At 38.2% G+C, this 288,358-nt stretch overlaps 2 protein-coding genes across 2 annotated transcripts; one reads left to right on the top strand and one right to left on the bottom strand.

Annotated features, from left to right (window-relative positions):
• Positions 1 to 138,128: 138,128 nt before the first annotated feature.
• STAB2 (stabilin 2) lies at positions 138,129 to 243,125 on the top strand (the record flags this gene model as incomplete). Its single annotated transcript, XM_083365378.1, has 67 exons — positions 138,129 to 138,209; positions 139,568 to 139,701; positions 142,139 to 142,254; positions 146,421 to 146,506; positions 149,529 to 149,598; positions 153,069 to 153,164; positions 154,241 to 154,366; positions 154,871 to 155,067; positions 158,409 to 158,542; positions 159,386 to 159,519; positions 161,909 to 161,991; positions 163,037 to 163,186; positions 164,536 to 164,679; positions 165,428 to 165,490; positions 165,595 to 165,714; positions 166,528 to 166,581; positions 169,619 to 169,699; positions 169,932 to 170,084; positions 171,143 to 171,202; positions 171,440 to 171,523; positions 172,615 to 172,701; positions 173,372 to 173,483; positions 179,230 to 179,410; positions 183,874 to 183,967; positions 184,937 to 185,095; positions 186,744 to 186,839; positions 187,976 to 188,071; positions 188,327 to 188,431; positions 189,050 to 189,186; positions 191,296 to 191,410; positions 192,309 to 192,386; positions 192,867 to 192,965; positions 193,050 to 193,157; positions 194,925 to 195,056; positions 196,035 to 196,163; positions 200,564 to 200,759; positions 201,717 to 201,812; positions 202,488 to 202,533; positions 203,481 to 203,557; positions 205,071 to 205,196; positions 206,133 to 206,206; positions 206,769 to 206,840; positions 209,231 to 209,350; positions 210,175 to 210,222; positions 210,378 to 210,599; positions 210,735 to 210,881; positions 211,580 to 211,720; positions 212,943 to 213,002; positions 213,191 to 213,367; positions 213,476 to 213,568; positions 215,278 to 215,424; positions 217,873 to 217,929; positions 219,460 to 219,583; positions 222,327 to 222,476; positions 223,510 to 223,614; positions 225,428 to 225,535; positions 226,814 to 227,007; positions 233,666 to 233,807; positions 234,398 to 234,531; positions 235,118 to 235,283; positions 236,029 to 236,135; positions 237,393 to 237,512; positions 238,099 to 238,254; positions 239,449 to 239,559; positions 240,867 to 240,995; positions 241,859 to 241,975; positions 243,055 to 243,125. 67 exons carry the CDS (start codon positions 138,129 to 138,131, stop codon positions 243,103 to 243,105), a joined length of 7,707 nt encoding a protein of 2,568 aa, XP_083221504.1. The 3' UTR covers positions 243,106 to 243,125.
• Positions 243,126 to 246,180: 3,055 nt separating this feature from the next.
• On the bottom strand, positions 246,181 to 278,551 carry NT5DC3 (5'-nucleotidase domain containing 3; the record flags this gene model as incomplete). Its single annotated transcript, XM_083365700.1, has 14 exons — positions 246,181 to 247,983; positions 249,839 to 249,903; positions 250,665 to 250,805; positions 251,562 to 251,648; positions 252,772 to 252,853; positions 255,172 to 255,273; positions 255,399 to 255,501; positions 257,012 to 257,072; positions 258,912 to 259,049; positions 260,210 to 260,300; positions 262,557 to 262,612; positions 264,284 to 264,358; positions 268,557 to 268,741; positions 278,275 to 278,551. 14 exons carry the CDS (start codon positions 278,549 to 278,551, stop codon positions 247,722 to 247,724), a joined length of 1,725 nt encoding a protein of 574 aa, XP_083221826.1. The 3' UTR covers positions 246,181 to 247,721.
• Between the last annotated feature and the right edge of the window lie 9,807 nt (positions 278,552 to 288,358).

Genomic DNA, 288,358 nt, shown 5'->3' with positions numbered 1-288,358 from the left:
TCCATTTCTTCCACTGAACGGTGCCCCAATAAGGAGTGGATAATTAAGACAAATAATTTCCCTTCCATTATTTGCAATAGAAAACAAATGCAGTTGGCACAAAAAGGGAGAGAGGTAGAATAACTTCAGTCTCCTCTTTGAATGTGGCAGATACAGTGTTTGGTAGTATGGGATGGGATAGTGTAACTGCTGTGTATTGGAGTGTGTATTGTATTAAGCAATAGCTTAACAGATGACAGCTAGAAGGGGCTGTACATAACTGCCGCAAGGCGTGGCTCAGTTTTCGGCGGGAAAGCCTAGTTAAATTGATTGGCTGTCAGCTCAGCAGCCAGAGTATATAAAGGGCACAGGCAGCCCATTCTGTTGCTGGTTCTTCTCTACAAATAAAGAGCTGAATTCACTGCCTGGCGTCGTCTTGTGTGTGTTAACCCACTACACTTCAGTAACCATTTGCCAGGAATAGTTATTTTTATAATATTATCACTTACTTTATAGTATATAATAGACCCACAACACTCCATTGTTAATTGATTTATTCTAACTGAAAAACTCTGCTTTATCAAAAGAAATCTCACCCTCAATCAGGTGCTATTAAAAACATTTTAATATAGGTTTAATTTGCAACAAAGCAAGCAGAATCATAAAATAAAGAATGCTTGCTGTCTCCTATAACATATGTTAAAATATATTTTTATTCAGAAATAATGTCATTTATTACTGTCATACATTGGCTTGATTTACTGTACATGCTGACCTGCAGACAGTTACCTCCCATTATTACAGAGATTCTTATTTTAAAAGAAATGTTCACAGATTGCACTACTCGTTCACAAATGTGCACACAATGAATAAAGCTTTAATTCTATGCACACTGATTTGAGTGTGAGTCTTGCTGAATTACTTTTAGTCCATGTGCAAGAATGTGCTGTTAGATGTTTTGGGGAGGGGCAATTATTTTATCAATAGAGTACAATCCAGCACATCAAACTCCAACTGTGTTCAGTGGGAGATAGTAAACTGCTGCTTCAGCCAGTATAGCTTAAAAAGTTAAGCTTTGGGACATTTTATTTGAGTGTGTGGGTTCTACCACATAATGTTCCTCTACTCCCAACTTCTTTGTATTGTGTGCATGTGCCTCTGTATGTGAGAGAAAGTTGTAATCACTCCCTTACCCAATTTAATTTTCACTTCAATCTTGATTTCCTAATTTTTCTGGTTCTGGAGATGAGGCATGTTGGGGGAGGGAGTAAACTATGAAATGATTTGTATTTTATGGTCACTCGTTCCCTGTGCCAACCCGATGGGCTGAATGTTTGGCAGCCAATATTGCTGGGCGAATGCGTGAGCTGATGATGAATGGCTGTGATGCCTTTGTAATTGCTCATGCTTCATTGTAGGCCAAACAATGCTAGAGGACACAAGTCTGGCTCAGAAGAGCAACGGCTAAAACTGCTGGGCCAAATGGTGAGCTCCTGCCGACATGACCACTTGTTGACACTGAAAAGACTCAACAACAAGTGAGCAGAAACAGAAACGATTCTGTTCACTGAAGCTATTAGTGGCAATGTGTAGTACTGGAGCGGTCACTCCTGATGTGTTTTCTCCCTAATGAGCTCTGAATGCCCTATTAAACTGGGCTGCTATAGGCTCAGAGCCACTGGGACAGTGGGGGGCTTGAATAACTTGCCTGGTTCCCATTGGTTGGCCTGATGAAGGAAGCAACTGGCAACACTCAGGTTTAAACAGGACTGACAGTCCAGTTAAAAGATCATTAATTAGAGTGGCCAAACAGATACAGACTGAAGGCAGTGTCTACTGACAAGATAACAGTATTCAGCTCCAAGCAAGTTCAAGCTTGTGTCTTCTCCAGAGCTTGAGCGCCAGCCAATAGTCTGTAGTCTCTTTTGTGCATTCAAAAATACTATATTTGGACAGTGCCACTTTTCCTGGAATCAAGTCTGGAAATTAGGGGGGTGGGGGTTGTAACTGTTGTTACAATATACTTAAAACAGAAATAGTTTACTATCAGAAATCACTTTTTCAATTATTTAAGTTCTGCATCTGAATTTTTCTGACAGTGTGCATGCAGCTATAATGAAACTCCTATAGTATGTAGTGTGCATTTTTCCTTGCTTTGATTAAATTATTAATACCTATACTTTAGGATTTCAGGGCCCCAGTAAGATTTCTTTTTTTTTTTTAGTACCTTGGCAAATTTCAGTTATGTGAACTTCAACCCCCCAGAATTCTGGAAGTTAAAGTCCACATATAGGAAAGTTGTCAAGGTTGCAAAACATTGATTTAGAACAGGGGTGTCAAACTCAATTTCATTGAGGGCCGCATCAGCATTGCGGTTGCCCTCAGGGGGCCGGGTGCGTATGGTCTGGGTGGGCGTGGCCTACTGGGTGGGCATGGCTAGAGTGCATATGGCCTACTAGGTGGGCATGGCCAGCTCTACGTTGTTCGCATCAAGGGTGCCTATGGGGGCCTGGGCAAGAGTGAGAGAGATCTGAGGATCTCTGGCAGAAGGAGGGTCTCTGGGCCAGGGCCAAGGCAGTGGGGGCCGTTTCCTCACTGTTTCCAGGATGGCTTCGCGGGCCGCATGAAACCACTTCACGGGCCGGATCTGGCCCCCGGGCCTTGTGTTTGACATGTCTGATTTAGAATATCCCCAATAGACCTTTATTAGGGAAAGTTGAGAATGACAGAGTTAGAAGAACCAATTAGAATACGTTGTGATTATCTGAATGAGCATTTATTGAATAAAATCACTCCTATTTGCTTCAGATTGGAAACCCGATTGGAAAATTCTATTGGCAAACCAATCAGCTAAGTCTAAAAACAAAATCATTGCTTAATGTCAATGATATATGATAAAGAATTCTATTTCTTTAGGTGGTTTCTTCACTAAAAATATTCATATTGTTTCTCATAAAATGTCTAACCTTCCTTTTAATAAAATCAGTAAAGCCTGTGGCCAGTGCATCTTGGGACAATGAGTTCCATAATTAATTTAAGATTGCAATTTCTTTCATTTTATAAAAGGTATAAAGCAGAAGTTGTGTGAGTAGTAGTTTTTTACTTGGAGTAAATATTTATGCTATAGCTTATTTAGATTTTTATGAGCCAGTACTTAGGTTACATACTTTCACCATTACTCAACTGGAAAACAGAATCAATGCACAAGCCATTATGTTTGGAGTTGGTTTTTTTTTAAGCCCATGGAGTATTTATGGGAATAATCTTTTGAAAGTGAATTGTGCAAGAATTAAATACGCCTTCCTTCCTTTTGAGCCATTGAAAATGATAATGAAGATGAAATACATTTAACTAACATACTTCCCATCTACCACTTTTATGACTTGTAAGACTATTGATTAGCAACATTTTCCAAAGTATATACTTGGCATTTTAAGTCTTGTATGGAGAATTGCAAACTGCTTTTCATTTTTAGCTATTTGCCTGATGCATATTCTCTTCACTTTTTTGTATGCATCACACACATTAACACATAGAGAGAGGTGTATATAAGACACTGAAAGATATCTATGAACTGACCTCTATATTATTGCTACTATAAAGACATTCATATCCACTTTTTAAAATTCACCAATAAAAGAATTAAAATTGTCTGGTAAAAGTACAGTGCATCATAATGTTAATGTTTCTGAACCTAAATCCAAAATATTCTATAAAAATATAACATCTACCTATATCAGTATTCAGATGGATTAGGTCACAGCAGTAGGAAGCCAAAGTGAGAGTCTCTGTTTTTATCTAAAGTAATGAGCCAACTCTGACAGATTCTCCCCAGTAACTAGTCTATTATTGTTCACATAAAGATCACGTGAAGTATTAATACCACTTTACAATGCCTTGGTAATGCCACACTAGGAATACTGCATCCAGTTTTGGTCACCATGATGTAAAAAAGATATTGAGACTCTAGAAAGAGTACTGAGAAGAGCAACAAAGGTGATTAGGGGACTGGAGGCTAAAACATATAAGGAACGGCTGCTGGAATTGGGTATGTCTAGTTTAATGAAGAGAAGGGTGAGGGGTGACAGGATAGCAGTGTTCCAATATCTCAGGGCCTCTTCTGCAAAGCACCTGAAGGCAGGACAAGAAGCAATGGATGGAAACTAACCAAAGAGAGAAGCAACCTAGAACTAAGGAGAAACCTCTTGACAGAGCAATTAATCAGTGGAACAACCTGCCTCCAGAAGCTATGAATGCTCCAACACTGGAAGTTTTTAAGAAGAGACTGGACAGCCATTTGTCTGAAATGGTATAGGTTTTCTTGCCTGAGCAGGGGGTGGACTAGATGACCTCCAAGGTCCCTTCCAACTATTATTATTATTATTATTATTATTATTATTATTATTATTATTATTATTATTATTATTATTATTATTATCCCAGTGATCTCATAAGAACTTGATACTTGCATTTATTTGCCCTCAGATACTTTTCACATGTGATAGCTGATAAAAACAACTTGGAGAATGGGTATCTTTATGTATCTCCTCAAGCAAAAAGTTGGCCTTTTAAAAAATTTTAGCAGAGCCTTAGCATATTTTTAGTATTTTATGTCCTATTCATTACTGTAAAATAAGTGCCAAAATGGAAAATGCACCACTGTTTACATGCCATGCTACAATATGAAAAAAGCTGTTAATTAATTAGTTTAATTTAATGTAATTAATTAATTAAATGGCAGAAAAATATTGGTGCTACTCTAATTAGGGAAAAGATTTCATAACTTGATTGGAGTCTAGTACCAAGAAGGGCCAGTTAGGGATAATTGAAGCCTGGAAATTATTCAGGGATAGCATCACGAAAAAGCTTCAGTAAATCCCAAGTCTTTGGAAAGATAATATAGTAAATTGTTGCTCCTTTAGATCTTTTCTAAATCAGTCAGAAAGAGAATCCGCTCTTAACAAAACTCATGTCATTTTGTGACACAGTATTACTTACTTCCTTACTAAAGGAAGAATATTGCTTCTCCACATGCTTTCTGAGCTTGGGTCATCCAGAGTGTGCTGGGCGGGGAGAAGAGTAAAAAAAAGATGGTAAGACTATATGATTAAAGCCACACCCCTTTCATACCTGTAGCTTTATCTGGTTATGGCTATATAATCCAGAGACCAACATACCCCAACATATTAATAGTTACACTCAAACAACACATATTCCACCTAATCCAGAGCATTCCAATCCCCCATGATGATAAGGACATCATTTTTGGTGTTAGTTCTATAAGATGCTGTAGGGCTTCATAGAACCAGTCAATTTCATCCTCTTCAGCACCGGTGGTGGGGGCATAGACTTGAACTACTGTGATATTGAATGGTTTGCCTTCTGTCATTTTAGGGATTGTATCCCAATATTGCTTTTCCTACTCTTTTATTGACTATGAAGTCTACTTCATTTCTTCTGAGGGATTCTTGCCCGTATACCTGATGGTCATCTGAATTAAATTCACCCATTCCTGTCCATTTTTGTTTGCTGAATCCTAAGATGTCGATGTTCAGTCTTGTCATCTCTTGCTTGACCACGTCCAGCTTTTTTTGATTCATGGATCTTGCATTCCAGGTTCCTATGGAGAATAAATCTTTACAGCATCAGACTTTCTTTTCACCACCAGACACATCCACAACTGAGTGTCCTTTCGGCTTTGGCCCAGTCGCTTCATTCTTTCTGGCGCTACTAGTACTAGCCCTCTGCTCTTCCCCAGTAGCATATTGGATGCCTTCCGACCTGAGGGGCTCATCTTCCAGCGTCATATCTTTTTGCCTTTTGCTACTGTCCTTGGGGTTTTCATGGCAAAGATACTGGAGTGGGTTTTCATTTCCTTCTCCAGTGGATCACGTTTTGTCAGAACTCTCTGCAATGACTGTCTGTTAAATAACCAGGCCCTAAAGAGTTTCAAGGTAACCACTAGCCCCTTGAATCATAGGAATAGAAAAAGCACTTAGACTTATATACCACTTCACAATGCTTTACAGTCCTCTCTAAGCAGCTTACAGAGTCAGGATATAATCCCCAACAATCTGGGTCATCATTTTACTGACCTTGGAAAGATGGAAGGCTGAGTCAACCTTGAGCTGGTCAGGATCGAGGAACTGAAACTCCTGGAAATGTGAGCAGAGTTAGCCTGCATTACTGCAAAACCACTGCACCACCATGGCTCTTCTTTTACTAAGAAGCTTGCTGTAAACTAATGCACTTTGCCCAGCAAAGGTATTAGGTAGATACACTAAAGCAACCTTATTCTGGTGCAATTGCACATTTTGAATGTTCTTCAAGGCCAGCCCCATATAGCACACATTGCAATAGTCCACACTCAAACTGAGTAAGTGTAAGAAGGGATTCCTGGTCCAGGAAGGAACATTTATTAATTGTGGAGGTTTTTAAAGAAGTATTCTGTATAGTTGATTCTGGATAACATATTGTGGATAGAGTAGAGTAGATAGATAGTAGTGTAACTTTATTTATTTATTTATTTATTTATTTATATTTATATACCGCCCTATTCCCTGAGGACTCAGGGCGGTTTACAGGGAATTAAAAATCCAAAATACAAAAATTAAGAACCAAATTAAAAAATATTAAATTGACCCTGTACTCAATTAAAAAGAACCCCAAATTATCTTCTCAGCTCCCAGATTTTTCATTCATTTATAGTCCAACATAGCTGAAGAACACCACACTGACTAATAACAATAATGAAAATTGCTCTGTTCCAATTCAAAACTTCTTTGTAAAGAAGAACAATAAAAATTCAAGCATTTGACTAATAAATATGAATAGTCCTAAAGGGAGAGAATATTTGTAAAAGTTTCTAAAGAATATTAGAGAATATTTTTGAAATTCCAAAATTATTCACTGATAGTTATTAGTTACATCATCCTTTGCTGATTTTATTATTTCAGCTATTGGAACCTTTAAGCTAATAATCCAATAACTTTCCTTTCCTTGAGCAACACCATTAAAACTGAAAATGAAAATTGTGAATCCTTTTCTTTTGATATGTCCTATTGTGGTATCATGCTGTAGTTTTCATCTGAAGATAAAAGAAGAACCCTGATTGATGCTTGTTGGGATGTATTAATTTCTGGATTAAGACTAGCTTCTTGTTTTGTTCTAGTGTTATTCGTATAAAAATGAGTGGGGCATGAACAAGGCTAATCCAGTATAAACAGCCTGTAACAGTGAAAAGATGCTATGTCCAAAAGAGCCATCTAAGTCTTTTAATTACTTTGGCAACCGATAGATCAGTGCTTGCCCCCTTGAATTCTTTTGTTAGAAGAGAGTTAAAATTCATGAGCGTCTACTTTCTGATTACTTACATCATTGCTACTATTTTCTGAGCCAAACTTAAAGGTCTGTCAGACCATCTGTTACATAATAGTCCACAATCTTTAAAACCTGGGAACGGAAAGAGCAAAGATGATTTTCAAAAAAAGACCAGATAGCCATCTTATTTGTAAAGAAAATAGGGCAGATAAATGATAAATTGCACTTGAAGTAGAGACCAGATTTAATTTCTGTGGTCAACAACATAAACATGTGGGGGAAAAAGTCATCTACAAAACGGAAAACAAAACAAGATTAATGGCCACCACAACACAGCAATAGAAGTCTAAGCATCCCTTCCTTCATTTCATGATGCCTTATATATCAAAACATTATGGTTATTGTTAGGAGTTTGTTTTTTGTTTTTTTGAGGTTTACTCCAGCCTAGGAAATTCTTACAATATTTACATCAATTTTGCCTCAGATTGATACTTAGAAATACCAGCTTTCAGATTGCAGCATCTCTAAAATGTACCACAACTGGCTGTGCTATCTAGATAGGATGAAAGCTAAAGGCTAATATACCTGAAGGACACCAGTCTGAGAAAGGTTGTTCTAAGTCAGCCTCCTCCAGAGGTGTGGATTTCAGCACTCAGAATTCTTAGCAATAGTTATGTTGACTGGGGATTCTGGCAGCTACAACTTATACATCTCGAAGGTGGGAAAGTTGAAAAATATTGATTTAAATAAAACTATTTCAGTAGTTAAAAGCATACTATATTGCAAGCTTTCTCACTTGGCCATTTAAAAAGTATTTTAAAAATAGTACTAAAGTTTTCTCTCATTGCTGTTATGAATCTAAGAATTTACCCTGAATTGAAACAGAGTTTTTGTCTGCCTGGCTGTAGACTAGAAGTAACTTTCCATGGCTTCAGAAGGGGGAACTCCTCAATACACCTGAGATGCTATGATTTAAATTGGAAAAACTTTGCACTGAAATTATTTTTCATCCTACACTCTACTTTTTAGGATAAACGACCATGCATGTTATTTTTAAAAAATATTTTATTTAATTATACAAATAAAGGGCCATCTGAGTCCTACTAACGCTAGACAGTTTTTTCTTAGAAAAAAAAGAGAGAGAAAATGATGATACAAAGACAAACACAAAGAAACAAACAAAAATCCATCCAACAGAGGATCAAACATCACCCTACCCTCAAAGCTTTGGAGTCTCTTTAATAGCTTCCTGAACATCCACAGAGTAAGGGTCACCTAGATCTCTGGGGGCATATGGTTCTAGAAGACAGGTGCCAAGGCAGAAGAATCACAATTCCCTGGTCCCATCAGGCAACACTGCTTAGTTTATGGAACCCAAAGCATGTGTAATTTGCCTGATCTCATCAGAGCACAGAAATAACAAGAGAAAGGTGATCCCTCAAATAATCATGAAGTGCTTTATAGAAAATAAATATTGATATTGATATTGATATTGATATTGATATTGATATTGATATTAACATTAACATTAACATTAACATTAATATTAATATTATTTCATGGTGCTGCAACCCAGCCGCGAAGGGGCTGCGGGAAAGTTTTGCGGGGAGGAGGCGCTGCCTGATTCATTGGCCCCATTTGAAGAACAGATAGAAAATGGAGGCACAATATCCAGGAGTGGCTTAGCCACTGTGAACCAATCCAGGCACCTCCCATCACCAATGATGAGAAGAAATAAAAAAAAATTCCATACCGAATCGGTCGTCGCCCGGGTCAACAAGGACCGCGTCAGATGCTATGGCTCCTGGACATCTGTCGAAAAATGGGCCACAGGGCTCAGTTGTTACTGCTGGGGAACCAGAGCGTACAACTGTAAAGCGACTGGAACAAAAGCGCAAAACCTGGACAACCAAAGAAAATCAAGAAATTATCCAATGCTACTACCAGGCAGAACCAACAGCCAGGGGATTTCAAAAAAGAATGATGCAATTGTGGAAGGAAAAGCATCCGGAAAGTGACGTAACCGAACAACGATTAATGGATCAAAGACGTTTCATCATCTGTAACAAAGTTTTTACAGATGTGGAAATTCAACATCTAGGAACACTGGCTAAAAAGAAAACAACAAGCAATGATGATGAACAGGCTGAAGAAATTGTTCCAATACCTGAACAAACTGACCAACAAACTGAGCAACCAGCGGAAGAAGTCACCTCACAGAATGAAGATTCCCCTGTGCAACAACTCGAAAGTGTAGATCTAAGTAATCTAGCAAAAATGCTGAAAGAAAACACATCAAAGAAAACACAGAAAGAAAAAGACTGCCTGCCGTCTGTGAAGAAACCCACTGGAACACCTAAGTGGAAAATTTGACTTGCAAATAAAACAAAAAAACTAAGAGGAGATGTTAGCAAATTGAAATACTTGGAAGAAGGAAAATTAAAGAATGAAAAGCTGAAAAATAGTTTATACAAAAAATATAATCTGGAGGAAAAAACAATAACAGAAATCATGGAAAACCTAAAACAGCGTGTAATAGCAACAGCAAAGAAAATTGAAAGATATGAAGGACGAATAAAACAATATCGTGAAAATGTCCAGTTCAGAAGAAACCAGCACCTCTTCTATCGGTCACTTGATGAAAATAAAGTCCAAACTACTGTTCGACCATGTAAAGAAAAAACCTTAAACTTTTGGAAAGAACTGTGGGAAAACCCAGTGGAACATAATACGACAACAACAACAACTTTATTGATTAGCCCTTGGGCCATTTCAAAGTGCAAAGTCCCAGCAACAAACTGTCACCAAAACTTGATAAAAGCAATCCAAAATGGAATTTGATAAAATACAATTTAAAATGGAATTAAATAAGATACAATTTAAGATGAAATAGTAATAAAATACAAATTTAAGATATAGATAAAATATAACATTATATTTCGGAGTCGCCCTTACAATCTACCCCAATCAGTCCCACATATGCAGATCTTAACCGGATCATTTTGTTTAAATACTGTGCTACATTAAATGTTATTTTCAAGTTCTGACCGGACATAAGATAAGTTATTTTGATATGGGGTTCCCAATGGGTCATTCGTTTGGTATATAGACCAAGATACCTGTCTCTCACCCTCTTATACAGACAACAGTCAAATAGGATGTGAGTCAGGTCCGCTACCTCTGCCGCTCAGTGGAACATAATAAAACTACCCCCTGGATCAAAGTTATCCAAAAACAAGCAACAGAAAACAAAATGGAGAATATTGTAATAACCACTGATATGGTTGCAAAACAAGTAAAGAAGGTCAAGAACTGGAGTACACCTGGCCTGGACGAACTACATAGATACTGGTTTAAACACCTCACCAGCCTCCATCACCACATGGCCACTCAGTTTGATGAAATGCTTCAAAATGCCACAAGTGAAGAATGGTTAACAGCTGGTCAAACATACTTGATAATGAAAAACCCTGAAAAGAGCACAGAAGATGGGAACTACATCAGCTCTCTTCCAGTCCTCTGGTAGTTCCCCAGTGCTCCAGGATCTTTGAAAAATATAGTTCAGTGGTTCTGAGATCACGTCTGCCAGTTCCTTGAGAACCTTGGGGTGTAATCCATCTGGTCCTGGTGATTTGAACTCGTCTAGGCTGGACAGGTGTTCACTTACCATTTTTTTTTGCCTATCTTAACTTGTGTTTCTATTCTGTTTTTTATGGCACTATTTTTGATAGGTTGGTCTGTTTTTCCCCTTTATGTAAAGACAGATGCAAAAAACGAGTTAAATAGTTCTGCTTTCTCCCTGTTGCTTGTCACCTTCTTGCTACTTTCACCCACTAATGGACCAATCACTTCCTTCACTTTTTTCTTGTTTTTTACATGTTGAAAGAAGCTTTTTTGTTATTTTTGACTTTGGTCACAAGCCTTAGCTTTCCTCACTTTGTCTTTGCAGGCTTGGGCTATTTGCTGATATTCTGACTTAGTTATGTGCCCCTCTTTCCACTTTCTATATTTGTCCTTTTTATCTTTCAATTTATCAGAGAGTTCTTTATGCAGACATGCTGGTTTCTTTTGAGAGCTGTTATTTTTCCTCTTTGTTGGTATTGTGCTATACTGGGATTTTATTATCTCACTTTTCAAAATTTCCCAAGCTTCTTGAGTTGTTTTCCCCTTGAGGATTCTCATCCATGGAATTCTTCCCAAGGTCTCTCTAAGTTTATTGAAATTATCTCTCTTAAAGTCCAAGACTCTAGTTTGATTGTATTCTATTACTTGTGCTTCCATAATGTTGAATTCCAATATTGCATGATCACTTCCTCCCAAGGTTCCTGTGGCTTCAACACCTTCTATCATTTCATCTCTGTTAGTGAGAATTAGATCCAAAATGGCTAATCCCCTAGTCCCCTTCTCTACTTTTTGGGTGACAAAGTTGTCTGCTAGGTTTGTCAGGAAATGTCCTGAAATGTCAGTTGGTAACCAGTGCACCCTGTATAATTATGGCATCATATGAGCATATTGAGGAATGCCAATCACTGTCCAAATCACTTGATGTTGTTTCTGAATGGTCTTTATAGCTATTTGTATGTATCTCCTTTCCATAATCTAAACCCTTCAGTATTTCCACCCAGTATGGTGAATGAAATAGATTGAGGAAGACTAACATTGGTAGTTCTCACACCACTGAATCAGATTCAGTACCTGTTGATATGAAAAATGCTCACCATCTAGCCCTGTCTTGTAGCTTTTCCAAGTATACTCCACTAACTTCTTTCCATCCATCCATCCATCCATCCATCCATCCATCCATCTTATTTGTTCCATTTCCTGCAAGTACAATATTTTCTAGCCCATCCTTTTTTTAACTTGTATTGTATATCCAAGATACCATCATTTTCTGCTTGCTGATCATCACTTTGTTGGAGAGCAGTGTCTCGTTCATGCAGGATTGATTGACTGATTTTTCTGGGAGCCCATGGTGTACTTAATGTTTCCAAATCCATAAATCAAAGGTTTCAATTTTCTTGCTGTCACTCTTTCTCAATGTCAGATTTCACCGCAATAAATTACTATTGGAAAGTCCACTGCTATGACCCTTTTGATTTTTACTTCCACTGAAATGTCTTTATTCTTCATGATTATATCTACAGTATATTTGCTTTCTTTCTATAGTTTACTGTACATTTTATCTATTCTTGAGTTCAAGAAAACAAATATCTATCATCTTCACTTTTTTAATGTTAGTTTTAAATTCACTAAGCATGAAAGTTATTACCTTTGTATACCTAGTTTTTAACATTAAAATGGACTTTTAGTTTCCATTTTTATTTCATAATAAGCTGAAAGTCTTTATTTTTAGCTAGGAAAGTAGCATTGTTTGCATATTTCAAATTGTCAGTATTTTGACCTCCAATTTTAAGTTCAGCTGTCAATTCTTCTAACCCCATTCTACAATATGTTTACTGTATTGGGACAATATACATCCTTGCCTTATTTCCTCCCTTACTATGAACAACTCTGATTTTTCAAACTCAGTTTAAATAACTTATTGTTCATTGTAATTTTTTTCAGAGTAATATTCATGTTTTTTGACACAACCATGAGCCTCAACATGTTCCTTGATATTCTGGTATGATCTGCATGGTCAATGGCCATTCTGTGGCAATGAAGCAAATTACAAGCATCTTTCTTGTATTCTTCATTCTCTTTCTTGTTCATCTTGTGTTAGCCGTCTAATTATCTCCCTTCCCTGAAGCCAGTCTATCTGCATTTCCCTCTCCATATGTAGATCTATCATTTATAAATAATAGCTTTAATTTAAAAAGAAATGTAGAATATCTCACTGAAGAAAGCACTTTTTAGCAATAGCAATAGCCTTTAGACTTATGTACTATTTCACAGTGCTTTATAGCCATCTCTAAGCGGTTTACAGAGTCAGCATATTGCCCGCAACAATCTGAGTCCTCATTTTACCAACCTCAGAAGGATGGAAGGCTGAGTCAACCTTGAGCCGCTCAGGATCAAACTCCTGGCAGTTGGCAGAGTTAGCCTGCAATACTGCATTCTAACCACAACTCTTTTAGTTTCTGAAATCAGTCTGGAAAGAAGGGCCTTTTAGATACAAATCCTTTCAAACGGGACTCTTTTTCTTTGAAAAGTGAGTTCTCTATAAAGTAGACCATGATCCTATTACTAGGTGTAATATTATAGTGATGAAGAAGTATAAAATAATTAAAAATCATTCCGAATCATGGCTGTTATTCTTGTACACCAAAACTAACCCTACTATTTGGATAAATAAATCAGTGATCTCAGATAGTGGGTAGTAATCGGGCAACTGCAAAATGCATATCTCAAATGGAAGATGCTATCCAAGTGCCAAAGTGGCCACCACTGCTGTGATGGATACTGGCTTGGTATCTCAAAAGAACTGTATTACTAGTAATGATGACATGTCAAATAATCACCAGACAAATGTCTTGAAATGCATTTTTGGTGGGACTGCAATTTTTCCACTTTAATGTTGTGATATATTAAATCCTGTAACAGACATTTGAACGTTAGGTGAAATATTTTGCTCTCCTGATGAAAACCTTTGCATTTGTTCCCCTGCATGAAAACTGTCAAAACTGGCTTTCTTTGGAAATGTACAATACAGGAGCATACTCCCTTGGTTGACATCCCAAAAGGATTGAAATGAATAAAAAGAAATTTGAACTTTGTTTTCCCAGTTCTTTTTGTGTTTTTCAGGTACATAATACTCAGTGATGTCCACACAAATTACTTTGGTTTGCTTTTCTGTTTACACAAACAGAAAAGAAAAACCCAGTGCTATGGTCTATGCTATGCCTCTTTGTTCAACATTTCATTCAGAGAGGAAGAAAATAAAAGGATATGTTAAGGGATATGTTGTTGCTCTAAAGTACATTTCTTCTGGTTTCTCTCTCTTTTCTTTCAACCCATGTTTAGTTTTCGTCAAAGAACAAACTCACAACCAGTGAGCAAAGGGGGACAAGAGAAAGGATGTTTACTAAAGTCACATGCACAGTTAACTCAGATTGCTTGGTTCGTTGTTATTTAAGGTGGTTAAGTGACTGGTTTTTGTTTCTTTCAAGGAACAATAAGTGTGTGTACGTGTGTACGTGGCATTAGAGAAATTATAAAATGGACCCCTTCCTTCCATTATTCATGTTATGAAAGAAGAGCATTAACTAAAGAAAGCCTAAATACAGAATACAATGCAATTCTTTTCAGTTTATTAATTGATCACAAAAATCATGATCATAGAAGAATTAGTTTTATAGGCTGAATAAAAATCAATAGCAAACATAGAAACTTCACTTGCATGGACTATTGTCCCAGCAAATGAGTAAATAGAATTAGTCAGGATGCCCTTTATACTTGGAGCCATTTTATCGGTGCTGAACTTCACTCTGGTGATTCACAGCATACATGGTATTTTAATGTTTAATGTTCAATATTTAACATAACTTAAAAATAAGAGGAAAATAACGATGAAACGCAGATAGGGGGGACTTGAGGAAGTCACCTGAAAATGATTAGAAAGATTGAGAATAATGAAAGTTAAGTATTCTTTTTGTATTTTTGTTGATTGTACTGTTTATGTTATGTCTTGTTTTTTATATGTATTTTTTTTGTTTAAATATATGTTTTCATAAAAGCAATAAAAAAAATTAAAAAATTTAAAAAAAAATAAGAGAAAAATAGCAAAGTAAAGAAGGGTTGCACCACTTAAGAGAACTCATCCTACTGTGCATTGAAGAATATCTTGATTAGCCCAGCTTAGACATCAGGAGAAATTGAAGACTAGGCAACTTAAAATAGATTGTTTGTTTTGTAGCAGCCCAAGTTTGAATACTGAAAAGATTCAGCACACTAACAGGTGTCCTGGGGCCTAACCTAACACAGGAAAATTAACTTGCACGCTCTTCCCACCCCACATGAGCCATCGCTGTCAGTACCAGGGGCAACTCTTCAGCCAAAACCACTTTGTGATTTGATACAAATGAAATTGTCTTGAGCTGCAGCAGTGCCTTTTGTGCTTTGTATCCGAGAGGAATGAGAGGTCAGAAGGAGAGAAACATAAAGGAGGGAGCTAAACCATCCAGCTGAAGCAGCCAGTTTTCATGAAGTCTGCCCTATGGACCATTGCTGGCAACCTGCTTTGAGGCAGCAGACCATTGCCCTTCCCACCAATAATAGGTGGTGCTATAGATATAACGATCTGCCTAGGAGAGTGTTGTGGGATTTTTTTGGAAAAGATCTCAGAGAAGAAAGCTGCAAATGGCCACTTCAACAGTGTTACTTCTACGTTCTACATTTGACAATTACATGAACAGAACGCTTTGCTACTATGAAGTAAACACAGACATACAAACAGTCCATACCACGTTTTTTATGTGCTTTTATAATTTCTGTAATTTCTTCTAGAGCAGAGTTCCCCATCCTTTCAGGGTGGGCAGTCTGGAGCAGCGGGGGAGGGGGAAAAATAAGGGATGGTTTTATTGGGAGGGGTGTGTGTGAACGCATGCGTGTGTGCATGTGCACTCATGAACACCCATTGTTCATGCAAGAGGGACCCTAAGCACTTGCACGTGTGAGGACATGAGCACTCGCACATGGGGACATGAACGCCCGCGATGCTCGTGGTGATGCTCATGCTAGTGGGGACGCAATGCCCACACACTTGCCCACACCAGCCAGGCATTCACATGGCCCAGGGGCCAACAGGCCATGGCCCAGTACGGCCCATGTCCCACAGGTTGGGGACCCCTTCCCTCAGCCATATGCCAAGTCGGAACTTCTAGAAACTAGGAAGTTTTATACTATTTTGCAGATAAGGAAATGTCATCTTGAGTGAATGTGAGGCTTCTGAGAATGAATTGCTACTCTAAGCTAAGTACAGTATTGTTTTTATTTTTTGCTGGTTATCAGCTGAATAGGACTGAACTCCAGCCCTGTGCTTTTTATGCCCTGAATGCAGAACTGTTTTTCATAATTTGCCAGCATGACAAAACCTAGCCTGACTCAAATAGGAAGCCCAGCTTCTTACTTCTGTTGTCACTGCTTTGGATATGCACTAGAGAAGCAGCTAAAGTTTTTATAGGGAAGACCAATATGCATCTATTAAATGATTAACCTTGTGAAAATAGCCCTGTTGTAGAAAGTTGACACAGGTCTTCCTGACATTAGCACAACTATCAGGGACAGGTAGCCATAAAAAACAGTTGGCCCTGAACCTCCCTGTAATCACATAAAAATATTTTAAAATCAGCTTCAGGTTCAGGCACGCTTTCCACACATTTAGGAATCATGGAAAAACCTGAAAATAACCATTTGGCCTACAGAAGGCTTAAAGAATGCAGCTTTCTCACTTGCATCTCCAATACACGTGTGGTCACTTTTATTTTGGCAAGTTAATGGGAAAATCACTTTCCAGAGTCATTGGCAATCAAAGTACTTTTTATTCTGGGTCAATATTTTGCTCTTTTTGCTTGTACCTTATATTTCTGTCATTTGGCATCTAATGACAGGAGAGTTGAGGAAAAACAAGTGGAAAATAAATGCAAAATACCGAGACTTTCTGGTCAAAGTTAAATGTTTATGGAAAAGAAATCCATTGTTATATCAATTGTGAGTGAAGCCCTCAGAGCAATACCTAAAGGATTCCCTCAATATCTGGAAATATTTAATTTATTGGACCTGAACATCTTAATTTTACAAAAAAAAAACCACCCTACTTGAAGCTGCTTATATTCTTAGATGCTACCTTAATAATTTTTAGATTGAATCCTACAGTATTGGAAATATACCGAAAATGATTTTTTTCCCTTTAAAAATAAGAATATATAAACAGAATTCCCTTTCTCCAAAAAGTGCCGTAATCAAGCAGTCGACAGGACCATGGAAGAAAGAGCAGTGATTTCATATTCGATACCTGTTACTATGAGTGGAAATTCCACAACTCTTTTCCTTGTTTCTCATAATTTATTTATTTATTTAATTTAATTTGTATACCACCCTTTTCCCGAAGGACTCAGGGCGGTGAACAGGCAATAAATACTAAAATACAAAAATACAAAAATTAAGAACAGATTAAACCATAATACCCAAATACAATAAATAAATTACATAAAAACAGTAATAAAACCCAAACCCATCAGACCAGGCCGGCTTGTTCAAACAAATAGGTTTTTAGATCACGTCGGAAGGAGCGAAGGTCGGGAGCCATCCGGAGCTCAACCGGTAAACGGTTCCACAGATCAGGCGCATAATGTCATTAATCAATGAAAAATATTTCATATAATATAATCAATCCAATATCTGAGGAAATGCATGGACACTCTTCCCATGGTAATGCTTCATGTAATATTTGCAGTACTTAGAACTAAAGGCAGACAGAGAAAGCAATGCATACAACCCTGCTATTTTGGGTTCTATTCTTAACACAACATTCACCAGCAATTCTAATGTGACCTGACAGTTTGTTTACGGACTAAGTACATATACCTTTATTAAAGCTTTTCTTACAAAACAGCAGATAGTCATACTTACTGTTGCCAGAAGTAATATATGAATTTAATTTAATGATCTATCACTGTGTATAATATAAATAGACCAAATCCAGAGCAAGGGATGCATGAAATGGAAAGATAAATAGAAAGGCCTCATGTTACATGTTTGCCTGATTTGGGGTGCCACAGCTTGGGCTAAAATCCTATCACACTGCTTCTTTACAGCCATAGCTTCATGTTAGCTTGGCTCAAGCCAGAGTTACAACCAAAGCAGAGCTGAACAATAAAGGGAAGGCACAATAAAGGGAAAACATTTATTTTGATATTCTCTCTCTCTCTTCCCCCCCCTCCTCCTTCCCTCCCTCCCTCTGAACAAATTAATTTGGGAGCAGAGTCTGAAGAAAAGCTTAGCAAGGGCTCCTCAAATTTCAAGCGCCAAGGTGCCACTGCTCTATGCACCACATGTAACTTGGGATTTATATTTTAAGCTATTCAAAGCCAGCTCTTCTGAATATACTGCTAATTACTCTTGTGGACAGTTGGATAAGAATCTGTACCCTTATCTCACCAAATTACATTAATGAGCAGAGAAAGTAATTTGTCACATGGATTTAAAGAGCCAACCAGCCTCTTCAAAACATAAACTTCTTCAGCAAACCCAAGTACAGCCTCATTATTTTCCAGTCCCCTTTGTCATTTCCCATTATCCTCCTTTATATCTTCTACCCTGTTTTTTAATTAGGACTTTTTCTTTGCTTTCATCTAGCTTAAATATAAAATACAAGAATCTACACAATATGTCATTGCTTGATGATGTAGCCATTAAGGAATAGATAAGTATATTTCTCTTGTTGGTAATATGGAAGGAGAATCTATATTCAAATAAAATTTGCTATTTCTGCAATTATCTCAAATATATCAGTAAGTTAAAGATATTCTCCTAGTTGGCAAATGAACTATTATCGTATTCTGAAAGTTCTCTGATCCTATACGTTTCTAAAGCCCACAGGAAAGCTATATAAATAAAGCAGGCTCCACATTACATATATGCATTGATGTCTGTTCCTAACCAGGATTATGCCAAACTGAGGAAATAGTCATTATGATATGTCGTACGTTCTGTACCACACAAATGTATCATATGGCACTGCCCCCCAACCTTTTGGCACCAGGGAGTGGTGCTGTGGAAAAAAACTTCTCTGCAGACTAGAGAAGACATGGTTTTGTGTGCTGCCTGCATCCTGTGGATGGGGTTTGTTTTGCACAGCTCATTTTCTGTCATGACGCGGCCCAGTGCCATTCCACAGACTGGAAGTTGGGGACTCCTGACTTATGGCATCACATGTAAGAATATGAGAGGTAGAGTTTCCCTCATGACATCACAAGGCACATTGTCACTCCCTTTTTTCACTTAATGGATATAATAGCAGTGATGGATAATGAAACCAATCATTGAAATTTAAAGAAGAAAATAGAACTGGTAAGTTTGTCCATATATAATTTTAATCATGTGAGAAGAAGGTGACATCATTCCAGTGTCAAAATGGGTGGTTATTTTGAATTCTGAAACTTATTATCTGGGAAAAGTTTGAGCCAGTTGATCCTAAGAAAGCAGACAGGATCCTCATGACTGTGACTTCAATCACTTGTGTTTTGGGCCCCTCTTGGATTGTTAAGGCCATCTAAGAGATGGCACATGGCTGGATCCAGGTGGTCAAGCCCTAGACCTTGTAATGTGGGATGCATCAGGGCTTGTTCTCTCACCTCTTCTCTTTAATATCTACATAAAAATCACTGGATGAGGTCATCCAACTTCATTGGGTACACTGACAATACCCAGCTATACATCTTTACCCCTTGCCCACAGATGATGATTTTGTGATACTATCCAAGTGTCTGGAGACTGTAAGAGCTGCATGAGGTGAACCAGCTTTAGCTCAACCCTAGCAAGAAGGAATGGTTCTGGGTTTTGGCCCCCCCAGTGCCTTGTCATATTTACTCTGGATGGGGTTGCAGTCCCCCAAGACTGAGCTGATATGCAGTTTGGGATCTTCCTAGATTCATGGCTTCTGCTTGATGAGCAAGTCGCAGCTGTGTCTAGGGGGCCTCTGCACAGATTCTTCTTGTGTACCAGTTGCTCACTTACCTGGACCAGGAAGTCTTGTTTCCTGTCTCACACACACCTTAGTTACTTCCCATTTTGAATTATTGCCATATGCTTTATGTCAGGCTGCCCTTGAAGACTAGTCAGAAGTTACAACTGGTCCAGAATGCAGCAGCACGTGCAGCATTGGATGTTCATAGGTTTTCCCATGTTACACGTCTATTACACAAGAAACGCTGGTTCCCATTTTCCTTCCAAGTTCAATTCAAGGCATCACAATTACAGATCAAAATTTAGTAAAGCACATTAGAGATTTAAATTGTGCACACATAAAGAGGATATATAATGCTTTAATTGAATTGGATTCGGAAACGGAACTGGTTAAAGACTGCATGATAAAGTGGGCACAAAATATTCAGGAACCAATTTCGTTGGACACCTGGGAGATAATTTGGGTCAGAAATGTTAAATTTACTCAGGCTCAAAATTTAAGAGAAAATTTTTATAAAATGTTCTATAGATGGCATCTGGATCCCAAGAAGTTGTCCAACATGTATCCTAATTTACAGTCTAAATGTTGGAGGTGTGGTAGTTTAGAAGATACCTATTTTCACATGTGGTGGACTTGTAGAAATATAAAAGCTTTTTGGATTAAAATTTGGTGGAACATTCAAAAGATTTTTAAGAGAAAGATAAAGTTTTCTCCGCAATTGTTTCTATTGGGTATTGTTGTAGATTGTGATGTTAAAGAAACTAACTTGATGTTGAACATGATAACAGCAGCACGGTTACTGGTGGGACAATATTGGAAGAAGGATAGTTTGCCCACTATAGAAGAATGGGTGTTTAAAGTTTTGAATCTTGCAGAAATGTCTAAGATTTCTGCTTATTTGAAAGATCATTCACAGGAAAGATATATTTCAGTTTGGAGGAGATGGATAAATTATATTCAGAACAAATATGGGACTAAAAAGTTCCATTTAGCTTATGAGTAGATTTTAGTGGGATATTGTTATTGGCACGTTGTTTCTAGTTATATTAAAGGGGAGTTAAAGCACATTATGAATTTGGTTAATTGTATATTATGCATAATTTTTATTTAGAATATGATTATTATAACTATAATCCTGTATTTAGCTCTGGGAAGTGGGGGGGGAAGTGGGTGGGTTTGGGGTGGGGGGGATTTGGGGATATATTGTAAAATTTTGTTTTTGTAAAACTCTTTAATAAAAAAAAATTCAAGGCACTGGTACTCACTTTAATATCCTACGTGATACAGGACTTGGTTATTTGTGGGACCATTTCTCCCTAAGGATACCTGTCTGAAAGAGAAGAAGGAGAGGGGAAATGAAAAGGGAAGGGGAAGACGAAGGGGAAAGGGAAGGAGAAGGTGCTATGTGTTATGACTCAGGGCCAGCCGGTGGGTCCGGCAGCCGGTTCAGATGTATCGGATGACTCAGATGAGGGGGAGGAGGAGGGTGTGGAAGACGAACCGGCTGATGATGGCTTGGAGGCTTTGCAGAGCCCTCAGCCGGGGACCTCTTCTCAGCTGCGTGAGCCCGAGAGTGCGGAGGATGATGACCCACAGCTGGCCCTGTTCAAGGACGCCCGACGCAGGAGGCAGTCGAGCAGGAACAAACAAAGAAAGGCTGTGGGACTCCTCGGGAGGAGGCACAGGGAGACCACGCCCTGAACTCTAAATAAAAGGAGTGTTTGGGGAGGGGCTGGTTGCTGAAAGCAACCCTTCCGCTTGAGGATTCAAGTTCCAGTGTTTTTGTTTCTTGTTCTGTTAATTGACTAATAAATCTTGGCAGACGCTTTTCAGCCTTGGACGCTCTCCAGTCTCTTCTGTTTGAATAGGGGTTTGCCTTACTACAAGGCCGGAAGAGGGCTGGTTCAGAACACTATGGATATCATCTATAACAGGGGTCCCCAACCCCCGGTACGTGGACCGGTACTGGGCCATGGCATGCCAGCAACCAGTCCACACAAACGAGCAAAGCACCATCCATGGGATGCAGGCAGCACACAAAACCACGCACTCTCTGGACCGTGGAAAAACTTCTCTCCATAGAACCGGTCCCTGGTGCTCAAAAGGTCGGGGACCTCTGATCTGCAAGATGAAAAATGAGATATACAATTAAGGCATAAGTACATGAATAAAAGGGGTATAACAAAATCATCCCAATCTTTATTAAATTATTATTATTATTATTATTATTATTATTATTATTATTATTATTATTATTATTATATAATAAAATAAGCTGAAATGGGGGAGATACTGATAGGGAAAGGGGCAAGAGAGGAAGGAGAAGGACTGGTTAATTTTTTTGAAAATCATGCAACTATTGAGCTTCACAGTGACTGTATTCAAGATGCCTGGTTAAATACTGACTTTCTTTCATAGACAATCAGATAATAAGACCTCTTTTAGTATGACAGAATAGTGAAATTCATCACCATAATTTAATTGTAGAAGGTTATTAAAGAGCACTTTGACTGCCCTCCTGCTTCGGCGCTGCTTTTGTATATTAAACTCAGACTAATCAAATTGCAGATTCCAAAAGTACGGTATTAGTCATCCTCATCCCTTTTAATTTGTTTAATGGCCTCCCTGTGTATGTGTGTGTGCATGCGTGCATTTGTGTGTGTGTAATTCTGCAGTGTAGGCTCACACCATGTAAATAGAGAATGGAGTGGAGAGCCAGTTTGCTCAAGAGAATAAAATGTGCCTCCTTTCTAAGGTTACATTTAATATCCGGGTAATTCATAGGATTCGTAGTACTCCAGCCAATGGCTTATTCGTGTTCAATAGCCTGCAGACACCGGAGGAGCAAAGGGAGGCAGTGGGGATAAAGCAAAAGAATAAAATGTCTGACTTTAGACTTACTGCTTCAAAACCCTTTTGTACTTTGCCAGCCATCTCCTGCTTGAAGATGCAGTCTTTTACCAAGAAGTCAACAAAAAGACAGTTATAATTTTGTTTTTAAAAAAGATAAAGTAGCCCATAAACAACTATCTTTTTCTATTTTTCTCCCTTTAAAAAAATAAAAGGATAAACTGGAACTGTGTTGAGCTTACATTTATTTCAAAGAGGTTTGTATATGAATAGTGTGCTTCCAGAAATGTTCTGTAAGTCTGAACACAGAATAATCTTCCAAGTTGGAAACAAAACATATTTTAAATGAAAGGGGTGGTAGGGTGTAAGGCTATGAATATGACAAAGAGAGAGAATTGAGAGTAATTAATTGTCTATTTAAACTTTTTTTTCATCCAAATCAGAATACAGAATACCAGAGTTGGAAGGGACCTTGGAGGTCTTCTAATCCAGCCCCTTGCTCAAGCAGGAGACTCTATACCATTCTGGACAAATTACTGTCCAATCTCTTCTTAAAAACCTCCAGTGATGGAGCACCCCCAACTTCTGTAGGCAAACTGTTCCATTATTTAATTGTTCTTGCTTGAGAAAATTTCTCCTTAATTCTAGGTTCGTCTTTGTTAAGCTTCTATCCTTTACTTCTTATTTTGCCCTCAGGTGCTTTGGAGAAGACATGAAGTGTGAATGGATGGGTGCGAGCTCAACACAGAGATCCAACCTAGAATTAAGGAGAAACTTTCTGCCAGTCAAAGTTCCTATCAAGAAAGCAAAGCAACCGAGATCCAGAAGAGCAAGATCAGAAAATCTATTTGATAAGAATATCACAATACGCAAGTCCTATAAAAAGAGTCATAGTAGATTTCAAGTATCTTTCCTTGTCTGTCTTCAACAAGTCTAAATTGCTTGTTCAAATAAGTCTAAATTGGATCACATGCATCCAGTCATTAACCTATTTTGTGAAAGACCTGCATTATGCTGCATTTAAACACATACAGAGAGGAAACGTTGCATTTCTATTCATATGCATTTTTCCTTTTGAGATATTTGCCCTGCCCCATTCTTCTGAGGATTCAGCTGCCGCTTATCTGACTGTTGCCTAGCATGCAGCTCTTCCCTTTGTCTCTCAAGGACATTCTCACATACCATTACGGCGGGGTGGGGGGAGAGAAGAGATTCAGGTCCATGGGAAATGGTAACCATCAAACCTAAAGAAAAGTTTCTTCCCTGTGCATTTTTTGCCAGCACCCTGGGAAGAACACCATTGCTTACCATTTTGCTTCTCAAATAGTTCAATCTGTGATAGGTAAATACTCCTTATAATTGTGCAGATGTAAAGAAAATGCCTTGGGTAGAATCAACAGGAGCCGTTGAGAACTGTACTCAAAGCATGATTTAGTATTTGAAGTGATTGGGAAAACTAATACTTTTCACACAAGGCAATAATAATACTAATAGTTAACATTTAATACCAGTAGGTCTAGTATTGAAACTTATAAAAACTGCCACGCATCAAACCCTGATCTGCTTACTATCAATGTTTCTGCTTTTGAAAATAAACCAATAGAAGATGCAATGTTTCATCTTTCTGAAACCGGTTTGGTGTAGGACAAAGAGATGACTGCTGCTTCTGAGTTTGCCATCTTGAGCTACCCTAGACAGCTGGTCCAAACTTCATCAAACACGATTAACGCAAAAGGCCCCCACAGCTCTCTCTCCACAGAAGCAGAAAGGGTTGGTCTCTGTGGAGACCAAGTCTTATCAGTCAGTTCTGTCATTCATCCTTCCTCTCTCCATTTTCAAATCCTGCTGGATTTACTGCAGATGTATCAAGCATGCAAGAAAACAATGGTACAAGCAGAAAGGCTAGTCAGCTATCGACTCCAAGCCCTGGACAATACCAAGGGGAAATTATTCAGACAAAAGATGCGCTGAGGTGACAAATGAAGGGAACGCTTTGGGCCCCCTCAAGATGCAGAGGCCTTGACAAAGCTAACATCCAAATGTCAAACAATGAATCAACATTATTTGATGATATCTTATTGCTCCATGCACTCTCACACACACGATCTTTTATGATCCCCTTCCCCTAGCCTTCACATTCACTGCTACTAGAAAGAAACAGAATGCTTTTTGATGGAAATAATGAAATAATTATTCCATCTACAAAACACAGAAAAAAGTTCAAATGGTGACATTTACTTCATACTTGCACTCCAACTAAACTGGGTTAATACGTTGAAATGAAAACAAAGCAACATATTGATGCTGTTTGCAATTTGCTGTTTGCTGTTTCATACATTTTAAGTTTTGTTAAGTTTTGCTTTGTTTCTTACTTTCTTGAATTACTGAATGAACTTCACAGTATTAATCTTAATAGAATAAAAAAGCAGAAATCATCTTTAATGTGAAGTTCAGTGGGGAAATAACATAAAGTAGAATAATAAAGACTTTGTTGGCATCCAAAATAGATACATTTGTAGATATTCAAGAAGGGAAATTGCAACCAAGGTGCAATTTGAACCTGTGGGAGCATAAGAATTTATAATAGCATTGTACCAATGAAAACAGAACATTGGGATACCATTTTGAGTGCTTTCTACAGACATTCACTGCAAGTAGAAAATAAAAACATCAAAATGTTTCTAACCTAGTTAAAACCTTCTGGGGTTAATTTTCAGATACAATGCATTAACATTGTTATATCTGCATACATAACCTAAATGATATCAACTCGTTTTCTTCAGAATTATGGACAATGAATTACAATAGGCTCACGGTAACCTTTATATGGTAACTGCAGCAAGATTATTGTCTTCACACCAATAGAAGAATAATGAAATTCCCACAGTGGAGGACTGGATTGTGAAAATGTCAGAAATGCCCAAACTGACCTGTTTGGTTAGAGAAAACAAACAACAAAAACTTTTCTGAAGGACTGAAAAAATGTATATGAATTCTGGTTTCAGACATACTTTTCTCTTGTTTGTTTCATTTGCTAAGAGACTGTGCATCTGAGCCACATAATTTCAGGGTATTTACAGGATCCTGGAATATGTTTTCAATATATTCTTAGTTCATGTGAGACACAAGGAGCTGTCCAACAACACCAGCACTCTTTAATGACTTGGAAGGGAGCTGTCCAGAGACAGCTAATCCAGAAATATGTCTCTGAAGACTGCTGGAACAACATACTGGAAGTTAAGTAGTTAAACTTCCTACAACATTAGTGCAATCTTCATCTTGACTTAAGACCATGATTCTTCGTCCAGAATAATGTAGCTAAACATAGTGGATATTTTGTTAAGCAATGCCAAGTCCATCTGGACCCAAATTCTGTTAACTTACAATTGTTGCTGTAAAGATACAGTGGTGGGTGGATGAATTGGAACAATAAAAAAATAGGAAGGAAGGGTAGAAGAGGGGGAAGGAAGGAGGGCTGGTTTTCTAGGAGATCTTGTGCAAAACATTGAACTAAATAAAAATAAAAACCTCAATTCTTCATGGTTAATGTAAGACAGAAATCTTTTATATCCCATAAGCATACCAATGTTTTGATTTTACTTCCAGAAATGATCAGGTTGAGATATTAAGTGTTTCTGTACATACGACTAAGAGGGGTTTGTTTGTTTGTTTGTGTGTGTGTGTGTGTGTATGTATGTGTAATTCAAACTCACCTTTGTCACAGAAGCTCACTGATTTTGGACCAGTCAATCAATCAGGCTCTCACAGTCCAACCTATCTCATAGAGTTGTGGTTGCCAAGGGAAAATCAAAGGAAAAAGCACCGTTTATATCACCTTGAAATGAAAGAGAGAATGTCAAATAAATAAATAAATAAATAAATAAATAAATAAATAAATAAATAAATAAATAAATAAATAAATAAATGCAATGGAAAAAAGTAAATGCTGGAATGTTATGTACACGATCTAGAACTGGTGAAGAAATTGTGGATTTAAATCTAATGAGACTCTTCTACTAGTTGCCAACAAGTACAATTAATAATAACCTATACAAAGTTTACTTGTAGTAAATAAACTCTCTTTTAGAAAACCTTGTTAATTGTAACTGGAGTTATTTTTATATAACAGGCTTTTTGTACATTATTGTTTTTATTGTTTTCCATTGCCTTTTGTGATTGCTTTTATTGGCTGTGTTGACTGCTTATAGACCTTATATATAAAGAGTTTATAATTTACATGACTAAAATATATCCACAAGTGGAACCAAACCACAACTAAGTTTGTGAGAAATTTCAGTGCTTCTTACATTAAAAATAATTTCTCCAAGAAATTATGAGAAATGAGGGAAATGGCCATCTGTTTTCCCAAAGATACAAACACACAAACTGAAGGCAAACTAAAGGCTAACTATCATAGTTTGCTTAGAAACTAAGGTTATTCAGTATAGTAGAATAGTAAAATATTCAGGGGAGATTAAAAATACTTTTCTGCATGCTATACAGCTAAGGTATCAATTGCTACAGCAAGATTGATAGAGGATAAAGTTATCCTGAATGGATGGAGTCACTGTAGCAGTAGGTGTGAGCTTAACTGGGCTCCAGAAGATGGTAGAGGACAGGAAGGCCTGGAGGAACATTGTCCATAGGCTCACGATGGGTCGGACACGACTTCGCAGCTAACAACAACAAAGTTATCCATAGCTACCAGTCTTAGCAGTAATATATAATTTACAAGAACAAGTACCTATGTTGGCATAACAGTGAAAAATTACTTATCTAACTTACAGGCTTCCAGTAAAAATCTGAATGGTTAGTAGATAAAACAAAACTGAATACAGTGTACCATTGGTTATGAATAGTAGCCACTTGTCTTTCTTGTCCTCCAAATTTCTCCTCAATAATGTTTGCCAGGTCTATAAATGAAGGAAGCAAATATGAAGAATTTACTTTCCAAGCTTCCAGTTAAGGTAGGTAAAAAAATAGGGTTTTTTCCCTCTCTCCTCTGTTTCCTGCTTCTGTCAAACTATGAATCAATACTAGCTAGAAAACAGATGATATATTTTAGTGAATCTTCCCTTCCCTTTTAACTAAATGGGAAACAAGCCAATGGGAAACAATTCCAAGTATTTAAATTCTTCTGGAAATGTTTTCTGGAAAAATAAAAGGAGAGCATTTCAGGCAAATGATGCAGGTTATGAGATAGTGGAACAATCATTACCCTTACACTGAATCCTGGAAAACATAAGCACAGGAGTTTACAGGCTAAAGTTTTAGAAATGGGCATTAAACTGAGAAGTACCAGATGAAAATAATTTAGATCAAGGGTTTCAAACTGCTGGCCCGTGGGCCGGTTGCATTATATTGAGGCCGCACTCACCCCAGCTCCGGCAATGCTAAAAAGGTCACGATACATCACGACATATCACATGGAGAGTTTGACACCCATGATTTAGACTTATAAAATTAAAAATAGCCACCATAGTCTCTTAGAATTACTGAAGCAGAACTGAGAGAGATTTGAAGGAAGCATGACTTTGGGGTTTATTTACCGAGAACGTCCAAATTATAAGGCCTATTCTTGTATTCCAAGAGCTGAACCGAATGATATGGGTGTTATGAAGAAATTTCTTGAAGCTGCTTTTGTGTGATGTTTGCTTCATCAACTCTTTGCTGTTTTTTAGGTTACTCCAAGCCAGATTTGCCTTCATATGACTGCGAGCCAGAACTGCGGCAATGGGAGAGAAAAAATCAGCATGTGAGTTCACACCAAACAGTTTCTCCCTGTTAGACCAAAGCAAGTTGGTCTGAATGAACATTTCCAAAGTTCATTCTGTGAGCTCCTAACATCTGGCCTAACCACAAATGCATGGAAGGCCTTTTAAACTGGCTTTATTACGAGAAGATAAAATTTTAAAAGGACAAAAATCCATGGTAAAACAGATAGAAATGGTCACCCCAAATATTTGAAGACCTCCACAACAAGCTGCTTTGGGATTGTGTATGTATCAGATTATGGAAGATTTCTCTCTCTTTTTAGGATGGCAGCCTCCATTCAACAGCTTTAGAGACAATCCTTTAATCTGTGTCAAAATGCCAGTTATCCTTAGATGCCACCCAGATTTGAATGATTTAGAGAGACAAAAACTCCCCACAAAATAGGATCCATCCTTTGACTTGGGCTGCTTTTCACTGGAGAGCCCCCTCCTTTCTTTTACTGAAGCTCCTGCATCTCTCTATCAGCCATGGCAAGTGCCAATCAAACCTAGTGTTGCCAAGTTTTTTGGGAGGAAATAAAAGGGGGGGGGAATTTATGACAATCACTGAAGGAAAACAGATCCACTATCAGTGTGTGGTCTAGGATAGGAGGCTGAACAAGAGGGAAGATCAGGAATTGAGAGGAAAAGCTCTATTTCCCCCTTTCACTTCTAATCTCTGACTGTCTCTCCCCCCCCCACTCCAACATTTACCTTTTTATACATTTTAATCTCTCAGTCGTTCCAAATGATCCTAAACAAATTGTAGGTCAACTTGGATTAACTTCTTTATTCTCTGTAGTTAGGACAATTATTCCTACTTTTTAACATCTTCAGCAACAGCAGCTGAATGTCAGAAAAGATCCAGGAAATGTCTGTGGTATTCTGAGTAAAGATTAGAGCCTCAACACAAAGCAGAACTATATTTGGGGGTGGGGGGAAGGAGATGAGAGACTAGGACAAGAATGAAAGCTAACCAAGATTCTATAAAGACAATCCCTATCAACTTTGACCTTTGGACAAGTCTGTGTTCAAGAGGATGTTGAAAGTGGTGGGTATACAATAAGTGTCAAATTTGGTGGCAAATTCATCCAACTCCCTATAATCCTGCTTTCAGTCTCATTGTGCAGTGAAATAAACTTTGAGAGAAGAACATTCAGACTAAAGCAGTGTTCCTTAAACTCTGCAAATTTAAGATGTGTGGACCTCAACTCTCCGAATTAACCCAGGCTACAGAATTCTGAGATTTAAAAGGGCACACATCCTATAACTGCAGAGTTTGAGAAAAACTGGACAAAAACTTTGGAGGGGAATAACATTTTCTAGAGCCACATTTTGCGTTCACTTTTAGGGTTTTTTTTAATAGCGCAATTCGGGATTTTTAGAGATAAGCAGACAAGAATGGACTCCCGTGTAATCTTCAGTATATCTCATCACCAAGTATTCTTTGCTTGTAAATACTCAGGTCAGTGCTGCCTAAACTTTTTGCTTCTTTATCCAAAACCGCTTATCAGAAAATCCTTTTTTCAACGCCCCTTTTGTGATTGAGTAATTGGTTCATATGTTGCTACCCAAAGAAAAACCACTTTTATCCAATGTTCGGTAATCCATCCAGGTTTGGGAAGCACTGACTTAGGTAAATGAATGAAAAGTTTCTAGTTGAAATTGCTATTGTCTTTCAAAGGTTTCTGTAGAATTTTCCCTCCAAGTTTAAAGTTGATGATGGGGTAGGTATGTGATAAAATCCAGTATCAAATCCCCTCTCATACTGCCATAAACCAAGGCCAGGAAAATTTAGTCAGTCACTGAATGTTGCATAAAGAGCAGTAAAATCCATTCCTCATTTGCTTCCCTCCTGATACCTTACTTCCAGTTGCTTGTTTGGATTTACTCTGATATGTAGAGGCAGTCACGTCCATCACTGAAACTATACCATAGGATTCCTTGGCAGATGCTAACTACAGTTAAGCAGTTCAGGATATGCTTCACAAACAATGTCTCTGCCCCAAACCCTAGCACAGATATCTTCATGGGAGAGACAGGTGAAGAAATGTGCATCGCTAGAAGGATTTTGTGTCATAATGTCATTGAGTGCATATTGTCACTTTTTTCCATAATAATAGTTTGTGAAACTTAATATAATAGCTACTTTCAGTTAATATGAAACCGCTTCTTCCTGTTCCTGTTAAAATGGTTGAATGTGTATTCCAGCGTAAATTGCAGGTTTTAAGTTGGAGGTATTTCAAAAGCCACTACCAGTATCATTCAGAAAGAAACTGTTTCAACTTTTCCATTCATGTTTAATTATTCAATCTGATATGAGTTTCTCCCACATAAAACGACATCAGTGTCATTCTTCTTCCCAGTTGTTGACATGTTGAAGGCACTGGAGAAATGGAGGGCAGTTTTAAGGGGTGGAGGGAGGTTCAAGGAAGTCAAAGGCAGAGAGGGTGAGTTCATGTCAAACTCAGAAGACTTTTTTATGTTTGACTTTCAGCATCACTCAGATTAGTTTTGAACTAATCCAATTAAAGTTTAGTAAGTCAGTTCTTAAATTCTCTTTTTAAAAGGCCCTGTTCCCTAAGCCAAGAGAATAAAACCAGAATACCCTATGTTCACAAAACATCTCTGGAGCAGAAAGGTTAATTGTCATGACCTTGAGATACCAGGGTTCACTATTTCAATCAAATATAAGGAAATCAAGGCATTGTCTCTGTAACTTAACACCGTCTGTAACCTTTTCAGACTATACACTTAAAAAACAAATATATGCATTTTTTTTTAAAAAAAAGCTTTTAACTCAGGTGTAGAGAAAGACACAGGTGATTGTAAATCCTGAAGAAACATCTGTTGCAAAACCAAATGAAGGGGGAGAGAAATGGAGAGGGAGGCAAAAAAGTAAAATAATATTTAATGTGCCATCAACAGACTTAGTCATGCGGTAAAGCATAAAGCTCTTTTTAATCATTCAAATAGAAATTTAATATCTTTGAATCTGCTAAGCAATGCAAGTTCTCCAAGCAACCAGAAACATGAAGCTTTAGGTATTTGTTCTGCTTTTATTGCTACTGAATGAAGCTTGAAATCACCAGCAGATGAAGGCTAGTCTTAAGTTTTGTAGTTGATTGCTCATTATGTAGATGTGTTTTAAAAACAATCACAGTTCACAAATGATTATAGCATCTCAAGGAAAAAGGGAATTCACTCTTGGTTCAAGAACCGTCTCATCTCCCTTAGGACCTAAAACGTTCTGATCATTTTCAGAACAGCAATTTTATTATATTTTGGGTAGACTATTTTGTATGGATGGATGTTGGGAATTGGAGATGGATCCAGTTAGACTTTGGAATTAGACAAGGAAAGCAATTAGATGAAAGTTGGAATATCAAAGCTTAAAGAGAAAGGAATTTTGGATGGGGATAGGAAAATTACCTGGAGGAATAAAAAAGATAGCAAAAAACACTTCAAAGGAAACAAGGCTATGTCCGCTAGACCTATATGCAGAGAGCTAGTTTGGCCTAATTAGTTAAGGTGCTGGCCTAGGAACCAGGAGACTGTGAGTTCTAGTCCCACCTTAGTTCTAGTCCCACTTTAGGCATGAAAAACAGCTGGGTGACTTTGGGCCAGTCACTCTCTCTCAGCCCACTCCACCTCACAGGATTGTTGTTATTGTGGGGAAAATTGTTGCCTTGAATTAGGACCAGCCGCTTCTCAGCCCTAGGAAGGAGGCAATAGCAAGCCATTCACGCTAAATTGCCAAGAAAATTTCAGGAACTTGTCTAGACAGGGATTTAAAGGCCTAAATAAATCACTTCAACTGACAGGTCTTGAAACAGTGTAAAATAATAATACATTTTTCCCAAATGTATTTCCCCAATACATTTGAATTGTTGAATAATTAAAACTCCAATTACCCTGTTTTTGTGGAGAATAAAGCTTGGAGAAATAGGAGCATTTTCTTTTCCTTGCAGGATTTTGTATCATAGAGAATTCTGTACAAATGATTTTTCATTTGCCATGTTCAATTTCATTCAGAAAATTGCAAGTTTTCTCTTAGCCAATGGGTCAAGTGTTCCTTTCCTTTCTAGTTTCCTGATTCCCTTCTCTTCCACGTGGGAAGAAAGCCACAATAGGCTGACAATAATTTGAAAGTGGGACATGATCTCATATTCCCTTGTTCATGGTTTTTGTTGTTGTTGTTAGTTGCGAAGTCGTGTCCGACCCATCGCAACCCTATGGACAATGTTCCTCCAGGCCTTCCTGTCCTCTACCATCTTCTGGAGTCCATCTAAGCTCACGCCTACTGCTTCAATGACTCCATCCAGCCACCTCATTCTCTGTCGTCCCCTTCTTCTATTGCCCTCAATCTTTCCCAGCATTAGGCTCTTCTCCAGTGAGTCCTTCCTTCTCATTAGGTGGCCAAAGTATTTGAGTTTTAGCTTCAGGATCTGGCCTTCTAAAGAGCAGTCAGGGTTGATCTCCTCTAGGACTGACCGGTTTGATCGCCTTGCAGTCCAAGGAACTCGCAGGAGTCTTCTCCAGCACCATAGTTCAAAGGCTTCAATTCTTTGGCGCTCAGCCTTTCTTATGGTCCAGCTTTCACTGCCATACATTGCAACTGGGAAGACCATAGCCTTGACTATATGCACCTTTGTTGACAGGGTGATGTCTCTGCTTTTTAGTGTGCTGTCTAGATTTGTCATGGCTTTCCTCCCGAGGAGCAAGCGTCTTTTAATTTCTTGGCTACAGTCCCCATCTGCAGTGATCTTGGAGCCCAGGAAAATAAAATCTGTCACTACCTCTATTTCTTCCCCATCTATTTGCCAGGAATTGAGAGGGCCGGATGCCATGATCTTGGTTTTCTTAATGTTTAGTTTCAACCCACGTTTTGCACTCTCCTTCTTCACCCGCAACAAGAGGCTCTTTAGTTCTTCTTCACTTTCTGCCATTAGAGTGGTATCATCTGCATGGTTTTACCCAGTCCAATTTCTGCCTCTTAGTACCCTTGAAGCTGACATACTGGAACTATTTTTCATCAATTTCTATGCAGTTGTTTGATCTGGAATAAAAGAACTTTTTTTAAAAGAGAAATGCCATTTAAAAATTAATCCAAATGGTTGGACCACATTGTGTCTGTATTTTTTGTAACTTTGCTTCAGTGTACTGGATTTGGTTACCCCAAGCCACTTTTTTACATTATCCAACAAAGGAAACGGGAGAAATTCTGCATTAGCTGCCTAGCATATAAATAGAAATGAGGTTAGTTAATACCAGGATTTGTCCTTTGCTTGCCAACACTCAATTTTTCCTGTGATGTCAGGAAATCCAGGCAGAATTCAAGCTCCTCTTTACCAGCAAATGGATTAACTTTAAGTGTGTTGCAGATGACAAATGATGACCCATTCACCAGAAATAGGGATGAGCCAGCTTGTTCATGGAAACACGAATAGGCAGCTCCCTTATTCCAGCTCTCATTTTTGCAGCACCATCTATTAATAAAAAGATTCACAGCACCATCTATTAATACAAAGATTCACAGCTAGACTGGAGAACAGTTTGATTACCTGAACAATACTAATATTCTGTGCTTGTCATAAAACTCAAAGAATGCATGTATCACATGCAAGGCATAAAAAATAATTCTTTTAATATGAATAGCTTACCATTGTACTATTTCTCTCTCGATCACCTATTTCATGGCTTGAATTACTATCTGATGGCTTTCTTTCTTTTGGAAAGCAGGTGCAAGTTGAAACAGGAAGTCTGCCAGTGAAAATGATAAATTGCCTTTCGATGTTGAGGACTGACGATGAACATGAATGCAATGCAACGCGGAATTAAAATGATCTTTGCATCATAAATTACTAGGAGAAAGAAATAATTTCAACCATGTAAAACAGGGGGGAAATCAAAGCAACACAAAAGCCCAATTTCCCCCCAAATAAAAAAAAAGTCCTGTATTATGTTGAAATCTTATAATTAACTTCTTTTCAGACTTTCTCTAGAAATTAATGTATAAGATTTGCCTATATAGCTTGGGCTTTGTCCAAAATTTTCTTCTAAACTTCTAAACATCCTATTTTCATATCAGCACAACTGAAAAATATAGGCAGAAATGAAAAAGCAACGATGCTTTCCAACAGAAGTATTTCAATAAATACAAGTTTGTGTTATTTGTGCATCCTTTTATACTGCAATATAGTATAAAAATGTTACCTGGAATTATATGCTTATGAATGACTTTCTTTGTATTTAATGCGATGGTTATTTTGCAATATTCAACTCTTTTTAATATACAAGTTTTATTGATTTTTTATTATTTACATATATATGTATTTGTGAAGCAACACGGTGGTTGGGTAGTCAAAATAACAAATAACAAGTTGTAAATAGTTCAGGTTGCATCAACAGGGATTCCCTCTCTGGTTCCCTTAATTATCACATAGTCCCAAATAGTCAAGTTAATACATTTCTAGTTGTAACCTAGTCAATTAACAAAATTTTCAATATATTTTCACTTTGTTGTTAGTTGCGAAGTCGTGTCCAACCCATCGCAACCCTATGGACAATGTTCCTCCAGGCCTTTCTGTCCTCTACCATCTTCTGGAGTCCATCTAAGCTCACGCCTACTGCTTCATATTTTCACTAATACATATCAATATCCTGTTTTTAAAGTTTATCTAATTGCAATAGAGTATTCTAGAATAGCCTATAATGTATGAAAGAAAGCTTAATTTTTGGGTAACCCACAATTCCCTATTTCAATAAAGAATAATTCTCTTGCCTACAAAACTTACATTGTTCATTACAAAACATTCTTATGTTTTACCATTAAAATCTAGTTTTCATCTTAACAAATCACCAATTATTAGAAAGATATTTTTTGTCTTAACCATTCAACAATTATTAAAATACTATCTTTTGTATATAAAATTCTAGATTCTATAATATAGTTCAAAAGTAACAACTAATATATTCTATATGTCGTCTTAACCATACATCAGTTGTTAAAATACTATCTTTAGATATATCATTCCAAATTCTATAATATAGTTCAGAATTATACGCTAAAAGCTTATTTTTGTTTTTCCTTATAGATCTAAAACCTAAATGTAAAATCAGTTATATTTTTAAGAGATTCCCCTTAATCCATTGAAAGGTATTTTTATAGTCTATCTTTAGGAATCCCAAAAAAGAAACAAGTTCAGTTTTTTAAATCTAACTCTTGCCTTCCTTTTGTGCCAATCAGGCTTCCCTTTTGGCGTCTTTAAATTCTCAAATGTATCTCCCTTTCTTCCTATACTCCTTATTTGAATCCAGGGAGAGTATCCAAATGTCAGTTTTGCAAAGAAAGTGTCCCCTTTGTAACCATTGAAGTTTTGCTTTAATGAATCAGGTTTTGATGACTGATGTAATATAGTTGTCATTAAATCAGGCACATCTTTTTTTTCTTCCAATTCCATCTGGATTAGGCAGAAAGTAGTAGCTGGTGTGATGGTTGTCATTTGATTAGTTGCATTCTCAATAAAGTATTTTTGAAGGCCTTTAATGTCTTCACTCTTAATATTTCTTTCTTCAGGTGCTATTGCTTTTTGAGTTGTAAGTTTTGTAGTTGACACTGAAGTTTTGACTGTTAAGATTCTCTGTAGGTTGCATTTGTTGTTCTTTGAAATCTCCTATTTTAGTGTTAGTTACCACTTCTATTTGCTCTTGGATTATTATTTCCTCATTTAAGGTCAGAATTTGATTTGGTGGCTTTAAGTTGTCAGATTTTTCTTGCTGTTTGGCTTTAATTTGCTCTGTCATTGCCAAAATCGTGTCCAGTATCAGTTTATAATCAAGTGGTGGGATATATTCATCCATTTTGTTGTTGTTTGCAGATAAATCTTCCATGGAGGCTATTTTAATAATAGTCAAAGATTATCCACCTCCAAGAGTTGTTTTCAATGCCAGGTGTTCCCACACTTATCTTTAAAAGTAATGTCAAGGACAGCTCTGTTATTCAGTCAGCTGTCACAACAGTTTACTTGCTGTACCAAGTTTTGCCACAAGATGTCATCAATAGCATATAAAATGCAATGTAAAAATTTTCTTTTTTTCCCTAATTAATATAAAACTTTTGTAGCATTAGTACAATTTTTTTCTTTAATTCACAGCTTAGAGAGGAAATAGGGTAGTAGATCCCCACCAAAAATAGGAGCTTTTTAGTAAATACAAATAAAATTACTTAATTTCTTTCCTGAATTACTTAAATTTCTTTAAGGCTTTAAGGCACCGTTTTTTCAAAAAGTGGGGAAAGAAATTTTCAGGAAAGTCCCACAGGAAAACAGTTAAGAGAGTAAGAAAGGTAAAGTCTCACCCAGGTCCTCCAGATTGCTTCTTAGTGCTAGGTAGTGTTTTTGGCTTTCGGCAGGGAGCGGCTTAATGATTGGCCATCTTTATGGCCAGTCTCTTTTTCTTCAGGCCAAAGGAGTTGTCCCGGATTTAAGCAGAGGGCTACCGCCCTTCTACGATTACAGGGAAGGCCTCCTCTTGGTAGTCGCCCCTCCAGGGCGATTTTTGACCCTTTTCAGGGTCCTCCAAAAAAGAAAGAACGAACGGCAGGAAGCGGACTGTTCTTGTGCGTCCAGAAGCGCCACGCACACAAACCGGAAGTCTGCAATATTCAACTCTTGATCCCATCTGCAGGATTTTGATGATATTGTTTCCTAAATATAAAATGTTGGTCAAAGTCATTAGCATTCCAGGATATATTAGTACTTTCATAATGTTGTTCTGTGGAGCTATTTCACATTCCCTCCCATCATAAAGAAGAGACGGTATGCTTATTACTTGAAGAACTCCTGCAAGAAAGTATGGTCTTAGCACACATTCTTTAGACACCTTACTCCATGTCTAAAAGTTGTTTGCAATGGACTTAAATCAGCGCTTTGATGGCTGGAATAGTTTGCTGCTTTTTCTTGGTCAAGAGATCTGAAAACATATTGTATATGTTTGACTATAATGAGCACTAACAGAGTGCTCATTATTGAAAATCTATGTTTCATCACAGCCTGTCAACCAATATAAGCTCTTGTAAGAAAGGCAAAACAAATTTAATTGTGACATTACTTTATCTGTGAAATTATTAATATGACCAATCAGTTATTCTACCCTGGCCATTTAAAGTGAAAATAGGCAAGAAGAAATTACATCTACTTTTCTCCTATTTTTGAAGTGGAGCATGAAGTAGGAAGAGGAATTGTGTCCAGTATAGAAATGCAGCTACCCATTTTTTTTACCCTGAAAACCAATGGGAGTATGGTAAGAATCCATATTTAATCTAGCCCTCTTCTTGCTAGCCATCTTCTTTCCAAATAAAACTATAATTCACCTGTGTTTTTTTCTTTTTAAAGTAGCAATATAAATAAGACTGATTGCTTGGGGCAAAATGTAAAACTTTTTTCCCCTAGATCAGGGGTCTCAAACTCAATTTCATTGAGGGCCGCATCAGCATTGTGGTTGCCCTCAGGGGGATGGGTGGGTGTGGCCTGGGTGGGCATGGCCTACTGGGTGGGTGTGGCTAAAGTGCATATGGCCTACTGGGTGGGCGTGGCCAGCTCTACATCGTTCGCATCAAGGGTGCCTATGGGGGCCTGGGCAGGAGTGGGACAGATCTGAGGGCCTCTGGCAGGAGGAGGGTCTCTGGGCCAGGGCCAAGGCAGTGGGGGCCGTTCCCTCACTGTTTCCAGGATGGCTTTGGGGGCCACATGAAACCACTTCGCGGGCTGGATCTGGCCCCCGGGCCTTGTGTTTGACATGTCTGCCCTAGATGCATCCAATTAACAATGGGGAATAGGTAGTTTTGCTGCTCTGTATTCCAAGAAAACTGAGGAGCTTCTGGGGATCAATGCATTCATGAAAACTCCCTTGATACTCCTTGCTAACCCTATTTTATTTTTATATTATTTAAGAAATATAATTAACCCGTAAGCTGGCATGCTGCTGAGCAATGTGCCACTCTTCTGATTTATTTTTTACTTTACAAGAATGCTTCTAGGCCCCAGCAAAGTGCAACAGACTCTCACAGGCCTTCATTACATCCATGTTCAAAATACCATCAGCAAAGAGAAACACAGTTAGGAGTTTTGAGTACCGTAATAATTAATTTCATACTCTATCTTATTAACCTTCCAGGGATCTGTTTACATAAAAGAGGCTTTCCTTTACTATATAATAATTCTACTCTGATCTTGATCCTTGAATAGCAGCCAAAGCTAAAGCATCTTGGTCTAAACTAAAGAGTGGCCATTGGAACACTAATTATGGGGCAATTATTTACAGTATCTTCTTATTTTCTATCTATTACATTACCCATGGGAACAATACAAAGGAAATTCGTGACAAGCAAATGGTTGTGGTTGTTTTTTTCCCAGTATCTTCCCAGGTATTTCCCTCTGGTAGTTCCCTGGTGCTCCAGGATTTTTTAAAGATATGGTACAATGGTTCTAAGATAACATCTGCCAGCTCCTTCAGAACTTTGGGATTCATCAAGGTCAGACAGGCATTATCTTACCATTTGTTTTGCTAATCTTAATTTTTATTTGTAGTCTGTTGGGCTATAGTTTCTTTTTGTGTGAAGACTGATGCAAAGAATGAGTTAAGCAGCTCTGCTTTCTCCCTACTGCCTGTTAGTTCCTTGCTATCTTCTCTCTTCAGTGGACCAACTGTTTCCTTGACTTTTTTTCTTATTATTTATGTGTTCAAAGAAGCTTTTCTATTATCTTTAACTTTTATTACAAGTCTTTGTTCATTCTGAGCATTTGCTTTCCTGACTTCCTCTTTGCAGATTTGGGCTATCTGCTTATACTGTAATCTGCCTTAGTTACATGTCCCTCTTTACATTTTTTATACTTATCCTTTTTGTCTTTCAGTTTATCAGAGAATGTGCTTAGCAACAGCCTTCATTCTATGTATATGCCTGCTTATTAGGGCTTTCACACACACCCCAAGCGGCATTATTACAAAGTCAGCTTAATTGCCCCCAACAATCTGGGTCCTCATTTTACCTACCTCGGAAGGATGGAAGGCTGAGTCAACCTTGAGCCTGGTGGGATGCGAACCTGCACTAATTGCAGGCAGCTGGTGTTACTTAAGGAGGCATTAGCCCACTGCTCCACCAACATTTTTCAATGTTTTCTGTGCTTCTTGAGTTGTTTCTCCCTTTAGGATTGTTATCCATGGATTTTTTTCTTAGACTATCCCTAGTTTGATAAAATCAGCTATTTTAAAGTTTAAGACACTGGTTAAATTATATTCTGTTGCTTGTGTTAGTATTATACTGAATTCCAATATGACATGGTCATTCTGACCCACGGTTCCGGCAACTGCAACTTCTTTTTTTTATTGAAAAGTTTTAAAATACATTTTAAAAACATAAACTCCCTCTCTCCCCCTCCCCCCACTTACCCTCCCTCCCCCTCCCCCCCTGACTTCCCAGAGCTGAATACAGGGTATTAACTTTTACAAACTTGCTAAAATAAGCTAACTGACTAAAAAAAACACTTAAAATTCTATCGCACTTTAACTCCCCTTAAACATAACTAGATAACTAAATACTAATAACTAAATAATAATACATCTTATAATACTAATACTTATTCATATGCTAATTGAAACTTTTTAGTCCCATATTTATTCTGAATATAATCGATCCATCTTCTCCATTCCAAAATATATCTCTGTTGCGATTGTTCTTTCAAATATGCTGAGATTTTTGCCATTTCTGCCAGGTTTGAAACTTTTAAAGTCCACTCTTCTATCGTAGGCAGATCCTCCTTCTTCCAATATTGAGATACCAAAAGTCTTGCTGCCGTTATTAAATTCAACATCAATTTGGTTTCTATAACAGTACAATCTGTAATAATACCCAACAGAAATAACTGTGGAGAAAACCTTATCTTTTTCTTAAATATTTTCTGCATATTCCATCAAATTTTAATCCAAAAAGCTTTAACTTTTTTGCAAGTCCACCATATATGATAATACGTTGCATCATCACAACCACACCTCCAACATTTAGGCTGATAATTTGGATACATACATGCTAATTTTTTTGGATCTAAATGCCATCTATAAAACGTTTTATAAAAATTCTCTCTTAAATTTTGTGCCTGTGTGAATTTTACATTTCTGACCCAAATTTTTTTTCCCAAATATCCATTGTTATTGGCTCCTGAAAATTCTGGGCCCATTTTGTCATACAATCTTTAACAAGTTCTGTTTCTGAATCTATTTCTATCAATGCATTATATATCCTTCTTATATGCGCTTGACTTTGATCTCTGATTTGTTTTACCAAATTTTCATCAGTTGTCGAAATGCCAAATTTCTGGTCTTCTCTCCATCTAGCTTGTAACTGCCCATACTGAAACCAGGTCTGAACTATTTTTTCTTCTTTTAAAATATTAGACGACTTTAATTGCCATACATTCCTTTCCATTCTAAGAATTTCTTTATATGTAGTCACATCATGTTTAAATCCCACACTTATATTTTCTATTGAGTGTTTAGGTACTGCCCAAATTGGTATTTTATAATTTAACTTATATCGGTATTTTTTCCAAACTCGCAACAGAGCATATCTTAATATATGAGTTTTAAAGATATTATCCACCTTCTTATCATACCAATTAACTTTCGTCTCTCACCAGCCAAGCACTTTCAATTCTTGTTACAAAGAATCACTCAGGCGCCATCTTCCCCTTCCTTTTAAGACGATCGTTAAAACAGAAAGAAAGTTGAGATTCCAGAGTTAAAGTCTTATACCTGCTAATTTTACAGCTCCCGCATCCACTCTGCCTGCTTCAGTTGCTCAGGATAACAATCAAATCCAGCAGGAGTGGATTCAGCGTCTTGCTCTGCTTCAAAGCAGAGAAGTCCTCCAATCCGTAGTATCTCCGGGCTTCGTGGGAGCTCTCACCCTTCAAGCCCCAGAATAAATATTCTAGGGCTCTAGGGGAGCTCTACCCTTACCCAGAACGCTCCCCTTCCCCTCTTTGCCCGAGGGGAAGGGTTTTCAAGCCGCAGAACAGCTGATCGTCGCTGCTCTGTGGCTTTAACGAGATCGGGGGCTGGCGGTCGATCCCGACCGTCCGCACCGCTGAAGAGCCACCCGGAAGTCCTCAACTGCAACTTCTTCTATCACTTCTTGTCTATTAGTAAGAATTAGGTCCTCTAGTTCCCTCCCCTACCTTTTGAATGACAAAGTTGTCAGCTAAGTTGGTTAAGAATCTGTCTGATCTCCCACTTGCTACAGAGTTTGTCTCCCAATTGATATCAGGGTAATTAAAGTCTTCCATTACTACTGTATTGTAGGTAAAACAATGTATTGGTTGTTTTCAATACTTGAATTTAAGTTGAGTTATAGGCTGCCCAAACTTCCAAATTATTTTGGGTGCTTATAACTAAAAAAATCCCCATCTTATGAAATGAAAATACACCAGAAGGTCAAAGTAAGAAAAAATGGAATATATAACAAAAATTGGGCTCCATAATCATCCTGTTCCCAAGTCCTGAGGAACAATAAGGTCTTTAGCAATTTCTTGAATGATATAAGGCTAGGATCCAGATGAAACTCTGGGGGAGAGATTCTTGCAGAGGCAGGAATTGCAACAGAGTAAGTTTGCTTCCTGGATCCCATGAAATGACATTCTTTAATTGATAGGACCTGGGGTATACCCATCCTGCTAGACCAAACTGGACAGATAGAGATAAGCAGTACCTCATACAGCAAATCCTATGCCATGAAGGACTTCATAGATGATAACCAACATCTTAAATTGCACCCAAAAGCAATTGGCAACCAGTGCATCTTACAAGGCAAAGTGTATTATATCTGTAAACAGTTAAAGTATATATGTATTAACAAGTTAAACCGTTATACGTTGAGGGAAAACCAAATCTGACAGGAGAACACGCGGGAACTTTGACAGCTGTCAAAGTTCCCCGCACGGCGCAGGCGCAACCACTGACAGCTCGCGGCTGTCAAAACACCGAGCCATGCGGAAGCCTGAACTGTCAAGAACAGACGACGCGGATTGGTCCGGATAGACGCGGCGCCAAAATGGACGTTCCTGATTGGCCCTCACTGACAGCTGCCGGCTATAAAAGCCGGGCAAGTTATTCTGTTTTTGTCTTGCTCTAAATAAACCTTTTGTTAAGTAGCCTGTCGTCCCGAGTGGTCCTTCGGCTACTTCACTGGCGACGAGGATGGGATCGCTCCAGAGCTGAAGTCACGGCCGCGGAAGAGAGTTCCCGGCCAGAGCTGTCACTGGAAGTTTTAACTTCCAACGGAGCGAGACCTAGGACCGGACGACATGGCAAACTTCGGGCGCGTGAGGGAATTCGACACCCGCCATCCCGAAAGATGGCAATCACACCTGGGGCAAGTCGAGGGATTTCTCCTCGTCAGCAAAATCACCGATGACAGAGCAAAGGCCGCCGCGCTTCTATACATCAGCGGACCCCCAGTCTACGACGCTGCCGTTGGGCTGTTCAGCCCGGTACCCATCACCGAGGTCTCCTACGCGGACCTGGTAGACCAGCTGACGAAGCATTATATGCCAGCCCGATCCGAACTGTACTGGCGGGTACAATGCGCCCAGAAGAAACAACGTCCAGACGAACCCGCAAACGATTTCATCGCCGGGGTCCGACACGCCGCGCGGAACTGCCACTTCCCCGACCTAGAAGACCGCATCAGAGACCAGGTGGTGATCGGGTTGAGGGACGAACGCCTACAGAAGAAGCTGACATCCAAAACCGACATGAGCCTGGCGGAGTTGACCAGAGAAATCATGGCCTACGAGTATAACCACAAGAAGAGACCGACTACCACGACCCCAGAGAGCCCAGCGACCGTCTTCCAAGAGAGCGCAACCCTCAGCGACAGCGACGAGTCGGTGGACTTCACCGACGGAGAAGCCCTTCAACGCAGAATGGAACGCAGACAACCGAGAAGAAGCGACACTTCGGATCGCCGAAGGTCCAGGAACCCCCCTCCGCCACCGCCGCGTTACGAGCAACGGGCCGCCTGCACCAGCTACGGGGGCAATCATGCCCGAGGAAACTGCCGGTTCCGAAACGCTAAGTGCCACAATTGTGGGAAGACTGGCCACATCAAACCGGTGTGCCGCAGCAAGGGCCGCGACAACGTCAATGATTTGGAGGCAAATTCCCCAGGTAGGCCAGCTACCCAGGCCAACAGAGGAAAAACGCCAGGGGCCCTGGTAGAAACAATTGACAGGGTAAACAGCCTAAGCTCAAAGGTTAGGATCAGGGTAAAAATTCAGGGGGTGCCCTGCCTCATGGAGGTGGATTCAGGGTCAGCAGTCTCCTTAATTTCATTTGAAACATATCAGGAGATCTGTCAACAAGGCAAGGAAAAAATTCCTCTGAGGCAAACCCAGGTCCACCTAGCAGACTTCCAGAAAACCCCTATTCCTCTGGCAGGGAGGGCTAAGGTTACGGTAGAGTACAAATCATTTAAGGGTCCCCTAGAAGTTCTGGTAATGCCCGGGAATCGCACCAACCTGATAGGGCTGAACTGGTTCGGGCCATTAGGGATCGCCATAACGGGGGTAAATACTGTACAATCACCCAGTCTCGAAGCCGTTTGCAGCAAGTATGCAGACGTCTTCGATGGCACACTAGGAAAATATACCGGTCCCCCCATCTCTTTACAATTAAACCCAGCAATCCAACCCATAAAGATAAGAGCTAGGAGAGTGCCCTTTGCCCTTAAAGAAAAAATTGAAAAGGAACTAGAGCGCCTCGTAGGGCTCGGGGTGCTTGAACCTACGGAGGGGGGAAGCTGGGAGACCCCAATAGTCACCCCGGTTAAACCTAACGGGGAAATAAGATTATGCGCGGACTATAAGGCGACCCTCAACCTAGCTCTCAGCCCCCATGCTTACCCGGTGCCAGCGGTAAGGGACGTTTTTGCTTCCATCCGCTCCGGCGCCATTTTTGCTAAACTTGATCTCACGCAGGCGTATTTGCAACTGCCTGTCACAAATGACACCGCGGAAGCCCAGACAATTGTCACCCACCGCGATGCCTTTAAAGTAAAAAGGCTACAATTCGGCATATCGGCAGCCCCGGGTATCTTCCAGGGTATCATGGAGAAAACCCTGAAAGGAATACCCGGGGTCTGCCCCTATTTCGACGATGTTCTCATCGCCGGAGAAAATGAAGCAAATTTAGCTGACAGACTGTCAGCTGTGCTGAGCCGGCTTAGAGAAGCCGGCCTCAAACTTAAGCGGGAAAAGTGCTCCATTGGAGTCACATCCACAGAGTTCCTAGGGTACAAAATAGACGGCCAAGGTATCCACCCCACCACAGACAAACTAAGGGCTATTCAAACAGCACCAAGCCCAAGGAATAAACAAGAACTCCAAGCCTTTTTAGGATTATTAAACTTTTATCATGCCTTCCTTCCCCACAAAGCCACTATCGCAGAGCCTCTGCATAGACTCCTGGATAAGGGAACTGCCTGGTCCTGGACCAAAATACATGAAAATAGCTTCCAATCATTAAAAAAGATTATTTGCAATAGTTCAACGATCACCCTTTTCCGAGAAGATACACCAATATGCATCGCGTGCGACGCATCTCCCTATGGAATTGGGGCAGTATTAAGTCATTTATACAAGGACGGCACCCAAAGACCCATAGCCTTTTATTCACGCACTCTGTCAAAAGCAGAAAGGAATTACGCGCAAATAGACAGAGAAGCCCTAGCAATAGTCGCAGGGGTTAAAAAATTTCATGACTACCTTTATGGGAGACCCTTTACTATATACACAGATCACAAACCCCTATTAGGGATATTCACTTGGAATAAAATAACACCTCAGATTCTCTCACCGAGAATACTACGGTGGTCCACATTCTTATCAGCCTATTCTTATCAGTTAATCCATAAACCAGGAAAGGAATTAGGACACGCAGACTGCCTCAGCAGACTGCCAATTCAAAGCAAGGATCCAGACCCAGCCCCAGCTGGAATGATCCTAGCAATTTCGCAACTTCCAGACTGTCCCCTCTCTGCTAAGATGATAGCAAACAACTCAGCTAAGGACAAAATACTCAGCAGAATTCTCAGGTGGGCCACAACAGGGTGGCCAGCACAAAACCCACACCCCCAATTCCAGCCATACTTCAACAGGAAAAACGAAATATCTTCACATAGGGGATGCCTGCTATGGGGAAATCGGGTCATAATACCAAATAAGAACACAAATCAAACGTTAGACATCTTACACGAAGGACACCCTGGCATTGTCAAGATGAAAGCTATGGCCAGAAGTTATGTTTGGTGGCCTGGCATAGATAAGGAAATAGAAAAATATGTGGGAGGGTGCTACACCTGTCAAGCAACCCGGAACGAACCACCCCAGGCACCAATTCACAAATGGGAAACGACAAAAAACCCATGGTCACGCATACATTTAGATTTTGCAGGACCTATCCAGGGACAGAGTTTCCTAATTGTAGTGGACAGTTATTCTAAATGGTTAGAAGTCACCCCCCTTAGGAAAACAACGTCAGGAGCCACTATACAAGCCCTAAGGAAAATATTCGCCACACACGGCCTCCCAGACACCATAGTTTCAGACAATGGCCCTCAATTCACCTCTCGTGAATTTCAGATGTTCGCTATGAAGAATTGTATTAGGCTGGTCACGTCTGCACCCTTCCACCCATCGACAAACGGGATGGCTGAAATTATGGTACATTCCACAAAAGAAGCTTTGAAAAAATTCGTCAAGGGGAACTGGCAGCGACGACTCAGCCAATTCCTAATGTCACAACACGCAACTCCATGCACAACAACGGGCAAATCACCAGCAGAACTAAGATGGGGGAGGAGGCTGATAACGCGGCTGGACAGACTACATCCTGACACATACCCGGAAGAAAACGAGCAAACCCCCCCCAACCGCACACTCAAACCAGGGCAAATGATATGGGCACGATCATACACAGATAAAAACAAATGGGTCCAAGGAACAGTGCTAAAACTAACAGGACCCATTTCTTATCTAATATCCACACAAACTCACGGCAACCTACGCCGCCATATCGACCAACTCAGACCCAGACAACCACCACACACCCCAGAACCCCAACCCGAGGAACTCAACCTGCAACCCCCTCCAGAAATACCACCGCTGCCAAACCAAGAGGAAGAAGGGCAAAGAGACGCACCACCAGCAGAACCAGACATCGCCCCACTTCCACGGCGTTCCAACAGGAACCGAAGGGCCCCCGCCTACCTAAAGGACTACCAGTGGGCAGGTTCCAACGACCAAGAGGGAGGAAACGCTCCAGGGGAGGGGTAAGGGGTGTATTATATCTGTAAACAGTTAAAGTATATTTGTATTAACAAGTTAAACCGTTATACGTTGAGGGAAAACCAAATCTGACAGGAGAACACGCGGGAACTTTGACAGCTGTCAAAGTTCCCCGCACGGCGCAGGCGCAACCACTGACAGCTCGCGGCTGTCAAAACACCGAGCCATGCGGAAGCCTGAACTGTCAAGAACAGACGATGCGGATTGGTCCGGATAGACGCGGCGCCAAAATGGACGTTCCTGATTGGCCCTCACTGACAGCTGCCGGCTATAAAAGCCGGGCAAGTTATTCTGTTTTTGTCTTGCTCTAAATAAACCTTTTGTTAAGTAGCCTGTCGTCCCGAGTGGTCCTTCGGCTACTTCACAAAGAGTCTTAGGCGCATAACCCAATGCCCCTATCACTGCCTGCTGTGGCACATTATGATCATAGAAAATTTGTGTAAAGGAATAACCACCCTAATTCCAGTATAAGAATAAGAATTCGCAATGCCTCCATCTAACTTAAGTTTAGCCTTTAGGTAAAAGTTCTTAAAAGTTTCAGTTCATGTCCCCTGTATAAGCCATGTTTGTGAGGCTCAATTAAAGCAAATATATTCATTTTTCTGAGAATCTTTATATTTACAACCTACAAAACAGAAAGGCATCCTATCCACGTTGGAATAGCTATGTGTGTTGAATGTCTATTGTGAAAAGCTTATTTTTTGCTTGTTTTTCTAATGAAAACTAACCAGAATTCTGACATTTCTTATAAATCATATGGAGTGTGAGGTTTTAACTGATCAGAGCAATTTTATCCATCATAGATCCTTTTGAACTATGGGACCTCACATCTAATAAATAAATATCTAATAAATAATTTTGGTAACTTCTCATTTTTGCATAACTGGATTCTACCTACATATGGTCATTTTCTAAACAACCATTTCTTCTTTGGTAGTGCTCTATGGTGGTAGAAAATAGGAGAAGAATTAATCATTTTAAGCATTTTCCTCTCATTTCTATTACTATATCCATGGTGGCAACATGATGCCAGTCTTAACTGTAAGCTCAATGCTTTTGGAGAAAAAGGTATTGACAACCATGAAGTCTATATGGCTTGCCTCAGGAGAGTAGTTGACAACCATGAAGTTTATCCAGCCAGTGCATTGTTACAGTGAAAATTTCATGAAGCATCATGGGGCTGTGAAAATTTTTGGCTGATTTGGTCAATAACTGTGTAATAAAAGGAAGATGCCCTTTGGGAGGGTGGGAGCTGGAATAAAGGAAACCTGGAAAAAAATGGTCTCAAAACTGATCACCTTATAATGAAATATCCATACAATACATATTTCAAAACTCAGCACTTCTATTTGCCTTCCCACAATTACTTAATTATCTCAAACATTTAATTAAAAATATTATTGATTTAGGTTGGTAGGGGTTGCAATTGAAATCAGGGAAAAGAGTAATCTTACTCTACGAGAAAAAAATTCTAAAATGACATTATCTAAAAGTAATAATGTATTACACATCTACTACCCCAGTAATGATTGCAGCAAATGGGGACATTATTAACCTTTTTATTGTGAGTATGGGGTGGAATAAAAATAGAAAATGGAAGGGATTTGTTTAAAGTCAAATCCAGTTCACGGTTAGGCAATTTTAATTTATAGCTCAGACATGGTATTACATCATTCAGTTTCTGTAATTAAAATCAACATCAAAATCTTTATTACATAGACTAGCATATTATCTAATTAAGTTATTGGCTACTTTCTATCTTTCAGGATTCTTAAGGATCGTAATTAAGTCTGGAATCTGTCCATGCTCTCTTGTATGATACATTAAACATTTACTTCTCTTATCAAAATATTCGCTTCAGCGAATGTTTAAAATCTAGTGAATTGAAAACAGTCAAATGAGAATGTGAAGGACTACAGTTAGAGATTGTACAAATACCAGCTGATACAATAGTGACTGATAGACACTAAACTGTGATATACAAGCAAACAAATTCCAAACTCTGAAAGAACTAATAATGGGTAAACTTAATTTACATGCTGGGGAGGATTGATTCTAGGCAACCTTCCCCCTGATGGGGAAGTACAGCATGTCACTTGGTCCTCAAACAAAGGTTAGGTTAGAATTTTAATCTAGAATTGTACTGGATTTCTACTCTAGTCATGTTGGTTGGGGAACTGCAGAAACGGAAGTTTAGCACATCTGATTGATACCAAGTTGAGTTAGCTGTTGTTGCTACAAAAAGCTGCATATAGTAAAAATGGAGAAGACCACAAACTTAATTGTGTTAGGTGCTAATATCTAGTAAGATTTCAGACTGCACGTGGACTGCTGAGACAAGCATAGATCTAGACCAGGGGCAGGCAACCTTGGCTCTTTTATGACTGGTGGACTTCAACTCCCAGAATTCCTGAGCCAGCCATGCATTAAAAGAAGAAGCCATACATATAGAGATGCTCTGTCTACCATGGAAGCAAAAATACAAGACCTATATAAATATATTTGCCCAGGATATAAATTCTGAGCCTTTTCTCCTGTTTTTTAAATTGAGCCAATGGAAATTTGGTCATTCTGTTCTTGGTTTTAAGAATAGGGGGGGAACATCTTTTCAATGTTTACATAACAATTCTGACTGAACTGAGAATGGTTGATTTCTGTCTTGTCAGTTTCAGCCTTACACTGAGCCAGTGAACAATGCAACAGTAAGCTTCCATTTCTGAAGATATATTTATCCATTAACTTTTTTCAGGCATAAGCAAAATTCATAATATCCAAATGTAAGAATGTTCACATATTCAGAGCAGCTGATAGCATTTATTATGTTCATTTTCTTTTGATTATTAGATACTGGTACATTTACTCTGAGTTTTTTTCTCTTACATCAACATTGTACAAAATATTCCTTTAAATACAAAAGTATTCTAATGATTAAACTAGATTATTTTACCCTATGACCTGTTTTAACCATGATTTGTTGAGGAATTCACAAAAGTTGGGTAGACACATTGCACAGAGCTATAAAATGTAATTTCAAAATCATGGATGCTAGATTTGCATAGAATGAAAATGAAGAAAACATATAGTTTAGCACTATGAGAATTCAGCCTTAATTTACAAAAGCTTAAATATAAAATAATTATGTACAATATGCTTTTGAAAACTGGGCTAACCTAAATTACCAAGGAAAATTTCTTAGGTTGAAAAGTGATGATTGCTACAAGTTTGTTGGAATCAAATGTTTGGATTAAATATGCATGTATTCTAGGAAGAGGAGGGCTCACAGCAAGAAGAATCTAGCCAATTAAACTATAATTAATTCATAATTAAGGAACTGCCAGTCAATGAGTAAAAGGTAAAGGTTCCCCCGCACATGCGTGCTAGTCGTTTCCGACTCTAGGGGCCGGTGCTCATCTCCGTTTCAAAGCCGAAGAGCCAGCGCTTGTCCGAGGACGTCTCCGTGGTCCTATGGCCAGCATGACTAGACGCCAAAGGTGCATGGAACGCTGTTACCTTCCCACCGTAGTGGTCCCTATTTTTCTACTTGCATTTTTACGTGCTTTCGAACTGCTGGGTTGGCAGAAGTAAGCTTTTTTTTTTACTAGTAAGCTTTTCTTTGTAAGAATTACAACTGTTCTTACAATAGTCATAATGAAAAATTAGAGCAGAGGATTCTGGCACTCGTGTCTTCCTTCCCATTTGGATCAGCTACATGCTACGTGAAAAACTTTGAAAAAGAGAGAAACTAAGCAATAAGGGTTTGGGAAGGATGGAAAACTTCAACACATGAAATGAAAAGCAAACACTATGCATCTCAACATCCTAAAAAGATGTACCACTTTGCTGGGAAAAAAGCAAAACAAAAGAATCATCTGACACAACAGTTCAAAGCATATTGCACCTGTCAAGATGTCTGTCATCTTCTATAGAAACGTTCTAGTCCAAAATAAGGAGGGGGTGGAGAAAAGGGAAACACAACCAAAGTCACTCAAAAACAACAGCCCACTTTGTCTTTTTCCTGCAGCCAATCCTTCCATTTAAAAGCCATTTGATTCTATGCTAAAGATTGCCTAGAAGAACCAGACAATAAGAAGGTCTCCTTCATTGTCAAGGACAGTTACACTTTGAAGATGAAGCTCAAAAGGGGTTAAAATGGGTCAACAGGCAATTGTTGGCCCTATCCAAGGAAATGTGAACAGAACATTGTTAAAGTCACACACAGAATCCTTCTAAAAAGAGGCATCTTGAAGTAGTGTGGGAAGGGGAAAATCAACACACCATACGTACTGATTTAGTTAGGAGGAATAAATTAAGCCACCCCACCATTGCCCTACAGTCATATAGTTGGATAAGATGTTTTTAGTCTAGATTTTATTGTCCCATTTAGTGGTACTTTTCTTCTTTGTATAAAAAACAGACTATACTATACTATACTTCACTATACTGTATAACAGTTGAAAACATTTGTCTTTAAGAGGTATATGGTAATTGAGTTACTAAATGTGATTAAATAAATAAAATACTTAGAAATATGCAGCCAAGGAATTCTGGATGCTTTTCTGACATTTACAAAGGTCACACCACTTAGAATTACATATAAAATTCTAGCTTGTTGCATGGAATGTCTTATTTTTTTTTGTAAATCATGTATTTCAAATTATCTACAGTTTTAAAACTATACTTTTAATAGAGCAATTAAAGGATTTGTTTTTGAAGTCTTGAAAATTATCTAAGTAACTTTTTAAATTTTATTTCTATTCATTGCTAAAAATAATAGTAGCAATCCATTTCATAGATAATATTAGATATGGTCTTCATTAGTTCCAATTTATTCCAGTGGACCATGCTAAAACAAGGGAACATGCCAACATACAGAGCAATAAATTAATTGTCATTACAATTGTCAACACAAAAAGAATGCTTCATAGAAATTATCTTAAAACTTACATAATTAAGAACAAACTTGCTAGATCAACCTAAGGTCCATCTTTGTGCACCGTTTTCTTTCGTACAATGACCAAGCAAATGACTGTATGGTATTCAGAAGCAGAGAGTGCAGATATATTCCTTTCTTACCACTTTTTTTTCTTCAGCTGGATTTTGGAAGTATGCTGCCCCCTCTACAACTCAAGAGATAATATTCAAAGGCTGATTTTCATGAATGTATCTAAACCCTTCTTAAAGCTATCATAGTTAGTAGCCATCATTATATTTATTTTATTTATTTTTATTTTAATTCCATTTATATCCCGCCCTTCTCCGAAGACTCAGGGCGGCTTACAAGCTTAGCAGTAGCCTTCATTCTATGTATATGCCTGCTTATTAGGGCTTTCACACACACACACCCCAAGCGGCATTATTACAAAGTCAGCTTAATTGCCCCCAACAATCTGGGTCCTCATTTTACCTACCTCGGAAGGATGGAAGGCTGAGTCAACCTTGAGCCTGGTGGGATGCGAACCTGCACTAATTGCAGGCAGCTGGTGTTACTTAAGGAGGCATTAGCCCACTGCTCCACCAAGGCTCTTAAGTAACATATCACATAGGTTAATTAAAGATGATGTGAAGATCTTTTTCTGTATGCTTCTTTCTCTTTCCAAAGAGCTTCAATTACAGAAGTAATGTCCTCCTTCTCCATGCCATGTAGAATTTTGTACACCTGCATTAGATTCTCCTTTTACTTGCCTAAAAATTCTACCTCGTCATGGGAAAAGTGTTTACGCTTCATGATATGTCCTCTTCTGCACTCTTTACAGCTGTGTGATACTCTTTTCCAAGGGTGCTGATCCAGAACCACATCTAATACTCCATATTCAGGTGTACCATACATTTGTACCAGAGCATTATAGTATTAACATTTTTATTTTCAGTTTCCTTACATTTTTCAAGCAGCAACACAATGAGACAGAACTTCATTGGTTGTTATCTATTATACGATCAATATTTTAATTTCTGGTTAGTGATTGTTCAGACCTCATCAGTGAGCATGTGCAGTTTGGGGTTTTTTTTACTACACTGTAATCACTTTTAATATATTTAAATTCTGTTTGAATTTTTCCTAGTAATTAACCACTTAACTAATTTACCCAGGTTATCCACTTTCTACTCCTGCAGGTCTTCAGAATAGAGTAATTGTTTTTAACTATCCTGAATAACTGGATCATCTGCAAATACTACCCCTCACCTCTTAGCCCAAATCAAGACCATTCAAGGAATTTCTTTGGAATCCACATGCAGACAGTCCACCCAAGCCCTATCCAATCTATGGCCATAGTAGCCTTCTATGGTTGGGTTGTTTACTGTTAGTTTGTTTGAATCAAGGGGCTGCCAAGCAAGCTAACAATAAACAGCCGTGCCAAAGAACACCAAGACTGCTCCCACTAACACTGACAGGGCAAACCACAGAATATAAATTGAAAGCAAACCAATCTGAGGACCCAGATTGTTGGGGGCAATAAGCTGACTTTGTAATAATGCCGCTTGGGGCCCCCCCGAAAGCCCTAATAAGCAGGCATATACATAGAATGAAGGCTATTGCTAAGCACATTTGATTTGTGCATTTGATTTGTGCTTAGATTGTAAGCCGCCCTGAGTCTTCGGAGAAGGGCGGGATATAAATGGGATTAAAATAAAAAAAATAAAAAAATACTTCCTACTAGCACTGATGCTGCTGCCTAGTTTGGATAATGAAACATCTGTGAGAAAAGAACCAAGCTTAGCACCAAGGATCCCTCAAGTCTCAGTGTTTCTATTAAGCTATTTTAATGACTTGCACATATAAAAGTGCAAAAAAAGGTGAGAATTAAGAAAAATGTTAGAATTTTTTTCAAGGGATCTTTTCTTTCTATCCAAAACTCACTTCTCTAAATGTTTTATTTTTTACATACTGTATTTCTATGCATCTTTGATTTATGACAATTTAAATGTGCAATGTACAACATATACACATCTTTTATACACTATTGCATTCACTTTGTGTTTTTAAGCTTGCATGTTTTATCATATCCCTTTAATTTACAGTAGCAAGTCTGACATTTTTTTCTGTGTGATTTACATTGTTTTGAACAATTATCAACATCCCATATACAATCCAGAGAGGATGTTATGGATCAACAATGGTTACAAATGCAAAATAAGCATAAGAAGAATTGTCCAATATTTATGGCATTGGGTTAACATAATTAATTTCAAGGCCTAGCCCTAGACATTTAAAATTACAGATAGTGCCTTACCCAGTGCTATATTATCTGCTCAATTCAGGAACTTCATGTTTGTTTTAGCTTGTGTGTGCTTTTGCTGATAACATGGAGAATGGCCTATTACCATTGCACATTAAAGGGCTTTTTTCTGGGGAAGGCATAAAACTGTATTCTTTCCCCTATCTTCATTTCAAAGCAGATCCATGTGGATTTTCTCAGAGTGAAATCATGGTTGGAAAAGTAACTAAACAATTAAATGCTAAGTGGCCTTGGCCAATAATACTGGACTTCTTGAATGCAATCCAGCCAAAAAAATGTTAATGTGAGGCTAAATTATGTTCCAAAACTCTGGAATCTGACTGTCTATGAGGAACTGTGGTTGTTCCAGACATGGAGGGGCAGGGGTAGAAAAAGAATTATATTGAAAAATGATATTATTCCAGACATTAAAGATTGTCTTTTGGAAATGTGTAATTTTTTTGTTCTGGAAAATGCAGTATTTTAAACTAGTAAAAGAATGAAGAAATGTGTTGTTCTTTGATGCAAATTTTATGATTTTACAATAATACTGTGGTATTATTAGGTAATTTCTATCTTTTTTGCATTAATTTTTGCTTATTAAGGCGTATATTTTGTAAACCATTGACATGTATATGTTTAATGTACACATCAGATATGTAGTATTGTAATTAAGAACATTTTATGCATTTTTTTTTCTTTTTTTATTTTTTGGTTTGGTTTAGTTTTAATTTTGCTGATTTTTTTTCTTAATTGTTTTTGTATTGTATGATCCATTTCTACTGTCTTTTGTATCCCAGACCTCTGTTTATTTTTATAAATTCTCCATTCTGTGTCTGTTATCTCATTTACTGATACTGCATTTACCTTATTTCATCTCAATTTATGTCATCTGAATCTAAATCTGCTAAGATATAAGATATTAATAATAACCTTTAAAAGCATCAGCCTTTAAAAAGTTAGTCTTAGAAAGAAGTTCCTATCTACGGCTTCTTCCAGTCAGATTCACAGAATGTTCAAACATATATTTGAAAGCTAAATAGAAACATAGAAAGAGCTGTCTGCTCACAATAGGTCTTCCTTTAATGAAGCTTTTACTGAATTCTTGGTATTATTGGAACAAAACTTTCACCTCTGCCAGCAGTTGCTATCAGAAATTCTTTGCTTACATTTGATGTTTCTGCAAGTTTTTTTTAATTTGCCTAAAATTGGAATATTCCAGTTGTTATCTCTATGTATCCTTCCTGCTCCCTCCTGCCCCCCAGCTTGTTTACTTTATACAATTTTTTTCTTTTTTGCAGTGCTTTTTTTGTAAAAGAAAAAGGTGCCGGAACTCACATATGTCATACAACCCGCCTTGCCTACCCTACAAGGTTCCATCCAAAAAAGGTGCCGGAACTCCGTTCTGAGCGTTCTATGAGAAAAAAAGCCCTGCTTTTTTGTTGTTGTTGTCTTAATATGACAGGTAATTTTCCAGAGTCTTTGAAACATTCCTATCTTCACCCTCTCAAAAGGAACAAAACAACCTTTATTGGGTGCATCAGATTATTCTAGTTTTTTATAAAGATTATAGACCAAATTGTTCTCAGTTTCTCCCTCAACTGCCAATAAAGAACCTCACTGACAGTGGGTTAGGACACTGAGCTCGTCGATCAGAAGGTCGGCAGTTTGGCGGGTCGAATCCCGAGTGCCATGTAGCAGAGTGAGTGCCTGTTACTCATCCCAGCTTCTGCCAACCTAGCAGTTTGAAAGCACATAAAAAATGCAAGTAGAAAAATAGGGACCACTACGGTGGGAAGGTAACAGCGTTCCGTGCGCCTTTGGCATCTAGTCATGCCGGCCACATGACCACGGAAACGTCCTCGGATAAGCGCTGGCTCTTCGGCTTTGAAACGGAGATGAGCACCGGCCCCTAGAGTCGGAAACGACTAAGGTAAACTATCAGTCATTAGCACTGAGCCTGATTGATCGGTCTGTTTGCAGAGGCAGCACTATGTCATGGTTTATTGTTGTCTCTTGTACTATCTATGCCAAAGTAAAATAATAAAAATACTACTTCCTGAAAATGTTGCAGGAATCCTGCTTCACATCATTATGATAATTTATTGGATTTGAAACTATAGAAAGGATCAGCCTAAGTTACTTTTTAAACTTTTTCTTCAAGTTAGCTTGTTGCTATTATTAAAAGCAATATGCAATATAAACTTATTGTAACTTTTTTTAAAAAAAAACTTGGCTGATTAAAATTTCTTTCACAAGAAATCTCTACCAAAGCATAAACCTTAAGTTTAAACCTTAAAACCACGATGCATTTTCTAATTAAAGATTTTAAATTGTGTTCTTCATTTCAGCCCTTGATCAAAGTATGTAATTACATTTGAAGTGTTTACTTACGAAGTGGAAGGCTTTAAAAGCCTTGCCCCTGGCTTTTTTTTTCCTTCCTAAAAAGAAATCATATGGCAACATGGCACGCGAGACTTCAAATTACCATTATAAAGTCCAACTTCTTTGCAACAGTGGAAGCCATCACAGAACAAAAAAATACTACTAGATGGATATCAAAAGGAACATTTTTGGCCAAGATAGAGACTTTTGACATTATTTATTAGGTTCTAAAATGCATAACAAAAGCCCGACAATAGTCCTGTGGAAACCACTACATCTGAGGCACTTTCTCTTGTTAGAGGCCAGCATTGATTTGAAGATGGCCAGCATAGGAGGAACAATTCCCTCACACCAGTCAATGTAAGTGAGCATTCAGACACAAACAAGCACAAGGCTGTGAACAAGCCATATGGAAAAATGGAGGGAGGGGGCAGGGGAGGGGTGAAGTAAACATTTATTAACCTCTTTGTGTGGGGATCAGTGGCGGGATAGGCCAGTAGTGAAGGAGACAGTCATGCCAAATTTCCACAAAGACTGGAGGGCAGGGGGGAGAGAAAGAGAAAGATGGTGAAGCATGAAAACTGAAGCTCTTTGGTTTCTGATTTGGAATATTCCTAAATATGGCACTTCCTTTCAAGAAGGGCTGATTAAAAGATATCAGTAACATGCCTGGCTGTTATCAAATTTGGTTTTGATGGTTAGGAAGCAGAAAGAAAGATATTGCTTTCATAATTGACAAATTCATTAGAAAGCTTACAGAAAAATCTAAAGCATAGATATAACTCTTTATGGAAGTTAGGTATATTGATATTCATGAACACTGTTCTTATTTGCAGAAATAGACCTAGCTATTAAACAAGTGGATGCATGTAAGGTTTTTATGCATGCAATATTTTGCAACATGTAAACATATTATCTTAAGAAAATGATATAGTGTCTGAATTGCAAAACAAAAGTTGCCAACTGACAACTAGAAGCATATATTTGACCTCAAATGCTTGGATATAAGAAGATTTTTATTGGCTTAGAGAAAACTCACTTCTTAAAGTAGAGGAGGAGAAACAATAGTCTCTAAAATGGATCTGATTGTGAACAGCAGACTCTCAATGGACATATTCTTATAAGGGCATAATTACTCTTTGGGTATTAGTAAACATATATTCAGCCTTCCCCGTTACTGAAATCCCATGTTTGCTAATAATTTTGCGTAATGTAGACATAGTACATCAGTTATGTAAACTGTACATTTTGTTAGTAATCAATGGTACCAAAATCTCTTGGCCATTCTTCTATGCAGGTATGCTTTGAAGTGAAATATAGTCATTCCTCAAAAAAATAAATTATTTTAGTCATATTTGTTAAACCAGTTTCTTTTTAAGATAATTGTTGTGATTAATTACACCTTAAGCTGAGGATCTTCAAGTGAAATCTCCCAAGTAATGAATGTACCATAGTTCTGAAGCTCATCAGTTTAACACAAAACATTTTTTATAGCCAGTTAATCTATTCTGGCTTAGAATTTATGACCATTTGTGGATTTCCTCTATTAACTAATAAGTGAGGACATGTTTGACTTTGTTCTTATTTCAGTTATCATTTTCTTTGTGGTAAAAACTCAAGGATAAAAGTTTTGAAATTCAATGTGCATTAGTGTATGTCTGCTTTTCCAAAATAAATTGAAAATTATCCCCCAAAATGAAAAAAGAGCAAAATTAGCATAACAAACCTCAGATATCATACTTTAAAATAAAATTCTGCATAAAATTATAAAAATATCAAGAGAATAGTTACAACTTTTATATAAGAAACCATTTGTAGCATTTTTACTGGAAAATGTATTGAGATTAAAGCAATACAACAAAAACATGCAAAACAAAAGGTGGAACTGTAAATAAATAAAAAGACAAAAAATTAAAGCACAAATATTAATATAAAGATAGTTTGCCCTTTTCATTGTTCATTTCATGCATAAAATCTTTGCTATAATATGGATCCGATTAATATTTCCTATGGGAAAGCATAAAAGAGGTAACACTGAATGATTTGGAAGGCTGTACATTTCTGGCATTCAATAAAGTTCATGGAAAATACTGTCTTTTAATATAAAATTCTTTATTAAAATTATATTTGATTGAAAAAGAAGTAATATTCTTCTATTGAATCCACTCCTTATTGCCTTACACCAAACATACTCACTATGGTTCTATGAACACTTATATCAGCCTTAAGTTGCAAAGAGTACAGAAGGCTTTCAAAATTATATCAATCAAAGGACAGCTGAAATGTTAAAATGAGAGGTTATTATTTTTTAAACACTTATATTTTCATGTATGTTATTGACACTATCTCCCAAGAACCACAAGTTTTAGAATAAACTTTTAAAATAAGCTATTTTTATTAGGTAGAATTAGGTGTTTTATATATAGTTGGCATTCAATACTGATATACTAATTTAGAGAAAAGTACAACTCATAAACATTTGTCGATATTATTAAAACAACACTTCCAAAGGATACGATAACTATAAATTTTAAAATGTAGTTTGCAACCTTCTTTGGCAAAACATTCTCTGTGGAGGAAATTAGAATTTCAATTGACATTAAATGGTGTCATCTGGCTAAACATTTGTTACCTTCTTCAAAAAAAATCTTTTCAAAATAAGCCTCCAAGTGCTATTCATATATTCAAATAATTGTGTAAAGAGTGAAGAAGAGCAGCTATGCTTGATTAATTAGGTTTGTAACTATTGTTCAAGTACTAAACAATATTTCTAAAGATTTCTATAGTTCAAAGATTGCCCTATGGCCATCTTGCCAATATATCTTCCAGCACAAACTGTTCACGAGCATTTTTCTTCCCAATATGTTGTCTTTGGTTGGTGCGGCATTGTTTGAGTATGCTTCTATTTGGGTCAAAATGGTTTTCTTCGTGTCACAGCAGTGGTGCTGAGTACAGCACTTTGACCATACATCTTCCATGTCATTTCAGTCAAAGGCACTTGGGGCTTCCTGGTGACCAATCTGGAATGGTCCCACATTCTAACAGAGGGTCATATTGGCAAACCAATCATTTGAGAGAGAGAAAAATGACAGGTATTGTTTGAAATTAATAAATGGACTATTGTGAATATTAACATGAGGCCTTGAGTAAAGGTCACCTGTATGGCACATTCATCATATCTCAGGCCCAGGGTGAGGAAAAGCAACCTACAAATTCTGTCAAAAACAGCCATTGTCAAAATAAGTGTTAAAAGCTGACAGCTGATAAGAACACAATACACGTCTCTGAGTAATGAATTTCTCTCTTTTCAAAATCCTCCAGCCGCTTTCAGGCTGGAAGGAATTATTCCAAGGGTGAACTTTCAGAAGCAGGGTGGTTTCATGCATTTTGCTGGTGGGATATCTTTTTAATTATGCCACCAATTATTACCTTAATTTAATAATCAGTACTAATTAGGCAAAGCAGTTGCTGCTTCTAGAAAAAGAAAAAAAAGACTCCCTCAAGCTCAAAGACTTCAACATTAAGCTACTATTTCTATCTATCTCTACTCCTTCCATGGAAGCACAGAAAAAATGAGAATATTTATTTGTCCAATTTAAATGACTGCTGATCTCAAAGAATGTCTCTGGGCAGTGAACAGAATTCAAATAAAATAAAAACAATATTATAACGATTAAAAATACAGACAGCTGAGAACAACACTGGTAGCAACTGGCCTTTGGTGTGAACAATAAAACTGCTCCTGTTAACATGGAAACTTTTTAAAAAAATACAGATGAATTATCTGCATAACATATATGCATCTGAATTTTCAATAGGACATTATAAAAGAACATTATTTCTTAAAAGTAGTTTTTTTTCTGAAAGTTTTTTTTTGTTTCCCTGCTATTTTGGAAGAGGAGGGTAAGTTTATCCTATTCTAATGAGTAACAATATTTCCATGACATATTGATTTTTTAAAGTAGGCGATTTACACTGCTTAAAAATAAAATATAAGTAGATAAAACTCTTATTCCATTCATTTTTACTTTTACCCATTTTTGGCTGCTTTCTTTTCATTGCCATTTTATTTCATATTTTGTCTTCAGTGGTAATCCTTTTTCACAACTTAAACACACCAAGGTTTCATTGGAAATATATGAAATTACATAAAACTGAGCTAAAACCCAGTCTCCTCTTCAATAATTGTGTAAGTCCTCACAAGCCTCTGCAGCATCTCTAATGAAGACCAACTTAAAGGTTATAGAGTTATCAAAGAACTTACTAAAGTTACTAAACTAGGATTTAACTATACACGAAAATATTTTTATGTCATTATGTATAATAAAACTTGGGACCCATTACTCGGGTGGAATTGAAATATTTGCAATGGGTCCCAGATGTTTTTTTGCTTTTGTTTTTCCACATTCTTTAAGTTAGCTGATTTTAGTTAGGTTTGCACTTTGGGTACTTCCACTTTACAAAATGCGAACTAGCTGCAAGGAAAATCCAAATAGAAAAACTATGTAGAAAAAATATAGTTAACATTTTTCTTTCTAAATAGCCTAGAGCAGGGCTTTTCAACCTTTTCACCCATTGTACCACTTTTAGGATATGGCAACATTCGAGTACCACCAGTCACCTAGCAAGTTGTCAAAAACTTGATGACCAAAAAAAAAAAAAAAAGGAAAAAAGTGATGAAGTACAGGTAGTCCTTGACTTACAGCAGTTCACTTAGTGATTGTTTGAAGTTACAATGGCACTGAAGAAAGTGTCCCCCAAGCTACAGTCAAGCAAGACACCTGCCTGCCGCCCAGTGGCGCTCTTCCTCCTGTCCAAGGTTTTCATTGTTGTGAGCATTTATGTTGAGGATTGGCGGGGGGGGCTGTTTGGTTTTTATTCCCTCCCCCCATGTGCTGGGTGGTTGCAGCAGGTTTTGGTCACTTCACATGACCCTGGGACACTGTGACCATCATAAATATGAATCAGTTGCCAAGCATCTGAATGTAAATCACAAGACCCTGGAGATGCTGCAACATTCCTCCTGATAGGAGCTTCTTCTGGGCTCAAAACGCCAGGATCAGTGCCGAGCTCCAGCTGGAGCCTGGTGGTGATCCTGGCGCTTCCGCTGAGCCCTGACAGCCCTGCAGCTCCAGCCGTCTCTCGCTCAGGCTTGTGCGGTGCTGCCACTGGTTCAGCTCATGCCCCTCCCCCGCTACCACTTTTCTAGGATGGCCACGTACCACCTGCCAGGTGTCAATGTACCACAGGTGGTACACAGGTCAATGTAACCACAGGTGGTTGAAAAGCCCTGGCCTAGAGGACCTAATTGCATGCTCCTAGCTTGAATATCTGTTGGGAACAGGGTCCCCTTGTTAAGATTGTATTGCACTCTCTTGGCAAGATAAAGCAATGACTCTGGAGAATGAAGTACAGTGATAGCCACAACTAGAGCACTCCAGCTGCACAAAGAACCTTCTTTATGTAATTGGTTGCTGACCTTGTAAGGTAGTCCAGACAGAAACACAACCAGGAGTATTAGTTTTATTGCAAGGTTACATTAACAAAATCTTGCAATTCTGAAAATCTGTTCCTTTACTTTTACATTCCCAAAAACCAGGGAGGCTGTTTTCTGGCCTTTTTGCTACCCCTTCTCTTTCAGACTAAAATCAGATCATTCTCTATGCTGCAGAGCCTTGGTACCCCAGGGACTGCAGCATAGACATTCCCATATACCATTACAGGATTGTAATCTCAGAAAACTATTCTGTGAAATGTAATCAATCCAGAATTCTACACTGACCAGTGTCATCTTCCCTCCACCTTCTCAAATAATGTTAGTGGCCGTGGAATTGGCACTGAATCCAGGTGGCAGAGGTGGAACTTAACTGCAAGAGTTTATTTATTTATTTCAGTGCCCAGAACCCATTTTAAGGAAAGGGAAGGGAAGGGAAGGGGAGAGGAGAGGAGAGGAGAGGAGAGGAGAGGAGAGGAGAGGAGAGGAGAGGAGAGGAGAGGAGAGGAGAGGAGAGGAGAGGAGAGGAGAGGAGAGGAGAGGAGAGGAGAGGAGAGGAGAAATCTCTGAAGCTTGTCAAAAACAGAATGTTAATTTCAGCCCCCAATCAAACTATTTTGCACCACATCCTTTATTACTTTTATTCCTCCCCATTTGTAGCCCAGTAAAATATTCCAACTTTCCTTTGCCAAGTGCTTAAAAGCATGTTTTTGCTACATATCAGTTGAGTTTGGATGGAGCTTAAAATTTCCAACCCACATGAACACTATTAGCCATGTTTAAATAAAGCTTCATTTGCTTCCCTTCAATAGTGTGCTTTACTGTAAGGTAGTATGACATTCAAGGAGAAAAAGAACCAACCACATCTTCCCATCTGTACAACTGTCAATCCTAAGGACAATATTACATTCCCAAAGCCTACAGCTGGATTCCTGTCCTATTATTGTTATCCCTCTTTTTAAGCACTATTGGAGGCTTGGGGAAAACAAAATAAAGAAAGACAATAGCCTATTTTAGGCCTTAGAGTCTGAAACTAAAGCAGTTCTTACCTTTTCCTGCCTAAGTGTCATCTGCAAAAGGGAAGAGAATAAATAAAGACCAATTTAAAATTTAATTTAACCTTCTCAATTTCTTATTCCTCATCAAACTGCTGGCATGTTTTTCACTAACAATGAGCTGAATGACATTGGCATCGCAGAACCTCCCTCCCAACACCTAGATACACCAACCACACACCAAGTAATCTCTTTCATCTAAGCACACTGATCCTTTTAATAAACAAGATACGAAAAAGCAGTCTAAATTACGACCCGCTTTATAAAAGGAGGGGAGAAGTGCTGAGACTACAATCCGCTGCTTTTTATTTTTTGCAAACCATGTGACCCAAAGTCATTCTGAAGGATAAAAAGGCAAGGGCAGACACCAGATCCCTGCCATGATTTTTCCACAATTCCCAGCCTTAGTCCATCTGTTATTCAGAAGCCAAATGAATGGCATGTGTCAAGAGAACCATCGCTGTGCAAACGGCTCAAAGAAATCAATCAGCCAACTTCCTTTTGCTTCCACGGCTTCAGCAATTGTTGCTGAGCTGGCCACCATATGGTGAATAATTAGTTTTTCTGACCCCACTACAGAAAAATGTTCGTAACATTGCTGGGCCTATATGTGTTAATGAACAGCAAATGAATGCCTCTACATTAACAAAAGTTTAAAATTTTTTAAAAAATTGTCTGCAGCAGCTTTTATCACAAGGATGACCCATCTATCAACAAAATGCATCAAAGTTTTAAGAACAAGTACCTTTTTCTGGTTAAAAAAACTTTCTCCTTTGTCTAAATCAGAAATAGGTTTTATTAAATTACCAGTAGCAAATGTATTCAAAGGGAGTTACCATAGGAACATTTTCACAAACTTATAATTGTGGCCTTTGCAAGTTTAGCTGCATTGCTTTGGTACACACAGGGAAAGCTCCTGTCCAATCATTCATCATTTTACCATATTAACCAAATAAATAACTTTGGAAGTCATGTTCTTCCATTTTTCCTGATAAGTCATGACATAGTTTTATTCCAGAATGCTCTGGAAGAGGAATTGGAAATTACCAATGAGAGTTATCAAGAAGTATTCTGATGTAGCAGTGAATTTTATTCTCTTCTATTATCTTGGAATGTAATGTAATGTAATGTAATGTAATGTAATGTAATGGAATGGAATGGAATGGAATGGAATGGAATGGAATGGAATGGAATGGAATGGAATAGAATAGAATAGAATAGAATAGAATAGAATAGAATAGAATAGAATAGAATAGAATAGAATAGAATAGAATAGAATAGACAAGAGTTGGAAGGGACCTTGGAGGTCTTCTAGTCCAACCCCCTACTCAGGCAGGAAACTGTAGTGTATACCATTTCAGACAAATGGCTGTCCAGTCTCTTCTTAAAAACAAACTTCCAGTGTTGGAGTATTCACAACTTCTGGAGGCAAGTTGTTCCACTGATTAATTCTAACTGTCAGGAAATTTCTCCTTAGTTCTTCTCATGCAATTATCTCAGATAACCAGTTATACATTAAATAATAATGGATGCTTAGAGGAGCTTCAACGGTAGAACCAGAGTTCCTGGTTGGGCTCAATTACAAAGACATAACTTGTACCATATAATCTTGTGGATATATATTTGTGAATGTCAGTTACATGGGATTCAAAGGAACTCGCAGGTAGTCCTCAACATACAAACATAATCAGGACCAGAATTTCTGTCATAAGTCATTGCGGTGGTTAGTTGAGTCAGACCTGATTTTATGACATTTTTATGGAAGTTGGTAAGCAAATCACCATGGTTGTTAAGCAACTTCAGTTTCCCCAATGGATGCTTTTGCTGGAATCTGCAAAAAAAGGTCACAAATCATGATCATTGGATTGCAGGAGGCTGCAACTGGTTGTAGTTGTGAACCAGTTGTCGGTCACACAAACTGTGACCACAGTGGTGCACCAGTCATAAGTATGAGTTGCATTTAAGTCATAAGTCATTAAACAAATGGTTGTAAGTCAAAGACTACCTGCACAACCATATTTACATATGTGCATATGTGCACATTTATGCAAACACTATTTAACAATGTATTTAATTCTTATCCCACTGCAGTCAGGCATGTCAAACTTGCAACGTCATGTGACATCATGCAACGTATCGGAGCCTTTTCACCATTGCTGGCAATGGGATGGGCACGGCTTCCGGATGACGCGTCCGGCCCATGGGCGGGCAGTTTCACACCCCTGGTCTAATCAGTGGGGTAAGTGCTGTAAAATGTAATTTTCAGGTACTGTCCATTTCAAAAGTATTATCAAAAACTCAGTGTGTAGCTGAATGACAGGTGCAATATTATTTTTGACTTGCATATGAATAGCATTTGTAAAGTCAGTTCTACCCAGCTGACATCCGTGTGAAAGAGACACAACCTTCAATGTAAATCAAGAACATATTTTTTCTAGAAAAAATCTTTAAAACCATTTAATTCATGGAAAATAAATTATTGAATGGAGAAGGAACTGGGTTAAAACTGTTCTGAAAGTAGGAGAGGATGGCCCTCTAATTTGCATGTAAAGGAGGAAATTTAACTGCTTTTTTTCTTCAATATAAAGATGTAGACAACTCCTGCAATGCCAGAGTATCGCATGAGAGATTTTAATAAACAACATGACATTATCTTTATTAAACGTTAAGTCAAGTGAAAGGAAATAAGTCTCTGGTGGTTGATAGCAGAAAGCTGATGAAACTTTAATCTGGTCAGATTCTTTGCAATGTAAAGATGTCCACACTATTTTTAATACAATAAAGATACTGGAATATGAGCAGGGGAAAATTCTTAAAATGAAAAGTCAGAAGTGTTATCTATTCCCAAGTGGTTAATTATATATCATCCGCATCAAAAGAAAGGCTGTTCACTGGACTGAATGCTGAATATGTAAGGACTGGAATAGGCTGTTTTTAGGAGACAGTGTGCTATACTCCATTTCTCCATTATTTTTATTTTATACATCTGGGCAAATGTATCTTTTAAAGCTATTGCTATGTATCTTTTAAAGTTATTGCTATTCTTATACATCCAAAGTCTACCGGTGATTTCATTTCAAATATACAAACAAGTCATCATTTTCATTAATGATACAGACCCAGTTCATTCATTGACATTATTTCCATCAATTTTTATTGCTTTTATTCGCAGACTTGGCTGCTGATATGCTGCCTATAACCTTGATTTTTCCACCTCTAAATGGCATGGCTTTTTGGCCTGCTGAGTAAGGACAGATCAACTCCAAAGGGATGACAAGACAATAGAGACAAAAACTTTCCATTTCCATTTGTTTCAAAAAAATACACCAGTGATGGAAAGTGTAAGTGTATAATTCAGAGTCAGTATTTGACCTTTCAAAGGCACTAGTCTCGATTTCTAGCTAAGGAGAGACTAAAAAAAGTACAGTTTCATTGTTGAAGAATGATTGGTATGAAGAGGAGAGGAACAAGATTGAACATGATGGAACAAAGGATGTTGTGCTCAGTATATCAGGGATCCATCAGGCTTTTGGCCACAGACTTGGTTATTCTTACTCAGTTATGAGAGGGTAGATTGTGGTATAGTGCTGTGTTTGTCAACTTTAGCAATTGCGTATTATGTGGAATTCCCTTTTCAGAATTCCCCAGCCAACATGAAGTCCACGCATCTTAAAGTTTTCAGTGAAACACTGATGTAACAGGATATGTGTAGCATGTATGATGTCATAGTACTATCCTGTTGCTATAGTTGTGGTACAAGCAATGTTATCCTTTTTCTCATTTAAAGTTTGCCAAGAAATAGTTGAAGGAGTTTTAGTATCTGCAGACCAGTGATGCAGAAGTTTCACTAAAACTGTCTTCATGTTATAATCAAAATGCACGATAGCATTATTTAAAATAAAATACAACAAATGATAATGAACTGCTCTTTTATGTGTTCTTTTCTCTTTAAAATGAAGACCTGAAGGGTCATGTGAATGGATTGGAAAACAAAAAAACAAAATCAAATTGGGCTTACATCATCTTTCCAAGGAACTAATAAATCCTGAATCCAGATGGATTAGTAACCTGGGATACATCTCAGTTGAAATACTTTTGTGGATTTTTTAGCATTCAGTCCTTTTTTTTTCTATAGCAAATTCCTTGAAAGAACTTCATGTTGCTGTTCTTATCTGGAAAATAAGTAGTGCCCCAAAATGTCTTGTTTGGAGTCAGGCTTTCTCAATTAACAAATAACAGCACCAATTTATGTTGTCGCTTCAAATGAAAAACATCCGTTAAAATATTACAAACATGATGCTGTACTCACGGAAGATAGAAAGTTAAGAAAAAACTACACACGAGTTGCTAAATTGTCAATCTTTAAAGGAACAACATGCTGGAGTTAGGTATCAAAGCATATTTGATTTAGTGGCAAATTTTATGGCATCAATAAAAGTATTTCAGTCAATGTAAAACTACCACTCTTCCCCATCCCCGCAAATGTGGAAACATTTGGGAAAATGTAGATTTCAGGGAAGAAATTCAATCAGTTTCAATGACTACGATGCCCATATAAATGCTCTCTTTTTATTTTAGTACAGCTGTAGAGAACAATAAAAGAAAAAAAAGGCAAAAGAAGAACCAAAGATCGAATACAATAGTGTTTTAATAATCCATGTGATTAATTCAGCATGCTGAGGAAGACCCTTTATTGAATCAAAACATTCATGTTTTTTTATCCACATGGATTAAGGAAATGCTGTTGCATTCACTCCCTAGTGTGCCCACTTCTTTGTGTTTCAATTTTATTCTTTAGAAAGTTTTATGGACAAAAGGGAAGGCATTTATAGGGATACTGCAGCATGGGGATTTGATAACTGTTCTCCCTCCACCTCTGGGTAGATATGATGCATCCAGAATGTTGCTCCTAAGATGCAAACCTGCTGCTTTCAGTTTGTATCATTCCATCAGGATTATATTAGAAGAAGAGAAAGGAATCTAGGGAACTGGGTTGCTGTATATGCAGATTACTTGATGAAGGAATCACACAATTGTTACTTACAATGTTTAAAAGCCCTGCTATACAAAGGGCTGAGCAAATTCATCCTCATTTTGTTTTGTGGGTATAAGGCTCCTCATTTTTAGCACTTTATAATTTTTCTTGGTGATGGTTCTTCCCATCACTTCCCATCACTTTTTAAAAACAAATTGTTTCTGCCACAGGAAAGAAAATGTTATTTGCTCTTACTGTAATTCGTTATTAATTTTACTTGTGGTTCATAGGCTCTCCTGCTTCCTGGAGCAATGTGTCTGAAGGATGAGCATAGCAATCCACCTTAAAGTACAATAAGGTCTTATTGGAATAGTTAAATGCATGGGCAAAAATTCCACTTTTTTAGATGTGCTATAGACAAAACCAATCCCAAATGGTAGGGGAAATATTCTAGTACTTTTCTACAAAAATAAAGAATCTGAAGGAAAGCAGAATTAAAAATTTGAAAAATGGAAGCAGACACCGAGATATAAGCCAATAAAATGTTAAATTATGCTCGCAGCAACCCCCCCCTTTTTTTGGAAAAAAAATCATCATAGGTTTTGCGATTTAATACTTATCAACCATTCAGTCATTAAGCAATAGCACCATCTGATTAAACAGAGAAAACTAAACCTGTGAGGTTCATAGTCTTATACAAATGTTGATGGCAGGCGTAATTTGTATGAACCATAATTACTCCTAAACTAATGTATAGTTCCATCATAATAACAAACAAATACACACACAAACACAAAATACACAAAAAGTGGTCCCATATAATTGTTTTTTGAATGATTAAGTTATGCTTTTCTAGGGAAAGATGTATAAATAGTTATCATTTTTAAGACCAATACACTTTGAGTAGCATTGTTGCCACTGAAATCAACTGGAATTGATAACGTTAAGCTTGGCTAGTTAAAGCCTTCTGGCGAAGGCCAGGAGTTTATTTGTACAGCTAAAGTAATTCTATCAATGCAGCCATTCCCAGATCTGCCAAACCTATTCACAATAATATTCGTATGGTGTATCATACACAGGATGCTTTTTAAAAGAGTTCAGAAACGTTGAAGAACTGATCCAGAAGGCTGAAAACAGATTATTGACCGAGTCAATTCAAATCAAACATGTGCTCCTTTATTGTAACAGTTGTCAGACTTGAGATGAGGCTATTTTGAAAAATGCATGAACATATATTAACCTGCTTCCATTTTAAGCTCATGGGAAGAGGCCACTTTCTGTTCAGCAATTGTCAGAAGCACATTTGGAGGGAATGCAGTCACCAAGAGAGCCAAGCTACTTTTTGCTCTCTTGTCTGCCTGCCAACAGGCAAAGGCCTTTTTATTCAGGCAGGATTTGGGTATCTTAAGCTGATTTGATTGCTGAAGTAGGCTTTAACTCCGCAGACTGTTTATTTCTTTTAATTTATATAGTGTTTTTTAATTAAATGTTTATGTTTCAATGGTTCTTGCCTATTTCTTTTGTTAACTGCCCTGAGTGCCATTTTTGAGAAGAAAGGCAAGATATAAGTTAAATGATTAATTTTTACTTAAGTGAAAACCTTGAAAGCAGACTCGGATTCATTTCCCATGCACAAAGTGAGCATCGGGAGATGACAAAGGTAGCTAAACCCACAAGTGAATTGTGCATACTAAGGGTACAACAGAAGTCAAGTAATTAATGCTGAAGTAACCATGGAGGTAGGAACAAAGAATCAAGAAAGATACATATGCATGTATCTAATAGATCCTTTTTTGTCAGGAAAAAAGAACTAAGCAGTGCTTTTTTTTTACACTACAGTAGTCCATTTCACAACAAAGCACTGAAGCATTCATAAATATGTCTCAAAAAGCATAATTAAGACATTCCTGTTTGGGGAAAAAACTCAAAACATACATTTTAACTGTAATAGTTGGTCATTCTTGTTTCAACATTACCTTTAGTATTTTGCATAAATGAAAGAAAAAACCTGCCCCAGGGAAGCTACAGTCTAAAATGTAATGATGTGTTTGCTTTGATGCAATGGTTGTTACATTTGGAAAATTGGAAATATTTGGGGAGTAATAAAACAATTTTTAAGTCTAGAATCCAGTTTGAGATTGCCATGGCCAGGACATTTTGTAAAACAACTGTGTTTTTTGTGCGGAGGTACTGACATTATTCAAGAAGAAATAATGTCAGTCAAATAAGAAAAGGAATAATTGGGTCAAACAATTTAAGATACACTGATCTGGAAGAAAGACAGCTGCTATATCTTTCTATATATATATTACCGAGCTTTGAAAATGAGCATTATGTGAAGTTTCCAAGAAGTGCTTCCATCTGATGAAGTTTCAATCAAGGCATCCCCTTCATGGGAAGACACAGAATTGACAAAGGAAACTGACAAGGGAAACTGCCCCAAACTTTTTTCGAGCTGACCAATACTTTAGGTTTGATCAAAAGAGCCTTGGTGGAGCAGTGGGCTAATGCCTCCTTAAGTAACACCAGCTGCCTGCAATTAGTGCAGGTTCAAGTCCCACCAGGCTCAAGGTTGACTCAGCCTTCCATCCTTCTGAGGTAGGTAAAATGAGGACCCAGATTGTTGGGGGCAATAAGCTGACTTTGTAATAATGCCGCTTGGGGAGGGGGGGCAAAAGCCCTAATAAGCAGGCATATACATAGAATGAAGGCTATTGCTAAGCACATTGGTTTGTGCTTAAAATTGTAAGCCGCCCTGAGTCTTCGGAGAAGGGTGGGATATAAATGGGATTAAAATAAAAAATAAAAATGTTTGGAGGTGCAAAAATGGACTAACTTTACCTTCTTTTCAGAGAGACCCAAATCCTTTTCTAGGATTGATATGATTAGGATTACAAAAAAAATCTGTTCCACAAAGCAACTAAAGCTATTATTCTTCCAAAAACTTTATCTGACCATAATCTAGTGTCTTTACATCTTAAATTAGTCTTTCAAATGGAGATTAAACGAGTCTGTCTTGTAGAGACCATAGATTGTTACAGAATATGAACAGATACTTCAAGATTATTTTAATAATAACTTAGGTAAGGGAACCAATTTGACAAGTTTTAAAAAATTTCCTTTGAAGCTCTGGATTGGAACCACCCTACTTCAAGGTGGACATTTAAAGATGATTCTGCATATGTTATGGGGAACCTCCCCTTTCTACCACAACAAAGTAGCTGTCTTAAATCAAATTTACTTCATTTGGGGCATTGAGATAGAAACTATCCAGCTTTCTGAGTTGGATCACTCTGATGTATCTTGAGGGATAGCTGAATACAGCTGCCTCATGTGTGACTCTACATAGGTATATCATATAGTATGTATTGACAGCTTGACAATGTACATGTATGTTTGAGCACATAGATACTATTTGTTCATCTTTAATACTTTGATAGCAGCTATTTTCAGGCCCAGTTGCTTTGATCATTTACTGAAAATGCAGGAACTGAATCTGATCTTTCTGTACATATAGCATACTGTTTCTTTATTAGAAATGTAGAAAGTGTTAGTGCTCAGTGTAAAAAAATGAATGGAAATAGGCCATTTTGAAAATATATACATGTTATGCAATTCACATTGAATTATATTAATCAGAATTAATCTTCTTGGAAACTATTGCTGTCCTATAATTTATAAAACTACCAACAGAAACAATAGACATAGAATATAGAATAATAGATTTGAAGGGACCTCAGAGGCCTTCAAGTGCAGGAGACCCTATAACATTTCAGACAAATAATTGTCCACTCTCTTTTTGAAAGACTCCAGTGATGGAGCACCCACAACTTCTAAAGGCAAGCTATTCCATTGGTTGATTGTTCTCACCGTTAGGAAATTTCTCCTTAGTTCTAGATTGCTTCTCTCCTTACTAAATTTCCATCCATTGTTTCTTGCCTTACCTTTTGGTGCTTTGGAAAATAGTTTGATCCCCTCATCTTTGTAGGAGCCTCTCAAATATTGGAACAGTACCATCATGTCACCCACTAGTCTTGATAGTACTATTCCAATATTTGAGGGGCTCCTACAAAGATGAGGGGGTCAAACTTTTTTCTAAAGCACTGAATAACTCTAAATAAGTTTCTAAAGCAGGAATGTCCAACACTGGCAACATGGCTGGCTGGGGAATTCTGGGAGTTGATGTCCACAAGTCTTAAAGTTGCCAGCGTTGGACACACCTGCTCTAAAGTAAGCCCTCCACACAGATATGTTATTATATTCTTTGGAAAACACAAGCTTGTTGCATTTAGGAAGACCCATATAATTTCCTGCAAGCAAATCAAATATGTAAGAACCACGCTTAAAAAAGAAGAAGATAGAATCCCAGTGTTGTTCTGATTGTGAACAATCAGATTGTTCACTAAAAATATAATACTGTAATTTTATAAAATATTTTGAGTTATTAAGGAAAACTCTTCATACATCTGGAGTATTAGAATATTAAAGACATTCTGAAGTAATTAGTCCATTCTTACACTTTTATGTATTATATTGGTGAGAGTGAGGACATGGAGGAAAGAGGAAAAATGAATGGATAAATTTAAAAAAGACAGAGGGGAAAAGAAAATGGTGCCCCTGACATACTGTAATATGCTGAGGCCCATCCAATTGGGGCTAGGATCACGTTATATCAGATCATATCCATTTTCTCTTTAGGGAATACGGTACTTGGTCTTCATAAAGCTTGCTCATCCTGCTACAGATGAACTGGAAATCAGGCATTATATTCCAACATGATTTTCTTCCCCTCACAAGAACAGTAAATATTGATCTTTTTGACTGATGGTGCACCTCATGCTGCACAGAGAACTCAAGCATCTGCTCTTTACCACAAACTACTCGCTTTTATCAGGAAACAAAGCCAAGTGGCATTATGTGCTATCAGTTTCACATTGCAAATATTGAAGAGAAATAAATTTCTTAGCATGAAAGATTTCTTCTTCAGATTTCTTTTTTAGAAGAAGTGTTTGCTTTAGGCCTGTGCACACTCCTAGCACCTGTACTTTTCCGCTTGTGCTTGCCAAGATACTGTTGCAGCTTCTTTGAATTTTATAAATGTAGGTTCAAGTGGAGAGGCCGTTTGGCCATTAAAAAAAGGAGAGAAGAAAACAATATAAGCATGTACTTGTGTACCTTCCTTTCCAGTCAACACATCTTAATTCACATGTGTGTTTACAACCTTACCAGCTTCAGTAAAGAAGATGTCTGGAACAACAAGCATAACAGAAAGTCAGAGGTTTTTAAATCCCACAATAAATAGAAAGATAAAGCAGAAATAGTTCCTCTCACACTTTTCCCCCCTCAGGATCTCACTAGCTGCTCTTTAGCAGTCTATTCCAAGAAAATAAAATTCCAAGGCCATCATGAAACAAACATATGGATAAAGCAGACATCACAAATGATAGAAGGAAGAATGGGCAAAGGGAAGATTGTCCTTAGCTTAGCACCAGAAGATGGCAACCTGCTGCCAATAAGTCCAGCTTAAAGATCCTGCTGTCCTGGCATCTCTTTTCCACAGAGTGCTAAGCATTGCTCCTGGCTACTGTTTGCAATCACACAATCCAGATTTCTAGCAAGTATACACTGCTCAAAGCCACTGAGGGATAATTAAAAGGGAGGCTACCTTTACTTTTGGGGAAAAAACAAAAGAGCAATATTATTGCTTCTAACATGACCATTCTTCAGAGCCAGGTTCACCTGTTCAGCCCATTTGAAAGAATGGGAGAAGATATGCAATTCATTGAAGAAGCCACCCTATCCCTACATCTCCTTCAAGACAATGTTAGTAGGGCCATCCTATGCTATGGAAGCGTAGCACACACACACACACACACACACACACACACACACACACACACACACAGAGTGACGGCGGGGGGAGGGATGGAGATGGGGAGAGAGAGGGAGAGAGAAAAAGGGAGAGACAGAAAATGGGTCAGGGGTCAAATTTCAGCCAAATTTTCATGGAGAGTAGTATTTCTGATGTCAGAAGCATGTAACCAGCTAAGAGAAAAGTAAACTGTTGGTCTGATTTAGTACACCGTGTAGTTTTCTTGATTAGTTAGGTTTTTTGGAGGGGAAATGTGAATGTAGGACCAATGGTAACTCTGGAGCAGCAAAAGGGCTGGCCTAAGCCACAAAGCCTAGTTGTCTGCCCCCATTAAGTAAAAAGCAGGTAGGCATATGGACAGGAGGAGGAGCAGTGGGCAGCCAGGCTAGTGTAGGTGCTGGCATTGGGTGGGAAATGCAACAGGGATTAGGGAGCTTAAGGCATATTGTAGAGCCCTCTTTCTGGCCTGAGAATCAGTTAACTCACAAGCTATACAAAAGTCAGTCACTATGAATAGCACAGGCTATATTTTTATCTTGAGAAAATTTTAATGCATACATCGCATATGGAGAATTGACTCTGAAATATTTATTCTTTGTGTATTTATTATTCCCCCCCCCCATCAGAGTACATAGAAGAGTACTGGGGTCATTAGGTCAGATTGTATTTAAATTTATTGTATTATTAACGTTCTTTTCCTTCCAGTTTTTACCTTAGTTTCTGCTATCTTTCACCAAGTAATGACTATCTGTGTAATTTTATTCATTTTATCATTTACAACAATATTCCTCAGAAAATAATCCTTAGATAATTCTATTATTCACCTGGTGAATACCTAGTTAAATGCTTCTCCTTCCCAAGTTTGTGTGGAAAATTTTGCTCCGCTTCATTTATAATCTTAAAAGATTATGTTAGGTGAGCAAATACTTCCGAAATATTCCATAAATCTTTCTATTTGTATTACAGAACTAGTCCATTAAATGTAGTTTAAGTTTTTACTTAAAATGTAAACAAACACAAAAGGTTTAATATTGTGGAAAATAAATACCAAGGAAATTCCAGGATGAGACGTATACAGTATATTTGTGGACTATAGTACTGATTTTAAGTAAACATAAAACCATGCCTGTACATAGTATAATAACAATTTTTATAGCACCCTATTATAATCAACATGGAACTTAAAGCACAACAGGCTTTATTTTGCAGTTTCAGATGATCCCTGTATTCTTTTGTTTATGTGAGGTTTAGGATAAGTTGTCATAATAAATCAGTTACTTCATTATTTATTACAAAATGCTTTGCCTACAGCAGATTATTCAGTATGTAAACACCACTCTGAAAAGCTCATTTCTTTCCTTCTCTAGCATTTCAGATTTCATTAGCCTATAAAACCAGGTTTATTTGTAATAAAGTTAAGCCCATCAAACCACTGACCATGGAAACCAGATTTTGAAATAATTCAGATTTGTGTTTCTGTTCTTTCTAATTAAGGGTAATATCGGGAAGGACAGACAGTGAGTAGCATTGTTCAAGCACCATGGATTTAAGCAAGAAAATCTGATTATCAGCTCATGTCAGAAGCCAAACGATAATGCAGTTTAGCATTTGTTTGGGCTTTCTCTTTAGCCCAAAGATAATTACTGTTCGTTAAGTCTTACGTAAGTGTATTTAGTATCCATAGTCCTCCATACTATGAATAGTAAAAAGAACAAAATGGGCAAAGACAAATGATGAGCTTTATTTTTTTACAAAGAGTTGTTCCCCCCTGATAATTTTATTAATCAGAAAAAGTCAAAACTTCATGTCAAAGTATAATTTCAAAAAAGGCCAAGAAGTTAACATCAAGTTCAAAGGCAACATCTGCCAAAATCTATTTCAGCAGTCTACAAAACTTTACTCAGAATCCTCTTGTTATATGGGCTTTAACAACTAAGGTTTTGTAGAATAGAATGTTAACTTCACTTCACAAAAAATATTTCGGAGAGAAAATTCTTTATGATGCTGAACTTCCTGCCTCCACTGACTTTATTACTTCTAGTGCAAACAGTAATTTTAATATTTGTAGCTATAAGTATATAAAAATAAATCATTTCCTTCTTTAATGCCTTAATTCATTAAGATTTTAAGTTTGCCAACTACTGTTGTCCAGTAGAGCTAGATCATAGTAAAACTTGCAATAATAAAATTGTATATTTTTGAGAGCCAGATGGATTTTAAAAAGTCATCATGCATAATCCATGGCTATTGCAAGAATCTTTAACTACAGGATAGCTGGTGATACTCATTTCTTACTTAAATATCTACAAAGAGAGAGCAGCAGCAGCAGTTCTAGAAACATGTCTATTCCACCATTGTGAAACTCTTGCTGTTAAGAAGTTCCTTCTATGTTTAGCCAAAATCTTCTCTACAGTTTTTACTAATTCTTAGCTGAAACTGTACCTCAGCCATTTCAGCAAGGTGCTGAAAGGTGCAAGGCAAAATAAAAGAATCACACACACACACACACACACACACACACAGAGAGAGAGAGAGAGAGAGAGAGAGAGAGAGAGAGAGAGAGAGAGAGAGAGAGAGAGAGAGAGATATTTGGTGAAGGAACAAATTTCAACCAAGTTTTCATGGAAAGTGTATGCATTACATTGGGGATTAGGGATTAGTTTGTATTACATTACTGATGTCAAAAGTTTTATTTTTTTAAATTCCAAAAAAAGCCTAGACTAATCAAGATAACTTAAAAACCATATTAAATCAGACCAGCAATTTTGATTCTGTCTTAGCTAATTACACATTGACAGCCTATAAAACGAATAAAATTGTTACCATTTGTAATGATTAATTAATACTTATAACTTGCACTAGGTTCTGATGGCCAATTTGGTATTAAATTCAAGTATATTTACAGAATAAAGTCAATTTGGGAACTTAAGCCTCTAACATAACCTGTATCCATCAATCTACTCCGTTATCTCCAGTTTTCCAGCTTAGCAACCTTGGCTCAAGGGGTGGGGGCAACTAATTTTGTCAAGTATACATTTATACTTTATCAAGTGAATGTAGCTATTAATGCCTCTATCATCAAGAATAAGAAAAGTAGAGTCCTACTCCTCTTATCTTGATTCAGTCAGCGTACACATTGAACATGCCAGAATAAAGTTAGCAAAGATAAGAATTTCTGATGTGATTTGCAATAGTTCAAATAGTTCTGTTTTTAAGCAAATGTTGGGATGTTGCTCCAAGTAGGAAAGGACAATTATTCATATTATTTGCTAAATCTATTATACAGAAACCTGACCGAAGACAGGTTTCTAGAGCGATAGGATCTGACTTAGATGAAAGAGTTAGATACATTCATGGCTGAAGACAGAAGGTTTTGACACATCCAGAGTAAAATCAATTTTGTTAGTTATGCAGTAAAAAGAACCTTGATCTTGAAAAAAATATTTATGGCCCCATAGTTTTTATCAAACATTTTCTATTACTGTACGATTTATTGTTTGCACTTCTATCAACATCTTTAAAAAGCACAAATAAAGGGAATTCAATGCTACTTTCTCTCCATGTTTGAACACCTGCTCCTTTTCATCAATAATTATGCTTACTGATGAGTAATACATCCAAAATACTATAATCTGTCTTGAAAAATATTCGTGCCAATGAGAATTGCAAGATATCTGGCTTTTCCTTTGGAAAAGGGGTATATAGTAAATTAAACATTTCAAGCAATATATTATAGTATGACTGGGTGCTAAGTAGCTGAAGAATTTTATCCTACCTTACACACATATTTTCACTCCCAAAGTCTCCTAAAATGTATCTTGTAACTACTTAATTACTGCAGGTTGTAGTTTCTAAGTTTCTGAAGATACAGATGATAAGAAGCTCAACAGACCCATTAATCAAAACAAGATGCATTAGAGAAAGAAACAGGGACCACAGATATTATATAGCCAATAACACTGGTTTCAATATAATAATCCATTAAGCTTGATAATATTGTGTATCTGGTTGAATTTTACAAATCAGTGTCAATTACGACTAACAGATATGTGCTATAACTATCTAGATAAACAAGTGGGAACAGAATTTCCTGGATCTCTTTGCTGCCATCTAGTGGCCAACTGGACATTTACAACCTAGATCTAGTGACCCTAAGGCCTAGCTGCACATATAAATGATGGATTATAAACTAACTGTAGTTGTTGTCAATCCTTTTATAGGAAAATAGGAAACTGCTGTGTACTGCTTAATAATGTAATCTTATATTGCCTATTCTGACCCTCATTTTTAAGGATCTTTACTTCTGGCAGAGGTTTCTTATCTGTTACAAGATCCTTTCAATAATGATACAACAGATTGAAATGGGATTTTCCAGTTTGCAAAACTGTGTTGTGCCACTTTTGTCCTTATGATATGATTGAATTTGATGATGATGATGATGATGATGATGATAATAATAATAATAATAATAATAATAATAATAATAATAATAATAATAATAAAGTTGGAAGGGGCCTTGGAGGTCATCTAGTCCAACCCCCTGCTCAGGCAGGAAACCCTATACTATTTCAGACAAATGGCTGTTGAATCTCTTCTTAAAGACTTGCAGTTTTGGAACATTCACAGCTTCTGGAGGCAGGTTGTTCCACTGATTAATTGTTCTAACTGTCAGGAAGTTTCTCCTTAGTTCTAGGTTGCATCCCTCTTTGGTTAGTTTCCATCCAATGCTTCTTGTCTTGCCTTCAGGTGCTTTGGAAAATAGCTTGACTCCCTCTTCTTTCTGGCAGCCCCTGAGATATTGGAACACTGCTATCATGTCCCCCCTCGTCCTTCTCTTCATTAAAGTAGACATAACCAATTCCAGCAACCTTTCCTTATATGTTTTAACCTCCAATCCCCTAATCATCTTTGTTGCTCTTCTCTGTACTCTGTCTAGAGTCCCAACATCTTTTTTACATCATGGTGACCAAAACTGTATGCAGTATTTATGGCTACAGAAATCAGTATGGAATTTGCTAACCACAGGTTTTCAGAAAGAAACATTTAAAATTTGCTTCATAATTTTTTCTAATGTATTTGTTTTCTGTAAATTTTGCATCATAAGTAACTTTCAATAATTTATTTATTTATTTTGATAATTCTGTATAATTACCATACTCATATTATTTTTTTCAACACATTGAATAAATGTCTCTAAAGTAGCTAATAAAATAGTATTGCAGAACTGATCAACAATTTCTGAGGTGAAATTAAAAGCCATGAAACTACAAGTGAGTGACATCTGCTGGTTGGTTATAGAGAGCTTTTAATTGGAATAAAAATACCATGTATACCCGTAATACATTGAGGTAAATCATTAGGTCACATTTGGCTAAGTAATAAATTAATAATGGTTTCTGTTCAATCAATTACATTTGACTAAGAATCAGATTTTGTATTTACAAAGTGAAGAAGGAATTTTCAGTAAGACAGAAATTTTAATTGTGTGATTTCTGGATTTTTTTCTGTAATAATTTTTTTTCTAACATAAGCCTGTTCTCCAGTTTTAATTGATTCAAAAACCTTTCTACCCATCCACCAGTGGAGATACCGCAATGAAGCAGTCAACATCTGACAAAGAAGAAACAGCGCAATTCTGAATGTAGCTATGGGACAACTTAAAGAAATAGAACAAGAATGCAGCTTGGGTGAAGAAGGTGGATAAGAGTAAAAGATAAGCTGAAATGAAAGAACATGTAATAACAGCAGAAAAAATGGAGAAAAAAATCAAGGAAGAAAAAGAATTTGTTGTTCAGCCGCAAGTGAAGGTGAATTGCATGGTTTTTGGTTGATACATCTGATGGTCTACTCTACACCTACTTGTTGCCAAGCAGTTTAACAAGTACGGCAAGGAGATGGAATTGAAGATTAGTTAATATCTACCAAAACCTACCTGTTAATGAGAAATCCAACAAAAGGGGCAGCACCAGGAAACTGCAGGCCAATTACCTGCTTACCAACAACTTTTACAATAACATTTTAAATCTCTCCTAAATACAAGTAAAAAGATTGACTGATTTTCAGGAGCTGCTTCTGATTTCAGATGGAAAACTGGGAAGGGTAAAATTTTGAGCTAAGTTTACATACCCACTGTTTAAGACAGGGAGTACAATCCTTGCATACCTACTTAGAAAGAAACCCACTGAGCTTTATGGACTTTGTTCCCATTGGGAAATTTATATAACAGCCTTTTTCAACTGGGTATTATCTTGATGGGTTAAATTTCAGTCCCCATGGATTGTTTCAATACATCTAGAACAGTCGCAGGCAATTAATTTTCCCAAGGTGCTATATCGGTAACTGGGATTGTTGTGGAAGGCTGAACCAATAGGGCTTTGAAGGGGTGTAGGCATGAATGCACATGCATATGTAATTTTTTTAAAAGCAGTTGACTTTAAAACAAAAGCAATTCATGTGGGCCAGACATGGGGGATAGGCAAAGGACCCTGTGACAATAAAATGCCTAGGCCTGATCTAGAAGATACCAAACTGGAGAATGGTGGTACATTTCAATGAAGCTGGTCTAGCAGGAATTGTTTAATATCTGGTTTCTTTTGTTTGTTTATTTGACTGTTTCAAACTTTTATGCCAATTCAGCAGAAGTTAAACATCATGCAACAAAGCAACATAACAATAATAACCGTAAATCAATATAATAGTATCATTATAAATTATAAGAACCATCTCAAGCCATTGTTATCAGAATCATTTCCAGATTGCCATGGATCACTGTCTTAGGCACCCCTAATTACCCAGCCCAAATGGTCTTCAAAATTTCTTAAGTATGAGAAGTAAACATACCAGTACTGCATCCAGAGTGAGAGAATTCCATAAGAAGGGGACTCCTGTTGAAAATACTGCCTTCACGTTTCCTCTTGTAATATTTCCTGGGGAACAGGGACTCTGAGTATGTGCCCTGTGCTGGTCCACCTTGAGAAAGCAGGTTGTGATGACATAAACCTTGTCATAGATAATTAGACTCCACTTTCCCTTTAACCCACACCTCGAATTACAAATCTAAAGCGAATTGGCAACCCATGCATCTCGTACAGCTTTGGTGTTATAAGCTACTTCAAATCATCTCAGTTAGCACACAGAAAAGAGCATCTTGTACCAGCTGCAGTTTCCAAACAGTTTTCCAGAACAGTTCCTTATAAAGTAGTTCACTGTGAAATAACAAGAGTGTGAGTGACCAGAAATGACCAGAACTGGCACACCAAACAAAGTTGAGCAAAAGTCCTTTTAGACACAGCTTTCGCCCATTATTCTAGTAGGAATAAGACAACTGAAAAGGCAACCAACTTGCAGACCAGCTTTTTCTGGGAGACCACACCCTATCAAGAACTAAATTTTACATTGTCCCATACATGATTGATTCTAAATCAGAAGTCGCTCACAGTCTCTAGTCACTATTGTGTCTCTCACTTGATCTGAGGTAGAGGTATATAGCTGAATAACATACGTATGCTGACAACACTAAATCCAAATCATCAAATCCCATACATACTTAACACATGGCTTCATACAAATGTTAGAACAAGAGATAGGATTGAAGCTGGGGGCGTACCCTATTGGAATGTCCTACAACCCCATTTTTCTTTCTCCATGTGCATTAACAAAATGATGCCTCCAACTGCCAACCCTTGTAGATAACCAGTAGGATATTATGGTCAGTATAATTGAAGACCAATAAAATATCCAGTAGGGGAAATTGGATCACCCTCCCTCTATGTGCCACAGTTAGAGCAGCCAGTCCCATTTCTGTTCCATGTCTAGACATGAATCCTACCTAAAAAAAAGGTCCATAAATTTTGTTTCACCTAGGATTCTCTAGGATTTTCTGAGCTATCAACAAATGTTCTGAAAAACAGATTGGAGTCTATGAGGTAGTTGTCCAAAATAGCTGACAACCAATGCCCTCCTCAAGGACATCAGCATCTCCACCTCCCCAATTTCAGATCATTTGCAATGGAGTATCCTGTTTTGTAACAGGCACAATGGCTTTTAGCTGTGTGATATTCACACATGATAACTATACACTTATGTGGACTTACCTGTACCTATACTCATTCAGATCTAACAAAAGAATATACAGTCCTACATGGCTTACCATAATTGCCTATATATTCTTTTATTACTGAGATCAGAATTTTCCCAAGCATGTATGTTTAAATATATAGATATTTATTGAGAGGTGGAGAAGTCTTCCGAGAAAACTTGACTCAATTTTTCCTTCTTTATATATTTTTTAGTTATGGACATGTCCTTCGAGTTTTTATACAGAATTTTTTTTTAAAAAAAATGTTAATCACAACCTACTTTTATTCTGCAACATAGCCAATAAATGACTCTCATATTTAGTAATATGAGAATAATTTTTATTTCAAAGTACCTGTAGGAGGAAGCAATTGCGGGATTAGAACAAAGTCCTAATTTCCAAATTTTAAAGTTAGTCTGACTGCATATGAGAGAGGAAAACCATCAGAATGAAAACAAAGTATCGTAATCAGCATGAAGATTAATAAAAACTTGATGCTACCAAGGATTTTAGATATTCATTGCTAACCATTACCCCAATTTTCTAATGAATGTGGCATTAAGCATTCATTAACAATCATTTGTGTTTATACGGGTCTATGGCTGCACAATAGGGACTGATAAATGAGGGAATTTTGTATACTTATAAAGCAATTTAACTACTTTTCCTGTAATTATATATTGTCACTCAATCAAGCAGGTTTGGGAAAAACATAAGGAACAAGGAAAAAAACTAAAGGTACATGTCCAGGGAAAATAAAAAGAGCTTTGTGTTCAATTTAAATTCAGAGAAAAACAGACACATTAATGGCAAAAAGACTACATGTATAGATTTTTTTAAAAAAAAATGGGAGAGAGTTCCAGCTTGTGTGTTAATGAAGAACCAAGTTAATGAAGGAAAAAGACCAAACAACAATGGCCAAATTAAAAAAGAAAGCTTTGAGTAAACAGTGGAGTACAAACAGGTGCCTTACTAGATTCTTAAATGTTTTTTGTTTCATAAAGAAGGCTGGGCACAAGGGTCTGTCTATTTGAATCTACACAAATAAAGGAAATTGTGTAGCAAATTAAATATACAAAAAAGGAGCAGGAGAATGGAATGGGTGAAGCTTGTTTAACAATTATCAGAATGTATTCTTCCTAATTAATCTCTCCAGGGGATCCTCAGTATTTGTGGATCTCTCTATATGCATTGGGCGCTTGTTGCTTTCCCCAAGCGTGGAAATATCTGATGTTGTGGGACCCATTTGTTTTTAAGACTAGGTTCATATATTTGGGGATTCTCACAAGACACAGAATCATAATATTAAAAGGAGCAGTAGACAATGGCCAAAAAGGAGCAATATACGAGGCCATCCGACTGCACCCTCCCACTTTTGCTGAAGAAGGATGAAAATTCCTGATTTAAAAAAAGCCAGATAATGCCTGAGGACAGGGCTTTTTTGTCATAGAACACCCAGAACGGAGTTCTGGCACCTTTTTTGGATGGAACCTTGTAGGGTAGACAAGGCAGGTTGTATGACATGTGTGAGTTCCGGCACCTTTTTCTTTTACAAAAAAAGCACTGCTTGAGGAAAAGTGACAATGAAAAATGTATGGAAATAGAGTAGCCAAACGAAAGAGAAAGGAAGACGCTGCACTCACCTTTTGCTCTGAGTTTATCACTGATTCTAATATCCTTGTTCTTAAGACAATTGCCATGCAACATAAAAATGTCCAGATATGGTTTAGAACCATCATATAAGTTTTTCATTTTGTCTGTCATTGTTAGTCCACGGGGTATGATCAGATAGGGATGTCCACATGGTTGAAAAGGTCAAGCAAGCAGCTACATTACACAGGTATTCCTTGACTTACAACCACAACTCGGAGCAGAATTTCCATTGCTAAGCAATGCAATTGTTAAGTGAGTTGCACCCAATTTTATGATCTTCCTTTGCCACTGCTGTTAAGTGAATCACTACGGTTATTAAGTGAATCAGGCAGTTGATAAGCTAATCTGGCTTCCCCCATTGACTTTGCTTGTAGGAAGCCAGATGGAAAGTTGCAAATGGCAGTCATAGAATCATGGGGCTGGAAGGGACCTGGGAGGTCTTCTAGTCCAACCCCCTGCCCAAAGCAAGAGTCTTTATACCATCCCAGACAAATTGGTTGTCCAATCTTTTCTTGAAAACCTCCAGCGATGGAGCACCCACAACTTCAGCAACCAAACTTTTCCACTGCTTAATCATTCTTACTGACAGGAAACTCCTTCTTATTTCCAGGTTAGATTTCCCCCTGATGAGCTTTTTGTCCTGCCCTCAGGTGCAATGGAGAATAAATTGACCCCCTCTTCCCCATGACTGTCCTTCAAGTAATAGAGAAACATACTATCATGTCTCTCCTATTAGGAGAGACATACCTAGTTCCCAATAGTGGGATTCAGCCGGTTCGCACCAGTTTGGCAGAACCAGTGGCTAATTTTTTGTTGCCCAGGCCCAGAACGGACTTCCAGAAGCAGCATCCACACAGAGAACTGGTTGTTCACATATTTCAATCCCAACACTGCTAGTTCCATTATTTGTTCATCATACAGTTTAGCCTCCAGACCTTTTACCATCTTTGTTGCTTTTCTCTGCACTCTGCACTCTTTCTTAGCAGCTGTAGCACACTGCTGATATTCACACTTAAGTGGTGGTCCCCCAGGTCACTTAGATCCTTTTCACATATATTACTGTTGAGGCACGTACTGCCTGTCCTGTACTTGTGCTTGTTAGGAATAGCACCTTACTGATCTGCATCGTATTAGATAGGGCCCAATGCTCAAGTCTGTCAAGATCCTTCTGAATCTTGAGACCATCTTCCAAAGTGTTAGCAATTCACCACCACCACCTCTTCAATCCCCTCATCAAGCTCATTTATGAAGATGTTGAAGAGCACTGGGCCCCAGAAGTATCTCACTGCATGTTTCCCTCCATGCAGATGTAGTTCCATTGAGGACTACACACTGAGTGTAGTTGGTCAAATCCATCTGGTGGTGGTACTATCTATCCCACATTGTTTTATCTTACCAAGAAACAGGCATGACCCCAGAACCCTGCAACCATTGTAAATACATGCTGGTTGCCAAATGCCCACATTTGGTCATGTGATCATGGGGATGCTGGGGTGGACATAAGTACAAGGACCAGTAGTAAGCCATTTTTTTAGTGCTGCTGTAATTTTGAATGGTTGCTAAACAAATGGTTGTAAGTCAACATCTCCCTGTACAAGTTAAGTTGTCAATTGCACATAAAAACAGTGTTTAAATCACAGCATTGGTGTCATCATCTTGATTTTGTTTTTATTATATCCTATGGACATCACTAGTCAGTGAATGTCTAAGCAGCCACTGTTATCACAAATGAATTAGTGTAACTTTAAAAGATTTCTAGATTTGGGCTACATGCCTCTAGTTTTATGCCACAAAACCACTATGACTTCAAAGGGATTTCCAAAAAATAAGGAGCATCAATTGCATGGTTTTCACACAGTTGCATTGTAATTTTTCTTTCTTTTTTCTAATGAGATGCCTAGAACTATGCTATTGAAGATATGATAGGCTAAAACATGAATTACAATTACAAAGACTTGGATGCATTACTTACAATTTAATGTATTTTCAAAAGATACTTTCTAAGTTTATTATAGTACAACGTATAGAGTTCTTCTAGTACAAGATTTCAGTTAATTAAGTAACAATTTCAAAATCAAGTCTCCAAGTCTGGATGCATTGTTTTAATTTTCTGTTTATAACGATAAATCTTTATTCCTATAACCGCATTTTCTGTTTCCAATGTTTTTTTTCTCCTTGATATGCTAGAAAACCACCTTGGGAAGTTTAAAAGAAAGCAGCAATGCAACTAAAGAAAACCATGAATCCTGAACTAACGTATGCTAACTTTTCTTCCAAGAACAAAAACTATAACTAGGTTTTCTCCTTACCAATACTAAACAATCAAAGAACAAGCTTTTCAGCTACAAATGTTAGCAAGGAAATTCAATTGTGTTTAATTAAGTTCTTCCAGAGAGAAACTGCATACTGTTCCAGCAAAGGGGGTTATCGTAGGTCAGATCCATGCAATGACTTTATGACCTCCAAACTGCCAAATAAAAGGTAGGAGTACCCCTGCTGGTAAGATTGGCTTCTCCATTTGTTTCTTGTTCTTTCTGCTTTAATTTAGTAGCAATCACACAATATGGCTGCTTTTCTTCTAACAATAGGATGGGCAGAAGTTAGATTTACAGCTCGGCAAGAGGGAAGTCAAGAAAACAAGAGAGGCTTCCCATGACATTATATCTACAATAGGGACATCACTTTGATACCCATAAATAACTCCCAAATCTACTTAAGATTCATTGTGGTCATAACTGACAGATGGGTACCGTTTAGAATTTAGGAATTACGTTCTGGATTGCCTTACATGCATAACTTGATTTTTTGCAATTCAAAGGAAAAAGATAACAGGACATCACCCAAAACAAATACTGTATGATCTAGTATATTTTTACATCTCTTATAAAGGCCAAAGAACAGACAACACACAATTTCCTGGAAAAGAATCCCATAAGAATACAATCAGTTAAGGGAAATTATTCAAACAAGTGTCAGACCTATTTTGGATTTCTGTTCTCCAGCTTAAAATTTTATAGAGAAATTCACATAATTTTACACAACTGCATATGGATTAGCTTTGAGCAAACACTTTCATCCAACTAAGAGAAAATTCAACCCAAATAGAATAATCTCAGGATTAATCCTATGTTACAACCATTTTTCAACAACCATTTTTGAAAGGAAAAGCTTTGTTCTAACAACAAAAAAAATGCATATATCTACACAGGCCAAGATCTTTTAGATCATAGTCTAACGACCTGAAAAGCAAAGAATATTCTAAGACAGCTAATAGAATGCTAAGAAAATATACAGACCTAGGCTGCTTTATTACAGTTTATTATTATTATTATTATTATTATTATTATTATTATTATTATTATTATTATTATTTAATTATTACAACTTCAACAAATCAATCTTGAGAATCCAGGAAGAAACAAAAGAAAATTAGAAAATACTAATTAACAAGCACAACATCCAAGGTCTAAAGTGACATAGGCCTTATGAAAAGCATTGCCCATCTGGGTTTACCTCATGTTTCCATATACTGTTTCCATAAAGTTGTAGTCCTAATGCTTCAGGAACATAATGGGACAATTCAGCTCAGCCATGGCTAATTCGCACAGCCAACTCACCATGGATAACTTGCCACAGGACAACTTGTCATGGTCATCTTGTCCCAGGACAACTTGCAATTCAATGTAATTATTTAAAGTAGTTAAAAAAATATTTTAATTTTTGACGTTCACATTTCATTTTGTTCCTTCTTTGGCATCCTTTCTTTAATGATTCTATTCCACTATTTCTTTGATATTAGTATAACTCTTGTCCTGCGGCAAGTTGTTCCGTGGGGAGTTGGCCATGGCAAATTGCCCATGGCAAGTTGGCTGCAGCGAGTTGGCCATGGCAAGTTGGCTGTGGCAAGGTGGCCATGGCAAATTGTCATAGAACCCTTCAGGAATGGGTAAGTATTGGTCTTACTCAAGCCCTAATCATTTGTGATTGGCAGAGGTCATTTATGGACACTTTCACTTTTAGCAATTTAGTACACCATTTTTTATTTGTTTATAGTTTTCTTGAGTGTAAGCTTTGGGGTTTGAAAAACAGCATAAACATGTCTTCAATAAAATAACATTGATTGCAACACGTTAAGGTTTGGGCAGTTAAGTTATAAAATGGTGTCACTTCTGACAATCATAGGAATTTAAATAAGCTGCTATGGAAACCTGTGACATAAATAGGGTCACCCAGAGGAAGGTCATCATGGCCAAAGTTTCAAACTCAAAATTAGACATGATAATTTCTTTTACTTTAAAAAAGAAAATGCAAATGAATCATTTTTTGGTTGTTGTTTATTTGATAGCTTATTTCTTTTTACATATCATCCTTTAAAAACTCTAGTATAGCCAGAAGTCTCAAAAGCTATAAACCTTGAGCAATGCCTCAACTCCTATGGGATTGGTGATATTAAACAGTGACTCTGATCATTTTTTTAATTATTCGTACAACATTGATTATTCTCCATTCCCTTTAAAACACTTCCTAGCCAGCGGTCTGAATGTTACACCAATTTTCAGAGCGAAAGTTGGATCTCTCAAGCAAGATAGAAAAGTTTTTTTACAATGGTTTGCTTCCTATATTACCTGTTACCTGATTTGTTGACACCAATCAAGGTGTCCAACTTTTAGTAAAAGTATGGGTTCCCTACTAATATTTAGTTTAGTTTCTAGGATATACATAGGTTGTCTTATCATAACCATTCATTCTTCTCTCTGTAACCTCCCAGTTCAATTATTAACAATGATTAATTTGAAGAAAGCTCTCCCGGAGACTTTCCATTTCTGAGAATTTCCATTCCCTTCATTATATGTGAAATATTATGTGAAAGTTCATTATACATGAAAGTGACTCTTTCAAGGTACTTGCCTCCTCAAACAAAGTTAGATAGCTTGTCCTCAGACATAGAAGAGACATAGAAGAGAGCCCAATAGCATTCCCACACTCCCTAGGTAGATCAGAAAAATCTGCATTGTTGCAGTTCCCCAATATCAGAACTGCAATTTGCATTATTCTGCCCATTCCTTGCTAGGTGCAATAGCTGAACCAAGTTCAAGATTTTACAGTTCATAATAAGGACTATTTCAGAAAGTCCCAAGCAAGTCAATAAGTTCTTTTCCATTGCAATGGGCTTCCATTTGTTCCAGCCTGGCTTGGCCAACATCCAGTTAGGCACTAAAATAGCTTATTTATATCAGCTACTGGTTTATTGTTTATCATTACTTTATTATTTTACTGTTGAACCTTTATGAGTCTACATGTTTTCAACTTAATCTATTTGTATAATTCAGGTAATGTAATGTCTGCAAGCAAACAACCAAAGCCAGGGAGCACCAGGGACACTATAGTTCAACCTTGAGCTATACATATTCTCTTCTATTGGAACAATTTAAAGCGCTAGTTTTAAGCTTTAAATCCCTTTATGGTTTGGCATCTGTGCATTCAGGACTGGCTTCTCAGCCCAACCTACTAGAACGTTAAGGGAAAAACTCTTTGTGGGCCCATGTCACCATGAAGTGAGTAAACCAAAGTTAGAAGGCAATGCTTCTCAGTGGAAGGACAGTGGTCTTCCCATGGTTATCAAGTTAGTCTTCTCCTTAATGGCCTTCAGAAAGTTGTTAAAAATTGAGTTTTTCTGGAGGGCACTTATCTACTATGCCATCTTTTTAAACTACTGTTATGCAGTAAGTGTTTGTACATTTTATGATTTAATTGATTTTTGTTGCCATGGGTATTTTAATTTTATTTTTCTTTCTATATCATGTAGACTGTAGAGAATTGCAAGATTACAGAAGAATAAAAATTCAATAAATAAATACAATTTGTTTTTTACATTCTGTGTGTCTGCCATAATTCATCTAAAAGCTAAATTTCAGCCTTCATTTTTTTCCCTTCAACCAAATGAAATGATACGAAGAAAGATATTATTCACTACCTGAAAAAAGCAGCATACTTTGCTTTTTACTACAAGCTTATTTCGTGTTATTCCAGACAATTCCTATGCTAAAATACGTTAATTTGAGGTTTAAATAAAAGTGGTAATTCTTAGAGTATCATCCAAGATACTTGAGACAAACCAGTCTTTATTTTAATTATTAGTAATAGTGGGACTCAATGGTCCTCTTTATTCATGGAATATCTGTTCTGTTGGTGAAGGGAAAAAAAGATTCTTCTGACCCATGTAAACTTTATAGCTATGCAAGCAATTTAGTACATTCAAACATGAGCCATTTAGTCCTATACACTAGAATGAAAATAATTGCAATGTAATAATTGCAGCTAAATATCTACATCATCTGCAGGTTTATTTCTACTGGTTGGTTTTTCAGAACTTAGAAAGTACCTTAATAGTTTATTGTTTTCTTTGCCAGACTTTGTACTTGTCTACATAGTCAAACCATTTTGTTTTATTGCATAACACTTTCCTAAGCAGACAATAGCTGTGCTTCTTTATTGTCCAGCCCCCCAGAAAAGGAGATTTGATTTGACTCAGACTGCATACAAATGTCATCGTACCTTTTTAATAAGTTGACTTGTTTTTATAGGAAATTATATCTGACTTTTTTTGTAAAGTTTTCAATGTTTGACTTTTTTTTTAGTTAGGTTAAGGCAAATAAAATTTACCACCTAAAATTTTAATGAGGATGCAGTAAAATTTCCAAATTTTAGTAGAAAAGTGTCAAATAATTATGGGAATTCTGGTCTGGATATTTCTACATATGGCAGATTTAATATTTACTTCACAGTTCTTAGAGCACCATATCATTCATGAAAAGTAAGATCAAACAATTATTTTAAAAGAAAATGAACAAATTTTACTGGGAAGTATATGGGACTGTTATATTTATGGGACGTGGCAGAGAAAATAACATTTACACCTTTGGGATGCAAAACGATTGTAGAGGCAGCAAGCTTAAAAAGTACCGCTATCTATACTAGCATTTTTAACTAAAGATCGACACAACCTGCTATTTCTAATTCATGCATGCTTTTTTTTCTTCCATAAATGTATGAGGATTTTTATTATTATTTTGAAAGCCAATATTTAATCAAGTAAATCTTTGACCTTTGCTTAACATGGAAAAAACAGCAAGTAGACACTAGAACCTCAAAAGAAATAGGCTATTTGTTGTACCGGAAGTCCTTGCAATTCAAATTATCCCTAAAATCCTGACTTGCATCTGGTGGTCGAGAAAAGATATTGTGTTCCAAATATTCCAAATAGAATTATAGATTCTGGGAACACGGAATAGAGGAGAAGCAGGAGGGTGGAAATCACCTTTAAAACAATGTTACTAAAATAGGCCAAATTATCTGGGTCACTAAGTCCTGTGTATTTTCCCTGTAGCATTTCATAGTAGTTACTGTTGCCAAGGGAGGGTTGATCTTCTCATTATGTATGTTTGTCTTTCACATCAGAGCTAGCTGCTTTCTTTCTGTACCCCAGAACTGTACGAAAAATAAAAAGTAGGGAATGACACCCCTTCCTCTCCCCATCATGAAACAAATACCTACAAAGCAGAGGGCGGGACCAGTGCAGGTCACCGGGTCAGTTCTCTAATCATTGATGCGCTTGCTCCAGCAGGGCCCTGTCTTTTGTAACTGGGTCAAAGCCAAGACCTCTGCTGAGTATCCTCAGAGAAGAATTAACAAGTGTGACAATTTGCCATCCCTCCCCCCAAGGGCCCTGGTCCCGTCTGTTTGAATGCTGTAAATAGAGACATCTGGATGGAAGCCTTTCAGTGCAGTAATTGAAAATGAACATGGATCAAGTTCTGGCCTCTTGTATTCATAAATCTAGAAGCTTAATTACATTAAAGAGGAATCTGCGGACAGCAAATTCTATCAGGTGCTCCAATCATGAATCTTTAAAATAAGGATTTGGCCAGCAATCTCTCTCCCGCTGCAGCTAAGTGATATTTTCAGACATAATTGAAAGGCCTTCTCCTTCACTACATCTATTTGCTGAGTGTTTCTATTAGCTGAAAGACATACAAATAAAACTTTCGGTTAGCTCTTTCTTAATTCCCAAAATATTATTTCCAAAAGGCCATCCCAAGACAACCACCGGGAGATACATTTGTCCATCTACGTAGAAATTAAGTGTCCTTTAATACTCCAGTTTCAGACATTCAAAGGACACTCTTCTGATAAAAGAAGAGTCTTCCTCTCTCTTTCTCCTTTCTCCAATTAAAAATAAGAACTGAGAACCTACACATTATAAAGCATAGTAAATTTGTATCACAGATTCCATAATTTAGTTATCTGTCAAAATATGAAATGATGAAAGAAGTAAGAAGCATATAATTAGAAATAAACAAAAGTAACCCTCATATTTAATTCTGTTGAATGTTTTATCCTATGGTATTTGGTATTAGTTTAATGAAGTAGAATGCTTGGTTCCTTTGCAGTTTTATTGTACAGTATGTCTCCTTAACACTACCTGATAAGCAAAAGATGCAGTTCATAAAAATAAGTTTCTTTGCCAAAATATGCTTAGGCATTCATTTCTCAGTTTTTGAAATCCACTCCAATCTGGAAACTCTGGGTAGATACTACAGGGTAAAACTACAGAATAAAAATAAGATAAAAGGTATGAAATCCATAGAAGACCCTCAGATGGCCACCAGAAGGATTCAATCCTTGTTAAAAGCTTGAGGAAATGATGCTAAGAGCTTGATGAAATGCCAGAAGAGAATGAGCTGTTTGCAAGGATTTCATAGTACTTCTGCTGTAGAGGTTTTACATTCTTAAGTAAATTTTTAAAATTTCAAAGTTATTTTCTATGCATATATGTTTTTCCTCTGAATATAAAATAAAAAACGCCTTATTGCTACATAGTGCAAATTTCATCCTTTTGCTATAGGTTGCGTATGTGCTTGTGGACACTCAATCTCTATGTGTGTGTTTTGATATAATTCTTTCAAAGCCATCTCATGGTTCCTTCAAACAAATCTTGAGAAAGAAAATGGCAATTTCTCTTCAAAGGCATTCTGAGTACAAGATATGCTTCTTTTTTAAAATACAAAAATGTTGTTTCAGCTATTGAGAATAAACCAATTCAGTTTAAACCACTTTGAAATTAGAGATTTATACAAAGAAACAGGAAGATTAATCTATAAATTAACATGAGGAAACATCAGAATATCTGTGGCTGCTTCATTTATTAGAAGAATGAGATTAAAATAGATGGGATGGTAGATTCTTTGGAGGATGTCCCACACAATGTCTGCTGGATATCTTGAAATTTTTTCTTGTAATATTTTTTTCAGACATTTACCCTTCATTTTTCTTAAAGCAGAGGTAACAAAATCAAAGGACCTTTTTCCTGCTTCTCTATTGATATGCAATCTATCCATCCTGAAGCAGCATGTTGAGAAACACTGGGTTGAAATAACATAGAACAGGCCAAAACAAAGATATGCTTGTGCCAGGGTTAAATGCAAGTGGGGACATGGACTGTCTAGTAGTGTCCTACTCCAACTTAAAAATAAAATCTTTTAGAAAATAGTTTCTGGGGTACCAGGACAGTTGACATAATTAGTTGATAATTTTGGGTAATTCCAGGAAGGATATCCCTCGGCACTAGTTTTGGTAGAGTTCCAAGTTGTTCAGGGCACATTAGCAAACCTTGTGTCCAAGTTGTAGCTTGCAAGTAATATCTTATATTAGCCAGTCGGTGAGCAGAGACAATAGAAGCAGTCTGGAATAGTGAGAGAAATGCTATGAAGTTAGTCATGCCAAAGAGAAATCAGCTGGTACAAAAAAGGTGGCTGTTTGGCAGCCATTGGGACAACTGGGAAAAGCCAATGCTCAGCTTTCCAGTTTGGTTTTTCTTCATCTAGCGACCCTTAAAAGGTCAGAAAGTTGGCTTGGAGGGGCAATGAAGGAGGAGGGATACTTCAGAAGCTCAAATCAGGGGACACCCGATCGGAGTGAACTGTAGAAAGAGCGAAGAAAAAGGCTGCCGGGAGAGCCACAGCAGCCCTAGTTGTCTCCAACAGGAAGAGAAATAATGCAAAACAGCTGGTTCTCAACTGCGTGCTGAAGCTGGGTGAGCCAGAATTTTTCTTTCCTTCTCCTTGAGGATTATAAATGTTGTGCCCCTGATGGGAAAGGGCTGAAAAGTAAAGACCCCCAGAAGGATTAAAGTTAAAAGCGGCGAGCAATTACAAAGAAGGGGAAATACTCTTTGTTAAGGATATCGGACATTGATAAATAAGCCAAGGAAGACATCTAGTGGCAAAAGAAGAATGACACTTCTGATATATAGTGAGAACTGGAAAAATTGTTTTTGTAAAGTGTCCTTGAAAAAGACAGCTGCAAAGAATAGAAGTGCCTTGTTGTGAGATTGTGAGGGAAAAGACTCTTCAAAGTTACTTTTATTGAATTTGGCTAAATATAAACAGATGTTATGGAACGCGGTGGCTCAGTGGGTTAGGACGCTGAGCTTGTCGGCAGTTTGGCGGATCAAATCCCGAGTGCCGTGTAACAGAGTGAGCGCCTGTTACTCGTCCCAGCTTCTGCCAATCTAGCAGTTCGAAAGCACGTAAAAATGCAAGTAGAAAAATAGGGACCACTATGGTGGGAAGGTAACAGCGTTCAGTGCGCCTCTGGCATCTAGTCATGCCGGCCACATGACCACGGAGACGTCCTCGGACAAGGGCTGGCTCTTCGGCTTTGAAATAGAGATGAGCACCGGCCCCTAGAGTTGGAAACGACTAGCATGCATGTGCAGGGGATCCTTTACCTTTACCTTTAAACAGATGTTGTTTTGGCTTTAGACTGTAAGCTGTAAAATGACTTCATCGAATATTACCAGACTTATGAAGAAAACCTCTTCTGCACCCTCAGTAGGACAATCCAGTCCAACAACACAGGGATCTATTGAAGCAATGTTGCAACGTGAAAAAATAAGCACTGCTCAAAGTGAAATACAGACTTCATTAAAACTGCTTCAAGAAATGATGCTACGTAATCAAGAGGCATTGGGAAGGAATCATCTGGAAATACAGGAAAATCATAAAGAAATACAAAGTAAACTTGAGAAAGTAAGTGAAGAAATCTTGGATATAAAAGGAAAATTTGAAGCTCAAAATCAAATGATAATTAAAAATCAACAGAAAATACATAAAATTGAAGAAAAACAGATGAGAACGATAAAAAGATAGAAATGTTATTACAAGAAAATGAAAAATTAGAGAACGCCATTGAAAGATGTTTGTAATGGACTTTTATTAGAAGCTAGACTTCCAACTTCGTGGATTGAAGCAAATATCACTTTAATACCAAAAGAAGATTCTCATTTGACCCAGATTAAGAACTATAGGCTGATTTCATTGTTCAATGTGGATTATAAAAATTTTACTTCAATAATGGCAGAGAGATTGAAAAAATATTTAATTGAATTTATACATCCAGATCAAAATGCCTTTTTACCAAAGAGACAAATTAAAAATAATCTAAGAGTGATAATAGATGTATTAGAATATTATGAGCTACATCCAGGGAAACAAATGGCACTAATATTCTTAGATGCTCAAAAGGCATTTGATAATCTTTCATGGCAATTTATGATTCACCAATTACAAATAATGGACTTTGGACAGAATTTTATAAATATGGTAAAAACAATATATAACAAACAAACAGCCAAAGTGATTGTGAATGGAGATTGTATTGAGAGCTTTGAAATAAGAAAAGGCACAAGGCAAGGATGCCCATTATCCCCTCTGCTATTCATTTTCACTTTGGAAGTTTTAAATCAAAGTATCAGACAAGATACAGAAATTAAAGGGTTGAGGATAAAGGGTGAAACATATAAATTACAAGCATTTGCTGATGATTTAGTATTTATTTTGGAAGAACCCCTGGAGATGATTCCCAAAATGTGGGGAAAGATAGAACAGTACGGAGAAATAGCGGGATTAAAAATAAAGAAAGAAAAAACTAAGATAATAGTTAAGAATCAGAACCATTATGGAAATATAACATCCCATTAATAGAGGAGACAATAAACTTAAAAGTTGTGGCTGGTCACATAACTGAAGCTGATAATGGAGAAGGTTAAAAAAAATAGGCGCAGAACAAGAACTGTGGAATATTCCTGTCGCCCAATGTACTTAAAATGAAATTAGTCTCCCCAAAGAGCTTTCTAATAGGCAGAAAATCTAAAGCAGTATTTTTCAACCTTGGCCAATCTTAAGAGAGGTGGCCTCCAGTTCCCAGAAGGTTGAGAAATGTTAGTCCAGTGGGGTTTGAGTGTTATGGTACTGGATTAAGGGAGAGGAAATTCAATTTCTGCTCCATGCTCAGATACAGAAGTTCAATGAGTGATTTTGGGCCAATCACTCTCTCTCAGCCTACACTACATGACAGGGTTATTAATGTATGGAAAATAAAGTAAGGGAAGATATACATTTTTTTCTTTTTATATGGCTGCTCCACTTGTGTAGGGTGCCATGGAGACAACTTGAAAAAGACATCCAGAACCCATTAGGTCAACAATAAAAGAAAGCAAGCATTAAGCCCAGAAAGGCAGGCGAGAATTGGAAAAAGACTCAGCCTGGCTCCCCCTGATTCCCTGGGGCATAAGAGTGAGCAAAGGAAGCAGACTTGCAAGATTATGTTAATATACATAGTACTCAAATTACAATCATCATTTGCTGATCATTCAAATTTACGACAATACTGAAAAAAGTGACTTATGATTGGTCATTGCAGTTACAACTGTCGCAATGTCTCTATGGTCATACAATTAAAATTGAGGTGCTTGGTAACCAGCATGTATTGATGACAATTGTAGTATTCATGGGTCATGTGATCACCATTTATGACCTCCCCAGTTGGTTTCCATCAAGCAAAGTTAATGGGGAAAGCCCGATTAGCGTAATGAACGTGTGATTAACCTAACAACCAAGATGATTCACTTAACAACTATGGCAAAAAAGGTCATAAAATCAGATGTGACACACTTAACAATTGCCTCACTTAGCAACAGAAGTTCTGATCCCAGTTGTGGTGGTAAGTCAAGAACTACCTGTATATCCCAGTAAATTATAATTCTAGTCTCCCTGTGGAGTCATTTCCCTAGTCTACTTCAGGATCCACTTAATGGATCTGATCCTCCCTGAATTTAACACATGCTTCAACACCTGATGTCCTAATATCTTCTGGCTGTTTTCTTCAAAGTCATTTTCATGGCTCCCTACACTTAGTGAAACAACTCTGAGGCACTAATTTAATATTTACAACAATAATAACAGAATTTTAAAAAATACATTCTGGCTGTCAACCCACCATCTATTACCCAAGATGGATGCTTAAATGCTTTGGGGAAGACTGTTCAGGATGGGACAATACACAAATGGTCCCATCAATAACCCAATTCTGTGCCTGTGTTGACCAACATTAGAAGATGCATAGAATGAAAGAGGTTTCAGATCATGTTTAGATCTATAGACAACATATGTAAGGCATTTCCACAAAAAGGAAATGAGATCATTTTCATAACTGTTACTAGTTACCACCCCAACCCTAACCCCAAGCCTCAATCCTTTTTTGCAAGCTCTTCACAAAGCAGAAAGCTTTAGTTTATGTCCATGTCCTTATATTTCTGTGGAAGCAAACTTGCTTCCTCTCCTGTGGAACCACATCATTTCGAAAAGCCGTCTTCCATTGATAAGACAATTGTTTTCTATGGAGATGAGAAACAAATACCCATGACCTGGGTCACTTTGCCCCAGCAGGCTTTTGCTGCAGCTTCCTCTGTGCAACTACAACAAAGACAGGCAGCAGGCAGCCCTGCCAAGAGACACTGAACCACCACAGAGAGGCCTGCTATTTACCCTTCCTATTAATCTGTCAGGGTCTTAGTCAAACACGTAAAACAATATGGTGTGCACATATCTTGATTAGCCATTGCTAAGTAACTGAAGGGAAACAAGAGGGAGCAGAAAACCATCCTGCATACTACAACGCGGCATTTGGAGATATAAAATGTTTGTTAACTTAGGTGTCAAATTAGAGTTGGGGAATGCCAGTGGCTTTCCTTCAACTAAGACAGCTATCCCAAATGGTCAGCTGCACTTTCATGGGAGATGAAATGAGCACCTTCCAAGGTGACATGGAAAGCATACAGCCATGCCTGTATCATCTCGATTTCACTATTACATATTGATAAAGTCTCAGCTTCTCTTGCCATTTGCTATTACTTGATTGACTCTGCAATAGCCTGTCCCCCAGAGATATGTGTTTAAAAGAGTTTATTCAGCTGGTGCCCTGAAAACATCATTCCCATTGACTGCTAAGTCTCTTACTTGGCCTTTGCTGGGTTTAATTTTTCTTCAAAGAGAAATTCAATCACTGAACAGCACCAGCTAACTGAACACCTAGAGCCAATAATTTTCAAAATAGGACACTGGGGCAGCCTTAATATTTTAACTGTTACATTTTAAGGGCAAAAGTAAGACCCGGTTTATTCAAACAGGCCTGGTGTATTTGTAGAACAAAAAGTAAAATATATAAATCAGTCAAGCCAAACACAATCTCATAACATCATGGCAGCCCCAAGTTGACTTTTTGGTCAAATCCTGTAAACCCCCTTGCCTTGCCCGGAAATAACCACAGGTTGGTAAATGATATACTTGCCAAAACCTAAAAAATACAGGTAGCCCTTGACTTATGACCACAATTGGGACAAGTCAATTAAGTGAGTCACATGTTATTAACATGTTATTCAGAACATGTATTTTATTGCTAATAATATGGTGTTTTGCAGTGACTAATTCTGAAGCAAATACTCTTGTTAAATTGTGTTAGGTTTCAGATTAGACTTAGTGGGTTTATATTTGTGCAAGTGCATATCCATGTATATACAAACAAGTAAACAAGTTGTCCAATCCTCCTTTTTATTATCTTTGAAGATGATTTTAAAATAGCAGGCTTGTTTTTTATTGTGCGAACCATTGCCCTAAGTCAGGAGTTGGGAATGATGGTTCCTTTATGACTTATGGACCTCAACTCCCAGAATTCCTGAGCCACCAATAGAAGTTTCCACATTGAATTTGTTTCTACATTATTTCATGTTCCAATGACCTCAGAAATATGAAACCAGGTAAAAACAAATCTTTAATTTGTCACCAGACGGATCAGTTCTCAAGGAAAGTCACTCTGACTTTTTGAATTATAAAATTTTAAATGTACTTTTCCTTGAATGTTTGTACTGCAGTTTCTCACAATCTAATCTTCAATTGTGGAACAAAATGATGATTATGGGAGATCTGGAATTTATTTTTCCTCTTCCCTCTTTGGAACAATAAGAAATTATTTATTGATTTATTAAATTTTTATGCTGTCCAGCTCCCTTATATAATTCTGTGCATCTTACAGATTATAAAAAGATAAAAGGAACAGTAATTAAAATATTAGAACTATGCAAATTAAAAATTTTAAACTACTATCCACAAAAAACAGGATGAGATAGATGGGACAGGGATGTGTTCTTACCCCATCAATCACCTCCAGCAATGTGCCCCCCCCCACTTCAGGGCCCCAAGCCAAACACAAAACCAAGTTTTAATACCCTTCCAGAAGGCCAAAAAGATGGGAGCAGTTCTCACCTCTGGTGGTAGACTGTTTCACAGGGATGGGGTCATAGTGAAAAAGGCTTTTCTCCTTGACCCCACCCAACAGAATTCCTTAGCAGATGCGGCCATAGGAGGCCCCATTTGCTGGCATGAGGCAGGTTAGTCCCATTGGGGTGAGATGGCGCCTCAGATACCCTGCTTAACTAGTACTATGATTAGGTTGCATAAGAAACTAAACCCGCCATTGTTGTAGGGAAGCTTTCTCCAATATGATGCCCACAAGATAAGTTCGTCTATTATTCCCAGTATCCCTAGCAATACAAGGAAATAGAATTATTCTGTTTTCTTTTTGTTCATTCAGTTTATACCACACCTGTTATACAAGCACTCAAAGCAGTTCACCAAATTCAAAAAACAGAATCCAAAAGCTGAAAATTTACATTAAAATGAATGCCAAAATTCCTTGTTACAAGCCTAATTGGAAAAGGGGAGAAGATAAAAAAAGAGAAAAAAAGAAAAAGCAAATTCTTCTAATTGCTTAGAGATTATCTTGCCAAACTGAAGCTTCTGGAAAAATGAATTCCGTAGTACTATATGAAAGAAATTATGAGACTTAAAAATATTGAACATTGGGGGAAAGAAACTGATATATTCATCCAGTAATATTGAGTCTTTTGAGTATTTCATTCTTAAAAGCTGGGTTTCATATTTCTTTGCATTTGTCCATATTTGCATATTGAATTAATGTAGTTTAATTTCCTCAACCAATTCATCATCTTCCAAGCAAGCAAATAAGATCCTCTTCATGCTGGCTGCATTCTGACTAATTCTTCATGCAGATAGCTGAGAAAGATTTTGCAATGTCTTCATAGTTGAAGATGAACAGATTTCAAAATGCCTAATAATATCATTATTTTATAACTTCATGTGTTCTATGAAACAGTATCGTATTTGTGGCTTATGTTCACAAAGGCTGCTTGGTGCTTAGAGCTACGACCCATTAAAATGAAAAAAAAGAGAGGTTTAGAAAATTTCACAGCATGAAAGAATCCTATCTTTGTACACTACTTCTGTAGAACAAAACCACTGCTGTAACTTTGAATTGCCCTCTCTTTGCAATGCCGCTGTCCCATTCCCGAAGTTCATAAAGTGCTAAGTTAATGTAGAGAAAGTTCTCTTGTCCTCAGCCAAGAGAGGCTGTGTACACCAAAACGATTGCTGGGCCCTTCCATTTATTTACTTACGTTTGTCTCGCTTCCCTCTTCCTTTGTCAACCACAGGTGCTTAGGAGCACATAATGATCCAAGTGCATCAGAAAAGAGGTCAGTGTGAAAAGGTTTCTTCCCCCCCCCTTTTCCACTTGTCCGAAAACTACTCCCAAACTGTCACATGCGTTACACCAATCACCATAAAAATCAAGGAACAAGTAGCCTTCTGTAAACTGGCCCAGCAGTTCCACCAAGACATCAGTTGAGACAGCTTTGAGACTCTGTTTTGTCTGGTCCTTATTCACAGAACCTGTTTCTTTTCATTTCTTTCTTGCATGAGTTTTTGTGCACGGTGTGCATGCACGCATGCATTTCACCCTTTGAGTGCAATAAAAGAGCTTTAGGGCATTTTTTATTTACTGTAAAATGTACTGGGGGAAGGGGAGGATGAATTTATCTTAGAAGCCACACAGCAACGGCTTGCAAAAACACTGAGGCTACTGTAGTTATGGTTTCCAGAACCACCTGCAAACAAGTGCAGATATCGTGGCAAAGTGTGCCCCTCCGCTTTTGTTGTCATTGCTGTTGTTCTTGGGGCTTTTTTTAAAAAAAAAATCTTCTCTCTTTTATCAGCCCAAGACTGGCAATGAATTTATGTGACAGCTATGAAGGTAGGATGCCAACTGTGAATAAGGGCAAACTGCTTCACGGTTCCCCTGTTGGTGGAGTCACAGTTTGGTCTTACACGGCAATGAATACCAAGCCAGAAGTGATGAATTGGTGAGCAGGAGGGAGATGGTTGAGTTTGAAGGGCTGCAAATTTCCTTCATTTGTAACAGTTTGGATTGAGGCAGTTGGGAGGAAGAAAAAAAAAGAGTAATTTTCTGACTGGCTTTAGCAAGCTGTGTTTAAGCTTAAGAAAATCTTCTTAAATGATGGATGTTAGGTTGAAGCTCAGCTAGTTATGACTAACTTATTTCCATGCACCTTCATTCTTTAACTTTTGCTTGCAACATTCCAAGTTGTAATTAGTAACATGATAAAAATAAAGATCATTTTTCCTTTTGTATTTCCCCAGTAAGCCAAGCCTGATATGTCATGGACCTATGCAAATTGTTTTCTATGCGTCTGTTCCTTGAACCTATGAAACAAAAACTCAGAGAAGCTATTTGATGACCTTCCCAAATAATCTAGAGCTACCCATTTTGAGGTCTATGCAGTAACAGTTTATTACCTTTAAGCACAATGTTCCCTCACAATGTAACACTTTTGGCAAACCATAGTAAGTCTATCCAGTGGCAATACAATTTATTGTTTTGTGAGTGGACATAAAGCCAACTCACCTCATGTCACATAAACCAGTTATATTAAATATTAAAATATAACTCATTTATATCTGCCAGTTTGCCATACTGAGTTCACCCAGTTCTTTGTAATACAAAGAAGAAATGAAAAAGTGTATGACAAGAAAAAAGTATGAAGAGTAATGGTAGAATCTCACCCAAAGAAAAACCAACAATTGAATAGGATCCAAGAGTGATCACTGGACTACAGAATAAGTTACCAAAGTTTCTCTGCTCTTTTATAGCGATATACGTAGAGAAAACAGACATGTTCAACAATTTATAGGAGACAAATTTTCATGAAGTAATCAAAAAGAAGCAAAGGCAGCTCTTAAACTTGAAAGCTCGTTTGGGCTAGAACAGGGGTCAGCAACCTGAAACAGTGAAAGAGCCAATCGGAACCGGTTCCCTCACAAAAGGAAAAACTGGGAGCCGCAAAAAATGTGTGCACATGCGCATACATGCGCAGAACAGGGTTTGACGGAAGAGTGGAGCCAAGGCAAGATATGCACCTACCTTGCATATTTGAATTGATTGGTTAAACTTTTTTAGTCCCCCTTTTTTTTTTGGACTGCACATGGCAGAGGACTGGGAGCCGCAGGAGACAGCTGAAAGAGCCGCATGCGGCTCCGGAGCCGCGGGTTGCAGACCTTTGGGCTAGGACTTTGGTATGCTTTAGTCTTTAGTTTGCCTGCAGACCTGCAATATTAAAAAGTAGTGAGGAAATCCATCAGCTCAAAGAACTGCAAATTGCAATTAATAGCCAATAGCAGTTTCCCTATGGAATCTATAATAATGTGATCTTGGAATTTATTTGAAATGTAAAATCGATATTGCTGTAGTGAACAGAAACAGTCATGCAATTGTTTTGCTCCATCTGTAACTGCAGTACAGATAGTCCTTGACTTACAACCACAATTAAGCCCAAAATTTATGTTGCTAAGATAGTTGTTAAGTGAGTTTAGTCCCATTTTACGATCTTTCTTGCCACAGTTGTTAAGTGAATTGTTGCAGTTGTTAAGTTAGGAACAGTTATTAAAGTGACCCTGGTTTCCCCATTGACCTTGCTTATCAGAAGGTTGCAAAATGGGGTCACATGAACCCAGGACACTGCAACCATCATACAAATGAACCAGTTGCCAAGCATCCAAATTTTGATCACATGACCATGGGGATGCTACAACAGTCATAATTGTGAATATGGTCATTGTGTTATTGCAACTTGTGAATGGTTCTAAGTCAAGGACTACCTGTATTACACAGTTATCTCCATTCGGATCAGGCTCTGAAGTGGCAAAAGGTTTAGGAGCCTTTTCCCATTGCTGAATTACTGCTGTCTTCCAGCTGGAAATAAACTATAAGAGCATTAAATTTCCTATCCTTACTGCTAAGCTTGTAAGCCGCCCTGAGTCTTCGGAGAAGGGCGGGATATAAATGGAATTAAAATAAAATAAATAAATAAAATAATTATTGTCCTGCATCTATTGCCCAATTCAAGAGGGTCAGCTGACTTTCCTCCAAACTAATGGGTGACCACAGGAGGAAGGCAAGGGAGGGGAATCAAGGGAGAGGTCACAACAGTGTGACTGAAGCCCTTTCCTTTTATATACAGGCCGTCCTTGACTTACAACCATTCATTTAGTGACTATTTGAAGTTGCAACAGCACTGAAAAAAGGAACATGACCAGTTTTCATACTCACAACTCTTGCAGCATTCAAGTGGTCATTTGATCAAATTTCAGACAGTGAGAAACTGACATGTATTTATGACAGCTGACCCAAGCTCAAATGATCACCATTTGTAACCTTCTGAGCCAGCTTCCGTCAAGCAAAGTCAATGGGAGAAGCCAGCTTCACTTAAATAGCAGCATAATTCACTTAACTACTGCAGTGATTTGCTTAACAACTGAAGCAAAAAGGTTGTAAAATGAGGCATGACTCAATAACTGCCTCACGGACAACCTGTATGTGTGCAACATTAATGCCCATAAATAGGGCATGGCTCCAATTGCAGCCATAATCATCATCTTGACTTTTTTGGCAAGAGGACAAAAAAACTAACCAATTTTACAGAATCAGTTAAACTGGGACAAAGTTTAACAGATTTTGTAGAATCTGAAGTTGCCCTTGAACAGTTTCCAACTAATGGGGGAAATACAACTGTAACACAATATAGCTAAAGACGACTTGAGGCGGTCTTTTTTAGTAGGCAAGAATGAAATGAAGGCACTGTCATGGGGATGAAATCACTATCATGGTGCCATGGTAGAAAAAGGAGATTGCCAGGTCATGCTTGCACCATTCTCAGGTGCAGGGTGTCCACAGAGGCACACCCATGCATTTGAAGCCATATAAAAATTGGGTGCAACTGTGTGTGGTTGCAGCCTCCATCTCGATAGTCCTCCCTAAGAGTGCCCCTGCTTATGTGCTTTGCAAAGAAAGAATCCACACGAGGCACAAAGAATGGCCTACAAGCATAGGGAGAAGATGGGGCTTGCCTCCAAAAATTATGGTTGCTTCACCACTAGATGTTTTTAAGAAGAGATTGGACAGCCATTTGTCCAGATTAGTATAGAGCAGACATGTCAAACACAAGGCCCGGGAGCTGGATCCGGCCCATGAAGTGGTTTCATGCAGCCCGCGAAGCCATGCTGGAAACAGTGAGGGAACGGCCCCCACTGCCTTGGCCCTGACCCAGAGACCCTCCTTCTGCCAGAGACCCTCAGATCTGTCCCACTCCTGCCCAGGCCCCCATAGGCACCCTTGATGCGAACGATGTAGAGCTGGCCACGCCCACCCAGTAGGCCATATGCACTCTAGCCACGCCCACCCAGTAGGCCACACCCACCCAGGCCACACCCACCCAGGCCACACCTTCCCAGCCCCCTGAGGGCAACCGCAATGCTGATGCGGCCCTCAATGAAATTGAGTTTCACACCCCTGGTATAGTCTCCTGGTTAGGCAGGGGGTTGGACTCTTCCAACTCGGGGACCCTCGGGGATCACCTACTGCCGGCGTCAAGTTCCCTCCGCCCTGTGCGTTCCCACAGAGAGGGCCTCCTCAGGGTGCCACCGGTCAGAGAATGTCGGCTGGTGGCCCCCAGGGGGAGGGCCTTCTCTGTGGGCGCCCCGGCTTTATGGAATCAGCTGCCGGTTGAGCTCCGGATGGCACCTGACCTTCGCTCCTTCCGACGCGGCCTGAAGACCTACCTATTTGAGCAAGCCGGCCTGGCCTGATGGGGGATGTGCTGGGGGTTTTATTGGGGATTTTTATCACTTTACTGTTTTTAGCTCAGGCTCATATTTAATTCTTTTTTTAATTTTTGTATTTTGTATTTTTATGTGCCCTTTTCACCGCCCTGAGTCCTTTGGGAGAAGGGCGGTATACAAATATAATTAATGAAATGAAAATGAAATGAACTCTGTTATTCTGTTAATTCAATTTGCAGAATGGAGGGCTGCCTTGGCAACTGAAATTCATGGCAATTGATTATTAAAGCTTTATTTGTTGCATTCCTAATATCAGAGAGAAAAATCAGCCTTTTGCTGGAGTTTCTGCCTCAATTGCTCAGATCATTTCACCTGTCTGGAGTAATTTTATAATATGGAGGCCGGGCCTTTGACCACATATTCGGCTTTCCACAGTCCGTAGGCATAGCCGTAGGCAAATTTCCTTGACCGTGCACGCAACTTTTTGCACGCCATTTCTGAATTGAGAATTGGGTGGCAGAGAGGGGGAGAGTGAAAAGGTAACAACCCATAATTCTCCAGCTGCCCGGCGCGCCTCTGGGCGGGACGTCGGCAAGGCAAGAGGCGCCGTTCCCAGCCTCTGCCTCGGACCGCTTCGGGTGTCCCAAGAAGGCTAGCAGCGAGCCTTTTTTTTTACCGTAATTCCTGGTGGCGCCCCTGCTCCGCTGCCACGCACGCCCGGGTGGAGGGGGCGAGGCCGAGGCCGAGCTCCAGTGAGAAAACGCGGGGCCTGACGCTGCATCTGCAGAAGAGAAAAGGGAGCAATGTGATCAATACGGTTTCTTTGTGGGGCCTCGCTTACCTCGGCGGGAGACCATCTGCTCCCTGTCAATGGATCACCTGCTCGTCTGACTTGTTGGCGGGGCAACGGGTGGGTGGAGGGATTAAGGAGAGCGAGAGAGCTTTGGCGGCCGCCGGAGCCTGTTTTTGTACCTTCACACTGGGCTGGAGAAACGGGGGAGGGAAAGGGGCAGGCTTGACAGCCGCAGAAGAAGGGCTGGGCGCCGTTGGAAGCAGAAGCTCACCGACTCTTACTCCTGCCTGCCTTCTCATAAAGGCCGCAGGCCGGGGCTGTGGGTGCGAGGAATTTCCCCCTTGCTCACGTTTCTCAGCGAAGCTGCCAAGGGTCAGCCGCGCGCACTCCTTCCGTAGCTGCTGCTAAACGCTAAGGGGAGGGAGGGAGGGGAGGGAAAACGGGGCTCCTACCACCTCCTCACAATAAGCAAATCGTCGAAATTCGCCTGTTCTGCCTGCCTGATTTGGGGGAATTAGGCAGGTCGCCGAACAAAGGAAACCTTATATTTTACGTGTCCTTTTGCAAATCGTGAAGGGTCTTTCTCCAATGAGACGTAATGTTTTCACGCGATGATGGCCTGATTAAACCAATATAAAATGTATTACTAATGTTTCTATTTTACATGTAGATTTGCCATCTGGTCTCACGTGCATATTTACTTCAGCATGTCTGTTCAGGCTTCCTGGATATAAGATTTCCTTCCAATTAAGGGTACATAGGATTTCAGCTGAAAACTGAAACCTTGAACGTGTTTATCAAAATACATAAAGACACGAGTGACTGACATTTTCAGCAAAGGCTCACAGATCTTCACAGCCTGCGTTCAGTTTCATCACTTCTTAGCGTTATAGTTTCTTACCTGTTCTCTCTGCAAAAACTAAATATGATGGCTTGGGATAATGTTTGGATATAGCATTAATAAATTCTTAACTGGGCACTATTTTATTTCATTTAATGTATAAGAATGTATAGAATGTTGCTTTTAATTTAGGAGGTTAGGATTAGAATGTAGTCTGCTTTTTCTGTGCTTTTTTAAAACTACACTGTCTTACATTTTGCATTCATCCATAATATATTTGGTATAGTATTGGATTTATAATTTTGCAAACCCAGCTTATTATGGTATATAGAATAAACCATAATTATACAAATAATGTGATGTGCAAGCCTGGTTTAAGGGATATTCTGAATAATAGAATTGTAAGTGTTATGTCTGAAAGTCCCTGGTTTCCTCCAGATGTTTTGAAGTTTAATTCACCATCAATCCCCAACTTTGAGCAAGGAATTAAAATCTAATACTCTCAAAGGGAACTAGATTGCACATTTCCTATAAAACTCTGCCAACCCTCTCTCACCCTATCTAAACATTAATTTGCTGTACGTTGTGCTGTGCCCAATATTTTGTCCTAATACAACTTTTGACATTTTCTCTCAGGCCAGTGGCTTTTGGTGCAGTCCCTGTGGATAATATAATCTACTACTGAATTAGAGTAAGGGATAGGGAAAACAAGCTAAAACCAACAGCAATTTACTCAACTAAAACAAACCTGTTTTTTTTTCAAAAAAGAAACACTAAAAGAATCGAAGAATAAATTGGGTTCTTCTTGAGGACTGAGAATGTCATAATGCCAAACAGCATGGAATGTCTGGAGTTCCATGATTGCAAAGTCCTCACTCTTTTGAGATCCAACTTCTTCAGTTGGAGATACTGAAAAGGTCTTCCGATAGAGGAGAATATTTGTAACTCAGGGTTGAAATGGGGCACCCTTTGTGCTCTCTAAGCTTGGTTGAAAACAAGTTGGTTGAAGGTCTATGGAAATTCTTAACCATCCAAATCATGGTTGTCCCGAAGGTGCTTTTCCAAAAGGCAACTGAAGTTAGAACTTAAGAAGTTTCTTGGATGAAAAGCAAAATATTTTCAAAGAAAAAAAATCAAGACAGTCCAGCAGCTTTGGAAAACCACCTTTGGGTCAACTTGATTGAAAACAACCAAATGCAGAGAGCACCAAAGACCCCTCAGAAAATCTTCTGGAAACCTCATCTGGTCAAGTGAACATTGACCAATTGGAAATCTCTGTGTTAAAAACTCTATGTCCCAGTGCATTTTATTTACCAAAAATATTTTGAAGACTCCTTTGTAGTTTTGTATATTTAATAAGGTAAGTGCAATCTCTACCCTTTCCATTTATACTTCAATTGCTATTAAATTATTCTCCTTAACAGTCCTGTCACTTTTCCTTATGCCACCTGGATAAAAAAGGGGTAGTGAAGACTTGTTAGAAGTTGTACCAAGTATATGTAACTAATATAGAATTTGTGTATTCAAGCAATCTGATCTCTCCATTAAAAGTTGGTACAATCATGTTAGTCCTGTGTGGCTCCTATAAGAACCAATTTTTGGACTTTTTAGATGCAGGACTATTTTGTCGAGTTTGTTCTATAGCAGGGGTGTCAAACTGCTTGCTCACGGGCCAGATGCATCATAGCAAAACCGTGCCCACCCCATTGCCGGCAATGGCAAAAAATTCACAATACGTCACGACACAACGTGTGATGTTGCAAGTTTGACACCCCTATTCTATAGTGAAACAGCATTTCTTAAAGGTGAGGTCGGTCTCATAACTGTGAAATAATATAGCAAGTAATTTCATAGAGCTATTGCAAAACATTCTGAGCTTTTGGAAGTAGAATGGTGTATAAGTATTGGTATAAAAAAAAACCCTAATCCTTTTTTTTCAAAAACTACACAAAGTGTGACATTCATATAATACTGATAACTGTTTTTAACACATCCAGAATGCACCAAAATATCTAAAGACATGTTGCCCAGGAGTTTCATTTTGATGTTTATATTATTACAAAAAGTATTTCTGCAAAGCAGCTTCTTTACAAGGGTTATGCTAACTTAACTTCTGTATATTAAGCAGAAAGTCTGCAAAACAAATTTAGATTGGGCAATCTGTCAACACAGGAAAATAGAACTGTTTGTGATAAACCTTGGAATAAAGAAAGAGTTCTTCTGAATACTCTTAAAAGGATAATTAAGTGATATTGCAGGATGTTGTTATGATTTCCAATGTACTAAAGTTTTTAAGCATGATGGAAAACCCAGAGGTTTATGGTGCAGCTGCCCTGCATCAGTGAAAGATAAAGTATGACTTCTATTTAATCACTGTATTTCCCAAGAGGCTGTCAAAACATGTACTCTGCCTGCAAGAGATATTATTTTAATTTGAAGATCCATTTTGAATTTTACTTTTTATACATTAAAAGAACTTGCTTCCAAACAGTTCTCTTCACGTGTGCAATAAGGCATGTAAAAATAACTCAGGCCAATGTTTGCAATCACATCAGGAGTGTTCCATCATCCAGGCAAAGCAAATCCACCATCTACTTCGCTGTAGAGTACAGGCAAGAGAGAAGGAGAAAATAAAGTTGGGGATATATGCACACACACAAAAGCTGTTCTCTTTCAGATTTTGTTAATGGTGGTGTTCTCAATAAGCCACTATTGGCTTAATATAGCATGCTAACTAACAAGCAAACAAAGCACATTTGACCTTAAGACAATGGCTCTGCAAATAGGTGAAACTGAATTATGAAACAGTTTAATTTTTACTGCTGAACTTCAAAGGGCTTGTGGAATCTATCCCCAATGGGGTATTTCAGATTACACTCCTTAATGTTCATCTTTCATATTCCCCTTTCATATCTCTATGTATGGAATCAAATGTAGTTCTTAAGATTTTATCTTAAGCAAAAATGGGACTAATCCAAAATCATCCATAATATTTGCATTAGGAGTTTTCCCCAAGAAACTTCATTTAGTCATTCCAGTAAAATGTTTCAAGTAACATTGCTACAAATATTAAAGCTGACATTTTCAAGATAATGCCAAGTCTTTTAGAACCTTAACAATTAGCAAATTAATTTGGCATGAGCTTTTACAAAATATGTACATTTCATTAAATTTAGCTCAAATGTTTTACATGGTCAATGCAGTTCATTAAATTTCATGCCAGAATAAGTCTGTTAGAATCCAGTGGCATTTTAAAAACCTTCATTATTTTTGCTGTAGAACTATTAGTTTACTCTTGTGGAAATGCTGCAGTTTCCTCAGACTGTTTTGGACTTATACAATTAGTGACTGCCTGTACACAACCACAAGCCATGCCTTGCGACCTATCATGGACTCACAAACTCAATTGCTTATGTAAATCTTGGTGAAGGATTTTTGAATTTTTGATGGGCTTCCATATATATAAATCTATAGCAAAGATATAAACAGCTTCTGCAGTGATTTCCTCCCTGTTTAAGGTTCTCTCAGCACAGAATGTTTGCCTGAATTTTAACTTATGAAATGGATTAAAATGGTGCCCTGTTTATGAACCTTGCCCATTTCTAGTAAGGTTGATTTCAGCTTTCCAATGATTTTTAACACTGCAAGAAGCAGCCACTCAGTATCACCCCTCACTGCTAGCACTGCAAAAGAAAAGCATGGCTCGTTTCAGACTTCAGGGTTATGAGTTTATAGTTTTGCATATTTATATGCTTGTAATAAGAGGAAGAAAACACAGCAGTAGCATTATATTAAAGTGCTCACATATTTTATGGCACATAATACCTGCCATTCAAGTCTAACTTATACAATGCTCTACATCAGAACAGAGATTTTGGGTTTTAGTTTAGTGTGTCTTGCAAAAAGAAGCATTTGGATTGTAAATTATGGTTTATGGCTTGGCATATATAATTCCAGGCAACTATGATGTGTAACTCAGTAAACCGTATTTAAGTGAACCACGGCAAAGTGCAACCTACAAATTCAGACAAAGTGGCTTTCTAACTAACATTGCAAAAACGTTTTCTCAAGTGTAGGAAAGTCACTCTTGAAAGTGACTATTTGAGCAGTGATACAGGCAATGGTGGGATTCAAATATGTGTTCTCTGTGTGGATGCTGCTTCTGGAAGTCCATTCTGGGCCTGGGCAACAAAAAATTAGCTACGGGTTCTGCCGAAGCGGTGTGAACTGGCTGAATCCCACCACTGGATACTGGTATTGTAGAATATTGTCCTCTATTCTGTTACAGCCTGAAAAATACCAGTGTGTTTTTAATATCAGTCAGTCTACCGTATTTTCCGGTGTATAAGACAACTTTTTAACCCATGAAAATCTTCTCAAAAGTTGGGGGGTCGTCTTATACTCCGGGTCATCTTATACGCCGGAAAAAAAACATAAATCAGTCGAGCCTCCCCGTTCTTGCAAAGCAACTTCAAGCCTCCTTAGTCCAGTCCCCCCTCCATCGTGACTCTCCCTTCCCACCCCCAAGAGCCTCTAAGCCCCTTCCCCTCCCCCTTGGAAACGCCAGACCCCAGGAGCGGCAGGAAGCCCCTCACCCTCACCCAAGCGGTATCTGAGCATAACCAGAGTGCGCCCTGCTACCCGCTATCTCTCCTGGCAGACGCCTGCATCCGGCCTCGCAACCAGCCGCAGAAGCCCGTGCCCGGCTTTCCTTCCCCCCACCCGCACCCGGCTACCGGTTCCTGGGCCCCGGCCCTAGCCGCGGGCCAGCTCGCCAGCGACCAGGCCGACGGACTCCCGGCCACCAGAAGCTGCGCTTTGGGAGCGCCCACCCGCCGCCAGCATCCTCCTCTTGGTTCCGGCGAGCGCGGAGACCAGGCTCGGTCCTGACGCAGGGAGGATGGAGCGGGCCCAAGGCCCTTGGCTCTCCAGGACCCCGCCCGGGCCGGGCCGCCCCACGCAACCGAGCTATCTCTGGCACGGCTCTGGGACACAGCTGGGTGGGAGCGTCGGGCGGCTCTCCCCGCGTGAAGGCGGCGCTGCCCGTCGGCTCTTGCCCCAAGGGGAGGGCCTCGTACCCGCCGGACTCACCTGTCACCAGCACCGCTCTCCCCCCACGGGGATGCGCTTCCGCCGGGCGGTGCTGGCCGAGACGAGCCAGCAGGCAGCCGCTGTGAGCGCGGCGCTGAGGGGCAGCAGCAGGACGGCCTGGCCCAGCGCCTGCAGGACGGCCAGCAGCCCCATGCGCAGCAGCAGCCGCCGGCTCAGCAACAGGTCCGAGCGCAGGAGCCGCACCGCCAGGCTGCCCAGGAAAAGCAGCCACACCGAGAGGCTGCACGCCCAGTCCAGCTCCATGAGGGGCAGGGTGGGAAGCCGGCCGGGAAGAGGGACTGGGAGCCCGGGCCGAGCGCGCCTCGGCCGCCGGTGAGAGGGAAGCGGCACGAGTTCTAAAAAAGAGGCTGCGGGAGGAGCTGCCCCGCCCTGCGCCCAATGGGAGAAGTTTAACTTCAAGGCCTGGGGGGGAAGCAGGAGGGGCGCCGGCCATGGTGGGGTGGCGGCTGCCCTCCGGCGCTGCCTGCCGCCCGGGAAACGCTGCGCCTCGGGGGCCGGCAGAAGTGCGGGAGCAGCGGGAGGGCCGGCGGGGCCAGTCGGGCCTTCGCCTCCTCTGCAACGGACAGGGAGGGCAGGGCATGTAAGTATTTTCCGGCGTATAAGACGAAAAACCTTGAAAATCTTCTTAAAAGTTGGGGGTCGTCTTATACGCTGGGTCGTCTTATATGCCGGAAAATACGGTACCTATCACACAAGTATAAATTGTGACACTGCTACAATTTTTATGCTCAATCTCTGGACTTATAATATTTATATTATTCACCACTGACTTATTTGTTTTTTTTAAAAAATACTCCCTAGTTCTTCATTAACTAGCACCTAAAAATGCCTACAATATAAATTCAGTTTAACAAAAGCAACCCCAGAAAACAGTTCTAAATTAGACTCAGTTAATACATGTATATTAAAACACTGATAAAGACATTAAGTATTGAGAAAACTTGTTCCACAAGCCTTCTCAATACTACATGTCTCTGTTCATGTAAAACACTAAGGTTCCATGAAAGATTACTAGTTAGGACATGCTGTGTTGTGTATGGGTCATAAAAACAAGAATGGAGACTTCTGTATAGTAATGTGTACCTTGTAAACACAGAGTGACCAGCATTGCCCATTTGTGGCAAATAGAATTTGAAATCGAGGTTTGGCTTGTTAAATAAACAACTTGCTAAACAATAAACTGTGAATTCCAAACCTTAATGGTTGGGTTATTCAAATAATAGATTACATTATGGCCTGGCATGATATGTGAACCTATTGTAATTAATCCACTAGCTTTGGAAGAGACTATTGATGTATTTCCTAGTCAAAACCTTTACCTGGAAAAGAATATTCATGATCATTACTGTCCATCTAAATCTCTTTCCTAAAACAGGAAGCCACATAGTTTTCTGACCAAAGCAGCTATTGGCACAATCTCATTTTTTTGTTGTTGTTGAAATTCCTGTTTTACCATTGGTAAACTGGTAGGTTATTGGCCTTGCCTGGCACCTACAAGAAAAGAATCTGGATTTGAAGGCTGCACTGGACCTGCACTGTTCCTGACTGAATCCGAATGTGGAGTGCAGAATCCCCACCTTCTTTTTCCAATGACTGTGTGAATCCCTGAACCAGGAAGTATTTGGTATAAAACTAGGTTCTTTCCCCTTTATCAGATATACCACAGTAACTGTGGCTGCTGCTGTGTCTGCATTTGGGAGTTGTTATCTATACTGCCAGGTCTTAGCATCAAGTATCATACAAAGAAGCTAGCGGTCTTTTTCCTCCTCAGATCTTTTTGTTAGAGCTGGGCTTTTCAACCAGTGGTACGGGTACCACCTGTGGTAGATTGGCACCTGGCAGGTGGTACGCGACCATCCTAGAAAAATGGCGGGGGAGGGGAATGAGCTGAACCAGTGGCAGCACCGCACAAGCCTGAGTGAGAGATGGCTGGAGCTGCAGGGCTGTCAGGGCTCAGCGGAAGCACCAGGATCAGCGCTGCCAGGAACACACCCCCACCCCACCCCCACTGCCAATCCTCAACAGAAATGCTCACAAGAATGAAAACCTCAGACAGGAAGAAGAGCGCCACCGGGTGGGCAGGCAGGTGTCTTGCTTGGCTGTGGCTTGGGGGACACTTTTTTCAGTGCCATTGTAACTTCGAACAGTCACCAAGCGAACTGTTGTAAGTCAAGGACTACCTGTACTTCATCACTTTTTTCCTTTTTTTTTGGTCATCAAGTTTTTGACACCTTGCTAAGCGACTGGTGGTACTCGGATGTTGCCATATCCTAAAAGTGGTACAATGGGTGAAAAGGTTGAAAAGCCCTGTGTTGGAGGATCAATGGACTAGGCTTTGACACAGATGACTGGGTCAAACTGTATATAAGACAAGGTCTATTGGGAGCTAAATTTAATTTCCTGGTTTAGTTGACTGGGTCACTTGGCAACTGTTGATATTGATGAACTAACTCTTCCTGCTGACCTACTTTAATATACCTTGAAAGCTAAGCCAGTAGTCCCTAGACTTAAAGTCGACGTAAAAAATACAAGAATTTACAGGAAGCCAGTGAAATGAATGTCATATGGTCCTTTGAAATGGCGCAAAGTCCCACAAACCTTCTCACCTGTGTCACAGAAGGGGTCATATAGTACTCAACCTGATCCTGAAGCTGAGCTTAAGCCAACCCACAGGAACACAGAAGCCAGAAGCTGCAGAGCTGTAGGACTGAAAAGTACAAGAGAGCTTAATTACAAGAAAGATACCTCTAATAGATCTCTTAGGAATAAATCCTTACTTTCAAGTAGGCTCTCTGGTTGGATAATCCCTGATGAACGGTGGTACACAAAAGCCTTCCAAATGGAGTTAGTGCCTGGAAAAAAGTTTGACCTTCTGTGATATGTCATGACATCCTATACCAGTAAGTAAATGTGACAATTGCATCATGATGTATGTGCGGCCATTGCCCCTCACCCCAAACTTCATACCTCATGCTTCTGCCTATCAAAGTATAAATTTTCTGACATCTTTGGCTTGGTGATCAATGTTTCTTGGACCCAACACACTCACATCCTGCTATACTGCATCTTCTATAAGGACTCGTGGATTCAATTTACAACACCTTACCTAATAAAATATCTGGGAAATACTAATCTTTTTTACGTGCAACTACTTTTATCAGATAAGTAGAATGTGGTTAACAGTGGCCCAATTGACCCTTGGATAATTCCTGATGAACGGTGGCTGTATGCAACGAAATTTCATTTTAATGTATGCCGATTAGTGTATATTTAAAGTGACGATAAAGTTATAATTCTATTCTATTCTATTCTATTCTATTCTATTCTATTCTATTCTATTCTATTCTATTCTATTCTATTCTATTCTATTATTCTAAAATTCTGTTATGCTGTATATAAAATTAGGCAAACATTAACTGCCCACTGATAATCCACCAATAGTAATTTTTATTATTTTTATTATTTTATTATTTTCAATGCTTTTACTTGTAATGCTGGTCTGTGACTGTTAATAAAAATTGACTGATTGACCCAATCCACTATGGTGTGCTCTGTTCCTGACCTTGAAGGCTGGATTGGAATTTGACACACACCCATTCTCTTTACACTACAAAACATCTAGTACTCAGACATTTGAGTTTGATAGCCTACCAATGGAAAAAGGAGATCGGTTTTCAGGTCCTGGTATACCATAATATGATTTTCTCATCTGCGGCTCAGCATAGATTAGCTCACCCACATACAACAAGTTGTAAAATAGGGAAGTCATGGCTTAGAAGAGTGTATAAACCTTGACTTCATCTATTTGCTGTCTGGGTCAGTTTTAAATGTGTTCAGCAATATCTATTTGATTTCCTCATACATCTTCTATTTAAATTTTTAAAGATGCACTTGCTTTTCTTGTGTGTGTGTGTGTGTGTGTGTGTGTGTGTATACATACACAATATCCTTTATGTATACAATTTCCATTAATATATGCATATTTGTAACTATAATTTGAGCTTTAAATAGCTTTATTTAGATGACATAAAAGGTGCATAACATTATTTAATTAGCTTTACACTTGAATCTATGAATTTATGGGATGGTTTGCCTCAGTTGTCAAAATCTGGATTCCCCCTCCCCCCCCCCCCTTGGCAGTTACTAGTTCTGGCATCTTGAACTGTCACTCCCACAGAAGCATCAAATATCTGATGAAGGAGCCGTTCCCCTCAGAAAGATGCCATTTGTGGTGGGGAGTTCTGAGTGCCTTTTCTTCCATTGAAATCTCTCCCCTAGACCATGGCATTTTCCACTTGAGCCCTAGGAAAGGTTAACAAGCACAGCAGTCATCATTTGTGAGGAGTGGGAAAGTGCCATGTGCTGCTCCAGCTTCTTTTCAGCAGATTGGGGGCTTCTTGTCTCTGCCCTGGAGTAAGGCAGTGGCCCAACGCAGCTCATGTTGAAAAACTCGGCAGCACTTTCATGTTCTTCACAGGATAATAAAACTAAAGGAAGGAAGGAAGGAAGGAAGGAAGGAAGGAAGGAAGGAAGGAAGGAAGGAAGGAAGGAAGGAAGGGAATTTTTCAAGGCATGGTTGAAGAAATGCATTCAGTGGTGAGCTATAAAAAATGTTGCAAGTATGCTAAGCATTTGTGCAAGATTTCAAGCTCTCCATTCCATACTACTTTTCTCTACTTCACATCCTGATTTTTTCCCCACAGTCTCTGAACATGCTCAGGACTAATTCTATTATTACTGCCCTCATTTTCTCAATCATGTTGTCAGGGAATTGCAGTCTGAGTAAATTTGTAAAGTGTTACATTGGTAAGACTATTCTAAAGCTGCATTACATTATGATGGTTTGCCGGTAACTTCCTTTTGTGCGTAGCCAGAACACTTTTGGCTGGATAAACCCACTTGAACATGGGCAATAAAGAAAGTTTATGGTCAGCCCAAACTAAAATCAATATTGGATTACAAAACAATGCCAAATATATTCAATAATATTACTCTGTACTAGGGTTATTCCGTGTAATTCTATAGTTATTCTCTAATGCCTCTATATTGTATAGAATAGTGCCAAATAATTGCTGTACATCAAATTTCTCATTTATCTGACTTTTGCAACAATTGTGGCTCCACAATTCCATGTCAAACTATATTTTGAAATGTGCATTCCTAAAATAAAAAAATAAGGTGCATGCATAAAGTAAATGGATATTTTAATGTGGGATTTTTGTTTGCTTGGGGGGAGCAAAGATATAAAAATGACAGGGGTCAGAAATAATTTGTTTCACTCATCCAACCCCACACAGAAAAGAGAAGAGTGCCATACCACTGGAGAGGACAAGCTTGACTCAGAGGTCCCATAACTAGAATATTTATCTTCTGACTGCAGTTCTGAACAGGTTGTTCAGTAATAAGATAAAGGTAAAGGTTCCCCCACACATGCGTGCTAGTCATTTCCGACTCTAGGGGCCGGTGCTCATCTCCGTTTCAAAGCCAAAGAGCCAGCGCTTGTCCGAGGACGTCTCCGTGGTCATGTGGCCGGCATGTTCAGTAATAGGTTGTAACAAAAAAATGTAAGATTTAGAAAACACAACTAGAAGGAAAGGACAAAGAAAAGCTTAAGAAAACTTAAAACTGCATTCTTCAAAGCCATAAATTTCAATAAAAGATTGCAGTGGAATAAATTTAGATCAAAGTTCTATTACCTTATTCTACAGGGGACCTAGAATAAGACTTAGTAATGGCAGAAGATAAAGGATTTATATACTGTCCAGAGTTTTTTGGAGTATGTCCATGATGATGGTGGTGGTGGTGGTGATGTGGGAACTGAGAAGTCAATAACAGACAGACATGTTTATCAAGCACCTTTAAAAGCCTATTAAAAACCTGACTAGACCTGCAAATGTTTAGATGACATAAAATGGATAATTTGGAAATTAGAATGGCAGTTCACATGTTGATATAGCAAAAAGTACAATTGTTGAAATAATGAATACTTAATAATATTCACCTTGATTACTGTTAGAAAGATTTTGCATGCATTGACCCAGGATTCAGTTTATCTTAATTATCAACACAGTGTGCCATTAACTTAAAATTTGCAACATTTTAATAACATATTTTTGCCACTAAAAACAACGTCTAATGAAGTCGATTTTGAAACATCTGACCAGTTAGCTATGAGCTAGAAAAAGAAAGAACTTTAGGATAATAGTAGCAATCATTATTGCCAACTTTTCATTATGACATGGTCAGTCAAAGGGATAGAGATGCATATTTTGGCCTCCAAAGAGGTCACATCAAACTTCTTTCACGCCATAGGCAAAGTGAGCACAAAAGTATACAAACAAAAGGGAATTTTGTTTCACTAGCAGGACTGGAACTAATACCAGTCAAACAAAAGTTCATCGCTCAATTCATTCATCACATCTGACAGAGAATGGTTCCTCTCAGTCCATCCACATCAGTAATCATAATTTTCTGGTCTGAACAAACCACAATTGATTGGGTTAATAGAAAATGTAGAGCCACAGTTTACAAGCTACAATGACTTGTTTAACATGTTATCTTGAGTTTACACTTTGTGCTAAGCCGTTAATTGCTTAACCATGTTTACCGAACAAGCCACATTTGCCTATATTCACACAATAGGCTTATCTAAAACCAGAAAAACCTTATTAAGACTTGAGGCAGTATTCAAATCAACCATCGTAAACTTCCTTTCAAAGCTCTTTTGTGTATTTGTTTATGGTATTTGTTATTTATAAACTAGCTTTCTGCACTAGGGTGTGGGTTTTAGTATTGGTTAGAATAAAACATAGAATTATTTAGTAAGAATCTGTACCTATTCTATCTGTACCTATAGTTGAGAAATAGAATCAAGATCACGTGAAGTTCTAGTACTGTTTTACAAAGCCTTAGTAAGACCACACTTGGAATACTGCAACCAGTTCTGGTCACAATATAAAAAAGAAGTTGAGACTGGAAAGTGTACAGAGAAGAGTACAAGAATGATTAGGGAACTGGAGGCTAAAACATATGAAGAAGTTTACAGGAATTGGGTATGGCTAGTCTAATGAAAAGAAGGACTAAGGGAGACATGATGCATTTTTCCAATATTTGAGGGGCTTCTACAAAGACAAGGGGGTCAAACTATTTCCCAAAGTATCAAAAGGCAGGACAAGAAACAATGGGTGGAAACTAACCAAAGAGAGAAGCAACCTAGAAATAAGAAGAAATTTCCCAATGGTAAAACCAATCAGCCAATGGAATAGCTTGCATTCAGAGATTGTGCTCCATCACTGGAGGCTTTCAAATAGAGACTGGACAACATTTGTCTGAAATGGTATAAGGTCTCCTGCTCGAGCAGAGGGTTGGACTAGAAGACCTCCAAGGTCCCCTCCAACTCAATTATTCTGTGTTCTAGAGATTATATATTACAGAATCCATCTGATCTCCAACTGAAAAGATCAGAAAGCTTTCATCAGTTCTGAGATATAATGGTCAAAGGATAGCTGCAGAAAGAGAACTGAGGCAACAGGTTTCCTTGTTGTTGTTAGCTGCGAAGTCGTGTCCGACCCATCGCGACCCTATGGACAACGTTCCTCCAGGCCTTCCTGTCCTCTACCATCATCTGGAGTCCATTTAAGCTCACGCCTACTGTTTCAGTGACTCCATCCAGCCACCTCATTCTCTGTCATCCCCTTCTTCTATTGCCCTCAATCTTTCCCAGCATTAGGCTCTTCTCCAGTGAGTCCTTCCTCCTCATTAGGTGGCCAAAGTATTTGAGTTTTAGCTTCAGGATCTGGCCTTCTAAAGAGCAGTCAGGGTTGATCTCCTCACAGGTTTCCTACTCTTACACTAAAGCTAAGCATCTCTGAAAAAACCTACATAGATGATAGGCCAACTAGATTCCAGGAGATCCAAACAAATCTAGTACAGTTCTACTCTCTACAGAAGTGTTGATTTCCTGCTAAAATACACTGACATTACTGTCCTAATTTGTTGATAATTCAATGACTGTTCAGGATCCAAATTACTTGATAAAGTGTCCATGGAGGAATACCATCAACAGGAGTATTATAGCATTGTTACCTTAAGTTACAACTTGAGATTTCTGGAGTACAAAACATGTAGGAAAAAAGTTGGGAAAAGTCCTGGACTTGCTGGCTTAAAAATGGCTTTTTCCAAGTCCTTGGAGTTTTGAAAAGCTTGTCTACAACGCTAACTACGTTGTTGATCCCAATAAAGACATTGGCTGAATATGACGTTTAGAAATTTCTTATCAACCAGCAAGAACCATTTTCTTCAATCTGTAACTTTAGCTTTTAATCCCAGGAGCGTAGGTCTGCTTTCCTTAATTGTGGGGCAAAGAACCACAAATAAGTTTATTACCGATGTTTGCAAAAAAGGAGAAGGCGCCAGAAAACCCGAGGCTCTACCGTAATTTAATTCCCGTTGCTTTTATTCTACTGCCATCTGGTGGATATACGGAAAGGGACAGCCAAATGATATCAATAAAGGAGAATATTTGCAGCTCAGGAATGAAGTAAGGGTTCCTTGCTGCTCTCTGAACTTGGTTGCTTTCTTGCAGACATTTTATTACCTAAACCAGATAGTCACTGATGGCATCCTTGAAAAGTGGCACTTTCTCCTTTATACTGAAAAGATACCGTATAATAAAAAGTTATTGAAATAATTTATCTGAATAATAAGACAAAATGATAATAAGATAAAAACAGAATAACATGGAATACCAGATTCAACCATTTATGAAAGCTTTATTTTTTCTTTTAAAAAGCACTTTCTGACTTGAAAATTAGAACAAGGAAATATAGAGCTGAATCCCCAAGCAGAATATTTACCCAATAATATAGATGCTATAAATATTTGAAACTTTTTTTCATTGCCATTTGGTGTTTCAAAAAAAATATGGGAATTCAATGGTTCCTAGCTATTTTTGGAGGAGAGGGGAGAAGGACAGGACAAGACAAGACAGGGGAGGGGAGGAAACATAATTTTAACAAATATGTTCTATGATAAATTATCCAGCTCTGCAAACATTGCTGATTAAAATGACAGGAAAGAAGATTGTGGAAATAAAATTAGCTTGAGTGATGGCAGTCAGGATATGTCCATACTCAGAGAATTATCAACAGATTATCAGGCTACTTTAAGCCCTGCATAATTGACACTTTCAGGAAAAATGAGAAAAAAGTTCCAAATTTTTAGCCTACCATGATGACAACATCTGATGTTGCAAATAATCTGAGGAAATTTCATTAAAAAGAAAAAGACTGCCATATAAATAATTGTGTGAGGGGGGGATGCTTTTTCTTTTTCAAAAGAGGTCCAGACCTACACCAGGAGAATTTGGAGGCAAAATGTTCAGATATTCAGTATTAAGATAAAAATAAAGCCGACAAGGAATGCAGAGTTGCAAAACTCTTCTGCCTTTTCTGAGAGACATTGGGACTGAAGAGCACCAAACGCTGCATCCCATCTGAAAGACAAATTCCAAATGAAACTAGATTCTTTATGGCTGTGTTTACTGAATTTAACACTGAGCAGAGGCCATTTTGGTTTCTCAGTTGTTAGCAAGAATTTTAAGACAGTGAATTTAAGTGATTTTCCTTCAATAAATATGAGACTAAAGGCAAGGTTGTTTGACTACTACTGGCACCCTCTGAGGTGCTAGACCTTCACAGGGTCTGCAAGAGAGTCAAGGGGTGGGTGGGTAATGACACCAGATCCTGCAGTTCTATGTGGCTAGATTAGTCTCTCCTGAAAAATACCTCTGAGGCGAAGCCCTACAATATGGTCCCACTTATTCCTTTATTTCTCAGGATTTATACCAGACATGTCAAACACAAGGCCCGGGGGCCAGATCCGGCCCGCAAAGTGGTTTCATGCGGCCCACGAAGCCATCCTGGAAACAGTGAGGGATTGGCCCCCACTGCCTTGGTCCTGGCCCAGAGACCCTCCTTCTGCCAGAGACCCTCAGATCTGTCCCACTCCTGCCCGGGCCCCCATAGGCGCCCTTGATGTGAACGATGTAGAGCTGGCCACGCCCACCCAGTAGGCCATACGCACTCTAGCCACGCCCACCCAGTAGGCCACGCCCACCCAGGCCACACCCACCCGCCCCCCTGAGGGCAACCGCAATGCTGATGCGGCCCTCAATGAAATTGAGTTTGACACCCCTGATTTATACCATTAAGAAACAAAACAGCACTTATTTTAACTAACAGCTGACTTTTGATGCATATGTTTGTCTGTGTAGATATGTACAGTAGTCCGACTTTGGTTGTTTGGTTGGTTTATTTGCCACCCAACTCATTTCAAAGTGACTCTGGATGGCTTATGCCTTATAGCATTAAAAGCATTAAAACCACAAAAGATAAATATTTAGTTTGCCAAAAAGGAGTCAGTGACTGTGACTTGCAAAGCTTCTTCATCTGAATAATCTCCTCTGCTGGATGACTGAGACAGGAAGGAAGGCCACGCTGCCTTCCTACCCTTTGCAGCTAAAGTTAGGGTGGACTGGCATGCAAACAGGAAAGAGTACAGGGGAAGCATTGTGTGTACACACACACACACACACACACACACACACACACACAAAGCAAAGGTGGATGGATGATGGATGGATTGAATAATAGAATGGTATGGCTACCCATCTCACAAGATTGAGCCTGGATAGTATACAAAGATTAGAACAACAATTAAAACCAATCACCTATGATTCCCAAGCTAAAACAATACATCCCAGTCATGAAATATCAGCAATAGATATGGTGAGAATACATAATTAAACATTAGACATCATTGCAAAAGTTCATACCAAAAAGACCCCCAAATTCACACTTCTAAGTAAAACATATTTTATCTGACCAGTACTAAAGCTGATACATCTTATTTTACCTGCCACAGTCTTCATTTTTTGTCTAGATATCTGCACCCCTGACACATTCTGCTAAGAGCACTAGGACAGCAGTGAGAGGCAGGATGGGGACAGGAGAAACAGAGGCATGGCAGAAGAAAATGTTGCTTGAGGTGCCCCAGATAGGAAGAGAAAAGCAGACAGAATGTTGGAATGAGAAGAGTTGAGGTTATCAAGACTTGGAGCATCTGCAGGCTTGGCTAACTGAGTGCTAGGATACCAAACCATAGAATTCAATTCAAGAAGAAATTCCATCTGGAGATATATATTGCTCTCCAGCTCCAGTAGCCCAATCTTCAGCACCAGCTGGATTTGCACAGCATGCTTCAATCACAATTAATTTAATCCAATTTTATGGAGTTAAGTGACACAGTAAACCATAAACTTTTCCCAATAGACTCCCAACAGTTGCTATGTGATTGGCTAATTTCTAGTTCAGTATAGTGAACACAGCAAATGAATCCCTACCCTAACAGTGGAATCTACAGGGAGAGGAAGAACTGAGTACATGAAGGCTCCTAGGAGTATTCTCTCTCCCCCCCCCAAAAAAAAAATCTCAGAACCAAGGGCTTCTTCAATAATAAAACTCTATTTGTTTTTGTATTTTCTTCTGTTCAATTCTCTTGGATAAGTCCTTGCAGTTTTGCTTAAGATTTTTCAGAAGTGATTTACTATTGCTTCCTTCCTAGGGTTGAATGAGAGTGATTGGCTCAAGGTTACACAGCTGTCTTGTGCCTGAAATATGACTAAAAATCAGAGACTCCTGGTTTCTAGCCTTAACTGCTACACCAAACTATCTCTCTTTGTTACACCACATGAATAATCCTGAGGCAATGCTTCCTAACCTTAGCGATTTCCAAGTGTGTGGACTTCAAATCCCAGAATTCCACAGTCACCATAGCCATTGAGGAGAATTCTAGAAGAAGAGTGAGTGTTCAAAATGTCCCCCCTTGATGGTGGGTGTGCAACTACTGCTAAGGAAGCTTCTGCTCTAAACGGATGACTGTGATATTGTTTCTTCATTTCTTTTTACTATTTTGGCATTTTCAATCTGCATTTAGGAACACAACCACAGATTTTCTGTGTTGTAGTTCAGTGAACAGCCAAGAAGATGGATTGCAGGTCCCAAGAGAGAAAAAGCTGCTGACAGGCCCCTTCCCTGTGTAAATAAGTTAGGATAACTTCCACAGGAAGACCTTCTAACATTGCAGTCAAAGTATATTAATAAACTGTTTCAACATTCCCTGCTTATCAGGGAAAAAAGAAAGATTTTTTTAATGCTGTGGGAAAGCATATAGTACAAGGTCTAGATACAATTGGTGGTGACAACTCAGCTTCAACAGCACTGTTTCTCAACCTTGGCAACTTTAAGATGAGTGGACTTCAACTCCCCAAAGCCTGGGGAATTCTGGGAATTGAAGTTCATCCATCCAAGTTGTCAAAGCTGAGAAACTACAGAATGAGGTGTCTGCACAATAAACCCCCCATCTGGAAATACCACATCAGCTAAAATGATTTCATACAAATATTGTATGTAAACCACATATCTTAGGTAAGTGTTAGGAAACACACTTGATGACTCATTTGTGCTTCATGTAGGATTGCATGGGTGAATAAGACCCTTTTCTCCCCTGATTTTAGGTCAGAGAAACAGAATGGGGACCTCGGAGCCTAATCACCAGATTCCCTTGAGATCTCTGCACTGTAGCCGGTGGTCTTCTGCATTGTCTCAGCCATGCCTGCTTGACTGATCCAGCTCCTCTGAACGTCCTTCCTCAGCAATGCCTTCTGCATTATTGCTTTCAATTGAGCTGCCTTTTGTCTGCAATTTCACCAGCTGAGAGAGCCTTTTAAGAAAAAAAAAGGGGGGGGGAAGCATGCCACAGAGGCCGCTGAAAGGATCTAATCTGTGGATAAGACCACCCCTTGACTGACAGCATGCACCACCATCAGCTGGGTGCGCCATGAGCGTATTCTCTCCCCAGTCAGCTGTCGTTGCTTTCTTCCTCATTAATGCTGATGAAAAGCTGTGGGCTCCAGCAGACACCGACATTCCTCAGCATACCATCTGCAGCTCCACCCCTAGACTTCCAATGGGCTTCTCAGAATTCATTCATTCTGCCCGCCCCCCACTCTCTCTCTCTCTCACACACACACACACACAAATATATATTCAAAGTTGCCTCCTATTATGCCTGATATCAGGGTATGGAATTACACAACTCCTATCAGGCTCTGCATCTCCAAGCAGATGCAACTTGTGTTTAAAATGACTCTAGCTCTGCTTGATTTTCTTATTTTTTGTTTTTTACCTTATTTTTTTTCCCAAAGATTTGGAGAGAGTAACTATAGGAAATGTAACAACCTCCTAGGCATGTTTCCAGCATCACAGAATGGCTTATTTTCCAGTTTGCTTCAGCACAAAATACTGTAATTGCCCTACTATCTTTCTGTTATGCTCTGCTGATTGACAAAGGTATAGTTTAGGAAGGTAGATGGGTCCCAGTTCCCTTTCCTTTCCTTCTGTTTCCTTTCTGATTTATTCCCTTCTGACTTACCTCCAGCCACCTCCCGACACAACACTCCATAATTCTGCGTTCTCCTTTCCTGAAAAGTACAAGTTGTTAATAGCGATTTTGTTCCTTTCCAACACAGACTTGTTCAAGGCATCTTTAATAACTGTTTAATACTTTGCCAGTCATAGAAGTGGCTTTGTAGAAACATACCTGGGTTTATGCAAATAAAAGGATTGCACAGTGCCTACCATACACTTTATTAAACTGAGTGGGGGGGGTCACAATATTTAGGCCCATATTCAAATATTGACTCTCTCAACATGTACTCACAGCAGTATCTCCAGCAAAGAGAGAAAAAAATGGAGAAAGGAAATGCTATTAAAAGTACAAAGGTGGTTTTTTTTCCATAACTGATACTTCATTTTTATGGCATGCAGATAATATTGTCAAATCATCTAGATACCAATTTTTGGGCCTGCAGAAGTTTCCACATAAGATCAGAAGTTGGGAATGGATGGCCATCAGCATGTTCTCACCATTGCACTGAATGTATCCATACTTTTTTCTTTTTTCTTTTTTCTATTGAAAAGTTTTTCAATACATTTTATCTTTAACAACCCCTCCCCACCCACTCACCCCCTCCCACCCCTACCCAACCCTCCCCCCTCCCCTTCCCCCCTCCCCGTCCCCGACTTCCCAGAGCTAAATACAAGGTATAAAAGTAAAAACAGTCATAAACAACCATATGCTAACAACAATAAACTATTAGGTCTATCGCACTTTAGCTCTTATAAAATGACTACAATCAATACAAATATCACATCAATACTTATTCAAATGCTAAATGAAACTTTTTAGTCCCATATTTATTCTGGATGTAATCAATCCATTTTTTCCACTCCGTAATATAACGTTGTTGCGAATGGTCTTTCAAATAAGCCGAAATCTTCGCCATTTCCGCCAGGTTAGAAACTTTTAAAGTCCATTCTTCTATAGTCGGCAGTTCCTCCTTCTTCCAATATTGACCTACTAAAAGTCTTGCTGCCGTAATTAAGTTCAACATCAACTTAGTGTCCACAACAGTAGTATCAGTAATAATGCCCAGTAAAAACAATTGCGGACAAAACTTTATCCTTTTCTTAAATATCTTCTGCATGTTCCACCAGATTTTAATCCAAAATGCTTTGACCTTTTTACAGGTCCACCATATATGAAAATATGTTGCATCTTCACCACCACACCTCCAACATTTGCTAACTTTTTAGGATCTAAATGCCACCTATAAAACATTTTATAAAAATTCTCTCTTAAATTTTGGGCTTGTGTAAATTTTACATTTCTCACCCAGATCTTTTCCCAAGTATCCATTGTAATAACTTCTTGAATGTTCTGAGCCCACTTTATCATACTTTTCTTTTTCATGAGAAGCAAAGAGGATCAAGGAGTTGATTGGTTCTTCCTAAGAGAAGTTAGTCTCGATTAGGACAGATCCCAGTTTTCCATATCAGTCAGAAGATGGCCACCTTCATTATAGTGACAAGATCTTTGTTTTTCAAAAATGCTGGCTTCAATATCAGACACAGCTACTCGTCCCTCTGGACATTGGCTTTGCCAGAACATCCAGGAAAGCCTTACATATAATTTACAGATAAATTGTCTCTGAAAGGAGAGATTGAGTTGGGAGTTAGAGTTGGAGGTCAGTTTGAGGGGGTCCATAGCAAAATTTCTTCTCGAGAGCATCTTGCACACCAGGAGGAGGAGGGAGGCCTAGCTAGGCTATATACAAAGGGCACTCTGACCCACATAGGGAATAACCATATCCATTTTCTTTCTTTTTTTCAATACAAGTTGAAAAAAATATTGAATATTGAATTTTTAATATTTACATATACATGTATTTGTGAAGCAATACAGTGGTTGGGTAGTCAAAATAACAAGTTGTAAATAGTTCAGGTTACATCAACAGGGATTCCCTCTCTGGTTCCCTTAGTTATCACATAGCCAAAATAGTCAAGTTAATACATTTCTAGTTGTAACCTAGTTAATTAACAAAATTTTCAATATATTTTCACTAATACATATCAATATCCTGTTTTTAAAGTTTATCTAATTGCAATAAAATATTCTAGACTAGCCTATAATATATGAAAGAAAGCTTAATGTTTGGGTAACCCACAATTCCCTATTTCAATAAAGAATAATTCTCTTGTCTACAAAACTTACATTGTTCATTACAAAACATTCTTATGTTTTACCATTAAAATCTAGTTTTCATCTTAACAAATCACCAATTATTAGAAAGATATTTTTTGCCTTAACCATTCAACAATTATTAAAATACTATATTTTGTATATAAAATTCTAGATTCTATAATATAGTTCAAAAGTAACAACTAATATATTCAATAAGTCGTCTTAACCATACATCAATTGTTAAAATACTATCTTTTGATATATCATTCCAAATTCTATAATATAGTTCAGAATTATATTCTAAAAGCTTAGTTTTCCCTTACAGATCTAAAACCTAAATGTCAAATCAGTTATATTTTTAAGAGATTCCCCTTAATCCATTGAAAGGTGTTTTTATAGTCTATCTTTAGGAATCCCAAACAAGAAACAAGTTCAGTTTTTTAAATCTAACTCTTGCCTTCCTTTTGTGCCAATCAGGCTTCCCTTTTGGCGTCTTTAAATTCTCAAATGTATCTCCCTTTCTTCCTATACTCCTTATTTGAATCCAGGGAGAGCATCCAAATGTCAGTTTTGCAAAGAAAGTGTCCCCTTTGTAACCATTGAAGTTTTGCTTTAATAATTCAATTTTTGATGATTGATGTAATATAGTTGTCATTAGATCAGTCACGTCTTTTTCTTCTTGCAATTCCATCTGGATTAGGCAGAAAGTAGTAGCTGGTGTTATGGTTGTCATTTGATTAGTTGAATTCTCAATATAGTATATTTGAACGCCTTTAGTGTCTTCACTCTTACTATTGCTTTCTTCAGGTGCTATTGCTTTTTGAGTTGTACGTTTTGTAGTTGACATTGAAATTTGGACTTTAAGGTTCTCTGTAGGTTGCATTTGTTGTTCTTTGAAATCTCCTATTTTAGTGTTAGTTTCCACTTCTTCTGTTTGCTCTTGGATTATCATTTCCTCATTTAAGGTCAGAATTTGATTTGGTGGCTTTAAGTTGTCAGATTTTTCTTGCAGTTTGGCTTTAATTTGCTCTGTCATTGCCAAAATCGTGTCCAGTATCAGTTTATAATCAAGTGGTGGGATATATTCATCCATTCCGTTGTTGTTTGCAGCTAAATCTTTCATGGAGGCTATTTTAATAATAGTCAAAGATTATCCACCTCCAAAAGAGTTGTTTTCAGGGCCAGATGTTCCCACACTTATCTTTAAAAGTAATGTCAAAGACAGCTCTGTTATTCAGTCAGCTCTCACAACAGAATAACTTACTTGCTGTACCAAGTTTCGCCACAGGATGTCATCAATAGCATATAGATTGCAATATAAAACTTTTGTAGCATTAGTCCAATTTTTTCCCCTTAATTCACAGCTTAGAGAGGAAATAGGGTAGTAGATCCCCACCAAAAAATAGGAGCTTTTTAGTAAACCGGAAGCCACCATGTCCATTTTCCATAGTGCCTTCAGTGTAGAAATATGGAAAACATAAATGGAAAATCCTATTTCAAGCCAATCTGCATTGATTGAGGTTCCAGGAGAAAAAAAAAGAAGGCTGCAGAAGACTCTGCTCCCCTGGGCATAATCATTAAACATATAGTCCTCCACTTATGATCCCAATTGGGGCTGGTATTTCCATCATCATTTCTGGCAATCATAAGTCAAATCATTACCATCAGATCCAATTTTGTGACCATTTTTATCATGTTCTTAAGTCATGTGCTCATACGTGTGAATCCACATTAACCAATTGCATTTTTTGCCAGAAATCTGCAAAACCCACTGCAAATCAAGATCATGTGACTGTGGAGTACTGCAAATGGAGGTAAATGTGAGCCAGTTGCAAGCTCCCAAATTGCAATCACAACCACAGAGGGTGGGGTGGGGTGACAGTTGTAAGTTTGAATTTAGGTGTTAACTGATGTTTTGGGAGGCTGTCGTTAATTTGAATCATTGTTAAGCAAACAGTGGTAGGTTGAAGCTTAACTGTATAGCTGTTATCTTTTCCTAAATGCTACTAAAGGTTTATGCCTTTCAAGTATGAGAGGGTCCTTGGTGCTCTCTGAGCTTGCTTGTTTTCTTGAAGGTAACATCATCAGTGCTGGGTAATGAAATTTTTGCAAGAAAACAACCAAGCTCAGAGAGCACCAAGGACCCCTCATTTCAACCCTGAGCTACAAATATTCTCCTTTATTGGTGCCTCTCAGGTAGTCTGTAATACCAGATGTAATACCTACATCTGCCTTTCTGACTGAAGGTGCCTCTATGTTCTGACAAAAACCTTCGATCATTTATGCTCCAATATTGTAGGTGATAAGGGGAGATGTTGTAAATCTGAAGGGGGGGGAGAAGGGCTGGTTTGTTCGTTTTCTTTTTCTGTTGTGATGGTCAAAGAATGATTATTGTTTGGTTTCATCTTGACCAATGCACAGGAAAGGGAAGTGCCTGGTTTCTAGCCCCTCTGAGAGATATCCTGGTTGACACGGGATAAGAGGAAATAAATTACTGTGACCCCAAAGTAATGTGAGCTTTGCAAAGAGAACAGGGGTACAAGAAAAACAAGCCATGTATAACATCAGTTCCTAAGTTTCTTGGCTTTGTACAAGTAATCAGGAAATATAAAGCCTTTTTTGTGAAAAAGTATTCTCTGCTGGTTGTTTAATCAAGTGCTCACAGAAATGGCCCTACTTATATTTTAATAGAATTGACCAAACCAAGATGACTTTGAAAACTGGATGACTCTGTTTAGGAATATTGGTATTACTTGTTTGCTCATGAAGCTTTGCCAACATTTGGGAGCAAAGATATGCATAGTTCAGACAATATGAAAGAGGGCAAATACTTTTTCAAACAATGACAGTTGCCACCATTTGCAGGTATCCAACAGCATGTTCCCCATTTCTCTGACAAAAAAATATGACCGGAATCCAAGTAAAATACACTAGTTTCCTCATTTAAAGTGACTTTTTCCTCTCTGTAAAACCAGATAATTTCACCAAAGTGTTGGTGAGTTTGAGTAGGATTTGTAAATGGTCTAACGACTGAGAAAGCTGCAGAGTTAGAATGGACATAAAACATCTCCAGAAAGCTGCACAGCTTTGGACAACTACAGAAATTATGTGGCGTGTACTTGAAATTTACTTTCAAGGATTCTATAAATTAAGCAACCACCAACCATGAACTCCACTGTCTATCACAAGATAGGTGTTAGGGCTATTTAGCCTCTCTTACCAATTTTGGTAACAATTACCTAAGTACAGATTCACCTTCCACTGATTCATTGGGACTATATGAACTTCATTGTTGCAAGACTCACAGCCTTCAGTATCTCAAATCCATATCTTTGCCTTTCAGATGTCTCAACTGTGCAGACATGCTTGGAAAGGGAAAAACCCAGATCCTACTCTCCCTTGTCATCACTCCTCTGATTACATCTTCTTCTGGGAAAACAGTATTTCCTCTGATAAAAGTCGGAAGGATCTAGCTAAGATGCAATCTATTTTGTCTTGGAAAGGAAACCTCCCCACACAATAAGACATATACAGCATTGAGCTTTGCTAACTTTTTGCTGTAAATCAGTTGCTAACTTTGCAGTTCCCATTGCAGTAGCTATAAGAAGGGGGCAGGTTCTCTTTAAAAAAAGACTTCTGCAAGACAGCTCAACCAGGCTCTCCCACTCCTTAATTCATCATCTATCCACATGATCTTATTCAACTTTTTGCTGTGCTTCTAATTCTGCGGACTGTATTTTTTTATTATCTATTCCAGAGCTTTCAGGCAATTTCCTCCCTGGAGATTGTTTCTTAGCAGCTACTACACTACCAGCCAAAGATAGATTTAACAAGGGGCCCTCAAAGAAACCTTTCAGAACTGATGCCACTTTCTGGAGAGCACACATTAACCGACAGTCTTGCAAATTACAGTAATCTAGACAAGAAGCACACCCCGAAGTATTAGCTGTCCTTTATTTTAAGATTACATTAACAAAATCCCCTGTCATTTCTTTAGAGCCCAAAAAAAATCGAAGGAGGGTCTCTTCTGAGACATTTGCCACACCCCATTCTTGCTATGGGCTAAGATGCCCTGGCTCCTCTCTTCTCCTCCCAAGAAATAATGGTTGGAAACTGACCAAAGAGAGAAGCAACCTGGAATTAAGGAGAAATTTAACCACTGATTAATTGTTCTAACTGTCAGAACATTCCCCCTTAGTTCTAGGTTGCTTCTGTCTTTGATTAGTTTCCATCCGTTGCTTCTTGTCCTGCCTTCAGGTGCTTTGGTGAATAGCTTGACTCCTTCTTCTTTGTGGCAACTCCTGAGATATTGGAACACTGCTATGTCACCCCTCATCTTTCTCTTCATTAAACTAGACATATCCAATTCCAGCAGCCGTTCCTTATGTTTTAGCCTCCAGTCCCCTAATCATCTTTGTTGCTCTTCTCTGTACTCTTTCTAGAGTCTCAACATCTGACAAAACTGGATGCAGTATTCCAAGTGTGGCATTACCAAGGCATTGTAAAGTATTAACACTTCACGTGATCTTGATTCTATCCCTCAGTTAATGCAGCCTAGCACTGTGTTGGCTTTTTTGGCAGCTGCAGCACACTGCTGGCTCATATATAAGTGATTGTCAAGTAGGACTCCGAGATCCCTCTCACAGTTACTACTACTGAGCAAGGTATCACCTATACTATACCTTAATATAATGAGATTTACTTTTAAAGGAACAAGAGGTTTATGAGATCAGACATGCAGTCATTACACTACAAACCAGATATTGGTTCAAGCTTTAAATATCAATCAATAAAGGATCACCGAAAAATGAATCACTGAACAAATACTGTCGTTGTTGTTGTTAGCTGCGAAGTCGTGTCCGACCCATCGCGACCCTATGGACAACGTTCCTCCAGGCCTTCCTGTCCTCTACCATCTTCTGGAGTCCATTTAAGCTCACGCCTACTGCTTCAGTGACTCCATCCAGCCACCTCATTCTCTATCGTCCCATTCTTCTCTTGCCTTCAACCTTTCCCAGCATTAGGCTCTTCTCCAGTGAATCCTTCCTTCTCATTAGGTGGCCAAAGTATTTGAGTTTTAGCTTCAGGATCTGGCCTTCTAAAGAGCAGTCAGGGTTGATCTTCTCTAGGACTGACCGGTTTGATCGCCTTGCAGTCCAAGGGACTCGCAGGAGTCTTCTCCAGCACCATAGTTCAAAGGCCTCAATTCTTTGGCACTCAGTCTTTTTTATGGTCCAACTTTCACTGCCATACATTGCAACTGGGAAGACCATAGCCTTGACCATACACACTTTTGTTGACAGGGTGATGTCTCTGCTTTTTAGTGTGCTGTCTAGATTTGCCATGGCTTTCCTCCCCAGGAGCAAGCATCTTTTAATTTCTTGGCTACAGTCCCCATCTGCAGTGATCTTGGAGCCCAGGAAAATAAAATCTGTCACTACCTCCATTTCTTCCCCATCTATTTGCCAGGAATTGAGAGGGCCGGATGCCATGATCTTGGTTTTCTTAATGTTACATTTCAACCCACGTTTTGCACTCTCCTCCTTCACCCGCAAAAAGAGGCTCTTTAGTTCTTCTTCACTTTCTGCCATTAGAGTGGTATCATCTGCATATCTTAGGTTGTTGATATTTCTTCCGGCAATCTTAATTCCAACTTTTGATTCATCTAGTCCTGCCTTTCTCATGATGTGCTCTGCATATAAGTTAAATAGGCAGGGCGACAGTATACAGCCTTGCCGGACTCCTTTCCCAATTTTGAACCAATCAGTGTTTCCGTGTCCAGTTCTCACTGTTGCTTCTTGACCTGCATATAGGTTTCTCAAGAGACAAATAAGATGGTCTGGTATGCCCATCTCTTTAAGAACTTGCCACAGTTTGTTATGATCCACACAATCAAAGGCTTTAGCATAGTCAATGAAGCAGAAGTAGATGTTTTTCTGGAACTCTCTAGCTTTCTTCATGATCCAGCATATGTTGGCAATTTGATCTCTAGTTCCTCTGCCTCTTCGAAATCCTCCCTGTACTTCTGGTAGTTCTTGATCCACATACTGCTGGAGTCTAGCTTGTAGGATTTTAAGCATAACTTTACTAGCATGAGAAATGAGTGCAATGGTGCAATAGTTTGAACATTCTTTGGCACTGCCTTTCTTTGGAATTGTAATGTAAACTGATCTTTTCCAATCCTGTGGCCACTGTTGAGTTTTCCAAATTTGCTGGCAAATTGAGTATAGTACTTTTACCGCATCGTCTTTTAAGATTTTGAATAGCTCAGCTGGAATACTGTCATCTCCACTAGCTTTGTTGTTGCTCAGCTTTTCTAAGGCCCACTTCACTTCACATTCTAGGTTGTCTGGCTCGAGGTCAGTGACCACCTCATTGTGATTATCAGGGACGTTAAGCTCATTCTTGTATAGTTCTTCTGTGTAATTCTACCATCTCTTCTTAATCTCTTCTGCCTCTGTTAGGTCCCTGCCATTTTGGTCCTTTATCATGCCCATTTTTGCATTAAACGTTCCCTTCATCTCTCCAATTTTCTTGAAAAGATCTCTGGTCCTCCCTATTCTATTGTTTTCTTCTATTTCTTTGCACTGTTCATTTAAGAAGGCATTCTTATCTCTTCTAGCTATTCTCTGGAATTCTGCATTCAATTGGATGTATCTTTCTTTTTCTTTTTTTCCCTTGCCTTTCGGTTCCCTCCTTTCCTCAGCTATTTGCAAAGCTTCCTCAGACAGCCATTTTGCTTTCTTGCATTTCTTTTTCTTGGGGATGGTTTTGGTTGCTACCTGTTGTACAATGTTGTGAACCTCTGTCCATAGTTCTTCAGGCACTCTGTCTATCAGATCTAATTCCTTAAATCTATTTGTCACCTCTACTGTATATTCAACAGGGATATGATTTAATTCATACCTGAGTGGACTTCCGGTGGCTCCGCGGCGACGGAGGGAGCCTTCCCGGGCTGCCCGCGGCTCAGCTGGTGTTTTTTCGCCCGAAACAGCGCCGATCAGCTGTTCGGGCGAATCTGAAGCCCCCTCCTCGGGAGAAGAGGAGGGGGTGAGCCCCCAGGTGGGGGTTGAGTTCTCCGGGGCCGCCTGAGCTTGGAGCTTGGGCGGCCGAAGGATTGAACTCCCCCGTAGCCTGGGCTGCTCCCAGCTGACCAGCGTCTCTGCTCCGGACTTTATGGAGCAGAGCCAGGCGTCTGCGACCATCCCTGCTTGAAGGAGAGACTATGAAAGGGAAAGAGCAGGCAGAGCAGTACAAGAGGGAAAGATGAAGAGATGAAGAAGATTTTATTTTACTCTCAAGCTTGATGGATTTTGCTTAAAACTTAAAGTGAAAGTGCGTCACAATTGTAAGTAAAAGATGGCGGCGAAACCTCCCCCTAGAACTTTTCGGAGTGCTGGAAATTCTCCGGTGCAACAACAATCATTGCTGCAGGCGTTGCATTCTCCTGATGTATTGACATCGAAGGATCTTGAAAAACATACCCAGTTAATTTTGGAGTCAATGGGTGTTAAATTTCTACAGATGGAGGAGAAATTGGAGAAATTGGAGCAGAGAATGGAAGAAAGGATGGAACAGAAACTTAGAGAAATGAAGGTAGACATTTTGTCCTCAGTGCAAAAAGTTGCTAAATGTGTGGAGGTGCTGGATGATCAAGTGCAAGACTTGATTCAAAAGAAAGCTTTATTAGAAGCAAAAGTATTGGAAATTGAAGATTTAAAAGACAAAATTGACAGTGAACAGAGCTTGGCCCAATTTTACCAGATGCAGTTTGCTGTGAGAATTAGAGGCCTAAAAGAGAATATTAAGGAAGATTTAAAGCAGCTGGTTTCTGAGGCTTTTGAGGGAGTATTGAACCATCCAGCATCTGAATTAAAACAAGGTATGGACAAAGTGTTCCGTGTGAATTCGTGGATTGCTAAACAGAGAAAGTTGCCTAGAGATGTGGTGGTTTATTTTGTAAAAAGGGAAATTAGAGATGAAGTTATACAAGCTGCCTACGATACCAAAGTTGTGATTGCTGGTCAACAAGTTTTGGTTTTAAAAGAAATTCCTCCAAAGATTTTAAAGAGAAGGAAGGATTTTATATTTCTTGTGCAAGAGCTCAAGCAAAGAGATATGAGGTTCAGATGGGAGATCCCAGTTGGGTTGAGCTTCATGTATGATGGCAAAAGATACTGTTTGAGTAATGTGAAGCAAGCGCATGATTTTTATAATAATGTCTTGGAAGTAACCCCATCAACACTTCTGGAAGCTGCAGAGGGATCTGGAGAAGGAGAACATCAAGAGGATGAAGATGCACAGATAGACGAGAAGGGTACAGGAGGAGTTCAAGCTGCAACTCTTTTGGATGATCTTAGAGAACAGAGGGTGACGCGTGCTGCCTTAAAATGCTCAAAAAAGAAAAAAAAATAAGACCAGTAGAAATCTATGGAACTTCCACAAAATATTTATAGTTAAGTGGTAGTTGTGTTTTTTAAAAAAAAAAAGTTTTGGGATGCTATGTATGGTAATAGATTTTTTTTTTTTAATTTGGAATTAATGGACAACTTACGACAGAGGAAGAGGAAGAAAGTTTTGTGGGTTAATGTGGGTTAATTTGTGTAAGAACTATTTATTAATGTGCAAATGAGAATATGTTAAGGTAATAGTGAATTGTGGAAGAACATAGATGGGAATGATGCTAGTTTTCTTTTATTTTAGTTTTTTATATATATTTAGTATTATTAAGGATTGGTTTACTATATACAAGCTAGAGAGTGATGGATTTTAGAGTTTATAATTGTTAGTATATGATTGTTTATGATTGCCTTTTAGATATATACCTTGTATTTTGCTCTGGGAAGTCGGGGGGGGGGGGAGGGGGGAGGAGGGGAAGTGGAGGGGGGGAGGGAGGGGAGGGAGGAGGGGGAGGGGGAAGGGGGGAGATAGGGGGGAGGTAGGGAGGGGAGGAGGGAGGGGGAAGGGGGGTTTTTTTAAAGGAAAATTGTATTTTATAAAACTTTTCAATAAAAAAAAAAAAAATTCATACCTGAGTGGCCTAGTGCTTTTCCCTACTTTCTTCAGTTTAAGCCTAAACTTTGCAATGAGAAGCTCATGGTCTGAGCCACAGTCAGCTCATGGTCTTGTTTTTACTGACTGTATAGAGCTTCTCCATCTTTGGCTGCAGAGCATATAGTCAATCTGATTTCTGTGTTGACCGTCTGGTGATGTCCATGTGTAGAGCCGTCTCTTGGGTTGTTCGAAAACAGTGTTTGCTATGACCATCGTATTCTCTTGACAAAATTCTATCAGCCTGTGCCCTGCTTCATTTTGTACTCCAAGGCCAAACATGCCTGTTATTCCGGTTATCTTTTGTCTTCCTACTTTAGCATTCCAATCCCCCATGATGATAAGAACATCAATTTTTGGTGTTAGTTCTATAAGGTGCTGTAGGGCTTTCATAGAACCAGTCAATTTCATCCTCTTTTGCACTGGTGGTTGGGGTATGGTTTACCTTGGATTCGAACTGAGATCATTCTGTCATTTTGAGGATTGTATCCCAGTATTGCTTTTCCTACTCTTTTATTGACTATGAAGGCTACTCCATTTCTTCTGAGGGATTCTTGCCTGCAGTAGTATACCTGATGGTCATCTGAATTAAATTCACCCATTCCTGTCCATTTTAGTTCGCTGATACCTAAGATGTCAATGTTCAGTCTTGTCATCTCTTGTTTGACCACGTCCAGCTTGCCTTGATTCATGGATCTTACATTCCAGGTTCCTATGGAGAAAAAATCTTTACAGCATCGGACTTTCCTTTCACCACCAGACACATCCACAGCTGAGCGTCCTTTCGGCTTTGGCCCAGTCGCTTCATTCTTTCTGGCGCTACTAGTACTAGCCCTCTGCTTTTTTCCCCAGTAGCATATTGGACGCCTTCCGACCTGAGGGGCTCATCTTCCAGTGTCATATCGTTTTGCCGTTTGGTACTGTCCATAGGGTTTTCATGGCAAAGATACTGGAGTGGGTTGTCATTTCCTTGTCCAGTGAATCACGTTTTGTCAGAACTCTCTGCTATGACCTTTCCATCTTGGGTGGCCCTGCACGGCATAGCTCATAGCTTCATTGAATTACGCAAGCCCCTTCGCCACGACAAGGCAGTAATCCATGAAAGGGAAATACTGTCTACATTTAACCAAAGCATAAATACAGTTCTCCCACCTCAGGAAATTTTCTCATCAGTTACTTAGAGCTTCAATCAAGGGCAAATGGTCTTCTGACTGCCATTTAAGAAAGATTTGTGGGTGACACTTTGTGTCACAGCTACTTTCCCAAACAAGTGTCCAGAGTGTTATCCTCTGTCACTGACACTTGGTCTTCTGTCCTTGAAACTTTGCTGTCAACAACTGCAGAAACTGGGGAGGGGGAAGTTGTTGGGTGAGAGTTGATAGAGTGAAATAAGGCAGGATGCCAGTTAGGAAGTGTTAACTGGGCTTGCTGTAAGCATTTTCCACAATCCCATGCCTTTGGGGTAAGCTTTTCCTGTCCAGTATCAGGTTTTGTGTGGTCTCTATTCTTTGCTCACTGCAGGAGAAGAAGAAGAAAAGGAATGTGTGTTTGAAAGGCACTATCTGCTGATGTGGAAGAACTGAGCAAAACAGCATCTTGGGATGTTCTATTAACACAGTGATAGAGTCCATTTACAGCCATTTCTTCTTCACCATGAGAAAGCAATTGCCACTTGCAATATTCCTATCCTTGGTGATGACAAACGCTGTCAGTCTTGTGGAAAATGCTCAACAGGTAAGAAGTATTTTATATTATGGTGATGGCAGAAGCTTATGTGTAAATTCATACTTTTTACCCCAAGTAGTCATACATCAAGGGCTTTGGGGTGAATTTTGAGCATGATTCAAGAGTTCAGGCTTGGAATTTCTGGCTGATAAATCAGAGATAAATTATAAATCAGTATTTATATTACCCTCTCTGTAAACATAGTTTAGTTAATTTATAATTTTAGTTATCCCTTGAGAATAAGTATTCTTAAACAGAATTTACTTCAAATAAAGCTGTAAAGGGTTGGGCTTGTAAACCAAGTTGGATGAGACTGGTTTATGATGTCTCCGGAAAAGTTTGATGCTCAAGAATTTTCTCCTTCTGAGACTTGGAGGACTTTTCTCTGAAGAAAAGAAAATTGAATTCAATGCAAAAAAACCATTTCCTTTCTCAGACAAATATTTATTTATTTATTTTATCCCCAGATATTATATCCTGATCTTATACCTATGCCCAATTAAACAATAAGAAAACTAACTGAAAAATTACAGGAAAAAATCAGAAACAGATAAAAATATTTTCTGTCTCTTGAGAAAATCTGTTTCTAAGTAAGAGGTTTAGGCTGAAGACCTAACTGGCCTCTTTTAGTTCTATGATTCAAGGAAGGATGTTGTCATACAACAAAAAATGTTGACCCATTTAAGTGTGTCTCAAAGAAAGGAAATAACCTCTGGGGGTAATTTTGCCAGGAAAAATAGTCTCCCCCAAAATAGTCTCCCCTATTTAAAGAACATTAATCTTTTTCAATGGCACATTCTGTGGTTGTGCCCAAACTAAATTGCCATAATGTCCTATTCTTGGGGTTGACCTTGAAGACTCTATGAAAATTTCAGTTTATGCAAAACACAAATGAGAACCTGATTTAAGGGCTAAGGCCAATTGTATGAACTGTGGCTATATTTCTTGGACCAATGCAATATGGTATTAACTTTAAACTCTAGCTAATTTGGAGTTGCTTCATTTGCATGTTTCTTTAGGCTATTATCATACTTGGAGATCAGCATCAGAGTAGAACTGATTAGAAAGCATGCATACAGGATCTTTTTGGTTCAACCTTTCTGGAACAGTGTCCCCCAGAATATGCACATGGAGCCTTCTTTTCTGGCTTTATGAGAGCCTTCTTTACTCCATCCCATACTTGAACAATGTTGTAGACCATTGCTGCTTTAATATTTCTTTTTATTCAGTATTCCTTGTTGTCCCTGAAGTCATCTATAAAATGAAATAGAACATTGATATGTCAAACTGCTATTAAAAGCACAGTTGTGCTCTTACAAAAATGTTTCTTTAATTTCCCTATCTCTCTCTTTCTCACTGTCCTCTAGGAAAGACAGAGATGTGATGAGGATATAATCTTTACCATAAAAACTAAATGTGGAGCTTGTTCTGTTAATTATAAAGCCAGGTGTCCTGAAGGTTACACCAAAGTTACCAAAGGCTCTGGGAGACGTGGATGCAGGTAATATTTATGTTAAGCACTTTCTACTCTGAAAGTTAATTACTTAAAGGGCTATTTTTTCTGGTCAGGTTAAACTCTATTCTTGCAATATATTTATGGATATATTTGGCAGGAAAAGAAAGAGGTTTTATTGACCCTCTCCTTACACATACTGTACATACACACAAACCTGCAGATTCTATATTTCTAGCTACGAGTTTATTTGAAGTATATGGTATAGATGTGTGGAGGTGAAGATGGTGGGATGTATCTGGACATTTCTTCTATAGATGCACAAAGAATTCCTCTGGGTATTCAGGAACCCCATATTTCTAAGCCTCCTCAACACAGAGAGATGACTCCTACCCCACTTGCAACTGGGAGCTGAAGTGGGGTGAGAGCCTTTTCAAAGAATATGTTGTTGTCAAGTCCTAAACAGTTGCACTTTTAAGGTATTTGAAAGAAAATGAAGTACTGAAAATTTGGTTAGGCTGTGGAAGTAGTCAGGTTCAAGATCTGGGTAATGCTTTATTGAAGCTGATTGAAGGACCAAGCTACAATTGAAAATATTAGTCATGTTCATTAAGTGAAAATAGTTCTTGCGAAAGTCCCGTAAAGAAGTCTGATATACTAGATCATAATTAGCTCTCCATCCCATTGTAAGGAAGGGTTAAACTCAAAATAAAGTGGGTTGGAGATCATATTTGACATCTCTGCTAATATGTGTGGCAGCATAGATTCTACTACTCTAAAACTTTTTTAATGTTACACTAGATGGCTAAGTGTGAAAGAAAGTGAGGACAAGGATTGAAGAGAAATCAAATCCTACAATATTTGGTTGATTAAAACAGTTAGAAATAAATGGAGGTTCAAGTAAGATTTTTTTTTGCAAAGTCCTGTCAACCTTTAATAAACTTTTTGCTGACATCAGGATTGAAAAGTTGCTGTTTTAGGGATTTGCTTATAGATAACAGATGGTATATGAGATGAAGAGATATCTGTTTGTAATTTTATAGAAGGTGAAGAGTTATTGAATTTGTTTATACGTGTGATGAAAGTTGCAAGTCACTTCACATTTTTTTCTTTACTATATACTTCTTTTCTTTTTCATTTTTCTTTCTTTTTTATTTACTTCTGTTTAAGTTTTGTTTGTATATCTTTTACTATTGAAATTAAAATTCTTAATAGAAATTATATTTTTTTAAGTATGAATACCAGTTGGGTGGAATAGTTAAAGACTAGAGGCCTGGGGAGAGGCATATTTGAGGGAACACCTGCTGCCAGCATCAAGCTCCCTTCGTCCAGTGCGCTCCCACAGGGAGGGTCTTCTCAGGGTGCCGCCGGTTAAAGATTGCCAGCGGGTAACACCCAGGGGTAGGGCCTTCTCAGTGGGTGCGCCTGCCCTGTGGAACCAGCTGCCTGCGGAGCTTAGGACCTCCGTTCATTCCGCCGGGACCTGAAGACCTGGCTCTTCGAGCTCTCTGGCCCAGGCTGAGAATTTTTTAATTTTAATTTTAACTGGGTTTTTTATTTTTCTCAGGGTTTTTTTTAATCTTTTTTAATTTGTTTTAACGTTTGTATTGATTTTCTTTTAAATGCCCTGTAAACCGCCCTGAGTCCTTCGGGAAAGGGCGGTATATAAATCTAAATAAATAAATAAATATTCAGTTCAACCTTCACCCTCTTTTTCAGCCTAGCTAACCTCACAAGGTTGTTATGGGGATAAAATAAAGCTTCCTACAGTGTAAATTACATTATGCTCCTAGAGGGGAAAAAGATATAATTTTAACAGAGAGAGAAAGCTCTGCAAGGAAAATAATAGAGCATCGGGGAGAATAATTCTAATTTAATCCTTCCCTCTGTGCTGCTTTTCTTTTTGCTGTTAAGGAAGTATTGTTAATTACAATAGTAAAAAAATAATACAAACTAAACTTAAAGAGAAGAAAATGAAATAGAAAAGAAGAAAAATGCTCTTGTCTCCACCATATTAAACTGAAGTAAACATCAGTTCATCCACTTGTACAATAGGAAGGAAGTATATATGAAGTTTCAGCTGTTTCTCTGAATGCAGTGGATATTACTTACAGACCAAGCTTATTGTTTATTTACTGACAAATGTTGCCAGCCAGTCCCCTCATCTCTTCTACTGAGAGACCCTGATTTTTCCCTGCAGACATTGGATAGGAATTCACGTCTTCTTTCACTGCACAAACTTCTTAAATAACCCAATTTCACTGCATTCAATTTTTATGTTTGTCCTGACATACTCAAATTCTCACTTGTATATAATGAAGTGGGCAGAAGCAGGCTCCTGTACAAAACCATTTTATTTCTTTTGACAAAATTCATTCCTTATATACAGCAGATATTATCCATGCTGTTGCTCTTCCATTAAAAGAAAATATTCCCCAAGTGGAAATCAAGAACCTTAACAAAAGTCTAAATCTTTGTCTTATAGATACCACTATGAAGTCAGCTCTTTATCTCTTTCTTTCAATGGTTGTCAGCATACCTGTATGCGAAAGTTGCAGCAGCCACAATGTTGCTCAGGATACTGGGGACAAGACTGCCTAGGTAAAGACCTTTATCCATGTGATATCAAATAATTATTGGGGTTTTTTTTCTTGCGTTCAGAAATCAATTCCTGTTTTTTAACTTTTAGTGCAATATGCTTTACTTAACAGGGACATTCATGATTTATCTGAAAATATTTTGCAAACAATGGTGCAAACATTTGTTTGGGGGGGCAGTTAAATCTTCCCTGTGAGGGTTGTGCAGTCTCTTATTTGAAATTGTGGGAAGCTGTGGTCAAAATATTCATGAACTACATGATATTTCAGGTTATAATGTTATGAAAAGTTCCTAACAATAGCAATATTCTTAACCCTAACCCAACAGCTCTGTTTGAACATCCTGAAATTCCTAGTTCATTAATTTAAATTAGGACAATTTAGAAAAATACAGTTCTTTGGCAATACACACATACATACATACCTATTTTCAAACCTATTTCACACCAGTACTTCTAGTATTTTATTCATAAAGTAATATTTATACCAGGGGTCTCCAAACTTGGCAACTTTAAGACTTGGGGACTTCAACTCTCAGAATTTTCTACGCTAGCTGGGGAATTCTGGGAGTTGAAGTGCACAAGTCTTAAAGTTGCCAAGTTTAGAGATCCCTGGATTATACCAGAGTATAAAAGAAGATAGGATTCCCATCTTCCGATCCTGCACGCAGCCCAGCATCAAGGGGTTCAGGACTCCGTGCCCTCCAGCTGAGGTTCTTCCTGTTAGGGGATCCTAAATGGGCCAGAAGCCACCCCAGAGAAACAGCAAAGAAGGAAGTAAGTCCCGGGGACCTCGGAGAGACAGTGGTCAACCCGATCGGTCCAGGAGAAGCCTTCCAGAAACCAACAGGAGAAAGGCTAGCCTAACTTCAGAGTCTAGCCCAAGCTGTAAGCAACCAAAGTCAAAAGCACTATTTTAAGCTGATCCTAAACAGTGTGCTTGAATCTGGGTAAGAACATCGATTTTCTCTATCCTACCTATTAACTTTCTTGAAGGGGGAAAAAAATTTCCCAAGAAGCAAAAAAACCTCTGAAAGTGAAGGAGGGGGACTTTTGCTGCACCATTTTGCTAACGGAAGTGGCAAATTAAAGACTATGACAGCTATGGCTTTCATGCAAGACTTGGTAAAAATCTGGAAAAAACCTAATCTCTACTTGTGACCTTCAAAGCTTTAACAATAGAGAACAGCTGTGACAAAAAAGAAAACAATCTGGGCTGCAGATAAAGTGAGACTTACAAACTTTAGGGAACAAAAAAAACTTTTTTGAACTCTCTGGATTATAAGTATCTATTTAACTCTGACCTCAAAGCTATTTCCAGAGGGGGTGGAAATTGGATTCTTAGTCATCATGGAAAATCAGAGATTTATAGAAAGAACTTACCAAGAAAAAATAAATAATTTTCAAGAGGAGACATATGACATGTTGCAACTAATTCAAATAACAATGATTTCAAACCACAAAGAAATCCAAAATAACTTTGAAAATACAAACCAACTCATCTCCAATTCAACTTTACAACAAAGTTGAACTGTGAGAAAATCTTAACCAGTAAAAATGCTTAGAACATTGTGGGGGAAAAATGTAAACAAGAACTGTAAACAGGATATATAATGAGACAACCAGAATGACTAGATAGAAAAGGAATATTATATTGATGTGATTATTATTTGTAGAAATATTAGAAAACTTTTATATTTAATTATTTATTAAAACAATAAAAATTGTATTAACTTAAGGTTGGTAAAAGAGAACATATGGGGAAAAGAGGAAATCAAGTAAAGTTATCATGTGGATTATAGATTATAGAATTTAATTGTTAGTGAATGTTTGTTAAATGTAAACCCAGACAATACACTGTCTACTGAATATTAAGGTGATTATGTTAAAAAATTAATAAAACATACTTAAAAAGAAGAAGAAGATAGGATTCCCTGTTGGAGAGCAACCATCTCAGCCGGAAGGTGGAATTAGACTGGACTCATTATATAAATACAAGAGAGCAAGGTCTGACTTCCCGCTCCCCAAATGTTTTTCCCAGGTGATGGCTGAACACTAGGGAGATTCCTGTGAAATAGATATAGGACAATAAAGTAGCTAGCTACACATGTGGGTCTGGTTGTTCACACTTGACATTCCCAGAGTTTTAATAATGCAACTCGTTACTTCACTACATACTTTCTCCTAATAACTGAGGATTATGCAATGGAGTTAGAAGCCAACTTTGCATTTCTCTTCAACTGTGTGAAATGTTTTGGATCTCCGACTATATTGAAGGGCTCAGCAACATAGCAGAGCATTAAATCCATATGTCATGTTTTTAAGAAAAACTCACAGTTTAGGAGGGATGATACTCCACCATTATACATGTTAATGCAAATAGAAAATGTTTTGTTTGGAATTTCCCGAGATATGGGAGAAAAGCCCCTTTTTAAATGTTATATGGCAGGCTTAGGTGTTGCATCACTGTTTACATGTGCTTTCTCTCTTACAATACTGAAAACTATGATGTTAGATTTTAGCAATAAGGGCTAGGTGTGGCTTCAGTTATTATAAAAAGGTGGATTAGAAACTTTGTGCAAGTAAAGACCACAAGTTGCCTCTGAGTGAATCGAAAGGAAAAAAAGAACAAAAAGAAACTTTCCAAAGTTTTATATTTATATTTTATATTAATCACTCTTGTTCATAGTACGGAACTTCTCCCATGCATTCATGGCCTATTTGGAAGCAGTGGAATTAATTCCACGTAGTATTCCAATTTTCACACACTTACATCCGCATGCATAAGATTCTGTTCTTACCATTACAGAGAAATGTCTAGCATTCTGTGAAACAGAAAAAAAAAACAACAAAAGGAAATCCTTTGTTTTCCAAGAAACAATTGTAGAATAATGGGGTAATAATGCAAAAATACAAACTGATAAAGAATTGCTTCTGTTGTAGCTTCAAAACAAGAGACAACAGGGAAGTGGAAAATAACTGTCAGCAGTTCTTAGAAAACCAACTTTTTTCAATTATTTGCTTTCATTATTTGAATCTACTCCAGTTGCAATTTAAATTTGATTTTCAGAGAGAAAGATACTTGATCATTTTGTTGAATCAAATTAGGTCTGTAAGAACTAAGAAGGGTTCAATCCTATTATTTGATCTAGATCTTTTAATAGCTTTTGTGTCATTAGCACTGGCATCCTTTCAAACAGTTCTTCTTGTATTTGTTTCTGAGTACAGTTTAAAGTCTTGGTTTTCACCTTCAGTGACTTAAATAGTTTAGTTTAGACCCATATCTGAGGGACTGGCATTCTTTCACCAATACAGGCCACACCATCAACAACCTATTAAGATATTAATAATAAATAAGAGCTTTTCAGTTACGGTCATTTCTGTAGGAATTTCTTCTTGGATGTTAGTCAGATCCTACAGAGGACTGGAAATGTGTTTCTTTTGCTTTTAATTTCAAGGCCAATCTTGTAATGAAATATTTACTTTGTTGACTATTTATGCTTTCATTTCAGTTTATTTGAATTGGTTTACTCTTAACATTGTTTATATTTCAGCAATGGAGTTGTACATTTTGCACTAAGTCTGAAAGCTAACTAAAAAAGGCATTAAATGTGTCATATTACATGAGTTTTAAGTTTTAGACCCTAATCTCTGAATTTAAATCCCTGTTGGTTAGGTTATAAACTTAAAGCTATATAATTTATACTTAAATATATATAGAATACTTGCTGGTCAGCCTCAATGGGATTTAATTCTGAATACAAAATTATAGTTGGTTTTGAGGGAATAACATATACCATATCAAATTATTATTTTCAGTTGTTCCATTTTTTTTATGTTTGGATAAAATTATCTGGATAGAGGCTAGGGTTCAGTTCCAAAATAGCTATAGGATTAAGCAACAGTCAAATCATAATGGCTTTTATAGACTAAAGAACAAGAGCTAGTTGTCCATTAATCTAAGGTTACACCTTGCTAAAATAATCTTGTCATGATAGATGGCAAATTAAAAAGAACTTAGACAAACACAAACTAGTGATATGATTAACTAGCAAACACTGTTCTTCTATAGAATTTGCTTTCAAAATTGCAATTAAACAGTTATGACGGATTCACTGCCCTAAACTCTAAGTCTAATAATGAATAAATCTTGTTTACTGATCATTTTCAGAGTGTCCAGGTGGATCATCGTCACCTTGCAATAACAGAGGACATTGTTTTCAGAGTATTTGGGGAAATGGAACATGCACTTGCCAGGTATGTGTATCTTTTGTAATTATTTAACGTTTTTTTAAAAAAGGGCTTATTCATGATAGTTTTAAAGAAAATGAAAGGCATGTGCTAACCATATCTCTTTTACTAACATAAAAATCCAGATTTTATTGTTTTAAAGAGTTGACCAAAGAACAGGGAATACATTGTCTACATAATGACCTCCGATCATTCCGCTGGGGCCTGAAGACCTGGCTCTTTGAGCTCTCGGGCCCAGGCTGAGGAGAAATTTATTTTAATTGGGGTTTTTTAATTGTACAGGGTTAGTTTAATCTTTTTTAAATTGGTTTTTTAACTTTTGTATGGTTGATTTTTAACTCCCTGTAAACCGCCCTGAGTCCTCAGGGAAAGGGCGGTATATAAATGCAATAAAATAAAATAAAATAAATAAAATAATACCTGTTTCCCTGAAAGTAAGGCCTACCCCCACTAATAAGCCCTAGCTTGATTTTGGAAGGTGGGCCTAATATAAGCCCTACCTCAAAAATAAGCCCTAGTTTTGGGGCAAGGCACGTCTAAAAATCAAGCTAGGGCAGAGGGGGTGGATCTGCCCCACGTGCCCTGCACTTACTTACCTTGCAGCCAGGCCTCTCCTCGCCAGCCCACTTCTTCTACGGCGTCTTCTGCAATCAGGCCTGAATTTCGCAGTCAGAGGCCTTTCAAAGGAGGCCACTGCAGCTGAGAATTGAGCTATAGATTTAATCCATAGCTCGGTTCTGCAAGAGACCTCCAACTGAGGACTGAGGTATGGATTCAATCCATAGCTCGGTACTCGTCTGCAGAGGCTTTCCAGAAAGACTTGATTGCAAAATGCAGGCTGGAATGCAGCTGCAGCATGAAGCTGCTCCTTCGTCCCAAGAAGAAGAGGGACGGCTGGGTGGGCTGTCAGTGCCAGAGGGGAGTAAGACATCCCCCCCAAAGTAAGACCTGATGCCTCTTTTGGAGGCAAAAATAAATAAATAAATAAGACTGGGTCTTATTTTTGTGGAAACACAGGTATTAAGTGTGGATTTGACTCAAAATCCTTTTTGCCAATTTATATTTGACATAAGTTATGAAGATTTAATGTTGTAGGTCCTGTTTCAGTTTGCCTCTTAGAGAAACATGATGAATAATTTGTACTTGTACTCATTGCATGGGTTACATTGACCCACAATTGTATAGGCCAGACATGTCAAACACAAGGCCCGGGGGCCAGATCCGGCCCGCAAAGTGGTTTCATGTGGCCCGCGAAGCCATCCTGGAAACAGTGAGGGAATGGCCCCCACTGCCTTGGCCCTGGCCCAGAGACCCTTCTTCTACCAGAGACCCCCAGATCTGTCCCACTCCTGCCTGGGCCCCCATAGGCACCCTTGATGCGAATGATGTAGAGCTGGCCCTGCCCACCCAGTAGGCCATACGCACTCTAGCCACGCCCACCCAGTAGGCCACGCCCACCCAGGCCACACCCACCTGGCCCCCTGAGGGCAACTGCAATGCTGATGCGGCCCTCAATGAAATTGAGTTTGACACCCCTGGTATAGGCCATCTAGTTGGAGTTTTATTTTCACCGTGAAGCACTTCTCAAGGACAACTAACTCTAAGCCATCTTGACTTTTTGGCACATAAGTAAGGAAAATTGAAATAAGAAGTTAGGATGAATTCCTTTAACATAATTCTTTTCTATATATGTTAATATAGCTTTTATGGTTTAGTGATATTTCTCTGGAAACTTCTTTAAGAATGAACTTATTAAAATGCCAATTTGTTCCTCATTTATGATTAAAATGCCTATAAAACCCCTGCCTCAAGGGGAAACAGTAGATTCAAGGTTATATTCTGCTGTGTTTCCTTATTTCTGTCCCTCCTTTCCTCAATAAAGTAGGGGTCAGCTTGTTAGTATCACAGGTTAGATCTTTGACATCTCTCATATATTAAAGCATGTTGTGTTCCAAAAATGTATCCTAATATTTTCACATCATAAATAATATCTGTTTGTCCCTTCATATTATATGGGATCCTTATTAGTTATAAAGCAATTCTTTCTATAATGAGCTTACCTATTAATGTATAGCAGTATTTCTCAATCTGGGCAATTTTAAGATGTATGGAGCAATTCCCAGTATGCTGGCTGGAGAATTCTGGAAGTTGATCCCTACACCTTAAAATAACCCGGGCTGAGAATCACTGATGTATATACATGTTCAGATTGGCTTTGATCAACTTTCTGTGTAAGAGCCATATAATTTTAGCTCTCTACTCCTGTCTGATTTCATGACTGATATGAGTTACTGCTAATGAAAGTTTAATGAAAAGGCATTACTTAGTCTGAAAAGATTCAAGATTCCTCCTGGTTTTTTCATTCCATGGACTTACTCAGTCCTCTTGCCATCACTGTAACCTGCTAGCTTTGTAAAACAAAGCAATCGTTTCAATTGTCTCTAGTTGTTGGCTGGAGGTTTCCTCCATAGTAATGCACAAAGTGACCTATTGGCATGATCCCAATAATATTTTTTAGCAATAGATTCATGAGGTAGAGTTGTGTTTATTATATAGAATGGACTTTATTTATTTGTTTTAAAAAAATCTGGATTGTCATCTTTGGCAAAGTAGTTTGCAGTTGAATAAACTATAGTGGTTAATAGGATATTTTTATTTGTTTATTTATTTGAATCTATGGCATATTTTCCCCATAACAACAAATCTGTGAGTAGATTGGTCTGAGAAAAGCACGTGTTCTAAAAATAATCTAGTGAGCCTCTATGAGTGAGGATGGACCAGGGTTTGCCTGTTTCTAGGCCAGCACCTGTCAGAGACTGAGCTCTACAAACTCAGTTGCTTTTGCTGAGGAAAGAAAGAGAGTTGACTTTCCTACGAATCTTTGTGCCCAAAAATACAATGATTATGAAAAACCAGAGCTCCAACTTAACCAGGATATATCCAGTAAATACGTATAAGCTGACTGTCAACTATTCCTGTGGGTGAAACTAAATCAAAGGAGAAAACTATCTCTTCTTATTTTTTGCAGAAAGCATTTGCTGGAACTGCCTGTGAAAAGTGTGCAAAAGACAATGTTTTTGGACCCAACTGTACTGCAGGTATATCTGGTGTCAGTTCCCTTTGTTTCCACACAAAAGATTGCAAATGTCTTGTATGGCAGTATAAAAATGGGACATTATCCAGAATAAGGTGGTACCTCTTATCTAAACGTGGCTCTCAAATATTTCTAATGAAATATAACATTTTAATTTACCAAAACCTTTCTACAAATTAGCTTTTGATATTCATGAGTTTGTTTCTGCCCTAAGAAAACCATGATAATGAGGTTTGGAAAATGAACAAAGATCTACCCACCAATTTGCAGATGCAAGAAATTAAAAATCCAAATTAACAAAACATTTTACCACCATGATATCAAATGGGTCCACAGCATGTATATGTAAAACCACAGGTATTGAAACCAAAACTAAGAACAACTATTTGTAGTCCTACACAGCTGAGAGCCTGGAAGAACAGTGGAAGAATATTCATGAAATTGCCTTTGGCTTCTTTCTTACAACCAAAGAATTACTGAGAAGTACATCTAGAAACAAAAATTCTCTCTAAATTGATACTTAGCTCAGCTACAGCTTCCATGTATGCTACATTTAATATTTACTATTCACATACAGTAGATGTTCCAAGTAGATCATCATCAGTAGGAATAGCAACAGCACTTAGACTTATATCCTGCTTCAGTGCTTTATAGCCCCCTCTAAGCGGTTTACAGTCAACAATCTGGGTCCTCATTTTACAGACCTTAGAAAGCTAGAAGGCTGAGTCAACCTTGAGCTGGTGAGAATCGAACTGCCAAACTGCTGGCAGCTGGCAGTCAGCAGAAGTAGCCTTCAGTACTGCATTCTAATCACTGCGCCACCCCAGTAGATTTCAGCCTGCTTTGACGTAGTTTAGCAAGAAGGTCTGGTTCCCCCAAATCTAACAATTATTATTTATTACAGTTCTATATGACTTCCTATTAAAAGAAATATCAAAGTAACTTGCTATTAAAGAGTGCATTTACAATTTAAAATGAGTTAAATGTATTAATTAAAAGAATTAATAAAAGATACTTTAAGAAGTTGTATTAAAAATGCAGTGCAGTACAATACAAAATAAAATCAGCACGACAAGCATGAATACAGAAGATAGTTACAGCAACAATTAAAATGTTTAAAATTGCAACAGATAAGCACACATATTAATTAATCATTTACAATATCTTTCTGAAAATCTGTTGCTTAGTTCTATTGGTTTATGCTCACACTCCTTATTCTATAGTAATGCAGCTCTTTATGTAGCAGACCTCAAGTTGGAGAAGGTTAATTTACTGCCGAACTAAACAAAAATGCTAGGCACTGACCTTGGCATCTTTTGTATGTAAAGTATATGCCCTACCACTGAACCACAGCCCTTCCTTCCCATTCAGTTCTTTCTCTAACTACACAGAAAAGGTTTCCAACAATTGACCACTGTAGCTCTGTGCTTAACCAACTTTTTCTGAGATGCTTTGATAGAGAAACGTTTCCTGTAGATAGCTTCTGCTCTATGTGTTGAGGGAAACAGCCGTAATCAGCATATTAACTAAGTGGCTGAGGATGTGCTGAGAATGGACTGAAAACATTTCCTACAGATATTTCCTAGGCAATACTGTAGTTTAACCTTACAGTTATTTACTTCTAACAAGTATATGAGAAACATGGAGACCAAGAGTCAACAGAATTCCCAGGCAGTAAACTGCCAGAAATCTCAGCCTATAATGCTAAAAGTAATTTGGCGAGTTGTCTCAAATAATCTGGGAAGAGCCAAGAGGATGCTTCCTACATAAGACCCAGTTTTGTGACTGCCATTAAAAGTAAGAAGATTTTGATGAAATATAGAACATTGATCAGTGGAACAACTTGCCTCCAGAAGTTGTGGATGCTCGAACATTGGAAATTTTTAAGAGATTGGACAGTCATTTGTCTGAAATGGTATAGGGCAGGGGTAGGCAACCTTGGCACTTTTATGACTCGTGGACTTCAACTCCCAGAATTCCTGAGCCAGCATTGAAGTCCATGAGTCATAAAAGAGCCAAGGTTGCCTACCCCTGGTCTAGGGTTTCCTGCCTAAGCAGGAAAAATCCCTTCCAACTCTGTTATTCTGTAGTAAGAGGTGGATCCCTAGGAGGGAGAGAGGGGGATGCATTCCAGAGGAGTAAAAGGAAACTTAGCCCAGATATAATATGCAAGAGAAGGAGGGTGAAGACAGTCCCTCCTTAATAGTTCATAGAGTATATTGTCGTTGCAGATACTATAGTAGACTCCTTAGCGTGGCAAGAGTTTGTCTATAGGTGTGAAACAGCTTACAAGACTTTCCATCTGTCATTCTCAGTTTTGGTCCTGACAGGTGTGTAGTCCAGGTTAAGGATAAAATATTCAACAACAGCAACAACCACAAAACTTTATTACAGTCAGAAACCAGAAATAATGAGAAATAAGTATACATAAGAAAAGAAAAGTGGCATGATTCTTCTTATCTCATTGCATACAATATATCCTAATTACCAAAAAGAAAACCCCTAGAAAACTTTACAGTTACATAAGTAATTTCTATAAGTACTTAGGTATTTTTCTAGCAACCCCAACTGCAGTTTGTTGCATAGTTATTTATCATTGCAATTTATAAAACTCCCCAACAATTTCACGTACTTAGATGGTTACAAAGAGTTAAAATATACAATACACTAAAATCAATCAATAAACATTGGCCATGCTTGGAGAAATGGGGAATTGTAACAATTAATCAATACACATTTATAAATGGTTTGATGTAAAGCAGCAATTATGTATCATAGCATTATGTGGCTTACTATGATGGACCTTCTTGAAACCTATGAATGAGTGATAGACAACCTTTCTGAGACTACTAATTTAAGAAGGTGTGGAAGGATTGGGGTAAAAGATAAGTACAGTAATCATGTCCCATAACTAGATGGGATAGAGGAGAGGTTAAGTATTTGCTGGGCCATTTGCGATTTGAGATACATTAAGCTTGTCTGAAAGCTGAGCATTAAATAAATAAATGAATGAATGAATGGTGCCTAAATAAAAAAATAAAATCACGAATGAAGGTGAATATCCGTGTCCCAGGATAATGTTGCAGGTTCCAATCTGAGTTGGTCACCAGGACCAGAGGCTTTGTCTTCCAAGCTTTCAGACTCGTGCTGGGGCACAATTGAAAATGATCAGCATTTAGTAAATTGCCACCAATATTTAGTAACATGTGCAAGAAGGCTTAGGAAAAAAAACAAAATAAGAGTTTAGGATCAGATGTGGCCCAGGAGCTGTCTTCTTTTTCTTTAACCTATCAATAAACTCAAGTCAAGCTTAGGCAAAAGAAAGTTTTGTTCATATATCTATATGGGTTATTTTAATAGACTCCAGGGAAAATCATAACTCGTAGGTTCAGGTATCTTCCATCCCCAATAGCTATAGAACAAAATGTACAGCTCAAATATTGCAGACTCCACTCAAGGCTTCCTTCCTCTTAGTATGCAGCTGCATTCATGGAATATGCAACAATGGGATAACTGGTGATGGACAATGCCTGTGTCTGTCTGGATACAAAGGTCTTCATTGTGATCAACGTAAGTAGCACATTTTTGGACATGGGCACATCTTTTTATTCGTGGCAGCTAATGAGTCTCATGTTAATGAACTCATCATAGAGTTAGTAGCCATTCAAGAAATGATGAATGTATCATGAACTGTTGAAAAGAAGTCCCCTTCTAAAAGCTCTGTTCAGAGCTGTAGTTTTCTACATACAACATCTGCTGCTAGTTCAACAGTAGCAGCAACTGTAGAAGCAAAGTGATTAGGTTCAAAGATAAAGAGAAGTGCTGCTAATGCATTTTATCCCATGTAATAAGTTTAGGACTTGTGTTTCTACCTAACTGGTCAGAAAATAATTTTCCCTGTGATTAACTTTGATAAAAATCATCTTTTGTCTTATGTCCGGGTTATTGGCATGCCCTTTCCTAATATCAAAGCCTCTCTACTTCTCCATTTCCACTCTCCCATTCCTTCCTTCCTTATTTTTATTTTTAGGCAGCATCAGGTATGCATAGTTATCCATGTACATAAGCAAACTCTGGAAATGTTAGCACATATTTTAGGTCATAAGCAATATATTGATCTTATATATATTGATCTCAAATACTAATGATGATCAATAAGTGAAATAATAACAGAATTAAAATTATTATGCTCCTTCTTAGGTATATATTTTATGTTTACCTAGTTCTTTATCTTTATCTATTAAGTGAACATAATTGTTATTTGTCACTTAGTATCTTGGGTTCCTTAATATATCTGCTCCAAGGATATAAATGTCTGGCTTGGTTTGTCAGAGTAATGTATGATGCTACGCCGACTTCTTGGTTCAACAAGCACTGCTGTGTTTGAAATCCAATTCACTGGATTTAAAAGAGAATTTTGGGAATTGTGGTAATTAATACACATTTATAAAGAAACCAAGTTGGAGAAAGCTAAATTAAGAATGACTTGTATTTTTGTACTTTTTCTCTTACCATCAAGTCCAACCAAGTTTTTGGAAAGGTAGTCTTCTAATGTTGAAGTTGTAATACAGTTAATGCTTGAAGAGATGTGTTAGTTTGCTTAGCCTTGTAGCTTAGCATAGCAATATTGGGTTTTCTTTATCCAGCAATACCAGAATGTGAAGACTTACAGTGCCCAGAAAATTCCAGATGTTCTGTATCAAGTGGAGACAAAAGCCAGCTGGAATGCAAGTGCCTTCCCAATTATGAAGGTGATGGCAAACAGTGTAAACGTAAGTAACATTCAGCCCAGAACAGCTTTCTATTTTAATTGAGTGGAACTAGATTAATATCAGTACTTAGAATAAAGATTTTCAAGCTCCCAACAATGGTATTCAATAAGACTTCATTCATTCATATGCTTATTTATTCATTCATTTCATACTTTACCCACCACAATGGAGAGATGCTCCAACACCAAATTTTGAATGTTAGTGGCAAACAAGACTAGTTATATCACTAGGCAGAATATGAGTATTTTGTTGTTCTTTTTTTCAACCATATACCTATCCAAGGCCAGCTCTGGTGGCATAAGTGACCTTTTCCTTCACTGTCAATGAATCCAGTGGTAACTTAACATATATTTCAGATCAAGTGCCAAATATGGTAAAGTGTAATGTAATCATGGTACAATTATACTGATCAATGACATTTGGTCAAATAAAAACAATGGACATAATACGTGCTTATGTGAGCTCTTATTTTGTTGTGTTTGTATCATTATTTCTTTCCCAAAGCTATCAATCCATGCTCCAAAATGGTTTGTGATCCTCATGCTGATTGCCTGTATCTTGGACCCAATCATCATAACTGTACATGCCAATATGGATATGAAGGTGATGGCCAAGTATGCGTACCAATAAATCCTTGCCAAACAAACTTTGGTAACTGCCCTATAGATTCCACAGTCTGTAAATACGATGGCCCTGGAAAGGTAAGTGTACAAGTGGAATAAATTCTGGCTGAATTGGGAAAAATATATTAAATATAAGAATAGTTCAATGTCCTGTTTCCAAATCAAAAGAACATCTATTAGTTTTTTGTTGTTTTTTTTTAAATGAGCACAGTCTTTGCTGTGGAATCTTTGCTAGATCTCTGGATAAATAGCTTCTGATTGTTGCCAGCCATGGTTCAGTATGTATTGTGGACACTTCTATACATGCGTAATATTTTCACTACTCAGTGAATAGGAAGAGGAGAGGTGAGCACAAGTTTAATCCACATCATTTCTTTGATCTTTCTCCCACACACTTGCTGCTTAGTCAGTGAAGTATTTGAGGAAAAAGAAAAAGGAGGAAGAGTATATGGCTCATTAATAACATCTCTCAGTTGAGCAGCATAGGAGAGATGTTATTAATGACCAAGATTCCCAGTTCAGGATACCTGATGAATGTCAGTGTAATGTTCCCCTGGAAGTGTGAAGCTCCCTTCAGGATATTTTTGAAACAAATTGATTGATTGATTATGTGCCATGAAGTCACTTTTAGTCATTTCCATTTTAAGCAACTCTGGGTGGCTCACAATAATAAAATAGATTTTTCTCTATGATGATCTATCCCTAATCTACTTTTCAGCACTCCCAAGGGTACACTTATCGCCACAACTGAGTCCATCCACCTTGGTGCTGGTCATCCTTTCATCTCTTTCCTTCCACTTTTGCCAGCCTTAGAGCCCAATCCAGAGAGCTAAATCTTCACATAAGGTGTTCAAAATAGAATAATTTGAGCCTGGTAAATAATAATAATAATAATAATAATAATAATAATAATAATAATAATAATAATAATAAGAAGAAGAAGAAGAAGAAGAAGAAGAAGAAGAAGAAGAAGAAGAAGAAGAAGAAGAAGAAGAAGAAGAAGAAGAAGAAGAAGAAGAAGAAGAAGAAGAAGAAGTTGGAAGGGACCTTGGAGGTCATCTAGTCCAATCCCCTGCTCAGGCAGGAAACCCTATACCATTTCAGGCAAATGGCTGTCCAGTCTCTTCTTAAAAACATCCAGTGTTGGAGCATTCACCACTTCTGGAGGCAGGTTGTTCCACTGGTTAATTGTTCTAACTGTCAGGAAGTTTCTCCTTAGTTCTAGGTTGCTTCTCTCCTTGACTAGTTTCCATCCATTGCTTCTTGTCCTGCTTTCAGGTGCTTTGGAGAATAGCTTGACTCCCTCTTCTTTGTGGCAGCCCCTGAGATATTGGAACACTGCTATCATGTCACCCCTCACCCTTCTCTTCATTAAACTACACATACCCAATTCCAGCAACCGTTCCCTATATGTTTTAGCCTCCAGTCCCCCAATCATCTTTGTTGCTCTTCTCTGTACCCTTTCTAGAGTCTCAACATCTTTTTTACATCATGGTGACCAAAACTGGATGCAGTATTCCAGGTGTGGCCTTACCAAAGCATTGTAAAGTGGTATTAGTACTTCACGTGATCTTGATTCTATCCCTCTGTTAATGCAGCCTAGCACTGTGTTGGCTTTTTTGGCAGCTGCAGCACACTGCTGGCTCATATTGAAGTGATTGTCTACTAGGACTCCGAGATCCCTCTCACAGTTACTACTATTGAGCAAGGTACCACCTATACTATACCTGTGCATTTGATTTTTCCTGCCTAAATGTAGAACCTTACTTTTTTCACCATTGAATTTCATTTTGTTAGATAGCACCCAGTGTTCGAGTCTGTCCAGATCCTCCTGTATTTTAAGCCTATCTTCTGGAGTATTGGCTATTCCTGACAGCTTGGTGTCATCTGCAAATTTGATGAGTTCCCCATCTATCCCCTCATCCAAATCGTTGATGAAGATGTTGAAGAGCACTGGGCCCAGAACAGAGCCCTGGGGCACCCCACTACACACTTCCTTCGAGTGACAATTCTGAGTTGATTTGTTGAATGATTCATCAGTTTCTTTTCTTGGCTATTCTCTGCAGTCTTCTCCAACATCAAAGTTCAACGGCATTGATACTTTTTCTATCTTGTTTCTTCAAAGTCCAACCTTAGTCACAGGGACTACCATGACTTGCACATTTCTGATCTTTGTAGGTATAGACATATCAGAGCATTTGAATATCTTTCCCAAAGCCTTCAGGACTGCTCTACCTAATGCTAGTCTATGGCATACTTCTTGATTATTTGTTCCTTTACAATTGATGATTAAACCTAAAAGGTAGAAGCTGGTTGTTCTACCTATTGTCATTAATTTGGCCTTCTTTAAATTTAGTCCCATTTTTTTTCACTGAATTCTTTGATCATTAGATTCTTTGCAAACTGTGCAGATTCTTTGCATTTTCAGTTATTAAGGTAAAAGGTAAAGGTTCCCCTGCACATGCGTGCTAGTTGTTTCCAACTCTAGGGGCCGGTGCTCATCTCCGTTTCAAAGCCGAAGAGCCAGCACTTGTCCGAGGATGTCTCCGTGGTCATGTGACCGGCATGACTAGACACCAAAGGCGCACGGAACACTGTTACCTTCCCACCGTAGTGGTCCCTATTTTTCTACTTGCATTTTTACGTGCTTTCGAACTGCTAGGTTGGCAGAAGCTGGGACGAGTAACAGGCGCTCACTCTGTTACGCGGCACTCGGGATTCAACCCGCCGAACTGCCGACCTTCTGATCGACAAGCTCAGCGTATTAACATAGTGCAGTTCATTGATATTTTTTCCTCCAATTTTAAAACCATACTCATCCTCTTCCAGTGCAGCTTCCCTTAATACACAGTACACTTAGCACATAGGTTGAATAAATAAGGGGAGCGAATGCCTCCTCTTTGCACTGCTTTGTCAATCTGGGGCCAGTCTGTTTTGCCATATTCTGTCTATACTGTGGCTTCCTAATCTGTATATAAGCCTCTCATGGGGACAAGGAGATGTTCTGGGATTCCCAATTTTCGGTGCACTTCTGTGCACAGCTTGACATCATTAAAGCACTCAAAGGCCTTTCTATAATCAGTGAAACAGATACTCATTTGAAACAAATAGGATTTCAAAAAAATAAATTAATTTCAGAGAAATTGGAAAAAAAAGTGTATAATCTAAGTAGAAATGCATTCCTTATTAAGTATAAAGATTTTCTATGATAACACATAATGTGAAAATAAGACATTTATAAACCAAATATTACTGTTTAATATAGCATTACTGCACAAAAAAATATCTCAGTCCTTCAGAGTTTGCAAGTTTATATGGATAATGAAATGGAAAAAGTAAAAAAGTAAAAAAAAGACTGAGGAGTAAATGAGGAAACCTCGGTTTTAAAGAAAATTAATTTGTTTTTCTTTTACATTAAGTCTCACTGTGAATGCAAAGAACATTTCAGGAACTTTGTACCTGGTCAAGGATGCAGTATGAAAGATATCTGTGCAACCAACGATCCCTGTCATAAAAATGCAGTGTGTACAATGACCGCACCAGGGCAAACCCTGTAAGTACTGCATCTTCTGATATTTTAGAGCACACATGTCAAACACAAGGCCCGGGGGCCAGATCCGGCCCGCGGAGTGGTTTCATGCGGCCCACGAAGCCATCCTGGAAACAGTGAGGGACTGGCCCCCACTGCCTTGGCCCTGGCCCAGAGACCCTCCTCCTGCCAGAGACCCTCAGATCTGTCCCACTCCTGCCCAGGGCCCCATAGGCACCCTTGATGGGAACGATGTAGAGCTGGCCACGCCCACCCAGTAGGCCATACGCACTCTAGCCATGCCCACCCAGTAGGCCACGCCCACCCAGTAGGCCACGCCCACCCTGGCCATACCCACCCAGCCCCCTGAGGGCAACCGCATTGCTGATGCGGCCCTCAATGACATTGAGTTTGACACCCCTGTTTTAGAGGGAATGTGAGCTAATCAGAAAGTTTGAAAAAATGAAGGGTTGGGGAAATAATACTGGTGAGAGATCAAAATGCTTACTATTGTATGCTAACCAAGGTCAAAAGATCTCTTTCATCAGTTCCATGATTGTTGTTCTAAGTCATGTTTCATCTAAAGGCAGATTAAATCGCATGTTAAATACTAAAAGGAGAGTAGAAAATGTTATTTGCATACTTAGTAATTCCTTCTAATACAATTTCTTGGACTAGCCGCTAGTCTAACAAAGCAATTACAGCTATTTAGAAATGTATTTTCTTGCATTTCCAATGCAATCATGTCACAAAGTGGTTTACAATATTGTTACTTTGCACTGCTTAATTGCACCTTTTGTAATACAGTAATAAGGTGGGTTCTTAGGCTGAATAACAGTGTGTAATACTTTATCACTTTTTGCACAGGTGCACATGTCAAAAAGGCTATGTAGGTGATGGATTTTTATGCTATGGAAACATCATGGATCAAATTAAAGAGTTGAACACCGAACCTGGAGGATATTGGCAAGGAAATCTGATATCTGCTATAGAACTTTTTGGTGGGTAAATAAAATTGATGTAATTTGGAAAGACAAAGAAAAATTGAAATATGTTGCTACTTATCAGAAGCCTAGATTTAAATAAATTTAGATGAATGCTAAAATCTCCTTAAATATAGCTTTATATGTTTGTGTCTGTCTGTCTACCTTTGAGTCAGTGATGACTCTTGGTGACTGCCTGACAAGTCCCTCCAGTTTTCCAGGTCAGGTTTTCCAGAAGAGCTTTGCCATTGCTTCCTTCATGGGGCTGCAAGAGAGTGACTGGCCCAAGGTCATCCAGCTGGCTTGGTACCTGAGACTCATAGTCCCCTAGTTTGAGCCTGATGCTTTCATCCCTGTACAACAAACTGACTCTCTTAAACCAGAAGCATTTTTTCAGCACATTACAGCAAGATTTTTTCTTGGCATTTTTAAGGGCTATAAAATCCACATATACATGTATGGTAAACAGAGTAATGTTCTTTGAATGTTAGCTATGATATATATATGTACAGTATATTGAGAGTTACACTATCATGTTAAATTTTAATAACCTTAGTAATAAGGTCAGAGGAGGGCTAAAGGCATTGAAAAATTTCAAACAAATTATTCCTTTCCTAAGGAACTTCAATCCTTGGACAACATAAATGTTAAACCTGTGTGCTGAATTGCTTCTTTACCTGTATGATTTTATCTATATACCTGTAAGGTAAAGGTAAAGGTTCCCCCGCACATGTGTGCTAGTCATTTCCAACTCTAGGGGCCGGTGCTCATCTCCGTTTCAAAGCCGAAGAGCCAGCGCTTGTCCGAGGACGTCTCCGTGGTCATGTGGCCGGCATGACTAGACGCCAAAGGCACACAGAACGCTGTTACCTTCCCACCGCAGTGGTCCCTATTTTTCTACTTGCATTTTTTTTACGTGCTTTAGAACTGCTAGGTTGGCAGAAGCTGGGAAGAGTAACAGGCGCTCACTCTGCTACGCGGCACTCGGGATTCGACCCGCCAAACTGCCGACCTTCTGATCGACAAGCTCAGCGTCCTAACCCACTGAGCCACCGCACCCTGTATACCTGTATTATCCATCAAATACAATGCCTGAAGAGCTCTTTTGTTTTACTTAATTAAGATTTACATAAATTCACAATTAAATAATATACTTATCTGTCAAAACATCACATGCATGCCAATTAAATGATGGATTAAATTAAAATTAAACACAATTGTTTAGTAATTTCCTGCCTTCCCTTATGTTAAAAATATATTTGGAATAATTTTTGAAAGATTCTGGCTTAGAGAGGTGACTGAAACTATCACTATTTCTAGGTAAAGACCTAGTGATCTCTGGTTTTTTAAATTTAAAATAAGTTTATAGTAAAAACATAAAAACATACGATAAAAATACAGTTCTATTCAGCATACCTATCAGGGTGATCTTGACAGAAATATGCAAGAATCATTGCCTAGGCTGGCTCAGGAATTCTGGGAGTCCATGAGTCATAAAAGAGTCGAGGTTGCCTACCCCTGGCCTAGGCCTAGGGCGGGGGTAGGCAACCTTGGCTCTTTTATGACTCGTGGACTTCAACTCCCAGAATTCCTGAGTCAGCATAGCTGACTCAGGAATTCTGGAAGTTGAAGTCCACGAGTCATAAAAGAGCCGAGGTTGCCTACCCCTGGCCTAGGCCTAGGGGTTGAAGCATTTTAAAACACTTACAGCATTTTAGAGAAACAAAACTAGCATTCAGAAACAGTTCAGACAGGAACCCCCCTGTAACTCACTGAAGTATAAGAGGATATTTCACTAGTTCTCAGGCAGTAGGGAAATGGAAAATGGAAATAAAAGGTATGCCAGCTCATGAAGAAAACAGGATAGATGAGAACAGTAAAGGAAACTGATAACTGGAGATAGTAAGGGATCAGTCCCTATAATTAGTTTTTGTATTTGCACAAATCTATTATTATAATATCCAATTCTCTACAACTATGGTCGTTTAATTAAATGTCTTAAGTATTTTGTTAAAAAGCCTTCTTGCACTCTACAAATAAGAGTCTCGGTGCATAATTTGATAATTGTTCATAAACCTTGAATTCTGCAAGTATGAGAACATTGTTGCTGTTGGAACAGTTAAACCCCGATCCAGAAAAGTCATCAGGAAACTCACTATTCTATTCTATTTCCTATCAACCCATCAGCAGCATTATTTTGAATTGTATTTTGATTTGATTTCATTTATTTGTTAAAATTTTTTGCCACCCACCTCCCTTAAAGATGACTCAGTTAAATTTTTCTGGTTGATAGGACAGAAAATTAAGAAATCAGCCTTGGATTCCCCAGAAATAAATCTAAATGCCCACAAAACATACAATAGTTAAAACTTTCTCTCCTGTTTCTCTCTTTTTTTCCCCTTTTCAGAAAGTGCCTATGAATGGCCACTGATTAGTATGGGACCATTTACAGTTCTTGTTCCAACAAATAAGGGTTTCAGTGGAATTAATGTAAGTAAATGGATTATTTTAAAATGGTATGGTACTTTACTTGTTTAAGTCTTCAAAAGTGATGCGATCCAGATATACAGAAACAACCTTTTTTCAGGTTTTCATACAATCTTGGGGGAAAAAGCGATTGTTATAAAAATGGATTGTGTCAACTCCTTTAAATGATCCATAAACCAATTTCTTGAAACAACTGCATCTTTCTTTCAGAGTAACACAAAAAAATTGAAAAATGATGGGCTATTTTAACTGTTATGCCTACATAAGATCTGAATCACTTCATCCAAATCATGATGGAAACATGGACAGCTGTACAAAATACCCCTTTCTAACAAGAAATATATGTGTGCTTTTTTTCCTGGAAGTATAACATGCATTATCACAATTCCTATTTCTAAGTACCAATTAGGGGTATATCATTGATGATGATGATGATGATGATGATGATGATGATGATGATGATGATGATAATAATAATAATAATAATAATAATAATAATAATAATAATAATAATAATAATAAAGTTGGAAGGGACCTTGGAGGTCATCTAGTCATCTAGTCAGGCAGGAAACCCTATACCATTTCAGACAAATGGCTGTCCAGTCTCTTCTTAAAAACATTGCAAACCATGCATAGTATTTTTCATCTCAACCCATATGAAATCTGATATTTGTTTCAATTTTATGACTTTAGAACTGAGCAGTACTTACTCCACTAACTGTGTATGCACCCAGTTCCATTTTGGACTAGAATTTTGACAGTCATCTTGAAATTTTTAGCTTTCTCATTTTGCTAGTAATCTCTAGCCAGTATGTAATGTGTTATCTTTTTAATATATTTTACTGTTTTTCCCCCTTCAATGAAGTGCTTCATTGAAGTACTGAAATTACATTTTGTCCCTCTTTTCATGCTTGAAATTGCAAGTTCACCAAAGGCAATCTTTATGGTTACCGGTACTTCTTCTCTACATTACTGAGTATTCACTGTGATTAAAAAAAAATAAAAGCTTCAAATTGTAATCTTTTTGATTCTTTGGTTAACCTTCCAGATTAAAGAACTTCTTTCTGATAGAGACAGCGCACAATATTTTGTGAAGCTTCATATTTTTGCTGGACAACTCAGCCTGACTGAGCAGAATGTCACAAGAACAGTCTATACTTTGACAGGCAAGCCAGCAGATATATTCAACGATGAAATGGTTAGATATAATTTTAATTGATCCTTGAATAATTTTTAATGTTTTGAGCATTATTCTATTAGCTTAATTCAGCATAATTCAAATTGTTTTTAAAATTAATTATTTTTTTAGTTAATGTTTTTATTGCACTTCATTGTGGTTGTTTTAGAAACAGGCTATTTATCTAATATATTAAGATAGATAGATAAGATAGCTAACTAGATAGATAGATAGATAGATAGATAGATAGATAGATAGATAGACAGACAGACAGACAGACAGACAGACAGACAGACAGACAGACAGACAGACAGACAACATATAGATATATAGACTTAATACAGGTAGTCTCAACTTACAACTACACCTGGGATCAGAACCTCCATTATAAAACAAGGCAGTTATTAAGTGATTAATTTTGCAAAGATTTTTGTCACAGTTGTTAAGTGAATCACTACAATTCTTAAATGAATCACACCATCATTAAACAAATCCAGCTTCCCCTATTGACTTTGCAAATGGCCATCACCTGATCCCAGGGTGTCCCAATTGTCATAAATACATTAGTTGCCATGTGCCCAAATCTTGACCATTTGACTGGGGATGCTGAATGGTCATAAGTGCAAGAACCAGTTGTAAGTCACTTTTTTCCCATGCCTTTTAACTTTGAACATTTGTTAAATGAATGGTTGTAAATTGAGGACTACTTGTAGGGATGCACTATACATAGATATACTATGTATACTATGTCTGAGAGCCACAAATTTGATTGAAGTAAATATAATATTATTACAATACATTCACGATTGACCTATAGCAGCCTGGTATATCCCTGGGTGCTCAGGGTAGATAATACCATCATGAAATGCAATGAGTTAAGAGTTTTCCTATCCCCATCCACAGGCTCATGACATGTCTAGAGTGTCACCTTCTGTCTCCCACTGCAATCCAAACAAGTGACTTCTTTTCTCCACTCCAGTCTGATTACCCCAAAAAGGAATAGTGATCTGGATCTTTACTGCCTCCATGTCCTAATCAGTTGACTCTCCCTTTCCCCATCCTTACCTCCTATGAGCAACCATTGCAATCCAAGGCAAAGATCAAGCAAAATAAACTATTTTATTCAAAATAAAATTATTTTCCATTAAAGGCTCTTTGAATGGTTTATCTATGTACTGCAAGCAGTATACAATTGCAGACATTACATTTGATATGCTACATTTCAGGCAGAATGAAAATTCTGAATGCAACAAAATGATGAATAACATAAATTTTAAATAACTATATTAATATATGCATTTTAGATAGTTTATAAATACTATATTTGATACAGATGTGTTATTTTATATTTGTCTTCTGTGCCACTTTAGAAAAATATGCTAAGAATTAGAATACAAGGAGGTAAGAAGAAAGGTAAAATCTTACAAGGGAATCTTGCTGCTTCAAATGGAATTATTCATATTATCGACACAGCCTTGGACAACGTGGAACCTGCTTTTAAAAGTGACAAAGAGGTGAGGTCAAAAATAAAATGCAAGGTATTTCAAATTATAATTCTGAATGGGATTAAATATACATTGTGACAATTTAAGAAAACAAGAGTGTACCTAGTTTAAAGAAGAAGAATGATACTTTTTAATGCATTGTTTTAATTATACATAAAGTAAGCCTGCCTTCTCCGTTCTGAAAGTCTCCAAATGCGTTGGATTTGAACTTGTAGAATTCCAAGTTTATTGTTAGTACTAGGAATGTTTCATTCCTTCCAAGAGAACACAACAGCTGAATACTAGAACTTTTGCATACAAAGTAGATTTCCTACCAAGGCATCATGGTCTATCTTCACTTCTGAATTCTTGTATCAAATAGCTTATAAAATCCTTGGTGCTCTCTGAGCTTGTTTGGTTGCTTGGCTGTTTGCTTGCAGTCATTTCCTTACCCAACTAGGTTACTTCATCAGTGTTAGCGAGTGTGGGGTTTGCTCCTTGTTTATATACAATAGCTTGTCCTGTCAGTATCGGGCATGTGTTTTTCTCCTTGGTAATTCCTTGATTAGGATTTTGTTTTCTGCTTGTGTGGGGCTAATCCCTGCTTATCTGAGTGTTGGTGGCTAGAGGGGATGTATTCTGGGGTTTCCTTCTTAGCTTTTTTCTTCCCTGGAAGTTTACACACTTTTCAAAAGAGATAATGTTAAGTTAAGGAGGAGACAAAAAAAACCTCCACCTATTCAATATTCAAATCTGGCTTTGTTGTTGTTTTTTTTAGAAATCTGTAATGGAAATGCTTCAAGACAAACCAAGGTTCTCCATGTTTAGATCCATGGTAGAGGTAAGGTACAGCCCAAAATAATAAACAAACAAAATAGACAATCCTTTTAAAATCATGCGTTGATACTATTGTGCAATTCCCCCCTCCCCCTTCTTTTGAAACAGAACACTTTCCTTGAGACAATGTTGAACAAACATCCTGGCCCTAATACAGTTTTCATTCCACCCAATGATGCTTTGGAAAACTTGAAAGAAGGCACTCTGGATTATTTGTCAACAAATGAGGTATGTCTTTAAATTTTGCATTTATGTTGTAGTGAAGGATTTTTAAGAATGTTTTTAAATCAGTGTTAACTTCTGGTGACTATCTGGATTAGTTCCTGCAGTTTATTTTAGCAAGATTTCAGAAGTGGTTTCCAATTGCTTCTTTCCTAGGAATGAGAGAGAGTGACTGGCCCAAGGTCACCCAATTGATTTTGTGCGTAAACTGGGGCTAGAATCCATGATCTATATTTGTTTCTAACCTGTCTCATACAACTGGTTTTCAATGGGATTTATGGGCTAATTTAAACTTTACTTTTAATATATAAAATTTTGGAGTTGCCATTCAAATAATCCAGTAGTACAACTGATCATTTGTATGGCGTGTTTGGTCTATGTATGACTTTTTTTTTTACCACTGGTGAATCTTGTTTGTAATAATGTGATGAACTTCATAAATAAATGGGTTGATCTAAGGCCAAAAGCTGTATAATTTTACTCTGTGAATGTAGCCATGTGTGGTCTATGTCTCACTACACAGAGACATTGTTTGCTTGACCTATAATATTCTGCTTGATAATATCTTATAATCTTAAACTAGAATCTGGTCTATTCCAGTAGAACAGCAGTGACACCCAAATAATAAAGTAAGAAGAAGGAGGAGAAGGGAAAGGGAAAGTACTATAGAAAACTGCCAGTATCATATCAATCACATGTCAGCATTGTGACTTTTATAGAAACAAACACTATTGCAGTGTGTTTCCTGACAGCCCACTTAACTCAAGCTTCTCTGTACAAGTCTATATTTTGATAAATATTTTTTTTAAATTTATGCAGGGTTCACGAAAACGTCGTGAACTGATTCAGTACCACATAGTTTCTGACACACAGGTAAGTGTGAAAACATATCCTCTACTCAATTCATTTTCAGTTAGGAAAGAACAGAATTACAAAGTTGGAAGGGACCTTGGAAGTCTTCTAGTCCAACCCCTGCTCAGGCAGGAAACTGTATACCAGATATGTCAAACTTGCAACATCACGTGACGTTGCGCGACATATCAGGACTGTTTTGCCATTGCCGGCAATGGGGTGGGCACGGCTTCTGCGTGACGTGTCCGGGCCATGGGCCAGCAGTTTGACACCCCTACTCTATACCATTTCAGACAATGGTTGTCCAGTCTCTTCTTAAAAACTTCCAATGTTGGGGCATTCACAACTTCTGGAGGCAAGTTGTTCCACTGATTAATTGTTCTAACTGTCAGGAAATCTCTCCTTAGTTCTAGGTTGCTTCTCTCTTTGATTAGCTTCCACCCATTGCTTCTTGTCCTGCCTTCACATGCTTTGGAGAATAGCTTAACTCCCTCTTCTTTGTGGCAATCCCTGAGATATTGGAACACTGCTATCATGTCACCCCTAGACTTTCTTTTCATTAAACTAGACATATCCAATTCCAGCAACCGTTCTTTATATGTTTTAGCCTCCAGTCCCCTAATCATCTTTGTTGCTCTTCTCTCTACTCTTTCCAAAATCTCAACATCTTTTTTACATGGTGGTGACCAAAATTGGATGCAGTATTCCAAGTGTGGCCTTACCAAGGCGTTATAAAGTGGTATTAACACTTCATGTGATCTTGATTCTATCCCTCTGTTAATGCAGCCTAGCACTGTGTTGGCTTTTTTGGCAGCTGCAGCACACTGCTGGCTCATATTTAAATGATTGTCCACTCAGACTCCAAGATCCCTCTCACAGTTACTACTATTGAGCAAGTACCACCTATACTATACATGTGCATTTGGTTTTTCTTGCCTAAATGTAGAGCCTTACTTTTTTCACCACTGAATTTCATTTTGTTAGATAGCACCCAATGTTCAAGTCTGTCAAGATCCTTCTGTATCTTAAGCCTATCTTCTGGAGTGTTAGCTAGTCCTGCCAGCTTTGTGTTGTATGCAAATTTGATAGAGTTCCCATCATCGAAATCACTGATGAAGATGTTGAAGAGTACTGGGCCTAAAACAGAGCCTTGAAGTACCCACTGCATACTTTCCTCCATGTAGATGCATTTCCATTGAGTGCAGTTGGTCAGTCAGTTACAAATCGATCTGGTGGTGATGCGGTCTATATTATCAAGTAGTAGGTTGTGGTCTACTTTATCAAATGCCTTACTGAAATCCAAGTAAATTGTAAACACAGCATTCCTCTGGTCCACTAATTTTGTCACTTGGTCAAAGAATGCAGTTAGATTCATCTGGCATGATCTGTTTTTGACAAACCCATGTTGGCTTTGGTTATGACTTGTTTGGCAAACCCATGTTTGCCTCTAAATGTTCACTGATTCATTGCCTGATTATCTTTTCCAGAATTTTCCCAGATATTGAGGTCAGGCTGATAGGTCTCTAGTTTCCTGAATCTATTTTTTTTGTCCTTTTTTGAATATGGGAACTACATCAGCTCTTTTCCAATCCTCTGGTAGTTCCCCAGTGCTCCAGGATCTTTGAAAGATATAGTACAGTGGTTCTGAGATCACATTTGCCAGTAGTTCCTTCAGAACCTTGGAGTGTAATCTATCTGGTCCTGATGATTTGAACTCATCTAGGGTGGACAGGTGCTCACTTACCATTTTCTTGTCTATTTCCTTTTGTGTAAAGATGGATGCAAAAAATGAGATAAACAGTTCTGCTTTTTCCTTCTTGTCACCTTCTTGCCACTTTCTCCCATTAATGGACCAATCATTTCCTTGACTTTTTTCTTTGTTACATATTTGTTTGTTACATATTGAAAGAAGCTTTTTGTTGTTATTTTTTTACTTTTGTCACAAACCTTAGTTCATTTTGAGACTTAGCTTTCCTCTCTTCATCTTTTCAGGCTCAGGCAAATTGTCTTTCAATTTATCAGATAATTCTTTATGTAGCCATGGTAGTTATTATTTGTCTTCTTCATTGGTATTATGCTAGATTGGGTTTTTATAATCTCATTTTTCAAAGTTTCCCAAGCTTCTTGGGTTGTTTTCCCCTTGAGAATTCTCATCCGTGGAAACCTTCCCAAGCTCTCTCTAGGTTTATTGAAATTAGCTCTCTTAAAGTCCAAGGCTCTAGTCTGACGATGTCATTACTCAGCCAGATATTCAGACTGGATTTGGCATTTTTGTCCACCTATCAACTCCTTCCCAAGGACCTGGGATAGGGAGAAGTTGTTGTTTGATGGTGTTAAAGGTATCATCACAGGATGTAAAGTGTTCTAGATAAAGCTGCCTTTTGCAATTGATTGTTGATTACTTTGTTAATTTTTATTGTGTTTAAGTGGTATTATTATTCCCTAGTCCTGAAACAAATCTAAAGGATGCAAGAACAGAAATCAATCCTTATATCTTGTGCACAGTTCCAAACTTCTCTTTTCTCCCAGATATAACAAATATGATTTACCATTTTAAAAATTCCCTCATACATAACATCTTAACTGATCTTTGACCTGTTAGGCTTCAATTGATGGAACAGAGATAGAAGATCTTCAGCAATTCTTCTTTCTCCTCTCCAATATACTGATGAGTCATCAATATGTCAGTGATGACGGATTCCTTGATCATGGCTGAATAATGTTATTACAGTTGTTAGATATCGCAGCTTTGTGAAGTATAAACTATATCCACAACAAATGAACAGTTTAATTGTGAATATGTCCAAGAGTTTATTAAACTTTGCAATGAACTTTCCCACTGCTAAAATATGTGATGTTTCCACAATTATGAGTGTTAATGTCCAACTATCACAAAAGAGGGAGTTTGCAATAATGATTGCTGCTGGAAAAAAATAGGTGCAGCATTTCCATGGATAAAGATATTACTACTGACTATAATCCATGACAAAAGAGTAACTCCTATTATAATCTTTATTTAGTATGGTAAATAAATTACATTTTTATTTGTTTCTTACAGCTGAAGGTTGCCAGCCTAATCTCTATAGGACATATCTGGACTATGGCTCGACAGTTCATCTTTTTTAACTTCACTGAAAATGTAAATCCATGAAAATTCAATTCTTATTTAATAATTTTGTTTATATAATTAATTAAATATAACTAAATAATTCTGTAAATTCAGTAAAATATTTTGGACTGCAAAGTCTTTGTTTGTGAAGAGTAAGCATTAAGAATAATAGAAAATGGCATAAAATAACAGAAACATTCTGAAATGAAGTTCAGTAATTTCAAAAGATAATAATCTCAATTTATGGTAATAATTTACGCAGGGGCAATTGTTGGTCAATGGAAAGAAAATAGAAGAAGCTGACATTGCTGCAAAAAATGGCAGAATTTATATTCTTTCTGGTGTACTTATACCTCCTTCAATAATTCCAATTTTGCCCCAAAGATGCGATAAAGAAAAATCTGAACTTAAGATGGTAAGGTTCTTCTGTCTTGTAAAGTTCAAAATAGTTTCCAGTCAATATTTATTTCCTTTTTTGCCTTCCTTCTCCTAATTAATTAAATAATATTTACTCTGCTTGTATACTCATTTCAAATGTTTCTAGACTGTTCATCATACCACGCATATCCAAGGAATGTACAATATTAAATATATTTTATAAATTTTAAAATTGAAAAGAGAGAGAGAGAGATTGAATTTTGTATCTATGTGCATATATACACATTCCCACAGAAGCATAGAAACATATAAAGCAGTAGCTATAAGTATCAGAATATCAGTAACATCATAAATATTAAGAAGAATAGAGTAGAGTAGAGTAGAGTGGAGTGGAGTGGAGTGGAGTGGAGTGGAGTGGAATGGAATGGAATGGAATGGAATAGAATAGAATAGAATAGAATAGAATAGAATAGAATAGAATAGAATAGAATAGAATAGAATAGAATAGAATAGAATAGAATAGCTTTATTGGCCAAGTGTGATTAGACACACAAGAAATACTAGAAATATTTTCAGCACATTAGCATGTCAGATATATTCAGCAAGTCTACTTTTTACCTGAAGTTCCTCTGCCAGGATTTCCATTCCATGCCAACAAATGCAAGCAAATTTACCTGCCAAGGTCATGTCTCTTTGAAAACATAGGATGGTGTAATCCTACGAGCTCTTTGAGTTTGGTTGTTTGCTAATCGGGTAACGAAATGTCTGCAAGCAAATAACCAAACTCTAAGGATACCTAGAACTCCATAATTCAACCTTAAGCTACATATATTCTCTCCTATTGGTAAAATATTGGCTTGTTATTGCATTGATTTAGGAATTGATTAGCAGAATATGATTTTTTACAAAATCAAGATGGTAGCCATGAAAGTATAATTGAAGCTCCAGCCATTTTAACGTCTATCACATGAAAAAACATTAAAAGTTTAATTACATTGTCATGTTTGCCATCTTGGCTTTATTGACCTTACTCAGTGAACAGCCTTCATCACACCTGTCAGTCCAACTTTCCTAAAATGAATTATCTCATTTCAGGGAACTTGTGGAAAATGTACACTCCGTAAAAACCGTTGTCCAGAAAATTCATTACCTGTTGTAAGTAAAAGCATCAACTATACAATTAATAATTGGATAATAGATAAGATCTTGACATTTTCATGCATTCCAATAAAATTTATTACACCTCATATCGCAGGAGAAATAATAAAACCAACCAACATTTTATGAATATGAGTTTTTTTTTCTAGCAGAACTCCACTAGTTGCCTTACAGTATATCACTGATTACCCCTCATGGTTAAGAATATTTATGTTTTCTTTTTTAATACTCCAGAAAGCATTAAACAGAAAATGCATCTACCAAGATTCATTCGTGCTGAAACATGGGTGTGCTCAGTACTGTAATGTGACAATAAAGGTAAGAGATGAAAATCAAGGTGCGAAAGACTTTAAATCTTCACTTTCTCACAGTCTCTGTACAAGATGTAACGTGATTGATTGAATCCCATAAGGCAGTGTTTCTCAACCTTGTCAACTTTAAGACAAGTGGACTACAACTCCCAGAATGACCAAGGAATTCTGGCAGTTGAAGTCCACTCAGCTTAAAGTTGCCAAGGTTCAGAAACACCGCCTTAAGGTTCATAGGTACTGATTGTGTTTTGTCCAAAATATTTAAAAAGAATTACAAGTGATGGGAGTCACTGCTAGTATCTCTGTTTATATTATTGATCAGACTGGTTATACTCCAAAAGATTGGGGGCTGGTAATAATATTCCCAATTTATAAAAAGGGCAGTAAGAATGGTCCATCCAATTACAGGTCTATCAACCTTTTGAATGTCATTAGCAAATTTACATGCTAAACATGTAAATCACAAGCTCCGAGGCTAGTTAGAGAGGGAGAGAGGATATAATCCAAGATGAGCAGGCAAGGTTCAGAGAATGGAGGTCAACAATAGACAACATTTTAGGGGAGTCTACCATCTTGTACAATAGCACACTCATAAAAAGAAATTCTCCCTCTTTGTGGCCTTTCTAAATTTTAAACATGACTCAATTGACTCAATTTACAAAAATGCTCTTTGGGGGGGAAAAACTATTGCCATTCATCTTCTTTGTCTGATGAGGAAACTATATTCGCATACCACCTTAAGCATGAGATGAAAATTGGGGGAAATATTTTAATTAACTTCTACTGTGTTTGCAAACCTCCATTTTTGATGTGAGGGTTAAATTGGATAGCTCAGGAAGTTTATGTAAAGGATTTTCCCTGTTTGCTGTTTTTATTTAATTCAATCACTTTCAGCTCTGCTGTCAATTAATTATATAAATGTATATAAATGTAATAAAATAAATTTTAAAAAAAATTAGCAGAGATGCGATTCAGCAATCTTTTGCAACAATGTACACATTCTAGTGATCAAAAAGGGGGGTCAGAGACAGCATGGGAATAAATATTTTTGAATTAAAGTTTCTACAATTATTAAATTCGTCCACGCTTCTTTCACAGGAGCCTGAGTGTTGCAAAGGTTTCTTTGGCTCTGAATGCAATCAGTGTCCTGGTGGCTTTTTGAACCCCTGCTCTGGAAATGGCCAGGTAAATAAGAGTACAGGGAAAGAGTACAGAGAAGAGCAACAAAGATGATCAGAGGACTGGAGGCTAAAACATATAAAGAACAGTTGATGCAATTGGGCATGTCTAGTTTAATGAAGAGAAGGACTAGGGGTGACTTGATAGCAGTGTTCCAATATCTCAGGGATTACCACAAAGAGGGAATTAAGCTATTCTCCAAAGCATGTGAGGGCAAGACAAGAAGCAATGGGTGGAAGCTAATCAAAGAGAGAAGCAACCTAGAACTAAGGAGAGATTTCCTGACAGTTAGAACAATTAATCAGTGGAACAACCACTGTGAATGCTCCAACACTGGAAGTTTTTAAGAAGAGACTGGACAGCCATTTGTCTGAAATGGTATAGGGTTTCCTGCCTGAGCAGGGGGTTGGACTAGAAGACTTCCAAGGTCCCTTCCAGCTTGATGATGATGATGGTGGTGGTGGTGGTGATGATTATAGCACGCAAATGGCATTCTCAGGATATATTTCATTTGTAGCTAGAAAATGGGATCCATTCCTTGATAAGTTCCAATCAGTGAAACATCTTTCTGATGAATATAGCAGGAACTGTCAGCTCTATCTCCTCTAGATCAATGACTTCTAACATCACTTAATAGCCATATTCAAACTTGCATTTCCCCCCCCCCAAAATGCAGTGTTTGGATGGGATGAAAGGAAACGGCACTTGTATTTGCAAGAGTGGATTTGAAGGCTCACAGTGTCAATTTTGTGCAGATGCCAATAAATATGGACCACAATGTGCCAAAGGTAAGCATTCCTCTTTCAGAAGATAAGGGAATGAGCTATTTGGGGGCAATGCAAATGCAAACTCAGCATGGAATATCAGATCCATAACCAATGGAATCAGGGTTCTGCCCAGCCATTGGGATGTTTGCAGAAACATCCCATTGCATCCTTTTGCAGCTCCAAAAGGCTATGTTTGGAAGGTACAGCTACCCTTCAGAATATCATAGATGTGTTGTTATGGTTACAATTTGAGCAGGGAAACACATTCTTTAAATACCTGCTAATTTGTCATTATTTTTTATAACTTACTAGACTAGAGCACACCTTATATGTAGTTGTTCCCAACTTACTTGTAATATAACATTTCTAAAGAAAAATGAAATCTGTATAGATCTATTTGCACCAAGATAGACTACAGTTTAAACTATAAATTTAATTTAAATATAATCAAAAAATATTTGATTAATTATTTTGGCTGCTGTTTGTATTTATTTATTTATCGCATGTTTTTACTTTTAAATGATTTTAATTGTTTTATAATTTTAGAATTGTAAGCTGCTCGGAGTCATTTAGTTGAATGAATGAATGAATGAATGAATGAATGAATGAATGAACAAATATGATTTTAATGCCAACATAATGTTTGCCCTTTTAACTGATTGGTTTATTTTCTTATTCTGTGTTGGTATTTGTTGTAATTACCAACGTTGACTTTAAGTATTATACAGCAATGGGTAGAATACAAATATTTAATAGTTTCTCATAACAAACTGTGGCAAGTCCTTAAAGAGATGGGCATACCAGACCATCTTATTTGTCTCTTGAGAAACCTATATGCAGGCCAAGAAGCAACAGTGAGAACTGGACACGGAACCACTGATTGGTTCAAAATTGGGAAAGGAGTCCGGCAAGGCTGTGTACTGTCGCCTTGCCTATTTAACTTATATGCGGAGCACATCATGAGAAAGGCAGGGCTAGCTGAATCAAAAGTTGGAATTAAGATTGCCGGAAGAAACATCAACAACCTAAGATATGCAGATGATACCACTCTAATGGCAGAAAGTGAAGAGGAACTAAAGAGCCTCTTGTTGCGAGTGAAGAAGGAGAGTGCAAAACTTGGGTTGAAACTAAACATTAAGAAAACCAAGATCATGGCATCTGGCCCTCTCAATTCCTGGCAAATAGATGGGGAAGAAATGGAGGTAGTGACAGATTTTATTTTCCTGGGCTCCAAGATCACTGCAGATGGGGACTGTAGCCAAGAAATTAAAAGACGCTTGCTCCTTGGGAGGAAAGCCATGGCAAATCTAGACAGCACACTAAAAAGCAGAGACATCACCCTGTCAACAAAAGTTCATATAGTCAAGGCTATGGTCTTCCCAGTTGCAATGTATGGCAGTGAAAGCTGGACCATAAGAAAGGCTGAGCGCCAAAGAATTGAGGCCTTTGAACTATGGTGCTGGAGAAGACTCCTGCGAGTCCCTTGGACTGCGAGGCGATCAAACCGGTCAGTCCTAGAGGAGATCAACCCTGACTGCTCTTTAGAAGGCCAGATCCTGAAGCTAAAACTCAAATACTTTGGCCACCTAATGAGAAGGAAGGACTCACTGGAGAAGAGCCTAATGCTGGGAAAGGTTGAGGGCAATAGAAGAAGGGGACGACAGAGAATGAGGTGGCTGGATGGAGTCACTGAAGCAGTAGGCGTGAGCTTAAATGGACTCCAGAAGACGGTAGAGGACAGGAAGGCATGGAGGAACATTGTCCATAGGGTCGCGATGGGTCGGACATGACTTCGCAACTAACAACAACAGCCTTTTGTTTTCTAACTACTGCTAAACACAGAATAAACTTTATTCTTTTTTTTTATTTAAAAAGTTTTACAATACATTTTAACTTTAATCCCCCCTCCCCCACCCCCATCTAACCCTCCCTATCCCTCTCCCCCATTCCCACCTCCCCCCCCCGACTTCCCAGAGCTAAATACAGGGTATAAAAACGAAAAACAAACATAAGCATCCATATGCTATCAACAATAAACTATTAATTCTATCACCCTCTGGCTCATGTAAGATGATTACAAACAGTAATAATATTACAGATAAGAAAAAAAAGGAAGAAAACAGAAAAGGAATTTTACTCAAATGCTAAATAAAATTTCTTAATCCCAATCCTTATTCATATTAATTTCAAAGAAAAAACTTTCATCTACTATTTACATTCTCCCACATTTCTCTAATCTCTAGACAAATTCTCAATTACGCACCAAAAGCGCCTATCTCTATTAACCTTATTAATCTCCAACCAAACTGAACTATAATCAAAAATAGTTCTTGCATATATCACGCCAAATATCTCGCAGTTCCAGATCATCCATCTATACGTCTAGAACACCATTCCAATCTCCAATAAGAATAAAATAAAAAATTTAAAAAAATTATAATCCAATTAGGTAACCTTTGTTTATAGTAAGTTAAGAAAAATCAACTTGTTGTTGATTAGAAGCTTGCGTACAAATACTTTTAGTCCACAACCCTAATATACGTTTCTTGCAAACAGATAACATCAGTCTTAAATTATTTAAATATTAAAAAGCTTTCTTTCTCCTCTATGATGAATTCAATCCATTGACATTCTAATTAGAAATTTAGTCACCAATCTTGACACTCCAAAGCTTTTGGAGCATATCTGAAATGACCCCTTCAACTTCTTTAGACCGCGCCCCTCCCACAGCTTCACTGTAAGTACGCTTTGGAGGTTCCATAACTTTCTGCTGGTCTTGCTCTTGCTCTTGCTCTCGTCTCGCTCGTCTTAGGGCGGCACGCGTCATCCTCTGCTCTCCTACAGCAACCGATGAGACTGTAACTTGATCCCCTCCAGCACCATTCTCCTCTGTCTGTCTATCTGCAACTTCTTGAAGCTTTCCCTGACCATATCCCTTTGCAGCTTCCAGAAGTGGTAGGGGGATTGCTTTTAACACATTGCTATAAAAATCACGTGCCTGGGCCACAGTAACCAAACGATGTCTTTTACCTTCATGCATCACCACCAGTCCAACTGGAATCTCCCATCTGAACTTAATATCACATTTCTTAAGTTCCTGTACAAGAAATGCAAAATCTTTCCTTCTCTGTAAAATCTTTGGAGGAATCTCTTTTAAAACCAAGACTTCTTGCTCAGCAACTACCAATTTAGTATCATAAGCAGCTTGAATGACTTCATCTCTAATTACTCTCTTTGTAAAATAGACCACCACATCTCTGGGTAACTTCCTCTGTCTTGCAATCCATGAATTAACACGAAAAATTTTATCCATACTTCCCTCAATTTCAGATGCTGGCTGGCCCAATACCGCTTCCAAAGCTTCAGAGATCAGCTGCTTTAAATCTTCTTTAGAATTCTCCTTTAAGCCCCTAATTCTAATAGCATACTGCATCTGATGATACTGAGCGAGGCTCAATTCTCCGTCCACTTTATCCCTTATATTTTCATTCTCTAATACCTTTGCTTCTAATATAGAGTTCTTTTGACTGAGATCCTCCACTTTTGCATCCAGCTGTTGCACACATTCAGCTACACTTTCAATCATAGACAACATGTCTACCCTCATTGCTCTAAACTTCTCTTCCATCTTCTTCTCCAACTTCTCCTCCAGCTTTTTCAACTTTTCATCCATCATATCAGATATTAATTGTGAATGCTTTTGAAGGGCATCTTGTAAATCCTTAAGCGTCAACGCCGGAGGAGGTACAGGAGGAAGCAAAGCTTGCAACGAGGTCTGTTGCACCAGGGAAAACCCCGCATTCCGAAGAGCTTTAGAAGTTTTGGCCGCCATCTTTCGTCACTTTCACTTATTGCGCACTTTCACTTTAAAGCTACAAAATCCGTTGAGCTAGAGAGTAAAAATAAAAGTCCACATCACCTTGACCTCCTGTACCGCTCTGCCTGCATCTTTATACTCAAAAGTATTCCTTCTGGCAGGGGTGGTTGCTAACGCCTGGCTCTGCTCCAAAAATCACGGAGCAGAGACACTGCGCAGCTCGGAGCAACCCAGGCTTCGGGGGGGCTCAATCCTTCAGCCGCCCAAACTCTCAGTTCAGGCGGCCCCGGAGAGCTCAACCCCTACCTGGGGCCTCACCCCCTCCTCTTCTCCAAAGGAGGGGGCTTCAAATCCATCTAAACAGCTGATCGGCGCTGTTTACGATGGAAAAACACAGCTGCGGAGCGGACAGCCCGGAGGCGGCTGTCTTCGGCGCCGCGTCGCCACCGGAAGTCCTCAGAATAAACTTTATTCTTATGCCCTGGAGATACAGTGGTACCATAGAACTCAGAGCTTTTTCATACATAAATAATGAGAAAGTAGGATTTGATTTTTTTATATATATGTGTGTCTATATATGGTATTAATGTCATAACTTTCAGCATGGCATTTAATTCTATTTACTGTTGCTGTTTAACTAATTCTCCATGAGGATGAGGTTATCTTCAGATTGATATAGGTGGATCAACCTTTTTCTGTTTCCTATCTTATTTCTTTATCCATCATTTTTAAAAGACAAATGCTGTTTTTTTAAAAAAAAACACAAGCCTTTTACTATGCATTTTGCATTCATTTAAATAAATCTAACCTAAGAATTGCAGCAGAAATTTCAAGGGAATAACTGCAATCTAAACTATTTATTTTAGACCAACAATTGCAGATCAAATCATTATACTTAAAAATAAATTGAATAATCTCTCTAAATACTGATATCCTGAAAGCAAGATATTTCTTTATTCATTCCATAAGCAAGCATATTATAATCATTGGTTTGATTTGTGTAACACATGACATTAGGGAAACGACCACATTAGTTGTGGTCCATGCCTTGTGCTTCCATGCCATTGTTCATTTTCAGCAGGAACCACCACAATTCAGCTGTGGTGCCAGAGGAATTACCCTGAAGCTGATTTTCAGCTGAAAAGACTGAAAAACTACTCATTTTCTCATAGGTGGAAAATCATATCTTAACTTTCCTCCCAGTTCTTGAGTATCAACTTTGTGATAGGTCTTGTACTAGGAAAAATGGCTGGATGGTTTTGAATCTTCCCCTCAATTGGGCAGGCCAAATAGGGATGAAATTAACGAAAATGTTGTCATTCTCCCTCTTTTCCCCTTTCATTATTTGTGTGTGTGTGTGTGTGTGTGTGTGTGTGTGTTGTGGAGATGAGGGGATTTGCTGTAGTAGTTATGGCAGCTAAAAAAATGGCTGTTGTTCCTTGCTCTCCTTGTTTCTGAATCATTCCTTTCAAACTGCTTTCAAACTGCTTTTGAAAGGTTGGGAAGTGCAAATAGTAATAAACATGAACGTGCCCTAGCCTAGATTACAGTGTGGTGGATAGTTGAATATGTGGAAATCCAGCTTTCATTTCAGCAAACTGAAAGAATACTTACAGTTATTAACAGTTATTACTATTGTTTAATGGCAAAATGAATTTGGAAGAGGAAGTTGGATTTATACACATTTTTTAAAAAAAAAATCTCAAAAGGCACTGGGAAAGCCCATTAAAATGGCATTCTCAATGTATTTTGAATTATGGCTCCCATAACACATGAGCACATTGCCTGTGGAGATAGGTATTAGAATTTAATTTTTCTTTTTAATGTCAAATTAGTCTAAGGAATATAACCAGAGATTTAATTACACTTTTTAAAAAGTATGACTCCAAAGTATGGGCCTCTTGCATTTAATTTACTGATATTCCTCCCCACCCCTCAACCCTTCTGCAGAATGCATGTGTGTTCACGGAAAGTGTGACAACCAGATAGATGGTGATGGGAGCTGCCTTCCTGGTTCGTGTAAAAATGGCTATGCTGGAGAGCTCTGTGATGCACAGGTGATGCCATGTGGGCTTTTCCTTCAGTTCTGTGATGTGCATGCTGACTGCATCTTGAGCAATGGTACTATGAGGTACGTACATTATGTACATCTCAGGGGTTTTTGTGCCTCTCAGGTACTTTTCCTAGGGGTAATACTTACCTTCTCACTTATTTGCTTTATGAACATTCTTGCATATACTGGTAATTTTATAATCGTTTTTTCCCCCTTGTCTGATTATGCAACACTTCAAACAAAAGAGGACTGATTATTACTGGTATGGTACTGTTTTTCACCTCATAGACTAACATTCCTCCTCAAGGGAAGTGTCAGACTGAAACAACCTAAACCTCTAAATAGAAACGATCCTTGGTTCCATTTGTTGAGAAAGGTATAGTTTTATTAGAGGTCAAGGATATTGCAGCATTGGATAGCCAGAACTGAGAATTGCATGCCAAAATCCCTAAGTTCTACTTTCCCCCCCCCCACCAACTGTCCCTCGCTGCCCACCGCACTGTAACCAATCAAGTCCATGCAACATATTTTCATAACAGTCAGTCTAAGAGCAGCTTGGTATGCATGCCTCTCCTTCCTCCAGCTGGGTGGCCTTGGGGCAGCAAGCAGGTACAATCTCTAGTTGTGATTCCCCATGCATCTCCCTCCTCATCCCCCCCCCCACCCATAGTCCATGATAGTCTGTCACCACATAACAGCAAAGCACAGCAAGCCTAAGGTGACAGCTGACCGGAAGGTCCTCACAATCAGTATCTGTAAGAGAAGAGCAGTCAGCGTTTGGGGGCAGAGTCAAGAGAGTAATCAACTAAATCCAACTTCTCTTGAATTCCACTCTTATCTAGTGCCAATTTAGTGCTGACGGTTAGTTGATTCAATTCTTGCGCATAGGCATGTGTAATAAATCATCTTAACTGGAACTTAATGTGTGGTTCTGATTCTTCATGTTTGACAGTTTCCTAACTATTTTTTTATTTCATGCCATTCACAGATGAGCATACAGACATTTTCATACTCGCAAACTGGCTTTTGATCCATTGTTTCAACTCACCATGTATTATAGTAAATTTCCATCTTTCCTGACTGGCACTCCGAAAGACATGTTCCTTGCCATTTTCATAGACAGATCAGCCAGCAATACATCTTCTTTTGACATAGACTTTATTCCTGCATACTGGACTCTCAATATAATTTCCTCCACCTGCATAAAATGCAAGTAGCAAATTGCAAAAGCATATCCAGGTGACAGGAGTGAAGTGCAACATGGCTGGTCCTTGGCAAGATGACGCCTCCTAAAATTCTTGAATGCTCAACTACATATCAAGTCTCCTGCCCTATAACTAATCTTCCTGAGGTTCTTTCTCTTTTTCTCACCCATTTTGATGTATCTTGTTCCATTTTTTTCCCTCTCCCCTCTCCCTAACCTAATGATGAAACTACTACTGATTTACTTCTGATTTCCCCAAAACTATGCAGTCTCTTTGTTTTATTAGTGAGCAACCAAGGGAGGGAGGAGATTACATATTATTTTTTAAAAAGCAGCAGTTATAAGGAGAATCCATCTGGGCTTTAGATCCGTGAATCTTTATTTCAATCAGGAGCACCTTTGACTACAGCTACACCACTAGTTATAAACAAAATGAATAGAAACTGTCTTAGGAGAATAATACACGGATATACCTTATCTTAAACTGGCTACAGGTAATCCTTCACTTATAACCTTTCATTCAGTGACCAGTCAAAATTACAGCATCACTGATAAAAGTGACTTATGACTGTTTTTCATGCTTACATTGCAGTATCCCCCTGGTCACATGATCAAAATTCAGGCAGTTGGCAACTGGCATGTATTTATGACAGTTGCCCTGTCCCTGGCCATGTGATCACTATTTGTAACCTTCCCAGCTGGCTTCTGACAAGCAAAGTCAGTGGGGGGAGAGTCTGATTCACTTAGTGACTACATGAATCTTTGAGTGAGGGTAGCTTCCCTGCCGTCTTGAAAGAGGCGGTGGTGAGGCCTCTCCTCAAGAGGCCTGCCTTGGACCCAGCTGTATTGAACAACTTTCGTACGGTCTCCAACCTTCGCTTCCTTGCGAAGGTTGTTGAGAGTGTGGTGGCGCATCAGCTCCCTCTGGTCCTGGATGAAGCGGATTATCTAGACCCGTACCAATCGGGTTTCAGGCCTGGGTACAGCACGGAGACGGCATTGGTCGCGCTGGTGAATGATCTCTGGAGGGCTCGGGACAGGGGACATTCCTCTGTTCTAGTCCTATTAGACCTCTCAGCGGCTTTTGATACCATCAACCATGGTATCTTGCTGCGGCGTCTCAGGGGATTGGGAGTGGGAGGCACGGTCTTACAGTGGTTCTCCTCCTATCTCCAGGGACGTTCGCAGTCGGTGTTGACAGGAGGGCAGAGGTCGACCGCAAGGTCTCTCGTTTGTGGAGTTCCTCAGGGGTCGGTCCTCTCGCCTCTCCTGTTCAACATCTATATGAAACCGCTGGGTGAGATCATTCGTGGTTTTGGAGTTGGGTATCATCAGTACGCTGATGATACCCAGCTTTTTCTTTCGACCCCAAACCACCCCAGTGATGCCCTCAACGTGATGTCCCATTGCCTGGAGGCGGTTCGGGTCTGGATGGGGAGGAACAGACTTCAACTCAACCCTGACAAGACTGAGTGGCTTTGCATACCTTCATCCCGGGTCTATTCGGATATTCCATCTCTTTCTATGGGGGGTGAACTATTACCCCCCCGTAGATAGGGCCCGCAACTTGGGAGTCCTCCTAGATTCACGGCTCACCTTGGAAGATCACATAGTGGCTGTGACTAGGGGGGCTTTCGCCCAGGTTCGCCTGGTGCGCCAGTTGCGGCCCTATCTAAGCCAGGATGATTTATGCACGGTCACTCACGCGCTCGTGACCTCTCGTCTAGACTACTGCAACGCTCTCTACATGGGGCTTCCCTTGAGGACCACCCGGAGGCTCCAACTGGTACAGAATGCAGCCGCGAGAGTTGTGTTGGGAGTCTCCCGATACTCCCATGTTACACCTCTGCTCCGTGAGCTGCATTGGTTACCAGTTGTCTTCCGGGTGAAATTCAAGGTACTAGTAATGGTGTTCAAAGCCCTACATGGCAGGGGTCCGGAGTACCTTAGGGAACACTTGCTGCCGGCATCAACTTCCCTCTGCCCTGTGCGTTCCCACAGAGAGGGTCTCCTCAGGGTGCCACCGGTCAGAGAATGTCGATTGGTGGCCCCCAGGGGGAGATCCTTCTCTGTGGGCGCCCCGGTACTATGGAATCAGTTACCGGTTGAGCTCCGGATGGCGCCCGATCTTCGCTCCTTTCGCCGCGATCTAAAAACATATTTGTTCGAACAAGCCGGCCTGGCCTGATGGGGGATTGGTGGGGTTTTTATTGTATTTTATTGGGGTTTTTACTATGTATTAATTGTTTTTTAGTGGGCATGTATTTAATTATTTTTTAACTTTTGTAATTCTGTCTTTTATTCTTGCCCTGTCCACCGCCCTGAGTCCTTCGGGAGAAGGGCGGTATAGAAATATTAATAAATTAAATATTAATAAACAACCGCAGTGGTTCACTTAACAACTGTGACAAAAAATCATAAAATGGGGTGCAACTCACTTTATACCTTCCTTGCTTAGCAATGAAAATTTTGGGTTCACTTGTGATTGTAAGTTGAGGACTACTTGTTTTGCTCTACCTGCTCTGTCCACCAGTGGTTCTCCACATTTCTATACTGTTCCCAGTCCTGATAGCTGAGAGTCTACAGTTGTAGATATAATTAAAGATCTAAGAGCTTATATTTTGGGCATAAAAGCAGATGTGTCATTCAGGATAGAGACAGAAGTCCAACATCCACATAATGAATTGTTTCAGATTTTTTTTAATCAAAAAAATCTCTACCACCACCAAAATCCACTAAGACTAGAATCTAAATGGCCTTGATCTTCTTACTAAGCATGAGGTGCTCCTATAGTACTTGGTTGTTTAGACCAGGGGTCCCCAAACCCTGGTCCATGGACCAGCACCAGGCTGCAACATGCCAGCAACCGGGCCACTCAAATAAGTGAAGTCCCATTTGCAGGATGCAGGCAGCACACAAACACACACACACCCCTCTGGTCCACAGAAAAATCTTTCTCCACAGAACCAGTCCCTGGAACAGAAAAACAATTCATGCTCCATCACTGGACTCCCCCATCAAGGCACATATTGCCAATGATAGCTATGATAAGCTATGCTTATTGGTCAGAAAATTTTCCAAACACCTTTCTTCACCCACAGGAGTAAAGATACAAGTAACTATTTATTTCTCCTTTATAGCAGCAAAAACCTGAAGAGGAGAATTGACTTTTTGAATGATACAGCCACCTTTATTAAAATATCCTGTGGGTAACAGACAGGATAAATCTCTCTCTGAAGCTCTGGAGAATTGCTGCTGTTCAGTGCTGAAATGTATCTTTTACTGTTTTACCCTTTCCACTCTTATTAATCCTACATTGTTTTATGTACGATTTTAGTTGTGTTTGTAAACCTGGCTTTGAAGGAGATGGAATAATTTGCAGTGAAGTTAATCCTTGTGCTGAGATAAATCCACATAGCTGCAATGCTAATGTAAGTATAAATTTCTTAAACTGTATCCCATTTAAATTTTGAATTACATCATCCAAATTGATATTATTTTCCAAATAAAGACAAATTTACATTTAAAATAGTCATTACCAAGGGTAAATAAAATATTTATGTATCTCAAATTGGTTTCATTATTTTATTTAAAAGAGTGATAGGCAAAGGAAGCAAGTTCAAGACATCAATCAGAATAGAACTCATAGGGACTTTGGAGGGCTTCTAGTCCAACCACCCACTCAAGCAGGAGACCTTGTACCATTTCAGACAAGTGGCTGTCCAGTCTCTTCTTAAAAACCTCCAGTAATGGAGCACCCACAATTTCTGATGGCAAGCTGTTCCACTGGTTGATTGTTCTCACTGTTAGGAAGTTTCTCCTTAATTCCAGGTTGCTTCTCTCCTTCATTAGTTTCCATCCATTGTTTTTTGTCTTGTTCAACATTTCACTGGAAGCACTTTCCTCTTCTTTTTCTGGTACATGCATAATTTCACTAAAAGAATAAAAACAATTATTCAGGTCATTTTCCAAGTGCAGTGCACCTGTTTTCCGTTTGGTTTTTTTGTGTGCTTTTCATAATTTCATAGTATTTGCTTTAATTATTCAATTGACCAATGTATTTATTAATTGCCTAACCATGGATTTTTGACAGTTTAATTTTGTGAATAAGAACAGATATCTTACTTGTTTTTAGGTTAGTTATTCAAATTGACCAATGTGTTGTTGTTTTTCACTTTTTCAAAAATGAAAACTGCACATAAATAGTAATTCTAGAACAGGGATAGCTAACCTGCACAGGAAACCAGTGCATCATGAGTGAAATCTGATCATCTTTCTTACATTGAGAGAAGTCATTGTTGCATACTATTACACAATTTATAATGAGAGATTACACTTTCATTTCCTCTCACTTTATTATGCATAAAGAATAGCATTTACTTACAGAAATATACTTGTAGGCAGATTGCATCAAGACTGGTCCTGGAACTCACAAGTGTGTATGTCAGCCAGGATGGACAGGAAATGGAAGAGACTGTACTGAAATAAACAACTGCCTTCTATCAAATTTTGGAAGGTGTCATGCTAATGCTACTTGCCTATACGTAGGTCCAGGCCAAGTAAGTTTTCTTCTTGCTTAACTTTTTGCGCCATATCATTTTTATGCAGTAATAATAGAGAAGGTGCCAAATTATGGATCTCAATAATACAGAACACCCTTCTTCATGCGACATCCTTCCAATATATTAGAACTGCAACATTAAGCATGTTCAATCAGTTTGGCCAATGGTGACCCTGATACTGTATATCTGGAGGGCACAACTTTGAAGAAGGCAGTTCTATAATGTTGGGTTCATGGTTTTTGAAATAATAGTACATTTTGGTAGCATAGAGGCCATGGATAAGGAGGATGGACATAAAAGGAATCATAGGCATTTTAGAATTGCTGAAGCATTGATTGAAGACAATAGTTATATTTACTATCAGCCCTATATCAACCTAGCAGAGCTTTTTATAAGCACAAGGGGTGAATATTATCTACGTGTGTGTGCACATACATGCAGATATAAATAAGCACCATCAAGCCAAACCCATAGACTCATATAAATGAAATGACTATTTCCTGATGTGGATACAGAAAAAAGAAGTCAGACAAATGTAATAAGAGAGGATGGTACAGAGCAAAGAGAGGTTTCTGCTCTGGTATTACTAATTAATCAGACATGATGGATACAGTGGACAATCAAATTTAGAAACACATCAAGAAACAATAAGGACAATATAGTACTGAGGTTGACTGACAGGATCTAAGAAACTGGCTCCTCTTCAGATTTTAGATACTGTATATTTTATTGTCTTTTCAAAAATGCTGAAATATATTCACTTTGATGCAGCCTTAACAGTAAGGCACATCATGAGTGGAATACCAAATAAATATAACCTGTTGTACAAAATATACTGTCATGGTTCCAATAGATGAGACCAGTAAAAGCAGAACTCCAAGGCTAGAGGTTTCCTTAAAGAACATGTTTATTGACTACAAAGTATTGGCACAGTCAAAAGTGAAACCAAGTCTGGAGTTCCCTCCAAAGTGTTACAATGTTACAAAGTTGGACTTCCCACCCTAGCACTATGTAATCAACTACGTTCCCCAACAGAATACTTTGGCGGGCTTTCTAAGGGAAGACTCAGCCCGCCAAATTCCTAAGCAGTGATGACCTTGGTTCAAAAGGGACAAAATATTGTTTAAAAAAGGTAAAGGTTCCCCCGCACATGCGTGCTAGTCATTTCCGACTCTAGGAGCCGGTGCTCATCTCCGTTTCAAAGCCGAAGAGCCAGCGCTTGTCCGAGGACATCTCCGTGGTCATGTGGCCGGCATTAAAATCACCCATTAAAATCACCCATCCCCCCTCCCAGTCCTTTGGCAACCGAAAACAAAAAATAGCTTCAGCCAGGATCGTTGCAGTGTTGATATATACAATAGTTGAATCTGTGCATCTGCAATCCCTGGCTGTTGCTCCTTGTATGGGATGTTCAAGCTGTTTATATAACTTAATTCTTTGTTTTAGAACTGATACAATAAATGTAATGTTGAGCCAGAAGGATTTTCTGATTTTCAACTTCCAGCATTGTCCATTGGAATTGACAGTTGCCATACTTCATCCTAAACTTTGTTTCTCCAAAACCTTTAGTGAGTCAGTGATTTATAGGAGTGAGCAAATCTATTTCAAGTACACTAATTTATTCCTTATTTTCTATATAACACAGAATGATTGTGGATGTAAAGAAGGATTCCGGGGCAATGGATATGAATGTGAACCAATAAACTACTGTTTGGAACAAGACTGGAAATGCCATCCATTGGTGAGCTATTCATTTGGATTCGTTTATAAAAGATCTCATATTCTCTGTAACTTTATTTTTCAACAATATTGAAATAAACTTTAGCTTGTGACTGGAGAACAAGTACGTAGTCTTTTGGGATCCCCAAATGGGATGTTAAACATGTCTAATCTTTACAGCCCAATTATTTGCTTTATTGCTGATATTTTAAAAAAATTGAATGCTAGTAAAGTCATGGTAGAGTTCTGATTTCTAACCAGTTGATATTATGAGTCTTTTGCTCAAACAATCACTGAAGATACCAAATTAATCTTCCTCCCAAAAGGCTATCACCTGCAGAGTCCCACTGGAGAGTCTCTTGACTGGAATTCTTTGAGTAGCTTTTGTTCCTCCTATCGTCATCACATATTCTTATCTCAGTGTCTTATTGGCAATCAGCAATGGTTCAGCTTGCAGATGAGCTTAGTGCAATGGTCTGAGAGTTGGACCTTAGCTCAGGAGAGGTGATCTCAAAGTTGAAAGTGTGTCTTGGCAAGCCAAGCAGTTTCTCTTGAACTCAGAAAACAATTTGGTTTTCTAACGTGATCCAGGAATATGATTGATCCAAGTATCTCTCCAACTTTCTACCAGTTTCACATTTCTTAACTGTGTACAATCATCTCTAGTTGTGGCATCAAAGTCACCCTAGATACCTCTCTAATGGATTTGTCTGTCCTCTGAAAATCTTGTACCAGAGAAGTGGTTGCATTCACATAAAATGAATGCCAGATTGGCAAATAAAGTCCTTCTGTCTTGTAGAAGCTATTAAGCAAATTGAGATAATAGCTTTCACTGGATTCACTAAGTCTACCATACCGAAAAATCTAATAAAAGGACTTTGATATTGGCCAAGTAATTCTTGCAATAAAAACAATTAATTCATCTGTTTGAATGAAAAATATTTGTCTTGCAAATGCTTGAGGATCAAAGCCTTGTAGTTAATTGCAGTATGATTTAGTCACAAGCATGTAAATATGTACACTTGAGACTTTCGACCGAAGCATAGCCAACAGCTGATGCCTTAGTAGCAGCTCATGAGCTGTCTTGTATGTTGCAAACTATGTCATACCAAGAATTCACAGACACAAATGTTTAACAGGATTATTTATTCCACATAGGCAGTTTGTCAGCTCACAACTTCTGGAGTCTGGAAATGTGTGTGCTCAAACGGATATGAAGGAGATGGCAGTATATGCTATGGCAACATTATGGATGTGAGTAAAAGCTCTCTTATTGAACTTATAATTATTTTCTAACTTTGTTTACATTTGTTTATCTAGTCGGGCAGAGACAAACGTGGGTTTTTAGTCATCCAGATGTTTCCTGAATTGAACTCCACTTTATGTACCAAGGAAGGTTCACCCAAGGCATCAGGAAGCCATTGTTATGACCCTTTATGCATACCAAGTACATCGCTGTATCATGATAATAGTAACTGCTAATAGTAATTTATTTTTTTCCCTATTCAGGAATTGACTTCTCTGTCAGGCACAGCTGGCTTTAATGAATGGTTTAATGTGAGTATCTCTTCAAAACTATTAAGAAAGGGACTAATGGTGCAAACCTCTAGTTATGTACGTTAAGAAGAAAATCCCCTTGAGTTCAATGACTCTATTTCCTACGGGAGTTGCAACCTTAGTGGCAATTTCATTACTGGTTTTTACTATACATTATCTTTCTTCCAAAAATGATATAATCACTTGTTGAGATGTATTAAACAATGAAGTTTAATAAAATTAAATATAATAATTAAATGTACTTCCATTATATATTCAAGTTGGACAGTATTTAATATTTTATTGTTATGTATATGTAGGGATGTGGCTCTATACATACGTTGTATATAATACGTTTTAGGTGTGTGTCATGTATGTGTCTCACTTTGAGAGCGGGCAACTAAATTTCATTTTTTATGTCCACCATTGTGCCCACAGTAAAAAAAATGACAATAAAGATTATCTTACTGGGGGGAAAAATTTCAACTGCTTGACATTGATACTTTGCTCCTAAAAAAATCTTGTTGCTTTTCAGAATGATCAAGATTAAACTGCTGTTGTAGTTCTGAAGTCCTTTCATTGTTATTTTACTATTGGATAATAATAATAAAAATAAAAATTGAATCCCCATGGACTTTAGGAAAAATTTCAGTTACTGACATATTAATAAGAATGCATTTTATTCTGTGCCTCCAGACAGCTGAAATAAGAACTATGCTGACAGATATGAGCAATATAACTATCCTTGCACCTTCTCACCAAGCAATTCAAAACATGGATCAATATACAGCTGCTTTTTGGACATCCCAAAACAACATTCTGCTCCTAACCAAGTATGATAAAGTATTTTGTTCATAATTATTCTGTTTATTTCATATAGAGAGTTTCAAATTCCTTTATACCAGGGGTGTCAAACTCAATTTCATTGAGGGCCACATCAGCATTGCGGTTGCCCTCAAGGGGCCGGGTGGGTATGGCCAGGGTGGGTGTGGCCTACTGGGTGGGCATGGCTAGAGTGCGTATGGCCTACTGGGTGGGCGTGGCCAGCTCTACATCGTTCGCATCAAGGGTGCAAATGGGGGCCTGGGCAGGAGTGGAACAGATCTGAGGGTCTCTGGCAGAAGGAGGGTCTCTGGGCCGGGGCCAAGGCAGTGGGGGCCGTTCCCTCACTGTTTCCAGGATGGCTTCGCGGGCCACATGAAACCACTTCACGGGCCGGATCCGGCCCCCGGGCCTTGTGTTTGACATGTCTGCTTTATACTGTACAGAGATCTTAATTGGTATAACACATTTGTCTCCCAAGTCATTACTCTAATTGTACATTAGCAAAAGAGGAGATAAAGATGAAAGTTTTGACATACTTAAGAAAATAGTTCTAAAATTCTTAAAGCTTTCTTTGTATCCTGACTAGAAATAATTTAATTTAATTGAGTCAGGCATCACCTGACTTCAGAACAGCAGCATCTAAAGACTTGTAACAAGAGATGGTATCATCTGTTGAACTTTACCACTTTAAAATGCTAAACAGGCCATACATGGTTAATATTGGAATGTGAAATATTGGAATGCAAAACCACCAAACTATCCTTCAGCAAGAGACTGAACTAAAAAGTCAGAAAAAGCCTTTTGGAACTCTTATTATGAAATCTACAGGTCCATAGCATGATTAAAAATCCTGAAGCTCAAGTCAAAGAAAACATTTCTTTTTTCACTGTATTTGAACCCAGAACTTAATTTCATAACATTAGCAAAAATAATAATATTTTGCTCCCTTGGGTCATCTAGGAGATACCTACTGTTTACTTCAGATTCAGAACATTCTGGTTTGGGGAGGAATTAAGTTTCTATGAATGTCTTGTGCCACTTAATTTGTTTTTTGTCAAATTATGTGACAGCCCCTCAAATATTGGAAGACTACTATCATGTCATCTGTAGCCCTTCTCTTTGTTAGACTAGACATTCCCAGTTCCTGCAACTGTTCATCTTATGTTTTAGCCCTCAGTCCTCTAATCATCTTTGTTCCACTTTTTTAGAGGCTCAGCATCTTTTTTTTATACCGTGGTGACCAAAATTGGATGCAGTATTATAAGTGTGGTCTTACCAAAGCAGTATAAAGCATTACTAACACTTCAGATCTTGATACTATGCCTCTGTTGATATATCCAAGGACTGCATTGGGTTTTTTGGAAGCTGCAGCACACTGCTGACTTATACTTAAGTGGTTATCTACTAGGATTCCTAGATCCCTCTCACAGTTACCAGATGCTATCTATTATATACCTATATATTTGGTTTTTCTTGCCTAAATGTAAAATAGTACTTTTGTCACCACTGAATTGCATTTTATTAGATAGGGCCCAGTGTTCAAGTCCATCAAGATCCTTCTGGATGTCACCCAAAGCTCCCTCACAGGATTGTTTTTGTGGGGATTCAAGAGAAAAGACTTCCCCATACATGTTGCCTTGAGGTCTCAGAGAAAAAAAATCAAGATATAAATTCAGTGTGACATAAGAATTCAATAGTGATAATGAAAGAAACTTATGGCAGGATATAAATAACAAAACAACTGAAAAAAACAAAACAAAATGAAACAAAATGAAAACAACGAAGTATGGTCACAAAGATGAAATAAAAAAAGAACTGGCATTGCATAGAAAAGATGTGAATATTTATTTGAAAATATAATAGTGGATTCAACCACTTACCTTCCATATGATTGTGAAATTATTTACGTATGGCAAGTAACTACATAGTAGTGGGGCCCATTTACAGAAAAGACTTTACCATTTTCAGATACTATATGCTGGAGATGATTATGGTTTGATTAGTGCTACTGTAAGCTGTGAGTTGGCACTACACTAATAGTTTTGGATTCAGAAAGATGCAACTCTCTATAAGCAAATCAATAATTTACCTCATTTAAATATGCTTTCTCCCATTAGGCATCACATATTAAATGGAACATACAAAGTTGAGGATCTCCAAACCCTGTCACAGTCTAAAGGATTTGCAATAACTTTGCAGGACAACTTCCTAACATTGTCAAAAAGAAATGGGGTACGTTGGCCATTATGCTACAACCCATCACTTTAGGCTGTTCCTCTCATATGCACTTAAGAAAAGATATGCCGAACTCGTGTTATCTTGAATTTAAACATGTTTCTCCAAAAATCCAAAATGAGAAATCTTTTGTACCCTGAAACATTGGGACCATGGTATGACAGAGCTGAAACTGGTTTGAAAATAATTGTTTGGAATAGTATATAAAATATAATATAATATAATAAAATATAATAAAATAAAATAATTATTTTTGAACCTTTTCCTTCGGTTAAAAGCCACAGATGAGTGTTACATTGAGCAACTCAAGGTACATGTTACCAATGGGCCCAATCTTGTAATCTCAGGTGAGAAAGGATGAAGAGTGGTTTCATTCCATAGATCTAGGGTTAATGTTAATATATTACAGAATCTGGGTTGCCAGATCCTGGATGTAAAAATCACGACCATTAAATGGCAGCAAAATTTGCAGAATTTTTACCAATGTACCCCATTTATCTGCCCAAAGGGACATAATTCGAAATGGAAAGTTGCAAATAGAAAAGAACATTTGGATTATATGGCTAAATGTTTATGGAGATTCTCAATCATCCATGTCATGGTTGTCCCAAAGATGCTTTTTCCAAAAGGCAATTGGACTTTCCTGGGTTTTTTTTTTCTTTTGAAAACACTTTGCTTCTCATCCAAGAAGCTTCTTCAAGAAAAAAAATCAGTTACCTTTTGGAAAAAAACACCTTTCAGACACAGGGAACTGCAAATGTTAGGCAAAATTTGCTAACAAAAGTTTTGGCTACAGTACCCTTGGAAGAACATAATTTCTTATTTAGCCATTTTTAATAGAAATCCAACAAATGTTATGCATTTTAAATAAGCTACTTTTGTCTCTCTTTTCCAGAGTGTTTTAATTGGTGGAGCTAACATAATATCTGGTGATATTGCAGCCACAAATGGGATTATTCATATAATAGATAAGGTATTTTCAATATTTTTTTCTTAAATACCCCCAAGTTATTTTGTCCATCCACCTGGGAGAACATTCTGTAGATTTTGAAAGTTTATTCACTATAAAGTTTGGTAACATTTTTACTCCAAAAATAATACTTCCTGACTGTGATTCCCCCTTCCACTAGCAAAATTTCCTTTTAGTAAATCATGTAAAATACAGTGTTAAAATCTTTGACCAAGAGTCATGCCTATTGTTGCCCATTTTGTTAGGAATTTGGCATTTGTACAAAGCTGTTTTGCTTTGGTATGAAGTAAATCTTTATCATTCTTTGTCTGAAAATCAAGCGACAATTTTTAGCAGCTAAATTCATAGTAATTTTGGGGGGGTCTCTTGAATTACAGATATATACCAATCCTTATTTATTTTCCTATAGTATTAGATAGGCTGAATCTTACTGCAGCAAAATGAATTGCCTGAATCTGACCTTGTGTTTTTTTGTGTTTGCAGGTTCTGGCACCTCTCAGAGGAGTGAGTGGCACTTTGCCAAAACTGCTTCCTCGCTTAGAACAGATGCCGGACTATTCCATTTTCAGGAATTATATTATTGTAAATACTCATGTTCTTATTAAAATTGCCACGTATAATCAAACAAATGTTCTTCATAATTTTGCATTTGTTTTTGCATAACAGCACTACAACCTGGCAAATGAAATAGAAGCGGCTCATGTATACTCGATTTTTGCTCCAAGTAATAACGCCATTGAAAGTTATCTGAAGGATAAACAGTCACCATCTCTAGTATGTATTAACTCCCAAGCCTTTTCTTAAGAAAATATCTTTAACTGAGGTTTGTTTGCTAATGATTCAATTGTTCAGAGCAGAACTGGAACAGTAATAACCATTCCTTACACATTGTAAAGGGTGTTGGTGTGCATTCTGGCATAAGGATAGCATGTTCTCTGCAGTTCTACTGTAAATAAGCAGTGTCTGAGTGAGATGCATTAACTCTGCCTATTCTGACTGAATAACTATGTCTTTGCTTTGGAGCATAACTCCATACAGGTAGTCCTCAACTTAATGACTTCATTTAATGATTGTTCAGAGTTACAACAGCACTTTAAAAGAGGGGGGGGTATGACTGTTTTTCACACTTACAACTGTTGCAGTATCCCCATGGTCACATGATCAAAATTTGGATGCTTGGCAACTGGTTCATGTTCATGATGTTGCAGTGAATCACTTAACAACTCCGGCAAGAAATGTCATAAAATGAAGCAAAATTCACTTAACAAATGTCTCATTTAGCAACAGAAATTTTGGGCTCAATTGTGGTCCTAAGTTGAGGATGACTGTAATGATCTCTAATTTGTCCTTGACTCTTTGATATTGGGCCCAAATAAAATTACCATGATAAAGCACCCAAGATATTTCTGCAGCCAACAAGCAAGTTGCTATCAATTTGCAAGAAGGGGTAGATCACTTTGTTCTTTTCTATTTCTGGATTGCCAAAATTCTACATCAGAATGAACCCAAATGAATAGATTCATGAATAAATCATAAGAGGATGATAAGATAGATAAATAGAATTAAAGGGAGTATTCAAAATCCAGAATAGATCGTGACTGAACAGAGAAATTTGTCACCATTCTATAAAACACAGCAGGAGCAGTGCAATAAAGTGATAAATGAGTTTGTGATTATTAACCAAATCACTTATTCTTTTAAAGCTAACTCATGATGGTTCCTCTTTGCTTTTATAAAATAAGGATAAGCAGATAGTAAATTTATACATTAGGGGTATCCACAGTGTATGGTTAAAAAAAGAGGTCAAGATGGTGGCCACAACAATGCTGTCAAAACTACATCTGTTTTTTATGTGACCCATGTATATAAAATAGATGACCCTTTGATTACACCATTGTGGACCCATTACTCTCTGACTCAGTGTATCTGAATAAAAATGACGACAGAACACAGGAGGCCTTAGAATCAAATGCAAGTCATGTTTTTATTTAAATCCAAAAGAAATGTGGAGTCTGCCTTCTAGAGAAAAAAATCATACAGATGAGAAAAAAAATCTCTTAATCTTTTCCCTTCTATGGTTTTTCTGATAAAAGGGCAAAAGAGGTTTTTGTCCTATTCTTGTGTCTCTGACAAATGTAGTGGGAAGCAAGAACTGAATAAATATATTTTGTACCTATGTAAATTCAGAATGTTTTTTTCAGAAAGTTCCTGTTAGAGATATAATTAATATATCCTATGACCTGGATGCTTTTTTCATTGCAGTTTTTGATTTAAATAGGGGTTTGTAATTTAAAAAAAACCACAAATCTTATTTAGCAAATAATCCAGAAAGTGTGATCATATTGTAAATTATGACCTCTCTGTCATGACACCATAAGCTTGCTCTCTTTCTAAATTAAAATCCTTACATCCAGTTAAAAGGTAATTAGTAATAACATCTTCTGGCTGTTGAATGATGTTGACAACCATCTTTTTATTAGAAAAATTGGAAATTTGACATCCTGTTAAGTATTCAACAATCACTATTCTTTGAAACCACAGAATGAAGATCAGATCCGCTATCATATTATCTTGGGAGAGAAGCTCTTGAAAAATGACCTGCATAATGGGATGTTCAAGACAACCATGCTTGGGTTTTCCTTCAGAGTAGGATTCTTCATTCATGATGCTCAGGTGAAACCAGTGTTCATTATCATGCTATTTGCTGTAATTTATTTATATAAACACCAGCTCTTAGAAAAGATCTACATTGGCTTAATTGACTGTGTCAGAAAAGTCCCACTGGTTTCAGTAAGGAGGTTTTTAAGCCAGACTCCCCAAGAGGATGTATTAGTATACTGTATGTAAATGTATTTGCACTCTCAGTTAATGAGGCCACTCATCACATGTAAACATTAAATTTGTGCATTAAGTGCTGGGTTTGAGAGAGATCTTAGAAAGTAGGATTGAGAACACATGAATCAACATTAATCTCCTTAATGTCTCTTTACTGCTTCTTCCAAGGCTGTATTTTTTGTAGTGGGATGGTCATTTTTCCCCCCAAATGGTCTTAATCAGACTTTCCATATCTCCTGCTTTCCAGACATGATGGAATATAAGCCCATCATTCTACCCAGCATAATTATTAGTCATCACTTTGGGAGATCTACTCCAAAGACTAGATTTTTAACAGAGACAGCAGCATCCATAAGATCTTACTGCTTTCATGATGAAAAAAATGTTATGATACTTCAACACATGCTTTGCTCCTGTGGGGACAGTTGTTGCCCTTGCAATATACTTAGAAAAGGGGTGAGTCTTGCATTGCATCAGTCTGATCTTCCTTATCCATTCCATGGATGCTGCTGCTCAGAGAACCAGAGTGATGCACAGTGATACCGAATAGTTTCATTTTCATGATTTAATCACATGCTTTTAAACTATATGCAGTTTAGTCGTAAGATCAGAAATAAACAAAATCTGTTCTTACAGATGTACAGAGGTTTGAATAAAATGTAAATTTTGCAACTGCAGACTATCAGATGAAGGTTTTATAATGCAATGACCTTTATTACACATACTGGCTGAATAAAATGGGGGCGGGAGTAAATGTTATGCAAGCTATATTTTTATAAGTAATATCTCTCACATGTATTAACATTTTGTGCACAGCTCTACATAAATGAGGCACCTATAAATTACCCAAATGTTGCAACAGATAAAGGAATAATTCATGGACTGGGAAGAGTCATGGAAATTGTAAAGAACAGATGTGATATTAATGATACTGTGGTTATAAATGTAAGTTGTGTCCTTCTGAACATGCATTGCATTTTTAATTAGCATGCACTGAAAAAATACTAATCGATATACACTTAAAGCATAATGATTTTTGGCTTGTGCTAAATATTAATGACATATGTTGCAATTAACATTATAATAACACAGCTGTCTAACACAAGAAAGCAACACAGAACTTTCTACCAATCTGGCTTTATCTAGTTTCTGTAACAGATACACACACACACACACATATATTTTGGATGGAACCTTGTAGGATAGGCAAGGTGGATTGTATGACATGTATGAGTTCCGGCACCTTTTTCTTTTACAAAAAAAGCACTGTATATATCAGATAATCTCAGATAAAGGGTATGACTAACTGATGAGAACATAAATAGTTCGAAATGATCATCTTAGCCTCCCAAATTCTTTATTAGCAATTTGAATAATTTGCACAAATAATGAGCTGTCATAAGTTGACTAGTTCCTGTGGATAAGCCCTGAGCCGGGCCAAAACAGGAATGAAAGAGTTAATTAGCAAGGTCCATTCAAAAAACCTTGACAAATACTTAAACATATATATATATATATATATATATATATATATATATATATATATATATATATATATATATATATATATATATATATATACAGTACACACACACACACACACACACACACACACACACACACACACATATATATATATATATATATATATATATATATATATATATATATATATATATATATATTCTTTGTTAGCAATCCAAAAATGTATGCAAAATAATGATTGTCACAATTGCGACTACTGCCTATGGACGGCCTGAGTTTGGGCTGATACAGGCAAGAAAAGATTTGGCATTTGGGGCTGGAACTCCTAACCTAAAAATAACAGAATAACAGGGTTGGAAGGGACCTTGGATCACTTCTAGTCCAACCCACTACTCAAGCAGGAGACCCTTTACCATTCTACACAAGTAGCTGTCCAGTCTTTTCTTTAAAGCCTCCATTGATGGAGCAACCACAACTTCTGAAGGCAAGCCATTATACTAGTTAGTTGTGGGTTAACCAGTGGTAATTAACACCAGTGGAAATAGCTCCAACAAATCACAGGAAAAACACCAGAGTTTTTTATGCAGAAGACTGCAGTGGAAGGAACAGATAAGATATTCTACAGAAACCTCAAACTCCCAGGCCTCTGGTAAAGGACCTGAGATTGAGGAGGAAACATATCACCCATAGGAATGAGAAGGGAATTTTTAATATATAATATACCTAATATTAAAACACCATTTCTCACTCTGGTATCATCTCAGTGTGTTGGAACACACTAGGTAGCCTAGGAGAGGGGTCTGCCACCTTGACAACTTTAAGACTTGTGGACTTCAGCTGCCAGAATTCCTTAGCCAGCACAGCATAGCTGGCTGAGTAATTCCGGGAGCTGAAGTACACAAAAGTCTTAAAGTTGTCAAGGTGGAAGATCCCTGCCCTAGGCTACTTGGCCTAGGGAGAGAGTGAGTTATGCTGCCATCTGATAATTATTTGACCAATTCAACTCTTATCTGCCTTCCCAACTATCTTTCCTATTGTTCGTGCCTCTCTCTAACTTATAGGTTTGAGCCTGTATACCTTTCATGCTCTCAACAATTGTCTGGGCTTTAGCCCACACTTGGAATTTTGCATCCAATTTTGGTTGCCACAATATAAAACAGATGTTGAGACACTAGAAAGAGTGCAGAGAAGAACAACAAAGATAATTAGGGGACTGAAGGCTAAAACATATAAGGAACGGTTGTTGGAATTGGGTATGTCTAGTTTAATGAAAAGAAAGATGAGGAGTGACATGATAGCAGTGTTCCAATATCTCAGGGGCTGCCACAAAGAAGAGGGAGTCAAGCTATTCTCCAAAGCACCTGAAGGCTGGATAAGAAGCAATGGATGGAAACTTATCAAGGAGAGAACCAACCTAGAACTAAGGAGAAATTTCCTGACAGTTAGAACAATTAATCAGTGGAATGACTTGCCTCCAGAAGTTGTGGGTGCTACAAAAACAGAAGGGTTTTTTTTATTGAAAAGTTTTACAGTACATTTTTTGATACAAAAAACCCCCCTCCTCCCCCTCCCCTCTCCCCAACCCCTCCCTACACTACCCTCCCCCCTCCCCGACTTCCCAGAGCTGAATACAGGGTATAAAAATACAAACAAGCATAATCTAGAATATGCTAACAACAATAAAACATTAAATTCTATCGCACTTTAACAACAGAAGGTTTTAAGAAGAGATTGGACATTTGTCCGAAATGGTATAGGGTTTCTTGCTTGAACAGGGGGTTGGATTAGAAGACCTCCAAGGTCCCTTATAACTCTGTTATTCTTTTATTCTGATCTAGAAGGGCATTTGTGATGTAAAGTTGTATCTACCCTGGTGTTTGAAATACCATAGCAATCTGAAGTCCATCTATTTGCATGTCAGGACTCCCAGATTTTCCATCTCACACCATTCATTTTGTAAGATGCTCAGGACATCATTTATCATTCCCTCTTGTACAGCCTCACAGCAATCTATTATGGATCAAGATTGAAAAGAAATGCTTGGGTCAATATCACAGTCTTTCCCTGTGAAGTATCATCTTTCCTCAGATGACAAAATAAGAGATACAAAACAAAGAAAGAAATTGTATGAAAGATAAGGAAAGCAAACTAAGCGAGGAAACAATTAAAGCTGCTCTGAACATGAAAGATCTCTTATGCTTATCTAGCAATGCAGAAATGCTTTCTTGGTCTACTGTTTGGCAAATGTGTGTTTTCTTTTTAAGGGAAGGTGTGTACCCTGCTCACAAATATCTCTCTGCCCTATTGGAAGTACAATAATTGTAAGTATTTGAGAATGAAATTGCTAAAAATAGGGAGCAACATCGAAGTGTTAGTTTGGTGCAGTGATTAAAGTACTAGCCTAGAAACCAGGAGAATGTGAGTTCTAATCCCATTTTAGGCATAAAAGACAGCTGATGACCTTGGACTAGTCACACTCTCTCAGCCTAACTCATCTTATGGTTGTTATTGTGGAGAAAATAGGATGAGGAGAAAGAAGTAGCCCGAGAAAGCCTGATTCAGTTGTTTTATTATTTTGGATTATCTGAGGTGGCTGGTCAGGAAAAAATAGCCTTCTCTGTTGCTTAAAATTCTAAAGAACTTACTTGTAAAGAAAACTGTAAATATTATCATGAATAGTTGATTTAAGAAATATAATCACAGCAGGTCTGGGCCTCAGGTTTGAGTTCAAATGAAAGCCAATAGAGTTGTTTTATTTGTAAAATATTACATTATTTGAAGTATATGTAAAATACTACATCAATTTAGAGTAGTTTTTTGCAGGATTTCACATATGTCTTATTAAATCTTTTTCACTAAAAATGATTATTCTTTCATACAGCCAGGCAAGAAGGGGATCTGCTATTATATCTATCAGAGAAAAATGCAAGTTGGATGCCAGTCAAAATGTGCTAAAAGTAGAATTGTAAGTATACTATTGCTACCATGTAAAAGAGGGTTAGATTGATACATTGCTCTAGGCCTGTGATACTTAATCCAAAAGTTGAAGGGCACTGAGCCTCCACATACAAATTGTAATAATTCAATGGTAACATGGCACGTTCTAGTGTCACGATTTTTTTTCTTTTCAGGGGCAGGGAGATTGTTTGTATATATGATAATAAATATAAGAATTTGAATTTGATGGGTTTTCACTCACTGTCAGTGACTCTGGGCAGCTTACAAAAAAAGTTGAAAAACAGCTATTTTGATTTCTTTAATTATTTCCCCCTAAATGTTACAGCCCCTGCCCCATGTGACCCTTAGAGGCAAAATAATAATAGAATACCTTACATCTTGTGATTATACTTTCAACACATCAAATAATATCTGCCTATCTCAAGTCCTTGGGGAGGATTTGATAAAAATGCCAAATTCAGTCTGAACATCTGGATGACTGCGCAGTGAACCCTAATAATAATTCCTAAAAGGAATAGTTAAAAATTTAATACTGTTTTATGCACAGGTAAATTTTTGGAAACTACTCCAAAGGATTACTTAGCACTGAGCAACACTGATTTAGCATGCTTATTTATTAAATTTACAGGTATATGCTGCCCACCACATGGTTTGCAACATGTATTGTATAACTGCAGTCATCCTTGGTTATTTAAGAAAAAAAAGCCTAAAATAAACGATACAGTACATTGGATGAAGAATGTGGTGGATTATTATGTATAATAATAAAGTTATGTCCCAAAAGTTATCTATGTGCTGTTGACAACCAGCTCAAGAATGCCATCCTTACTCTCCAGTTTTCTTTCCCCCCCCCCCGCAAGGATTCCAACTACAGTAGGTCTAAAGTCTTTACTTCTTTTTAGACCAGAGAATGTTGTGCAGGCTTTTATGGCCCACAGTGTGAGCCTTGCCCAGGGCTATCTGGAAAGACGTGTTTTGGCAATGGAATTTGCTTGGATGGCACCAATGGCACTGGGTCTTGTGAGTGTGAAACAGGATTTGAAGGAGTGGCCTGTGAGCAATGTTCTGAAGGAAAATATGGCACCAACTGTGACCAAGGTAGTTCTGGCTTCCGGATCATTTACTTTGCTAAGTTTCCAAGTAATTGCAATAACAGTTATAGCCACGTATATAACAAATTATGCTAGCCCAGTCCTTTCACTTTTGTCTCTTGTGGACCACAATGAAATTTCAGAGGGATTTCCTTGGAGTGCAATTTAATAAGATCCATATGACTGAAATGCTATCAATGAATAATCCAACATTTTATCAACTTGTTACTTAATTTTATCTTCTAATGCTTTTAACATTTTACTATTGCATTTTTCATCGAGATACGTATTTCTGAATAATGATATTGTTCATTGCCCGTATGCTTCCCAATTGTGCATATTGTTGGATTTGTCAGCAAATCAAGCTATTCACTTAGAAGCCAGGTCATTTTCTTTTGGTAAATATAGTGTACTGTTGTGCACATGGAAGGGTCGTTCAACAAATGAATTAACAATAATTTAATAAGTATGAAGATCCACTCTGCCATTTGTATTAGATGTTGATCAACTGAATGTGAAATAGCTTACTGGATCTCAGTGATTTCCATAAGGCAACCAGCTATAATTCTTCAGAGTTCACTTCAGGCTTTGAAAAGAAAGAAACAGCACCATTGTTCACACCTCATTATGTGTGCTACACTTGTAATATTATAGCTTAGGCAATTTTTAGTAAATGTAGACAAAGGTATAACTGACGCAACTGCAAAACCTTGTCTGAAATGTTATAGGTTGTCTGAAATGTTATAGGTTTTCCTTCCTTAGCAGGGGGTTGGACTAGATGACCTCCAAGGTCCCTTCCAACTTATTATTATTATTATAAAACATGCATAAATTATCATGTTAAAATATTTCAGTAAACTGAATCACGAAGAGCTAGAAGAGGCTAAGGAAGAGCTGAGGGTATGCTAATTGTTATTACTGTTTTATGAGCTATTCAGATTTAAAATCACCCCTTTGTTTTTAGAATGTCCCTGCGTGAATGGGAGATGCAACAGTGGTATTAAAGGAGATGGGACCTGTGAATGTGATGTTGGCTGGAGAGGTATCAAATGTGACAGCGGTAAGTGGATTGCTGCATCCTATTTCAGAGTTAAAAGTAGTAATGGTGTCATCAGCAGCTCTGGCCAAGCCTCTCTTTCAAAGAGACTTCATTCTCTGTACAATATGAAGGACCCAGACACACATGTTTTGTTGCTGAAGGACAAAATAGCCCTCTTGCATTTCATCAACAGAAAGTGGCTGATCTAGCAACTTAAGTTTACAATAATAAGGCATTTTGAAGCAAAAAGCTAGGTTGAGAAGCCCATTCTTACTTCTGCCATGTAAAGAGGAAAACTTGTGGGGAGGGTTCAGAAGAAACAACATGAATTTGTTTCTTTGTTCTCCTGTGTCTCCTATGCTGTATCTATCTATGGGGTTTTGCTTTTAGATTTTGCTTAGAAAATGAACATATACATGGAGAAAGGTGCTCTTTTTATTAGTAAATTCTAGACAGAGTGAACTTAGTTCTAACAACAAAAAGGTGGTATTTGAACCAGAATAGCAGTGTAAGTGCAGGAGTTAAGAAACATTTTAACACATCTCAATTCTAATGTGATATAGTCCAAGAAAATCTGTGCATATAGGTGAGCTCTACATATAGATTTCAGCTTAACAAAGTAAAGGGGAGAAAGAAGAAGTTATCAGTCTTAGATTGTAGAATGTTGACTAACAAAAACATTTTTCTCTTTCCCAGAAATCAAAGATGATAAATGCAACAATACCTGCCATACCAGTGCCAAGTATGTATTGCGTCAAACTAGCTAATGAATCCATTCTTTACTTGATCCTGACCTCTTTTCTCTAACTGTAAAATTTAATTTGAAATGATTTGCAATTAGAGCCAGTTTGGTGTATTTGTTAATGCTTCAGGCTAGAAACTGGTGGACTGTGAGTTCTACTCCTGCCTTAGACCCAAAGCCAGCTGGGTGATCTTGGGTCAGTTCCTCTCTCTCAGCTCCAGGAGAGATGGCAATCATTTCTGAAAAACCTTGCTAAGAAAACTGCAGAGACTTGATCTTGCAATTGCAAGCGATTCAATCGGTCATGTAATTTTTTTTTACTTTTCTACTTGCCCTTGACTTCCACAACTCTGTGCCTTCTCTTTCTCCCAATCTAGCGCAAGAGACGGACACTTACAAATGACTTCAGAAATCAGACAAATAGCCACAGTCTGCTCAGGCTGCAGACTGAATACATTCAGTGTGGCAGAAAACTGTTTTTAATAGAGAAAACATTTTCTATTTTTCATTTGTGAAATTAATGTTTAATTAAATACACACGTCATCTACTTAATATGTAGTACACTTTTATTATGTCCCTGGTCAATGAAGTGGCTTTTTTATATAATATTTTATTAGTTTTCTAATTTTAGATTTAGGTATTTAAAAAGCAACGTGGTGGCTGGGTCAGTCAATAATTCAATAACATGCAAAAATCTTTAGCACAAATCTCAAGTTACAACATCAAATATTTCCTCTCTTTTTCCCTTAATATCTACTATCTTGTATTTAAGCTAATACAGTTCTTATTATATCAACTAAGTAAAAACATCCTTATTACATTTATCATTAAATGTTTAGCTTAGATAAAGTGACTTTATCTGCTGCCAACTATCTTAGGTTTTCCAAGCATGCCATTTGTTTTTTATCAATTGCAAATTATAATCTGTCTTGATTTTCTATTTTAGCTGCTTTCTTAATCCGATTGGTCCACCATATTGCAAGTGTGCAGCTGGGTTTAAAGGGAATGGTACATATTGTTCAGGTAAGTGGGATTTATTCTGTTGAAGAGTTCATGCAATTTTTGACATTCCCAAAACATCTGATCTAGCAGGAAGTGGAATTAATATATTATAGTGAGTTACATTAAAATATTAATTAAAAATTAATTTCTAATGTATTTCTTTTAAAAATAAGCTTTGAAAAATATTGATTTACTAACATTCAGGCAAAGAAATCTTTGATAGCTAGTAGATATTGGAGGATGTTTACTCTCTGGCAATTAATTGTAAATAAATTAGAGGTCCCAATATTATCCAGAGAAGAGGGCAGGCAGGAATCAGGCAATCATTAAAATCTAAACCTGATTATATATGGTTAAAGTAAAGGTAAAGGTAAAGGTTCCCCCACACATGCGTGCTAGTCGTTTCCGACTATGGGCCGGTGCTCATCTCCGTTTCAAAGCCGAAGAGCCAGCACTTGTCCGAGGATCTCTCCGTGGTCATGTGGCCGGCATGACTAGACGCCAAAGGCGCACGGAACCCTGTTACCTTCCCACCGTAGTGGTCCCTATTTTTCTACTTGCATTTTTACGTGCTTTCGAGTTGGTTAGTGTCAGACATTTCAAGACCTTGGACAGATCCCTGAAAACAAGTACCTTGTCCAGTAATCTCGAAATATTTTGTGATTCTTGTATTTCTCTCAATTTCTCTTTCACCAAACAAGAAAAAAAAGTAGAAAGACATTCTCTTCAGATAAGTCAGGTTTTGATGATGTTACCTTAGCAACACTGTATTAAGGATTTCAAGACAGTATATCATCCAGGTATTGATCAAGATGAACTTACTTTTTTTTTTCAAGATTAGCCTGGGCCAGCTAGTTATTTCCACATGCTGAAAAGTTGAAAAGTGTGGAACCATAATGGAGTTTAGACTGAAAAGTTCTAATAATGCTGTAGAAAGCTCATGGAGGTCTCTTGCTAGATATAAATTAAGGGGTTGCAGTCTTGGAATGGTTTCTTTCTGTAATGTCTGTGCTTTTGCAAATATGCAAGTGGAGCATCAGCAGAGGAAACAATAGGCACCTTTACATAGTACCTGATCCTACATTATATTTCATGAGAGAGTAACCCTTGCCTGTAGCTAATTTATCATGTTCAGATTTTGTCTCTTAAAAATATTTTATTTCTTCATCTAGACAGCTTATAGCAAATTTCTCGCCATCCAGAGGGATCCCCTCTCACACCACTCGATACATTTGCCCTTTGAGAACTGTCAATTAGTTTTCCTATAAAGATGACACACCACAATTTCTGGGATATTGTGATTGGTAAAGACATGGCCAGCCAGGCTGCAGTAATATTTATTTTACATATACACATAAGGGATAAAACAAATTTATGTTCACATTTATCTAAAAGAGGTACTATATGCTTGCAATGCAGACATTGTTCTGTAAAATTAAATCTAAATTTGACCTATTTAAATTTGCTTTGAAACTAAAGGAATTTAAGTGGTGAAAACATTGCAACATAATTTCGATTCTGCATGCTCTTCCAGCTATTAATGCATGTGAGAACAACAATGGAGGCTGCTCTACCAAAGCAGAATGTAGACGTACCACTCCAGGAAAGCGAGTGTGTGTTTGCAGAACAGGTTACTCTGGCGATGGAATTGCCTGCTTTCGTAAGTTCTTGTTCTATATATTCCATATTTTGCACTTTTCCAAGACTTAAAATTATTCCATCTGGTTAACATGACATTACCCCTTTCTCCCTCCCTCCCTCCCTGCCTCCCTGCCTCCCTCCATTCCTTCCTTCCTTCCTTCCTTCCTTCCTTCCTTCCTTCCTTCCTTCCTTCCTTCCTTCCTTCCCTCCCAGTTAATTACAGTTTGAAGATCCTCTGTAATTAAGCATCTCATTTTAGTTTTTGTTAACTGAAGTTGAAACTTATAAGTTAAAGGTTCAGGACACATATTTATGTTAATCAATTGAAGTTATATGAATTGTCATGCACTTTTTATGAGTAATGTGTTATGCAATTTACTGAATATGTTTACTTATATAGAGACATATACATAAGCACATACAGGTATGGTAATTATCAACCAGCTGTTAAGCTGACAATACATTGGAGCAACTTTCCCAATCTCTTATCCCTTAGAAGTATTAGGATGGTAGCCTTCAGAATGTCAAGCTAGATTTAAGAGTTGAAGCACTGAATTAGGAAAAGCTGCTGTGGGGATAATTAATTTTCTGAAGAAAGGCGTTTAAGGTTTTTTGGGGCAGGAAGATGTTATGCCTTTAAATCACCATTGACTCAAATGTTACAGGTCGAACCATTTCACTATTTACATAGTGCTTCAATTGTACTAAAGTGCTGCCATGTGAGTGAAAAGCTTATGAATAGGAAAAGTTTACACATCAGAATAAACCTCAGGAAAGTATGTAGCATCTGTATTACAAATACTGCAGTCATTCCCAAACTAGGAAGAATTTTCTTAAGGAGCTATGATAAGTAAAAAAAAACAAAAATAATTACAATAAATTATCCCTCATTTAATCTAAGTTTCATGAAAGTTAAAATATTAAATGGGATTTCCTCCTTTTTTATGTCTTAAAGAAATTAACCCCTGCCTGGAGAAGAATGGAGGATGTGATAAAAATGCAGAGTGCACTCACACTGGACCCAACAAGGTAAAACAGTATTTCCATCTTGTATTAACTCACTCTGTGAGTGAGACGGATGATCTTCAAACTTGACATACAGATAAATAAAATATAAAGTAGTGGCAAATCACAAGCTACAGTTTGACAATATAATTCAGTACAGCTGCTGTCAACTGATTTATGGCATTTGTTCATTTGGCCTGATATCCTTGCTTCTGATTGACAGTGCTTCCTTGTCTTTTCATGCTGACAGCTTGTTTGCTTCCAGGGATCAGAGACCTTTTCTGACTGGAAGTGTCAAGAACTAAGCCTAGGATCATATGTATCCAAAAAAATGATGAATAAAGAAATATGATACCAAAGTATATGATCTGTGCTGAACTAGGTGGACTGCACAAATACATAACTAGTAGATCAGGTATAATCTAATCATTCAGAGTAGGGAGAAAAACTGAAAACAGAACCACAGAGACTTGACCCCTTAGAGAAATCAAACAGAAGAAAGTAAACACAAGAACTTACATGGATCAGGGAATAAAATGCTATTCTTCTCTATATTTTAACCTGGATTATTTCCTTATTCTGACAGGCAGTATGTAACTGTTTGGATGGATATTCTGGAGATGGGAAAACCTGCACTTACATCAGTGCCTGTACACTGGTGAGTCTCAACTTTGACTGGCAATGACCTTCATACCTGTCTTCCACAGTTCAGGCAACAATCTCTATTACAAGTCAAGAACTGGCAGCTTTTTTAACCCCCATTACATTGGCTACTTTTACTGATATACAAACTGTAAGGAGAAGTGAGAAAAACTGCTAAATTTGCTCTACGTCCAGCTAAAATTCACTAAAAATAAGACCAGGAATTTGATTCTGATGCTGATAGCATGAAGCTAATGCAACTGAAATGAGTTGTTTTGCTATCTTTTTTCACCTTTTAGAGTGCTACAACTATCTCAAATATTTTTATTTTTATTCCTCCCACATCATGCTTTTGTTAAGCAAAGCAATGCCACAGGGGGGCACGCTATACACTGGAGAAACTTTCAGCAGAAATGTTCTAGTCTGGCCTTCCTCCTGCAAGCTGCTTTGTGCTTTGTTGTGCTTTGCCCCTGCCCTTGTTTCAAACTTCTTTTCCTGATGCCTCCCTGTTTGCTTGAAGGTGATGGGACCTGCAAAGAGTTTCAATGAAGGATCTAGCCCTTGTCCTTTCTACCATCCTCTCCTTTGCATCCTTCATTTTTCATAGAAGAACTGACAGGGATAATGACTCTTTCATAATGGCTAATAACAATAATTAATTATTCCCTGCAGTTTGGGAATAGTTTGGGTGCCACTGAAAGATTTGAAAAAGAGCATTCCTGTCCATTTTCCAGATTTTCAACAGAGATTAACAAGCTGTGGTCATGAGGTCAGGATGACAGCCTTGTAGAAGATAAAAAGATAAACAAATAGTTTTGTTCATATCATTGTGGGAGCCATCTTGATTTTTTTTAAAAAAAATCATAGGCTGCAGATACTATTGCTTCCCCTAGTACCTGGCTGGTCCTGAGTGTTTTTTACCCTTAATGCTAGGTAAAGTAGGGATTGAATCTGATCCAATGGACTTCTGTCTTTTTTTCTTACTTAAAAAGCAAACCTGCCCATCTATAAACTTGCTTTCAAAGTGGCAAAATGTCCCTTTTACCCATAATTCAGCTACCTAAAGCTAAAAACATTGGATTGATATACATATTTTGACACAGAGGATTTTAAAGATCAATATTTACCATTGAACCCAAATTGCAAGAATCCCTTGGTGGAATTTCCCCCCCCCCATTTTTATTTTTATTTTAAAAATCTTTTGTATAGTTCTTCATTTTGCCAATTTCTTTGGCAAACAACATGTTTGTTTAAATTTAAATTACGACTTGACATCATTTTTAAACTTTTCTCGTACTCCTCTCACTTTGTCCTTCTTAAGATTAATATCACAGAAAGCTTTAAGAAAATAAGTTGTCTTTTTCAGGTAGGCCATATAGATCTTTCTGTAAAAATGGACTAAGACATACACCTTGAGGTGTTGATATGAAAGTTCTGGTTTCATATTGCAGCCCATATTGGATACTTTGAGAGCATTCTTTTTCTTATATTTGGCAGCCAGATTTTACAAATGATAATAGAAATAAAATGTAGAGTAATGGTAGAAGTTTGTAAAATATGTAATAATTTTCTATCAGGATGGCTATTCCACTGATTTCTAACTGACAGTCTTGAGTGTAGGTGGGGAATGAAGGAAGAATTAACAAAGACGTGTGTGTGTCAATATTATCATACAAATCCCTCTCTCTTTGAGGGAGCAGTTCAGAAATATGAAAATTAAGGCTCCATTTTAAGTAATTTGTATGATGGCATCAGTGTATGCCTGTCATTTTAGTGTCAGCATGTTTACTATAGATGACACTATGCACAATTTAATCCTTCTGCAAAGCCTTGAAAGAATTTCCCAGACAATTGGTATAAAATAATTTACATTATATTACAATAAGCAATTTGCATCCCAGATCTGTTTCAGGGGATTACTGTGTTCTGTTTCAAAAGGATTGCATTTGCCCATTATTCCTGACTAGTTGATATTCAAATAATTGTTTTAAAAAGTCTCCCTTAGCAGTTCTCCATGCTTGCTCAGTTATTTTCTATCCCTGTGGTGACTCTTCTTGCAGTGCCAGAGAAGAACCAAGAAAATGAATAGAGTTGTAAAGTTTGAATCATGGCAACTAAACCAAACTGGTCCAATGTTTGGTCCACTTGTCAAGATTTAACCTTTAGATACCTTTGACCTGGATGACTGAGTCTTCATTGACATATACTAGAGTTGCAGTTTTCATCCTGTCTTCATTATTAATGTTTGTATCTATGAAAGAGCTTCCATTCAAAGCAATGGAATCTTAAATCAGTTTCATTTTAGCTGGCAGCTCTTCCCCTTAGTTTACAGATTGAACTTTGTATTGAAATTCATTGAAAAAAAGTATATTTTAGCTGATGTTACTTGCTTCCCTCTTTTATCAGAATAACGGTGGATGTGGAGAAAATGCCATTTGCAATGATACTTTACAGTCAGAAAGGACTTGCACCTGTAAACCCAACTACATTGGAGATGGGTTTACTTGCAGAGGTAGCATCTCCATGGTGAGATATTTTCCTTACTGAATATCTGTGATCAAGTATTTGTGCTCACTAGCAACAGGCCAAATAATACCAGAGTATGGGTGAGAGATCACAAGAAAGCACATTAGTAATTGACCAGTTATAATTACACCCCCAGTGAGAACCTAAGCCTAGACTTTGGAGCCTAAATCTAGAGATCCAGGGATCCTCTAAATGAGAAATGTGGAGGATAATTGCAAGTTGGCTTGATATCAGCCTGCATGGGCTAGTGAAAAGCATGGTTGCTATTTATCTATTTATTTTCAAAAATATTTTGTAATATTTTGTAACCAAAGATGCGCATGTCTTTAATTTTTAGTGTGCTTTTCTAATGCCAATAGTCCTAATCCCCATGTTTAAGGAACACTAGACGCATTGGATTCCAATATACTTAAACAGTAAAATTGCGCACACACAGGGATAACCATCAATTTTGTTAAAATAAAAGTTATAAGCATGTAATACAGTAATGAGATGCGAGAGGCATAATGTTAGCTAAGTTCTTCACAACCCAGTGCAACAGAACCATCTAAAAGGTTTATTAAAACCATTGTAAACATGACTTAGCCTTTTCTAGCAGAGTCACCAGGATACCTAGTAACACTTTATACCCGACAAGCCTTAAGACAACTTGAACCATAGAGAGATCTGTGAGGATATTAAAACATCAGTTTCTAGTTCAAAACATAACTCAGATCTATCTGTTTCATACCTCACTGTAGAAATTACTTCTGCAACCATTTCATTTTTGGTGTTACCGCGTACTATTTTATTATTTTAATTTTTTAATGTTATTATTATTACAGGAACTTGGAAAGGAGTTCAATACTACTCAGCTTAATGGGAAGCTAATGGTAAGAAAGTCACAGGCTGTGTCTTCCCAGGGTCTCGACTTGTAGAAAGCATTTTTAAGGAATTTTTTTTTCATATTCAATAGCTTTCTGTGATATATAAAAGTGCCTGAAATATATATTGACTGAAATGTGCATTTTGTTTCCCACTATTATAGGATGCTTCGCTCAGAGATATTACAGGAACAGGCCCCTTCACTGTTTTTGCACCGACCAATGAAGCCATTCTAGCTGAATTACAAGTAAGTCCACAAAAGCATTTTGATGCTAGATGGGACAGTCACCAGGGTTCAGTGGTCGTAAATTTTGCAGCCTGCTTCCATGAAGCTGCTTGGATTCCAGTTAAACAGGGAACAGAACCCACTGCAGGAGACTCCAATGTGAGATCCTGGTGTCTCATTTAGAAAAGAGTTGGAGTCATAATAATCTAATGGCAAAGCTAAAATATAATTGTTCATTCTTTGCTTTCTGCCAGTTTAACACAGTAAATCATTTTTGAAAAATTATTTTTCAAGATCACCGACTGGGTTTCCAAAGGTGTGTTGCCCCAGATTCTGCGCTATCATATTGTATCCTGTACAGGACTGCTGTATAATGATCTGACTTCAGATAAAACTGTCGTCACGCTCCAAGGAGAACCACTCAAGATCACATTTGCACAGGTAACCAATTCTCATCAGTGGGGCATATAACCACACCTTCATTGGTCTTTCAGAGATAAGATAAAAATATTGAAATATGCTACATGTAAAATAAGAAACTTGAAATTATGGTTCAGTGTTTGCAGCTATCCAGAGAAATATTATGAAAGTTCGAAAGGGAAAAGAAACTGGATCCTTTCTGGATAGAATTGTACAGTTTTTGATCTGCTAAATCTTCTGAAATACCTATGTCCCTATATTAAAATGTTGGATCACCATCCCACTCTCTTAGATTGGCTTTGGGAATATCATGGTTTTTTTTAGTTGCAGACACTTCCCTGAATCAATATGATGTTAAGTTGCCTCTTCTGAGGAGTCACAATCCACAGAACTCTTCTCACAACCTCTACCTGCCATCAATGTTCACACTTCAGATGCAAAAACAGCTCCTGTGCATTTAAACTGAGAGAGCCCATTCAATAGAGCAACACTTGCTCAAATGTATAATCCTTTGTTTGAACTCCTCTGCTTGTAATGCTATGTTCACTTGCTCTTTCCTCCTGGCAAGCATGCTGAGCGGCACTGTACACAATACTGAAAGGAAAAGTGGTTTCTCCTTTAATTGTTTAATCAGCAATAAAACTGTTTACCTCACTTTATTTCAGGATTGCGGAAAAGCTGTGTTACTTCATACTGTACATTTTTATTTTGTTTTTTAGAATACGGTCCTTTTGAATGGCAAAGCAAAGATACTGACCAGTGATATAATCACCACAAATGGAATAATCCATATCATAGACAAGGTCCTGGTTCCACAGAAGACTCAAGAATTCCCTTTTGAAAAAGGGAAACCTGTAAAGGTGCACTCAATATGCATTGAAAGTATCGAGTAATTAAAAGCTGCTGGGTTGTAGATTACAATGTTGTTTGTTGCTAACCCATGAACCTGTTAGAATAAAATAAAAATGCTAATTAAGTAATAGGGAAAATGAATTTTGAAAAAAGCTTTCTCAAGAAAACACTGATAAGACATCATTGTTGCAGTTACCAGTTTGTGATATAGGACAACTATATAAAACACAGACATGTATATGCTGCTTACACACACAAATGTACATATTATTTGTTTATTTATCAAATTTATATACTGTCATTCTATAAACATTAATCAAATATGTACACATTTATCACATGTAGCTTGTCCAAAATTTCAATTTTCCCTATGCAAAATATAGGCATACTGCTTTCCAGCAAAAGACTGAGTTAGTAAGAATCACAAGCCTTGAGAGAGACGTCAGGTAATCGAGGTTTTGAACCAAGATGTTCAGTAACAAAGATTAACATTCATAGTTTATGTAACCAATGCTGTCACAGACAAAAATGATGTGGATATTAAGGCCCATTGATAGTTGTATCCTAACTACTGAATCTGTGGGTTAAGAAACACACAAACACAAACATACACAAACAAACACATCAGGCCAATACTTCTTCATCTAGCATTTTGGATCTCAGTGGCATAATGGAATCTCACAAGACATGTCAGTGAGAATCTTTCTTCATTGTCAGCCTCTAACAACCAATTTTTTCAACATGATAGAGGTAATATAAACTATCAAGATTAATAGGCAGAGTAGAAGGTTCAGATAAAATCAAGAATAGTTTGATGATGGTAGAAAAAGATATGCCTTCACAGCCTTTTGGCTTCAAAAATCTATTCCTGTTTTCACTAAAATGCTGTCCACTGCACCAGTTAGGACTATGTGTTGTTTTTGTTCAGTTGCTAAGTTGTGTCTGACTCTTTGTGACCCCATGGAACATAGCACACCAGGCTCCCTTGTGCTCCTCTCTCTCCCCTACCTAGGCCTATGTGTTAGAACTGGTTCTATATAGTATCCTCAGAGCAAGTAGTACAGTATGTATATTCCTTTCCTCCTCTTGGGAATCTGCAAAAGCAACTGCTCCCATTTTCCAATTCTGTTAAGATACTAAGTGACACACCTACAACCAAAAATATTTTCTGTGATATATTTCTGAAAGCAGCATTGCATTTTATTCATAGTGTGTTTCTTTTCTTCCTAGGAAAACCTCCAAATGATTGCAGCAAAAAATGGGTACAACTTGTTCTACAACCTGATAGAAGTAAGTCTACATACATGGTTGACTTAGAGTTCAAAATCATATCTCTACTTAAATCATTGTTTGGTAGTTTATATGGTAGGTATGCCTTGATTGACTGTAGATGTCAAAAAGACCCCATTCATTTCTCCCTCTGTTTGCTCAACATTGCATTGAGAAAGAAAATCTGATTCTCCTTTGTCCTCTTTTAGAAGTCAGGACTGATAAATGTTATTAATGATCCTCTTCATCAACCAGTCACTTTGTTCTGGCCCACTGACAAAGTAATCAGAGCTCTGCCAAAGGAACAGCAAGATGAACTACTTAAAATGTCAAACAAAGAGAAACTGCTACAGTACTTGAAATTCCATATTATTGGGAATGCTAAGGTAGGAGTTCCAAGATCACAATTTCTGGGTGCTTTATAAAATAAATGTAATAGAAACTTTCCATTTTAAACTTGAATTTCCTCCATCTTTTCCCTATATCTTCTACAGATTTTAGCATATGCCCTCCCAAGCTCAGATTCACTGAAGACTCTTCAAGGTTCAGATCTTAGCGTGAAATGTGGTGATGATGACACCAATAGCGTGAGTATTTCTTATTTTTAAACAGGTTGATTCATATTTTTTATTATTTTACAGCATCAAAAATAAATGACACAGTTTCAAATAAGTACGAAGGACAATCAAGCATTTTCATTCTACATATAGTAGCATGGGTGAGGGGGGGAAGGAACCCACACACTTTAACCAAACTTCTTAAGGGTCTAGAAAATCTTACCTCTGGCAATCAAGGTGTTATATAATACTAGATTTCAAACAATCTCTACAAACATTTACATAGTTACCAAATCTTGAGGGCAAAAATCAGTCCTTCAGAATCTCAAAGAACTAAATCCAAGAAGGGGGATTAAATTATCTCAATCACAATATCTGGAATTTAGCCTTCAACACAAAGCCCCCCCAATACACAGTCCAAAAGGACACTATGAAACTTACAAGATGATGGCAGTATCTGTAATAGCAACTAACCACTCTTGCATAATTTGCACACGGCCTCTTGCAATTCAGTGAGAGAATTTTGGAAATAATCAAAAGCTCTGGGTTCTTTGCAAACATTGGAAATAAAGGGTTTTTTTCTCACGCACAACTATTTGTGGAGAAGAATTAGCAAGCAAACGAATGTCTTGTGACCTTTGCTTTTAGGCTTGGGAAGGCTGATTCTACTCATACTCTATGCCTTCTAACAAGGTCCTGAAAACTCTAGGACACAATTTGCAAATTATTTCATACCATAAACATAGAGGAAATATATCTTCAATTGGAACAGCTTCCAATGATTTGCAAATACAACAGATTGTGGTGTTGCCCAACTTCATACAAAATGGCTCTGAAAGTCATGTAGAAAATGGTTTAACTTGGAACAATGAATAAGGCAAAGATGCATGATGCCCCCTTCATCGTTTAATGTATTTATCAATATGTGTACAGTATAATTAATGCTTGTAATATTAGAGTATATGATTTTGTTATGTTAATATATGTCCTTTTACATGTGGACAAAGCCATGTTTATGATTTAGGATTACTTGCAGGGAAAGTTTCAATGGTTGTATTATATAACAAAGAGCATGGATCTGAAAATTAATGTATCAAAGATTAGCTACCGGTTCTGCCGAAGTGGTGCGAACTGGCTGAATCCCACCACTGCTTACAACCCAGTTCCAAAGTTCCAACAGCCACTCACTCCTGTAGTCATGTGACCACATTTCAGGCACTCGACCATCAGCAGATGTTTGCAGTATCCCACAGTTACATGAACACGATTTTTGCTGAAAATCAGCATTTATTTCCAGTTGAGAATAATAAGTTCATTTAATGAACATGGCATTCACCTAATGACCATGGTGATCCCTTAATGATCGCTGCAAAAAAGATAATAAAATTGGGTTTAGTCAGATGATGGCCTGCTTTATGACCATTAGGGCTTAAAACTGTAATGGGCAGGCTATATATTACAGTCATAAGTCAAAGAATTCCTTGGTTTCTTATGCTCCCTATTGCTTACTCCTTTCCTGTGCTTTGCATAATTTTGTTTACTGAAAAACAAAATTGTAGGATGGGAAAATATGTGACTACATAAGATTTCTGACCATAAACTATGCTGGCTAGGATTATGGAAGTTTTATCCCAAAATATGAAAACTACCAGATTGTCTAGTTTAATTTTTTTTCTCTTTTTCCCTAATCCTGTCATTTTTTTTTCTTAATATCATCATGAATTTACATCTACTTTTAGGGTGAATTGTTCCTTAATGAAAGGAAATGCAAGATCGTACAAAGGCATCTAGAGTTTGATGGTGGCATTGCTTATGGGATTGATTGCATGTTAGCTGATCCCATCCTTGGTGGTCGTTGTGACACTTTTATGACAACTGAATTTCCGGTCAGTCCTTCTGATGAAATGTTGTTGCTTTTCCAGATATCACATGAATCCAAAGCATTTGCTTGCTTGCTTTCTTACTTTCCATCCATCCATCCATCCATCCATCCATCCATCCATCCATCCATCCATCCATCCATCCTGTCCCAGAAGCAATAAAACAGTCTGAATTTGAAAGTAAATCAGAAAAAAATACTGAAAAAAATATTCAAAAAGAGACTAATACCCTTGCAGAAATATATGTATAGGATTTAATAATCATAATGAGGATAATAAACTAATAATAACTGACTGCATGTGTGTGACTGATACTTATTTCAGTAGCTGCTCTATTATTTCTGGGATGCCCTGTGCATGTACAAACACATGTGTATGCTTATCTATTTATTGCTCATTAAGGTGGGGGGGATTCATTAGATTATATTTATATATTCTTTTCCTTTAATTAAAATATTTAGCCCCCTTGAGTGTCCAATTTTTAAAATTGTTTATCTCTATTGTCTCTTAGAAAAAGTTCAAAATAAATAAATAATTGTAAAGGATTCTTTACAATTAATCCCACAATTTTATTACAAATTGATCTGGACTCTTAATCCGCTTATAACTTTCTGAAATCAAAGCCTTAATTAGCTTTGTGCTGTTTATTTAATTTTTTTTAAAGTTCTTAAGCTTGTGGTTTGGTGTACTGGTCTGACAGCCGCGGACAGGAAAGTATTACAGAGGGTAGTGAGCACAGCACAAGACATTGTGGGCTGTTCCCTGACACCACTGGATGACATCGCCAGGGCTCGTTGCCTTGGAAGAGTGAGGAAGATTCTCAGGGATGACTCACACCCTGGACGGTATCTCTTTACTCTCCTACCATCCGGTAGGAGATATAGGAATATAGCCAGCCATACCAACAGGCTGAAGAACAGCTTTTATCCGTGGGCTGTTAGGCTTTTAAATGGGACATAATCTTATGCAGAATTGACTTGGGAGGCCGGTGTGTGGTGTAGTTGGTTCACATGGTGTGGTAGGATGGAGGGTTTGTTGTCACTGTGTGTTGGGGGAAGAGAGCATGGGGGGGAGGCTCAGCTAATCTCAATGTACGCATGTTGTACTTTGACAATAAAGGTTTATTATTATTGTAGTTAAAATTTTCTTTCATTAAGCATTTGAAGGGAGACTCACCTGGTGTTTTCAGTCTTCAGGTTTCTAATAGCTAAAAGGTAATTAACAAGCAATTTCCAGATGTAATTAGAAAAGGAAGCATGTGATCTTAAAAGTGTCCTTTTAAAGGCAACAACTGCAGTTTGAGCAAGACAGCTATTCTCTTGTCTCCCAGACTTCTAAACTGGCCGGAGACTTCTGTCTTGCTGTTTCCCTGTGAGGACCAAATGTCTGGAACGCTTGAGGATGTGTCCTGTCCTTATCCAGGGAGTTCAAGGAACCTCTCTATTCATTGGCTCTTTATTCTTTGCCATGGTCTCTGGCTCTGCTTTTAATGGGGCCATCTTCAGGGTGCCATTTTTCTCCCTCCAGAAATCCTTGGCAAGACTTTTGGAAATAGTTGGCCAATGCCTACTTCCAAAAGATGAGCAAGAGGTTACAGCTGGTTTCATGCCTAAGGTCATCCTGGAATGCGCAATCTTCCATTTTCTAGTCTGGGGTCTTTCACCACTACACTAAACTTGCTCTCATTGCCATATAGGTGGTCACGTTTAGACCAAGGGTTAAAGTAGTTGATGACATTTCTTATGTCATTTGGTCCTTCCTAGTTGTTTTGTTATTTTAAAAAACAATAGCATTTAAGTACCCAGTGTGCTAGCTGTTGCTGTGGCCTAGCAAGAATAATTGTGTTACATATAATAAGACTCTACAAATGGATAATATTATGTGTTTTCAGTGGTGTTAGATCCTATTATAAAGGCAACTTGATGAAATGTAATGCTTTCTTCATTCTTTTCGTTCATTTGTCTCATTTACTGGACTTGCTTTTTGAAAAATTTTCCATTATGAATTTGAGCTTCCTTGTGGGCTAGTTGTCTAAGCATAGATTCTGCTAAAGTCAACCAAAAGCCTTGAAGCCTCATCAAGGTAGGAGGCTGTGTTTCCAAGTTGTCATATATTTTAATTCTTCTTGTATTTCTGTGATAGTGGTTTGTGCATTTCATACATTCCTAATATGAAGAAGACTGATTAAAAATGTACTGATTTTATAGAATTTTTGCAAAGAGCAAGAGCTAGATTCTATATTGGCATATGGAAATCACTGCATCTATCTATATAAGAGCATGATTGCAAAAATAAGGGGAAATTATGTCTACTGTGTATTTCACAATGCTGGATTGGGTAGCTCATGCATTAATGCATTTACATTGTGCGCATTAAGAAGTATGGGTTTTTAAAAATTGGTTAAATGTCATTTTAAGTATTTGGTCTAAAGAATGTGCTTTCCTTTCTCAATAGGGAGATTGTGTCAACTGTTTCAGGAATCCTCAGTGTCCTGGTGGAAGTAAAGTAACGGTAATTGTGACTGTACTTTTTTACTCAATTTTTAAATAATAAATTGATTTTTTTTTTAAAAAAAAGATTCAGAGAAAGTAAAACAAAACTCTCAATTTCTATTTCTTTACCATATTTGCAGATATCCTGATAAATCACCAAATATGGGTGGTAAATATCTGCCCCTATAGGTGAAGATAAGCAGGGAGACATAAGATGTGTTATACGCCTTCATATAGGATTAATGTACTATAAAGACCAAAAAAATAAAAACCGCCACACAAATCATCCCCAAATAGTCATGAAATCTGGAGAAAAATCAGTACTGCTATTTTGTAAACCATTATGACTTTATTTGAAACTTAATATTAAGAAAACCAAGATCATGGCATCTGGCCCTCTCAATTCCTGGCAAATAGATGGGGAAAAAATAGAGGTAGTGACCGATTTTATTTTCCTGGGCTCCAAGATCATTGCAGATGGGGACTGTAGCCAAGAAATTAAAAGACGCTTGCTCCTAGGGAGGAAAGCCATGGCAAATCTAGACAGCACACTAAAAAGCAGAGACATCACCCTTCCAACAAAAGTGCATATAGTCAAAGCTATGGTCTTCCCAGTTGCAATGTATGGCTGTGAAAGTTGGACCATAAGAAACAATTGAGGCCTTTGAAGTATGGTGCTGGAGAAGACTCCTGCGAGTCCCTTGGACTGCAAGGCGATCAAACCGATCAGTCCTAGAGGAGATCAACCCTGACTGCTCTTTAGAAGGCCAGATCCTGAAGTTGAAACTCAAATACTTTGGCCACCTAATGAGAAGGAAGGGCTCACTGGAGAAGAGCCTAATGCTGGGAAAGATCGAGGGCAATAGAAGAAGGGGACGGCAGAGAATGAGGTGGCTGGATGGAGTCACTGAAGCAGTAGGCGTGAGCTTAAATGGGCTCCAGAAGATGGTAGAGGACAGGAAGGCCTGGAGGAACGTTGTCCATGGGGTTGCGATGGGTCGGACACGACTTCACAACTAACAACAACATGACTTTATTATCCAGTCTTCTGTGGTACTAGGATGTTGAAAGTATTGGGGGTGGGAATTATACTATCCTGTTGCTCTGAACAAATCAGAGTATGCAAAAAACTAAGTTGTTACTTTACTTAGCTTTGTCCTAAAAGATCAGCTTGTTTTTTACTTGGCTCACCTAGTTCACGGGATGATTGGGAAGCTATCAGGGTCTCATGCAATCAGGGGTAGTCAGCCAGTTTGTTGCAGAGGCTGACCCTCTATTAACATTGAGAAGGAGTAACTGGCTCTCAGCTGGTTTCCATGTGAAGGAAGTCCTAGAACCTGGATCTCTCTATCCCTAGTCCAACACCTTAACCATTGCACCAAACGGTTTCTCATTACTAACAAAGTAAATACTTACATTGTTTGTATACAGTAGCTTGGAATTTCTGCCCACAGCCAAAGAGAGATGCTTATGCCTTATGAGATGCTTATGCCTCCTAATTCTCTGGTTGGTTAGTTTGTTTTCCCATTTCCATATACAAAATCATAAGGGAGAGAAGCAGCAATGTGAATATACCATCGGTCACAGGATCCTGCAAGGCTGTCGGAGAAGTTGCTCTTTGGCATTGAGGATACCACAGTGCTGTAAAGGATTCTTTGGAAATAAATGCCAAGGTAAGATTCTGAAATCTTAAATACTTGAACTTTGATGATGGATATCTACACAGGGTTTTTAGCAGGTCTAGGAGTGGATATAATTCATATCTAGAAAAAAGAACAAGGGGAAGGTCTTGGATCTCTCTTTAGCTGTCTAAAAAAACCCTCTGAAATATCTTACCACATTTCTGCCACACGGTGTCTATTCTGACCTTTAAGCAGAAAAGCTGGTGTGCCGATCATGTAGCACATGGGTCTTCAAACTCGGCCCTTTTATGACTCATGGACTTCAACTCCCAGAATTCCTCAGCCAGGCACTCTGGCTGAGGAATTCTGGAAATTGAAGTCCATGAGTCATAAAAGGGCCAAGTTTGAAGACCCATGATGTAGCATATGATAAAGGCAGATGGTAGATTTTTTAAAAAAATCTAATAAAGTGAAAAGTTGCTACTCCTGATATATTCCTTTCATTCTCACGCATTGAAGTATGTTTTAGAGGATTTTCAGCATGTTTCAAAAATGAAATAGGTCCTTGAGTAGTGAAGGCACTGAATCAAAGGAAACCTGAAGAAACTCAATGGTAGCCAACTCATCTTTCTTTTAAAAAAATGTCATTTGTCTTACATCACTTTGTTTAGATCAGCCATCTCCAAAATGATGTTCCTCAGTTATGTTGCATTGCAAGTCCTTTCATCCTCAGTCAGATTGGTTGTGCCAGTGAAGCAAAATCGGGAGTCTAGTGTAACATATCTAAGTAGGTCATGTTGGAAAAGCTAAGGTTAAACTAGTTGAAGATTTTTGTTCAGCTGATTCAATTCTTTGACTAGATTGATTGAGCTTTGTAGTGGGAGAATTGACCTACCTGAAATCAAGAGCTTCTGGTTTCTTCTCTGTATAATTAACTTTTAAAGACACTGAAAGGATTAATGTTCTTTGCTCTACTGGGCTAATTTCCATAATTAAGGTCAAGAAAGAATGTTCTTATAGATGAAATGTATATTGATTCCTGTGGGCATCTTATCTGCTTTTTGCAGACTGGGATGAAGCTCTGCCCTGTATTATATCTTCATTTGAACTCTCTAAAATAATTTCAGAATATTGGTGTGCTCACATACAAATACCAAACTCTTTGAATGCAAATTCTTTGTGCCCAAAAGGGCATCCCGCATTGCCAAGAGGAACATATCTGCAAGATCAATGGTAGCTCCCAATTTATATTAGTGCAAAACAGGTTTGTAGAAGTACAAAAAAAAAGCAGAAAAACTGAAAGATTGAGCATTCTTCATAGCCTTGGAATCCTAATAGAATACTAACGTGAGAAAAAAGGGTAAGGAAATAAGAAATAAAATGGAACATCTTGGAAGTCCTCGACTTATGACAAGGCCAAGTTACAAAGGCCTTGAAAAAGGTGACGTGACCATTTTTCACACTTACAACATTGTGGTATCCCCATGGTCACACTATCAAAATTCAGATACTTGGCAACTGACTCATATTTATGACAGTTGCAGTGCCCCAAGGTCATGTGATCACCTTCCGACAAGCAAAGTCAACAGGGAAGCCTGATTCACTTAACATCCATGTTACTATCTTAACAATTGCAGTGATTCACTTAACAACCATGGCAAGAAAAATCATAAAATGTGGCAAAATTCATTTAACAGCTGTTTCGCCTAGCAACAGAAATTTTGGGCTCAATTGTGGTCATAAGTGGAGGACTACTGATAGATGGTTAGAATTCTTAATATGAATGTAATCCTACACTGCACTGTTCTGTTGCAGGACAGTCCATTATTGCAAATTGCTGTGCCCAGTGTGTTGTATCTGATCCTCAGTTCTTGATATACTCTTTTGAGATGTTTAATATCTGAAAAATAAAAAGGTAAAGGTAAAGGTTCCCCCGCACATGCGTGCTAGTCGTTTCCGACTCTAGGGGCCGGTGCTCATCTCCGTTTCATAGCCGAAGAGCCAGCGCTTGTCCGAGGACGTCTCCGTGGTCATGTGGCCAGCATGACTAAACGCCAAAGGCGCACGGAACGCTGTTACCTTCCCACCATAGTGGTCCCTATTTTTCTACTTGCATTTTTACGTGCTTTCGAACTGCTAGGTGGGCAGAAGCTGGGACGAGTAACAGGCGCTCACTCTGCTACGCGGCACTCGGGATTCGACCCGCCAAACTGCCGACCTTCCGATCGACAAGTTCAGCGTCCTAACCCACTGAGCCACCGCGTCCCTCATCTGAAAAATAGGCTTGTACAATTTTTAGTTTATATATTTATTCAGGATGGAGACTGGAAATAGTTTGATCTTTTGCTAAGGGAAATTAATGGGATAGGATAGGATAGGATAGGATAGGATAGGATAGGATAGGATAGGATAGGATAGGATAGGATAGGATAGGATAGGACAGGATAGGACAGGACAGGATAGGACAGGACAGGATAGATCTTGGAGGCCTTCTAGCCCAGCCACCTGCTCAGGCCAGAATCCCTATACCATTTGAGACAAACGGTTGTCCAATCTCTTTTTAAAAACTTCCAATGAGGAGCATTCACAACTTCTGGAAGCAAGTTGTTCCACTGATTAATTGTTTTAATTTTGACTAATATTTTGGACTTTGGCCTATAGGATTGCCAATCAGCATGGACCCAGGAGTTATGGAAGTTCAATCTGAATGTATTATTAGAGGGCATATATGGGATAGGTTTTTCATAAATCTATATGTGTAAGGATTGACTTATTGCCGCTTACTCCTATTCAGCTTGCCCAGGAGGCCCGGAAGCTCCTTGCAATAACCATGGATACTGTGATGAAGGCTATGCTGGCACAGGACAATGCCTTTGTAATGATGGCTTCAATGGGACTTCATGCGAGCTCTGTATGCCAGGAAGATATAGCTTGGATTGCAAAAGTAGGTTACCTGTCGACTTACAATTAAATAACAAATATACTCTAACATTGAGCTGTAATAGGAGAGCTTGCATGATTAATGGGATCATATGTCTGGCCTAAATCTGGGAGAGCTAACTTCAGTTCTTCTAATTCAAACAGGAATCATAATCCATAACGTATCTGAAACAAATAATGTAGGAATGCTCCTAAATTTTCTCTGGGCCTGGGTGAGAGATTCCTTGTAAATCTGCATATCTTGGATCCTATGGAAGATAAAATGAACATTTAAAAGAAAAATGAAATGTCTAGATAGCTTTTAGGAGCTGAAATAACTCTACTGTATCTTTTGTTTTTCCTCGTGTATTGGAGATTTGTTCCCAAATATGCAAAAGACTATAAAGTGCCTTATGTATAAGCAATTTTCTCTATATTTTAAAAATCTAACCTACTCACAGGAGTTTCTGTTGCAGAGATTCTTTAAATTGTTATGCAGTTCCAATGCAATTTTGGGGGGAAGTAAATTTAATGTCATTGTCTGTCTATGAATCACGTTTTGTCCTTCAAATCTGTACACTACGCTCTATTTTCTAGAATGTATTTTCTATTTTCTAGAGTGCTAGGACAGCCTTCATGTGGACCAGAAGACAGTAATAAGCTACATGATTCAGGACAAAGCAGTTTCATATACTCCTCTCAATAGCACCAAGAAATCTGCAATACAGATAGCCAGGGCTTTTTTTGTCATAGAATGCTCAGAACGGAGTTCCGGCACCTTTTTTGGATAGAACCTTATAGGGTAGGCAAGGCAGGTTGTATGACATGTGTGAGTTCCGGCACCTTTTTCTTTTACAAAAAAAGCACTGCAGATAGCTATTACTGTATAGACCCCTTTAGATAAAGCCACACTCAGGATCATTGAATTAATGTTCTAATTATTGGGATAATTGCCTTTCGTAAGACTAACTAATGATCCTAAGGCAGAAGGCGAGGTTATGAATTATGTAGTCCATGTGGATTATTCTCCTAATAGTCTAATAATGTTCTATCCATAGCCTGTGATTGTACAGAACATGGACAGTGTGATGAAGGAATTTCTGGATCAGGACTTTGTTTCTGTGAAACTGGATGGACTGGACGGCTCTGTGAAACAAAACTAGGTCTGACTACAGTATTTGATCATGTAAACCTGTTGCAGCTTGTAGAGAACATTTCATTTTGCTTGTCTTTTAAGAATGATCAAATAGCTAAATTATGTTGCTATATTGATTTCATGGGTAGAACTTAAAAGAAAACAATATTATTCTCATATTTTTATGGATATTGAAGTATTATGAGATCATCCACTGACAGTTATTTCCCATTGCTTCCTAAGGCAGGTAGATGGGTGGATAGATAGATTGAAACAAAAAGAGTGCAGCCTTTCCTCACTTGGTATCTTCAAACAAATGTAATTCTAAAAGTTGCATTTCCCAATTTAACAGAGTAGGAAAGGATGATTTATGACATATCTATACTGTAAACATTGATTCTTTAAGCCAGTTCAAAACAAAAGTAGTAGTACAACAACTACAGGAGATAAATGCAATTGGCTTATCAGAATCTGATAAAGACTATATCAAAGTTTAGATTATCTACATAATACTTCCTTCATCAGGAAAATCAGTCGTACTTCCCATGCATTAGTGGTGGTCAGTGAGATGGTGAAGAATGCTCTGCCCTAAAAGTCTTACAAATAAATTGGGTGGTAAGGTAAACATATCCAGTTGTCAGATTTATGTAGCACAATTGTCCCTATCTTTTCAATAAAACTGGTTAAAGAAGAATCTGAGAAGCTTGGTTTTTGGTTGTAAGTGGCTGATAAGGTCTTGACACACTGTTATACAAATAATGGTCATTTATTATTAGATTTATATGCCAAAACAACCAAATCTAGTATGGACTGATTTTAAATGTCAGGCTTTAAACAAGTGACACAATGAGCAACCTGTGATTCAAGATTCTCATGTTATCTCACAAATCCTTTTTACAGCCCTGTTTCCTACATAAGATATTATCTTGTAAGACAGTTCTGTGTTCTTTTGAGTAAATTTTGAAGCAATGGCCTGCTATCCGAGTAATTATTGTCCACTTATATGAAACAGAAACAACAGTTGTAAGATAGATGCCTCATATCAAGAAATAAAAACTTGAGCTTAATTAGTTCATTTGGAAATGACCACTCTATCCGTGCTGAAAAATCTGTATGAATGCTAGATAGCAGTAAAGAGAGTTTTATCTCTCCCTTCACAGCTATTGGGAGTTTTTTAGGATTTTACAGTTAGATCTGATAGACCTATATTTGAAGCAAAAAATCATTCTGTTTATGTTCATCCCAATGCATAAAGCAGAGACAACACAGCAGTAATTAAAGCAAACTTTTGCAATTGCATTTGATATAGTTAGTCCTTGACTTATGGCCACAATTGACCCCAAAAATCCTGTTTTTAAGTGAGACATTTCTTAAGTGAGTTTTGCTCCATTTTACGACCTTCCTTGCCACAGTTGTTAAGTGAATCTCTGCAGTTGATAAGTTAGTAACTTGATTGTTAAGTGAATCTGGCTTCCCCATTGTCTTTGCTTGTCAGAAGATTGCAAAAGGTATTCACATGACCCCAGGACACGACAACCATTATAAATATGAACCAGTTGCCAAGCATCTGAATTTTGATCACATGATCATGGGGATGCTGCAAAGGTTGTAACTGTGAAAAAAATGGTCATTAGTCCCTTTTTTCAGTCACTAAACAAACTATTGTAAGTTGAGGACTACCTGTGTTTGAATTTGATTTAGCCACTAAGAGTGGATGCAATAAGGCTGCCCATTCTTTTTATCTTTGAAAGTATTTATTTCACTCTTTTACTCTTTATTGTTAGACTTGAGATTATGAAAAAACATGAATTTAAATTATGGTTTTTAATTTTCCTTCACAGCTTCAACTCCAGTATGTTCACCCAGTTGTTCCGTCAATGCAGTATGCAATGTTGATGGTACCTGTCAGTGCAAGCCTTATTATACTGGGGATGGACTTACATGTACAGGTAAAAATTATCCTAAACACAAAATAAAGGTGTTCATCAAACTTGAGGAATGCATTTTTAATTATCGTTTTATCATTTATCTTTTCATCCCTGTGAAAATCTTTCTTCACAAACTCCTCTGTTCTCCACCACTTTCCCCATCCTCATGAAGCTTCTATGTAACATTCTGAAATATGAAACTAATTGTATGTAGTATTTTAGTGAGCTCTGAGTTAGCTTTCAAGCAAGAATATATTCGCTTTACAAACAAAGAGAAACTGGGTGATCACTTGAACAACTGGATTACAAAATGTAATCTATAAACCGGATGCCACATGTGGATTCTTCCCTGAAAAAAAGCAGATGTTGAGGTGAAAGCTGTTCTATGCCTCAATCACCTATTATGGAACAGAATGATCAGAACATTAGAAGTTCTGATCATTGGTCTTGAATATCTTCAAACACAATAGTGGACTAGTTGCTTCTAAGTTACTCTTGAGTGAACTATGTAATGTTGAAAGTTGTCTTTCTTTTTTTCACTTCTTTTCTCCTCTCCTTGTTTTATTTTTGTTTTGGGTTTTGTTTGTTTGTTTTTTGATTAAGCACACCACAAGATTTGACCTAATACAGCAAATAGAACCAAACCCTATTCATTTGAGTTCTGACTTATCACATTTGTTAAGTGAATCACTGCAGTTTTTAAGTTGATAACACGGTTATTAAGTGAATCTGGCTTCCCCATTGATTTGAAAAAGACGATCACATGACCTCAGGACACTACAACCATCAAAAATATGAACCAGTTGTCAAGTATCCGAACGTAAATCACATGACCACAGGGATGCTGCAACGGTCATATGTGTGAAAAATGGTCATAAGTCACTTTTTTCAGTGCTGTTATAATTTTGAACAGTCATTAAATGAAATATTGTAAATCGAGGACTGTCGGTACTTGTTTCATCTGCTGCATAAGCTAGCTCTGTTTATCTTTTGTTTTGTTATTTCTACTATCTTCTATAATACTGGATGGGAAATGTGCAGAGCAAGGTTGGGCAATCCTTTGGTGGATGGTAACTTTTTTTCTCCTCGGGTTTTTGGAAGTAGTTCGTTCCAAAATTAAATTAAAACTCACAGCATACTAAATTACGTTAAGCTTATTTATGAATTTATTTATAAATCTGATTATGTTTCTTGTCTTAAAGTGACAGGGAACCTTTGCCAAGGGCCTTAGGGTGTCTCCCTCTGATGTAGATCTCCCTTTATTATAGAGATTGATCTGTGCTTCTCTGCATTTCACAGCTGAGAAGCTTTGTAAGAAAAGCAATGGTGGATGTCATAAGAATGCAAAATGTGTACAAACTGATGTGAAAGTCAATTGCACATGTCAGAAGGGATACCAGGGAGATGGCTATACCTGCATGGCTATCAACCCTTGTACTGACGGACTCAATGGTGGATGTCACGAACATGCTCTCTGTACAATGACTGGGCCAGTAAGTATTAGGTATTTAAACATTGTTGTGGAATTAGTTTCCCTGTTTATATAAAGGAGCATGCAGATGAAGTTATTTAATATGCAACAGCTTCCTATGGAAAAATAAGCTCATTGTACACAGCCATCCGGTTAATCACCTTTTAGCGAGTCATACAGAATGATCGAGGTAGGTTTACCCTTGATTTTGGCACAAGGTCTCTAAGGTAAACAGGAGACCCAGGCCAAGACATCTGAAAAACATCAGGTTGCCTGTTCTTGAACTAGATCCATAGCACAATAACAGGCTAATGAAAGCAAACCTCTTTTTAAGCTTTGTAAGATTTTGCACGTACCATGGGTATTTGAAATGTATTTTTATTTTATTTTTAAATAGAAGTCCAAAGTCAGCTCTGTCAAGGTAAAAATCACCTTTGTAGAGGGCGACGGACCATGCTTCAGAGAATGCATGATACACTTGCAGGAAGGCAAGAAAAAACACGACGCATAATCTTACTAAATACCTTTTACTAAATATATATTATACAGAGCTTGCTCACTACATCCTAACGTAACAGACAGTAACAGCAAAGGTGAATAAAACAATACAGATAACAACTCAGAACTTTCTCTAGACATGCGCAATAAACAGACTGAAACCATAACATAGCTAGTCATATGGGATTCACTATGGTTACCAGATAAGTTATCACAACAGGTGCAGAGAACAGGGGAAAATGTACAGTTAGAAATGAACTTTTCTGACGAACATAAAAAAAAACGTGCAGTGACATTCCCCTTCTTTCGTCAGCAAAGTGAAGACTCAAGTAAGGCACATCTTCTCACGCAGATACTCATGCTGGGCTGTAGGAAGTGGTTTGTTCAGCATGTCAGCAATTTGATCACGTGTAGGCACATACTGTAATGTCACAAAACCTTGTTTAACCAGTTGCCTTATGTTTTGATATCGGATGTCAATGTGTCTGGACCTTGAACCTGTAAAACATGTTTCAGAAATATAAACCACAGATTCATTATCTTCCATTACTGTGATTGGTCGAATCGGATGTGTCCAGATATCTGTGATTAAAGCATCAAACCAGGTTAAAGAATTGCATGCATCAGACACACAAGCATACTCAGCTTCTGTAGAGGAACAAGAAACAAGATTCTGTTTACGCACATGCCAGTAAACAGGACATCCATTTAAAAACATCATGTAACCTGATGTACTTTTCCGTGACTTCTTATCACTCGCCCAATCTGAATCTGCAAAACAACATAACTCTGCATAGTCAGTATGTGTGGGTTCCAACAACAACTTCATGTCTTTGGTGTGTTTTAGATACCTCAATAACTTTTTAACACATGTCCAATGAAACTGTTTTGCCTTGCCTACGTGTCGTGATAAAAGATTAACACTAAGTGCAATGTCGGGTCTAGTCCAACTACTAATATACAGCAGCGACCCAATGACTGAGCGATATAGTGTTTGATCTTCGAACTCAGGACTTGGTTCATGTGCCAAAATGTGAAAGTCAGTTTGCATGGGTATACTCACAGGCTTAGCGTCCTCCATGTTACAGTGATGTAACAGTTGTTCAATCTTCTCTTCTTGTGTGAGACTAAACCCCTTCTGAACACCTAAATAAGTGTTAATACATCCTAAACACTTCAATGTGAAAAACTTTTGTAAAGCTTTAGCAAAAACCTCACTCATCTGCTTATTTGGACCAATATAAACAATATCATCGACATAAACAAGAATTATCTCATACCTATTACCGGATCCTTTAGTAAACACGCATTCATCTGTTTCGGACTTAATAAAGCCCATTGAATTTAGTTTGTCAGAAAGACATAAGTACCACATTAAACCAGACTGTTTCAGACCATAAAGACTTTTGTGTAGAAACCAGGTATCCCCTTCTTGCTGTCTGAAACCTGGAGGACCTTTGACGTAGATGTCTTCATCAAGATCAGCGTGAAGATAAGCCGTTTCAACGTCGAACTGGAAAACTTCCAGGCCAAGGATAGTTGCAGTGGCTAAAGCAATTTTCACACTTTCAGTTCGCACCGTGGGTACCAATAACTTTCTTGTTTGCTGGAGGGCTTGCAGGCGTAAACACTTGGAGTTTCTTTAGACTGTCCATTTCAGCCTGCATTGCCTCAAACCATTTATCTTGTTCTGATTCAGGAAGATGTTTGATCTGTGTGAACTTCTCAGGTGGAAGTGTAACATTACAAATCAAAGGTACAGGTGTTTTTGTTACTTGCCACGAATACCGTTTTGGAGGGATTCCCTTTGTGGACCTCTTGGAACGTCTCGGGCCAACCGTCCATTCTTCTTTCGTGTCGTCCTCATCTTCATCATCGTCGCCAGCAGCAACATCGGCGGCTTGCGAAGACGGAACAGTAGGTTGAGAAGAACTCGTGGAAGGAACATTATCCTGTGAATCTTGATCATCAGGTTGCGTGGCATCAGCAACATCGTCTCTAGGAAAATAAACTCCAGGATCGTTAGAATGAATCCTGGACCAGTCAGCATCTTCCTCAAAAGTAGCAGATTGTGAAACCACAATAACATGATGAGAGTCAATGTATTTGCTCCATTTTGAATTATCATCAATGCCCATAAATCTCATCCTTTTTGCTGCAGGACCCCCTTTCTTTCTTTGGGCTAAAGGAATATTCACCATAGCATAGGAACCAAAAATATGGAGATGTGAGAGATCAGGCTTGTGCCCATACAACATGAAATAAGGGGTCTGATTTATCACACTACTCCAAGTACGGTTGATGATATGGTTAGCATATTTGATAGCTTCACCCCAGTATGGAAGACTGAGGTTAGCATCTTCAAGGAGGCAACGCATCATGGTTTGCAAAACCCCATTTCTGCGTTCTGCCACCCCATTTTCAGCTGGAGTATAAGGAGCGGATGTCTGATGTACTATCCCATTCTCACGCATCCAGTCCTGGAAACGCTGAGACATGAATTCAGCACCGCGATCACTCTGGATTCTGGCAATGTTGACCTCGAATTGGGTATAGACAAGACTAGCAAAGTCTTTAAAGATCTGAAAGGTCTCAGATTTTTCTTTCATAGGATATACATATCCATATCTAGAATAATTATCAACGATTGTCAAGAAATATCTTTTACCACCAAGTGTTGGTGCAAAAGGACCAACTATGTCAGTGTGTACCAAATCAAAAATGCGTGTTGACAGGCGTGTAGCGCGTTTTGGAATTGCTGCTGCTTTGGATTTGGCTTTCTTGCAGACAGCACAGTCCAAAAACACCTTACACCCCTTTAGATCCAAACCTCTTGCGAACTCTGGCATCTTCTTCAGAACACGGAAACTGGCATGACCCAATCTTCTGTGCCACTTATGGATACACCTGGAATGCAAAGGTTTACCTGTTAGTGAATTCTCAACATTAGCATTTTTGTTAGGAACCCCAGGCTTGCTGTGAGCAACCTGTGTCTTTTTTGTATTTTTATCATTAATAGGAACCTTTGGAGTAGCAACAGGATCTCTCTCTGGGACGTCTCTCTCTGGGCCTGTGCTTTTTGGAACGTGTATACTTGCCTGCTCTTGCTGCTTAGGCTTTGGTTTTAAGTAATAAACACCACCAATCAACATGGTTTCAGCAACAATATCTCCGTCTTTGACTATATAACTTGCTTTTTCAAGATGGTGGACCTGAAAATGAGAAAACCTAGACAAATGACTCTGACTAAGCAAATTACTACTGGCAGATGGAACATAGTAAACATTTGGAATGAGAGCATCAAGCTCTTCAATGTAGACAGTTCCTTTTCCCATGACCTGAACAGGATGATTGGAAAAAGAGTAAAGTTCACGAAGTTCAGGTTCAGGCTCGTGCATCTCAGTGTAAAGCTCTTTTCTGTAGGTAACATGTAATGCTGCTCCACTGTCCAAAGTCCAAAGAAGTCGTCTGTCATACTCTGGTTGAGGCTGTGGATCATTGGTCACAACCAATGTGACAAGTGGAGCTTGTGGATCACGCCTGGAACCACGACCACGACTTTGTCGTCCGCCTCTACCTCTGCCTCCTCTGGAATCTGTTCCTCTGGGCTGGTATGTGACGGGCGCTGGAAACCGTTGGGGACAATCCCGGGTGGCATGTCCCACACGATTGCAGATGTAGCATCTTGGCATCCTTGGAACGTAGGTCCTTCCACGGAAGGCACGCCTTGCTGAAGCTCTTGATGCAGGTGGTTCCCTTAAATGTGGCGCAGCTTGCATAACTGCCTCTTCTTCAGCTAAAATTCTGCATACATGATCCACTGTGCGTTGAGCAATAGGCACTTGATTGATCTTGGAAATAGCATCTTTCCACTCATGATTCAAAGAATTGATGATAATGCTGATCATTTGAAAATTATCAATAGGATAGCCTTTTTCACCCAGTTCTTTTCTAATACCTTTCATTTTAGTCAAATGTGCTCCAATATGTTCACCAGGTTTTAATCTGGAACCATGGAACTCAGACAAAAGCAAACATGTAGACTCAATTGATGTAGGCCGATAACATGCCTCTAACTGAGTCCAAATTTGTTGGGCAGTTGCATCTTGTGAAAACGTGAGCTGCAATTCAGTGTCCATTGACATCAATAATGTTGTGCATGCTCTATTATCCAAGTCCCATATGTCAGGAGTCCATGGCTGGGCAGGAGGATTAAACACCATCATGTGAGTACCTTCTCTGCGTAACAAAAGTCCAACCTCACTGACCCATGCCCTGTAATTCTGTCCTGACTTCTTTAATTTTGAATCACCAGCCAGTGGTACAATGGAAGGTGTTTGATGAGGAAAAAACAATTGAGGTACTGGCTGTGCAGGTTGTGCAATCCGACCATAACCTGCAGGGGGCACCAGTGGCGTCTGTCTCTGGACATGCGGCAGTTGCATTGAAGCTGCCGGTAGTCTTGGTGCTGGCTGTGACTGTCTTTGAGCTGCTATTCCACCCTGGCCAGCAGGAGGCGCTGGTGCTGGGACTGGTGCATTAGCATAATCTGCAGATGACACTGGCCTTCGCATATAAGAACCCGGTGGCAATTGCATGTGGGTTAAATATGGCTGTGCTCTGCCAGGTAGAGGGGCTTGCATAGAAGCAATATTAACAGGAGAAGCAACAGTAACAGGAATCCTAGCACCATCAGGGACTGGAGCCTCAGATAACGGCAGAAATCTTGTATCTCTGAGCAAAGACTCCTCCATAGACAATTGCGAGAGTAAGAGCTCCAATTCATGTCTTAATGCAGCTTCACCAGTAGATGGTGCTATAACATTTGCTTCAGGCATCACTGTGGCTCTGTATGTCCTTTGAGACAGCCCATAATCATGTGACATAGGAGCCTCCGGTTCCCATTCGTCTTGCATGACACTCAATGATGGGCGTGACTTTAGCTTTAGGGAAGAAGGAGGCAATATGGCTTCTCCTTGTGGGTGTGGCAATATGGCCGGTTCATGCTCATAATTCCTCTCATATTGCTGAACCATTGACACATATTTCTTTGCCTGCTGCAAACGCCTTTCAAAAACCCCAATTTGTTCACAGTAGCCTTGCATAGCCCTATCTCGCATAGTTTGCTTGGGGCTTGAAGGAGCAGAAGGAATTTTCTTCGGCTGAACTTTAAGTTTCACTCCAAGCCTTTGAAATTCATCTTGAGCCCCTGGAGTGTGAACATTTTCAAAAGCAGCTGCCAGGGAGCTTGGAAAAGTAGAAAAAGGAGTGACTGACCTTGCATCGTGGACAGGAGCAGGCGCGTCTTCTCCAAGGCGTGTGGCCGAAGCTATCGGAGTTCTTAAGGTCGAAGGGATCTGCCCCACAGAAAGACTCCTTTCCAGCCGTGGCTTCCTTCCTGACATGTTTCAGCAGTTAATCACCGCTGCCTCACTAGCACTAACTAACTGATAACAGCCGCAGAAACATGCTTCTCCAAAAACATAAATCAAACCATCCTCGATACCAAAATGTCAAGGTAAAAATCACCTTTGTAGAGGGCGACGGACCATGCTTCAGAGAATGCATGATACACTTGCAGGAAGGCAAGAAAAAACACGACGCATAATCTTACTAAATACCTTTTACTAAATATATATTATACAGAGCTTGCTCACTACATCCTAACGTAACAGACAGTAACAGCAAAGGTGAATAAAACAATACAGATAACAACTCAGAACTTTCTCTAGACATGCGCAATAAACAGACTGAAACCATAACATAGCTAGTCATATGGGATTCACTATGGTTACCAGATAAGTTATCACAACAGGTGCAGAGAACAGGGGAAAATGTACAGTTAGAAATGAACTTTTCTGACGAACATAAAAAAAAACGTGCAGTGACAAGCTCTAGTGACTTGTAATACAATAGCAATAGCACTTAGACATATATACTGCTTAATAGTGCTTTACAGCACTCTCTAAGAGGTTTACAGAGTTAGCATATTGCCCCAACAATCTGGGCCCTCATTTTACCGACCTCGGGTGGATGGACGGCTGAGTCAACCTTGAGTCAGTCAGAATCAAACTCCTGGACTAAGCAGTGAGTTAGCCTGCAGTACTGCATTCTAACCACTGCACCACCATGGCTCTTATAAGTCTGTTAATATACTCAGTTATACTAAAATTTCCTTTCAGGATAAGCGTAAATGTGAATGTAATGAAAACTACATTGGGGATGGAATTGATTGTGAAGTAAGTCAACTGCCAGTGGACAGATGTTTACAGGACCATGGACAGTGCCATGCAGATGCTAATTGTGCCGACCTCCATTTCCAGGGTCAGTCTTCTAATTTAGAAATAGTTGGAAGCAACTTGTCTATGCTTCTTAATGATGCTGAATCTGAGAATTCTTTACAGTAAAATGGTGGTTCTAATACAAAATAATGATTGTCAATCTTTATAGATATTTTTTAAACAATAATTTGGTGACTTCGACAACTCAGATCTACTCTGCCGTAATTCATGATAGTTCCATGTGTGTATATGCATATTACCAAAAATATTCAAAACAAAAATATGACATTCAGGTATAGAATCTGCACCTTGTTACAACATGAAAACATAAGAATTTGTTACAAGCATGTCTAAATATGCACCAAGTGTGTGCATCAGTCATGAATATATCAAGACTAATGAATTACTGTATTATCTGCATAGATATTTGAAATATCAAAGACAGTCAATATTTTGTATGATCATATTATCAGGATATTCTGAAACTGGTATGAAATAGGAAATTGTGCAAAGGAAATACTTCATTTTATTGTCTTTACAAAGCACCACCATTTGTATCTGATCTTTTTTAGTTTTCTATAAATCACTATGTCTGGAAACCCCTAAATATTTTTGCATTTTTCTTCTTTGCAGATGCTACAGTTGGTGTTTTTCACATACGCTCTGCAAAGGGGCAGTATAAATTGACTTTTGCTGATGCAAATAAGACTTGTGAAGATGAAAGTGCTACAATAGCTACATACACTCAGCTCTTATATGCTCAGAAGGTAAGGATGCTTATTTATCCTAGCCAAGAGGGAAAATATGCATGGTATTGGACGAGAAGCAAAATGTTTTCAAGGCAAAAAACATGAAATTCAGTTGCCTTTTAAACATCATCTTTGGGACAACCATGACCTGGATGGTTGAGAAACTCCATAGACATCCAGGATACAAACGTTCTTCTGTAAAGTATGAACCATTTGCAGCCAGTTCTGTGGAAAAATCCAGACTTCTAGCGTATAACAGCCACAGACTGCCAACCAGAGTTGGGATAGAACTCCAAGTTCTATTTGGAAAAATGAGGCAATCTGTCTTTCATATTGTTGTTGTGACTCATCTACCCTGCTGAAGCTTCAGAGAATGCCCCAAGGATTCTATAGATATCAGAGTTCTCTGGTCAGCAGCATTCTCACTAATGTAACCATCATGTGCATGTTCATGCAGTAGGAACTGCTATATTCATTTTGTCTTCCAGTGAAAGCAATTTATCTTCCAATATTTAGTATGTTGGATAAGCCCCATAGCTTTAGTTTAAGATGGTTATTCATTTTCTTTTGTTTCATGATTGTATTCCTTATATGTTAACAATAGGCCAAGTATCATCTGTGTGCTGCTGGTTGGCTGGCTAATGGAAGAGTCGCATATCCAACAGCTTTCTCTGCCCCAAAATGTGGTGGAGGAGTTGTTGGCATTGTTGATTACGGAATCAGAGTCAACATGACTGAAACCTGGGATGTTTTCTGTTACAGAGTCAAAGGTAAAAATAGAAGAATATTGAATTCTCAGAATCTGTCATCTTGGCTCTAGACCAGATATGTCAAACACAAGGCCCGGGGGCCAGATCCAGCCCGTGAAGTGGTTTCATGCGGCCCACGAAACCATCCTGGAAACAGTGAGGGAACGGCCCCCACTGCCTTGGCCCTGGCCCAGAGACCCTCCCTCTGCCAGAGACCCTCAGATCTGTCCCACTCCTGCCCAGGCCCCCATAGGCACCCTTGATGCCAATGATGTAGAGCTGGCCATGCCCACCCAGTAGGCCATACGCACTCTAGCCACGCCTGCCCAGTAGGCCACGCCCACCCAGGCCACACCCAACCAGCCCCCTGACGGCAACCGCAATGCTGATGCGGCCCTCAATGAAATTGAGTTTGACACCCCTGCTCTAGACTCAACTCATTCAGGTCTGAATTAAAATGTTTGTAGACCTGGGACACTTTTATGATTGTAGCAGTCTCGGGGAGATCTATAGACCAAGCTTTGCATTTACATTGTATTTAAGCATATCACAGTTATAAGCAATTTTTAAATGAGAAACAATATGTAAACATTTTGATAGGTATAGGCCCTATTAAATAATTATGTAATTCAGATTGCAGAGAAATTCATTCTTTGTAAGGCTGAGAACTTGGCAAGTCTTGGGGAAAGGGCCCCCTATTCCTAATAGATATTCATTTTCCTGGAACCATATCAGTTTCCTATTTAAACTCTTTGTTGTTTTATAGATGTCAGTTGCACTTGTAAGACTGGTTATGTGGGAGATGGAGTTACATGCAGTGGAAATTTGCTTCAAGTCCTTTTTACATTCCCAACATTTACAAATTTTCTCTCGGTGAGTCATAGAAGCAAAGCTTTTTCTCCCCTAGAAAGCAAAAGAACACATTTGAAAATCTTTTTTCCCTATGATGTTTTAATTATTTGAATCAGTTATTTGTTTAAAAGGAGCAATAAATGTGATGTAAACCATCTGTTATTATAGTTGAAAATATTGTAACTGTTGGAGATGCCAGGTTTTATCAATGGACTCGTCATCATTCAAGGTCAAGAAGATATTATTGAAAAAACACCTGCTTTCAATTTCTTTGTTTTTATCAGTGTTTGGAAACAATGAAAAGCCAACTATAGGAGGGTCCAACATCAGTATTTCTTCCTCTTGAGAGGGTGGAGAAATAGGGCATCCTGTAGCATGTAGACAGCGTGAGATCCTGAGCTGCAAAAAGAGACATCCCTGCAGCCAGAAGAGACTTGGCCACTTTTCCCATGTTTTGCTTCTTCTATATTTCCTGCAAGCCTGCAATCCACTGGGGCTGCAGTCTCTGCTTATTTTATTCTTCCAATAGCAAGAAGAAGCCAGCAATCTGACTCCATTTCTGGAAGGTTTGCTGATGCTTCTTACCTCCCAGTGACTCTGCTTGAGCATAGTAGAAAACACAATCAATCTTGCAAGGTTATGTTATTATAGCCAATCTAAATAAAAGACGTATTTAGTCTTCCAGGGAGTTATTTCTTGGTCTGCTCTGCCTCTTGGCAGACAAAACTGCTGGTTGAATTCCAAAGAGGAGGAGGAGGAGGAGGAGGAGGAGGAGGAGGAGGAGGAGGAGGAGGAGGAGGAGGAGGAGGAGGAGGAGGAGGAGGAGGAGGAGGAAGAGGAGAGTGAGTATCAGGCAAGGCCTTCTGACCTCTCCTACAATAGTACAACAGCATAATATAGTTATCTGTGAAAGCAGCAGCCTGAACATACATACATGCCTTCTTTCCGTGGTCTTACTCTACTCCATTACAAGTGAGCAATTTAACCTTTCCCATTGCCCTTTCAGCAACTGTCCTTAAAAGCAGTTTCCCGTTTCTAAAGAAAAAAGCCAACCCTGATTCAACTCATTTATTTAAATATGCATCATTAAGAAATACAATTTGGATCCTTGACTACAAGAAGAATATGAGGGTTCCATAAAATATCTCTGAAGCATTGTTTGTTTATTTATTTATCATGCATTCTTTTCTCCTCTCAGGAAGTTAATTATTTTGCTAGACTCTTATCATAGCGGAATATGTCATAATTATTTACTATCACAATTTACTATCTTAACAGGAGATTTTCACTTATTCAAATACCTCAAGGAAAGGCCAAGAGTTCATGAAATACCTCACAAATCTCTCCATTAAAGCAACCTTGTTTGTACCAAACAATGATGGCTTGAGGAAGAATGAGGTAAATGGGAAAAAAATTGTGTTTTCCTTGCCAGCTCCAGAAGCTTAAATAGGATCATCATGGAAAGTAATGTTAATTTTTCTGTTTTAAAATTCTCATTGTTCCTAATGCTTATATCATCAATTTATGAAATTAAACCAGATATCTTAAAATTTTGCCTGCTTCTGGCTGTTTTCATAACCTGTTCCAACCTATGGATGAAACAGGTTGAATCTCTGGAGGTGATGAAGCAAATTTCAGATGAGATGAGATAATTAAAGAGTTTTTAGTTCATTTTTAGCCTCATCCCCCATCGTGATGCAAGCCTCTGGTATCTCCTTTAACATCCAAGAGGCTACTTGCTCCACCTAATTTCATTTTGTTTAAATTCTTTTAATTGAAATCGAACTCTTTTAACAGCAACTACCTGGATTTGTTTTAGACAGAGTAGAAAAGGTACTCCCCATAAACTTTATGGAGTAAAACTATTCATTTTTAGGAGCAAATGTAAGGAATCAACCCTGAATAAAAAATGGGGGGGAAAAGTTGTCAGCTGTGAAATGCTACCATTTTGATTGTGGACATTGTTATTTTTTGCTGCTTTAAGACACTCTCTGGAAGAGACATTGAATATCATCTAACCCAGAACACCACATATTATGAAGATTTGGTCAATGGAACAACTCTCCAAAGCAGAATAGGGGAAAATCTGTTAATTACACGCCAAGAAGAAAACCAGGAGCAGATTTCACTCACTAAAAAGGTAGATTATTTGTTCATCAATATGCTGCTCATAAGGGTACATCTTGATGTGCATTGTCTGTATTGCATTGATTTTTTTTCCTCCAAAAGAACAAAAACTGAGGAATTCTGATATGAATTGGACATGAATGAAAGTCTTCAGGTGGAGAAATAACCTTTCAAATCACTATTCTCCTGTTCTATCTACTATTCTTTTTCTTTGTAAATCTGCTCATTTTTTATTACCACTGGGCATCAGTGGCAGTCCTAATATTTTTTCTTTAAATTAAGCTAGTAGCTGGATTCTCCTAAAACTTTCTTCTGTATGATTTTGCATACACATGTCTCACTACATTCTTTTCATTGACTATGAAAACAAGAAGAGTAAAGAATTCCACTTTTCACTGGGTTTATCCACAACTATCTCTTATTTTACATACTGTATGTATTTTTAATGTATAATCTACGTGTGCAGTTCAGTAAATTAGCCTGTTTCACTTTAAAAGCTAGTATAGCAACCACTATATGTTATTTATCTGGATTAAATAACATGAGGGGGGAAATGGCATTTGCCCAACCAGTGATTTAGCTCTCTTTCTAAACTGAATAAGAGGCAACCGCAAATTTCTTTGTATGAGTATCCTCCTTGACCAACTGGGTCTGCTACTTCAGCGGAGGAAGAACTGAATCTTTTTTGGGATAATCTCCAACAGCACAAAAAGGGTGAGTCCTTTTAGACAGGAGTAGTATACATATACAAAGTAGATCACATACAAAAGATCTAAGCACTGAAAAGTAAACATTAATTAAGTTACACAGTTACTTAGTAAGGTCATATAGCAGGGGTGTCAAACTCAATTTCATTGAGGGCCGCATGAGCATTGCGGTTGCCCTCGGGGCCGGGTGGGTGTGGCCTGGGTAGGCATGGCTAAAGTGCGTATGTCCTACTGGGTGGGCATGGCCAGCTCTACATCATTCGCATCAAGGGTGCCTATGGGGGCCTGGGCAGGAGTGGGACAGATCTGAGGGTCTCTGGCAGAAGGAGGGTCTCTGGGCCGGGGCCAAGGCAGTGGGTCCGTTCCCTCACTGTTTCCAGGATGGCTTCGCGGGCCACATGAAACCACTTTGCGGGCCGGATCTGGTCCCCGGGCCTTGTGTTTGACACGTCTGTCATATAGTATATTCAACATGTTATGGTTCAAGTTGTTTTTTTCAGACAACAACCAAGTATGTGAATGGTAAAGCTATTCGTGAGTGGGACATTATTGCCTCCAATGGCGTCATCCATGTTATTGAAGCATCACTAAAGGCACCCCCTGCAACGTCTGTAAGTGTTTTGCATATGGAAATGTATTTTTTTGAATCAAGTGGTTTCCCAAAAACTGTGAATGAATATTTCTTTTGGAAACAGGCTTGCTGAAGTATGTCAAAGAAGGAAATATTGAGGCACTCAATCATTCTTTGCTTAGGTAGTATTTTTGGGCCATAACTCAGGATCAAAATAGCAACATTAGATTTTAATTAAAAACTGAATTTAAAATGGTAATGTGCTTTCTCATTACACACTAACTTTCCTCTTCTGTCATGTTAAAATTACTTCATCTTCTGGAAATAGTCTGATGGTCTTACTCAACACTTTTTGTATGGGGGAGGGAATATGCAGTTCTGGAGCTATAGGTTATGTGCCTTGAGGACATACAGATATGCACATTGCTATGGAAGAGCTCTTGATTCGGGCACTTACATCATCTTGAAATTAAAAAATGAAGAACCCATTGAATGCTCCAGAACAATCATGAAAGTACTTGGAAAACAACCCAAGTAAAACCACCATCTCCTCTTTTTGAATCTGTTTCATTAGAAGCATTTGTTGGAGCTATCAAGGTGCAGTGAACAGGTTGTTGATTTTACAAAATATTGTTTTCTTGTTATTTCTGTTTTCTCTAATATATATTCTTAAATTAGATAATATAGTACACATTTCCTATATGCATGTTTTACCATAGTTCACACTTAGACCTTCGTAGCAAAATGGCATGCAAAAAGAAAATCTGGTCTGCTTCTTGGCTTTAAAATGATATTTTCCTTCATCCTAAGTTATTGTACCAATTTCTGTACCACAATAAAGGTAAAGGTAAAGATTCCCCCGCACATGCGTGCTAGTTGTTTCCGACTCTAGGGGCCGGTGCTCATCTCCGTTTCAAAGCCAAAGAGCCAGCGTTTGTCCAAGGATGTCTCCGTAGTCATGTGGCCGGCATGACTAGACACCAAAGGCGCACGGAACGCTGTTACCTTCCCACCGTAGTGGTCCCTATTTTTCTACTTGCATTTTTACGTGCTTTCGAACTGCTAGGTTGGCAGAAGCTGGGACAAGTAACAGGCGTTCACTCTGCTATGCGGCACTCAGGATTCGACCCGCCAAACTGCCGATCTTCTGATCGACAAGCTCAGCATCCTAACCCACTGAGCCACTGCATCCATCCTGTACCACAATACATTTGGTCAATTTTAAAATACCATGTGATGTGATGTTCTACTGTGAACACATAGTAACATGACTCTCCCTCTAGAATTTGTGAAATATTTAATTATACTTCCTGCTATATCCATTTGCCTTCTTTATCTCAATTCAAGGCTTCTCTACATCCTGGAGCTGGTACAGGAATATTCTTTGCAATCATTCTGGTCATTGGAATCATCGCTTTGGTTGGATATTCATACTTCAGATTTAAGAACAGACCCATTCAATTCCAACTTTTCAGGGTAAGAAAAAGCATAGTAACATAAACAGACTTTTAGAACAGCCACAGTACATGGGTATATTTTTTTTTAATTAGGCAACTTTGATCATGTAAGGAAATCAAACACAAGAACTATGTGACAAAGCTGTTCCTTTCATACAAAGAACAGATTTATCTGTTTAGCTTCACTGAGTAGAATATGCAGAGAAAGAGAAAAAAATCTTCATCACTCCTGTTGAGTTTGCTGTGCTCTACTAAGGATGCTATTTCTGGTGACTATGGTCTAACACCAGACTGGATTCAACACTTCAGTCAAGATGGAATATAATCTAGAAGAGGACAAGCAAGGGACATAGAAGCACATGAGGCTTAGTTTAGCACAGTGATTCTCACCTTTTCTTTACCACGGACCCCCTTTAAATACTTTTTGTGGCATGGACCACCAAGATTTAATTCAAGAATTAAATCATAATATTTCCTCAAGCCTCTGCAAACACCTTGTGACATCATGCCCCCTCCCCAGTGATCCAGAGACCACAGGTTGAGAACCACTGATTTAGTGCATTCCTGATAATCAAACCCTAGTATTTAAATAACTTATAAATACAGCCATCATATAAGTTCTGACTTCCCTGTTTGCTTTGCTTTTTGCTATCTTCAAGTCATCTTGACTTCTGGCAACTGTTGGCCCTCTTTGGAAATGGCTTCCCATTGCCTGTTCCTATGACTGAGAGTGAATAAGCCACGCATCTGGTTTAAGCCAAAGGCAGGATTAGAATTCATATTCTATCAATTTCCTAGCCCAATGCCTTTAAGTACTACACCAAACTGGCTTTCTTTGTAATGAATCTGAACATAAAATATTCTTTTAAAAATATCACATAGGAAAAAGATGATATTGATGTAACTACATTGGACAAAGCGGCATCTACCAACATCTCAAATCCCAATTATGAAAACTCATCAGGTCTTCCATCAGATCCTCCTTATGATCCATTTTTGGTAAGTTTTTATTCTGATGAGGTAGGATTGTTTTCAAAATATGTCAGAAGCCAGAATTGGATTATAAAACAAAATATTGTGGTTTCTACTTAATTAACCACATGTTTTTATCTTCTTTTAGTAACAGAACTATCAGCACATTTATGAGTTTATTTTTGTATTTTTCTCCTTTTTGCTATCCCCTTTGAATTAGCATGTATTCAGGGCATAAGATGATACACATTCATATAACAAAACTGTATCTATGACAACATCACAGCTAATCTTAAGCATCTATCTCTGACATTTAGCTTTCTACATATAATTTTTAAAATAGAAAATCCATCAATAAATTGTAATCACTGGATTCAAACAACCAAGAGATGGGCAACACAGCACTCCCTCTAGCAGCACCCTGGCTAGATAGGACTATATTTTTTAAGGATTGGCTCAATATTGCCTTAGGTTTCTGCAAGACAACTTCACAGAATTATCAGCTGTATCTCTGCACTTCTCAGGCAAGGCAGAAGGTCAAAGCATATGCCCAAGTCAAAACAACTTGCTTTAGGATCAAAACAACCCCCCTCACATTATATTTGATGCAATATTTGAACTCAACCATTCTCTCTCTGATAGTCTGCATCTGAAATACATCCTCTGCAACCTTGCTCTAATCCAGTCTGCTGCCTGAAATGATAAGAACAATGCTATCAACCCCATAGCCAGACTAAAGCCAACTTCACGTTTTATTACTAACAGAAGACCCTTCAATATCTTAGCAATGTTCCCTGTTCAATAACACCTGCTGTCTGAATAATGGCTTTCAGATCACCCTGCTCTGCAAATTACTAGAAAGAGATTTCTCAGCCAATGGCCCCATCGACAAGAGGCATTTACACACCTGGCCCCTTTCCAGCCTACTTTTGAAGTAGACAAGAACTTAACTGCTTAATCAGGTCTTTAAGAGCACTAATTAAAAACATTTTTAGGGTGACAGTAACACCCCTGTTCTTTCATTTGTAATATATTGCCAACTACTTTGCCAGTAAATGTTGAGAGCATTATTTATAAATACTGACTATAACCTTTTTAAAAAACAGGTTTCCGATGAGCAGCAGTTGGTGAGCAGTGATTCTCCCCATGATTTCTAATGCCTTCACTAGAGACATAGTTTTACCACTGGACAATGAAGACACATCTGGTTCAGGAAAGAGTCATTGAAGAACACAGAAAATTCCTTAAAAAACTGAATGTTGCTTAATTTCATTAGGAAGTAATTCTGTCATTTTTAGTTATGCAGATCCTAAAATCACTGTTTTCCTTTTTTCCTCTTCTTCCCTGTCTTCCAAAAGTCATTAATCTTACAAAACAGTATTTTATTTTGTAAAAAAAAACAACAACTGGGGATAGCTATGATGTTTGGGTTGCTACAAACGTGTCATTAATGGAATGATATTATTTTTTTTAAAAAAAATCTAAATGTTTTAAAATGACTTACTGCATATTACACAAGTAGGTAGCATAATTTCCAGGTTGTTTTAAAAATCGCACATTTGTAATTTGTGTTTGTAACACGAATAGTAGCAAGGTTGGATAAGCTGCTCTGAAAGTATTAAAGGTTATATTTTATAATAGTACAATCGTAATTGTAAGATTTTTATGAGAGATTTCAGTAAAACAGGGTTTCAACCTTTCTACATGCACCCATGCAAATCATCACCAGGACACCTTACTTCCATCACACCCATATAGTACACTAATTTTTATGTCTTATTTTTAACGCGTCACCTCTCTTTTTGAGGATAAAAAGAGGGCCACTGTTGTTTGCAATTGATTCTCATTCATAAACCACCCAATATACTCATTTTATATTCAATCCTCATTCATTTTTCATCTTCATTCTTGATTCTATTGGTTCTAGTTTTACCACACAAATATAACCTTTGGTTTGTTTTTTCCTGTGAACAGAAACACACGCATCATGGCTTCTTTTGATGAACATTAATTTCTTGAAGGACACAAATTATACACTTGCTAGTACCTATGTAGCATTTCTCCATTCTCCCATCTTTAAAAAACATGATACCAAGCTAGACAAATTCATCTGCTTAGTCTAATTTTCATCTTGATGGATAATACACTTACATAGATATCCAATATTAAACAAAATTACTATATTGTGCTACCAAGGAGAATAGTTTCTTTTCCCAACAACTACTATTTCAAAGGCTTTTTCTATAAGCTTTGAGAAGTGTCTCATCCATCATACTTACATTAACAGTTTATTTTAGATAACAAAACTACTTTAACAGCATTGGTAAGAGAAATAAAAACATGTGCTAGTTGTTTATAACATCCTTGAAAGCAGCAATTTAAAGAAACATGTTTGCACCCACTCTACTTGTAGAATTTGCTTTTACTAATATTTGTAGAACTCACTCATATTTACTTTTGGTACTTTATTGAAATAGACACATTATCAAAATCATCAGCTATAAATTCAGTTTACATATTCCCCACATATTTCCTTCAAATATACGATGAATGTTTTTACTAAAGAGGCCTTTTCCCTCCCCTGCCACCTTCCAGCTTTCTACCTGAAAACCTCGTATTGAATTCCATCCTAATTGCAATAAATGCCTGTAGTAAAATATTTATTGGTTTGTAAGTTAAGAATGCTGTATTATTAGAAAATTATTTCTGCATGTATGGAAATATTTTTCCAATAACAAGTTTCAGCATATGGATCAGATGTTTTTCTTGTTGCCTTCAAATTGTTGACAAATGAGCATGACTCACTTTTGTTATTCAGGTGGAGCACACTGACAAAAGTCTACAACAAGCAAAGTAACTGCAAGTGAGAAGGTTTAGGATTTAAATGTGTTTTAAAATTTCAAAATTACATCAGGATAAAGACACCACAGTTGAAGCATTCATAACATTCTCTTACAAGTATTTTGCAGCTATGTAAGCAAAGGCTCTCCACAGTCACTGTTCATGCACTTTTTTTTTTTACAATATTTGGCATTAAAAAAAACCTGTAGCAGCAATTAGTACTTTACACAAGGAAATAAAATTTTATTCTGCAGTAAAATAACCCTGCTTTAATAGCAGATTTCAAAATGTTTAGCATGTTGAGCAGGAATGCTCAAAATTACTAGGTTCACAGGACTTGATAGCATATGCTAATACAAGAACAACTAAACTTCAGAAGATTTTACACTAAGCCTAATTTTCAGAAACTGTCCTAATTTGACTTTTTAATATTGTGAACAAATATCATTCAGAAAATCTAGGAGGACTGATACATACCGTTCAAGTAATGTCAAGCTTTGAACTTCCAGTTTGTGCCTCCAACACTGGAAGTTTTTAAGAAGAGACTGGACAGCCATTTGTCTGAAATGGTATAGGGTTTCCTGCCTGAGCAGGGGGTTGGACTAGATGACCTCCAAGGTCCCTTCCATCATCATCATCATCATTTCTGTCCTTTAGGCTTTCCACTTAGCCTTCTATTGTTAAGTTAAAACAATTAGGCAACAAAATATGAAGGTAAACAGCGTTTTGATAATATTTGGATAATGACTCAGGTATTATTCTTTCCTTGAGTCAATCAAAATCATGCATTCCATATCAATATTTTTCTATGTGTACAATGTGTAAAACTGCAATAGGACTGTATGGTGAGCTCCTCAGTAAATAACATGATCAAACTGGACAGATGTCAAAAAGATGGGGACAATCTATGAAAACTTCCCACTGAAAATGGAGCTTTGGGGAGGAAGACTTGGATGGTTGAGTCTCTATGAAATGCCTATGGAAAAAAATGAACCCTTGCACTAAATGAGGACTTATTATTTTTCATAACCTTCTGCACATCTTATTTAATACTGTAGTACAGTAGACCTTTACAACATGACCATTGAATATCTGGTTACAGGAACTGCTATAGTAGTAAAAATGTAATATTTTTAAGGGTTATTTGTTGAGGATTTAAGCCCCTAAAGCAAAGGTGAAACCAGGAAATAACTCACACATCTTGAAAATCTGTTCAAGACATGTATTTGGAACCAAAATGGAATAATGCCAACTACTGCTTTTAATATATATATATATATATATATATATATATATATATATATATATATATAATATAATATAATTTCTTTCTACAGAGAAGCGCTTTTGCAAACTTGAAGCATAGTATTTATGTAAACAGCATTGGGGAGCCAAATTATTTCCTAAAATAAATGTAGAATAAATTCTGGCTACATTTTGAATAGCTTCATAAAATACATGAAGTTTTAATATATATTTTAAGGAATGATTCAAGATTTTCAAAGTAGGTGGACTGCAATGCCCGTGAAAATTGCACTCTACTGCTTAAAGCATTTTAGAAATTTCTGGCTCATTTAAAAACAACCAGAATTCCAAATTAAACAGTTTTAAGACTGAATAATTTCTTTATATACCAGTAACCATTGGATTTAAACTGGTAGATTATCTATTAACTTCTACCATGTAGTTTTTAATGGCCTATCAATAGCTTTTAGAAAAAGTTGTGTTGTTCCATTAGTTGAAATACTGGTAGCTTACTAGGAAGGGGATTGTTAGTTCAAAGCTCTTGCTATATTGCTGTTTCATTATCCTCCTAGAAATAATGTTAGTATTTATACATAGTTTGACTGTTGAGCTCAAGATGTGAATAGCAGTGGGACTTACTTAAGTACAGTGTGGAGAACTGGCTTTAAAACCCTCAAACATTTAGCCTTTATACTTTTTAAGTGTATGGGAATAAGGATTAAAAAGAGAAAAAATCTTCACCTTTTTTAAAAATTGTAACTGTTTCACTCTTATCATGAAGACAGGCCAATACTAAAATATTACTGTGTTCAAAGTTACTCCCAGGAAAGTAAGTACAGTATTGCAGCCTCAATATATAAAATACCGTTCTTAAAGAACATGATGGCATTCTACTGAAGTGCCCAGTGCTATAAGGCTTTATATCTACCATTAATTCTTCATACAGAGCTCTTATATTATAAAGATGTTCACTTTGAACACACTTTAGTAGATGTATTTTTCTGTTTCTACACAGAAACAGAATTGTAGTGTTTCTACCACCAATTTTACTAACTATCCTGTCAATTTTCATTGGCTGGAAATCTCTATAATGAAAACTTTGATTCGTTCAATACAAGCAATGTAATCTGGTTTTCTACTTGCAGCTTTTCCCGGCTAAGGAAAATAAAAGTCTGTGAAAAAATAATGGCTGAGTGCTGCATGGACTTAAATCTCTCATCCACTAAAAAATATTTTCTAATATTCTGATTTAAAAAATAGCAGTTGCCCAGCTCTGCCTGGATTTGAAACCTTGAGGAGATTTTACATTCCTTATAAAGTATAATAGTAACTGTGCGTTTAGCTGAATATTTAAATCAAGCCCAAATTTCAAGTAATGACCTCTGGTTAGAGCATATAAGACAAATATTATGAGCTGTATGTAAATTTATGTGCAAATGATTTTCCATTCCAGCCAATATTCAACTGGAGGAAAGAATCAGTTCTTAGTGCAACCATAGTTTTATCTATTCTCACTACAAAAAAATGAGAGAGCCGCTGGATAGACACTTTTGCTCCATAGCGTGTACAACAAGAACCAATTACTATAGAGAAAGTTGCTCTTACAATAAATATTCTTTAAAAAGCCACCATGTAGTAATATGGTAACTGTTACATTACCAAAAAAAAACCTGGGTGTGTGTGGAGGTTATTTGATCTGAATCATGTCCTGAAGAAACGGTATTCTGAACGTGCCCGTGCACAACTGGTCAGACCACATTGGAAGTTCATGCTGCAAAGGGGTCCTTCGTGGATAGAAGGTGTAATCATGGTCATAGTTCAGTAGGCAACTCAATGAAGCCATGTAGATATCAGCAAAGCGAGATAAGCGCCTTAAGAAATAGGTGGGGTTTTGATCAGTCCTGAATAAGCTTCCGAACTGAGAGTTGAAGAAATTCCTGGTCATTTCTCTGAGGAGAAAAGGGGAGGGGAAAACATTTAGAACAATCAGTGTGTTACATGCCATGAAAAACCCAAAGGTGCTTTTTCAAAAGGCTTTCTTGGGTTTTTTTCTTTGAAAATATTTCACTTCTCATCCAAAAAGCTTCTTCAGTTCTTCAATGACAAGTTTTCAAGGAAAAACACCCAAAAATTCCAGTTGGCTTTTGAAAAAGCAGCTTTGGGACAACTATGACCCGGATTATTGAGAATCTCCATAGACATACCTTGAAAGATTTATTTTGGATCAGAGATATTTAGAATGTATAGGACAGATTTGTTTTTATATCAATAAGGCCTCAAAATCAAAGCTGTTCACTGAAGAAAGGCCACTCAATAAAGGAGACACACCCCCACCCAATCAGAACACCCCCACCATTCAAAACACACTCCAATCAGAACACACTTAATCCCCCACCCAATCAGAGCACACCTCCACCCACAGAACACACCCCCTCTGGCAGTTTAAAAAAGAGGAACAAACAGCCACTACCACATGCTTCTCCCAGAAGAAGGAAGCTGAAGCCACCAGCCTGATGATGACGGATGGGATTCCGTCGAAACGTTGCTCCTACACCTTTAGTTCTACGCGGGGAAAAAACCCGAATGACCAAAGATCCACATGTATGTATGTATGTATGTATGTATGTATGTATGTATGTATGTGTATACACACACACACACACACCATCTTTTCATTTATGCCCCATCTTTCCATTGGGAATTCAATGTAGGGTACATGGGGTCTCTCCTTATTTCTCCCCTACAACCACCATCCTCTGAGGTTTGGGGACAGAGGGGGTGCAAAATAAATTAGTGAATTACATAGTTGAATGTGGATTGGAAACTTTAACAATGACCTACCCTTGGTTGGCTTAATTTCATATCTTACTCTGTGATAGAATTTCTCACCAGCAAAAGCATCATGTAACCAAAAGCAAAGCTATACTCAATGCTCAATCACCTATCAAGAACAGATGAGCTATATGACAAATGAGATGGAGATAGACAGAGCCAGAAGACATACACATTTGAGTTATTTTATGTTTATGCCACAGAGTGCCCAGGGTCACACTCTTTGAGTTGGGTGGCCTTGAAAATACTTTGCAAGCAAGCTCCCTAATCTTCATAAGTAAAGGTAAAGGGTCCCCCGCACATGCGTGCTAGTCGTTTCCGACTCTAGGGGCCGGTGCTCATCTCCGTTTCAAAGCCGAAGAGCCAGCGCTTGTCCGAGGACGTCTCCGTGGTCATGTGGCCAGCATGACTGGACGCCAAAGGCGCACGGAACGCTGTTACCTTCCCACCGTAGTGGTCCCTATTTTTCTACTTGCATTTTTACATGCTTTCGAACTGCTAGGTTGGCAGAAGCTGGGACAAGTAACAGGCGCTCACTCTGTTACGCGGCACTTGGGATTTGACCCGCCAAACTGCCGACCTTCTGATCGACAGGCTCAGTGTCCTAACCCACTGAATCTTCATAGTTGTTACTTAAATTACATCAGATATGTTTTTGCAGTCTTATAATTAACGTTACGAGAGACAAAACTAAAAATAAAAATGTAGTTAACATTTTTAAGAATAACCATTCAGAATTCAATGGAGCTGAATTTCCTGTGCATTAATTATTGCTATTAAAAAATTATTAGGAAAATGAAGCAAATAAGGACTAATTTTATAACAAATTAATATATCGGTTCAATTTTTTTTAAATTTAGAATGTACTATATATGCTCACAAATAATTCAAGAATAACCCCCAAAACTGAGTTCAGTTTATTCTTGCATAAACTTGTACACAAGTATCCAATTTTAATATTTTAATATTTACCGCATTTCCTTTCTTTCCTTTTTCCACTCATTTAATATCATTTGGCAATCAGGATTCTTGTGAATCTGAAATGACATGATATAAATGATATATATTTGTGAGTTTTAAAATAGACCATATTTGGACACATTTATAACAGATGGGCAGGACAGATTGAAAAAGAAACATAGAGAAGTTTTATTTAAAAAAAATAGCCATATCACAAGCATACAGTGAAAGCAATATAAACGTATGTCTGCATTTTAATACCAGAACTGTGATTTGAACTTTATTATCATCACTAGGGCAAAAGAACATTAGGTAAAGATCCTTCTAATTATTAAGTGGGCATAGAACTGGGAACAAGAGGTTAATCTCCTATCTAGCCCATCTAGAGTTTACATGCATCAATTCTGATGGTTTCTATATTGTGTATTTTTATTTTAGGAGCCTTGGCAGTGGGCTAATGCCTCCTTAAGTAACACCAGCTGCCTGCAATTATTGCAGGTTCGCATCCCACCAGGCTCAAGGCTGACTCAGCCTTCCATCCTTCCGAGGTAGGTAAAATGAGGACCCAGATTGCTGGGGGCAATAAGCTGACTTTGTAATAATGCTGCTGGGGGGGGGGGGGGCGAAAGCCCTAATAAGCAGGCATATACATAGAATGAAGGCTATTGCTAAGCACATTTGATTTGTGCTTAGATTGTAAACTGCCCTGAGTCTTCGGAGAAGGGCGGGATATAAATGGGATTAAAATAAATAAAATAAAATAAATTTGCAACACGAGCAATGGGGGGGGGGGAACAGAGGTAGGGATGAGAAGAATGGAAAAAAGTAAAGAACAAACCTGCATGTGTTCCAGTAGTCCAGTGAGGGTTTGCAGCCAGGTCATAGTCTGAATATATTGCTCAGTATTCATGATCTTAATCTCTCTTCGTAATTCTGGAATAATTGCCCCTGTTCGCCAGCCGTGTTTTAAGGTCAGATCCTTTTTTGCCAACAATTATCACAAAAAAAGAAAAAAAAAGAAAACCATTTGTATTAATTTCATTTAAAGCATACTTTCTGTTCTTTCAGCTTAGATGCTATCTGAAGATATCTATACTTTTACATAAACGGATCTTAGTTATATCGTCATGCAATAATTAAAAGTGTAAAACACACCCATTCTAAACCAGGTAACCAGATTTGAGGGCAAAGGGTAAATAAATAAATAAAGCACAAATAATCAGATATTGTTTGGTCAGAAGAAAAAGGGTGAGTAAATTAGAGAAAGGAGTTTAAGATCAGAAAATGGTAAAATATTAACAGGACCTGCATTAAATAAATCAGGGAGATATTTTTCTCTTGCAACAGTTGGGTTAGCAATATTTAACAACATAAAAACAGTATAATCTGTACCGGCAGGTGCAGGGAAGGTTATAAGTTTGGAACTCTGAGCTCTATTTCAATTATTATTGCAGAAAGTGACTGCTACTAGGAAGAAACAGGCTGCTGAAAGCTGTATAAAACAAATTCAAAAAATATACATAGCAATAAGATAAGAGCCTTATGTTTTTTTCTGAAGACCAGACTAATCCTACTGAAGAATTTTCCCCACTTTTATTGCAAAAATGTGGTCCTTTGCCCTTTCTTATTTTTAAAGTAGCCCTCTACTATAATTAATAACATAATATATAGCTCATTCTTCTGGATCACACCAGCTTCATTTTTAAAAAAAATACACGGGGAAGAAAGTACTCACAGCTAGATCACTGTAAATATGATCACCAAAATATAAGACTTTGGAACCTCGCCAACCAGTCAGTTTCAGAAATTCATACAAGTTACCCTAAAAGAAAGAGGTGGGAGAAGGGAAGTAGTTACCAGCCAAATTTTGTTACTGTTGATCTAGAAATCTGATTTCAATGTTCTCATTAATACAAAATATTCCTTTAATCTATTAGCCCTGAGATTACATTGGTCTTGTTTTTATGGGTAAGATTGCCTAAATTAAGCTTCTCTCCTTTTAAAGTAATGCTTTAATGAATATTCTTAAGATCAACTTTGGGGACAGAGGAAAATAAGAAATATAGCTGTTGTCTAGACTAACTAGACAATATTTTTAGACTATTTTGTCTTCTTGCACATGCAGTTCATGAAACTCTGCAGAAGACAAGCTGTTCAATTCACATGGTACAATTTGAAGTGGTAACAGCTTTCTGGGGTCTCTGATCTTTTCCAGACCTTTGAATAGTATTTCAGAGACTTATCCTTTGACAATGCCAAAGGCTGAATTTATGAAAATGAAAGCAATTAATTCACAGTTTGTGTTATTCAAGTTTCACTGAGAATTAGTAATTCTGGACTTACTGTTTCAATTTACAGGCCATTATATTACAGTTCACGCTGATCACAGGAGAATTCAGCATAGCAAATCAGATCAATAATCTCTGTACTGGTTAAAATGAGTAACTAGTAGTGTTTAACAGTATTCAGACAGAAGATTTCTCCAATCTGAGGTCTGAATTAGAAATCTTTTTAAGGTAACAGAGTTCATTCGCTGAGCTACAGCCCTTTTTCCATGATTCATATTGTTACACTTTAAAATGAATAAAATAAAATAAAATGATTTCCTTTAGAAACAGCAAGGAAAATCCAATTTGACAGGGAATTAAATTAGTTTCATTTATTGCTATCTCTTTTATCTTTATGTTTCACAATGCATTATTTATTTATTTTTATCCCATCTTTATTGTTTTTACAAATAAATATCTAGTCAACATAGCCATTGTAACATTGTCAAAGCAAAAATAAGATTGCATACATATAATATAAAGTACCTGCAAATATGAAATAACCATTGTTTCAATTGTTTAGATATTCTGTTTTACTTTAGCATGATTGCTACCTGGTTTGAAAATACAGGTACATTTTAAACATGAAAAAAGAAAAAAAAGATACAACAATAATACCTGCTTGTAAATCTGGCCTTTCTGTAATTCATGAATTTTGTCCCAAAGCAAAACACCCCTTTCATTCACTTTGCGGAAAGGTCTAAAAAAAGAGAGGGAAAAAATCAGCAATTGGGGCCAGCTACACAGCTACACAGTGTTCCGTGCGCCTTTGGCATCTAGTCATGCCAGCCACATGACCACGGAGACGTCCTCGGACAAGCGCTGGCTCTTTGGCTTTGAAACGGAGATGAGCACCGGCCCCTAGAGTTAGAAACGACTAGCACGCATGTGCGGGGGAACCTTTACCTTTACCTTTACAAAGTAAAAAAAAAGATTTTTTTTAAAAGGCAGAAAGCAGCTTAAAGTGGCTGGAGCAGGTCAAAACACCCCTTCGCGCAGCGCTCATGGGCTGTATGGTGCTTGCTCTGCATGATGAAAAAGGGGAGGAGTTAAAGCAGCCCTGTCCCTCATTCAGAATATGCAAAAACATTATCCTTTTCCAATGCTCCTTGGACATATGGGGTTTACTTAGCAGTATGAAAACTGGGAAAGAAAGCAATCCCGTCCCTGAACTGAAGTATATACAAGCACCACTTTACATTATGCTTCTAGTCTGTATGGAGCTGGCTTAGCAGTGGGAAAAGGGAGGGAGCCTAAAGCAGCCCCTCCCTTCTCCTGCTTTTGGCTTTTTTTCCTTTTTTGCTACATGAACTCAGCCCTATATAGCCCAGCAGCCCAGCCAGGTATATCTCATCAACAACAACTGGAGCAAGAAGATGGTGGTGACGGTCAGCTGAGGTAATGGAGCACTGAGTAGCAGGGGGCTAGAAGGACATAGATGGGAGGGGAGATAAGTGGGTGGGGGAAGTTGCAGCATCCATGAGGTTGTGTAGGTGAAGGTGAAGTGGCAAGCACCTGAATTTTAATCATGTCGCCACAGAGGGGCTGCAACAGCCATTAACCTCAAGCACAGGTCATAAGTCCCTTTGTTCAAAGCTGTTGTAATTTGAAATGGTCACTGAACAACTAATTGTAAGTCAAGGACTACCTGTGGTTGCCAAAACACCAATCTAAGGTAACCAGAGATCTGCAATTTTCTGATAAGGAGATTAAGCTGAAGAAAAAATAGACATGAAAAGTAAATACTGTACACTAGCTACCACTTTGACCTGTTGAGCATTGGGTCTGAAATATTAGCAGGATAACTAAAAATATGATTTTAAGTTTCCAAGTAAGTGCATCAAAAATCCAACCGGTAAGATTAAGGTATGACTTCATGCTATCTTGCTCAGCTTGGTGCTAGGCATCTGCATTGGACTTCAATTGTTGCACCCCAATACCCATTCCCATGAGAAATATCTGAAAGGTTTCAGTTTAGAACAGGGTAACTAGAACCAAAGTTAACCAGGAGAAACTCCTGTTTCTCTTCTCACTCACTTGCCTAGCTTTGTCTCTAACCTATCACATTGGGAGTTATGCAGATGGACTCTGCAGCAGAACCCTAAGCTTGTCCAGCTCCTGTCATGGTATGCCATATCACAATTTCACAGGCAGCATAAATATATCACAGAGGGGGTTTATTTACTTGTTGCTTTTCATCTCAGAGACATCAAGATGGTTTCCATGAAAAAAACACAAAGACACAGAGACACAGACACAGACACAGAGACACAGACACAGAGACACACACAGACACACACAGACACACACACAGACACACACACACACACACACACACACATATATATATATATTTGTTTTCGTAGAATATATATATATATATATATATATATATATATATATATATATATATATATATATATATATATATATATATATATATACATATATAAGGTAAAGGTAAAGGTTCCCCCGCACACGTGTGCTAGTCGTTTCCGACTCTAGGGGCCGGTGCTCATCTTCGTTTCAAAGCCGAAGAGCCAGCGCTTGTCCGAGGACGTCTCCGTGGTCATGTGGCCGGCATGACTAGACGCCAAAGGCGCACGGAACGCTGTTACCTTCCCACCGTAGTGGTCCCTATTTTTCTACTTGCATTTTTTACGTACTTTCGAACTGCTAGGTTGGCAGAAGCTGGGACGAGTAACAGGCGCTCACTCTGCTACGCGGCACTCGGGATTCGACCCGCCAAACTGCCGACCTTCCGATCGAGAAGCTCAGCGTCCTAACCCACTGAGCCACCGCGTCCCATATATATATATTGATTCAAGCAATACAATCTGGTAGATAGCAATATAAATAAAATTATTCTAAAGAGCCTGGGGAACAATGCAGGATAAATAAATCTTGGGCAACAGCCATTTTCAGAAGGTTTTCTCTGGCCCACTGCAATGCTTGAGTGAGTTCATCATGACAAAGGCCATCTTACAGATATTTATAACTCAGCAGCAAGGAACTCACCTTCTCTTATCATTGAAAAAGTTTGGCTTCTCTGCCTGGACAATGACTACATCAAAGAGATCTCTCCAATCTTTTCCAACTATGTACTTCATGCCTCTGTCCCTATAAAAAGTAATCCAACATTTAATAACACAAGTATAACTAGTATGAATTTTTTAAAAGTGACAACTAATGGTTAATTTTAAGATGAAATTTTTGATGGGTTTATGCTAAAAAAAACCACCTACACAAAGCTGCTAGGACTATTTGTGATCAGGAACATCTTCTTTCCATGAGCTGCCAGCTTTGCTAACACAGCGCGGGTCTGCTCAGCATAACAGATGTATTTCTCTAGAAAACAGAGAACAAGATAAGGGGGGGGGGAAATCCTAAACGGTTCTAATTGAATGAATGTTTATAGCAAAGTCTTTCTTTCTTTTCTTTTTTTTTTTGCATAAGTCATGTCATCCCAAATTCAGCATTGCCACTAAAAACAAGCAATCTTGGAGGTCCTTTGATGAAAAAACTGCAATAAAAGCCTACTCATATACTAAATGTTTAACTATTATTAGGGCTACTTAAGACAAGCAGTAGTATTGAAGAGCCCATACCTTTGGGAATGCTCCACATAGTTGCCACAACACTGGAGACTTTTAGTTCACACACACTGGACCATGGCAACAATATATGACCTTGATGGTAGCTGACTGGATTACAAGCATTGCAGACATATGAACCAATGCATGGAAATAGCCTTTTTATGGAAACTGGCATCACTGCATGTAGAATTTGATCTATTTTATTTGGCATTACCTTCCCATTTTTTTCAGACTGGTTCCTATAAACAAAAGTCAGTTCTTAAGAAAACTACCTAGATGCACCATGTAGATGAACTGATGATAATGTAAAATTAATAGTTGCTGAAAGATGGTCCGATCATAAGATTCCAGAGACATATTCAGAAAGCTCTAAGATTTTGACCTGGCATAGAAAATTGATTTCAGAACAAATCTTAAATAAAGAACATAAGCTTTACCAAAATGTAAACTTCTGACATCTCAAGAGTTCTTCCTAATAATCAAACATGTATAAATATATGAGCCTGCAAGAACTGGCTTTTCTGAACGCTGACATAACATGTGATATTTCTTATCTTACAGGTAAAAATTCTTACATTCTTAACTTACCTAAACAGTTTGAGAATACTTCATGTGCCAAGATTTTAAAATTCTTAAAATATCTAAGCATCTTCATATGAATGCACTTAGTATGCAAGTTGAATTACAAATTATTTACTTTGGGTTTGCCACATTTGCACCTGAAGGCAATTTGCTTTATTTTTATTTTTATTTTAATTCCATTTATATCCCACCCTTCTCCGAAGACTCAGGGCAGCTTACAAGCTTAGCAGTAGCCTTCATTCTATGTATATGCCTGCTTATTAGGGCTTTCACACATCCCCAAGCAGCATTATTACAAAGTCAGCTTAATTGCCCCCAACAATTTGGGTCCTCATTAGTTAGTGCCTACATACTACATACTATTATGAAAAGATTATAAACTCTATTCGCTATCACTGTAGGACCTCTTACAGAAATCAGTTTTGAAAATAGTTAAAAATAAACTGCAACCAGAAAGTTTTGAGATGAAATTGAACTTGCTAAATTATTTAACTTCCATTAACAAACCAAAGCGTATTAGGCAGAGTCTATTTTTAGGGAAGGATTATGGAAGAAAAGGTTTGACTACTTTGCCAGTGCCAGTGGGGAAATTCAAAGGTCAGAGAATTAACAGCAATAATATAAAATCCATCAATAAAGGAAAAAAGTGATCTCTTCAAAAAAATTTCACTCAGGCTCACCAATATCTGCTTCAATTGCATGGTACATTATTCCTTTGATGTGTACATCTCTGATTGAATCCTGTTAGGAAAAATGAAAGTGAGAATGAGATATTTAATAATAATAATAACTCTATATAAATAGTTATAATAGAGTTATAAGAGAAAATGGAAGCGAGAATGAGATATTTCTCTATATAAATAGAGTTATATCTGATGGGCAAAGAAATTAATTAGCAGGACCTTCTCTATATTTCTATAATTATTTCAGTTGCTGATAAATTGCTGGGAGCATGGCAAGACAAGGTATTAGCAAACCTGTGACTTCCAAGACTGAGAGTTATCCAAGAAAATAATTATTCACTCAGGGATTATTAGTAATATCATATAGTTTCCTACTGTTCAACTTTATCTATGATTAGAAAATAGATTGGCTTCAATCTTGCATTATATTACAGACTAATAATTTTCCCAAATAAAACCCCAAATGCTTTGCACACACTAAGCATAAACCATGTTTTAGAAACCATAATATCTGGGCTCATATAAGCAGGCCAGAATAAGTAGTTACCATATCAAAGTCAAAATTTTATATTTGTTGAATTTGTTCATATCAAAGCAATTTGCTCAAATTATATTAACACAACAACTCTCATAAATTCACAATTTCAAAATGTGTGTTAAAAAGCCAGGTTCATAAACCATTAGCTTGATCCTGTTTACATTTTTAATGTAGTTTAATGCCAAAATAAGCCATTTTCTAAGAGAAATTGAATTCTGATGTATAAATTATGTAAGTTAAGTTCATATATAGTTCCTCACTAAGAATACTTTTATTCTTCTAATCATGGTAAGGTAAAGGTAAAGGTTCCCCCGCACATGCGTGCTAGTCGGGTCCAACTCTAGGGGCCGGTGCTCATCTCCATTTCAAAGCCAAAGAGCCAGCACTTGTCCAAGGACGTCTCCGTGGTCATGTGGCCGGCATGACTAGACGCCAAAGAGGCACGGAACGCTGTTACCTTCCCACCGTAGTGGTCCCTATTTTTCTACTTGCATTTTTACGTGCTTTAGAACTGCTAGGTTGGCAGAAGCTGGGACGAGTAACAGGCGCTCACTCTGCTACGTGGGATTCAACCCGCCAAACTGCCAACCTTCTGATTGACAAACTCAGTGTCCTAACACACTGAGCCACCGCATCCCTAATCATGGTACTGAACGCCTATAAGTCTATTTACCTCCTTCACCTTCCCGTTTCTCAGATTAAGCATGGAGCGACTACAATCTGTTGCACAAGTTTTTCATCCAATCTGCCAGTCAATCCCAAATTCATGCAAATAAGGAAATCCATATGTGTTTGGTCAATCATACAGTGACCCTGTCCCTTCAGCACTTTCTCCACATGTTTCTGACATACAGTTACCTGGTCAAAGTTTTCACTCAATTTTTAAGATTTTACTTAAATACTGCTCACACATTTCCAAGGATATTTTACAACCGAGAAATCCAGAAACTGTTACTAAAGACCCAAATCTTGTTTTCAGTAACTAGCTATATTGACAGGAAAATGAAGTACCTAAATATCTAAAAGATATCTAAAAATGAGCTAAATCTGAATGAAGCAAACATATTTCATACTTTAAAACTAATAGGCAAGAAGAACAAGCTATAAGTTTTTCTTTGGGTCATAATGTTTTAATATAATGGAATTACCGCTTTTTTATAGTAATGGGTTTTTTTATTGCAGACCTGAAGGATTATGGCTCCTAACAATTATAAAATAATCATATGACATATGTATCAAGAAATAGGATCCCATTCCTGAAGAATGGGTATTATGGGAATTGAAGTAGAACACAGCTAGAGGGCATCAGGCTGGGGAAACTGTTATATGGATGACTGTCACAATGGGATAGCCCAATACCTTCACATCTTTGTAGAGGTGCACCGGCTCATAGTCAATATTGTTCTTCAGAAAATACTCATTCACACAAGACAGGAGAGTCATCTCAGGCAAGGAAAAGATATCCATGAACTGTTTCATAGTGTGACCATGTGAACTCTGCAACCAAAGATGCCACATTCATGTATTGTGCTTTAAAACAATATCACATGTTTCAGAAGGTGTTAATAATGCTTTCAATCAGCCTACAAGCAACAAAGATGGCATATAATAACTTTTCTTAGTCTGGGCCAGTTACAATTTAGTCAGATTAGCAGATACAAAAGACAACAAATTTTTGGTAGCATCTCCAATGAATATACAATTGGTTCTATATTTGCTGTCCTTAGAAAGATCTTTAAACCCATTTTATTTAAAGATGTTGTGCTAGCTTTTAAACTGTTTACACCTAAATTTTATAAACTGGTAGTGATGGGTTCTAAGGCACCCATGGTTATTTTGCTTGCCATCCCTCAGTCTCTGTCCCTCCTCTCTTTTTACATTAAAAAGTAAAAATTAAGCAGGGAAACTGGGTCATTGAAAAACTAAGTTTCCAGCAAGAACTTTACTTCCAACCCAAGAGGCTGCAAATAGGCTGTTTAATTTTTCTTAGAGCATAATAATGAACAATTACATTCCATCACTTTGTTGGGAAGGGACCGGTAACATCTATGGGTGGGAGAAGAAAAAGTTCAAGATGGCGGCTATGGTCATGTAGCAAAGGTCACCTTCTTGACTTTTAAAAATCTCCTATCAACAGTTCTGGTGTGTAAAGGTAATACAAGGAGATAGGAAGAGGCAGGACATTTAATTGGATGGCAGGCACTATTCTGCAAACTGGTCCTTGTGGCATCCATTTTATGGTGCAGCAAGCCTTCTGAGACACTTGGTGAAAATGCTCACAACACACTCAAATTTGAATTGTAGCCACTAGCCTATAAGAATTGGAGAAACCTGGTTTCTGTTTTAAAGGATTTTGTCCTGGATTCTAAATATGCTTTGGATTACTGCTTTAAGCTGAAATCTCAAAAATCTCCTCTGCCTTGCAGAAAAACAGAAATAGTGAGATGCCTAGTTGTAAGTTAGTATTCTACAAAAGATGCAGAAGAAAAACATACTTATATGAATTCAAATTTCCATGTTAACAGAAAACAACTCATAGTTTACTTTCTTTTTTATAATACCTTTAACTCTCAACGTGATATATATATAAATACAAACTAATATAAAAGGGAAAGGAAATGACAAAAAACATTAAAAGTCTCAAAAAAAAGTTTTACCTTTCCATAGAAGTCGCTCATTTGTTCCAAAGGCACATGGGAACCATCATACATAGCAATTACTTCTTCATCTGGTACAACACTCAATCCTCTGACAATAACAGCAGTGATATTAATGCAAAAGCCAAGCAGGCTTTACCAATTAACAGGTATATATACAATTTTCTAGCCTGCCATAAGCAATATGCTACTATTCAGAACCATTTTAAATTCTCTATGTTGCTAATTGGGATAAACAAATTATCAAAACAAACCTCAGTAATTTGTGATTCCTGAGAACATCAGGGAAAGCCCTACTACATGTTCTTTGAACTGAAGTAGCTTACTGTCCTAGTTCACAGGTGAGTTTTCTTTATGACAATGTGATCTGTACTGAAATTGTTCCTGAAATTTGTGAGAAACCTATGGTTTCTTCCCTCTTCACTCAGGCCTTCCCTGTGAGACCAGATAAGCAGTTTTTGATTCTGCAACTGTTTTCCTTTCCCTCTCCTTTAAATTGTTAATGTTTTAAATGTATTGCTTTTGATGAATAGTTAATATGGTGCAATCAACTTTGAGATGCTTTTATTTAAGAAACAGTCCAAAATATATTAAATAAAATAACAGATTCTTATTATCCTCGGTAGTAGCATAAAACTGGAAGGCAGGAGTGCTACTCCTAGCTGGTAGATTAAGATGAAGTATCAGAAATATAAAATGTAATATACATTATCTATATCAGTGACAACATTTTAACATTTGGTGATGGCACACTTTCTTTTACTGTACTATAATCTTCAGGGACCAGAGACAAAAGAGAGCAGGACAATAACATGATGAAGTTGTGGAAATAAGTGGATCTAAATGATTCCACATTTGGGGGAATTTCTCATCATTTTGCTTCCCCACCAATCCTCTAGTATTATTTTTGGTGTGTTAAGCCTATCCAAAGACTTAACGCATTTTGCAGCCTTCGCTTCATGACAAAAATTAGCCACCAGTGTTTGAGGACATGACAATTTGTTAAATCAAGGGTTCCAATTTCAATAAAGTATTGTGGATGACATTCAGCCTGCAAAGTACCCCCAAGCCTGTTTAATTCATGGGTTTTCCAAAGGTCATTACAAATTGGCAAATAAGAATTAATCTTTTCCCCAGTATGAGTAACTGGGGAAAAGATATTAAGTACAAGTACAAGATATTAAGTTTTAAATGCTAGGATAACTTTTTCAGTTAGCATCTTCCATCCTGTGGGTCTTTGATTCCTCTAAATCTTTGAAGACCATACTAGTTAGGAAGCAAACATTTTTTCACACCAGTTTGGGTCAAATATCTCTAGGTTAAAACCTTTTAGCTTAAAACACTGTAGGTTAAACATAAATTTTCTTTATTATAAAAAAATCTCTAGCATTATAGCATGCTACTAATTTTTGTTTAGTAAATTCAATAGTTTATATCCCAATTTTTAAAATGCAGGAATGTAGCCTAATAGAAGATAAATGTTTCACAGAGATGCAACTGAGTTTTTAAACATTTGCAGAAAGTGAAAAGACTGAATAATCAGTAAGACTGCAGAATTAACATTATTTTTATTTTATTTTTTTAAAATCCTATTTATATCCCGCCCTTCTCCGGACTCAGGGCGGCTTACAATTAAAGCACAAATCAATGTGCTTAGCAATAGCCTTCATTCTATGTATATGCCTGCTTATTAGGGCTTTTCCCCCCCAAGCGGCATTATTACAAAGTCAGCTTAATTGCCCCCAACAATCTGGGTCCTCATTTTACCTACCTCGGAAGGATGGAAGGCTGAGTCAACCTTGAGCCTGGTGGGATGCGAACTTGCACTAATTGCAGGCAGCTGGTGTTACTTAAGGAGGCATTAGCCCACTGCTCCACCAAGGCTTATATCTGAATTTTTGTTGAGCACAAACAGAATGGTGATTCATGCTGAAAAATATTTAGAATCAGTCTTGCTAGCAAAACTGATTGCAAACAGTGGAATATTTTTAGCAATCTGCCAGTACAATTTAGCAGCTGGAAGCAAGAACATTAGTCAGCTAATCCACTCCAGCTAAAGAATATATATTTAAAAATGGCTTTTAAATCCTATCATTTGAAGTACTACAATCTGTATTTCTTGGATGTAATGGAAAGAATGGTTAAAGAATGACTACAGATGGCATTCTGGATTGTTCCACCATTAATGCAGAAGGTAGAACAAAGTGAAAGTCAAAGTGCTACGTAGAGAACACAGGTGATGATGACTATTTGATGATAGTCACACAAGGCAGGAATTCATTCTGCTCTTATTATTGCTATTATAGTGAATTACAGATACCCAGAAAAAAAATGCTTCCTGTCTCACCTGTACACAGTTCCCAGTTGAATGTAGTGAAAAGCATCAATCTTCATTAATATTGCCTTTAAAGCAAGAAAAGTTACAGGCTAAACTTATCAATTTCAGAGAAACTTTTTTTGCCATTACTGCTACATATTTTAAAGATATACTTCAGTTAATCAGTGTCTACAATTAAATATTATGATCAGAAATCTTAGAAGAGTTGTATAACACCAACCGATCAGGGCTAATATTCATTGATAAACGTCTTTACTAATTTTATAGAAAATTAGTGTCAGAGACAGCTAAATGACCCATGGATATATTCATCAATTCACATTTACATGGTTATTCATCTTCATTTAGAACCCAAGGGTGCTGTTCTTGAGTTCAGTTGACAAAAGGAAACTGCATTTGATCCTGGTAATCACAACCCTGCTATGATTTACAGAGATTTAAAATGAAAGATTAAAAATGCTCCTATTATTTATGTTTGGCAAGCAGATTTTGGAGCATTGAAAAAGAGAACTGTCAATTTCACTTGTTTTGATTGTGAAAGATACAATTTGGTTATGAGCAGCCCTTCCCCCCCAAAAAATATTACACATCTAAAATTACATATTTTATGGTTTGATTAGAGATAGGAAGACAATGGAGGGGATTATAGAATTATATACAAATGTGGCAGACAAAAGGAGAAAATCAAGGTTTGTTTTATTGTACTTCATCTTAGCCCAAAAGTTAATTTTATTTCCCATCATACCTTTTTATATCTTTTGTTCCTATGCCTTCTTTTACATTTTTATTGGCTATATTCTTTCCACATCCCTTACATTATATGACCCTACTAAAGATTGATACGAATCTCTCTACTGGAGTAAGCAACTGAGACTGAAAAAAATGTTCTTTTAAAGCCAATTTCCTGTTCTTGTGAAGTCTCAAAAATAAAGAAGCATTTCAACTAGGGATAATGGATTAAGTACTCTGGCACCTTTCCACTTCCTGAACCTGAACAGGAGGCAAAATTGTGCGATGTAGCTGCAGTAATACTTGAGGCAAGGTAATCAAGCAATCTGTTGAACTGTCATTCTCTCTGGAGCGAGAAAAGGCTGGATGATTTGTAACCTAAGATTACAAATTGCAGACCTTGAGTTCTTCCTAATAATTGTTTAGCTGGTATTATTTTATATAGTACTGTAAGGTACATGCTGTAAGGTAACTTTGATTTTGAAGAAGACTGAGAATACCACGGTTAGCAAAAAGTACAAACCAATATATAATTGAGCAAATCAACCCAGAGTTCTCAATCCAAACACAAATGACCAGGCTCAAATTATCCTACTTTGGACACATTATGCTAAGACCCAGCTCTCCAGAAAAGGGTCTAATGTTGGGAAAGGTGGAGAGAAAGAGAAGAGGAGGATCACCAGCAGCAAAGTGGATGGACTGGTGGTGGTAATGAGTGCACCACTGAGAGATCTGAAAGAACAGGTGAGGAACAGATCATCAAGGAGGAAAGCTATCGTATGTGGTTGCTAAGAATAAAAAAAAATGATGGCGCATAATTGATCAATTAAGTTGTAAGGAACCTTGGGTTTAATACATAAGAGCTAATTTCTAATACCATTTCTTTAAATATTATTTCAAATTTGAAAAGTAAGTATGTTCACTTGCATCTGGCATCTGTTTCAGACTACTTAGAAATGAAAACAGATAATAACCAATGATGTTCCAAATAAACAATCCATACCTACCCGATGCACATCATAATGAAGCCCTCTTATTGCAAAATTCGGATCATAGTCATACTTTTGGATTTCTGCAGGATACTGACAAAATCATAAAAATAGTAATTTTAGTACACAATACAAGCCATATATGAAATACATCCCAATAGATCTAGTGAGATCCAGTTCCCTTTCTTCTACAAAATGCCTCTTTTGTTTCCAATTTTATCAGGAAAGTTACATCATAATCTGTAGCCACACCATGGGTGGAACTTAGAAGGGGGAGAGAAAGCAAGAATACACAGCCTATAGCCCTGGAGAAAGGGTTTTGTACTCCAAAACTCTTCTACACATTACAGTTAAACTGTGTTTTTAAGACAATAGAACAAGTAAATTATTTAATTTCCTGGGGCAGTCTTAATTTATTGTAAATTTCCAAGACACCTTTTTATCATCAGCATCATACGTTTAAATGTCTTCGGATATTCGGAAATGTCTTTGGACAGTGCTGGCTCAATGGCCTTGAAACAGCGATGAGCACATCCCCTATAGCAGGGGTGTCAAATTCAATTTCACTGAGGGCCGCATCAGCATTGCGGTTGCCCTCAGGGGGCCGGGTGGGTATGGCCTGAGTGGGTGTGGCCTACTGGCTGGGCGTGGCTAAAGTGCATATGGCCGACTGGGTGGGCGTGGCCAGCTCTACATCGTTGGCATCAAGGGTGCCTATGGGGGCCTGGGCAGGAGTGGGACAGATCTGAGGGTCTCTGGAAGAAGGAAGGTCTCTGGGCCGGGGCCAAGGCAGTGGGGGCCGTTCCCTCACTGTTTCCAGGATGGCTTCGCGGGCCACATGAAACCACTTCGCGGGCCGGATCCGGCCCCCGGGCCTTGTGTTTGACATGTCTGCCCTATAGACAGCAACAACTAGCGGAATAATAGCAATAGCACTTAGACTTATATACCGCTTCACAGCGCTTTACAGCCCTCTCTAAGCCGTTTACAGAGTCAGTATATTAATAAAATCCGCAGGGACTTCCTTTACCTTACCTTTATATAATAAATTTAATAATTAATTAATCTGAATTAAGTTTAAGGGGTTTTCTCCCTGGTTCCAGACACTTTAGCTTCTATCATGCTAATTAAATGCTGGTTTCACACGCCCACAATTATTCAATCAAAACTTGAGAATGCTTCTTGGGGCTTCTTAGAGCTTTCAAGTATTTTTGCAGAAAGATATGAAGGCAACAGATTGAACTATACTTCCCTCTGATGTGAGCTCAGGGCTGAAATCACAAATCCTGGGCTACAGGACAACAAGCACCAAAGATAAAATATGACAGGCACTTGTTTATAAGGTAGTGAAACTGTGCTTTAGCCTGTTATTTCTTAGCTTTTCAGTTCAGCTCTCCTAGTACTACTCCTTTCTTTCCCGTAATTGCAACATTGTCAAATAATACCAAAAAAAGCTAAAACTTGTGAAAGTTTGGAAATGCTGTCTAATTGACCCTCCCTCTCAGCAATATGACACGTTTCCACTTTCCATTTATTGTATTTTGTTCAAAAAACACAATTTAAATTTAGAAAAAAAATTCTGGCTCTTTTTATCCAAGGCATTACAACAGTGCTACAGACTGCAATTAAAATTAAAATTTTAAATTTTAATTCCATTTATATCCCGCCCTTCTCCGAAGACTCAGGGCGGCTTACAAGTTTAGCAGTAGCCTTCATTCTATGTATATGCCTGCTTATCAGGGCTTTCACACACATACCCCAGCGGCATTATTACAAAGTCAGCTTAATTGCCCCCAACAATCTGGGTCCTCATTTTACCTACCTCGGAAGGATGGAAGGCTGAGTCAACCTTGAGCCTGGTGGGATGCGAACCTGCACTAATTGCAGGCAGCTGGTGTTACTTGAGGAGGCATTAGCCCACTGCTCCACCAAGGGTTAGTTACGGAAAAAAGTTGGTTAATATTTCCTTCCCATTTCTCTCCTTCCCAGATATCTGTAACACTGTTCGAAAAGTTTTAATCAAAACTATCTGTTGACAAACTTTGGCCTCTACTCAGAGGCATCTATCTACATTACAATTTTTTTTAAATTAGGAACTATTATTTATCTATCTATCTATCTATCTATCTATCTATCTATCTATCTATCAAAATAAGGCATCATGCTATCTTAAGAATCCTTAGAAGAGTAACAAAAGATTTAAAAAACCCTCTTAGACTCCTTTATAGTTTTACCTGTTATTTTAATTTCTACTGCATTACAAATGTGTAATCTCAGCATCTGCACAAAGGCCAGTTCTTAAATTCAGACACTCATTGCTTACTCTTTCCTTCCATTCACATTCATAATGCCTCTACAGAAGAGGAGGCTCTGTGAAAAAATTTTTCACACTTATTGTCTCTACCCAGCAGAACCTAGAAAGCTGGGGAACATTCATTAAATTACAATTGATCTAGTTTTATTTCACCGAACAAAACACAGGTAATTCTTGGTCATTATTTTGGTTCCATCCAATGACTAGCCTGGTAGAAATAGTCTATTCCAGGCTTGCATTAAACCAGAGATTGCAACCAGTTGTGGGTTAAGATCCAATTTCTTATTTACTATAACAAAGATATTTATAGATATGAATATATAGCCACTGACCTTTGGACAGAAATGCAGCTCTGGGTACTGTATGCTTAACAAACTATATTGGGAACTCAGTTCACATAGAAAAAAAATGTTTCTGCCTTCATAGTATACAGAGGGTTAATATTTGTTTTTATTAATGCAATGAAGTCCTTTGGTTGGGACTGCATTTCCTGCATTGTAGGCAGGAAAATTAGCAACGGAAACTCTTATTTACTTTCAAACAAGGGTTTTTTTTTATGGTAGCATGGTTACCTATTGCACGTTACTACAGTAATCTGTTAAATGAACATTTTCATCTCCCATATAGTCCTTGACATTCATTTAGCGATTGTTCGATGTTATAAAGGCACTGAAAGTGATGGGTTTCACACTTATGCCCATCACAGCATCCCCAACGTCACAGATAAAAATCCAGGTGCTTGGCAATCAGCATTTATTTACTATGGTTGTGGTATCACAGGGTCGTGTGATCACCATTTGCAACCTTCTCAGCCAACTTCCAACAAGAAAGGTCAATGAGGAAGCTGGATTTTCTGAACAAATCGCATGATTAACAACTGCAGTGATTTGCTTAACGATGGCAAAAAAAGGCTGTAAAATTGGGTGCAACCCACTTAACAACTTTCCAACTGTGGCTGTAAGTTTAGGACAACCTATGTAGAATTTTCTAGAATTCTATAGTCTCAACGTAATGGGTTGCCCCTGCCCAGGAAAGCCATTCCCTCCTCTGAAATCTCACAGATATACGCGTAACATCTGTACACTTCTTCTTCCATATACTGGAGGGTAGGGTACAATGGTCCCCTTACACTTTTGCACAAAGAAACAACTGCTGCAGGTGGAGTTTTGACCTAGAGAGCACAGGTTTGGGGAAAGAACTGTCCTGTCAACTGACATCATCCAGCTAAATGGCACAGGTGGTCCTCGACTTATGATTGTAATGAAGCCTGACCATTATAGTTATGACAACTGTAAAGCAAGTCATCATGTGACCAACTTCGGGAGTTTATTGTAATTTTGGTCACTAAATAATCACTCATAAGTTGAGGACTACCTGTACAGTGGAGTTAGAAATGAATTTCCCCACTCCTGAAAGATAACATAGCAATAATAATGCCTGTCCTCAAAGCTTTTGACAAACTATTCCCCCAAAATTCATGAATTTAGGCCTATTCAGATTCTAAGGCAACCTTAGCCCTAAGTTCAGTCCAGATGTGCAGGTATTAACTCTCAGAATTCACTTTGCAAGCATGGTCACTCCTGTGAATTCTGAAGTTGTGGTTTGCACATCTGGAGAGCACAACATTTGGGGAAGGATATCCTGTAAACTGATCAATCTTAAGGATGACATCATGATTACAGACTCTTCTAAGAATTTATTATTACATTTTTAATTCTGGATTATTTAAATTCATTCCAAAATACTGCATGTCATATGCCAAGAAAAAGCAATGAAGTCAACCTCTTGCCAATTTAAATTCTTGAATCCACTTGAAAAAAATCTATCCAAGTCTTGCAATGTAATTTATGTCAATACAACACAGTTTTTTCATATCCTTTTTATCCAGATTTCATTTCTTGCTATACAACTAACTTAATTAAGTATCTGAATTCCCAGAATATTATGGCACCACCCCATCCTGGTCTATCATCTTACCCGATGTTCATTGATCAAAAGGTCCCGGGCAGCATTAAAAATCAACGTATGCAAATGCTTGGAATAGAAGACCAAAGTGTAGTCATAATCAAAGCCGTAGATTTCTATGTCTGAAAGACTCATTTCATTGTTGGAAAATATGGCATCCGGATTCAGCAAATTACTCATGATTGATGGGACTAAGTCTATGGAAGAAAAAGACACACATAAACACTTGTTCAAGAATAAGCATTCATAATATATATTACGAAAGGAATGCATCTACATAAAAGCCACTTTAGCTAACATGAGGCTAATTCTAATCTGTTCAGTAGCTTGTTCAGACAGTGGTCACTCAGATTTTCCCAAAGGAAGACCAGGATATAAATATATAACAGGGAAACAAAAAACAGGGCCACTGCAAGCTAAATCATCTACATGGGCAATTTCATGGAATAAGCCAGATGGTGAAATTAACTCAGCAGTCAGGACAAAGTTATTGAACACCAAATCCATCTGTAAGAAACAGACTAATCCACAACTGAAAATGAAAGTACACGGAGTCTATCACTGAAATGTGACTGGATGAAGTGATATTATCCCTCGCAGAGATCTGTCCTGCTGGGTTTCATGTTTTGTTCAATCCTGGTCCGAAGCCAGGGAAAATGGTATGGTAATCATTTACTGGGAAATGCTAGTTATCCTAAACAAGCCAGAAGTGAGGTCTTAATTGAGATGCTGAACCAAAGGGACAAGCTGAGAGTACAGTTATTTTACTGTCTTCCCAGTTAAATAATGGCACCCCTCACCATCACCTATGAGATTTCATAGTGGGGTTGGCTGTTTCAACCTCCCCTCTCTTTGTTCAGTAGAGCTCAGTGCCCACCATGAGTGTAGTGGGTTTGTTCCAGATCACCACTGACCCAACAAGTGACTGGCTGCACTTCTGATTTGTTCGCCTTGGGATAAATGTCCCATGATTTCATTCTTGGGAACGTTCCCCTCAATCCATTTTCATGAACAGATTGCTTCTTTAGGCTGATAGAGTTAACTGGAGCTTAGAGGCAACAGCTTCTCTTTGAAACACAAAAGGGTCTTTTTTAGATACCCTTTGCCTGTTAAATGCTTATTTAATTGGTTTCCCCTTTGTATTTTAAAAGTGTATGTCTATATTTTTGCCTAGGTCACTCAACAGGCGGTATGACCTAGGTGACTTTATCTTAGCTAAGGAGCTAATCAGGGTTTGGCCTGGGTAGCACTTGAATGGGAGACCACCAGGAGATGTACAGCAAGAGCTTTATGCTATACCAAAAAGTTTTTTAAAAAGACATCCTAGAAAAATGCAATGGCAAACTACTTCCATAATATTGCCAATGAAACTATGGTGATAAGTCACCAGGAGTCACATTCTAAATAGTAGTTAAAATAAAATTCTCATTCAGGTAAAAAGCTAATCTTATTCATAAAATTATTATGAAGATGAAACTGGAAGCCAATTTAGGCTATCCTGAGCTCACTGGAGGAAATGCAAATATAAGAAATGAATTATTACATTAAATATAATGATGCTCAGTGGTTAAATTTGAAATTCATAAATCATTTGTTACGGATCGTAACAGACAACACTAAGACACTGGAGTACTAAATATAATTTGTTAAAGCTATGTTCACACACTTAAAGATTCAGACCCATGCACACTACAAATGCCATATGACAAAACAACGTGTGCTATTTTGTTGTATGATAAAAGTCAATTTTAACACCAATTGGACACATTGTTTGATATTTATGAGAGATTGAAAAACTGAAGAGATTTCCATCTTGGTCCCATCCAAAGCTGCCTTTAGAAACGTCAAAACAGAATATCAATAGAAAGTATGTAGAAGGAAGAACCAATAGGCAGTTGTTGGCCAAATGAAGCAGGAAAAATTCCCACTGATTTTACCAATGTGGGATATTCTACCTTTAATTTTTACTGAGCAGTTAAAAAGTTTCTGCAGCTTTTATTTAACATTTCCTTAAATTATATAATAGTTCTTTTCCATATTAACTTATATTTAAAATAAACATCTCATCTTTCTTACATTATGCATTTATAAGTTATGTTACAACTTTAAGTAGACCGAAAAGCTAAATTAGACTGAGATATAAAGAATGCACATAAATATGCAACAGCTTACCTATAACATTAAATAACATTGGATTTTATGGTTAGAAAAAACAAATCTATAATTCTTGGAGAACAATACATGCAGCAAAATACCGTACATGGCCAAATTGTTCAGCAAAGTTAGTATCAGGAAGCAACATTAAAAAGTTTTACTTTTGCCAACAATTGCAACAGCAACAAAAAAAATCATGGCAGACTACCTCTCAGATTTAGACAGTCTGTTCTCTTCTGTTCAACTTTGTCATCTTTGTGGTTATCTTGACACCACATGAAGAACCTTTTGTTCATTGACCAACTTTTCTGTTCTCATTATTCTGACCTCAGTATTTTAATGTTTGAACTATTTGATTCTTGTCTTTTGCTGAACTTAATATTACATCTTATGTTGTGTGTTTTGATTTTTGTAATTCCTTATATATGTTTCCCAAAGCATTTAATGCAGCACAAAAAATGTTAAAGAAAACTACACTACTCCATGATTTGTAGCTCACTTTCTCACTTAAAATATACCAGCACTCAGCTTTCTGTCTTCTGTTTACAAAACCTGTAACTATCTTAGTAAGATAAAATTGCTGTATAAAAATCCTTACCTAATAAGGTAAATGAAAGAATGTATCCTGGAATACTCCTCAAATCCTGAAACTACGTAACATAATTTGGCTTTTTAACAAAATGCATTTAGTATCTGAAACAGGCATAATTTACCACAGCACCATGATGCATCTGTCCTATTTAAACAAAAGTATGAAAGCATACATGTGTGGGAAGTCAGCCCCCCTAGAGAAGGAAATATTAAAGAGGCAGAAAAGCATGCTCAGTTTTTCTTAATAGCCCCAAGTCTCCCTCCCCCAAGCAAAAACCAGCTCTGTAGAAATGCAGATATAAATGATCCAGGAAGGTTGGAAGCCCCCAGCTAGAAGACACCTAAAATCTACATACCCCACCCAAACTCTAAGACAGGACATAATAGGATTAACCCATAGATGCCAAAGGGGCACACTCAGATTCAGGTCAAAATACATGACACAGGAATTACAAAGTCTCAAAACAGGAACAGGAAACAAACTCAAGAGCCCCAGAGGGTATAAAAACCCACTCCCTACATGTGCTCTCTCTCTTTTCTTCCAGAGCCATCTTCCTGTCTGGCTCTCCTCTTCAATAAACTGCAACCTTCTTTCTAAAGCAGTCACCATGTTGTTTATTCCAGCTAGGACTGAACCATGATGAAGACTTTTCCTTCAACACATGAAATATACTTTCTGCAACTGGAGCCCAAAATCAAGAGAGAAAACTTAACCTAACATGCAGCAGCTGATTTGAAAAGCACTGTGAAAAATGTCAAACACCTTAACTCATATATTGTATTATATAATCTTATTTTAAGAGCACATTTAAAATGAAAATAATTAAAAATACAGTATTGTAAATTGATTTAGAATGAAAAAGGTCTTTAGTCCAGCTTTCAATACATAGTATGAAGCAGCTTATCTTGAGAAACAAGTATATATTTGTACACACTAAACTATGGCTTGTTTTAACACTTCTTTGTTGAATTAGCTACTTCTATTCTTACTATCTGTTGAGGAAAGTTACATGAGTCTGGTTTGTAGTTCACTTTATTGGAATTCACACACTATGCTAAACCATGGCTTGTTTACTCATGATTTGTGAATAAATCAAATTGTCTGATTCACACTACACACAAGTTCACAGGCCATACAATATGACAGAACAGAAAGAGAACATTATAGTTTCATACAATGTGTGAACCCCAGACTTGGGAATAAAATCACCCAGGAACATATTGCTAGTCCCTATAAATTCATCTAATTAGGAGGCTCTCATAACAGTGATCCATGCAACTATCACCATATGATTGGACTATAGCAATGGGCTGCCTTTGAAACCATAAATGAGTCACCATAATCAGATGGTAGCTATGCTCAGGCCCCTGCAAGTGGTTGTGTATAGCTTTCCAAGTCCAACTAAAACTCTAACCAATAGAGGCCTATACTGAGTGCCCTCAGAAGTCTCCCTCCTCTGCCTATAATTGACTTGATGTACGTCTACTTCAACAAAATCCAGGAACACTTGTCCATTGGGGGCAGGACCTCATAAGGTTTTTCTCTTGTGGTCCCCTATACTGTATTGCTGAAACTCCTTTGTGAAATTAGAGAAGGGTAATCTTCTTCCAGAAGCTAGTAAAAAGAGCCTTTCCAGACAGCATTTGAAGAACAATGAGATCCATATTCCTCTAATTCTGTATTATTTCATTGTTGGCTTGGTTTTAACACAAACATCCTGTTATAAATTACTGGGTTCCAAGGTAGAACACTGTATAGTACAGTGATGGCAAACCTTTTAGAGACCGAGTGCCCAAACTGCAACCCAAAACCCACTTATGTATCGTCGGGTGCCAGGTGGGCATGGCCCATTGGGTGTGTGTGACCAATTGGATGGGCGTAGCCCATTGGGTGGGCATGGCTGCAGTGGTAACGGCAGACTGGGTGGGACTAAAAAGTTCAATCAACCAATTCCAACTTTGTGAGATCTTTTTTTTCCTTGAAATTGATTGATTGATTGAACTTTTTTTTGCACAAAGCAGCAGAGGCCTAAAGCGAAAAGGTTTTATAAAACCCAGCTGAAGGCCTAGGACTGGGGCAACGGCGCATGTCCCCACAGAGAGGGCTCTGTGTGCCACCTGTGGCATGCATGCCATAAGTTCACCACTACCGGTATAGTATATAAATGACAGAAATAAGTAAAACAATCCTCTTGAAATCTTGCAAGTTTATAGGCATTATCACATTTTGTAGAGCCCACTGTTTAAACTGTTATGTATTTTCTTTTGTCAAGAAAGACTTCTACTTTCAGAAAGAGATAATCTGTATCTTATAAACAGATTCAAAGATGCTTATTGAATCATGGAGCTAAATAAAACTGGTTTCATTTTTGTAAATCAGCACTATACAGCTTATGCTTTTTAACACAAGTAAAATGTTAATATAAAATTAATAAAGAACATCATTAAAAAGCTACCACACTCAAACTAGGCATATCATAATTTACTTGTCACATTTTGTATAAATCCTGGAAGAATTATCAGTATCACAAATTGAAATGTATGCACAAATATTCATTCTCTGTTTGAATCTTTTCTAATAACAGCTTTGCTGTCAAAGTAATTCACTGTGATGGAAAGCTCATGTCTCCGTCTTCTAGCATGTTCATGGTAGCAAAATAATTTCCCAGGTCTGAATCAAAATACCTTCATGCCATCCTGAATCATTCATTCATTATCTGACTTTTGTTTTTACAAATAACTCAAGATGACAAAACATCCAACACACTTTCCTTCAATTTTCCCTACAACAATTCTGTGAGGTGGGTTTAGCTAAGAGAGATTGACTGGCCCAAAGTCACCCAGCTAGCTTTCATGGCTAAGGTGGGACTTGAATTCACAGTCTCTTGCTTTCTAGCTTGGTGCCTTAACCACTAGACCAAAACTGGTTCCATGTACAAACCTTCTCCATATCCTATTGATCAGCAGCACAGTCATTGCTTTTGCTGTTGACATAAACATTTCAAAGGAACCCCAAAAGCAAACTGGTTCACAATCATCTGTTTGGAAGATTAGTATACCTTATGTTTCCTCTATTTTCAAATGGTCTATCACCTCCAACAATGCTTTTACTATGTTCCAATGTTATTAAAAAAAACAATATCCAAGAAGCATAGTTCTCTTAAAAGGGGGAAAAAGAAAGAGAAAAAGATAACATACCATGAATGGACTTTTCAGATTTATTTGACTGTATTAGATAAAAGGATTGTTAATGTTTTGAAAGAACTGTTGGTAAGCTCCAGAGTTTTGCAAGCTAGAATTTTAAGGAGTAGATTAAATATGACCTTCTGAATGTTATTAAAGTGCAACTGTCACCAACACCAGCTAGCAAGTCCAGCAACATCTGTTGCATTAAGTAGTAACTTGCATCTCAATCCTCAAATCATTTGAATCCTCTCTTAATCTTCTTTCACTTCTAAATAGGATAGATTTGACAGGTCTATCTCCAAAGACCAGAAAGGTACTTCATGTTACATCCAACTAATATGTTGGTCATCAGAGTACAAGCTGTCAGAAAAGATATATACTAGGGCTGTATTTCCAGGAGGGTCACTATCACAATGCACTGCACTTACTGTACTGATTCATTGCAACCAAGTCCATGTCTGAGATGCTGAAAATATAATACTTTATAAAAATATATCAAATTACTCATTTGACTTCTTCAAAAACTTTATTTTAACCTCTTCGTTCAGAGAGTGGAGTTATACAAGAGCAATGTATCTCCTGACTAGGAGAACTTACAAGAGGCTTCAGCCTCTTTTCCTAAGATTTCCTATGTGCGCATGGAATGTACTAGCAATAGGTTTGTAGGGAAGATTGTAAGTGGCAGACAACAGCTGAACATCTTGCAAAATTATGTGAAATTGGCAACTGCACAAAATAGGATAGTGTACATTTCATCCAAAATAAAGTCTTCAGAAATAAAGCAATATAAACATTACAACTAACAGATTCTCTATTTGTCTAAACAGGTATCTTAATTCTAGCAGAGATGATTTGTTAGAAATGTGTGGTAATGTGAATGCAACACACATTCATCACTTTCAGCCTACAAACCTTTCTATTCCAATCACCCAAACCTTCATAAAACCCATGTTAATTAATACTTATTGATTGTAATAGTTCTCCTAGAAACTGAAAACTGTGGATTGCACAGTCTGCCACTCCCAGCAGTTGTGCATGCCAAAATAGCTTAATGAAGCAAACCAGACAGGAGATGACTCAATCTACTTTAATAGTCTTGTTTTGTAAATCCTCACCTGATAGCAGTTACTAATTTAAACTGAATTTCACATGAAGGGAGATACTACTGGTCTCCTCCATTTCTGTGATGAGCTATAAGAATTGCATAGGTCTAGAATCAGAATGATATGAAACAAAGTCCAGTTAATTACATGATTAATTGGATAAACTATTCACTTAGACCAGGGGTAGGCTACCTTGGCTCTTCTATGACTCATGGACTTCAACTCCCAGAATTCCTGAGCCAGCTGGCTCAGGAATTCTGGGAGTTGAAGTCCACGAGTCATAAAAGAGCCAAGGTTGCCTACCCCTGACTTAGACCAACATTTCTCACAGGGCTGTTGCTTTTCAGATAAAATAAGAGGCGGCCCTTCCAGAGGACAGGCAGGAGGGACAATAATAAATAAATTTTGCTGATTGGAATAGTCACCACTTTAATAACACCTGTATAATTTATTTCATTTTTGGTGCAAGCTTAGAAAATCAATGCATGAAACTACCAACAACCTGGAAATTTGAACCACAATGTTTTATTTGAAAATTTCTGTATAAATTAGAATTCTAGACAATACAACAAAAACAGGGGCAAAAACCCACACAAAGCATAAGATACAAACTTAATAATAGTCACCGAACAATCATATTAGGGCCCAAAATTTATTGGAATAAGCGATTTTCCTCTTTCGTAAATAAAAAGAACTTTCCCCTGTGGAAAAGTATGCCAGAATGCAAGAGGCATTACCAACCACAGCCCATTGATTTCTTGGGTGGGTAGAATGGATGTAATAATTCTCAACAGCCACTCCTTTGATAATCTATACAAGATGAGCAGAATAAGCTTTGGGAGAGTGATTCCTGGCATGTCCTAACCACACACTTTGTGATTCCTGGCATGTCCCAACACACCCTGTAACAGTATTTCCCAACCTTGGGAACTTTAAGACTTGTGGACTTCAACTCCCATCTGGCTGGGGAATTCTGGGAGTTGAAGTCCACAAGTCTTAAAGTTCCCAAGGTTGGGAAACACTGCCTTATAAAGTAGCATTTTGAATAGAGCTCAGACTCTTACTGCTATCAACTGCAGCAACCTAAGCATAGAAGGAATTCTGCAATGGCAGTAACATTTCCTGACAATTTCTTTACATTTCAAAAAGAGAAAGGGCCCATATAAAAATCTTACCCACATCTCTGTTCTTAAAAAAGTATTCCCTCCTTTTTGATTATTTTTTATTCCCAGTACTTCTTATTCAAAATGTCTCTGATTTAATTATTATTCTCTTCCTGGTGGCAGAGCTTTGTTTGGTTCTCTGGTCATCTGCTTGCAGTCCTCCTACCTGAGGTTCCTAACAATCCTCACTTGTCTATGAGGCAGAAGCAAATTAAAACTATTACAACTGGAGAGATTCCGATTGGATATTCCCATTTTATTTAAAAATAAACACTGAAACAATCTATGTTGCAGCCTAGAATTAAGTATCCAGGGGTTTTACCATATTTTCCTCCCAGATTTCTTGAAGTAATACCCACAGGCAGGGGGATCCACTAAGGACTTACTATGGGTTTCCCAAGTCCATTTCCTTATACATTTATCCAGAGATCAAGAGCACACCATTCTTCTATCGGTACATCCCAACGTCATAAAAACATTCCAGTTTGTTGGGTTTTTTTTATTGATAGAGGGCTCTGCGTTTGTATGTATAGGCATCCTCGCCCGACTACCTACAAATCTACTACCTCAGGGGTCTTCAAACTTGGCCCTTTTATGACTTGTGGACTTCAACTCCCAGAATTCCTCAGCCAGACAAGCTGGCTGAGGAATTCTGGGAATTGAAGTCCACAAGTCAAAAAAGGGCCAAGTTTGAAGACCCCCCCTGTACTACCTTGGTTTATCACCTGCTCAACACGCAGATCTAAGCTCAAACCATTGCAGGGCGACAAAACTGCGCCCCGGTGACCTTGGCCAAGGAGATCGTTTTCCCGGGCCCCCCCCCAATTGAAATTTGAAGCGCATCACCTCGCACCGTCGAATAAGATTTATTTATTTATTTTTTCTTAACGCTGAGAGTCCGCCAAAATGAAGAGGAACCAAAGAGGGAAGTGAGACGAAGGGGAGGAGGAGGAGGAGGAGGAGGAGGAGGAGGAGGTCAAGCCCCCTTTCCGAGATCCTCGAGGGGCAGCGAGGGAAGCCAAGAAGCTTCGTTTTCAAAAAAAAAGCACAAAGCCGCCCGGAGCGAAAACGTGCAACAGGCACCGCGCCGAGAAAGTAGGCGAGCGCGCCCCCCCCCCCCCACACACACACACTTATTTATTATTTATTTATTTATTTATTTATTTATTTTTATTTCCATTTATATCTCCGAAGACTCAGGGCGGCTTACAATCTAAGAAGCACAAATCAACGCGCTTAGCAGTAGCCTTCATTCTATGTATATGCCTGCTTATTAGGGCTTTCACACACACCCCCAAGCGGCATTATTACAAAGTCAGCTTAATTGCCCCCAACAATCTGGGTCCTCATTTTACCTACCTCGGAAGGATGGAAGGCTGAGTCAACCTTGAGCCTGGTGGGACTCGAACCTGCACTAATTGCAGGCAGCTGGTGTTACTTAAGGAGGCATTAGCCCACTGCTCCACCGAGGCTCATATCCCACCCCGCGCGGGCAGCCTTCTCTCCCCGCCCCAGACCCCGGCTCTCTCTCACCTTTCGTGACTCTTTTGGCCTCGTTGTAGCTTTTCCACAGGTAGTTTTTCATATCCGGTGGCGGAGCGGAGGAAGGCTGCCGCTGCTGCTGCGGAGACAGCGTGCAGTAAGCCTTCGCTGTTAAGCCGCCGCCGCCGCCGCCGCCGCCGCCAAGAGAAAGCTCGGCGGAGAGGTCGGGAAAAGGGACCGCAACCGCTGCCGCAACAGTCCTGCCCACGTTGTCTCTCCCTGCTGCTCGGAGAAGGACCCTGAAGGGACACGCAGCCGCAGCCGCCATGACCAGCGCCACAGCCTCCGGCGCCTTCCAGCAAGGAACGTGGGCGATCCGCGCGCCGGGAATTCTCGCTCTCCACGCTTGGGAGCGCCGCCGGCTGAAGTCACTTCCTCAAACCCCGCCTCCTCCGGCTGGTCTGGTTGGCTCAGGGGTCTTCAAACTTGGCCCTTTTATGACTTGTGGACTTCAACTCCCAGAATTCCTCAGCCAGCAAAGCTGGCTGAGGAATTCTGGGAGTTGAAGTCCACAAGTCATAAAAGGGCCAAGTTTGAAGACCCCTGGGTTGGCTGAAGACAAGCCAGGGGTCGGGACGCCGCGGGAGCTCCTCCTCCCCAACCCCCCCACCCTTCCCCCGAGCGCGGAGATGTCGCTCAGAGGAGCCTCCGGGCTTCTGCTTTTGCCTGCGGGGCCCCCCTGACATCGCCTTTACTCCGCCGGTGAACGGCCTTTCTCTCTCTCTCTCTCTCTCTCTCTCTCTCTCTCTCTCTCTCTCTCGGATCTTTGCTCGAAAAAGGAAGAATTGCATGGGTCTCTCTCTGGCTCATGGTGGGAGGCAGAGGCTCGGGCATCATACTGGAGGCGAAGGGAGGAACTTCACATCCCCACATCTGGATGGATTTATTTATTTATTTATTTATTTATTTATTTTATTACATTTATATACCGCCCTTTCCCGAAGGACTCAGGGCGGTTTACAGGGTGATTAAAAAACCAAAATACAAAAGTTAAAAACAAATTTTTAAAAAAAAATCCTGGAGGACAGATGATGTTCCAGATGACAGGATAGAGGGAAGTGTCTGTTATCTTTGTAAAAGGGGGGGGGGCGGGGGGCGGGGAATAGGATGCAGAGGATTAGAGAACAGTCAGACTGACTGTTTACACCTGGAAAGATTTTTGAACAGATCGTAAAATGATTGTCTTGTAAGCTACTTTGAAAGCAACTGACTCAACCGTGAGCTAAATTAGACAGTGATCAGATTCTGTAAAAAAAAGAGATTGTGTTGGAAAAGGCATGGAAATCTGGAATCATCTAACACACTACCCCTAAATCAAAATACTGTATCACATTACAGAATAGTTTAGTAGTATCTACTGAGCAATAATACAAAGTGTCACATGCAAATGGTTGATGAACAAACATGAGAAGGATAAAATGTATTTAAGTTTATAGCATGAACAGCTGCATAGGCCAAAGCACAGGGGTGCAATTACAGGAGAATAAGATGATCGTACAATCCACTTCAGATTCCATTTTATGGTGGAATGTGCCTATTTATAGCGACTATTCAGTTGCAATGAAAAAAGTTAACTTTGGGACCAATCCTTGCATTTAAACCATAAGTCTGTACAGCAAAGGAAAGCTGAGGTAAGATTATAAGCACAGTTGTGATGGCAGGATCCAATCCCAGTCGGTCACTGGGACCAGGAATTTATCCCTTCCAACCTTTCAGGCTGGTGTGGAGCCCATCCTCAGGTAACTTGTCTCTCTCCAGAATGTGTGCATTGCACTTTTCTATGGGTTGTATTTATATGGTGGGTGGTTGTGTGTGGTTTTTAGTTTTAATTGGGGTGATTGATTTTTTATTTTATTTTTTTTAATTCCATTTATATCCCGCCCTTCTCCGAAGACTCAGGGCGGCTTACAAGCTTAGCAGTAGCCTTCATTCTATGTATATGCCTGCTTATTAGGGCTTTCACACACACCCCAAGCAGCATTATTGGCTATTAAAAACTAAAACCCACACACAATCAGACACCACATGTAGAACAGCTCGTTGCACACATTCTAGAAAGAGAGAAGTTCCTGAGGATGGGCTCCTGCATGAGTCTGAAAGCTTGGAAGAATAAACCTCTGGTCCTGATGACCGACTCAGATTGGTTCCTGCAACATTACCCTGAGACATGCATATTTGCCTTCATTTGACAGTTATGATTTCATTTAGTGATCACTTTGCTTAATGATCAAGTCGCTGGTGCCATTAAATCAGCACTCCCTGTATATTTACACAGGTATGAAAGAGTGCAGGTTTTGAAATGAAACAACTGTGTAGTAATTACCCCTGTTTAGGTGTACTTAGAAAGTTAAACTCAAAAATAAGAATGATCAACTATGATCACCAAAGAAGAGAGAATAGAATTGTAAAATTGCACAACAATTAAGCACTCATGTTTATATTGATGAAACTGTTCTACACTGCTACGCTGTAGGACATAAACCTATTAAAACAAAATAAGGTGTATCTAATGCTAAACACTATAATTTGGATGGCCCAATGCACTGGCACATGGGCAGATACACAAAACAACATTGTACAAGGGGTGGGATACCACCTGTGGTCTGAAAACGGTAAGGTATACTTAAACAATATTGTATCTAACAACATGGGACAACAACTTCATTGTAGCCCCTTTATTGCCAGAGCAGAAACTAGGCCCTCAGCTAATTTCTATTAATACTAAATTATATTACTAATATTGTTAGACACCCTGTTTTATGGTTATATACACAGAGTCATGTTCATTACAGTAGAATATATTTTAAAGAAAGCTCTATCTCAGAAGGTGCTTTATTATTAGTCATGTATAATTTAGATTTAGATTTATTAACTTATGCGATACTAGGGGCATCTGCAGGGGGATATAAAAGTCAAGGTAGTGATCATGACTGCTCCTTTTTTTCTGCAATACATAAAGGGGTGGAGTGTTAATGACATTGATGTCATTGTGACTTTTTTAAAACCACATTTCAGAGATTTGCCCTTGCTTGCTTCCAAGGTCATTTGGCTGCCTTTGTGGCTAAGATGGGATGAGAATTCATGATTCTCCCTCTTTTTAGCTTGATGCCTTAACCAGTACACCAAACTGACTCGCATCAGTATATTGCTATCACAATACTGTCATTAGCACATAATGGCAATATATAATTCTATAATTTAGTGGTAATGTGTAGCTTTGTGACATATATATTTGAATAGACGTGTGGAAAACATGCTACACAAAGCAAGCCAAAAAGAAGAAGAATTTACTCGGGAAGATTTCACCCTTTTTACCAGATAGAATGAAGATTTTCAAAATACAGTTCGCAAAATAAGAGTTCACGTATGAACTTGCAATTACATTTCAGTGAGAAAGTACCAGCATATATGAGGGAAGTGCCAGGGTGGCCAAACTTTGATGAACTGGACAAGCTTGTTGAAAATATAAAATTGTATGGGACCCATAATCACTGGAAACTATCACAGAGATAAAACTTTCTTCTGGAACTTAAACCTGATCTAGCCAGTTAGGTTTTGAGTTTGCCAGGAATATATGGATTTGAGAATAAGTAGAGTTTTTACTTAAGAAAAATAAACCTGCATTTATTTTTACATGTCCAGATATCTGGACTAAAAAAAATGAATAGCAGATAGAAAACTGAAATCCATACACAGGAATAGACATACTGTACCTCTACTATTGTAACATTTTTATTTCTTAGCCAACCAATCCACGCAGCACTGGCTGTGATTTCCCATAAATAAGTTTTCTTGGGCCCAACAGTGTTTACTCACAGGTAAGCATACTGTGTGTAAGATTTCACCCTTAATCAGATAAGACAACATAAATTTCAGTACTTATCAATCTTACTTCTATATACAACAGTATGGAAATGAAGAAATTTAATGTCTGTCATTTTTATTTATGAAGTTTTAGATCATCACAATATTAGGGCTCTTGGTGGGTTTACAGAACATTTTGTTATTGGCAACAGTCCTGGCAACAGACCTACTGTGAAGTCAGGTGCTTAGCTGAACTCTATTCTAGAAAACCAAAATACTGTGTCAACAGATTTACGGATGTCATGCTTCTTAGCATACTTTTCAGGTCAAATGGTAAAACATAAGCAAATCTAATGCTATAAAATGAAATGGTTCCAACCTTAAAAGGATAATTAATCATCTGGTTTTCAGTAAGGCTTGTTACAGTTAAGCTTACACAATCATATCTAATAATCTTGGTTGCAAACTACTTACTACCAAAGTATTTCAATCATTCTTCACTGAGAATGGAATTAAAATTATGCATTAACTGTATAAATAGCCCTTACTGGAAGAAGAGGCATATAACTCTAACATAATTTCCTCCCAGAAATTATATCACTACATTAAAAAGATACAGCTATTTAGAATAGACTGTTACAAGTATGATTTAAATAGTAGCATATAACCAAATAACTATCAATGCCAGAAGAGGCCCAGAATTCTAAGAGTAATTTCTCTCCAGAAATTAAACCACTAAACTATTCTCCTGGAACAGAAACCAAACCAAACAAAGATTAATAGCCAATACATAAAATGTGAAGTGGAAAAATCATAGAATGGCTGCTTGCCCATTACTCTTACGTATACTTTTTCCTCTGCTGTTCTTCCCCTTCTCCATTTTTTCCCATTTGTCTTCAAATGCAAATGATTCAGGATATAATTAGTCAGCCTACCATATCTGGACTGTAGAAACCTAGATGATGGCTGGAAAGCAACAAAGAGCCACTGAAAACCCTGTGCTGCCATCTAGTGGATATCTGTATTTTTGCTGCCCAAATATGGTACGGTAGGATTATCTCTAAAAAGTTTTATACAGCCAAGAGTTGGTTGGAATCAGCAGAATCCAAATTGAATATACTGTATATAAAGAAAGCAAAATGAAAGGTGCGCAAAATCCTGTGTAAAACTACATGCTTTAAATCCACTGCTTAAACAAGGAAGTACAAACTGGATAAAACTATGCCCAGATTGTCCCTGCAGAACAATAATAGTTGCCATCTTACACTTCCATAGCTAAAAAACCCAGACTGGTGTAAGAGCAAGGAGCAGTATAATCAAGACATATGAATACTATACTAAGCACTAAAAGCAAGCTCATTTTCCAAAACTACTGACATGTTATACTTTAGCACAAGCTACCTTTACACATGATGCTATAATAAGGGTAAGCTAGAGTCATCATAATTGGGTGACAGGTTGGGGGCTCACAATATGACATTCATGGGAGACCATCTATTCTCAAAATGATAACTATGCTAGGCTTGACCAATCACAAAATATCCATTTATGAGCAGGCAAAATGCCCCCCTCCAAAATGCCCCCTCCTGCAAATATGTATGACATTAGAGGCCATTGCTTTTCTACATCAAGTTAACCTATTTACTTCTACTACTTAAACTGAAAGTGTTCAAAATATCAGAGAATGAGCCCCGTATGGACCAATGAGATGTCCTGGAATAATTTGGTATCCATGGGCACTGTAATGTTTACCTTTCTGCTAACCACAATTGGCTGTACTGGCATTGCAAAGTAAACCATAAACCAGAGATTCCATGCTGCAACAGTTAGGCTCCCTCGTGTGTCATATTTTGGCTTAGTGTGATCTAAAACTCCAAATGTAAGGGAAGTCTTCTAGATTTTGTCTTAATATGTTATATAAAAACATCCATTGCGGAATATAACTAATGGCACATGGCTTAGCACCGTGGTGGCACACCTATGGCACGCATGCCACAGCAGCACGCAGAGCCATTTCTGTGGGCACACATGCCATTGCCACAGACAGAAGGACGCAGGGCCAGGCTCCTCCCCTCCCCCTCTCCATGCATGCAGAGTCTAGGAACAGCTGCGAGAGCTGGGCAGGGTAAGGGAATCTACAAAAGGAGCAGTTTTGGTGGAAGAGTGAGTGAGTGGCCTTTGGAAGCAACCAGTGGGGGTTTCAAATCATTTAACAACCGGTTCTCTGCTCGTGCCGATGGGGCTCTGTGGTCAGTTCGCCATTATGCAGGACAGCCAGCATGCTGTGGCTGCTGACGGACACTGTCGGCCCCCATGCGCTCTCTGGCCTCTGTGTGTGGGGAGGCAATGGTGTCAGATCTGGAAGCAAAGCTGTCCCACCCATCCTCATGCTGGGGGGGGCAGCGGCGGAAGGCGGGATCTGGCATGCGCCCACCCTTTGCCACTGCTGCCCCACATCATCCCACATGCGCCTCCAGGACGTGCGTGTGGGACGATGTGCGGTGGCAGCGGGGAGGGGTGCGGGTGCACCACAGCTCACCTTCCTCCGCCGCTGCCTCCACCAGTGCGAGTATGGGCGGCACAGCTTCGCTTCCAGATCTGCTGCCAGCCGGGCTTGGCGATGCAGGGATCACCACCTCCTCCCCCTGCTTCCCTGTGTGGTTGGCCGGTCAAGGGGCTCAGAGCAGGAGCAGCTGTCGCCCCTGTCAGAGCCACCATGTAGACAGGCCTGCACCAGGTGAGGGCTCCTTTCCAGCTGTCCCAGGGACGTCTCCGCCCATGCCGATGGGGCTGCCGTGATGCAAGACAGCCAGCAGGCTATGGCTGCTGATGGACACCGTCGCCCCCCATGAGCTCACTGGCCTCTATGTGTGAGGGCTGATGGTGTCAGGCAGCAGCTGCTCTGGCCCCTGCCTTGCCTTGCCTTTCCCTGCGGCAATTGGCACACCCACCCTGCCTCGCCTCACCTCACCCCGCAGGACAAGCCTCCAGCCCACTGTCCCACCCGCCAGACACCCTCTGGATGTCCCCCAACCCTGCCCGGCCTCCACAGGCGTCCCTCCCCACAAGCATCATCAAGGTGGCCACACCCACCATGGCCATGCCCACCCAGTCGGCCATGCCCACCGCGGCCATGCCCGCCCAGTCAGCCATGCCCACCCGGCACCTGGCGATAAATTAATGGGCTTTGGGCACTCGGTCTCTAAAAGGTTCGCCATCACTGGCTTAGCACAATGTATGAACACAGATAATTGTGGTCTATAAAACAAACCATGCCAAGCCAACTGTACCGCAGCATAATATGTAAACACAATGTGGGGAAAAATCAGGAAACTGGTAAGTGTTGTATTGTACTAAATGGCATAAGCTTTTGTAAATGTATACCTTTTATTGACATTTGTTGGTCATAAAACCTGCCAACAGATTTTCCTCACAGACTGACACAGTCTCCTCTTACAAGTTCAATCGGTGTGATCATCCTCAAATAATAAAATCTCAGAAAGAGGTATCACTTGGGGGAAATCTTCTAAAACTTTAAAGATAAGTTCTTTAGAAGCAATAAAAATAACAGTAATTGCTGCTATTATCACAGCTAATAAATAATTAAAACAGCCAATTAAATAGAGCATTATAACGACATGGAATGCTGACTGCTTATAGAAAATCAGGACACAGAAATGGAATGGGCAGTTTTGGAAAATGGTAGAGCTGTCTGGCTGAAGTACTGATCATTCCACGTGCACTTGACTGCAAACACCAACTGGCAATATATTATTCACACAGCAAAATCAGTATGCATTATGTGTGAACCAAACAGTATACACACAGTGCATGCATGAAATGCTCAGTATTATCTTTTATCTCCCATTTCCTCCTCCTATTGAAACAATGGCTGCCACATCTTCCAACTCCTATCCTTTCAATAGATTTGGGATTCTAAATACTTTTATGGGCTGAGGGAGAGGGCATGTCCTCTCCATTAATCTTTAATTAGTTTCTCCTCCTTTGCATATCTTCTTCCATTGACAATGTTTAAGGGGCAGCAGAATCTATGTAAGCTTTATGGCTCCACCTAATGGGCATGGGACAGCTCTAGGATGCATACAGAGTTTATAAAAATGCAGTTACGGTATATTCTCAGCCAAATTCTCCCAAGAAAATAATTGATGAAAAACTAATGACATTTCATAACAGAAATCCACCTGTCTACACTGGAACCAGTAAGTAAACTACCAAGACACTTTAAAAAATAAAATAGGATAATTTTGTACACAACATACTGAACCCTGAGTATTTGTGACACCTAGGAGTCCAGTTTCCCCACATAGCACATAAGGGACACAGCTCTAAAATATTCTTAGATGAACCATTGGATTTACACAGGTCACCTGAATTCAGAGCGAATTTGATCATACCTTTTCAGGCTGAGGAATTTTATTAAAAAGTGTAAACTTTTAATAGCTCACTTCATCAGACACACTGAATGGCTAAACACACACACACACACACACACACTTAAATCAGGACAAAATGAGGATGGAAAAGAAGGAGTGTTTATTCAAATGCAGGTTACGTCAAACAACCTTTTAAAGATCCTCCGACATAGCCCTTAACCTGCTGATGCATTCAGCAGCTCAGCAATCTCTAGTTTGATTGGGCTGATAAAATTTCTTTGTTCCTCAACAGCTACTTTGGAATGTCCTGGGAAGTTAAAATGGTCTGTTATTTTGTCCTTGTTTGAGTCCTGATATCAAACTTGTGTCCATTAAATCTTTTGCATGAAGTTAGGTCTCTTTCTCTTATGTAGAATCCATAAAAACATTGCTAGCGTTAGAGCAGACTTGGGCTATCCTGTTAGAGAAGACTTGGGCATTTTATGGCCCTGGGCCACATTCAGCTGTTTGGCTGTCCCTGTCCAGTCCATATGAGGTCAATAAGTCAATTGTTTTGAACACAACTGCTGTTCTTTTTCAATTTATGTATGTGCATGCATGCATGCCTATGCACCTTCACAACTTTTGTGGTTCGCCCCTCCACAAGTCTCACTTTCTCATGTGGCCCTTTGGGAAAATTAATTACCTACCCATTTTATGGGTAGAACATGTTAAGGCTTCTTGAATCTCTGCTGTGAAGCAGCAGGGATAGTGCTGTTGGTTAAAATGTAGGAGCAAAAATATCTGAGTTTGCTGCAGAATCTGGTTCCCATGTTAGAGTCATTTTTTTCATTGTTTCTTGTTGCTTGTGAGAATTTGTTTTAATTTGGATGGTTATCTGCTTGCAAGCATGTGCCTGTCACCCTGCAGGTTCAGTGTTACTATCCAGTGTGGATTTAATTACAAGATGGAATAGCTTTTGCTGTGAGCTAACACTGGCTCCATTAATTATATTTGTTGGATAATTTAGCCTCCTGAATGCCTAATGTAATTCCATCAATTGAGCATCTCTGTCAAATGGGCAGAACAAATACAGTTGTAAAGGTTGTCAACAGGTTCTATGTTACAATTCATTGGGTCTGACCCATTTAAGTTTTGACTGAAACTCCTTTTGATTTTTGGCTACCCCAGCAAACATAGGCTCCTACAATATCTCAAAGCCCTATAAAAACCTTGAATTCCATTTGTTCTCAGTCCTTGTGTTCTGTCCTAGTAATATGTCTGGATTACAATCCTTTCTTTCCAGTGACCTCAACAGCAAACATTTATCTATAAATACTGCTGCATTGTCCTTCTATCAGCTGAGATGCACTCAAAGAAAGCCACGTGGCTGACATTCTAAAGCTTGAATGACACATATCAGATATTACTAAACAAAACAACTCAGTCTCAGTTTACAACTTTTATATTTGGTTGTCAATAATCCAAACATTGCATGGAGTCACACAATATGTTATGCCATAATGTGGGTTTTTGTTTATAGTTCAGCATATGATTTGCAAAGAATGGTTTATGGACTGGTATTTGTTTGTGAATCCAACCAATTATCATTTATTTAATCATGTTTAGACAAGTTACTGCTTAATGTGATATGGGTTCTCATATTACACCAAGTGATATTTTTGATTTGTTTGGTTTATTATCCTGCACTGACCTAATATAACCATTGTGGTTTATATTAAACCATATTATTGTGTGCAAAACCAGCTTCTTGGATAAGAAGCAAAACATCTTCAAAGAAAAACAAAGTCCAGTTGCCTCTTGAAAAAGCACCTTTGGGACTATCTATATTTATCTTTATTAAGGTAATGACAGAAAATTAGGACACTGCCCTCAGC

Source organism: Vipera ursinii (genome assembly GCF_947247035.1).
Source record: "Vipera ursinii genome assembly, chromosome: 6".
Lineage (NCBI taxonomy): Eukaryota > Metazoa > Chordata > Lepidosauria > Squamata > Viperidae > Vipera > Vipera ursinii.
Note: the sequence above shows the minus strand (reverse complement) of the source record. Positions and strands in the feature narration are given on the sequence as shown.